The sequence below is a fragment of the Cyprinus carpio genome, chromosome B3 (assembly GCF_018340385.1).
Source record: "Cyprinus carpio isolate SPL01 chromosome B3, ASM1834038v1, whole genome shotgun sequence".
NCBI lineage: Eukaryota > Metazoa > Chordata > Actinopteri > Cypriniformes > Cyprinidae > Cyprinus > Cyprinus carpio.
This window is the reverse complement of record NC_056599.1, coordinates 14,559,296-14,847,653: the sequence shown is the minus strand read 5'-3', so window position 1 is coordinate 14,847,653 and position 288,358 is coordinate 14,559,296. Positions and strand designations below refer to the sequence as shown.

Sequence of the window (288,358 nt, the reverse complement as noted above, 5' to 3'; positions counted from 1 at the left end):
CTCGAAATTGTCATTTATTTTACAACTTTACCTGTCACTTGCACAATAATATTACAAGAGTAGGAACTCTTGAAGAGTGGTAGCTGACTTAGTTCTTGTTTTTCTTTAAGAAGGAGGGGGAAAAAAAGAAAAGAAAAAGAGGGGGGGGTGCGGAAACCCAGAGGGGGGGGTGCGACAGGGGAGAGAGGAAAGAGAAAAAAAAAAAAAGAAAAAAGGGGGGGAAAAGGGGGGGGGGGGGAGAGGGGAAAAGTGGGGAGAGCGAAAGGGGAAAATCGGGAACGAAGGGGGAGAAGGAAGGGGGGGAAAACGAGAGGAAAGGAGGGGAAGAAGGGAGGAAAGGAGAAAAGGGGGGAGAAGAGAGAAAAAGAAGACCGGAGAAAAGGGGAGGGGAAAGAAGGGGAAGGGAAAAAAAAGGGAAGGGAAAAGAAAGAGGGAAGAAAAAAAAAAAAAAAAAAGGAAGGAAAGAGGGGAGGGGGGAAAGAGAAAAGAAAGGGAGAGAGGAGAGAAAAAAAGGAAAGAGAAAGAAGATGAGGGGGAGGGAGGGGGGGAAAAAGTGGCCCTCCTCGCCATCTGTGGTCTTATGAGCTGAATGGTAAATCTTTCACTCGTCGGGTAGACTGGTGGGTCCTCCTCTCTCACCACGTTGCAGATGGGTCTATCTTGCACCCCATCTGGATGTGCAGTCTGAATCGTTGGCCATCTGAATGTGGCCAGCGGACGAGTGTGGTGCAACACATGGGTCCGGGTAAAGTTTTCGTATCCTTCAGTATTCGGGGTGATGGACGTAAGAATGATCATCCCCCTGTCCGCTGCCCCCCATGCATCATGGCCGGCCGAGACCAGCGGAAGGATGCCGTGTAATCCAAGACTCTACTGGGATCCCTTTGGTTTGGTGGCTCTGTGTGGCATGGCTGTGGAGGCCTTGTTTCATCTACCATCTCAAATACATCGGTAGGACAACTCGGGCAAGTAGCATTTGGTTCCAACTTTCTTTGAAGGGTGCATATCGTCTTGCCGGATGTTTCATTAGTTGGTACCGTTTTACTAATTCTCTTGTGACAGGTTTCATTCGGAAAAACTTCATTCTTAATCACTATCAGCTTGCTGAGATCCTAATCTCAGTTTCATCTTTTGTACATTTGGCCGTTCTTTCGTCTTTTTTTGTTCATTGCGGCAGCTTTTTGAATCATCTTCTTTATCATTTTTCCCTGTCTTCCTGTTTTCTCTTATATACATTGAAGAGTATAAAGTAGATTATGTTATTTTGGTGTTTTACCTCTACTCTTTTGGTATCGACTTTTAACTACTTTCCGTTGTTTAAATCCAATACGCATAACAAATGCTACTATGAACTATAAACAACATTGTAACTTGTGGAATATATATTTTTTCGCTGCTTCTTGTTTGAATTTTCCCCTATTCATCAAAAGAATGCATGGGAAAAAGAAGAATCATTTTCACGAAAATAAGCAGCATAGCTGTTTCAATGTATGATAAGAAAATGAGAAAAGTTTCTTGAAAAAGCAAATCAGCATATTAGAAATGATTTCTCAAGGAGTCACGTGAACCACTGAAGACGGGATACAATGAATCTATAAAAATATCAGCTTTTGCATCATCAATTAATAAATCAGAGCCAATTTAAAAGACATTGAAATATAAAAAAGTTATTTTAACATTTCAAGAATATTACTAGTGTCTACTGCTATTTTTTAATCAAATAAATGCAGGCTTTATAGAAAGCATATAAGGAGATAAATTATAGATATAAAAAAATAAGGCTAACTTTTACTCAAAAACATATACATTTAAACACAACACCCCACACACACTCACTCAAACACACTCACTCACCATCACACACACGCACACGACACGATCCCACACACACACAACAAAACACAAAGACACACACCCACGCACAGCACACAAACACACACAAAACACAAAGACCTTTGCTCGTGTGATTTATGGGAAGTAAACAATCCTCCACACCCCTAACGAAATTACGCAATGTCATTGATGATGTTCATATTTCAAATGAATGGTGTACTGTCTTATCTTGTAAATGCTGATAATTCTCATGCACAAACAAAAGATTTCAAGCTAATGTATCCGGGAAAATGGACTGTAGTTAGAATCAATATGTTTCCGTCATGCTCCTTCCCATTACATTGAAACTTGCAGAAATGTCGCTGGAACCTGGTGCTCAAACCAACATGAAACCTTCGGTGCGTAACCTGAACCTAGACCCAAGGGGGCAAATGCATTTATGAGGGAAAATAGGTCATAAACCAACCTGCATATCAGGTTCATTCTCGATCCATGATTTATAGCAGTTGGACAACAAAATTAAGCTATTCTAAGGATGGAAACACAAATCTGAACTGCCACGTCTTGTTATGTAGACAATGTACAACATAGGTCATGCCCACGCTTTTATTTTTATGTTTAATTATTTTATTTTATTATGTTTCTCATTATTTATTATTATATTTTTTTGCTTTGTGTGATTAGGAGATGTAGCAAGATAATTTTACAGGTTACTGTTTTTCATTATTTTTAATTGTAAACATTGGCAAGCCAGAGGCGAACCACATATTTGTGTGCCTCTTTTAGTAATTTCCTTTGAACATTGCATTCTGACACAATTCTTTATTGTAACTAAAAGCACCTACTGTAAAAGAGAAGGTCGACGATGATCTATGCACTGACGCCCAGTGTGCGACAGATCTTTCTCTCCGTGGGAGTGTGACACACACTAAATTGAAATGGATTATCACGAAATAAAAGTGAGGGCGGAGGAGGACGTCTGTTTTCTATGAGTCGGTTGAGTGGGAGGTTTAGACGTGGCCCTCAAGCACAGATGAATGCAAGCTTGAAATGATGTTGCTGATTTTTATTTTCATGAACTAAAGTGTTGGCATTGAATTGACAAGACACACAGGCCCATAGAGTAACATAATTGTAGTATCTTCTTAGATGGTAAACTTTATCCCGGGTAGCTGAGGAGTGTCTTGCAGATACTTCCAATCAATACTGGTAAGGTATTTGCTAAATTTGTGGTAAGATTTCTTGCTGTTTTAATCATTCCGCAAGGAGCCACAACTCCAGTTGAACCACAGTATTGGCAGTTCTGAGCAAAACAAGGTAGAAGATCAGTTCTATAGTATGAAGTTGCCACAAGTTTAGCGTTTTGTTTTGCATCTGCAACCTTATATTCTAGGGTGTAAACACGGGCATAAGAACATATATTTAGAATATTGAACACTTAAAGGAACCTGAATGCTAATTTATTTATTTTTACTTTTGGGAATATCACAGCAGAACGAAAACATGCTCTAATCCCAAAAACAAAAACCGCTTTGGAGAAATGAAGCCATCAAACACAAAGTGGCAAAGCAAAGTAAGTTGATTTTTTTAGATGTGGCTTCAGGTTTATTTGTTATCAATCACATCAATGACCTATAAGCCATCCACGTCTATTTCACTGTAATACTCCCAGTCTGGCAGCAGAAAATGAATTAATTGACAAGTCACCAAAGTTGCAATGTATGCTGAGCCCCCGGAGCATGTTTAACTTATACTATCCACGTTTTGCCTGAACAATTTATAAATGGGTATCATGAAGAGCAACTTTCATTCAAGAGTGATTCGAAAACATTTGGAGAGCTAATGTATATGACGCTCTTGCTGTCCTCCCGTTAGCTGGTCAGGACCTGTAACTGGAGTCGCGGCTATGGCATGAGAATCATCAGTCCATTCTTCACCATGTCAAACACAAGGCAAATGAGGGCAAACTCATCCGTACAGAGAAAAGAAGTCGCATATTATTCCATCTACTCTAAGATCAACTTCCAGGCAGACAACATCATATCGAGAACCACATTGTCCTGTCCTCGCGGGGAGAACACACGATCGCATATGTCATTGTCCTCCCCGGCGGGTATGACCCAGCTTCTGCACTTTCTCCAGTCCTCGAGAGGTCAAGATGCACTAAACTCCCAAGGTTGGAGCAGAACCATAGCCCACATCCTCTTCCCCTCGGCTGGAGTTATGTCATACTGTACGCACAAGGTTGATGCTTTCTTTGTCAGGGTGGGTGACAAAAACTCGTTGAAAGCTTAGTGTTGTCCAGAGTGCGCCTCCTTAGAACACTGACTTTGGTGCTGTTCCTCATGGTTTTAGGACTGAGATTTCTTGCCTCGCAGACTGTGCCACCATATTAGTACACACTGTGCTTAGATCAGTTGTAAGGTTTTCACAGCTAGATCTGATAGACTAAACTATTAATAATCACACCACTTAGTTTTCCTTTACATCTGTACCTTTCAATTTTTCTAACTGAAAACAAGTTAGATACTTGGAATAAGAAGGAATCAGACTTTTTCTTGTTCTTTAAAAGATAAGACGCTCATTGTATAGATGATGTATAGGACAGTATTATATATATATATATATATATATATATATATATATATATATATATATACACACACACATATATATATATATATATATATACAATCTTTGTAATGTGTTTCTGCCTCAGGTGTAGCACCTGCAGCTCTGTTAATCTACACTGTAAAAAAAAAGTGGTAAGTGGTGAAATCAACCAAAGTAATCAGTGTTTTACTTGTTGTTTCTTTGTGATATTTGTGAAATTTACTTTAATACTAGTTTCTATATATATACTGTATACTATAATAGTGCTGTCAAACGATGATCGGATCCACAATAGAAGTTTTTGTTTATATAATATGTGGTGTGCTGTGTATATTTATTATGTATATATAAATACACACACATACAGTATATATTGAAAATATTTACATCTATTTATATACTTACATTTCATATAATTTAAAATGATATCTAAATATATTTTACTATATAAAAAAATTTTTCTGGAATATATACACGTGTGTGTGTGTATTTATACATACATAATAAATATCCACAGTACACACACATATGTAAACAAGAACTTTTATGTTGGATGCGATTAATCGTTTGACAGCACTAATATATGCATATACTGTATATATAACATCCTTGATCATTTTAATTTGATCTTTACCGTATTGTGTGGCATACTTTAGCATAACATTGTTTTGTGAGTAACAGGTGTCTGAATTAGTAATTATAAATAACTGTTCTGGGAGATGAACATGAATGTTTCCTTGCACCGTTAATTGGCTCAAGATATAAAATAAACTGAATGCAATAATACATGCAGCCACTTTTGTATGTTAGTTTGCAAATCTTAAATCTTGAATTTTACTTTGTATTATTATTCTTCAATATTTAATTAAATTAAATTTATTTTTTTGGGATATATTTTCTCAAATATGTGATGTTCCTGTGGCTCTGTGGTAGAGCAGTGTGTTAGGCACAGTGCAAAAGGCTGTTGGCTTTTTCCCAGAACACACCCACATACTGGCTAAACAGAAAAAAAAAACAAAAAAAAAAAATTATAATTGTGTAAGCCTGAATGCACGTTCAGTCGCTTTGGGATAAAAGTGTCTGCTAAATGCATACATTTATTTTAATTTTTTTAATTTACATTTATACATTTGGGGGACCAAAAAGTCTGAGACTACATTGATTTTATTTTTTTTTGCAATAAAATGGAAGCATTGAGAGGGTTAAAGTGGTTTAGTTTGTAATGATGATGATAGTAAGCCACTTGCTTTTCACGTTGTTTGTCTGAAACATCCTTGATAGAGCAACACGGACTCCCACTCAAATGTTCATTGCAAAAAATAAACACACAAAAATGCAATAAAATACAGATGGTGTTTCAGACTTTGGACCCATATATATATTTCTGTATCTACATTAGGTATAGAGAGTTCATGTATCTGGATATCCGCACAGGACAGGTGAATTTATTTGACTGATCATTATCGTTTGCGATCAGCAATGCATACAAGTTTATTCAAGTATTTTACCCATTAATGTTTTACTGTCATTTTTGAATACCTTTCCACTCAAATAAAGCTAACCGCAAACCTCAGTCTCCTCATCATTATGGGCTGTTAGATAATACGCATTGTGTGTTATAAGTCACTTGCATGCAGATGCACAATGCTGTGGTTGGACCCTTTCCTGCTGCTTATCCACTAGACCAGGCAACTTTAAATCTTGCTTCTTTACGTGCATTTTTGTAAAAAAAATCATAATGCAAGGAATGTTTTTCTTACTCATCTTATCCTTTGATCTCCTCGGTGTGGAGAGAAACTTGAGTCATATGTTTTTTGAGATGCAACCTGTTTACATCTGTCAGATGACATCAGCGTGCCACAGCAAACGAACCTTTCAAGAAGAACTTCAGTGAAATGAGTTTGGAGAAACGCTCACACAGCGCGCACCGCTTGCATTTTATATCATTTGAATCAGGGCCTGTTTTATTTTATTCAATTCTAAGAAGCTTTTCGGCACCAACGCACGCCAAGTTGCGTGTCATTCTTCGCAGAGCTCGTAAACTGCAGAGGAAATGGGTGTGGGGGACGCTACCCGTACACGGCAGGTAATGAAGTTTGGCGGTTTCCCGCTTGACTCAGATCTGGGTCTGTCTTGAAGATTGAAGCTTCTCTAAACGCGCTTGATGGAAGAGTCCAACCAACACAGCAGCAACCAGCAGCAGCAGCAGACATGTGCCATTACACATTTTAAGAGAAAGCAAATTGGTAGGCCCCAAACTTTCATGACATTATCGCTTTCAGAAAAGAGTTTGGTGGTTTGAGTAGTCAGATGATATTTGATATTGTGATGTCAGAAATGGCTTTGAGTGGACTGATTCTGAATGGGAAGGTTTTCTTGCATGTGCTTTTCTTGTGTTGATGTGTGCATATGTGTTGTGTATAGTTCCTTTGTGGGTGTATATGATCCAGTGTATGTGCACACTAGCATAGTTAGCCTTACTTCTGTTTAGGAAGGGTGGAACCGAAAGTTATTTGACTGGATTTTCCTGCCTTTTAATTTCCACTATATAGTATCTGTAAAATGTGTGATTTTGCTTTTCAGAGACTGAAGGTTAAGCAAAAGTGTTGAAAATTAAAGGTGGTTTTAATGAAAAAAAAAAAAAACTTTTGCAAATTACAAATAAAAGAAACAATGTTACTCAAATTTCCATTCAATAAGTTACTAATTTTTTCCCATAAAAAACAAACCCCCAAACGAGTTTCAAAACGGAATAGGTTCTCGGTCCTATTTGGTCCACATCATCAGTTAAAAGCAACTTTTTTTGTAGCTTTGGTGGGGAACGAATTAAATTTCTTTACCCCTCATTTTGATAAATCAGTTTCAAAAACTAAACCCTTTAAAATTTGCGGCTTTGCAAAGATCTTTGGTAAAACCCCCATTTGTTTCCGGGGGAAGTCTATGTTTTTAAAATGTGCAAAAAAGGTGAAATTGAGAGCTGCCCCAAAGGAAATTTGATTCAAAATATAAATTTCTTTTTCTGCGTGCAAAGATATATATTTTCTAAAATCAGAAACCCCTAGAGGTTAAAACAAAAATAAGACGAATTTGGTAAAAATACTTAAAAAATATTTTTTATTTAAAAAAAAAAAAAAAAAGTCCAGCTTTAAAGGTTACCCACCAAAAAATGAAAATTTTGTCTTTAATCATTTATCCCCAGTTTTTCCAAACACGTAAAACTTGTTCATTGGGGAAAACAAAATTTAACCTTACCAGTCCCCCCTTTTTTGGGCCCATGGGGCCCAAAAATGACATACCCAAAAAAAAAAAAGTTTTTGCAATGAGCTTTCTGACTAGATACTAAACATCTAGTCCAAAAAGGGGAACATAAATTTATGTTCAACAATCGAAAAATAAATCAGATGTTACGAAAAAAAGATATATAAGCACAAAACATGAAAAAAAAAAAATAAAAATTTTAAAAAAATTTTTTTTAAATGTCTAAAAAAATTTTTGTGTAGGATTATTTTAGAAAAAATGAAGCTAAACCAAAAGCTACAAAGCTTCATTGAAATTCAAAATTTAAACCCTGTAAAACGTGAATTTTATGAAACATTTTCAAGGCCAGTCATGGTTTTTTTTTGGGAAAAGGGATAATAAAACAAAATTTAAAATAGTTTTATGGCCCCCTGATCTCCGTAAGCCCCCTGAAAATTATATGTTTGGTCCCAAAATCCTCAGCGTTTTCATTGTTCCACAAAACAACCCTTTCACACATCGGCCAGGTATGAGACTTCCCCCCATTATTCTTTTATCATTATCTTTTTTTTTTTATTCACCCATTATTAGCATTTTTTTGGTTTTTTCAAGGTTTTTACCAAGCCACACGTTTAAACCCCAGTATCATTTCCCCCAAATTATCAAAAGTCTTACATAAAAAACAACAAAACTTTTTTCTTATGACTTTATGAAATTTTGGGGCAAAAAGCTTTATGAAGAAAAACCCGCACCGTTACAGTATGCAGGCATACCCAACAATAGCATCAAGCTACATAAGACAATTTATAAATTATTGTACATTTTTACTCAAAACTCATTTTAAAAAACCAAAAAGGGTTTTTTTGTGAAACTCAATTTCCCATCACAGGGGGAATTTGGCGTTTACTTTTGTTAAAATATGTTTTTTTATAGTTTTTTATCGCGCACAAATTAGCATACGTATGCATAAAATTTTTTTAAAAAAAACCCCCAAATCTAAAAGAAAATCACATAAAAATAACTATCTAATCGGTGTTTATTATTGGATATAACCCCGTTTGGGGACACTAAAGATTGTCAAGGCGAAGGACGAATGACGAATCAAGTTTGTCTGAGTCACAGCGGAGCCGGGGCCAGCACACACAGAGCCCGGGGGAAGGCATTTTCATAACGCGAAACAGTGGGAAAAAAAAGAAAATTTTGATTTTGTTAAAGAATAGAAAAACTTATTCCATGTACAGCTTTTTGGGCTTAAACCATTGGCTTTTTTCGTGGAAACTTGGAACACAAAAAACCGCTGACTGACTGAATTGAATGCTGGTGAATTTTTTATTAAAACTTGACAAATAGGATTTTAAAATTTTTTCATTGGATAATTATAAATACTGTTAGCAACGTTTTAAAAAAAATGTTTATTTAAATGGTCAAAACGAAAAAGACTCTTTAAAACTTTCTACTGATTGCCATTTGCCCCGGGGGTGATTTTAAAAGGGGTTTTAAAGGGAAAAACAAATTCTGGGGGTTTTTTTTTTTTTTTCCCCCTTTTTGGGGGTTTTATTTTTTTTTTTTTGGGGGTTTTTTTTTTTTTTTTCGGTCCGGAAAATTGGACGAAAATTTAAGTTTTCAAAAATAAAACCGTATTATAGCAGAGAATACCCCTTGTAACGAAAAACAAAAAAAGGACTTTTTTCAACAATTTCGCTCTGGTCCTCCAAAACGCATGCGCCATTTTGACAAAAACGAGCATACACAGGGGCGTACGCTTTTCTGATTGTGCGTTTCATAGCGGTTTTTCTTTTAAAACCAAACATAAAACACGTAAAAAAGATCCCCGGGTGCTTTCATTTTGGGGTGGAGTACCCTTTAAAAACAAAGGGAAATAATTGTGTGGAAAAAAAAAAAAGGGGGAACTTTGGCCTTTCGACAAACAAAAAAATTTTACTTTTTTCATTTAAAATTAGGCTGTCAAAAAAATCGATCCCAAAAAATAAGTTTTTTGGGTTTTAAAAAATATTTGTGGCTGGGATATTTATTAAGATGTATATATTTAAGAAAAAATTAGTGGGGGGCCGTTCGGGTAAGTGCTGCGTTAAAATGAACTCTTACGGGCGATAAAAAAATATCCCTTAATCTATCTCAATTGGGTTGGGAGCTGGTCTATACTACGCAAACTTGATGACTTTCACCGTGATAGTTTTGCGGGGATGTACACTAGAAAAAATTTCACGTAGGGGCAAAAAAATTTTTTAACCCGTGGAGCCATTTAAATTACCAAACCCCCCCCCAAAAAAAACCCAAAGACTCACGCCGTTTACAATACTCCGCTGCTGCGTATGAGTCCCGTGTGCTTTTGTATTTGGGCAAAGCAGACGGGTCATTTTGCTTTCCAAAAGGAGCTTTGCAGTCCCTACGTCCGCGGGTGTTATCCAAACACAACATTTTTTCATTTTAATTTCAAAAACCGTAAAAAAAAAAAAAAAAAAAAAAAGTGTGACTTTTTCACAGAAAAAGTAACGTTTTCATAACTAGACATTGTTTAAAATTTTAAAAAATTAAACAACATATTTCCGCATTGATTCTAGTTTTTTTTAGTAAGCGGGTCAAACAAGCGGCAAAACATTTTCACAACATTACCCACTTTTTTTGTTGGAATATCGAAAAATTAAAATTTAAAAGACGCTGACAAAACACGACCTCGTGCCTTTTCATTTAAAATCTTTTACAAGCAATCGCACGGTTTTAAAGAAAAATTTGTTTTTCTGCTTTCCCAAAAAATGCATAGGCCCATATCTGTTTCGTTTATCTAAAGGTGCTTTTTTGTTTTAAACCCAGCAAAACCCATGGTTGCGTGTGGGAAAAAAAAATAGGCTTTAATTAGATACATTTTTTTGTGAAATTTGCATTTTGTGTCAAACCATTTAATTTTTTCCCCGGGAAAAGCCGTCATGCGTGCGCGCAATGGCCGGAAGCACTACGGCCCAACCGCGGAACGCTGGAATCCGTTAACTGGTTGGGGTAAAAAAATGCAACACATACGCATGCAGACGGGTTGGTAAAACAGGCGTAAGGTTGTTTGGAATTGGCAAGGGGAAATTGTTTACGTAGGTTTTCCATCTCAAGTCCCCCTAAACGCAAAGACCCCTTACTAATGCGGAAGACCCGGGCCAAGAAAATTGCGCGGGGAAGAGTGCGTAAAACTATTATGTTTGATGAGCACCCCACAGTACTAACAAGTACTCTTTTGAACAAATTTGAATGCCTTGGGCAGAATCAAATGAGCCTTTTTAAATCTAGATAATCTGTTTAATTTCCCAAAGATTACAGTGAGATTAATCTAGTTTAAAAAAAAAAACTATGCCCACCACAAAAAATTAAAGTTAAAATTATAATATGTTTAATATATCAATTAGAAATTTAAATCTATAATGTAAGACATAATTTTCAAAATATATACTGTATATGTGCTATTTTCGATATTCATACTAAACACAGAAAAAACATTATATTATGTAAACAACCTTTATTTTGGATGGATTAATCATGATCGTAGCATTTTTATTAAAAAATATTTTTTTAAGGATGTCCCATCTGCCATACATAAATGGGAAAACTCCACCTCCAAAGGATAAAATTCTTGAAACAAGACAAGTGTGGCCGCGTTTTTTGAACCGATCAATCCATAACAAGTGCTGAAACCTGGCTGCTACAAAAAACAGTCCACCGGTGAAAAGTCAAGTCAAGTCGCCTCTTATATATACACAGGCTTATACAATACAATTAGAAGTCAAAGCAGCTTTACAGTGTCAAACATGATGACAATAATGTGTACAATATGATGATAGTAAACACGACTAATTTTGAGTTAAAGTCGTTCATCAATAATTTAGTGATGCCATTGTCCAGCTCAGTCCAGTTCAAATAGCATCTCTCTGTAATCAAGTCCTCAATTGCCATAAATTAAGTGACCCCAACTAAGCAAAGCCCAAAGGCGATAGTTTCTCCTCATGGCTGTAATCAAAACCAGCATGAAGGATTGCGAAGGGTACCACTGATGCACACTTCCACCATCATGAAACTCTGTATTGTGCATTTTGATTTGCTAAGCCCTTAATTGATTGTGCAAAATGATGTGGGAGGGGTCTTTAAAAAAAACAGTTATTTTTGGTCCCCCTACACCCCTTCATCTCTAAGCTTGAAGTGCTCACTCTGGTAGGGATTAGAGAGCATAGAGTGAGCACTCCTGCACGGAACACGCCCCATCTCTTTCAGAGACAGTCCAACTGCTCATGGTTAATCCTTAGGCAAACATCGCGCATCTGTTGCCAACAAATATATGTTCAAGGGTCTTCTTCATCCCCCGCCCCACTCACCTACTTGTCTGGTGATATGACAGAGATGCATTGTTGAATAACTTCTGTCGAGAGCACAGCGTCTTGTGACAGTTCAGGCTCAAGGAAATAATGAATATGCGTGAAATGAATATGGAGAGTGATTTTTTCCTCTGTATACCACAGGATCAAAGCAAGACACAAAAAACATTAAATTAGCATATCTAATTTAGTTTCGCAACATAGGGTGAGAACGAAGTTAGGAAAGTGATCTCAGGAAAACAAAGATTATGATGCGAAAAAGAAGCTGATGAATGTCTGGGTGACGTCACTGAAGACAAGATTCCTCTCTCAGCAGCAGAAGCACACACAGCGGAAATGCTTCTCTGCGCTTCTTCCTCATCCTGTGGAGGTGGGATAACGCATGATTTTGACAAGAGGGGCTGTGTACCAGTATCATGGACCTATTGCGCTAATATGAGAGTGACTGGCCTTTTCCGATTCAGGGGGAACAGCCACATAAAATCTTGAAAAGAAGTAAAGTAAAGAAAAAGAGGAACACCCACTCGAGGAAAGATGGGATGTCGGAACCAGTAGAATGCTGAGCACTTTTTTGTTTCCCCTGAGTTCTCTGGTATGCCCAGCATTATATTAACGCTGTAGGGATTATCAAAGACAACTGGTCATGAAGCTTATCTCAATGCTGTTAATTCAGTTTGAAATTTAAAATTTTCCACAATTTATTCCATAGATTTTAGCTCTTATCGACCATGGAAAGACAAAATACGAAAAGACTTAGCCTTTACAAAAACTGTTTAGTCTTATTATTATTATTCTTATTATTATATATTAATTAATTTGTGCTCATTGTTCAGAAAGCAGTATCAGTGCAGGTCTTGCTCACATGATGCAAATTTGTAACCTAACTTTGCAATTATTTTAATCTTGGTTGAGCTTTTTTACCTAATTTAACCCACAAAAAATTGTTGTTGTTGGTAGAAATTAAATGTATTTATGTCGATTCTGTTATGGTTAAAGGGCTTATTTTTTTTAAGGGTATGGTGAAGGGAAAACAAAGTTGTGTATTTGGTACCAACACACGTGAATACGGAGAGAAATCTCGTTCAAAATACTTTTTGGCGATTTGTGTTGTAAAGAACAACATAAAAATAATAGTATTGTAAAATCGCAGTGGGTAAAGCGCGTGAGCTGTACCAAATGTCTAAAGCTTCAATTTTTGCGTTTGGACCCACAAACTTCAATCTTTCTTTTCTTTAATATCGCGGTTGCACACACGCTGGCGGGTTCTAACGTGTATTACATTTACTCAGTGTCTGCAGCATTTCTCTGCTCCACAAGTTATCAACTATTAATTGGTATTATTAATCACTATATTGTCGCTGCATACCGTCAGTCAGCTTGTTGGTGGGCCCTAGCTCTTCCGTGTTTCTTTTGTTTTTTTCTTATGAAACAAACGCTGGGTCCATGCGTTTCGCGCACCTCTGGGGCTCCAATCCACTAATGAAAAAAAATAAAATAAAAAGACTCAATGCTGCCCTCACGAAGCTATTGGAATTTTTGTGATTTTTTTTTATATTGTTATTTTGTTAATACCTTTAACCAGGAAGCCTCTCTGAGATTAACAATCTCTTCAGCAGAAGTGTTACCGGACTTAGGTTCTTAGTTGGAAAATAGAGCCCCTGCATTTCAGCCCGGAGGTCAAACAGGCCATGAATTTTTTACTCTCATGCGGGCTGGGCTTCGGACAATTTTCACTCCATAGTTCAGACGTGGACGGGCTTCTGGCCGGTTTTAGGTCTCTCCTTGATTCTTATATTTTAGACATCCATCAATTAGTGATAAAAAAAAATTGCATTGGGACTGTGCTGTTTAGTGTCCCAGCAGCAGCAGTATGTATGTTGGCAAAGTTCACCCGTCAGCGCAGCTGAATAGTTCTGCGTTCAAATAATCGCCAATAGGCTAAGGCTTGAAAGCAAAGCATCAACAACAAAGTAATTACCGTAAATGTGTAAGGAAGGTGATATGTTTGAGGTTATTTACTAATAATTATTTTTTTCTGAGTCTATGTCCAGGATGAAGTTGCCGATCCCACTGCTACACCTCTTGCATTAGACGTGCCTTTAGAGAGAAGAGTGCATCTTTTATGGATTATGATTATAATGAAAGAATAAGTATATATATATATATATATATATATATATATATATATATATATATATATATATATATATATATATATATCATATATATATAATTCGTTATAGTATTTTAAAGAGCTTTATGATAGCATTTTTATCATGTCTGTGAGGCATCTATTAGCTGAGTTTCGGTTCAGTTCATTTTTGTGAAGTGCTCCTGTTCAAGACGAGACGGCAGAAGAGCATCATGTCTTTCGTTTTCTTTATTTTTATAAAAGCACAACGTTTTGTTGATATTGTGATTGGACGCAAATAAAAGTAGAACATTTACAGTGTATTGAATGATGTAGGCATATTACTTTTACCTTTATGTGAGCAAAAGAATTAGCAGCGTATTCACTGAAAAAAATGCAATAGATCATGCTGGATGGCCTCATGACCTGCAAAGCAGCGTCTTAATATATCTAGGTTTACTGTGTTTAAACATTGTTATGCTTAAACTGTTTTATATATATATAGATTTTATTTTAGTCATTGATGATTTGAGAAGGCTAAATTGATCAAACATAGGCTGCCGCGCTGACCACTTGGATGCTATTTTAAAAAACAAAAAACTTATAGGGCCTATTTAACAAACAAACAAAAAAAAATGCTCCAAACGTTTTTCTAAATTAACTGTAATAAAAAAAAAAACCCCGAAATGAGATATAATCACTTTGCCATTACTTACAAAACTAAAAGTAAGTGGAAGTGGAAAAGTAGTATAAGCTGTTTTTGGGAGAATAGTAAAAAAGACAGGTTCGGGCCGGTATTTTCTGATAAGCTGTGTCGGGACACGGGCCGAGACTGGGGTCTGAGCATCTCGGGATCAGAGTAAATCAGAGTAAATCAGCAGAAATTAAACATTAAACATCCTTACCCATCACTAAAGAGGTTTTGATGAGACAGTTATATATTGGAGTTCATATTCAGGGCATTTTAAACTGTGGAGGTAATGTGAGGATAATTTGGAGGTAATGTGAGGTAACGAGTGTGTGTGCCTGATTAACTCTATAAGGGGCTCGCGAAAGCAGAAGATTAGATGACGTTATGTTTACCGCACCCTTTCAACTTTCGTTGCAGAAGGGTCCCTGCTATTTGAGGCTCAAAAACATGGTGTCACAATAACCATAATGATGACACTAGTAGGTTTTGATATCTAGGATATGCATGAAAAAACCATAAAATACAAGACTCAGAGGTAATCAAAATGTGGTTCAGTTTAGTGGCCCCCAGGTGTACATTAAATGAGATAACAAGCATGATTAGTTGAACAGAATGTCACTGCTGAAAACCCACAACTAACTAAAGAATGCTTTGATGATGGATACAGGAAAATGAGTCCAACTGCTGTGAATGTGTTTTCTGGCCCCTCACTCCCCCCTTTGTGGAAAGTCTGATCAGTTCTGTCCTGTTCTTAGAAGCATATCCCAGTCCTACCACCAGTGTAAATGAGTCCAGTTGCAAAAACATTAAAAAAAAATGCATAAGACATTGGCAGAAAGATAAAGCTTTTTTATCTCCCAACAATTGCCTTACCTGTAATAAGCTTTTTTTTTTTTTTTTTTTTTTTTTTGTCAGATATACCTATAATATACAGTCAGACCTGCAAAAATGAGTAACTTTGTTGACAGAGATCTTAGGGCCGATAAAAAGTGGACTTGGGGTCTTTACAATCTCAATGAAAGAAGCATGTCTGAGTTTCCAGATAGAGGTCTGTGGAGAGAATATATAAACGGTATATAAATAGAATTTTCTTAATACGGTTCAGGACATTCTAATCATTCAAAATGTCCACGATTGTCCAACTAATGACCTCATAGGCATTCATAATGATGAAACCTAATAATTTTGTTGAATTATTGGTTGCAGTTATAACAAACAGTTCCCATTAACCCTCTACAGTCTTGAACCCTCTACATTAAAGTAACCATTTCAAACCAGTGGCATCTGCCATACAAAGGGAAGATAGAGATTTTCTCAGCAGTTACTTTCCACTTTTCTGAGCCAAGTTGTGATATGGAAGTTTAACTATGGTGTCAAGACGAATGGCCAAACCACATATAAAAAGCTGCGGTTTGAAAATTACCTGTGTTCGTGTGGACAGGGGCCTCGTCCCTTCTAAAAATTATATGTAGAAGAGGATGCGATCGTCTAGCATTTTGCAATGTTATTTTTTGTGAAATGCGTGCTTCGAACTGGTGCCAGGTGTAAAAGAAGAAGCCACTTGGTTTGATAATTGATCTTTCGTTTAATCCCTGACTTTCATAGACTTTTAAGTATGCTTAAAACCAGCTTGCTGCCGCACTGTATCATCACCAGCCATTAAAATACAGATAAATATGACAAAATAAGAAAAAAAAACAACAACAACAACAACAACAACAAGAAAACACCACACAAATTACACATTGTATATGCAATTTCGATGGCTTGGAACTCTGAATATACCACCTGGAACAATGATATCGTTGTTGGCGAAAAACTTTGAAATCTCATACACACAAATCAAGGGTTGTTTTAAAGGTTCTTCACCAGCGATGCCATGGAAGAACAATCTTTTGGTTCCACAAAGAGAACATTCAGTCCAAAGGGTTTTAAAGAACCATCTCCTTTCTTACCTTTTGTATAACCTGAAGAACCTTTCTCTCACCAAAAGCACCTTCTTTACCCCCAGAAAGGTGTCTTCAGATGTTAAGGTTCTTTATGGAACCATTTAGACAAAAATGGTTTCTTAAATGGCATCATGAAGCACCTTTTATTTTTAAGAGTGTAGTAGCATTACTACTCTCTGCCAGTATTAGTGTTCATCAAATAATTGAAATTCTGTCATCGAGGTTTGTTCGAAAAACCTGTATGAGTTTATTTCTTCTGTTTGAACACAAAAGAGATATGTTTTTAAGGAATGTGGGTAAACCAACACAATGTTTGGTTCCCATTGACTTTAATAATAAAAATGGAATAAAACACTGTGGAAGTCAATGGGACCAGCAACCCACATTCTTCAAAATACTCTTTTATGTTGAACAGAAAGATACAACTCATTAGGTTTGCAACAACTTGAGGGTGAGTAAACGATGACAGAGTTGGTCATTGACTTGTTATACTTGTAATATGCAAGTCTGCCAGTCTGAATTCAGCCTGAGTTTTTTGCTTTGTTGAAGGGAGGTAATTCTGATTACTTTCCTTTGTGTGCACTTGACCCTTTGCTAAGTCCCCCACCTTTGCTGCAACTTACAGCTGATGCTGATCTGCCATTTGAGACCAGCTCTTGCTATATCTATTTCTGTGGTCGTTTTGGTGTGTTTGGCTAGTTTTCAAGAAATCGCGTATGTTATTTGTAGAAATATATTGCTGTTGAGGGAGCTTAAAATAGTGGAAACAAGATGCCAAAAGAGAAAACAAGCAGTGCTTATTGCCCTTTCTCTTTAAATAAATCTTGACATGTTTCATGCTGCAGAAATGGTGTGTTTATTATAAGTATAAACATGGTGTAAACTCCGTAATGAGACCTACATTTTCTAAATAATGGTTACTAAGCTTAATCTCATTTAATTTTTTTGTTGACTCAGGTGTTGTAGTGTGGACTAAGGTATTCACAATACCAAAGTGAGTGAGTTGAAGAAACATTTGGAGCAGTTCAGGGCTTCAGCAAAGGGTCAGCTTCACACAAATATATATACATTTAAATGTATATAAAAGTGCATCAATGGGGGTGCCAATTTTACATTGGTAACAATCAGAAGTCGGCCACACATGGGACATTCAGTGACACTTCATCCATTGAGTGGGGAGAAGCTTAAATATAGGCTAGTGCCATAAAGCCCCCAGAGAGTTTTGGAGATGTCACTTAAGAAAGAATAAAGTTAAAGCTAACATGTCGTACACTGCCTTCAGTGTGTACATCAAAAACCCAGCAGATCAAGTGCGGAGGAGTCCACATTCAATACTGTCACAAATCCATTTCAGTCTTTGATCTAGAGTCAGGTGAATTAATCTTGATCACACCCAGGTAGGTTTCAGTGTGAAAGGTCTGGATTTTGGCTTTCGGCTGGCAGGTCACAGTTACAGAATATCTCCTTTAGCGAGGGAGAAAGCCTTTTAGCCATATGAACGACAGGGAGAGTTTTGATCCATTGATGAGACCATTTAAAATCACTTTTCTCTGTGCTGATTCCACAGTGATGTATGGTTTGTTTCCCTCTCGTGAGAGAGCAAGGGTAACCTGCAGGTACAGGAAATATTGGCAATCCTTGTCCACAGCAACTGTCCCATTGGCTTTTTCTTGATAAATTCTCACGCACTGTTTTTTCCACCGGAGTGTCTCCACCATCTCTGAGTCTTTCCCTGTGAACAAGTAGACATAAAAGTCATGCAAAAAAAATTAAAATAAATGCTGTTCTTTTGAATGTTCTATTCATCAAAGAATCCCGAAAAAAAGATGTGTCACAGTTTCTACAAAACATGAAGCAGCACAACTGTTTTCAACAATGAAAATAATAAGAAATGTTTCTTGAGCAGCAAATCAGCATATTAGAATGATTTCTAAAGGATCATGTGACACTGAAGAATAGGGTATATTTCTTATATTTTGCTGTATGATGTAAAGATATTGATATATTTTAAACTACTTGGATTTAAGGGATCAAAACAGTTCCATAAACTGAATACACATAAAACGAACTCTTGAAAGTCCAAAATTGCCCTGACATTACACTCTGGTGAAAATTCCATTAGAAGGAATTTCTTTGGGCTGAGGTTGGTGATGTTTTCTTGAATCTGTTCTGTTCTTTGAATTCTGCAAAAGAATTAGGTAATTTTCAAGGCTTTTAATCTTTCTTTCACATGTTTACAGAAGTAAAATATAGCCTAGTAAAATATAGTTAAAAAATATAGTTACAGCAAAAACTAAGAAAGAATCTTCTATTGTTGTTGCCTGAAAATTTCAAGAACGTTTGTAAAAACCCTTGAGCATTAAGCATTTATAGAGAATTTTGACATTTCATAGATAAATAGATGTACTGACATAGACGTTACTAAGCCAGTTTGCTAAGTGGTCGGTTTAGGCCATTCCAGTCCAGTTTATCTATCCACTTCAGTTCTTATTTTTTTTTCAAACATGCAATATGCAGTGCTTCTGATGTCAGACAAACAGAATGAAAAACATTATCAGGGAAGAGGAGGGGTTGTGGGAGTGACCATTTCCCTCAGTGGAATGATGTCATTATTATCTTCTTCTGCTGTTTGCTGTGGTTGCTGGTTTGTCTTCAACCAGTCCAATATGTCTACATCTAGCCCTACTTTTTTTTTTTCCTTCCATGTTCCCTGTGTGTATGTGGAAAATAAAAAAAAAACATTTCAAGAGAAAAGTTTGGTTTCAGACCTAAAACCAATTTCGTTTTCAAACATCAGAATCAAGTTCTCATATCTTATAGGTTGTTACTTTTGAATGAAACCACCAGTTAGCCTTTCTAACACTGTCACATCCTAATCTTCAGAAAGTTACCACAAAAATATAATCTTTCTTTCTTTTTCTTTCTTTTCTTTTTTTTTGTTCTTTTGGACTGAGCGCATATTAGAATAGGAGTAGTTGTCGACGATATATATGTGAAGACACTGTGACTCAAAAATGATGGTAAAGTGGAATTGCATCAGATGCTGATTTGTATCATAGAGAGTTTCATTTTTCTTATTTTCTGTTGCACTGAATTGTGCATGCACATGGTTTGACACGTTCATGTGGTGAAAATACAATTCAACAATTTCAACTGAACGTGATATCATGGATAATTACTCTATACTGTTCAGATAAAACAAAAGCATCTTCTAAAAAAGTCAGATCACTCCACTGTGCTAGGAAGAGAGGTGATGATTGATATTCATATATACAATATTGGATACTGAGTTTTCCACACTGGCACTGAATGAGCTGTTTTACTGTATACAAATGACTCAGTGTATTGTGTGGTCACTGCAGGAATCTTTTTTTTTATAGAAAAAAAATATTTTTTTTTAAATAATGTTAAAAAATGACTAATTAAGTTTCAAAATGTCAGGGTTCTCAGGTCAGGATACCTGCACATCCTCTAGAACTTCCTACACACTTTCAAAAATAAGTGATGCACCGAAGAACCTCTAGTCAATGGTTCCTCAAATAACTATTGTTTATTTTTTTCTCTCTCTTAGTGTGAAGACCATTTAAAAAATCTGGTGAACCTTTTCCACTATTTAAAGAACCCTGGAAAGGTTCATGGAGTGGAAACAGGTTCTTTTAGGTTATTTAAATGTTCTTTACAGCTAAAAAGGGGTCGTTTTGGGAATCTGGTTACTGAAAGGTTTCTTGAGCAACACTACACCTATGAAATTCCCCTTTTTAGTATTTTTGTTTTTCAGAGTTTAGTAACTAAACATTCAAGTAGTATATGTCACAATTTTCAGTGGTGTGCAAAACAGCAATATGTAAATAAATGATATTTTTAATGAGATTGTTTGATTGATTTAGCTTCTATATTTCAGTCTGCACTGTCTGTAAATATAAGCATGCTGTGATTACACATTACGGTATCTGCGGTCCCTCATCTGCTGGTCTTGAGTCAGCAGCCGCTGTGGTCTGACTCGATCCCACCAATATACAGATTCACAACAGAATCCGAAAACAAGGGAACCAGTTGAAACATTACAATATCAGTTGAAAAAAAAACCTTGCTTGAATTAATGGAATTTTTACTGTAAAGCTGCAATCTACAATAATGGTTTATGCACAATAAAGAATGCCAAAAGTGGGGTTTCAGAAAACAGCGAAGGCATTTATGGGTTACTCAAAGAACCTTGCAGTGAAACCCTTTTTTCTTAGTCGCGAAGAATATTAACATTCTAAACACCTTTTTATTTTTCACTGGTAAAGAACCAATGGGAAATGTTCCATTGATGGTTAAAGTGTCCTCATGGCGCCATCAAATGCCAGTAAAGAAGCTTTATTTTTTTAAGGAGTGTAGATTACAGATCGCAACCATTACTGCCATTTACTAGGAGCTGGTGAATTCCTTGTGGATGAAGTGGAGATTTATTGCATGGGGCCAAGCCTAGGAGTAAGCAGGGTGGCCCAAACAAGCAATCCCCGGATCAGTCTCCTCTGATGGGCCAAAGCAACTCCACCTCCTCCACCCCTGTCACCCGTTTTATCATTGCAGTACTCGGCAGATAGAGACATGATACCCGGCAGCCTCAGTGCAGGTCAAGTGTGACAGACGAGTGAGCAAACTGAGACGAAAACCCGTGGACCGTCACGAAGCCTAGGACTGATAAGTAGAATGAGCGGTGGCCTCCACCTCTCGTCTTCTGGTTTGGCACGTAGACAAACCTCGAAGGTGTCAAGCTTCGAAGGGAACCAACGTAGTGGCTTGGTTGGTGTAAGTGAGTTCTTTGTTCCTGTTTAGAGTGTCTCATAAAAATTCCAAGAGGCGTGCTGTAGTGTAATTTCCCCTAAAGCATGGGTGGGGCATGTGCAAACCACCTCTCATCTGGGCAGGGACGTCCCACTACTCGCTGTCAACCGGAGTGAAGCAGGTTGTCCACAAGTCCCTTTAATAGACTGTGCTGAAGTTTGTGTACACTACAAAACCGTCACATTGCTGTAGACCCCATTGGACGCACTACATGGAGACACTGTCCTAAGGGCAATTACGGTGCTGTTGGGTACCAGTGTTGTGTGTAGGTTTGTGTTTTGTCTTGCCGTAACTTGTTTATTTGGCCAAAGTCAGCTTGTTCTGAATGTTCGAAGAGCATAAATGAAAGGTACAGCCACCACATTTACCACACTGCATTAGACCAGTACTAAGCTATATGTGTTGTGTGTTTTTTTTGTTTTTTTTTTTTGACATACGTTGTTATTCTGATTATTTAAACATGTTCTGACATGTTGTTGTACACAACAACAGTATGCTGAACCATCAAGAACAGTAACCATTGTGAAATATTAGTCCAATTTATAACAAACTAGTTTCCGTTTGATATGTATCCAAAATTTTGATTATTCCTGTGGGCAAAGCTGATTGTTTAGCATCAATTCGGCCAGTCTTTCAGGAGTCCGACGATCCTTTGGAAATCATTCCTAATATATGATGCTTTGCTGCTTCAAGAAAACATGTATTATTTTTAGCAGTGCTAAATCGGTTGTGTGGCTAATATTTGTGCGGACAATAGTGTAATGAGATTTATTTTTAGTTAACATTGACAAAAAGAAAATCATACTCAAAATGTTAATAGTTTTTAGTCTCATTTCTTGTTATTTTGAGGTGTAAAATGTACTAAAGGTTTTGTGACATCCACTCTCATATGGTCATGTACAAAGCTACTCCACATTTGCAACTTTGACACTTATATTAAAAAATATGTTAAAAAAGGTGAATGTATGTGATTAAACATCTGATGATATGACCAGTTTTGGTTTTCCCTGAGGTGACTGTAGGAACATGGGAAAGTCAAAAAAAAAAAAAAAAAAAAAAAAAACAAAAAAAAAAAAAAAAAAAAAAAAAATAATTATGTACACATAGTAGGAAATGATAGTATAAAGATCTCTCCTGACACCCTTCAGCTTCTCCTCTTCATGACTCATTCATTTATGTCATGTTTTATTATGAGTAACTCAAGCAAGATCATCCAAAACATTTGAAAGTAAAAGAAATCATGCAATTCAGTAGCAGAAAAATGACGTGTGTGCTGGTGTGCTGTTAAATAGGTCCCAGGTCCTGTATATATCGTAATCTCCAGTCTTGGGTCTACCTGTGGAAAGTTTAATGCCCCACATTCTATGTACGAATTACTCTTGCTATTTGTCATCAGCCGATAAAGTGTTTCAGGACACCTGCACAAAAAATAATTAGCCCAATAAACCACCAAAGGGAGAAATGCATGAAATACCAAACACTTTCCAAAGCCACATGGTGTTTTCCCAACTTTGAAGCCATTGGGTTAAGAATACTAAATCAGTGGAAGAAGATATCAGAAGAGGAAACCTTGCGGTTTGGATGAATTTGAATTGAGAGGAACTGAAAGAGACAACAGAGGCTCACATTTCAAAGATTAGGTCATCTATCTGGGTCGAGTGAGGTTGGAGGACTGGTCCGTCGTGTGGGGTGGATAGTATGCATCACCCGAGGAAGTTACGAGTTTAAAAACAAAAACAGAACAAAAAAACACCTGAGATGTGTGGGGCAGTAATGGGAAGTTGTATATTATGGTGCACATGGTCGTATTTCTATGAATGCGGTTTGTCTCTCCTACTCAATTTCCATCCTTTACCACTGCCGTGATTTTAGAGGCATAACAACATAAAACGACCATAACTCCGTAACTTATAAGAACCTTTTACTTCTAAGACCTTTTATTGAAGTGGAAAAGTTCCATGGGATGTTAAAGATTCTTCATGGAACCAAAAGATGCAATCAAGTAACCTTAATTTTTTTAACGAGTACAGGTATGTCACTACTTTGAAAGGCTTTCAGTGGAAAAACTCAAAGATGTTGTATTATATGAAATAAAGCCCATGGGGGATTTTTAAAGGTGAGACACTGGCTGCAGGTCAAAAGTGGGACCATTAATCCAGCTCAGGATGGATTTGATGATGTAATAATTGTAATATGGCTGACAATAAAGAGACACCAACCATCCATTCACTTCATTGTGACTCTAGGACTGAATCTTTTAAGAAGTTTCAAGTGATACACACATCCCTTTGTGCAAACACATCCAGTTACATAGAATTTCTCACTTTCACATAAAAACACACACATACATCTGTGAATACAGAAGTGCTTCCATTGTAATTATATTATTTTTTGCTGTTGTTGTTTGATTGACATCATGACAAGCTTGTCCATATTTTGGATAAAGCCTACAGGATAATGTCACAACGACTATTGAGACTACATACCAGAGACCTGTCAGGCATGTGCATTTCCTAAAAGACCTTGAAACTACAATAGATAGAAAATGTCAAAATCTCCCAGTTCTATAAAATAAAAATATACAACCAAAATGTGTGTACACTTAGTAATCAGAATTCAGGTCCCTCCAAAAGTAATACATTCAGATTATTTAACCAGACAATAAGAAATGCTACTAAGACATATACCTCATCGTGTTTGCACTATCCTAAGTCAGTGAATATAAAAAAATCACGTTCCGTTTGGGAGGGGAGAGGTTTCAGGGATCAGCGTGCATGGTTAACATTATTTGCCTAGTTTGTATTTACATATATATCTATATATATATAGATATAGAGATATCTATATATATATAGTATATATAGTCTATATATACATCTCTTTATATGGTACTTTTTCTGTGTAAATGGAAAATTTTGACACATAGACAAATTATATGTGTGTGCAAGAATGCTTCGTAAATTTATCTTGTTTTGATTCTAACAACAGGGTTGTTTGGTCTCCACCTACAGAGTCTTAAAAATGTTCCCCTAAAAGTATGGTGAGTTCTGTTTGTGTTGGGTGGGGTCAGAGGGAGCAGACAGTACGGAAAATGAAAGTGACGGTCTCGAATGAGCGTTCATAACAACGTCAGTTGATCTCACACCACAAAGCCGGTGTATTTGTTTTTTGGTTTTAGAGAAAAACAGCATTTCTTTCAGTTTTGTTTATTTATAAGCAAAGACCACTTGTGTTCAAGCACAGTTGGTGATCGGTAAACCATGTACAGTTGGAAAACACACTTTTCATTTTTTTTACATTAACCACACGAAAACTAAAGTAAAAACATTCAATCATTCATTTTGTGGTGAGTATTTCTGTTAATTCGTCTCTCTAAACAAATTATGGTCAATACTACCTATGTATTTCATACTTTTCTACAGTTAGTTCATAAAGACGATGGGTAACTTTTGTTTCTAATTGTACCATGCAGAGTATAGTTAAAAACAGTACTTTATATTTTTAAAGTAGCCTACACCCATAATTTCAAATATCATAATGTCTTATGTAATTAATATATATATATAATGATTAAATATTATAGTATTATATATTATACATTAATTTACAATGTTTATATCCCTTATATAATTATTAATGTCTAAAGATATTCATTTACTATATATATATATAAATATATATATATATATATATATATAGATATATATATATATATATATATATATATTTTTAATTTATATGTTTTTTTTGATTATTTGTTTTTTTTGTGTTTTTTTTTCATTTTACTATATATATATATATTGCCTCTTCGTTTTATTCCTCAGTTCATTGGCAAACACTGAACAATTAGGATTTTAAGTCAATAGTAATATTAAGGACTTAAAAACCAGCTCATCGTTCAACTGTAAAAACAAAGAAATTACATTCACTTAGTCAGTGAGTAATTTCAACCCATTGGGAAAAGGCCTCAAGATGGCTGTGGACATCACAGACAGTCATCTGTAACTTCAGCATTTATTTACTGTTAGTGTGAATGGGGCTTAAAAGTTGCACAGACTGTGTTGGATCAAATGGAAAATGTCATTGTTAAAACACTCAGGCATGATGGCAATCTTTCCCATTTCTCCAAAGTTCACCAGACCTGCAAATAACTGAAAACCTCCAACAAATGTCTTCAAGAAGCCCCTGCAAAGAGGGCCAAAACTCTTCTCTATGTGTGCCCCGATATGAATTGGTTTTTGTTTTTTTTTTTTACAATACTGGCACTGGTATATTGTAACCGATGGTGTAAGCACTGTGAAAGGAGTGTGAAGGACAAGGTCTGACAGGTGTTCTCATGGCCTCCATTTAATGAAAAAGAAAAAACAAAATCAGCTGCTTAGTATTTTAGATTGGTTGGAAGCTGAAAGACAGGGAGAGGCAACAATAGCTGTTTCATAAGAAAGGAGAAAAGAGAGCGGAAGAAGGAGAAAGACTGACTCAATTCCTAGGGGACTGCATAGCTAGGCAGCATTTCAAGAGTTTGCCTGCCATCCAGTCCTTAATGTTAATGGTATAAAAAAAACTTGGCTTGCTGTCCTCAACAGAGGCTTACGAACAGCGAGCTCTGCTTGAGCTCTGAGATCAACCCCCTGTTGTTGTACTACACAGTAGGAGAATAACAGAAATAGAGGAGGAGATGGGAGGTGGAGGGATGCTGGAAGAAACTGTCGCTGGAATGGCACAATAAGTGCTGCGTATATAGGCTGAAAGGATGATTGACAAGTACTGAATGATTAGGTTCCTCATGAACCTACAATTGGAACGTTCGCGTCAGAATTCTAAAAGGAGGTGTGTTTACACTGAACACATGCGCTAGAAAATAGTTCACATGATTTAAACAGCTCAATAATAAAACTTGCAGGAATTATGGCTGATGGTCGTGTCATCACATTTGCCTGTGTAATTTTTTGTTCAACGTGACCGCTCATTTAGAATGCGTCGTCACGTTTGTCCAAAAAAAAAAAAGAAGAAGCAATCAATGAATCAACGAACAAAATGGCGGTCAACTGAGGATCCAAGCTGAGCAACAGATTACTCGATAACATTGACAAAATGAGTCTAATCACAGCTTTTCATGACAAAAAAACTGTGCTTGTTTTTAAACTTATTTAAATTAAAACATCTAATTGTTTCGAATATTGCGTCATAAGACAATTTTTTGGTTGCAACAAAGATGAACCTCACCAAATTGCGGCACCTGAAAATATTAAGTAGGCAGGCAGCTTGCAAGTTTGACCCTTGTGTGGTGTTCATATTTTTGTTATTCAGCCAGTGGGTCTGGTGGCCCCGCTGCATTTTGTTTTTAATTTAACGCAATTAAAAAAATTGTTACTCAACAGATGTTTACTTCATCCCAATTACAAGGCAATATAAACAGCATATATAGGTTGATTTTTACCCTTTACCTTTGTTAGATAGATTTCATCCCAATTACAAGCAATATAAACAGCATATATAGGTTGATTTAAAACACAAAACTCACACTGAGCATCCTGTATATGTATATAAGTGTGTAGGGAGGTGTACAGTGAGTGGTCCCTTGAAAATTTGTTCTGATGTATGTTCTTCACAGAAAAGGAAAATGCCAAATTGCCAGGCCAATGAGTATGGGTTTGAAAAAACAATGAATTGTATAATTTTTCTTTTGACAAAACGGGTCCCACAGACCCGAACACCATACAAGGGTTTTTTTAAACGTCAAATTGCTGTCTGGGTAGGCAGCTCACTAGGGTTTGAGACAGCCCCAAAGAGGGCGGAGGAATAACACTAATACCCACAAATCAAAACACGGTCCGCTTTCAAGTTTTCTCTCGGTTGTAGAAAGACAGAAGTTTGACATGGAGAGTAGAAGTCATAGAGGATGACAAACTTTTGACTGACATGTTTTCAGGAATGTGTTTTCTCCATTATGTCCCAGAAGATATGGCCAAACTGCAGCTGAAACTTTTCATAAGTGCTGGGGAAAGGAGTTTTCATGTGAGAGAGAGCGGACCAGGATCCCCGTACAAGGTCCGTTCGCGTTATTAGTTAAGACGTAATTTTCTGTATTTACCATCTACACGTGCGCTTGTAGGCTACGGTGTTGTGACACTTACTTGATTTTAACATAAAACATTCAGAAGATTCAAACCTTCAACTCAACTTTGTTCCTACCCTTACACAATTGGCTTTATTGGCGATCTAAAGGTAATAGTATTGAATTGAACAGGACATCATGCAGAAGCTGAATTCGGTAAACAGTCACGCGGAGCTCCAGCAGCGGCTGGGGGATCACGGCGGAGCCGGAGACACGGCCGCGGGAGAACGGCACGAAACACATCCGAGTCCCGAGGAACCTGTGGATACGGTTTCAGTGCTCCAGCAGAAAGATGCTGGTCGGGCTGGACATCCTCTGTCTGCCTCGTGGGTAACGAGAAAGAGGAAGAGAGTTGGGTGACACGTTGTAGTAACTTAGATTATGATGTTAATGACATTAATGCTATTTTTATTAGATTACTTGCGAGATATTATGAAAATGTCAGCAAAACTTGTACTGGGTTGAACTCTATAAGAACCATTATAAGATGCTTTGCCAGTCAAAACAAAGTTTCATGACAGTTCTATTAGAACGTACATGATCATTTATTTAGCATTATATAATGCAGTAGGCCTAATAATGAAGGTTATTGAAAATGCTGCCAAGATGAAGTGTTTTTTCACACCCCCCTCCACTCCTATGCAAAGAAAACAAGTTTAAAAAACACCACAAACGAGATTTTTTTGAAGGTGTGTGACATTCCACTTAATCTTGTTTCCCTCATAACAAAAAAAACTTTTTGACAGTTCTCCAAAAAGGATAATGATGTTTTACTGCTGTGTCTAAACTTGACATGGGAACAACTTTTCAGAAGTGTAGGAAATCCATAGTTGCTCCATCCAAATAATCTCCTCAAAGATGCCCAAATCAGAGTTTAGGAGCGGAAAGGGAAAAACTAAGTTCCTCACCTCTTGCGACACGTGGTGTGTGTTGTCTTTAGTTTAGAGTTTGCAGGAAAGGTTGTCATGGGTAATTGAGCCGTATCCACATGGAAACAAGCAGTTCTCCAGAGAAACAGTGGAACTGCCTTTTCAGATGCCCTGACACTGCATGTGTTTTGTACTTGTTTGGGAAATACTTTATTGTAAGCGTTCATTGAAAACCTAGTATTAGTTTCACTGTAAAAAGAGTGAGAACTTGAACCAAGTGTTACATATCTATGCTCCTCCGATCCAAAACATATTTAGACCCATATTTATTTCTTTTTGTAGTCAAGATGATTTATACGCAAATAAAATAATATTGTGTTTAGTCGTTTAAATATTTTTTATTAAACCCGGTAATATAATTCTTACCATATTAGGTGACCTAAATTTTTTTTTTTATTCTGATAAATCTTAATATAAATATTTGCCACATAGACTACTGCGCTGAAACATTGTCTTGTTTGCCTGTTTTCCATTTACAAATATTATCTAAAACATTCTTAAAGCAAGAGCTGCAATACGAGAAAACCAATAAAGACTTAAAATAGTTAGGACGTGTTTTTTTTTTTTTTTTTTTACATTAAAAATAGTTAAAAATTGTGAGAGTTTTTGCTTTAAAACAAACAAAACAATCTGCCAAGGGGACAAGAAAATAATCTTGTTTTGAATTTTGTTACGTGTGATTTCTACCCGCCAATGGAAGGACAATATTTTAAGGAATTTTACCTTCTCACAGTAAATGGCATCTTGGATTTAAACAAAGTTTAGATAATTTATACTAAAAAAACAAGACTAAATACGAAGAGTGTTTTTTTTTTTTTTTTTTGTGTTTTGCAGGTGGCATGATGACTACTAATCAAGTTGTTTCTTATATAGGTTGTTTATCGACTTTACTAATGGAACAAGTTATTATGAAGTGTAAGTTTTCCCGGCCCTCTTCCCAAATATTTTCATCACTACAAACCCTAGGCAAATGTGTTTGTCCGGTCAGTTTGGTGATGCAGATCCTGTCTTTTTTTCAATTACTGGCTAGGAGAATTAGTGAACCACCCTATCGCGTTAATTGTGTCACAACAAAATGCCAAACAGGGATGTTGGGGAACAAAACACTTCAAGTGTTTTTTTTTTGTTGTGTTTTGTCATGCTGCTTTGGCTGTGCCAAAGAGGAACCTGTCCAGGCAGACAGACAGGTTACAGTTCACTGGCTGACTGTGTGGATCAGTTACAGGCGCCACTACACTGATAAACATCTAGGTAAAAGGTCTATCCAACAGAATCTGTTTTTAGAAAACGTGTCTGGTTCCTGCTTGATGGTTAATAGAGGAAATGAAAGGGCCTCCTCTTGCTTTGCCGGATGACTGTCAGCTTTCTGCCTTATGACGTTACAGTCAATGCACTCAGCAGTTTTATTTACTCTAACTGGATTCATTCGTGATTCAGAAAGTGGCTAGTACTTATAAACCTTTGAGGACAGAACTGGAGAAAGTCAGAGTAAGGCAGCGAGGAACTGTTCTGTGGGATGAGGCATGACGTGATAAAGGATGGGGCGTTTATGATTGATTACTTGTGGTTAACATTGCCACGCATTTCCATCGTTTTAATATACATGGGAGCTTATGGGACTTCCTCCTAAACATTTGGTGTGACAACTGTGAAAACACATTGCAGGAGCCGCATGATGAAGCTGCATTTGTGCTGTATTCATCGGAAGTATTTTGACAACATGCCACATTTTTGTACACTTGTGAAAAGAAGGACACTTGAGCATTTGTATATGAGTTTGACTGAGAATAATGTAATGTTTGCAGAAAACTTCACCGATATTCGCAAAGACACCACACCCCACGTAGTTACTGGTTGCTATGTCTCCGACAAGCACTGTCGTAGTGCTCAAACGACACACAATCATGTTCTCACGCATGGGGGAGAAATAGATCGTTGAGCAAAGAGGAACACAGTCAACAAGCGGTTACTGTTTGGCCAACAGTAAACAACCTATATGGTAATGACTAGTATTTATTAGCATCATTCATTCTGCATTTTATTATCCAGCATATTTTGAAGGTTACTAAACATTGGTGTTGTTGCATAGTATTGCTCCTTGCTTACTGCGGTTGAAGCTTGAGGGACTATGGCAGGCTGAAGGATTGTAACTGATTTCATGTGTTTGTTTGTTTCAGCAGTGAATAGGGTATTCATGCCATGGCATTCTTGATCCGTTTTAATAAGCCAACAAAGCTGGAATAAGAGCAGCTTTGATGGTGGATCCGTCGGAGAAAAACATCGTGCTGTGCATTTCGAAAGTGAGCTCTGGACTACATCAGCAGCGGTATAAACAACACTGGCAGATTGTTTACAGAGGCGCTTAGACACGCCGGCGACGATCGATCACTAACTTGGCTCCGCTTCTCTGCAACTCTTTTTGTCAGTACATTCCATCTTCGGCCAGACTGCGATACACAAGGAGGGTTCTGGAGAAATGCTTGCCCTGGAGATATGCGTGAGTACCTGTGGTTTGACAGGTCAAAGGGTGAAGTTGGTGAAAGAAAGGTCACATGCCTACCTGGAGTGTGTGTTGTGAGGAGAGCCTGCTGGAAACAAGCCAGATGCTTGACTTTCCCTATCCAACCCCTCCCACGAATTTCAGCCGTTTTTGTTAATGAAACCAGTGTAACTGGCAGTTCCCTTGAGAAAATGTGGTAACACTTTACAATAAGGTTCCATTTGTTAACTTTAGTTAAACACAAACTAACAGTGAAACATCACCTGATGAAGCATTTACATCTTTATTATTAGTTAATTTTTGTTAAATGTTTTTACTAACATTTACTAATACTTTGTGTATGCTATTACTGTTATTAAATGGACCTGAGCTAACATGGACTATCAATAAACAGTGGATTTGCATGCCACTAATTTTAACTGAGCATAAAGAAATACTGTAACAGTGGTAACGGGTCATTGTTAGTTTAATGTTAGTACATGCATTATATATAGTCAATCAAATGGAGCGCTTATTGTAAGTGTTACCGCAAAAAGAAAATAATATATATAAAAAAGTAAAAATATACAATACTATCTGTGATAGCATATGGATTTCCTTTGAAATATACCTCACAACACGTTTTTTTTTTTTTTTTTTTTTTGGAAGCCTATAGTGATATATGAAGGTTTCAAAATGTGAGTGAAGATAACATCAGTGAACAATGGTATTTGTACTGTCGAGTGATCGTGTTTTTGTGAATGGATTTGGTGTCACAGCGCTGCCTTCCGTGATTCAGTGTTCCTTTTACCCTGAGTGCTCACCATATTATGGACAGGTAAGACGCCCAATCTCTAAAGGCAATGACTGAGCAACATCAAAGCAAAAACACAGACATGGCTTGAGTGTGTTATATCTTCATTGATTGAGTAAGGCTTTTAATAGGAGTATGGGGGCTGTACCTGATGAAGCCCCTCTTCCTATTTATTCACTTCTCTCTCCTTCACCTTTCGTCTCCGCCACAAAATCAGCATCATCTCATCGAAGGCCTTTAAAAAAGCCAGTGGCGTGTGCGGCAGTGTGAGGCCTTAGGTGCGTGTGTGTGGAAAGTGTCTGTTTGTATAAAGTCTTGTGTTCCATTGATTGGCAGAGAGCTGTCAAGTGAGAGAATGAGATTGCAGCACACCTGCACATGTCGGTATGTGGGCGCGCACATTCAGGCCTGCGCTTCGACATTAGCACATGGTGTCTGCTCGTTTCCACATGCTCCATTCCAGTGAGTGATAAAGTTGCACTTCACACCGGGCAAATGGATCTCTGTCCTCGTTGCACATTAATATCACTCAGGTCATAAGTGTCAAGTAGGACTAGTATGAGGTAGGTATAGTATCAAATCTGGTATAATGGTATCAAATATGCAACAGTATATCAATGTATAAAGTTAATCCAAAATCGAAGAATCTAAGAGACATAATTTGTATAAATATAATTGAATGAAATCTATTGAAAAATAATTTTCTATATCTATGAGCTTTTCGATATATCTCGTCTATCTATCGTTAATCTATCTATCTATCTATACTATCTACGATCTATCGTATCTATCTATCGAATCGATATCTTAAAGTCGATTATCATTTTCATATTATTACTATATTATTATATTTCTATACTAAAATACATTGTTTAAAATCCCTAATTTCTTGAATGTATCTGAATATTTTTATATTTTTTCACATTATATACTTATTAAACTAGCTTTACGAACTATTCAATTACCTTGTATTTATATTTAGGCTCAGTTAGGGGCATATATGTTTGGTCATCGTTCTTGTGTGTATAATAAATTATAATATATCAATCATATATGATTAATATGTATAATGTATAATTATTATGTTTAATATGTTTAGATTTATATTGAATGCTATTTTATCTTTTATTATTCATGGTATTTCATTTAAATATATTTAATAAGAAATAAATTAAATATATGTAAACAAGCGCACTCGATTCTCATCCCCCCCCCACACATCGTTTCGCTGCTTCACATAGACGGGCATATACCTCATACTACATTATACATCGTCAGAAACGGCAACACACATCCCACAACACCACACACACACGACACCATATAATATTAATTACAGGGCTTTTAGAGTGCCGACGCTGTTTGGGATGCAACATGCGACTAAAAGAATTTCGCACATAGGTATGCGACTAGAAAAAATCAGAGGTCTCACAACCCGGTGCGAACCAGATGCCGGGGTAAGTCGCGAGAGAAAAAAAACTCTCACGGTCTCCACTGTGGTTCAACAACAGACCACTAGAGCCCTGCATTTCACAGTTCACAAGCCCGGAGCGCCGGACGGACCCACAAAACTTTTGGTTTTATGCACCGCTCAGCGTGTGCCGGCTTTTGGGATAATTTTCCCATGTCAATAGGTTCATGGACGTGCGGAGGGGGCCACTGGGCCTCCCTGCACCAATGTTTTTATCCTCTCTTTAATTATAAAATACCGGACTCATTTACCTTTATGTGGAATGCACGGCGTATCAACTGAAACAAATAGCGAGTGATTACGCGAAACGTCTCCATGATCCTGAATCATCCCGCACAGAACTATTGGAATATAATGGCAACATGTATTCCTGGGTCCTAAACGTTTTAAACAATTGTTATATGCTTGAAACTTGTTTTTGACCTGCTTAAAGAGCTTGGGTGGCTGGCTGGGTTTAGCCAAGGCCAAAGATCAAGAAGGGGCAATGGTGGACTTGCAATGTAGTAGGATAGTCCATAGACCCGCACTTGGAGGTCCATGAGATGGATCAGAGGATGTTTACGACCCCTTAAAAAGCCGGTGGTACCTTAATTTAGATTTCTATTCTTTGTTCATCTGTTATCCCTTTGCGATTTATCTTTGAGACTGTCTTTACAGGTTTAAATTGAAGAAGTAGAAGACACTTTAAAGCACAACAACGCACTTTTTTTTCAAAGTAAGTTAACCTATGGTCACTTGAGTATAATTGTGCTTCAGGGATAAAGAAATGTCTGTTGGAGCAGGGTTTGTTAGTTAATCATTTAAGGGTCATATTGTCTATATAGACCCATCGCTTACAAAAAAAAAGTGAACTTTCTTTCTGTGCAACCTAAGAAAAAAGTTAGGCGCACGAACAGTGCAACACCAGTGCAAAAAGTGTAGTTTGTAGAGAGCCCTGTATAATATATATATAATATACACACAACATCAAGCCATTGCATAACTGCTTTCACCTGTTTTTAAATCATAGCAAATAATCATCCTGGTCCCAGAGGGATGTGCCTATCTGCCCATCCGAGTATATGTAGTTTCAACAATGACCGATAGATCCCAACACAGAAACACAGGCCAGTATCTCTGTCTGGTGTTTCTCACCCCATCTCGGCTAAAGTGCATTAGTCTATAAGCAAATAACAAGACAGGGCTCCGATAGAAACTTACTGCAAAGAAACAGCTGATTTCCAACTGCAGCCTGCTGGAGCCAGCCAACTCATGCCTCTGTAACACAGGGTTACCAGCTTTAAATGAGTGACCACCGCCCAATGGCCGATCCAGAGACTTAGAGAGTTGTGTGCAGTTTGCTGGTGGATTAATACTGTTGTTATGGATTGGATGAAAGGCCGTGAGAGGTTAAAAGGAACAGTGCTGGGCTGAGATCTCTGATGATACCAGCCCAGCCTCCCTCATGAGTGAAAGGAAACCAGAGTGAATCCTGCCAGAAAGACACAGACAAATTAGAGGATTACACAGCTTTAATTTATTTTTTTTTTTTGCAAGAGAGATAGCAAATGAGAGTGGCGTTAAGCAGCACATTACCCATCAGACTTTATTACATGACAATTAATGCATCTGAAAATATGTCAGCTCTGTCTGTTCCTTGTCTGTTTTTTGTGCCTATCTTTTGCTGATGTCTCTCAACCGTATCAGAGGAATTATGAACTAAGCAATGAATCCCCCTGCCTCTTTCTCTCTTTGAAACAATCAGACGAGTTCCCCCTTGGTAATTCATGTTTTGATTTTTCTGAGCTGTCCTGAAATACCAGTTATGCATCCGTGATTTTATTCTTGACAATTTTGGTGACTTGTTCTAATTTACGGGCCATGAACATACATGCAAAGTGAGGATACACTACTGTTTTGAAGTGCACACCTAATATAATTTGCTGACGATTTTTGATGTTCTTGGGTCAATTTGACCCAGGCAGTTTTTATTGTTTTTTGTATTTTTTTTCAGGCAACCTGTAGCAGGGACCTGCAATTAAATATATTTCCTTGGGTATAATGTTTGTTATTAGGTTGGGTGTTTTGCTACTTTGGAAAGAGAAAAAAGTGAGCATCATTATATTTCAGTGCTGAAAAATACTTTTCTCACTTCTCAGATGTTAGATGGTATGAACTATCGATTTCTATTTTCAATGTATATGAAAATAGACTATTACACTTATCTTTTTCCTTTCTTTTCCAGAATTTTTATATACTTTTTGCTTAGTATTAGGGGCCAAGAACAAGTCCTAAATAAGGTTGTGTGTCCTCAAATTTGAAGTTATATATAGAATAAAAATTTGAGGTTCCTATGCAATTTTGGTTTAGGTGTTATACCAAAACTGGCCACCAGGGTGCCAATCAAAAACAATGTTTTTTTTTTTTTTTGCTGCAGATTTTTCTGTGCACAAATGTATACATTTTTCTCTCAATATTACTTCTATCCACAAACATAACCACCAAATTGATCTTGAGATTGTGGGACGTGAATTTATGATGATTATCTAAAACGTGATAGTAACAAAATGAACCAAAGCAAATAATTGTGACATAAAGGTCATAACTCCTATTATGATGTAAGTATATGGTTTTAGAGGTGCACTCCTTGTCCATAACATTAATCTAGTCTAGTCTGTTTAGCCCACACACGAATTGTAACAAAAACAGTGAATAAAAATAGTTTATTTAGGCGTCTTAGACCCTTTTTCCAACGATATAAGAGATAGTGTTCATGATTACACCAGAAAAAACGTCGTGAATTATTGAGATATAAACTTGCAATTTGTGAATCACACATCTTATGTTTCTCACATTCCCTCAGTTTCAGCTTGCATTTCCACACAAATTTGTTGAAAATAAACACTCAATTTCTTAGAAATAAAGTCCAAATTGTGAATTCCATACACTCACAATTGTTGAGTTTACATCTTGCGAATTTCAATAACTCTTAATTGTAGATATACTCTCACAATTTTGTGAGAAATAAGTATTAAGGGTGCTTAATTCCTCACAATTCTAGAGGGTTTGTTTTTTCTTCCAGAATTTTCAGGCAGCTGCAAGAAGATATAAACTTGCAATAAAAAAAGACCAAATTGTGGATTTTAAAAGTTTTCCATTGTGACGTAACTACATCATTGAGCAATTGATAACCTCTAGATTGTGTAAAATAAAATATGCACAGTCTACGACCCGAACGAAGTACGCACTTGTAAGTTAAGTTCCGCAATTCGCATGAGTCTAGAAATTCTGAGCTTTTACATTTCACAGCTGCAAGGTAATAACACGTGCAAGAAAAAAAGACCAAATTGGGTGAGTTTATAACTTGCAATGGTGAGGTTTAAACAATCTTGCAATTTCTGACTTTTTTTCCGCTCTCTAGATATTTGGAGTTGGAGTTAAAATCATAATGACCTTTGTCCTGTATCTATCCCATGGTGCAAATATGCTTCCATACGTCATGACGTGCTGTGCCTCAACATACCCTGCTTCTGCAAAAACACACCTATACTCTTAAAAAGAGTCTCTGGAGCACCGCTGCTCCCCGTCAGCTGTTGAATTGTCTCCTGTGCACAGCGTGTCTGTAAGACAGGAATAAAGTAGGATCCCACCCATCCTGAGGAACGCATGTCTGGACTCGGTCTACAGCCTACACCAGTAGTACCGCACGCATTGCGTGGCGTTGTGTGGGGTCACGAGAGAAAACTCCAAGCAAGCTTACAACTCATCTTGTTCCCTTGTGTTCTGCTGCTCCCCATCAAACCCCTCACTTGCCTGCAGGAGATTCCATTCTTTTTAGGTGTGAAGAAAGCCATTTAGAAGAATGGCTTGAAGGGTAAATAGGAAAAGTTGGCAGTGGTTTTCATAGAGATGCAGAAATGCTAAAGTAGATTGTGCCCTCTTTTTTCTGGTAGCAGCCTTATGTTTAGAAGTATACTTCTTATCACAAGCGATTTTTTTGCTGTGTAAAGTATCATTGACTTAGTCCATATGGTTCAGTTGTCTCATTGTTGGTGCAGGCCAAGCATAGTACTTTTTTGGTACACAAATAAGATGAAGCTGTCCTGGCAACACAAGAAGACATTTAGCTTTTGTTAGGGGCATCTGACATGACTTTGCTCGAAATAAATTGAGAAGCCATTTCTGTGACAGAAAAACAGCGGTCACAGCATCATATCGCCTGGTGGGATTGCCGTGTCGGAGGCAGTCTAGATTGGTACTCAAGAGTGCAATCGCGGCATAGAGAAGTGGGACAATTCATGGCATATGTTTTTCTAGTGATATTTTCCCGGGGTGGGACCGATGCGCACCTTGAGAGGGCCGCCGACAGAAATGGTATGTGGAATGTTGTTGGAGGAGTGGGAAGTGAGGATGTTGTCTAGTCGTGCCGTCGTGACATCACAATGGGAGAGGTGGAGACACAGCGAGCAGCCCCGTTGGCCCATTGGTTTGTCTCCTGTATTGACAGTGTAAATAAATGCAGGCTTGATGAGCAGAAGATAATTCTTCTAATTCTAAAAAAACATTAAAATCTTAATGTTCAGGTAAATTTTTGACATGTAGAGTGTGTGGTAGAGGTATATTAGATCCTTGATAGTATATATATATATATCGTATTATATATATCACATACACCACACACACACACACCTGCGCACACACACACACAACACACAGATAATATCGGGAAATTGAGAGTAGGTGGTGGACGCGCCTGTGACCAAAAAAAGAGCCGGTGTCTTTTTGTGCCTGTTTGGCTTTAAAAAGCTGGTCTCGTTGATTGTGATATTACCATTTTGCCTAAAAAAAATAAATAACGTTACATGTGCTTGTACCAGATGTATTTGGCACATTCGGGGATATCAGAAAACTTAAAAAGTTTTCCTGTGGCATAATTAGAACTTAAAAGGCTCTGTGAACATCATAAGAGAACCGCAAAGGTTCTGTGACATCATAAGGAACTTAAAAAAGGTGCTCTGTGCACATCAATAAGAACCGAAAAAGTGGGTTCTGTTAAATCATAAGAAACTTAAGAAGGCTCTGTGACATCAACAGAACCTTAAATGGTCTTGTGACATCATAAGAACCTTAAAAAAGTTTCTGTGACATTATTAACTTAAAAGGTTCTGTGACATCAATACAGAACCTAAAATGGGTTCAGTGACATCATAAGAACTTTAAAAAGGTTCTGTGACGTCAATAACGAACTTTAAACGGTGTCTGTGACATGTAAGAACTTTGAAATTTAAAAAAGGGGTCATTTGACATCATAGGACCCGAAAATGTTTCTGTGGCATCATGAAACATAAAAAAGTTCTATGGTCAAGGATGCAAACTCATTTCCAGCCCTACTCCAACACACATGCCATGGCACTTGTTTAGGCGGGATCATGTACATTCAATAGGGTTTAAACCCTAAGGTTAAACTCTTTCGGGGCTGTGGCAACCTCCAGGAGGTTTTGCATCCGCAGTTTCTATGGCATACGTCATTGGAACAAAGGTTCCATGGTATAATAGGAACTTAAAATGTTCGGGGACATCATAGTCTGAACTTAAAATGCTCGTGTGACATTATAAGGTGACGTATCAAAAGGTTCCACAAATCAAAACCTCGTTGTGGTGAATCATTCTGTTTGAAGACTGCTGAAGCTTTAGTAATTTGTTTGGTGGCGTGCGGTGCGGTCGCTCCTGTCTTCCGACTCCAAGGCCTCTGCGTCTTTGTTCTTTCGTTGGTGTGATTTGTCATTTATAGTGTGAGCTCATCAGGTAGGACAACACACAGAACACCAGCAACAACATAAAAGAGTAATGTCACCCCTTGAGCAATCTCTCTCTCTTCACAAAGATACATGCTCTGCCCGTCTACCACACAACAGACTCTCTTGCCCGGACAATAGCTTCAATTAGATGTTTAAGTGGATGATGGTCCCTGTGAATCCAAAACACAGCCCGCAGTGCCAGAGGATATATCATCTGTACGGCTCTGTCTCGTCTGTGTGACTCTAACTCATGCACGCCTGACCATATTTTTCCACAAAGGCTTTTTTTATCTGATTGAAAGACACCGCAAACAAAAGGTAGACAAAGACGGAGATTAAACAAGATTAGGTGGGTAATTACATCCCACCTCTCACTCACTTCCTGTGATAAAGAGAACATGTTTTGCTTCTTGTTCCCAGAAAACTTCAGTGATGTTTTTTTTTTATTGTCTTTTTTTTAGTAGCATCCTCCTATGCCTCAACACATTAGTCAGCCTAATTTGTGCTTTGTAGAGTTGTCGTTTCATGCAGAATAGAGACTGTACTACCTGTTTGTTTATATAGCTAGTCCAAGCCGCTGGGGTCACTTGCATGTATGTGAACGTGCGCAACGTTTAGTCATGGCGTTTGTGTGGAGTTGATGTCCATGTGGTTTGTATACTGACATTGCGGTTGCTGTTGTTTTTGAGAGGTGTGTTTGTGTATCTGCATGCTAGTGCGTCCGTGTGAACCAGTGGTTTCTGAAGCCGACCCTCCAGTATTGTGGTGAATTTGAGGTGTTTGTGTGTGTTTGTTTTTGCGGGAATAAGTGTATATTCTATAATGAGAGTGTTTGTTGTTGATGTGTATGTGTGTGTGTGGTTTTATGAAGAGGAGGGGTTCCTGTTTTACAAAGTAGTCTCAGCTGAGCTTCGTTCACTGACCTCACATTCCAGAAACGCCACCTAATCGCCTCTGTCTGGCAAACTCTCACTCTCTCTCACACTCACTATTCTTCTCGTTCTTTTCTCCATCCCCTCAAACACTGAGGCTTTTTTTTTCGACTATTTCGAGCTATTTTGTTTTAGTGCATGCTAAAGCAAGCATTGCTTACTTTTCCTTATATTTGGGTGTTTTTTCAACTATGGAACTTTCAGCCTTGTGGACTTTAGAAGTAAAACTCCTTTTAATGTCTTAATTGTTTTTTTGTTTATATACAGTAAACAAAGTTTTTATTTGATCAAAAATACACTAACAGTAAAATTGTGAAATATTATTACAAATTTAAAATATCTTTTTGAAAATATTTTAAAGTGTAATTTATTCATGTGACACAAAGTTGAATTTTCAGCATCATTACTTCAGTCTTCACATGATCCTCCTTCAGAAATCATTCTAATATGCTGATTTGCTGCTCAGAAAATAATTTTCTTATTATTATAAATTTCAAAGGTATAGTATTTATTTGTAATAGAAATATTATATTTTGTTTAAATGTATTTACTGTCATTTTTGATCGATTTAATGCATCCTTTCTGAATAATAATATAATAAAATTGTCTTAATTTTTTTTATTATTAACCAATGTAATTTTCACCACATTCCAAATTATATTGTTTGATATACATACTAAGAAATATCATCTTGCAATAATTTGGGAATAAAAATAGCCAGCATGCATCTTTATATTGCCAAGGCTAATTGCATTACTAGCATTAATGTATACTAAATACACACAATTAAAACCGTATTTTCACACTTTGTAGAATTTAAACAATTCAAAGTTTGACTGGAAATGATATGATAAAAATATTCTGTACACAAGTGATAGATTTACTGTTATATATACAGCATATAATGGACATTCATATTTTAAGGTTGAAATTGTGGGCCTGGGACAAATAAAACAATAAAATAATAGTATTATATAAAATGATGACAGCTTTAGTGTGACCTTCGTATGACAAAAAGAAATAAATATACTTTAGTGCTTATATGAATGGCATCTTAAATTACACCTCGATGAAGAGAGATGTTCTATTGCTTTTCTAAGTAACTTGGTCGTTTTGTCTGGTAGATGCTAAAAAAGAGTGAAAACAGGGAGGAACCAGAGTCATATCTCATGACCAGAAATTGGGCTCTTGTGACTCTTGACAGCAGAAACCGACCACGCTTGCAAATCACAAGTGTGAGTTGACACAACAGAACATCTTAGTTCCCACATACAACACAATAACAACCACCCAGAACACTAGCAACCTCATAACATGCACACCCACACACACACACCACACACACCACCAACACACACACACACACACACACACACAAAAAAAGCTTCTCAAATGACTTTAGTAACCACAGAAAAGTTGATGGAAAGTGCATAGCATTTTTTTGTTTACTATCAATTACCAACACAAATGAGCTACATGGAAAAAAAGAAAGACTCCCAGCTGCTTTTGCTTTTTTGCGCAGTTCTGTCCCCTGCTTCTCTGCTGTTGTTTCTGTCTCTTGTTCCATCTTATTTTATTGTTATTCTTTCACGGTGAGCTCATTCTGGGCTGTGGTGCTCAGAAGTGTAAATTAGAACCAGATCCTTCTTTCTTTCCAAGCGAGGCACGGATTGAATCTAATGTTTCTCTTCCCTCGCTCTTGTGACTGAAAAATGGCCCAGACCATGAGCAGATTGTGCAACACCACGCAGTTGAACCTGATGTTTATCTCCTATCTTTTCTGGCCTGCTTTCTCACATTCTCCATCCATCTTCCCTGTATGCTCTCTTCCAGCAAGGTGTTGGAGTTTGCTCACAGCTGCTTGACAGATTACGTGCGGCCAGCCAGTGGTTTGGAGGTTTGTTGTGAAGCTCTGTAGCTGTGGTTGAAGTGACCTCACAGTACTCATTTGGACTCATGTACGCTGCTTGTCTACTGTGTGTAGCATGTTTGCTCTGGGCTTGGGTAAAGCCGGGGAAAGCTGTGGCGTGTTTCTCGGTAAAGACTGAATCATGGCTGTGTTTGTCTCCGGGATTCCAGGATTTCTGGGCTATGGCTTTTTGGATGTGATCTGCTAATGGACTTGTGTTGATCTGCTACTCCACCGGCACGCTGGCGCGTTAATGGAACAGCATGTAGAATGTACCTCAATCGATAGCATCGACTGGGTCTAGGTTATAAACGCAGAGTAAAGAGACCGGTGGATATGGGCTATTGCTTACCGTGCGGATCCATTAGCGATGTCCTCTAGATAAGTGAGTCTGCTAGGGTGGGTCACTGATCCTGACAATCGTCCCTCAGCGTAATGGAAGTGTTTCGCTGCGGTTTTACACAATAGTCCAGAACGGCATAGATTTTTTTTTTTACACACCAGCCCCTCTGGCCTTGTTCTTTAAATGAACTGATAGACGTGTCACTGATACAGGAAGCATTAATGACAGCAGACATCTGATACGTGTTCAGTGTCATTATCTCATTTAGCCTTGCATGTTTTGCAGAGCTACTAATTTTGAGCTGATATCTTGGTTGATAAAGTGATGCTTTATTAAAAAGTGTTAAAAATTCATACATACAATGACTTGATTAGACCTCTTATTTTATGAACATTCCTGAGTTAAAATTATTTTGTAATAAAGTCACAATTGTCAGGGTAATACAACTTTTCTGATATCATAAAAATTAAATAAAAAATAAAAAACTAAATATTTGCAAGTTCATACAGACAAAACCAATTTCTCCCCGGGACTATACCATTAAGTACATGATATCTTAATTGACTATTGAATATAGTTCTCCAAAAAAATAATTTACTCATACTCCATGTGTTCCAAACCTGTATGATTTTCTTTCATCTTCTGAACACAAAAGAAGATAGTGGTTGGTAACAAACAGTTGACAGTAGCCATTGACTTCCATAGTAATTTTACATACTATAGAAGTCAATGGCTACCATCAACTGTTATAAAGACTCAATTATAAACTTTAATGACTATATTATAGACTTTTAATACTTTCTCCAAAAATAAATATTTGTTTCTCATATATTCCAATCACATACCTGTATTTGTTTGAATTTAAAACACTTGTAAGCACTTATTTTTAATAAAACAAGGTAATTTTTCAAATATTTCAGATCTTACATTTCTATAAGCTAAATTCAGGAATTTTAAGGACCTTGTGTGAACCATGTATTTTAGCACAAACTGTTTTTTTTATTATTATTTATTTTATTATTTTATTATTTTAAAATAATAAAAATATATTTAAACAAAATTGCTTCACTTCTTACTTATACTTTAAAAAATGTTTGTCTGCTAAAGTCATGTGGTGCAACCAATAAATTAAGTCATAGAATGGACCCTATGACTGTGTGTAAAAGTTGATAAGTCTCTTCAAACATCAGATCAAATGACATTTTTATGACGAGACCAGATTAGTTCAGGTTTTAAAATGTCAAGTGGTGCGACTGCCCCAAAAAATGAATGATTTTATGAATTAACTATTCATAATATTTGTAAAAAAAAATAAAAATACCTTATTACATTTAAAAAATAAGTATATTTTTTGGTTTTTTATTTGTTTATTTGACGATTAAGATGTGTACACTCACATTTATTCAGGGTATGATGGAAAAACTGATGGTTACACAACATGACATGAGGAGGAAGTGTTATATAGTGAAGTCTATATATATAAAAAAAGATCTTTCTTCACCTACAGCCTTATTTCTATCTTTCTGACTGGGCCAAAATAAACGAAAAATTGAGAAGTGTAAACTGAAATTGAAAGTGTTTCAGTGTTTTTAGGAGGTCTTTCAAGGCGCCGTTGGACTGATTTTTTTAATCCTTGACCTGTCTGCATGAGGTGCGTACGTGTTACCCAGTTTAGCACGACTGATCTAGCTAATCATTAGCTCAGCTGACAGCAGCTAGCCGCTGGCTAATATGCTGTCTTGGTGATAAGGAGCTTCCTTTGGGGTATGAGCTAATGGACCACCGTGAACACGGCCTGTGAGGTCGCTCTGTGTTAAGTGTGCTCAGCTGAGGCTGAGTTTAAGGTGCGGTTTCTCTACTGATTTGCCAACCCGCCCCAAGTGTGAGTGCGCACACCGATAAGAGGATTAGCACACCTGGAAGATTATTGCTAACCTCACCTCGTTCCTCAGCACGGGCAAGCGAGGAAAGCGAGAAGTTGTTCAGAGTTACAGTTTGCCATCCCTGCCAAGCAGACAGTTATTGGCCAGCTTTCCTGAAAGATGAACTGGCCAGAGGAAGACTTGCAAAATTAAATTTAGATTTAGGAAAATTTACAAAAGATTTTAATGCGAGTAAAAGTTTCAATATTGTCATCCGGCCGGACCATTTAAAGTGCAGTGGCAGATTCTGGCGTAGGTGATATAATGCTTGCTAGCGTGGCACAGTTTGTCCCCAGACGTGCAGTCTACTACTCTATCAGCAGTTTCACAGGATTGCACCAGCTCTAAGCTCAGCTCACCCCTCTCATCCGCTCTTCATCTAGTAGACAGATATAGTGGGGGATGAATGTTCAGTGCAGTACCATTCACTGTCAAATTAAAACGAGTAAAAGCACAAAATAAATGATTTCATAGGTGATTTCCCAGAATACTGAAATGTGAGAATTTGTCTTCATCACACAACAATAAACATCAATTTATAATGACTGTTTAATCAATATAATTATACAATGGGTCAAAAAAGAAAAAAAAGAAAAAAACATTTTTATAAGTCATTCATGTTGGTTTTAACATATGCCATTCATTCATGGTTTTGAAAAACTTTTATATCATTTTCAGGAAACGTTTAATCAGTGACTCATCATGTTAAATAATAGAACTGTCATGCAATCCAACCAGGGTTATTATTATAGTTAACTAAAACTGAAACTAAAATTTAAAACTATTATCAAAACATATTTGTTACTTGAAATAAAATTAACATTAACTGAAATAAAGTGTTCAAAAAACTTTTATTTCAAGGGATCATTTTAAATTTAGTAATTTTGAAATAAAAATGAATAAAATGTATATAAACATAGATTAAAAAAAACAATACAAAAACTACTGTACTAAAAATGACAAAAAACACACAAAAAATACTAAAACATTAAAATCCCAAAAAAAAAAAAAACCCTGATTCAAAAACATCAAAAAAACACTATAATAGGATGCCCAATGATACTTAAATAACAATGGGTCCAACCACCAAAATTATGGAAATAATAACTTATTTATAATAATAACTTGATTACATGTGAATGCACACTGTTATCTTAATAACTGTTTTTTTTTTTATATATATATTTTTTTCAAACTAAAAAGTGTTTGTTACAAATAGCTTTATATTCATATAATTATGTATTTCTTTTTTTTTTTTCTTTTCTTTTTTTTTTTTTTTTTTTTTTGGTTGGGTGGTTTTTTAGTGCAATATGAATAAGCAGTTTATGTTTTATTATAAGACACAACAAATGACCGTCAAAAAATACTTCAAGATGTTTTCTTTTCAAATCATTTATAAATAAAGCTTGTTTTATTATGACTTCAGTTCACTGCATTTCTGACTTTATGCTTCTCCAAAAAAATATCATTAAAAAAAGAGTGCCATGTCATTGACCCTTTTTGTCCCAATATACCCTCCGACTTACCTCAAGTGTGGACTGTAACCAATAAACATTTAAAAAATAAATCTGAAGGAAAAATTCTCTGAAAGGAGTGTCGTATAAAATATGTATAAAATCTTCTGCCTTATAGAATATGTAGGGACTCTGTTTAAAAGCCTGCTGAACAGGAGATTGGTCACCAGCCTTCAGATCTGTATCCTGCATGGTGACCAGAGCTAATGATAGAGATCTCGATTACACACAAACACATGTGACCGGCCCAGAGAGGACCCTGAAGGGTAACAGTGTACGGCCTGTCCAAAGCATGAAATGTCAAGCATGCGCTACGGTGAGAACGAGCGAAAGCAGGATCAGGGTCAGATCAGGGTGTGCTGACGTGTAACTCAGTGCTATCTCGTCAACAGCATGTCTTCTTCACCTCTACATATTCATCAGTGCAGGATGTTGCGTCTCACCTTATCTTTGTTTGGCCTCCACTTATTCTGAGAAAAGCAGCTGTCAGCGATGTACACAGTACAAATTTAGTGTTAAATTCTGATTATACTTATCAGTGTTTTCAGGGGGAGTGTTCATAAGCATTCATTTCGATATGCAAGTCTGTATGTGTGCTTGTTAGGGCTCTTATGGGGCGTTTGAGCAATAAGAATGTAAAAAGATATGCTGGAAATCAAGTGGGAATACAGCAAATTGGATTTATGGGCAACTAGATCAGCCTGCCTGAAATTCTCAGTGGTCAACAGCAAAATTACTCAGTTTTTGGTCACATGAAAGTGCATCCCTTTTGCAAACCCTTGCAATTCTTGCTCCTACATGTTTGTGACACACCATTTTTGTTAAAATCATTGGATTTAGTTGATGCAGCAAAAACTGAAGTGTGTGGGAGACCTTAGTTAACACAATGGGTCTCATGCACTACTAAGTGCGTATGCGTACATTTGTTTGTGAAATCTGAGTGTGAATGCTTTCATGAACCAACCATGATTCACCAATTTCTTTCGGACTAAAATTCAACTGAAAACCACAAATATGCAAAACCCAATACTTTGGGTGGCCTTATAATCATGGTAAGATAAAGTGATTTATTGCTTATGCTTTGATTTTTATTATTTATTTATTTATTTTCTGTATGAGAAAGTAGATATGCCGTGTACAACTAGCTAATATAAACTGACTGCATAAAAAGTGTTTATTGGGGTTTTGAGAATGGCACATTAGCATTGCTTGAGGATCTAACGAAGTCATTAATTTCATTACAGGAGTACTGAAAGGCTGCATGAAAGGTTGTGCGAAATGCCCTTATATGGAGATGGGTGTGTTTATGCAAATTAGTAACATTGAGCGGTCGTTCATTCTAGAAATCTCAGAATTCATTAACATTAGAATAAGGTGCATATGCGTGTGTTTGCAATTTTTTTTGCATACAAATACAAAATTATTAGTGAATGACACCCAATATTCTAGTTGAATGATCACGATTTGTCTACATGAACAGCCAACAGTGACCTACTTTGCACTTTCTTTCCATCTCTGGATCTGTTTTGGTCCCCCTGCAGCGTGCAAGCATGTGCATGTGCCCTGGAAAACGAGCGGTCACGTACACTGAGAGATTCCCTGGCAGAGGCTGTGTTTGTGGCTGGGTTTATTCCAGCTGGGGAACAGAGTGGAGGGTTAATGATTAGTCTCATGCTCTGTGTGGATCAAGGGCATGGGACCGTATGGGCCCTGGGCCTGGGGAAAACAAGAGAGAGAGAGAGAGGGAACAACAACCAAGAACTCAACAGCTGAATCACTCATCACTTCTATATTCATACTCAACTCCCGGTACAGATCTATATTTACACATCAGTACTATGTACTCCACATTTATTTCCAGTAATGATTATATAATTAATAATTAGCCACTTCTTCTCTATCCATTAAAGGTGTTGTAAGTGATTGCTTGACACATGAAATGTTCCTACTTCCCGACAGATATCGCTGAAAAGAGGTCCTGAGAAATGGCACCTTCCTGTGTGAGAACACTAGACTCTGTAAACAGCAAAAAAAACCCATGCTTTTTTTAGCATCAGAAAACTAGTCAATCAAAAACACAAAGTTTTTGAAGAGATGGTTAAATTAGCAAATTGGTGGAAGTTATTAAAATGGCATTAATATCTTTCTTTACAACAGCTGATAATTCATATATTTAATTGTACATGCTAATGTCCCGATTTTTATTTATTATTATTTTTTTTTTTCATTTAGACCTTTGCTGTCCTTGAACACCTATGGTTAAACTTTAAATGCAATCTTTAACAAATCGTATGCAAAAATGTACATTATAATATAGTGATGCCTAAACTCATTTTTAGTACTTAAAATTAATTATTTATTGAAGGTGTTTTCACACCTGGCATGTTTGGAGCAGAAACTGGAGCATTTTCTCCCTTAGTTTGTTTAGGCATATTTAAATATGGCAGTCATGCTTAGATCCACACCAGTCTGAGATCACCTGAATGAGGAAGTCTTGGCCAAACTGAAATAATCTCACTTGCAGTGAGAAAGCAATCTGACCCAATGGACTAAAGAGCTCCAATTTTTATCATAATTCATAATAGGTAATCTATTGTGTGACTTTTGTGGGAAAGCACCTTACTTATCGGTTTAAAAAAAAAAAAAACACCTCTTTATTTTAAAATGTCATTGCTCTTCTACAAAACAGGTACATTGCAAGAATGCTGTCCCGCTGAAGTCTTGATTGAATCGAGTCTTATATGCAGTTGTACATGTGTATGTGTGCAAAAAGGAGCTAGATCGCAGAGCTAACTTGTCAACCAATCTTGATCGATAACCATAATGAGTGGAATCCTAAAGCGTAAACTCTGACCATTGAGATGACAGTTTACTTACATGTGACTTGCATATGTTGGTACCAAGGAGAAAATGAAAGCAAAAAAATCTAGTTGTCAAAAAAATTATATCTATAACTCATCGGACATGACATGAAACTAATTATCAGAAAAATGTAATATTAATATTAAACTACCGCAATGTGTTGGAGCACATGCACTTGGAGATGACCTATATGCTTACTGATTTATACTTTGAGCGTTCACCCATCCATATGGAACAACATCCTGGTTTACTTATCTGGAAACTTGTCTGTGACCTACTGCCACAATGTTTAATTTTTAAATTAGTCATTGTTTAACAAGGGGATAGAAAAAGTCCCAGACACTGCCATAAATAGCATAAGGAATTCTGCAAGCTACAGTAGTGTTCAAGACTTAATTTCTACACTTTAGTCTAGCCAGTGTCTAACACACCTGCCTGCGCCCATCCAGGTGTGTAATAGATTTGTTTGCGCATTCCCAGCACAACTCGCAAGAAACCTTCCATCTTCCTCCTCATAGTCTCTGACCTCAATCCTGTATTCTTTAGGGTCTTTTCTTCTCCACATGCCTCATCTATCCGTGCTGTCATTCTCTTTCAACCCCCACCCCCTCCTTCACTCTTTCTGCCAGAGATATGCATGGAATGTCAGCTCCTTAGGCTGGATCTCGATTCCCATCAGGAAGACAGTGCCATTCTCAATATCTCAACTGCACTTGCAATTCTAATTGCACATAATAGAGCATTAAAGATGTTTCTGTGTCTGATCTTGTGGTGCCAGAGAAACACTGACATGCACAGAAGAACATTCCTTCAGGTAGTTTCAACAGAAACGTTAACCCGTCTGTCTCTCTCCTGACAGCCTCCATTCCGTTCTTCGCCTGTGAGCTCAAAGCGGTGACTCCATACAAGAGGGGCTTCTTCTGCGGGGACACCAGCATCACTTACCCTTACATAGAAAGTGAGGCCATTCCTGACAGCATGCTTATAGCCGGGGGCGTCATAATCACAGGACTTACGGTGAGAACACACACATAAACTGAAATATCACCTGTTGAAAGACTGCAAAGAGATAGCTCACCCAAGACTGTAAACTCTGTCTTCATCTACTCAACCTCATGTCTGAATCATTTTCTTCTCAAAAACACAATTTTTTTTTCAAGAATTGTTCTTTTCCATTGATTTGCAAAGAGTATCAAAATGGTGCAAAGTCAACATTAAAGTATGATAAAAGTGGTCAATATAACTCAATCCTTCAGAAGACATAAGAAAACTTTGTACAAAAAAATAAACCAAAATTTAAGTTATCACTAATAAGCTGTGAATCGCTGTTGGAATCAATAGCCTTATGGGCAGCGCTTTGTCAAGTAGGTATAATTGCACTTCAGGCGACCCAAACATTGAATCCCAGTTCATGGTCCTTTACCAATCCTGGCTCCCTCTCTTTCCCACTTTGCTTCCTGACCTCTCTCCAACTGTACTATGTGAACAAAGTAAAAAATGGCAAAAACAAAAAATACTTAAGGCCCAAACACACCAAATCAAAGAACTAGTGGTAATGAAAACCACGTTGTTGCCTCATGTTACCTGGATCTAGGTGAACAATTTGCACTTTAACACAGTGTATAGTGTAAAGGAAATTTTAAATATAATCAATTAATCATAAAATCAGTTGATCACAAATAATGTGTAACACTTCTTTTCCTTGCAGGCCTAACGTTTGAGTACATGTTAGGAAACAGAAAAGGTTCTAGTCTTAAATAGGATTGTAAAAATGAAACATTACATCTGTTTGAGGACTACTAATAATGATACATGATCAAAGGAATAAGCTGAGGTAACTAATCAGTAACCATTTCTTTGATTAAAGCATATTCAAAGGCATTGTCTGGAGTCTGTCTGGTTACTGCTGCGCAGCAGGTTAGTCGAACACTAGAGATCTTAGTCCCAGGTGATAGTGTTCATAGGGACCGAGACGTCATCCGACTCAGAGTGAGACACTCTTAGGCGTCAGGGAAGCTGTAATTCTTAACTGAATAATCTTAGTCCTGGTTCCCCAGCCCGGTCAGAGCTATCGCGGTTTGCGGTCAGAAAAGTCACCCGAGTATAATTTCTGTGTCGGGAGACACAACTCTTCTTAACTCAGGTGCGTAGGGGAATTTCTACCACAATAGACTACAGCCAGTAGCAAAACTGCATGTATGTTCTGCACCGACATGAGAAGAAATAACTCTCCATACCAGCAGGTGGCAGTAGTCTGTATTCATCATTCATAAAGAGAAACTGAAAGAGCTATGACTGCGGATATCATCGCAAATAAGATAAAGATGAACAACTAGCTCTATGTTTGTTCCCTCAACTTTGTCATTGCTTGCCTTTGACACATCTTCGCGTCCCACTAGTTCGCCCCAAACTAAACAGCTAATCAGAATGATCTTTCTCACTAACTGCCCAAAGCCGATTCATCATGTTCAAGCATCTACAGATCCACCAATGGGGGTCCAACTAGTGCCAGTAGTACAGAACACACCACAAAAACCAGTCCAACATATAATAATAATAATAATAATAATAATAATAATAAAGATCTATTTGTAATAGCACTGTTCATCAGACAACATAGGCTCAATTATGTACAAATTGGTGCATCATAGCTGATTTGTGAACCAGTCATTTACACTGGTTTTGTGAACTTGATCAACTAATGAATTTATAACAGGGTGTCTAATCCTGCTCCTGGAGGTCCAACGAAACTATAGAGTTTAGCTCCAACAGACTTGCCTGGAATTTTCTAGTGAGTCTGAAGACAGTGAATAGCTTGTTCACATGGGCTTAATTTAGGGTTGAAGGCCTGGACACCTGCATTCACTGGATTCAGTAATTCAAGATAATAACTGTAATTCTGTGGAAAAGAGTGACCAGTACATTTAAATTGACCTTTGATGTTGCCTGAAAGAATAAAAATGTATGGATTTAAAACAACATGAGAGGGTAACTGATGACAGAATTTTAATTTTCGCATTCTACGAGACGTCCTGTCCATAGTAGTATAAGTCCACGGTTCTCCTGTTACTGAAGGCTATTGATTTACTCTTTTTCATCTACTTTGCTATTGAACTAGAGTTTCTCTTTGTGTAAGAGAGCATGTGTATTAAGGTGCTGTGAATTATTTAAGGCGTCATGAAGCTTGTAGTATTTAACCTCAGTGTTGCATGGCTGTAACCTTAGCGGTGTCCCCTGTTTGTCTCAGATTGCTGTCGGAGAGTGTTACCGGGTACGATTCAGAGTTGTGCACTCAAGGGCATTTGTGCGCAACCCTTTACGTGTCCTGTCTGTATAAGGAGCTGGGCAGTTTTCCTGTTTGGATGCTGCGGTGGGGCAATCCTTGACCAACATGGCGAAGTTGGAGTGTGGGCCGACTCCGTCCCCACTTCCTGTCTGCGCGTGCAATGTGACCTACAAATCACTCAACTGTGTACCCGGAACCTACATCTCAGATGTTAACTGCGGGAAACAATTCCAAGATAGCGGAGGAGGCCCGGTAAGTGAAGTGCAAGGAGTTTAATGGGAGGCACAGAGATAAGATGAGCTCTGTTCCAAAACCTAGGCTCTGTACAAAATTTGCATGGTTAAGTTTCTTTTGAAAGAGTGCTTATTGATCTATATCAAGGGTCTCCAACCCTGCTCCTGGAGACTTTATAGTTGGCCTGCAGACTTCAGTTCCTACCCTGCTGTCTTCAACACCCCTGCCTGTAATTATCAAGTTAGGGTTGGTTCTGAAACTCTAAGGTAACTCTACCAGGAGTAGAACTGGATACCCCATGTACTGTATGCAGGGTGTGGCCAATGTCCATCCTGAGGGCCACAAGTCCACCAAAGTTCAGCTCCAACCCTAATCAAATACACCTAAACAAGCTAATCAGGTCTAAAGGTACTAGAAAGCTACAAGCAGGTGAGTATCACGGTTGGAGCAAAACTCTCTGCAGGACTGGGCTCTCCTGGATCGATGTTGGCCCCCCCTAACATGTTGTATGAATGTGTGTAGTATGAAGGTAAATCTAGACGTAACTATATCCATCATGTTGTCCATTGTTGTCATTAACCTATCAGTGTTCATTGTAAAGCTTCACCTGCCATTCATCAACTCTGATCACAAGGTCTCATAGGATAAAGTGTCTATCAGACGCAGCCACATCAGAATCTTGTTGGAAGTAGTTGGTCACCCGAAGTACAATTTGTCTACTATAAATACTCGAATTCGAACATACTATCTTTTTATGCAATATTTTTTCACCTACTATATTGTAGGGAAGTATGCTATTTGGATTCCAAGCTAACAACACAATAAAAATATACTTTAAAAGATTTGAAGTATGCTATAAAAGTGCACATTCAGTACAACAAATCAACATTTTGCCACAAGGGTTAGCTTGCCGCAATGCATTCTAGAATTGTCTACTCTATGAAGAATAAATGCCTATGGTTCTTTAATATTTGGCCAAAAGAAGGTACCTTGCGCTATGTTCCAAACAGAATAAATTCACCTTCCAAAGGGGCATATCAGAGTGAGGAACAATCATGGCCATCATATTGAAGGGTCATTCCAAACTGAATTACTCAAAACTGGGCCACTTCGAAGGGTGGCAACTGAATGGACACTTTGCTCCCATGATTGCTTGCGGAGGTTAATTGTGTGATGTTGGCACCCCCTTAACTGTCCTCAGCAAAATGACACAGAAGTGTCTTCCCAGGCACAGTTTTTTTGTTCCCTACCCTACACCCCTTAATCCCTTTGAAGCTCTCACTCTGGATGGTAAACCCTTCGAAAGGATTAGGTACTTTCAGAATGGAATGTAAGCAATGGGTGTTTAAAAAACAGCGTAGTTAAACATCTAGTGATGCTGCCTAGGTACGAGGCTCACTAGATTTTGGAACAGAGCTACAGTGGTATGATTAATTAAAGGTGCCGTTTTTTTCAAGTGCAAAGGTTGGATGAGTTTTTGACTGTATCACATTGTAGCTGTTATGGAAATATAAAAGGACATTTGCTGTAAAATAACATCGTATGCTTATGATTTGCTTAATATAACATCATGGAGGACAATGTTATGGCCCATAAAGCACGTGCAGCGGTTTTAATGATTTGCGAGATTATGAACATTTAGTTGGTAATATTTTCCCTTCTTCATCTTTTCAAACAGAACAAGTCCTTCTTCATGGGGCCATGCATCTGATTGCATCGTACCACCATGCTTTACCTGGCATTGAGTATCGCATTGTGTGGCCATAATTTACCACATGCACCCTCACCACGCAAACTCAACAAACATCTCAGGGTAGAGCCGAATGACTGTGCTTGCTGCAAGACATTCAGGTGAGATTCTTTTTTGGTGGTCAAGCTTTCACTTTCAATCCCCCCCTGCCCATGTGCGGGGGAAATGCCAAAAAAGTCTACTAGACACAATAAACTCTCTGCAACCTGCAAATCACACAAATGGCCACACAAATAAACAATCATACTGACAGAAGACGGCTCTGAGAAAGCAAAAACACTCCCAAAGGCCATCTTGCTTCAAGCAGAAAAGAAAGGCTTGAGGTGAAAGGAGGGCCTGTTCTCACAGAGGCCCAGATGAGTAGATGAGCGAATGTGGAAGAGAGGGTGGAGCCGATGTGAAAAGCTAAAGCTGAGTAAAGAGGAGGCCTTGTTTAGAGGTGGGTGTAGGTTGGGGTTCCGGGGACGGGGGGAGCTTTGGCCTTGAGAGAGATAGACAGGCTTTCTTCAGTTAACCCTCTCTCGCTCACTCCGTTGCTGTTATGGCCTGTAGGGGAAGGGGGTTACAATACGGGGGAAAAAATGACAAAACTCTTGCCAAACGATATAACCAAGACATTCAATAGCATTGTCATCGCAGTTTCTCTTCTCACCACAGAGTGGCCCGCGCACTTACCTTATCAGGAATTACTTGATCTTGTGTGCCAATCACGTTTTTTAGAGACGGAGACAGACAATTCGCCCGCTTGCTGTAAAAACAAAGCTATTTTCTAACACGCGAAAATTCATCTAATTCACTTCATACGGTAGGACCTATGCTTCTCTAAAGAGCCCGCGCGAGAGAAGGCTCCTCAAACTCTCAATTAGAAGAGCTAAAGCGTGAGGGAGCGATAGCAATGAAACAGAGTTGAGGGAAAAGCCTAGAAAGAAAAGACTGTGCCAGGCTCTTTGGCCTCTCTAGCCGTTGTTTTTTCTCTGCCCTCACACGGCCAATCGCGCTACTTGTACAGAACTTGGGCTCCTGCCTTGCATGTCTGACCTGCCGCGACAAACTGCTTAGGGTCTGCAGAGGAGCCCAAATGCGCCATGGCTTTACTGCAGGAAGCCAAACACCTGGGTGACGGAGCTGATGGGAGTGGTAACGAGAGGTGCTTAAATTCTCAAGCTAGGATGGTTTTGTTTGGTTGCACGGCATTTCCGTCCCGATTGGGGTGTAGTAGGCATCAAACTTACACACATAAGTAATATCTACAGCCAAACCCACTGACATCTACACACATAGTGTACACATCGTCCGAATAGAATATTGTCGCTGTTGTAGCAAAAGCTCATCCTTGTTCAGCAGTGTTCGCTATCACTAACGGTAGAGTACCACGATTTTTGTCACGATATGCTATGTTCACAAAGTTATTGACTTATAATGACCGTAAATACCTAAACGACAACGTGAAGCCTCAAACGTGAGGTGGTGGGAACAGTCTGATGTAATGGCACACAAGTACCCATTGAATTCATCGCGATTCTGAGGAAGGTTCCTATATAGTTGCCACACAAAAAAAAGTGGCGTCCATATTTGCAAAAGCACGTCTCAGGTCTACAACATACGATTACAGGATACAAGACCAATCCAGTCTTACGCGCAAACACTGCTCGCCTAACGACTTTAGACTAAATAAATTTCAAAGTCAGCAAACAAAATCTGACCAGACAAACTGTCCCATAAGATGGCGAGATAGCATGTAAATAATAAAGAGTGGAGAGTTGTTAGAGGTGGTCTAAGCCAATGTGCATCGCGCAAAAATCCTAAGCATGATCTCTGGAACAACCGGAGTTATTAACGACCAGCTGCAGTTAATGCAATAGAGCTTAACCAATGGCCAACTGGACCTCTTGTAGTGAGACGGCGGGACGACTCCTAGTCATCGTAATTGGAATGCACCATCAGTGGTACATGGGTTGGATGAAAGGACTAACGCGACTGTCACAACTCCTTTTCAGACTTTGGTTTTGCAAGTTTTTTAGCCAACAACAGGATACTCTAATGCTGCCTTCACATGCTAGCTTCCTAAGCGGAAAATTGGACATGAATGGCTTCTCATCGTTCGTATTTACTACAGGGAGCTACTCTGAGAGTATTTTGATTATTGATTTTCCAGGTTTGGCAGGCAGGCATAAACATGTTAACCTGGTTGGGAGGAGTACCAACAATGGCAGTTTTTTTTCAACAATAACTACATCAACTTGTCGGGTTAAGTGTCTATTTATTACTATGAGAGTCAGCTCGATCCCCCCAATTATCATCGTCACCCCATTCGTACATCGCCGACCCCTTCACCAGGCAAGACAGGATGTGGTGTTGTTGTGAGAGAGGAGGGGCGCTGAAATAGCCAGGGCTGGCGACGGTTGTGATGAGGCACACCTGACACAATGGAGCCTCTCACCGCCGCTGTTTTCAATGGCACAGCGTGCCTCTTCTCAGGCGAGGGTTCTCTTTCCTGGCCTGCCTGCTGTGTCACTTGTTTAAGTCAGGGTAAGGGCATAGAGGGACTACTGCACCCACTGCAGACACGGAGCGCCGACGCGGTACCACGACAAGGAAACGCACCCATTACGCTGGCCGGTCGCTCAGGATGCCAGGTTGTTAGTCCTCACTGTTACGAGTAAGACAACTTAGAGGGCAACGAGGACGGATGCCGCCGCTGGAAGAGCTGCTGCCCTCGCTATGCACACATCGGAACCAAAGAAGGGAAGTGCATGGGTTGTTGTGACTACGCGCCCTTACCTAGGACCCTTCCTTTCTGAACACTGCACGAAACGGAAACCTACGATGAACCACAGCATGACTAGGCACCAGATTCCCGTTTTATTTTGAACACTTTCCATTGGAAAATTCTATTCCCTCTTTTTGTTAAATTTCTGTTAATAAAAAGCTCTCTTGGAGGCCTGAACGCCCACCACTGTGTCTGTCGTTGCTCTCCTGCCACAATTACTGTATATATATAACAATCATTTGGACGAAGCATCATGTTGTGATATAAACAGTCGATAAGACTTGTATAGTATTTGACTGAAAATCCGTAATCGTCAGCAAGCTACACTATCTAGAGGCGGTGAAATGTTTATGGTTTATCACCCAATGGAATATTACATTTATTAATTGACACAAAAGCACTTGAAGCTCAAGCTACGTACTCATGATTTCAAAAATCGGAAACAAGGGAAACGATGGTGCATAGGCGCGTACAGAAATGATGATAAATCGATATATACATTTTTAAATTACATAGAACATTTTTTTGGCAACAAACGCAATGTGTCGCTGGAGCTCATTGGATGAAGCTGGTCACAGTATAGTCTGGCATTTTCCACTCTATGGCCTTGGATTTGGGACGAGACAAGATAAACTTTTGGGACAGACTTAATCTGAAGACAGTGTTTGCGATGCTCACTATATTTGGGAACCAGAAACTTTTTAATACCATCTTTCCAATTCTAGGTGGTCGGACGATACAGAGATAATAGGTTAACGAGTTAAAAGTAGGCCTAGAATATATTTTTGTCTCTCAAGTATTGGGAGTATTTTAACGATGAATAAAAGTTCAAATAACATGCATTTGATAATATATACAGCTAGGGGTGGAATTTTTTTTGATGCAGACTTTGTGTATTATGATATTTATAAAACAGGCTTTACAACATTGGCATCTTTGAACTTAAAATAAGCAACATCATTTAGTCTTGTTTTGAGGATGGTTTTATGCGGTGTACATAAGATTTAGCTAAATTCCAAGGGAGGCGATGTGCGAGGGAGGAAATGTGTCATCCGAAGTTTAGCCTAGGTACAGACACACAACAAACCCTCTGTAAGCTTTATTTATTAGTCTTGTAACACTCTTTGATCAGTTAATCATTCTTGAAACTCCCTATCTTTGGCCCGTTTTTACCTGCAGGCGCAGTTTAGTCATGGCGAGGGAGCGCAGGGGCTCCTGCGGACCGTTACTGCAGTTCACATGTGGGTGATGTGAGCAGTGTAAACAGGGGGGGGGGGGGGGGGGGGGGGGGGGGGGGACTCTCATGACATTTCAGGACTACAGCCATCCACCCAGCTGCCGTCACTGACTGGGCTTACCTGCAGGGAGGACCTGACCGGCGTTAACTGGTTTTGGTGGTAAGGAATACAGGTTCGGCCACATGCTCTCGATTAAGCGTAATATGAAGCTGGGAGTTGTAAGTTACTTTGTTGGTGTGCTCACTGATAACATTGTCTTACCGGCCTTTTATATTGCGTCCATGTTTAAGACTTGGTGCGTCGTCCCAGGACATGTCTCACAACAAAGCCTTGTCTCTGAGAGATCCCCCTGTCCAGCCAGGCAGAGCGTTCTGCTAACCGAGAACACCTGCAGAGACACGCGATGAAAGTGAAAATGGCGAGTGATCGAGCAAAGAAGGGAATGGGCCCAAAGAACTTTGAAAACATGCTCATGTCTTTGACAAATTCTCACAGAGGAACCCATTGAGTCTGTTGCACTCTAAGAGAAGACACAGTAACATCTCTCTGATATATATATATCATCTATATTAAAATACTAACTATTATTGATTATATATATACGGTCTACTAAACCCTTCAACAAAACACGTCCGAAACGTATCAGACCTCCATAGGAATATGATATTTTTATAAAAATTTTCCTTTATATTTTTGAAATACGTTATAGTTGAAAGACGTGCTATAATTGTTGTTTAGTTAATTGATCAACGGTAAGTCCATGTTGACAGTTTTCCGTTACTCGAGTCTCTAACACAGTCATCAGTATAGACTTTGTCATATTAACATGTCAACGCTTTTTGGGACTCAGTTGACTGTCGGGTGTTAGGCCGTCGAGTCTAATGTATTTCCATTGGATACACAAAAGGGGAACCCATCCTAGCCCTTTGTATTCACAAATATCCTGTACCACTTTCGGGCACGCTTACAGGTGCGCATTTTTAAATTACCACCCTGTTGATTTGCTGTATACTATGTACTGGCTAGGTAGGACCATCTGTTCATGGTGGCGGCCTTACGGCCGTGGTGTGGCACCTATATCCATATCATTTAGCAGGTTGTGTTGAAATACTTAGTCGACACCAGACCTCCCGATACTGACTGAAGGAGCCACCTGCTAGATCACAGAGGATCTTGCCTATAAGTAACAATGTATACGCTTGTTGTTGTATAGTAAGGTGGGCTAATGATCTAGTGTGTTATGTAGCTAAACCCGACCTTTCCATGTATGGACTTCGCTTATGTGCAGTACTGAAAGGAGGTTTGAGCCGACAAACCTTCCTAACCCCCCCCACCTCAGCATAATGGGGCCTTGAAAACCCGCACCTAAATGGCTGCAGTGGACCGGGCCCGGGTCTAAGCCTGTGTACCCTGTTACTCCTCATAGCAATTGGAATTACACTAGGGAAGCGTCGAAACTAACTACAGATATCTTTTATATTTTGTCTTCTGTAAATCCATGTTTTCTTTCTTTGCTGAGGGCCAAGTGCCAATGTGTGTGTTGTGTGTGTGTTGGTGTTTGTTTTTTTTTAGGTGTTGGTTGTTTGTTTTTTCCCGCCACTTAGAACTTATAAGATAGTTCAGAATTTACTTGAATGTCAATTACAATCATTTATAAAACAGATTCAGATTTGGTTTTGTCAAGAAGTACATTAGCATCGGGTCTTGTTTTAAGTTTTGTTGTGTTTAATATAGTTTGATAGTTCGTGTTGATCAGGTATGCAGAAGTTATTGTTGCTAGATTGTTAAGAGGACTAGTGGGACTGAGCACCAACTCACAGATTGTCAGAAGAACCTATATTCTACTTATCTAGTTTCAATTTTGTATGTTGAGTTTCCCCTGTGAAAAGCCTGTGCGGCTGAAATAACCACTGTATTACTAACACCAAACCCCACACATCGTAACTCGGGCGAAAATGAAGAATAGTTCTAAATATTTATGTATATCTCCATTTTGAGCATTCGGCTATTTGTATATGCCCCGAACAAACCACCACATCCACCCACACACAACTGATTAGTAAAAGCTGCTCGTAAAAAAACAGCTGATAAACACATTGTGAGTGTGTGCATCCAGTTGAATTTTCTATTAAACGAAGTCAATTGCTATGTTGCTCTGCCGGAGCTGGAATAGAAAACCTCTAAAGTAACACTAGTCTATATATCCTAAGGAACTACGTACTAGCTAGCCTGTCGAATTATTGTGAAATCAATTGCATTTGGTTGGTCAATGTTTAATTATTGAATCTAGGTGTCTTTTACAATTAAATTTATACCATAGTGGGCATCATTTGGGACGTCAACCTTACATTAAGTTGCACAAAGCTAGTTGGTGATGATATCGCCGATGGGCGGTAGTGTTTTGACTCCACAGCTACCGGGTGTGATTCCTGTCTCTCGCGTCTCTTTGATGATACTGTCCCCCTCTTCCAACCACTAGTTTCCTGCCTGCTTCACTACGGGCCCGTCTAATAAAATAAGGCATACAATACAAGCCCAAAAGCGGCGACTTCTTTATGTTGGAGTTCATTCTTCAGGTGCAACGGTACACAACACATTCCCCAAACATTTTTTACAGTCCTTTTGACTTCAAATGTTCCTGCGTGACCCTGTGGATGCTAAATTACAACCATGGCCCCCATTTTTACTCCACACGCTTGTTCATCAGTCCCAATTTTCAGCACCGAGAGCAGACGCACTTTTTCTTGGTAGCCATCTCGCACTTAAAATATGACCGCCAAGCAGCGCACCCAGTGTACCACCGGTTCTCCCCCATTTTAGTTGTATAATCACACACGGCCCGCTGCACATCGAAAATCATTAAGTGTGTTGATCGCACTTCTAAGGAGGCCAACTTATCTATAGAACATACCTAAAACTACCAAAAGAACCGCATTGAGTTTGTCACTATTACGGCGAAGATCTTAAAACAGTACACATTTTTTACGTTGGGCAATACAAGAATCAACAAAACTGATCATATAGTTGACTGTAGAAAATTTAAAAACGGTTACAACAATAATCCTCTATACCGAAAACACTTAATTGCTGGTTCTTTTGAAATTTGCAACAAACAAAATGAAATCTGTTTTTCTCTATAAATAAATGGGCTATAGCTGCCTGTATAGCGTCCCAATGGAAGAGATGAGAGCAACCAAGCTTTTTGCTTGCAAGATAATCGTCTAGCTACTGCAAGTACCAAATCTGCAATCCGGGGATTTGTAGCCAAACCTGCTAATTGGCTACAGACAGGGCCCAACTTTGACCCTCTGGGTACCGAAAAACAACAAAACAAAGCAAAGCAATACAGAGACGGACTCACAAACAGATGGCCTTCTAGTGAACATTCACAGCACAGCGCCAATCTGTGCTCTAAAATCTCTAAAGCAACCACCGCGCGTGGATACATGCTTGCCTTTATGGTATCGAACGCAAAGTTTGAAACCTTTACTTCAAAACTCAAGAAAATTGTACAAGTGGCCAAGAGATACTCAGAACACATGTTATGTACAACAACAACAAGAGCCAGCCTGCTTAGGAGGAGAAACGAGTTTAACATTAGACATACAATCCCTCCAGTTCTCTCTCACCCCCCCATGTCATTTTTTCACCTATCCCTCTTTCTCTCTTTTTGAGTGCCGTGGAGCGGCATTGGCTGTTCTGGGGTCGATGCTACCACTGTGATGCCTGGGCCAGATAGAAGCTGGCCCCAAAGTGCTAGAAGCAGAGGGAGGAGGGTTTGCTTTTCCTGCTCTTTTTTTTCTATTTCCAGTGTTACTTCCAGGACACAGTTGCAGCAGAATGAAAGGCAGCCAAGATCAGAGCGGAGCAAAGGAAGATAAAAGGGAAGGGCAAAATTTTTGAGGTAGAAGAGCGGGAGCGCAGTAGCAGTAAAGCATGAGCGGAGGTGTGGGAATGAGGGGAGCGCAGAGGGGAGCAAAAAGGCGCGGGCTCTGCGGTTGGCTGCTGGGTTTGCAGGGAAGGTTTCGGGGGCCTGGGTGTGGGCACTTGGTGGGAAGGAATGTGACCGTGTTTGGGGCCTTTTTTGCTTCACAATGTTGTTACCCAGGGACATATTTCATACCTGACGTGTAGTATGCAGGTTCCATAATGATGGCCCTGCTCTTTTACATAATGTACTTTGCTCAACTGTCTTACCACTATGACTTTTTCCAACGGCCTTCACTCTTGGCCCCCACAATCCTGCTCGGATAGGACTCAACAGCGGGATAAGGCAAAGACAATTCTTCCTGTACATAAAACTCCCTGCTACTTTAAAGACAACATGACACAGCATTCACAAAACACTAAAAGTAAGCATGATCATTTAGAATATCCCATTATTCCAGATATTTAAATGTATGTTAATATTGATTCATTAAAATCTTCATAATCTTTATTCAGAATTTAACTAAAACAACTTTTCTTTTCTGATGATGTCACCAAGGCCTCTCATTTTAGCCCTCCCCTTTCTCAAACCATCAATTCCCAGCAGATAAAATGAAGTATCGTATACATGTTCTCACTGAATCTCAGAAACATTTTACAGGCGTAAGATGGGTAGGAACTGCATTTCATGACTTTAACTTCTGTAACCTGACGATAAAGGTATTAAGCAAGAAATTATTTAGGACAGTCCGTGGTTTTGTAATTCGCACCAAGGAGTCTGCCTGACTGTTGAAAATCAGCTGTAATATTAGCAGATCAATGTTATTTTCTTTGCACTTGCAGGTTTTGTTCTGTCATCAGAAAAGTTCATTTCAGAGGTGAAGAAAGTATTGCAATTTCAATGAAGAATATGAAGAACTTTTTCATAACTGCAAGATTTGTGTAAAAAAGACCAAGACTGATTATAAAGTAGTAAATACATTAAAGTGCACTCTCTGATCCATCAGTCCCAAACAAATACTTATGAATGGAAACTAAAATGTTTAAGCAAGCAGGTGTCTTCTGGAGTAATAAATGAACATGATGGCTACAGCCACCACAGGGGCAAATCCCTCCAATCCAGGAAGCGCTGCACTGTCCGACAGCGACCAGTGGAATGCAACACACAGCCTTCCTGCACCAGCCATCATTTTTATAAGTGCAAGTATGTCCATTTTGAAGTGGGTGTAGCATGGTTGATATAAATGAACTCAAGTTAAAGGTATAAAAAATCCGCTGGGAATGGTAGGCTAATAAACAAAATCTTATACTCCATCCAAACAGGTGTCAGTATGAACGCAAGACACCTGGAAAAGAATCAGTGAAATGTTAAAGACATGAAATCGAAATTCACCCCCATTTATTTTCTTAATACAGATTCCTGGTGTTTACTGTGAGTGCATAATCGCTGCATTTCACACTGTTGCGGGAGACATAATAGGTCCAAACCCGCTACTGTACTTATCAGGAAATAAGAAATAGTTAAACACTGTGGCTTCCAAAGTTAACATGTGGTCATTACATTATTAACTTTTTATACCAAATTAAGTTTTCACTATGCTGCTTTGACAAGGAATTTTTGGAGATATCATGTTTTGGTGGTTGTCATTAGAATGGCTGCATTTGTGGTAGAAGTGCATCACATGATCTTTTCATCAACTTAAAAACAAAGTTTATTTTAGCTACATGGCACACTGTGTTCCCTTTCATTGAATACATTTTTTAGCCAAAAATGTAATGTTTTAAAAAGATTAAGTATACTAGTGCAAAGTGAACATTAAACTGTATTTGGCGATGAACTAATGGCAAATGCTAGACTAGGACATTTTTTCTCCACACCTAAAGTTGGTGTGACCAGCTTTATGTTTCATGCCAACTTTAAGGCAAAGCCTTAGCATAACACTGTGGAAACTGACACGCATTGGCAATGGATTTCACATCCAATAATCTGTTGGATCTGTAAGTGAAAGTTTTTTTTTTTTTTTTTTTTTTTTTTTTTTTTGTGTTGGGTCTGTCCACAAGTAAAAAAGACAAAAACAGAAAAAACATCTAGGGGTGGCATTTTATGCTGTTTACCGGGGTTAATGTAGTAACATGTGACTGTGCAATTTCACTGTTGACTTTAAATGCGTTCTTTCATGTCTTTTTCTGCGCGCTCTTCGTTTCTTTCCAACAGTAGCATCTGGCTAGCCCTCTGGACATTTCGATCTGCCTTGATTGAGTCCTAATAGCAGCCTGTGAAATACTTTAGAACCTTTCACGCCCTGAGTATTTCAAAGAAATAAGATTACCCAATGTGCTTCTTTGACCCAACATGGTTCAATCTCAAGGAATGAGATTGATAAAAAATTGTGGGAACAACATTCAAAAAATGAGCTTGCCCTTATAAATAATAGGGACGTCTCTGAGATAAGAATCAAGTGTGATGGAGATGCCTCTCCACATGTATTCCGTCCACGTAGGTCCCTTCACTCCGTCCGTCCAGACGCGAGCGTTGATACTGAGACAGCATATCAGATGTAGTGACCCTACCTCCTGGATCTGATTATAGTGGCCTATCACCTCGATGTCAGTCCCAAGAGTAGGTCTCTTGCAAACTAAAATGTCCAGCAACACTGGCACGCGCATCGCTGGCATCGCTGCGGTTTTCCCACCAAAGAAGCTACTTCATAACTACCTCATTAAATCCAAGCCTGCAAACGCTTTGCTATATAGAGATCGTCATTTTTTTGATTTACACTCTCACCGCAGCTTATGACGGTGGCCGTTAATCTGCTCTGGGAAAAGGCTAAACCTCAGCACTCGGCAAAATGAGCCTGGATGGAAATCGCTGTAACGGTATCGGCACTGTTCGCGCACACGCTCGACGGCTCACGGCTTTTCAACCCTGCATGATGCCAGCTCAGTTCCTAATAGAATTAGCTTTGGATTAATTGGCTGTTTATATTTCAGGAGTTCCAGTCCTATGTTCCCTTTCTCTGATATGGAGTACATTGCTTCCATTTATCCCAGTAATGAAAGTGGAGAATGCAGTGGCAGCATCATTACCGCTCCCGCACCCAAACAACTGTGCTCTGACTGCAAGCCCGTGTGAAGACCTTAACTAGGCCCGTCTGAGAAAACTGATGACTACAATATCTCAGTCTCTTTTTCTTTTCGGAGTTGACCGTAAGGGACTTTGCTAGGTCTCAGCGGCACCACAACACAAGCGAAAAAAACAACCCCAATTGAGTTCCAAAATAGCCCGATGCCCCTGAGGGCGGAAGTTGAGTGGCTGAGAGATGGGAATCAGTATTGTGCGTGTGTCATAATCTCATAAGCCACGCACATCACCTGCACACCTGTCTGGCTGGCGGCCTGCCAAGTCATCCCTGAGAGGACAATACCCACCGAGGCATACCTCACACAATCAGATTTCAACACTACTTTCTACGTCACATTTGCGCATATTTGGGTCAATCGAAGGTGGTTCGTTTGCTGTTTAAACAATTGGAACATCCAGTTAGAACGTATTTAAGTGATAAGTCAGGCATCTCCAAACATCTCTGGAGTCCCCTCGCTTTTTTATAAAATTCTGTGCATGTCCATGGATGGGTGTACCCCACATAAATCAAAATTTCCTTGTTCAATACTAACGGCCCATAAACTCTCGTTGATATAATCCCCTGTAATCCACTTTTTCTTTCCTTTTTTTTTTTTGTAGGTTTTTGAAAGAAGCCACTTATACTTACCTTTCCCTGCATTTATTTTTTCTTCAAATCAATAAAAACCTAAATTACTCGCACCATTATTTTTTTTTTTTGCTTTATTTATTGTTAATTGTTATTTTTAAGGAGACACGTACATCTAGAATAAAACATGAGGTCACATTTAAACATTCTTCTGCAGAATTAGCAGGAACTAATTTTGCAGCTGAATTTTGCATAAAGGCAATGGAATTCGCCATACCTCACCTAAATTTGTAAACAGTTTTACTGTTTTTGGGTGGGGGACCATTAGAAAGCTGACTGGGGAATGTGTGTAAATTCTGGTTGACGTTTCTCATTTTTGTTGCTTTTTTTTTTTTAGTTGATATCTGTGATTAGTCCATGAAATTGGAAAGTTTTATCTAAAACTGTACGGTAAAAAGTTTTGTAGTGCAAATGTTTTAAATATGAAATTAAACATGAGAGGATCCTGATTTGTGGAATTAGTGGTTTTATTTCATCTCATTACATATATAAGAATCTAGAATATGTGAAAGTTCACTTTTTTGAAATAAGTTTGCAAAAGAAAGTGTCAATTTTTTTGAGATGCACCGGTATATACTTGTGATATATCTATATAATATATATATATTATAGTATATATTATATATATATATATATATATATATATATATCCATATAGATAATTTAGATGTATATATCTATATAAATATATATATCTAATAATATATATATAGAATATCTATTGATGTATATAATACTATATATATATAGATGTATATAGATCTATATCTATACGTAGATCTATACTCTATATATCGACGTATAATATCTCTATATAAAATCCGCATTATATTATATATTATCTACTAGATCATATATATCTATATACCGTATACCTATACCTAATATTGTATCAATATATATACCTTCTGAATATATTATATATATAGCTATATCTAGATTATATATGATGTCTATATAGAAATTATATTGTTAATATATATTATCTATTTTTTTTATATATATAATTATATTGTAGTTTTATATATATTTTGTTTATCTAAATATAATTATATTGTATATATATTTATATAGATGTATTAATATATAGAATATTAATATGTAATGATTTATAGCTTTTATTTATCATATCTATATATATATATGTATCTGTATATATGTATATGTAATATATATATATACATAAATAATATTTAATGCGTATTATTTTATATATTTAATTTACATATATATACATAATATATATATATAATATATATATATATATACTTATGGTAATAGTTGTGTATATATAATACACCACACACCCACACACACACACACATACCCACACACACACACACACCCACATATTCTGTAGATGTCTATATAGTCTGTATAGTTGTTTGGATGTCAGTGTAGTTTTTTATTCATTTTTTATTTTTAGTTTTAGTAGTACATGAGATAAACTAAATTTTAAAATAAAATAAGAAATTTTGCTTTGACAACCAGCTGTGTGTGTGTGGTGTATTATATATATATTTATGATTTTTTCAGTTAACGTCTAGTTTATTTCAAATAATTGAAAATAATTTTTTTAATGATGGTTTTATTTCAGTTTCAATTTTAGTTTTCAGTATTCAACTGTAGCAACCCTGTTGATAACAAATCAATGAAACCCAGAAGTGTGATATGTCTAAGTGGTCAAACTCACAGTGTTATAATCGCACCTCGCTTTCCTCATACTCCTTAAAGTTAATAAAATCTCCCTTTTATACAAACATTTGAAAAGTCATCCTCCTCTGGGAAAATGTGCCAAAAATCATGCACTCACTTATGTTTATGCAGAAGTTTTGTAAAAAATGTAACACCCAACAGGTGCTTCTTCATGACTAGCGCGCTTGTGCTGTTAATGTAGTAATGACCACAACAGTCAAGAGTGTTGTTTTATGTTTTGTGGCGCCACACAGGATATTAGTTTATTTTAGTGTTTCCATGTTAAACATTATGCTCTAGGCTGGCTTTCCACTTCAGAACAGTGTCAAGGTTACCTGGGTTACTGTTACATCAACCTTTGGAGCCACACACAGACGCTGAGCGAGAGAGAGAGATACCACACCTGTGCAGATAAGACTGACAGGAAGGGAATTTCAAAGGAAACAACATGCATGTCCGTCTATAACCTTGTCACTTAAAGCTAAATGAATAAAACACCTTATCTGTGAGACAGACAAGGACTGAAAAAGATAGCAAGTTTTGTGTTTGTAGTGTCTGAGAGCTCAGTCACAATACCCTTGCAAGTATGTTGTGTTGTTGTGTGCATTAATAGTTCATGAGACTGCAGCATTAAAACAAAATGGAGTGCATTGAGAAATAGTGTGTGCAGTTTAAAATCAAAAACTCTGAGTAGGGTTTGCATATAAAAGCAGATGAGAGGCCAGAGAGATGGACAAGACAATGGGCCTCAACCAATGCTCAAACCAGACAAAACACATCACATCATCAAAAGCAACACAAAGTTTCTGTCCACACTGAAAGTGAAATGCAACATGATGCAGCAGACTCAGGGTTTTTCCAAACTAGTGATGCAATGAAATGAAACTAGTGATTAAACTCTGGATACTAAGCTTAGGTTTGGTTTTGGAATAACAGCTTATTTCTAATAATATATTTTTGTGTTTTTTCCAAAGTGTATATGGGTCAAAAAATGAAAAGTGGTGTTTCCAACCATCAAAAACAAATGTTTTAAACAGCTTGGTCTTTAGCCCATATATCACTAAAATAATATCTAGGCTCCAATCATTTTTCTAAAACTATTATTTAATTATTCAAAATATTGTGCAGATGGGAAGGCAATCAAATAGTTCAAACTTTTGACTTATTCTTGACATGAATCATAGAATACTAACAATGATAAAAAATAAATTTCTGACTGATTTTCTGTTAACAAGTATAAGCAACAACAATACACAACAAAAGAACAATGAAGGCTTTTTTTTCTTCTCATTTTAGTAATACAAAGGGGTGCATATGAATTTTTGGGCATCCTAATTGCTTATATTCTTCTTTTTTATTTTATTATTATTATTATTATTATTATTATTATTCATATTACATATTACATTATTATCATTATTAACTTTCTTATTATTTTTATTATTATTATTATTATTATTATTATTATTATTATTATTATTTTACTAGAGCTAACATTAAAATGGTGTCAGGGTTAACTTTTTGTCCATATTATCCATGTATGTTTTATTTATTTATTTATTTATTTATTATTTTTCGATGGGATTTATATGTTATCTTGTCAGAATACATGGCTACTTTACCTATGATATGGCAATTGTTGTACAAAATTAATTAATTAATTAAATAAATACTATTCATTCATTCATTCATTCATTCATTCATTCATTCATTCATTCATTCATTCATTTATTCATTCTCCTTTGTGAGGTTCATGGCATTGTATCTTAATAAAAAAACTGAGAATAGCCAAACTCGTGCCTGAAAGCTGGCCAGCAAATTCCTCAAGCACACATTGTAATATTCTGCTTTGTTTTCAGATTTATGTGTATGAAATATTCAGAGCTTATTACTTCAGGAAGGAGGGAAACTCTGACCAAAGTCAACACACAGTTTCCGCCAATTTCTTCAGTGTTGTCTATAAGAGAATGAAGAGAATTTAAATGAGCGTCCACTTTGCTGCAGAATAAGCTACAATTCCTGCCAGGCTTTATGCCAGCGGTCAAAAGTCTGGCTTGCATGATTATTTCTGAAGTGTAGAAGAGATTTGCATGATTTTATTATTGACAAAAAAATGACCTTTCATAATCCTGAGAGAGAGAGAGAGAGAGAGAGAGAGAGAGAGAGAGAGATATTTAAACAATATCTATCTATCTGTCTGTATATCTATCTATCTATCTATCTATCTATCTATCTATCTATCTATCTATCTATCTATCTATCCACCTCTCTGTCTGTCTATCTATCCATCCATCCATCCATCCATCCATCCATCCATCCATCCATCCATCCATCAGTCTGTCTGTCTATAAACAAATGATAATTATACAAGCGGTAAATAAGGTGAAGATCTGCTTGTACATTTGATCACCTCCAATCTGAACAATAGCTTTTATATCTCTCATACTCCAAATGTAGTCTAGAGTAATTTATTTTTACAAAGAGGAGCTCATTTCTTCTCGTCCCATCATTAAAAGGAGACTCAGAAGACATGCTGTGCTGCTGTAGTTGATGTCTATGTGAGAATAGCATGGAGTCTGTCCACAGCAAGTGTTTCTATAACATGCGGCTGAAAGATTGCAGCTTTTCATCCCAACAGACTTCAAGCACTGGCCGAACTCCACAGGGGTGTGGATGCAGTCATTACAGCTGTTATCATCGGGCCCGGGGCTGGTTATATTCATGTGTGCGCTCTTGAGCGCTGCAGACTGCTCAGATGATAGCAACTCTACAAAATGGGTTTGTGTTATGTATCACTAAACAAGTAAAGAAAAGGTTGTAAAGTTTATACGAGCACTTACAGGCAACAGAGCTCTATTAGAGGCAGCTGTAAATGTCATCTTGGAAAGGTGTTTCACTGCTGTTCATCTTGGCCTCTCTGAGGGAAAGCACAGATTGATTTTATATATTGATTTGTCTTGCAGAGCCAGGATTTAAACTATTGGCATATAATCTGGCCTATACTGTAGATTATTCTAGTCAGGAGCTGTGCAATAACACAAGAAAAAAGGCCACAGTTCAGTGTTGTGTGAGTAAATCTGAAATCAATCATACTACAACAGATAAACATGCAAAAAAGTAGTACCTCAGTCAAATAATACACAGCAGTCTACAAGAAAAATGTTAATTAGTAGAAAGTGAGTAATGTAAATAGTAGTCAAACTGTATTATGCTACGACTGTTCTGTTTACAATAAATAAGCGCTGATTATTACAAAGACACAACTAATAAAAACAAAGTAGTATACAGATATATAAAAATACCCTGTTCATACTATCACTTGGGGGAAAAAAATCATATATATATATATATATATATATATATATATATATATATATATATATATATATATATAAATAGTTAAAGGTATCACCATTTAAGTTCTTGCAGAAAAATATTGTAACCGGTTTTACTTCTGTCTATTTATGGATATGATGAGTCACGCAGGTATTGGGCTACTCCGCAGAGGTTGTTTTCCTGCACAGGTTTAAAACAGTCCAAAAATAAACACTTATTATAGGCTTATTATAGTAATATTTGTTATACTAATTTCCTTTTGGCCTTTTGACAATGTCAACATTTTTTTACATATATTTTCATGTTATGTGAGCGTGTATATGTGTGTGTGTATGTATATATATATCAGATATACACATATTGCCCAGCACTATATTAATTGCTTTTAAAAAACATTTTTAAACACAACATAAAAACCTATGCACCCTGACTCTAAGAAGTTGAGTAAAGCCAGACAATCAGATTAGGGCTTGCAATTTTGGAAGCTCCAGACATTTTATTTATTTATTTATTTTGGTGTGCCACTCACAGTATTTCATGAGTGTTTCGTTTTTGTCAGTGTGTCATTTTAGACTGAACGCCTGTCAGGTACTGTGCTGACAATACTGCCACCTGACAGTGCCACCTGTAATTATATATATTGCCGTTTTGGTTCACCAGGAAGACAGGCAGATCATTTGGAATTCCAGGCTTGTTTTTCACAGGTGTGTGAAGGGAGCACAGAACCATTCACTGGCCCCTGAGGGGAGAGAGCAGGCCTGCCCAGACACGGCTCAGGATCGTGTCCCCCGCATGTGCTCACCTGCACTCTTCCTGACAAAAATGAATAACCTGAGAATCCGCCACAGCTATGAGAGGGATATGAGGACGGTTAGCTAAACAAAAGCTCTGTTTATACAGTGACATGCAGTGATCCAGTACAGATCAGCTGGGGAAAGGCAAACTCCAGATAAACAAGGGGGCGTTGAAAGGGAGGGAGAGCTGTCAGTCCTGGAGAGAGGAGGATGGTGTGATAAATCATTCCACTCGTTCACTGTCTCCCTTTATCTCTCTCACTCTTACTGGATAGATTTTTAAGATTACTCAGGATTTACTGTCACTGTCATCAAGACAAAGTATAATCCAGCACCACTTCCCATCGATAGTGCCAGGATTTTACAACCTTTAACTGTTTTTTTCTTCCTATCTCTTAATGAAATATTCAGAATTGAACTTTGATATGAATACATTCTAGGTCATTTTCTGTCATAACAAATTACTGTAAAAACAAAAAAGAGCAATTTTGTGCTTCATTGAGGGATAATAATGTTAATAGCTGTTGTTTTGTTGAGGTTCATTATGGTGATTAATGTTCCCAATGACTGCCAACCTGGACCTTATTTACTTTTAATGAGCTTTCTCCCTGCCAGTATAATAGCATTTGTGAACATTGTTACACTGAGTTACATGGACAAAATAATCTAAACTTAATAACTGGTACTGTATTTTGCATATACTATATGTTACAATACTATATTATAGTGCAAAAATTATGTATACTCTTTAGAGGAAAGAAGATGTGATGAGCAGAGTAAAAAAAATGGTGTAGAAACAATTTTCACTAAGAAATTACTTGTAAATAATTTACTAGCAATTTCGGAGTGAGTTTTTTCAGTGTACAATTGATTCTGTTAATTTAGGTTTAAAGATTTAAGCATAAAATTTAAAAAGTAGAAAAACTGAAATAGTATTTTCTTGTAAAATGTAATCCTAAAAAAAAAAGCATGCTAATATGCTTTGACAATCAGACAGATATCAACAAAACTCAAGAACTGTTACAATCAACATTAAAATAACTAGTCAAGTAACTATAAGTAACAACGAACATAAAACAGAAACTGTGGGAATTACACTATAATAATCTGTAAATACATACAGATCATTCCAGTTAGGAAGTAAATTTTCATGTCCCAATCATGTCTTAATAATATACCATTGTTTCTAAATGTCTTCTTCTCCTCAATCCAAATGTTCACACAAAACAAGTTTTATTAAGACAAATCTAAAAGTGACCACATGTAACACAACTGTCAGTCTTTCTTTGAGCACTGGCCAACTTGAACTGTTTTGAATAAACTGAACAACGTGCTTTTCCGCATGCAAGAGGTATCACACATTCAAACTTTTTTTTTTTTTGGGCTGTCACAAAGGCTGACAAAGCTCTGTCTCAGAGGAGCACCACAGAAATAAGACACGCTTCCTTTGAGTTCTGTGAGGACTGGACGTACTTCACACCAGAATTAAATAAAAAAGACAGAGCTGAACTTGGGCTGTTAACTCGTGGGGTGTTCAAACTTTCTTGAGATGACACATCCATGCTTAACTTCTCTCATTTTCCCCTGACAAACACCATATTGGTTTATCAACATCTTCTGGAAATCTGCTAAGTCATTCTCTTGAGTTTATGAGAAATCTCAAAACTGCTGCATCACATGCTTCCTTCCATCAAAATTGCAATATCCTGTATCACATCTGCTCTTTCTTAAAGCTGATAGGCCCTTTGGGATGGATGCCTAGAAAGTATTAGATTTAGAAACATCAGTAAATGAGGAGATAAGGGGAAGAGAAAAGAAGAGATGGTCTTTAATCTAATTCTTTATTATAGAGTTTCACAGAGATCTCAGGTTGCTGTATGTGAGTGCCAGTGTGGGAGGACTGTTAAAGGGATAGTTCAGCTGAAAATAAGCAAGCAGAGGACATTCAAAATCCATGGAATGGGGAAAAAACACAGGGTAAAGAGATTTTAATAATAAAAATAAATAAATGAAAGATAAAAAAAAAAAACTGCATTTTCAGGTGTGTGTATTAACACTTTAGAGAAAATAATAGGCCTCTGTCAGGGAAGCACCATAATTAAATTTTTGATCAGTAGGCCTGCAATGTTTCCACTCATAGATTGTAATGTTTACTTGATCTACATGGCAGTTGTTCAACTGATGAAATATCTTTATCAATATGAAATATCTGTTAGTCTATCTCTCACAGCCTCATTTTCACCTGTGTTAAATTCAACATGCTGTATAATCTGACTAAAAAGTCTATAACCAAAAGTGTTTGATATCAGGGATGACAGTGTGAGTTTGATGTGTAGGTACAAATGCACCATTTGTGAATTAAAGACAAGCATAAATATGATTCGAGAGAGGAATTTGGACAGTGGTTGTTGAATATTAATCATTGAATCTATTCCCTACATAAACAACCTGTTCTGTAACATATCATAGAGCAGATGACTCATATGGACTATTTTTATGGTGGTTTTTGTTTCTTTTGTAGCTTGGCAGTATACATAAATATGAATTTGTATGATATGTAAAGTAACAGCTTGGGTGTTCACCAAAAAAAAAAAAAAAAAGTCAAATAAAATAAAAAAGACCTGAGGGTGAGTAAATGATGATTTTTTTTTTTTTTTTTTTTTTTTTTTTGCATAAACTATTCTTCAAAACCATATTATTCCTCTGGAGAAAGTTTTGCAGTTACTTTACTTTGGCAGTCCTCATAATTTAGTTTTTAATAAAGCCACAATCATTTCAGTGTGTGACAGGATTCAGTGTGTCTAAGTGCACACTATGGAGTGTGTGTGTGTGTGTGTGTGTGTGTGTGTGTGTTTGTTTGTGTGTGTGTCAGTCTGTGTGTGTTTTCTGGGACTGGGGTTTTTGTGTTGTTATTGGACTGTTGTTCTCTTGAGTCTGGTTAGCGCTGTAGTTCGCGTGTGGGTATCGTCTTTCACATATTCCACCCGAACCCAAGAGACAAGGACGCCCTTCTACCAGAGGCCTTTTCCAACCACGGGACCGGGAACAGACAGAATAAAAGGAATTATGTTTCCCTGTCCTTAAATGCTGGGAGTCCTCTTTGATTCTGCCAAGATAATAGCTATTAGACTTCAATTACACTTTGTAGTACAATTCGGTTCTCAAAAACTCATAAAAGTAAAGAAGAAACTGGAATCCATTAGTCTCCCTGGAGAGGACAGCTGTGTGTGAAACATTACCCTGCTAAAAAAACAGCATATGTTGGGTTTTGGATTCTGGTCTGCACTATGAGATGGTGGTGTTACCATTAAAGGAATAATTCACATTCAAATTTATAATTATATATATATACAGTATTATATTATATTATATATATATTATATTATATTATATTATATTATATTATATTATATTATATTATATTATATTATATTATATTATATTATATTCTCCAAAACAAGTCTTATTACATCAAGTAGTTTAACTTTTCAGGTGCATATTCTTGTTTTAAGAATAATTACTGAGAAAAGAATTTCATTGTGAATGGCACATAAAGAAAAAAATAAACTCTCATTGGTTGTTTTACCTGTGGCACAGACAGTCTCTTCCTGTTTAAGTGGATGGTTTGAAATCACCACAAAGAGGACCAGACTTTATGCTGACAGTCAGTTTTATTCTGTGCCAGCCTAAACGCTGCCAGACGGAGACATCTGCTCTCTATTCTAGCAGTGTCAGTCCAAACAGATATACACCCGCATCCATCTTCCACAGCATCGTTACTTTGTTCTCAAGGCATAATGGTGATCTTGAAGATAATAATCTATTGCACATTCCTTTTTACTCCTGTAAATTATTGATACATTTAACAATGAATACATTGCAAGCTAATATATATAAATAGCTTTACTGTTACGTCTTCCTCTAATTTAAAGTGATTAAATTAATACTGAAGTCTTACCAGGTTATTTTACTACACCTATACTTTGAGTAGCTAGATGGTGCCAATGAGCAAATCTGATATGAACTTCACTGAAATGAGAGAGACAGCAGAGCAATAGGAAAGACCTAGAAGTAGCACCGATGGACAAGCCAAATATACAATTAATATGTGAAATTCGTGACATTTTGCCAAGTATGGTAACCCATACTCGGAATTGGTGCTCTGCATTTAACCCATCCAAGTGCACACACACAGCAGTGAGAAGTGAACACACCGTGAACACACACCCGGAGCAGTGGGCAGCTATATCCAGCGCCCGGGGAGCAACTGGGGGTTCAGTGCCTTGCTCAAGGGCACTTCAGCCACGGGTATTGAGGGTGGAAGAGAGCGCTGTTCATTCACTCCCTCCCACCTACAACTCATGCCAGCACCAAGACTCGAACCTACAACCTTTGGGTTACAAGTCCAACTCGCTAACTATTAGGCCACAGCTGCTACTTTTCTTTATATATATACATATATATATATATATATATATATATATATATATATATAGATAGATATATATAGATATATAGATAGATATATATATATATAGATATAGATAGATATAGTATATGTATATATGTATATATGTGTATATATATATATATATAAATATATATATATATATATATATATATATATATATATATATATATATATATATATATATTTATATATATATATGTACAGGTCCTTCTCAAAAAAATTAGCATATTGTGATAAAAGTTCATTATTTTCCATAATGTAATGATTAAAAATTCAACTTTCATATATTTTAGATTCATTGCACACCAAATGAAATATTTCAGGTCTTTTATTGTTTTAATACTGATGATTTTGGCATACAGCTCATGAAAACCCAAAATTCCTATCTCAAAAAATTGAAATATCATGAAAAGGTTCTCTAAACGAGCTATTAAACTAATCATCTGAATCAACTAATTAACTCTAAACACCTGCAAAAGATTCCTGAGGCTTTTAAAAACTCCCAGCCTGGTTCATTACTCAAAACCGCAATCATGGGTAAGACTGCCAACCTGACTGCTGTCCAGAAGGCCATCATTGACACCCTCAAGCGAGAGGGTAAGACACAGAAAGAAATTTCTGAACGAATAGGCTGTTCCCAGAGTGCTGTATCAAGGCACCTCAGTGGGAAGTCTGTGGGAAGGAAAAAGTGTGGCAAAAAACGCTGCACAACGAGAAGAGGTGACCGGACCCTGAGGAAGATTGTGGAGAAGGACCGATTCCAGCCCTTGGGGGACCTGCGGAAGCAGTGGACTGAGTCTGGAGTAGAAACATCCAGAGCGACCGTGCACAGGCGTGTGCTTTTGATCCAGAAACAGCGGCAGAAGCACCTGACCTGGGCTACAGCACTGGACTGTTGCTCAGTGGTCCAAAGTACTTTTTTCAGATGAAAGCAAATTTTGCATGTCATTCGGAAATCAAGGTGCCAGAGTCTGGAGGAAGACTGGGGAGAAGGAAATGCCAAAATGCCTGAAGTCCAGTGTCAAGTACCCACAGTCAGTGATGGTCTGGGGTGCCATGTCAGCTGCTGGTGTTGGTCCACTGTGTTTTATCAAGGACAGGGTCAATGCAGCTAGCTATCAGGAGATTTTGGAGCACTTCATGCTTCCATCTGCTGAAAAGCTTTATATGGAGATGAAGATTTAGTTTTTCAGCACGACCTGGCACCTGCTCACAGTGCCAAAACCACTGGTAAATGGTTTACTGACCATGGTATTACTGTGCTCAATTGGCCTGCCAACTATCCTGACCTGAACCCCATAGAGAATCTGTGGGATATTGTGAAGAGAAAGTTGAGAGACGCAAGACCCAACACTCTGGATGAGCTTAAGGCCGCTATCGAAGCATCCTGGGCCTCCATAACACCTCAGCAGTGCCACAGGCTGATTGCCTCCATGCCACACTGCATTGAATTTGTAATTTGTGCAATGGGATTCGCGTTGAAGTATTGATTTCTTAAATGGGATTAATTATTTGGTGTTTGCTTTTTTTGTATTAAAAACACTTTTCTTTTATTGGTCAGATGAAATATGCTATTTTTTTGAGATAGGAATTTTGGGTTTTCATGAGCTGTATGCCAAAATCATCAGTATTAAAACAATAAAAGACCTGAAATATTTCAGTTGGTGTGCAATGAATCTAAAATATATGAAAGTTTAATTTTATCATTACATTATGGAAAATAATGAACTTTTATCACAATATGCTAATTTTTTGAGAAGGACCTGTATATATATATATATATATATATATATATATATATTTTATCATAGACACATATATACATACATACATACATGCATATATATATACATATATATATATATGTATATATGTGTGTGTATATATACATATACATGTATAAATATATATATATATATATATATATATATATATATATATATATATATATATATATATGTGTGTGTGTATATATATATATATATATATATATATATATATTTATATATATATATGTATTTAAAGAAAAGTATTAAAAATGACAGCACAGTGCTGCAAATTACCATTTAGAATCAGTTATTCCAGAGAGCCATGTAATAAATTTAAGATAAATTGTTTTGAGTTTTATTATGCTTCCCATTTAAATAGTTTAGACATCTTTACTGGAAAGCGACAAAAGTAGGGATGCAGGTGCAGTGGAGGTTGGTTTACACAGACCCCAAACAAGGGCAGATGTGTTTACTAACCTGTGTTCAGATGATCATCAGGGCGGGGTGTGTGTGTTTTAAAACTACAGCCTGCGTCACTCCTGTACTGTTGTGTTTATGGTGTCTCTCTCATGGTGTCTCTGTCTGTCTGTCTGGCTCAAGAACAGGAAGTGCATACCACTGTCCAGTCATTCAGTATCTATGGAAAATATATCTCATGGTCACATACAACACACACTTCCTGTTCACTCCATCTCACCTCCATCTGAATGTACACTCATTCTTTCATCTCTAACAATACCACAAGCATTGTTACTCTTTCAACACCTTTAAATTGCATGCAGGCACCTGTATCCTGTACGGCAGGCATCGTGATTTATGTCTCTTAACATCCTGAGCCTTCAGGGCTTTTACCATTGGGCTGATAATTGCTTTCCCATGGGATACAGAGTGGTCTTCTTCCACAGGAAGCATGAGGACGTATTTATTGCATTGCTTTAAGCTAGCAGGTTAATGGGCTAGTTATACAGTTTGCTATGTTAGCAGGTTACTCGTTTATTGAAATGCTAAGCTAGCAGTTTCATTGGCAAGTTGTATGCAAATTAAGCTTGTCGGCTAACTGCTTGTTTGCATGCTAACTGGGGAAACAGAATGAGAAATGTTTTATTGGACCATTTTATTTGATATTTGACATATTGCTTAAAAATATTTTTAAAACTGACCATTTGTATTATTTAGGTAGCTAAATAAGATCTAGCTGTATTTTTTTGTTTGTTTGTTTGTTTTTTCATTTATTTCTATTTTCTGCTAATGTCTGCTACAGCTCCCCTTGTGGCCAACACTGTTTGAATTATGAATTGCATTTAATGTTTCTGAGTGCAACAACTGTGTTCATTTAATTTTGTTAATACGCTTGCGGTTTAGAGACATAAACTGTGTTCTAATTTGCCTAATTGTACTATGCCCTAAAAATATGTTAAATTAAAAGTACATACTTTTGAGTATGTAGCAGAAGATTAGGCAAGTTTTGCAACACATTACCATACTTAGTCTAACAGACCTTTGGGGTGGTTTTGTTATACAGACCTGGCAACGCTGTCCTTTAGGCACATAATCCTGTTGCATAAGTATGTGCATCCTATCATTGTATAAACTGGCCTATCAACCATCTTATCTCAGTTAACATCTATACGCATTCCTCCAGGAGCGTTTCTAGAGGGGCGCCTGCCATACTGTATTTTGATAGCATGTTATGGATATATAGATAGAATACTGTATAACTGTCTTTAAGAGTTGTAGCTTCATCACTGATAAACTATAGAAGACATCTGCAACCCTGGTTAAAAAAAAAAAAAAAAAAAAAACACATCACAGACATTCTAATGGATTTTACTACAAATACCCTTTCAAACATTACAGTCCATCAACTGTTAACCATTCAAATCATTACTAAAGGATTTCCAGTAGCAGGGTTGACTGGTTTGCAGGTTTCCCCGCAGAATTTAGCTATTTGTAAACTTTTGCAGTCGTCTGATTTCTTTTCTTGCAGTTTAATGGCTTGAAATATTTCATCAATTGTAATTGAAATGTGTGTATTGAAATATTATATCATATGATACAACTGCTAGAATATAAGTTTTGCGAGGGAGGGGCATTTGATCTCCTTTATGAAAACAGACATTCAAGTTAAATGTTCAGGCGATGTTCAAGTTAAAATTGTACAAAATGCATAACAGTGCGTACCAGTTTTAGGTATGGGAGTGGCATATTTTGAGTTTTGATATTTGGATAGCATCTTTAGGCTGGTTTTGTTATACAGACCTGGCAACCCTGTCCAGTAGTGTGTTTTGGGCCACATTCCATTAGGATTTAGTGGTCTAAACATGCAACTTATAGAAGGCAACAAATTATCAATAGAGACCCACAGGGACCATTACACTTTCCATGATAACCAAAGCAATTTCCATTATAAACAAACATATTTTTCTTAAAGTTCTGAGAAGTTTTGTTTCCTACATTATAGTAGATTGTATGTAAATCCACCTCATCCAGCACTCTTTTAGTAGTCCATCTCATAAAGTATACTATTTTAGTGTGAGAAACAGCTATGATTCAGGTGTGAGTGAACTGTCCAAATAAAGCAGAAGCAATCACAAACCATAGAAATTTTTGATGAGTACAAATGGAATGCACCATTAACCATTCGCCTCACACACCTGGCATGTTTGTAGTTTTTATTTTTTTATTTTATTTTATTCATGTTCATAATTCTGAATGGCATGCTCCTCCAAACTCTAATGGGTTGTGGACAATATTAGCCGTTAGAGTATTTCCATCAGACTATCCGTGTACGTTTGCGATACTCATTTCGACATACTTTAGATTTAGGATTCACTAATTCTAAATTAGAATACATATAGTATGCGAATCACAATAGTATGCGGAAACAGCCAAAGAGAGTATGCCAAAGAATTAAAGTGAGAGAGCAGGGTGGCCCAGATAGTGACACAAGCTTGTGTCTGTGTTTTCTCTCTGGACCATAGAAGATGCAGTGAATCTATAAATGAAGCATCCTGCTCTTGGCGCCCACTGCTCTCTGAGTATGTGCATCTGTGTTTATGTGTATGTGTGAGTCAGAAAGAGAGAAAGACACAGACTCCTTTCAGCAGAGACCTCCGTTCCTGCTACCGATCAGACGGACTTCATCTGATGGGCTGACAGAGACGCTCGCTCCACGCATCAGCTCCCAAAAACAACAATGTGCTATCAGCCCTCATATACACTCCAACACAGACACACGCTAGCCATATGTGCCATACACAAACACTCATCTCAGCTCGTTTGATAGAAGCCTAGACAAGCAGAAATAGCTGTGTGTGATTTCACAACCCTCCTTATCACCGTCGTTCAGCATGTGGGCACTGTGTCTAGCAATGTGCGCTTTGACGGCAACATTCATCAATTACTCACACACGATATCCGTCCAAATGCAGCGCTGTGACGTTCCGATTACACTGTCAGATCTGTTAGCACAAGTGCTAATAGACAAGTGAGCGCTGGCATGAAGAGCCTGATGGGCGTGTGGCACCAGTCATATCTTTCCCCTGAGGTCTCAGCTGCTGTGATGCAGATTAAGAAGTTTCCTTTCACACAGGAGTGAATCAGCAACTTCCTCTGTGATCAAGCACATCACAATTCTGCTTATGACAACATGAAGAGGTTCATTTAAGGTATTGCTGTAAGTGATATCATTACCCTCATCCAGCTATGTTCAGAATGACCCACTAGAATAATATTCTTGCTGTTGTTGGATGTGTATTAGTAAGTGAATTTCCTGTATTCGCAGAATGCTCAGATGATACAGTATACTACACTTGCCAAAATAAGCAGAATATAACAAAACATACTGCATGGAATATTGTACCCCACAGTAGAAAGTGTTTGAGGTATGTTGAACACTATCAAATGTTTCGTTTAGCATTAGCAGCACAACTGTTTTGAACAATAATAATAATAAGAAATGTTTCTTGCGCAGCAAATCAGCATCTCAGAATGATTTCTGAAGGATCATATGATACTGAAGACTGGAGTAATGATGCTGAAAATTCAGCTTTGCATTCCTGTGATTTGATCCAAAAATAAATGCAACCTTGGTGAACATAAGAGACATCTCACAGAAACATTAAAAAATAAAATAAAAAAAATCTTACAAATTGCAAAGTTTCAAATGGTAGTGTGCTTGCCCCACATCATTCCAAATCTGTATTGCTTTCTTCAGTGCAACATAATAGGAATTTATAATTATTTTTATGCATTTTTTCTATAAAATGAAAGTGACATTGTTCATTGTCAGTGGAAGGTTACTTACAGTTCCTTTAAGACTTGTTTAAAATGAACAAAATCTGTGTCCTATTATAATAATTTATATAGTGATAATGAAGTGGTGCATTCTCAGCTCTGAAATCGTGTTATCATCTGTGAGTAAACAAAAATGAGATGAATGATATGTGATTCTGATTAAACATAACTTGTTTTTCACACACAAATGTCTTTTTTTTTCTCCATTAAGGAATGTATGTAATTGAATGTTTCTACAAAACACCTTAAGTGATCATTATAAAGCAGGCTTATGTTTCGTCAATTTTGGATGCTTACAATTCACTATTTGTTTTTCTTTTATTGGCTGTGTTCAGAATAGTGTGCATAGCATGTATATTTTTCGGTATGCATGCAATAGTACACAGATCTCATACAACTTTTATCAAATAATTTGGTAAACTGTGTGTTTTACTGAAGGGAAGGGGTGTTCAAACCCCTTGGGTGGCCAAACACGATTGTTATGTTTATTAATATAAACAACTGAAATAAACAATTCTTCCGCCAAAATAGCATAGTTCATTAGCACAGCGGTAGGCTTTTAACAGTTGCCAAGCAATTGAGCAACTTGCTGCATTATTATAGAATGTGTTTACTGGCTATTTTACAGAGGCTTGGAACATTACTCATCCAACAAGACCTTGACAGAACTTTATGTTCTTATGAATGTGGATTATACAGAGCATAAATTGTGAAATAATGTTTCCCAGAATGCAAAGCACATGATTGGATGGATGGACCGTAAATAATATTAGTCATGAATTTTAACATCTCATTCTTGATTTATGATTTTATTGAATTGCCAAAAAAAATTTTTTAACAAAATTTCATTAAAAGATAAGAATCGGACATGACTCGATTTATACATTGGAGCACAATAAGCCCATGTGACAACAACTATAGTTCCACATACTTAAATACACAGTATGCTACAGTATGCGGTAAGCAGTACACTAGTGTTCAATTCTGAACAAAGTCACCAGCTCCATTCACATTAGTTGTTGTTTTCACCTCCTCCCTCCACACCCTCAACACTCACCTTTGTAGATTTCCAGATGGTCCCCTGTGGCCCTCTAGTGGCCATCATATTAACTGCACATCTTGTCATATTCAGTTAATAACTGACTGACTAACTCACTCAGTCTAAGTTCCAGTAACTTGATAGTGGCCTTCTAAGGGAACTTTACAGGGTTTTCAACCAACTTGAGTGGGATTCCACATCACACTACATCAGGCAGTAAACATGCTCAGTCTAAAGGACACAACAGAGGGAACAACTATATCCATATATTTCTTAACAGCAATGGAATTACCCATTAGTCACTGCAAATATATATATAGCAAAGTATTTAAACAAAACAAAGATCACTGGAGTATATTTTACAGGAAAATACCATTTCAGTCTTTCTACTTCAATATTTTTTTTTTTTTTTATTCAGTGTACTACTTGTTTCTTTGTCATTATTTGTGGAATGTAGCAATTTTTAAGTGAAAACTGATTCAAAGTTAGTCATGCTGTCTTTAGTGTAGGCTGCTGGCATGACAGTACAGACTACAGATACAGTATGTGAGCATTAAAATTCATGACCATTACATAATGACAAATTACATTAAAATTCATGACCATCACAAGTTGCAAATGAATGTTGCAAATTAACTAATATATACATATCCCCACAATATTACTCATTTTACTTTATTTTTGATCAAAATAATTCAGCTTTGAGCATAAGAGGTGAGCACAAGAGGCTTTCAAAAATATAAAAAAATTTTACCAACTCCAAACTTTTGAATGGTAGTGTATTTGCCATCATGTCATTCCAAATCTGCATGACTTTCTTCAGTGGAACACAATAGAACTAACTGTCAACTTCTACTCATATCCACTGCTAAGTGTGAAGGAAGCCTCTGAATCAGAACGCTTCAGGCTCTGCATCGTTATTACTCACTGTGTCCCTTTGATTTGTTTGCTACTGAGACTCAAGATTTGTTTAGCCACTCTTGAGTATTATTTGTGTAATATATAGTATTATTCTCGAAATAAATGGTGCAGAACATGTCATGATGAAAAATGCTGCTACAACACCCATCCAGAATTATGTAGTGAAGGTGCGAGCACAATGCTATAACACAAATCTTCCCAGGGCCAAAGACTCACTCAATGTCACACAACATTAGGGCCAACATGCTGGGATTCTAATGTCCCTTGTAGAATGTTTATGAACAGGACTGGTGTCAGTCTGACCATGCAGAAAACATTAGAGGAATAGTTCACCTCTGTAGTGTTCATGAGTTTGTTTCTTCATCTGAACATTTGGAGAAATTTAGTATTGCATCACTTGCTCACCAATGGGTCCTCTGCAGTGGATGGGTGCCGTCAGAATGAGAGTCCAAACATATGATTGTGAAGTAAAAACCTCTGGGATTATAAGAAACAAATCCATCAAGACATTATTTTTTTTTCTTCAAACCATTGCTTCTGGCTAAAATATGAGTTGTCTATCCATAATATTGCTTTCTTCAGTGAAAAAGTCATCTTGTATGAATTAGGAGAGAAACAGATAAAGGACCATTTAAAAGCGAAAACATATTATATAAAATTAAAAAGAAATAAGTTGATGGATTTTGATGTGAGAGGACTGGAGATTGACATTTTTTTTTTTTTTAAGGAAGCATTATTATGGAGTTGTAATTTGTCCAAAAGTGTCTGTTTAAAGTGAAAACATCTTTATGGATTTCTTTCTGATAAACCCAAAGCCCTTTGCTTCACAAAACATTAATTGATTGTCTGCAGTAGTGTGGATTCTTGTGATGTTTTTATCAGCTGTTTGGACTCTCATTCTGACGGCACACATTCACTGCAAAGGATGCAATAACGTAAGCTAAATTTCTCCAAAACGGTTCAGATGAAAAAACAAACTTATCTACATCTTAGATGGCCTGAAGGTTAATTTTCAGCAAATGTTAATGCACGGGTGAACTACTCTTTTAAAGAAAGCCACACATCAGCACTTTTGCTAAAGCAACTTGTCTACCTTGACTGCATCTGAAATACAGTGTGACGCGCAGAAACAAGATGACCATCATCACATTATATAAATAATCTTTCTCCTCCTTCCTAATTGAGTGACTAATATCAGTGAAATAGGTTTATATAACAAGCCCACATATTGTGAAAATGCAGTTAGCCTCCTCGCTCTGGCTCTGGCATGGATTCGTTTTGCAATGCTCTATCCCATCAGTCTTTCTCAGTCTAATCTACAGCTTGACTCATGTACTGGACCACCAACAGCTCGGCATGGACATGGATGAGTGCTGGTATAACAGATATCATGAAACGGAGCCATGCATTTATATATTCTCATAATTTTGAACATCTTGCCTTAGTTTTATATGCACAGCATGGCTTGTGGTAACAAAAAAGAAAAGAAAAAAGGATTCCTTCCATCTAAATTCAGCATGAGCTTAGACTTAAAATAGCACTTATCTGTTTAATACTTAAAAATGTTGCCCTTTTCATAAAATAAAGAGGTTAGTTAGAATCACGCTCATCCCATCCAAGATGTAGATGAGTTCCCTTTCAGTCGGTCAATCTTGACGTCATGTTGGTGACTGACGAATTGGGATATCGCTTCGATAGACCAATCTACTTCGAGTGTAAACTAAACGAGCCAATGCACATTGGCATGCAATTATTGCATCCTGCCGCTGATCACAGCGTGAATATAATAAGGCAGCAGGTGCAATGCATACCAGCTTTTCGCTTCGGAGCTGAGCGTTAGTATCGTTCTGCTTAACTGTGTCTGCTGTGAACTACGAGTTCAGCACGCTCTCGGAAGCTTTGAGTGTTGGTGAGATGGCGCTTCAGCAGTGATCGTTCCCGAGTCAAGTGGGTTGCGCACTTCAGGTTGCACTACCCCCTGTCGTGTTGCAAGCGGCCAATTTCCCTATGTGCCTCAGCACTAAAATAGCATTTCCTAAAGAGCAAATTTCTCTAAAAGAGCTTCTTTGTATAGACAACGGATCATCCTTATAAGGATGCCGTTTCACCTGTGCATTTCTGGGTGTGGTTGTTACCTGGCACAGGGTGATGGTCACGATCACTGCCCCCCCGCCTACCAGGTGTTGATCTCAGCATCAGAGGGTAGAGCTGTCCGCTGAAGATTTGGCCATGCTGCCGCCCTCCGGGACGGTGGCAAAGCCTGAATCGGATCTGGAGATAACAGCTTATGCTTTTCCGGGTCACCGAGAGGGTAGGGCTCGAGTGGAAATCTCCACCCCAAGCCCTTGAGGCAGGACGATTGGTTTCTCGAGGTGGCTCGCGCTGGTTCTCAGTGCCCCACCCCGGTGCCTTTCTTCCCGGAAGTACATGATGAGCTCACCGGGTCGTGGACAGCACCTTTTAATGCCAGAAACCGGCCGGAGGGGTCCTCCTCCCTCACCACCCTCGACGGCGGTGCAGCGAAGGGGTATTTGGTGATTCCCCCAGTGGAGTGGGCGGTAGTGACACAATTGTGTCCTATATGGCTTGCCAAGGCACTGAAGGACCTGCACGAGGGTGGTCACAATCCAGAAGTTTTGAAAGAACTTCGAACTGCCACTCACCTCGCACTCCGAGCGACGAAGGTCACCGCGAGTTCTCTGGGTCGTGCGATGTGCATGCTTGTGGCCCAGGAGCGCCATCTCTGGCTGAGTCTGGTTGAGCCCCTGTGTCCCAGACCCGCCTCTTCGGCGATGTGGTTGAGAACCTGACCCAGCAGTTCTCGTTTGCACAGTAGCAGACTGAGGCGGTCCAACCTTTTGCCCAGCGGGCAGCTGCTGCCACCACCCGTCCACCGGCCGCAGCGCCCCAGCCTGCTCGTCGCTGAGGGTGGCCCCCTGCGTCCACCCCCACTCCTGCACCGAATCCGCAACAGCCTCCAGCAAGTGGCGCCGCAGAGCTGGTCGTAGACAGGCCGCCCCACCCGTCCTGTTCCCCATCAAACCTGGTGGTGAGCAGAAGAGCAAGAGGCCCTGGGACAGCGACCCAGAGAGAGGTAGCTGCTTTCTGGGGGATGGTGAAGGCACCTCTCCCTCCCCTGTATGAGGGCCGGTTGAGAATCTGGAAATCTCAACGAGAGAGCGGTTTTCTTTATCTCTGGGTCCCAGGAGGGCACAGGGAGATGCGGACGGCCAAGCACCGGACCTCACACATCCTCCTCCTTCGCCAGATGGCAGCAGCAGGCGGTTCGAGAGTGTCAACAAAGGCCCTACTCATGCACCCTCTGCCAACCTGGGGAACCAGGTGAGCCTTGCACCCCACACTCACACCCCTCTCCGGCCCACTCACAAGCTGCCAGAGTTGGGTCCCTGTGTTCCACCTTACTGCCCTACTGTGGGTACGGCTGTGGTTCCATATTGAGACCTAAGCAGTACTCGTACTTTATGTGTATAGTGCAGTGGTTCCCAACCTTTTTCCTTGGGGCCCCCCCATGTACATATTTAACAATCCATGACCCCCCCAATATATATATATATATATATATATATACAGATATATATATATATATATATATATATATATATATATTAGTGCTGGGAAAAAAATTAATCGCATCCAAAATAAAAGTTTGTGTTTGCATAATATATATGTGTGTTACTGTGTGTAATTATTTTGTATATATAAATACACACATATGCATGTATATATTTAATATTTTTTATTTATTTATATATAAATTATTTATATTTATATATAATATAAATTATGTATAAATGTATATACAGTATATACATGCAAAAAAAATTAAATTAATACATGCATATGCGTGTATTTATATACAAAATAATTATACAGTTCACACACATATTAATTTTTTTTTTCAGCACTAAATATATATATATATATATATTATATATATATTAGGGGTGTAAAGGTTCACAAAATTCACGGTTCAGTTCGATACGATACACTGATGTCACGGTTCGGTTCGGTTCGGTACGTTTTAGATACAGCAAAAATATATATATTAGGGAGAAATTTCCTTGATTTTTTATTATTTTTTTATTAAAACTAACATAATAAAGTGTGATATTTTTTACTTTGAGTAATTCTGGAGCTATAATTGATTCTTCTTATGAGCATATAAAACAAAACAGCTTCTTGGAAAAAAATGAAATATTGTAGTAGTTATAAACCAAGGTTTATTTTATTTCAGATTAACATTTGAGGGCAGCAACTGTATTCATAATGTCAAAATAAAACCGACGTAATGTTACTTGAAGGCATTATAGCCTACTATTCCTGCCAATCTTTCATGGTTGCAGTTAGTGTTACTACAGTAAATCCATGGTGAATGTTGCAGATCTGGACACTGGATAGTTCATTCGCGGCACAATGTTTCTTCCTGGTTTCCACGCGCTGTTTGATCCGTTAATAATGGAGAATGTGTGAATGTTTCTCTCTAGATCTCGCAGGGATGTTATTACTTCTGTGGCAAATTCAAATGCTTTTCTTTACTGGATCTCTTATTAGCGCTGTGTAGTAACAGCGTCGCATGATCACGATCGGCTCGCGCTGCACTGGTCCAAACTGATAAACGGTCCGTCAACCACACAATAACGAGCAGTTTCGTTCCGCTTGCATTATGTTTGCCTTTTAATGTTGGGCACTGTTGTGGTCGCGCCGGCGTCTCTTACATTATGAGCGCGCTTGCCACGCGCAACGCGCCTACATTTAAAATAAGAAATTGTAATTGAAATCGGCATTGTTAGCATATGATTTTTTAAAAACTTTGAAAAAATATTTTTATATAAAATTATTAGTAGAACATTTTATGCATCTTTATTCACCTCAAAACATATCCGCTCCCGCGCCCCCCCCTGTGAACTCTGGCGCCCCCCTGAGGGGGGCGCGGACCCCAGGTTGGGAACCAATGGTATAGTGTATATATATATATAAGGTATAGTGAACTACTCCTCTAAAAAGTTTTTTTTTCACCATGAAAAAGCCAAATTACATTTTTAGAGTCATTATAAATGTTTGTTGAAAAAGTTTTGAATACTAAGAGTACATTATAAAGAACTTGGCACAGAAAACTAGAACTATTTAAACATGAATTTTCTTCATCCTGTACTGCTGTATTTATTAATATGCTGACCAATTTGTATCAAGATGTTGCATTTCTTTGCAAGAAAAGGCACTGCGATATGTAAAAGGAAGCACTTAACAACTGTGTGTTCAAGGTCATTCAGTCTTTCGAGAAAAACATCTTCAGGCTAGAATAAACCTCTGATGGTACATTTTCCTCTGATTAAAGTTAGAAGATGCTTCATTTGCGCTGGGTTTTTTTTAGTAGATGGTTTAATTTGAATCAAACACATCACTTCCTCAGAGAGGGTCAGACTATTGTTCTTAACCTGTGATTTAAACACGTAATGTGTTTGATGAAGAAGAAGAAAAATAGCTTTTATAAATATAGCTATTTAAGAGAATTATGGGGTGGGGCATTCTCAGAGTAGAGAGCATTTGACTGGACAAACATTTGTACACACCCCTGAGTGCAAGATGAGTCATCAGTTTTTGTTGTTGCTTTTCCAGAAGAGAAAAACTTTTTAAAAGCAAACATAAAAAAATAAAAATTTAAAAGCAAAATTTGTCAGCATTTAGGAGTACAGTATCATAAATGGCCTTAAAGTTTAGGGTGTTTAATTTTGAAGCCTGAGTTGTTTTGTGTTGCAGTGACAGATGTGAGCACATGTGGGCAGTGTGGTGCAGAAGCAGGGCTCTTGATGCTCTACCACATTCAGGCTCATCCGGATCCCTGGTGCTGTGGATGAAGAAACTGACACATTGTCTGTTTGTTTATAATGTCTGTGTAAGCTGTTGCTGATATGATGAAACAGACAGCGGCATGTGTGTTGGGCATTGATGTGTGTTGTGTGTGAGTTTTTTTAAATATAGAAAAAAGTTTTTTGTGTATGTGTGCTGTATGTATTTAGTGTATGTGTGTTGTAGTAGTAGTGATGACAGAGATAGTAGTGGCAATGATAGTCCATAGTTAATGAAATGAATTTCATAAAGCCTGTCAAGAAACATACATATATACACATATCAGACATACATATACCAACATACATATCGGCTGCCTTAAGCATGTGTTTAGTTTCTTTGTGAGGAAAATAAAATGCCTGAAAATATATACAGAACCACAAATGTGAAGTTCCCACAAGGATGTGTAAGACAATGTGTGTGTGTGTGTGTGTGTGTTACAGTAACAGGAGAGAAGTGTGGGGTGAGTGTGTGGTTGGAGAGTTTGTGTGGGAGTATCATTGTGAGGACATTGAAGAAGAGAAACAAGACTGAACAGACACATGTTCTGTACACCTAAAAGCCCTTTAGAGCTATCTGTATGTGTAACTCTGTAGAAAAACTGACATGGAGGAGACTGGGATGAGTTTCCTCAATAAATGTAAGGCTTAAATGCAGTGTTATGTTGGTTTCAACCATGTAGTGTTAGAGTAAAATTATGTAAATTATATTTCATTTAGATGCACTAAAATTTCAATAATATCAGATTTTCTGTTATAGCTGTTGGGTAAACAAACATGAAAAAAGTGCCACATTAAAGTAAGACTCAACAGTCAACTATATATCTAAGGCATATTATTACATTAAAATAACAATTCAACCCAAGCCCATTCGAAATACCTGAATTTGGCAACATTTCAGGAAATTGATATTATGTTGCTGCTTTGCACCGATGTTTGCAACACTTTCATAGTGAAATGTCCAGTGTGGTTCAGATTAACATGAATCTGGAAAAAAGTTTAAAAGTACATATGGCAGCAGTTTGAAAATGAAAAGTCCAGGGGGTCGGTTTGAGCTAAAAGGTTCATGCTCATTTGAAAATAACGTGAAATTAAACCCTATTCAAACCTGATCAATATTGATAACAAAAGCGATTGTGAGATTTAAAAAAAAAATGCATTTGCTAAAGCATTCCATGCCATTTTAGCTTGCTTTCTATACAAGTTTCATGGGACTCGTACCCACCTCATAGCATATAGCAGTGAGTTGAGCTACCAAGCAAGTTTTACTACATCAGAAAAGCCATATATAGAATGGGCAATACGATGCAAACATCAAAATATAATATTTTACACAAACCAGTTGCACTATGGTAAATGTGTATAACAGGCTATTGTGCACAAAAATAAATCTTTATTAATTGATCAATTTGTCACTGAAATCATAATATGCGTGAATGGGAAATAGCTTTACAGCCACAAGTGTTTATTTCAGCTGCAAACTGCAGTGAATTGAATGTAAAGAAGTTTGCAAAAATATATAGGTAGAGGCATTTACCAATAAGCCTAAGATTTTTTTTTTCTCGTGTTTATGTGAGTAATTTTCATGATTTATTATTGGGCCAAAACAATGTTTTGACACCTTTTCTATTTCTGCCTGTTAATGAATGTTCTTTGACATAATTGTTTTTACAATTGGTAAAACCATTGCTCAAAGCCACTAATTAACCTATATCCAGTATTTTAAACATTTTTCCAACTGATGTACCCCACCAGCACTAATCAACACCCAAACTTAAAAAACAAAAAAAAAAAAAATCAACAAAATTATACTGAATTATTCAAGTTGCTTCTTTATAGTAATTGTAGTATATGTATATTATCACAAATTTAACCATTTTAAACATTAAATTTTTATGGGGTTCCACCAAAGTGCTTTCTGCTATTTTGGACCATTTTTTGTTCTTTTTTTTTTTTCTCAGAGCAGGCCTGCTCAAATCACATTTTGGAGGTAATGTTCAGTTGGGGTGTCTGCCTCAGCATTCACGTCAGGTTAAAGGGTGGGTGTTTTTAAATGCTTGAAACCATTTGGCCAGTATATTTGCCACTGTGTTTGAGGGTGATGATTATATCTGAATGACTTCCCATTCGAATATAGGTCTACCCAGTAATCCTGACATTTTCTCCTGTGAAACTCAAGTATAATCCGGGATTTCGCTGTTCCTCACTGATTGCGAGGCGTCTGTGTGCTGATGATCTTAACATTAAAACAGTAGAATGGTCCTGGACGCTTGTGTTCAGTGTCTCCTTGTGTGAGGGGCAGTGACTTTTCTCCTGTGTATCTTATTACCCTGTTCCTTCTTGCAGGTTTTTCGTAATAGTGGATTTGTTGAACCGTGAGGTTGTCTGTGCCTTGCAAAACCCCTAAGCTGTGATTACCCTTTGGCGATTTTGATAGTGACTTCTAGATACTGTTGCAGAGGAATAGTAATAATATATATATGATATATATCTATAATAAATGTAAATCCTTGTTTGGGCAAGCATTACTCTGACCAAACTGTAGTCTGTCAATTTTATTAGCTATATTATTTAAAATACTAAAAGCTATTATCAAACTACCCTTCAGAAAAAAAAGAAGAAGAAAAAAAAAAACCTAACTAATATTTTAAAAAGGTGATATCTTTATCACCTACAGTATAGGTGACGTATGAATTATAACATGCTTAACACAGGGACTTCTGGGAAACAATGTGATGAATCGCATAACCAGTGTTTTTTTTTTTTTTTTTTAATGAATTGCACACATATAGCAGCTATGATCTGCTACACTGAATAACAAATGTGCAAAAGATACATTGTGGACAAAAAACATGGTCTGTAACATTTTGTTAAAGTAATCTAGTTTCATATTTTATAAAGATATACAACTATCTATAAAGTTAATACAAGCACTGAAATAAACTTACAAGTGTGTGCAGTTGTACTGAGAACCCTTGTTGGAAAATGATATTAATAAAATTAAGTGTACTTTCATTCATTTTCGATGGCATTGACTAACATTAGTAAATACACTATTATAAAGTGTTTAACTTATATTTTACCTGCATAGTTATTACATGGCCTCTATATGTCTGTAGTAAATGACATTAAAAAGATTTGTAGGTTAACCATAAAATATATAATCACAGTTTCAGGGTAATTGCCAATTAACATGCAATTAAGTGTCTAAAAACATTAACTTAAGGATGCCATTTCTGTAATAAGTTCTCTTTTAAAATGTTTCTACAGTATAGGCCCCATTTCTTTTCAAATAGGAATATGGCAAATACGTTGAAAGGATAAACATATTTAAATATGTTTTTTTTAAAGGAAGGTTTTGTGTGTGATAGAATGTTGTCCTGTGCTGTTAACTGAAAGCTGCTCCTCTTAAATACCAGGATTTTCAACGATGAGGATTTTATATATAATGTATGTAAATTACTTGTAAATGCGTAAAGCCACTGCACTATGCACCTACTGTACCTACTGAAAATAATTACAAAATCACTGCTTTGGTTTCAAAACTCAATACTGCACAAAGGAAAATTTCATTTCTTATCACACGAATGGTGTGTCGTCAGCTGGTGGAGCAGAACTGGATATGTCCTATGCTTTCTATTATCTGCTCTCCAAATCTCTATTTTGCCTAAAAATAGCAGTGAGGACGCACCACGAAATCAGATGAATACCCTGCCATTCAGATACCGCATAATTAATTTGACACACAGCAGTTTACCCAAACCGCTTCTGAAATTATCTTTCTAAACACGCGACTGCGAAATCACTTGTGGGCACATATTTACATCTATTTGCATTTTACACGCCCTGTATTTTTGCCACGTGTATAGAGGTACGGTTCAAATTACATATTCATTAACTTTTCAAAAAATGACAATACGCACTATGTTTGCACAACTGACTAGTTTAATAGATACAAATCTATAGTAAATCAGGGCTTAACTTGTAAGGCCTCTTTCTGCTCAGTGTAACGGAGAACATACCCATGACCAGGACTCAGTGACAGAACCATGAAAAAATAATGCCACTAATCCCAAAATACTCTAAAAACACATCTCAGATTAAACCCCTGAACATACGCGCTAAAAACACGTAACGTGAAAAAAACTCTAAAAATCACTTTATTTCATTGACATGCGGTCTTTCATAGGCCTCTTAAATGGACGTCCCTGTGTGCTGCTTTTTATCTGCAAATCGAGCCTCTCAGACAAAACAGACAGCACTGCCAAAAGTGAAACCCATTAGTTTCATTAATTACTAATGCTCTCTACTCACCTCGTGCCTCTTCATATTGTGCTACATAACCGGATCTGCAATTGCACAGTGAGAGGAACGTTTTTTTTCATTCTCTGATTTTAAATAGATCTCTTATTTATTCTCCATCCGGCCACAAAATATGTCCAAGCTTTCTTTCGCGAGAGTCACCTTTAACACCACACAAATATGGGATCCTTTTCGGGCACAGACAAGCCGTATCCTAGCACATGCAATGGACGTATTTGGTGCAGCTCCCCCAAGTTAGGTGGTGGTGGGTGTGGTAGCCAGCTCGTATGTACCCTGAGTGGGCGCTGGATGCATACAAAAGCACTTTCCTTTTATGGTGTGGGCCTCTTTTTGCATGATTTTTAGGGCAGAAAAGGGCTGGTTTTCAGGAAAAGCACAAAAGAATTGCGATTTGCCTCATCTCCACAGTTCAGAGGAGCATGTAAGAGTGAATAGAGGCTGCTTGGGCTGGTTTCATTCTCGTAGTTTCTTGTAGGTATGCCGAGGAGGTTAAAGTGTAGCGATTCTGTGAAATAGGACGACCCGCTGGCCACTCGTATGAACAAATCAACTACAGGCTTTAGCGCTCCAAGAGTTATACTCATTTCCAGTGTTACAATTGAGGAATATATTTGTATGCAAAAGTAAACACCTTCCCCACTGTGTGTCAGACAATTTAAAGTTAGTTTAATATGGTACACATATCTTAAAGAGGGAAAAAGTTAAAGAAATGGATGTGTGCAATAACACAAACCCTTTCTATGGGGTGTTTGGTCTTAGTTATGAGAGTAGTCTTATCTGTGGAGAGAATGTCCTTCTCGGGTCACAACTATATGAATTCCTCATATATATTATATATATATATAATCATCTAATATATATATATATATGTGTGTATATACTTATCTATATATATATATATATTATATATATATATATATAACATAATATATTATAATATCATAATCATAATTATAAATAATGACTTGTGTATGGTGAAAAAGGATGCACAAGATAAGTGGGGAAAATGGCCTGGCAACTGTTATTGAAACAGAAAGAGCTGCCTCAAACACCAAATACACTATATAAAATTTATTATATTGGGTTTGCATTAACTAAATATTTTAATTATATTATGCAGTGAAATAAAAAGTCGGTGATGTTATTTTTGAAAATTCACAAATAATTAAAAAGAATCACATCAAATGACACAATGTGAATTAAACATGGAATACATTAATAAATGGTGTGAATGATGTTTTGCCCAGGGAGCTTTGAAGGGCTTCTAAAACTGTATAAACACAGTCTGACATACAGAGGGTTATATTCCCTGTCTGCTATTTTGACGTCAAAAGTTCAGGATAATAGCTACTGAAAGGTTTAGCACTGTGTATTGGTTTTTGTGTTGCCCATCAGGACCAATAAAACATTGGCAAAATGTAATATGATATGGCGCTTTGAGTAATTCATCAATTACAGTACATTTAAAGTTCAGCTGTCTCAAACACAACCTGGCTGCTTATATCATCCATTGATTTCCCTTACTCTAAATTTGACCATAAATCCTTAAAAGGAGATGATTTAGTCTTAATATTAATGATGTATGATGTTATGGGTTTGAGGTAAATTCAAATTCTGGATCTGGTTTTTTAGTCAACATCTATTCCAGGATGTCCAGTGAATGTGCTGTTCCTGGTAATGTCATCATCAACTTTCCAAAGGACCAACCTTTCAGGAATAATTCACCCAAAAATCTCCAGTGCAAAAAGTTGTCTTGTTTGTATCAGGAGAGAAATATGCACAGATCAAGTACCATTTACAAACGGGGAGAAGAAGAAAGAAAAAAAGAAAGAAGAAAGAAAGAAAAGATAAGAAAGAAAAAAAGAAAGAAAGAAAGAAAGAAAGAAAGAAAGAAAGAAAGAAAAATAAAAATAAAGAAAGAACCTTCAAAACTGTTCTAAACAAATGATGTGAGAGGGACTTTTTTTCAACTGGAAGAAACGTTATTATGGATTATGGCTTAAGACATTAGTTTATGGACTGGAGTTCTGTAAATTATCGTGATTTTTTTTTTTTTAACAGCTGTTTTGATTATCATTATGATGGCACCCATTCACTGTGATGTGATGCTAAATTTCTCCAAAACTGGTCTGAAACAAACTCATCTACATCGTGTATGTTCTGAGGGTGCATACATTTTCAGCCGATTTTCAGCAGAAAGAAAAAAAAAAAGCAAGAAATGTATGTTGTATCTTAAAATAAGCCTAATTGTAAATGGTTTAATATTGCATTATATCTTAATGTAAAATACTGAAAAATATTTTTTTGGGGGGCAAGTAAAAACTGTGAACTACCACAGTAATTTACAATGAACAGTAAAAGCACATTCCCAGACAAGTTCCTGCGTGACAAAAGGGACCCGCTATCATAAACTGCCTGTGCAATTCTAAAGGTCACACAGGTTGGAAGATTGTCCCGCAAAACTCAAATAACCTATGTTTTTTTGTGTAAGAAGCTTTGACTGACATTATAAGTGGATATCAGGGCAGAGGGGGAAGAAAAAAGAAATGTAAATCGCTGTAGAATATAGTCACTTTAGTTAAAGTAGCCTAATTTTCATTACTATTAATGCAAAAAATTGTTGAGTATAACACACCTGAATATTAATTTTGTACAGTGAGTGTGAGATTTCTGACCCACATAGGACACAAAAAGACCATTGTTTGGTTTTAGTAATTTTTTTTATTAATATGTGCTGATACAGGGTCGTACTGACCTGCAATGACGCAAACGCTTACATAAAAAACCATCCCCTTTGGCCCCGACAGCTGTCAAAGCAATGACGGTGGTGAGAAATAAAACACCTATCATTCTTCAATAAAAACAGTAAAATCACATTAACCCTCCTGTTCCACGGGTCTCAAGCATCATAATTTAATCAAATAAAAACAATGAGTTCAGAACGAAAAAAAAAAAAAAAAGTTACAAGATACATACCAACCTCAAGGGGACATAATCATCACCCTGGCCTTTGATGACGACTATGTACTTGTTTTCTCCCATGTTTGATTTTTCATCTTATACAATGTCTAATACTGCGCGATCACACAATGATGTACTTTATGATAGTCCAACTCAAGAAGGCCTAATACATTCTAGGGTGATTCTGACCATGCCCCCTCTCTCAAAACCCAACAAACCCTGCCAGGAAATGAACATAATGTTAAACTAAATCACTGGGTGTTTCTTAAAGAAACTTGCTTATATGAAAAGGTGGTGATTCTTCTAGAAGACTGATTTACACCCACCCATCTGCTGAATTCTGGCCCACACGGCCCCTCTGGGTCAAACATATTAATATGCAAACATCCAGTCAAAGGCATTGCCTAGAAAAAGAAAGCTATAAAGCAAGCCACAGCTTGCTTCAGATTGGTCCAACTTAAAGATGTAAAAATGCCCTTCTGTACAGAGTACAAAAAACTACACAGCTCAGGCATGACTCACATGTTAGTGTTTTGTGATCAGTGTAGGAACACTGTTTTGGGAGTCATGTATTACCCAGAGCTCTGTGTTCTGGTGTGTACCCGCCTGACCGAGCCGTTTGTTAAAGACTGACAGACAGCAGGTTGACAGTTAACAACATGAACCACCCCCACTGGGCTCATGTCACAGTCTAACATATTCTCAAAACTATGGTACATGAGCTGTTTTAACACAGACACACTCAAAGAGACCAAATTATACTACATTATTAGTGTGTAGATGTCGGTTTAACAGCTCTTTGCCAGTTCCCTCTCTGTTTATGACAGTTACCCCTTTTCCACCGACACGGTGTTGGGCTGGTGGCACAATCTGGCCCAATCCACACATTTTCCTTCTGAGAAAAAAAGCTGGTTCAGGGCTCCACAACCACTGCTTAAATCTCAAACCCAAAAACACTGACATGTCACACTTAACAGCTTACTAATAATTGTAATTTTGCTGTCAGTAAGAATTAAATGAACAAATTTTAATAAAACCGATATAGTTCCAACTTTGTTGCAAATGCTTGATACTCTTGCACTCAGATTATTGCATTGTATTTAACTATATTATTTAGCATAAGAAATATTTAGACTGAACTAATTATTATACATTTGTATCATTAATCATATTGCTGTTGCTTTCATTTTCCACAATAAGCACTCAACCCTGTCCTTTACGGTAATTTTACCATGGTTAAATGTCTTCATGTAGTGCATGGTCTCTTGTGGCTTATTGCTTTAATTTACAAATGTTGTGTGTATGAAATAATTCAACTTTTTTTTAATATAAATGTAATATTATGAAATAAATACTTCATAGATTTCAAATATTTAAAATGTCTTCCTTTACATCATAGCCAGCTCATGATAAAGATGAATTTATGGATGGTAAAATTTGCTCTCAAAACAACTAAATGTGTGGTCCCATTAAAAAAAAAAAAGAAATTAAACCAATTTCCTACATATCTATGATTAACCCATGATAAAACCATCCACCATCAAAAAATATCCATTGTCCGAAGTCAATAGTGTAGTGATGCACAAAGTATCCTTCACACAGAAGTCACTTTCAAAGCATGCACTATTGTGTTGTTCAACACTGTAAATGCGTGTGCAAAATTCCTATTGAAACGACTGAATTTTGCCTGTGAAATTTTGCAAAGGTAAATGTGACCGCACCTTAAAAGATGTAGAAGCACTGTTTGTTCATAGACAGGTTATGTAGTAAAATACTCATCATCGTTCAACTCTCGAGTCAGTGGAAATGTGGGCCAGTTGTAAAAGACATTTACACATCCTTTTAACATAAGCACCATTTCGATGGAAAAGGGTGTAAATAAGCTCTGTCAGGATGGTCCCTTGTTCGGTGGCTGTGGTGGTGTTAAAATGCTTCTGTGTTACAGGAAGGTGTTGATCGCTCAGTGACTGAGGGATTCCAATAAAACATGTCATTTAACTCCAGGGGCTCTCTTTGCCTGTCAGACGTGGTGGGCCGAGCAGGTGGGGTGCTTTGCCCAGGGCTGATACCTCATGTTGTTTTGACAGCAGTGAATGACTTGTTCATATCTCTCTCTCCCTTATGTTAGTTATCTATCCTACTATCTGGACATCAAGTCAACATGTGGCTCTAAAGCGAAGCTCCTGTGCTACAGTGGGGGATGGCTCCGATCAGAGGTCACGACTCTGGCTCTCTGGTGCCAAGCCCCTGCTGAGGATTGGGTTGATAGCAAGGGGACAGACTGTCAGATCACAGGAGTGCAGGCCGGTGCGATAGAAACCTATGTGGAGAGGGACAAGAGACGAGTGTCTGGAAAAAGGGACCTTTCATAAATCCTCTCAGTCTCATAGGCCCATACAGAATCTGCCCTTACGGAAAACTCAAGATTTCTGCAGAATTGGAACAACGCATCAATCAACAAAGTTGAAGACATCTCCAGTCCCTCGATTTCCATTATTACAGACCCCATGACATATAAATGACAGTTTTGAGACGATGTTGTCCACGTCAAGTCAGTTTTGTCTTCCTAAACATTTAACTTTTAGAAGATACACATTTAAAATGTACTTTCTGTATTGAGAAAACCAAGCAAATATACTGATGACTCATCTTGCCCATTTTTGTCCAATCAAAGAACAGGGGTGCCCAAACCTGTTCATAGAGATCTACCTTCAGCTCCAACCCTGATCCAACACACCTGAACCAGCTAATTCAGATCTTCAGGAGCACTTGATAATTACAGACAGGTGTGTTGGAGCAGCTTTGGAACTTATGCTGCCTTAACGTGCAATCGGAAGTATCGTAAATATAGTTTTCCTAATTGGAAATTGGACGTGAGCGCCTCTCAAGTCGTATTTACAGACTGGAAACTCAGAACTTTGTTTTTTATTTACCAGAGTTTCAAATTGGATCAGGCCATAAACTTTAAACAGTTGTTGGAGGGGACAAACCATTGCTGCCGTCAATTCTCAAACACTTTTGTCTAGTCAATCATGATCTAGAATTTGAACCTTTCGTTCCCGTTTAATTAATTTCTGCGAGCACAAGGCATAAAAATGGGGATATATCCAGGAAATCAAAAGGAAAATCAAATAGGAAATAAATCTTTATCCGCAAAGATTTCCGTTCTTTTCATATTCTTTTGGAAAATTTCATTCAGCTACCAATAAAAGCCTCGAGTCAACCAAACACCATCATATTTTTGAACCATTTTGTCTTTCTGCATAAAAATGGGGTCTGGCAGATTCCGTCTCATGCATCCGGTGTCTACTCATGCACCCCTTGCCTCTCCATTTGAATGTGAAGACATGAAAACGAGGCCGATATGGAGAGCGGGATCAGGGTGACTCCTTTCATATCTAAAGCACAGCGAACACAAGTGCTCTCAAAGAGCGAGAGGGGGGAAAGACAAAGGGAGAAACCCAGAGAGCGGGAGCATGGTGGGTTGACTCCGCTAGATTATAGCTCTTAGTATTATTATGATAATCAGGGGTTGTATGGGGATTTTGGAGGTGGTAGCAGTCCCTATGAGCAGGCTTTAGTCTAGCAGTTTACTACGGCGCATAATCACTGTCATTATCACCATATTCAACACTGTACTATATTATCCCTTCAGTCCCATGTAAACAAAGCCTTTGACTAACATAAATCTTCCCACATTAATGCTCAGCTAGGAAAGCCATGTAAAAACATTTCTAAGAACAGTATAGGAGGGGGAATGTGGAAGAAGGGTAGATGGGAAATAAAAATGAGCAAGGGCACAAAAAGGAGAGATGCACAAAACGTGACGCACATTGGACGTCTCCAGGGATGGAGGGAGAGAGGTAAACAGCCTCTCCCGCGGGCCGGTGCAGAAGGGTATAAGGGGGTAAAACAGCAGCGATGTGGTGCCAGGTGGGCAGAGGGCCATGAGTCAGGAGCAAATCTCCTTAGAGGGCATCCTAAGCTCTAAGAGCCAGTTCACAATGGTGTATGACAATACATTCAAACGGTCAAACCTGCTGACCAGTTGAAGCTGGTCCTACTCATCAACATGGAACATTTTTGCAAGAAAAGCAAGTAAAAAAAATGTTCAGGTCATTGCTTTAAAGAAAAGCTGATCATAAATGCCTCGGGCTAAATATAGGACCGGGTGTACTAACCACAGCACACCGGTGAACATACTGACCCTGTGTCAATCAGTACAAGTTACCATGCAATGGATTGCACACACGTCCCCTTAGAAGACTTACAGGAGTGAGAGACAGAGAAAGAGAGAGGGCACATGGTGCTTGGATTGAATGATAGGTTGTTGATTCGGGATGCACAATGTTCTCCACATTTGACAGTGGGTGCAGCAGACCTTCTCTAAACCAGCTGCAGACTTGTGTAGTTTTGACATCACCTCTTCCTCTGACATTAAACATGGATACTCACCCCTGCTCTCTCTCTCTCTCTATATGGCTATGTTTGGAATGGCATACTAGCTTATTACTTACTGCACAGTATATATTTAAAAAAAATAGTGAACAGACGTTCCACAATAAACATTTCAAACATTCTTTACTGACCTCATCATGATGGATCAATTAGTGAATAATATTTAACAAACGCTGGAAACAAAAGCGTTTTAGCCAAATAAAGCATCTTTGCTTTTGGCAGTCCAATCCAATTAAAAAATGAAAAATTACAGACAATATTTTCGGTTCATCCATCACATTGGAAATGAAAGGTCAAGTAAAACACTCTGAATTGTGGGATAACAATTTATACTGGCTGCATTCTGTTTATTAGCATTCTACACTTAATATTTCTTATTATGGCAGAAATATTAAGAGGGCTATGCCATTCCGAATTCCGCTTATGTTGTGTACCACTCATTCTGGCAAAATTTACTAGGTAATTTGGAAGAAAATGTGCATACTGTGCAAAGAATACATCGTATATACTGCAGCCAGAGTATTATGCTAGTATGCTTTTCGAATATAGCACACTCTCGTCATCCTTACATATTCTTTGTACACAGAATGAAAACCACACTGAATAAATGAATATGTGCATAAATAATCAAAACATAGAAATAAATATTAATAAATAAAACATCAGACATTAAAGACTTGAAGACTGAGCAGACTTCAGAGGGGCGGAGCACTCATGAATACCTCTCTTTTGTTCAATAGGCTATGCAGCTCATTTGCATATGGTGATTCTAAACCACAGAGGCTGTGTCTCATTGGTCAGGTGTCCCTGTCGCTCAATGAATGCTAAACTTGTTTTTTTTTTTTTTTGTTCTAAACCTCAGTTTCCATTGTACCCGACTGGCAAAAAACAACAACATTTAAAATACCTTTAACAAAGTCTTTTAGATGGAAGCTTATACTGAGCTCTTATATAGATATAGATTTACTCTGCTTCCTGTTCTTCTAATGTGGGTCCATCTAACCCAGTAAAAATAGCCTCTGAGATACACACTCGCACACATACGTACTCTGGTTCGCAAGCATCCAAATGTTCACGTTCAGACATACACATACAAATTGTAAATCAACTGTCACACCAGGTTCAGAAACAACAGCTGATATTGGTATGTAAAAACAGTCAAATACAATCTAGGGTTTGCGACTGAAACTTTTCCGAATGATCCCCCCAATTTTTTTTTTTCACCTAAATATCTTATATTCTATTCATCTAGTCGTCTGATATCTATTACATCTTCCAGATACAATATAACCAACACTACATTATGGCTGCTGTCAATCAACCCACAATGCACCAGTGCGCCCCTGAGGCACAGTGTATTCCCCTACCCACGGCAAGCGCTTCCTGTCTGGGAATGTTGAAGGTCAAACATTACCAACAATGTAATGGGTTATATTACATAAAAATTGTGCCAGGATTTATCTAGTTTGTATGTAAAATCCCTCTCTTTCTGTCTCTGTCTCTCTCTCTCGCTGTCTCTTGGCAGACAATTAGATTTCCTGGCACCGTGGTGCTCCAGGGCAGGACCGAACGAACGAGGGCCGGAGAGAGCGAAAGAAAGAGAGAGGGAGAGACTGGCGTGGTGTTTAGGTCACAAACTTCAAAAACATCTTTATTTTTGATTTCTGTTGCAGTACAAGAACTGTTTTTCATAGTATTTGATACTTTTTTTTGTTGCTTTTGTTCTTCTATGTACAGGAGACGAGTAGAGTAAGACTTGCTTTTGCTTTCGTGTGGTTCGTATGTACAGAGGTTGGACTCGAAGAATGGCTGGAGCGGTAGCAAAAAAATTCTTCTAGCCACAATAACACAGGTGATACAGCACGTCCACCTACAACATCCATCAGTGATTCGGAGAGCAGGTTCAGTCCTTAATCCACCCCCCATCTGTGGATCAGAGACGAAACCCTACAGAGTTTCAATTCATGAGAGGTCCCATGGCCGAAAGGTTTCAAACGACCCATCTGACGATGGGTTGTGTCCTAACGTTCACCCCCTCATTCCCAGTCTCTGTGGTTATTCTATAACGAAGAGTCAGTTCAGAGAGAGAAATAAAGGCAACTACACTGAGGCAGCTTTCCACTACCTGTGTCTGAACAATAGTCCTTGTTTTCCTTTTTCAGGAGCATATGTTCACACTCTTGATGTTCAGTAACAAGCACTTCTGTGAGTGTGTGTGTGTGAGCGTGCGTGTAGATTCCAGTTTGTGTCCTGGCTCAAAAACAGTTATTTTTGGCAACACTGAAGAGCTTTCAGAGAGATTTTTGTAACTTGCAGTATAATGGCATAACCCCATTTCCTCGCGTAACAGCTCTCATCAAATAATGATGGAGAAAGAGAAAGGAGTTACGCAAAAGTAACATTTTAAAGATAAGACTTCAAATGAAACACAGAAATAGAAGCCTGGTGAGAAGTTTGTCGATATTTTTGGAGCAGAGTGAGCTGAAGGCAGAGACGTCCATTGAGAGAAGGCAGATAGTTGGACTCGCTCTTTTTCTATGTGTGTGCGCGAGGAGGGAGGAGAAAATGATGCTGATGAGAGAGCAGAGTGGTTACACAGCACTTCAGAGAGCCTGCTGCCATGGAGACAAACCTCTCTGTCGCTCTCCCTGTTTAGGCTTTCCTTACCTCTTACTTCAAAACAAATGAAAGAGCAAAAAGGCAACCAGACATAAGGAGGGTGTCAGAGACAGGAGAGGAGTCCATCATCGCCATCGGCACTTTGCATCAGACCCTGTGGTGCTCTTCCTCCTCCACCTCTTTCTCGTGGTCACAGGCTTGTGACCAGCTGCATCTGTCCATCTCCCTCAGTGTGAGGGGGCTCAGGGGCGGCGTGGGCTTCAGTGCTTGGTCTCCTAGGCGGAGCCTGGTAGAAGGTCTGCATGGGGGCTCCGCGGGAGCCTATGGCAGGCCGACCCGAGCTGTAGTACAGCTCCTCCGGAGGCTGGGCCGTGCGTGGAACCACTTCTAGTGGCTCTGGGCTGCTGTCGGGGTAGGGCGAATCTCGCAGGTTGGTGATGCTGGTGTAGAGGGAGTCCCTCGCAGGCGAATCGGGGGCTCCATTGCGACCCTGGCCTGCTGCGCTTTGGCCGCTGTGACCGCTGTGGCCCAAACTCTCAGTCAGGTCGGCCGTGTAGCTTTCGGACTCATCGGGGTCGCTCTGGTAGAGCACGGACTGGGCACGCTGCAGGAGCAGGGGCTCCTCCAGAGCCTTGTAAAGCAGTTCCACATCTTGTGGCGTGCGCTGACGCGCTTCTCTAGAACGAAAGTCTTCGTCGTCCTCGATGCCTATCGCTGGCTCTGCCCCGCCTCCGCCCCGCCCCATTCCCATGTGCCCGTGTCCTCTGACCAGGCTGCCACATGTTCTGTCAGTGCCCCCAGCCCCTCCACCGCCTCGTAGATTATTGTGCACAAGTTCCGATATGATCATCTTCTCGAACGCTGCTGCATCTGAGAGGTTTCTCCGTATCCCGCCGAGAGTTTCTGAACCGCGGGGGTTGAGCAGGGGAGGGGGGCTATCTCCACCTCCACCTCCCAGGAAGTCACAGCTGCCCCCGGGAGCTCCCGAACCCCCGACACTACGCAGAGAATAGCTGTTGTTGAAGTTCCCATTCAGAGGTAGCGTCTCCATGCCTCCGTGATCTCGGTTCTTAGACAGTGTGCTCTCTGTTGAGAGAGCAAATGAGAGGTGGTAAGCAAATGAAAATGGAAGAGGGAGAAGTGAGCACTTCATTACCTATTTTAATCAAGACGGGGATTCACAGCAACAGAATCCGGGATTAAATCAATAATGGGGAACGCAACTTCCATCATAAGATTAATAGGCTTACGGACAGAGGCAAGTTATTACCAGGGAAGTAAATTGTGTACATAGAAGCACAGGCTTCACTGCACGTGTGAAGAGGTTATTATTCTGCAAAATTAGCCTATAAAACACTGAAAATAGCCATAAGCCTGAAAGTGGAAAGAGTCTTACTTGGGTCACGGAAAGTTCCTGTGGATCCATGGTGAGGCCATGTGAGGGCAAAGTGAGACAAAAGAAAGACAACAGTGATCAATAATATGTTTCTACCTTGGGCTTTACTTGAAACCACACTTTTTTTTTTCCTCAAACATTGGCATAAACAAATGTCACACTAAGGAACTCTATTGTTGAAATAATGTAATAGCCATGAAAAGACAACACTGGACATCAATGGACAGAGGGAGAGAGAGAATTCCACATAGCAGTGCCTCACTTTTTAGTTTAGGAGCAGAACCACCTTCACAATAATGTTCTGATTTCAAAATGTTGTTAGCTATTCTATCAGCTATAATCAAATTTAGTTAACTTCAATGAATCACTTAAAGTGACAGTTCACCCAAAATAACTATTCTATGATGATTTACTCTAACTCATGTTGTTCCAAACCTGTCTCCCATTTAAAACAAAAAGTGACTTGAAATAGTCATAAAGGTTTGGAATAACATGAGTTTCCTTTTCTTGAGTGGATATTTCTATAATATTTCTATAAACAAAATAAAACTATCAAATTAAATAATTTTTCATTTAATCAGTATTATTTTGTGGGGGAATTCTCAATTTGGGTAAATTTATACTAAATACAACTTTTTTTTAATAATATATTTTCTTAGAATTTACTTTTTTTAGACTTCACTAGAACACATGCAAGAGAGACAGAGAGAGAGAAGCCAATTTTATGTGAGTGAGATTTTACTATTCCCTCAGCTTTCCCCCTGAGGTTTACATTAAAAACTGTGACGTCTACTCACTAGATAAAGTATGAAAACAGCAGAACTACTATTGTATAGTTTTGGGTAAGCGTCTGATTCTGTGGACTAAGGATTTTCAGATCAGTATCTCACTCTTTTAATCTTGGGAGTTGGGATCTTAGGAACAGCCCTTCATTATTTGGTTTGGGAAGATTAGAAACAGAGCTTTACTGTTTTGCTTTGGCACGATCATTATTCGGCGAGACGTTATTCACACTTCAGTCTCATAAAGTCAAGACGATGTTTATTTCACGCGCCCCTTCACACGGCAGAGATGTTGTGATATTCTTTTAACTCGTCGGCGTCTATTGAACACAGGAGATGCATGCGGCGGCGCAGACCAAGGCGTGCGGGGGTTTAAATATTAATGCCCGGTATGATTTTAATCAACGCTCCTCTGTGCAGAGAGAGAGTAATTAGACATTCTAATGAGGCCCTCCTCCTACTTCCTCTCCATAAGCATTCTAAAAATGTCCTCTCAGCCGAGCAGAGCCGAGCGGCGCACCGTCAGCCTGACACATTACACAGAGAGGGAACGTTTAAAATATTCAACAGAGACGCTGTCTTAAATTTCACCCCACTGACATGGGAACCGCAGCTATCTTTCTCTCTCGCTGACTCTCAATTGGCACACGAAGGCGAATGGTAAAGCAAGAGAGCGAAGCCTGGGCCATATGTGTGTGCGACACAGACAGAGCCATGCCGATACTCTGTGTCGAATCTTCAGGGAACGCTCTTCTGTCAGTCACTCAACTTCAGCCCTAGCTTTAATCGATGCTCTGGTCTGTCTTTCCAGCAGGAGGGATTAAAACGCTGGCCAGATGGTCAGCCCGTGTCCACCCCTCTGATTCACACTGACAGACCGACAGAGTGTAAACTCACACGCACAGACCTACACACAAACAGCATATGCACTAAAGTGCACAGATCCCAGCACATGAATACCATCGGTGATACTCACACACACTGTGGCAGAAACTGCATGTACAATAATGATAATAATAATAATAAAAAAAAATTCCAGAGGAATCTTTTATCACTCAGAGGACGCTGATTCATAGCTGAGAAGTTAAGAAGTAAAGTTTCTTTTGCATATCATCTTTGTCTCAGACTTTTAAGCTACTAAAGTCTTTTACGAAGCCTATGAAATAGTTACCTTTGATCAATAAAATACGAATTAAGGCATTTTGGCGAATTTGAGCACAGTTTGAGATTCAAACCATTCTGAAACTCTACGTGGTAAACTGCGTTAATAAAGCAATCTTATTCGGGATTTTTCTTTCCAATACAAGACAAGGTCCCCCTACACTTACCAGTAGAGTTGAAGACCCCAGGTGAGGGAGGGGTAAACGTCTCAGCCAGCAGTGTGTTGTAGGGTGAACTTCCTGTACGGGTTTGCAGCACGGGGTTGGTCAGAAGATGGTTCCCCATTGTACCTAAAAAAGAAAAGGAAAATTCTTCACATAAACGCAACCTGTCCTCCAACTAATACGCTCGTATAGGTCGTTTGTCCAAATCCCTGGAATACGACCCATCAGAGCGTATACTACAATTGCGCCCCTATCGGCAAAAGGTCGTTTTCATATTAATGTTTTGTACTCTTTTATTTGCACTGTGATTTGCGTTTCGTGTAGCTCAGTTGGTAGATTATTGCGTTATACCTTGATATGCAATCATGCTATCATGGGTTCGATCCCAAAGAACGGATGTGCACGTAAAATGTATACGCTCAATAAATCATAATTTAGCATGATTTCTGTGAGGGTTAGGTTTAGGGGGTGGGGTTTAGGTGTGGTCATTCGAACGAATAAGCCACCTAGTAAAATATGTACGAATTACTGTGAGATCGGTGTAAAAAGTCCACACATTGCATTTTGATTGGTAATGACGTTATACGTCATTTCATGACGACAGACGCAATGCGATACTGTCATTATTTTTACGCCCGCTAGAGGCCGCTTAACTTTAAAACGTAAATATAGGTCGTAATAAGGTGCTTGCACAAACGACCTATATGGTCATTTTTTGTTGGAGGACAGGCTCCATAAACGTCATAACATTTTGTGACTCTGGCTTTCAAAATCCTAGTCTATAAATGTTATTTAAACAGCAAGGAAATAGAGGCCATGTTACAGGTATGTTGTGAATATACATACATCCCTAATCATACCCAATACCACTATTAACTAACTATTAACTATGACTATTACCTCAATAAAATCCTAATTTGTTGCTTATTAATAGTTAGCAAGGTAGTTGTTAAGTTTAGGTATGGGATAGAATTAAGGGATCTAAAATATGGTCATGCAGAATCAGGCATTAATATGTGCTTTATAAGCTCTAATAAACAGCCAATATGCCAGTAATATACATGCCAATAAGAAACTAGTTAATAGTAAGAATTGGTCTTTAAAATAAAGCGTTACCATATTCTTACAATCTAAATTGTACAGTTTCATATGATCTGCCTATGCCCCAGTGGACCCTATGCTTACTTGTTTTTTAAAAATTGGAACTTTAGTTTTTAACAAAATTTTCGTTCAGAAAGTGACATACATCTGCTAGTAACTTGTAAAGTAAGATTAATTGTTAGGTTTACAGTGACTCAAATCAAGCCTGTAACTCTTGTGCATTTGGTAACACTTTAAGAAAGGGACCAATTCTCACTATTAACTAGTTGCTTATTAGCATGCCTATTATTAACATATTGGCTGTTTATTAGTTCCTATAAAGCATTTATTCTGCATATTCTACATCCCCGATCATACCCAAAACCTAAACCTAAACTGCCTTACTATCTATTAATAAGCAGCAAATTAAGAGTTTATTAGGGCAAAAGTCATAGTTACTGGTTTGTTAATAGTGAGAATTGAACCTTAAAATAAAGTGTGACCGTGTATTTTACCGTGACTGAAACGTTATTGACCATTAACATCCAGGAACTATCAGTTTCAAGAGGAATAATACATCATATGAACATGGATTGGCTATTTGCACTTCACAATAAGGTTAAGCAGAATCTACTCTACAGTGTGTTTGAGTTTGACATTTCACAGAAAAAAAAGAAGAAATCCCTAATGTCGCTGTGTGATATCGAAATGGCTGATTTGATGAAGTGTTTATTTGAAGCAAAGCCGAAATGTATTTGAAGAGTAGTCGTGGAGCGTAATTCTATGCCTCACTGTCAGATGGAGTCATTGGGAGGGAAATGGTAATATTTGCTATTATGTAGTTCCACAGAGCAGCCACTGAAATGTGGGTTCATTTCCCAGTGAAATGTGAACGCTTGCAGTAGACAAATGTGACTCAGAGAAATGGAACATTCAGTATGGCCCATAATGCAGGCACAGAGCTGCAGCCTGGGGCTTTCAGACAGAAATGCCATGAAATTAAAAAGAGGCCAGTATGACATCGAGTGGACTGAGGCAAAGTGCAACCTTGCGCTCTCGTGCTATCATCTATCAGAGAGGACCGCCTCAAGAATTAATTTTAGACGTGCGCTCGCTCACGCTCGCCACACATACTACACACATTTCTTACCTCTTGCAGGAATGTTCCAAGTTTAATAAAAGTAAAGCTGTGCCAGCAGCATTTGTGGCATAAAATTGATTATCAAAATCCAGCTCATTCCTCATTACAGTCAGACACAATGTAGTAAACACACTGTTAAGCACACCAACAAGAATTAAACATGAGACTTATTCAATCTGTCAACTTTGTTGTCATGACCATGTAATGACACTAAAGCCCCACAGTGCCGTTTAAGCTAAATAAAAGATGAACTAAACATCATTTGCTCACCAATGAATCCTCTGCAGTAAATGGGTGCCGTCAAAATGAGAGTCCAAACAGCCAATAAAAACATCACAGTAATCTTGAAGTAATCCACTCATCTCCAGGCCATAAATTCTTATCATGTGAAGTGAAAAGCTGCGTGTTTCTACTCTGTCAAAATGTTGTAAATAAAACTAATAAAATTAGTAGAGTACAATTTCAGAATTTTTCTACTTCAAAATGTTACTTTCAATTCATTGTTTTACCTGCCATTTCTTGGTAATTGTAAATAATTTACAAGCAATTTCAAAGCAAAAAAAAAAAAAACTTTTATATAGCAACTTCTTCCAGTAAAAAAGTTACTGTGCATATTTCTCTCCTGATTCAGATGACAACTTTTTCACTGGAGAAATCAATATTTTGGATAGAGTAGTAGTATTTTTAGCCAGAAGCAACTGTTTAAAATTAAAAATGTTTTAATGGTGAATTCATTTATTACAAACATGCAGTTGATGGACTGGAGTCATGTGGATTACTTGTGGATTATTGTGATGTTTTTTTCAGCCATTTGGACTCTGACTGCACCCATTCACTGCAGAGGATCCACTGGTGAGCAAGAGTAATGCTAAATTTATCCAAATCTGTTACGATGACCAAAACAAAACAAAACAAAACAAAACAAAACAAAACAAAACAAAACAAAACAAAACAAAACAAAACAAAACACAAAACAACAACAACAACAAACAAACAACCCCCCCCCGGCCCCCCCAAAAAATGTATCTATATCTCGGGTGGCCTGAGATTAAGTATTTTTTCATTATTGGGGAACATTTCACAGGTCTTCAGTTTTCTTTTGTTAAACCCTTCAGATGGCTGGTACCAATAGTAAAAAAACAAAACAAAAAAAAAAAAAACGAGGACAGAGTCAAAATTATGTTCATTAAACCACAAATAATGTTAATAGAGCTACACTTGTATTGTACCTTGTGATATTCCTTTAATTCCTGTAAATATCTCACTGGAGTGTCGTGTGTAAAATGTGAAGGGGAATCTAGGCCAGCGGGAGGGAGGTGGAGGTACGACGGCAGCTCTTGGAAGCACAGAAAAGACTTCACACGGCGGTGAAGTGGGAAATGAGAGCGATAGGAGATGAATCTGATAAAGACAGCGGTGTGCACATACACGCGCCCTTTCATTACCCTCCATCTCTACTTCTGACTGCCATTCACTCTTGTAACATCCAAAAACTTTTCTCCCGCGGCACAAAACCCTGCCGTTTCCTTTCCCCGGAATCTATTCTTTTCTTTTTTTGCCGCTATATGGTTTAGATCTGCCTTTCTATCTCGTATTCTCTCTCTCTCGCCTTGATTAAAGTCCCCGGAAAGCAACAATCGGCACACTGCAGTGAGGACGCTACTGTCATTCCCCTCAATTAGAGTAATTACCCCCCGTTCATTCGGTGGCTAATCACTTCATTAAAAACAAAATGGATAGAATTAGCATAAAGAGTGGCGGTTGATTTAGCTGCGGCTTCTCTGTCGTCGCCCCCCTCTCCTCCCACAAACATTGATCCCTGGGATGATCAGAACGGTGGTGACGCCACACTCCGGATCCGGTGATGGAAACAGCCTGCCTCTCGCATTCTCTCTCTATTAACTTTCACTTAGTCTCCCCTTACAGTCCAAGTGGTGAACATATTAAAAAAGGTCAGATAATGAAGAAGCAAATATCTGTTTGAAAGTTGAAAGTGTATTATGAACACATGCGTTTTTTCTGAAGTCAAAAATGCATTTTAAAAAAGCAAATCTGCAAAAACCAGCATAGTTGTTTTTAGTGACAAACCAAATGAATTTTTTTTTTAACTGAAAAATGTAATATAATAAGTATAAGTTGAAGTACTAAAATGACCAATGAAATAAAAAATAAATTCTAATAATCTAAAAAAAAAAAAAAAAAAAAAAATATATATATATATATATATATATATATATATATATATATATATATATATATATATATATATATATATATATATATATATATAACAAATCTGCCACACAGAAAAACATTACTAATTTTATAAGAGAACCCAAAGAGTGTATATACTGTATACCAAGATGGTTCACTCATATTAATATGATTGGGAGAAAGTGCAACTTAGTGCACTTTGCAAACAAAGTGAAATTAGTCCCGCCTTATAAATATAAATGCCAATTGCCGATCGGTAAAGTCACAGAAGCTTTGTTTCCCACAGAGACAGTTATTGTCCTTGACATTTCACATGTGCATTGGCTGAACCGAACTGTGCTTTTTAAAGCTGTTTGAATGCAAGAAACTACATGGGACAATTCATATCAGCTTTTACTGCTAATGCTAAAATGTTTAAATGTGAATTGAGCCAGCAGTTTTAGAGAATTCGGCATTTCAAGTAGATAGGACTTGTTAGTATTGGGGACACTTCATTTACAGCGATATCGTTGACTTGATTGCAAATTATTGCACAGATACCATTTAAACTTAACTGAGCTGCATGATGACATCACTGAATTCAATGATGAACTGCCTTTAACTGTCATTTTGCATTATTGACACTGTTTTCCTAATTATTGTTGTTCAGTTGCTTTGACGCAATCTTTTTTGTATAAAGCGCTATATAAATAAAGATGACTTGACTTGACTATTGCATGCCTGAAATAGCTGATATTATGGCCACTGAGGGGAAATGATTTCTTGAATGGGAAAAATGACCATTTTATACACAGATACATAGGTGAAGATGGACTCTGGTGCATGCTGGGAAATTTTAAGCCAGGAGGAGGGTCTCACCACGGTTGAGAGTGGGAGTGCTGTTGATGTCTCCAGCCATGAAGGACGACTCTGTCTGCTTTCGCACCGTGTCGTTCCACATACGACGAATTCGACTCTGAAACAGGTGAGTGGGGTGAATTGGTATATGGAATATAAAAGCAGTCTATAAATAGCGATGCTGTCAGTGTGCATGTGTGTCACCTGTCTGTGTACTGCTGCATGGCGTGCCTGGCTGCCAGTGTAGTAGCGGTTGTTGGCACGAAGGGCAGAATTCTTCAGCGATCCATGAGAGCTTGTAGTGGAGGTGCGACTGCAGCAGTAAGAATGACGCAGGCACTTGCTGTACTCCTTATGCACCTAAAACACATAGCACTTACACTTAAGCACACTACACATGTTCAGTTACTGTAGGTAATGAGGCTGATGAAACTATAAATGAAACCATCGAAATTAAACCATAATATGTAATGTTTTTTAGCCACCTAATTGCATTCTAATTGCAACAAAATAAAAATGTATTACAGTTTAAATTAATATTAAACACAATTAGCTGAACTTTAAAGAACTTCTTGACCCATTTAAGTAGGACTTAAATACATCTTTATATGTAATTTCAAAATGACTAATATTGTGTTTGAAATATGGTTGAAGTGTACTGCTGTATGTACTGACTTTATTTTTTATTTTTAAATGTATTTTATTGTGTTTTATATTTTGTTTAGTTTTTCATGTATTTGTAATTACACATTTATAATGATGAAGTTGCAATTTTAAATATTTAATGGAATTTTAAGTACATTTAAAATATATAAATACTCAAGCACTTCATACATGCTTGGTATGTTAGTCAACACATCAAAATAAGTGTACATGCAAAACATTTTAATTTGAAATTATTAAAAAAGTTGTTCTATGCTTAGAAACATAGTCATGAAACTTAAGTGGCCTTGTACTTCATTATATTATCTGCAAGTACAGCATTAACTATAATATACATTTCATAATGCATTACATTCTTTTGAAATCTTAATGCATTTAACTACTTTTTGTTAATAGCTCAGATAGCTTGACTACTGTTTAACTACTTTATACAGGAGTTTCAAAACTGCTTCCTCAACACAGGGCTCAACCAATGGTGTGTGTTTGGGGGCAGGGCTTTGTTTAACCGAACAATGACAGATAGAGTGCTTGAAAACCTGTTTGAAAACAGTTAGTATTTTTCTTTTTTTGCCAATAGTCGTGCAGAAATTACATCCTTTATCTTTAAATGAAGCTAATTATAAAAAATAATAATATCACAGATAAATCCTAACCCAAAGGTGTTCCTAAAAGAGCATTTTAACTTATTTTAACCTGTGATGACACCACCACATTTGTCTTTTTCCATATTTAGATAACTTCTGAGGAAATTGCACAGCAAATGTGTCCCCAAAGTATTATGTGGGTATGAAACATTAATGGCACTGACCTTTTTCTGCAGAGCACAGTGGAAGATGAAGATGAACATGCCCTGGAAGGCATTAAAGGTGGTAAAAAGATACGCCATGATGACGGTGTTCTCATTGATGAAGAGGAGGCCGAAGGCCCAGGTCAGACCCAAGAGGAAGAGCAGTGCGATAGCCCCCAGAGCCCAGGACCTGAGGGAGAACATGCATACATTCACAATACATACACATACAACAACAACATAGATAATGTGAATATAATGTGCATTTTTGCAGTGGAAGACTCTCACTTGATGTTGTCCAGGCGGCTGGAGTCGGGTTTGAGGGCGGATGAGTTACGGACCATCTTGTGAAGTGTTATCATGAGGAACACCAGGTTCAACTAAAGGTCAAAGGTAAGACAAAAGAAAATTGTAACTTAAAGACCAAAAGTCATTGTGACACAAATTAAAACCTATTGGCTATATAAAAAGGACAAGCCTTTTAGAAAATGTCTACACTGGAAAGACAATTTAAACCACCGCTTTCTTCCTAACATAGAGCCTCATTTATAAAACACAAGCAGAATTTCAGTGTAAATTGTTCGTGAAATCTTAAATTGCTGCAATTAAATGTAACAATTTACATGAGAATGATGATACGAACATTTACACAGAAATTCACTCAGTTTGTGTTTGAAGAGAGATCCAATGCAAGTTACAAAAGAACTTTGGAAAGATTAAAAAAAAAAACTTTTTCTCACAAACTAATAAAAACAAAAACAGAGCTAACACATTAGTAAAATATATTGTAATTACAAAAATGTCAGCAAATTCCCATATCTAAACCTAATCTAAGCTCCACACTCATATAAAGCATATTACAGCCAAAACATAGTCGTCAGCAGCAACAGATCCATAGGTGAACAAAAGTGCTTTGTTTGATATGACTAGCGCAGCACTTTTCAGAGAGAGAAAAAAAAAGGAACAAACTCTGAGTAAAGCAGAGAGAGAGCGCTGAATGTTTGGAGAGAACAATACCATGATAATGAAGGACACAGGGCCGATAAAACTCCAGATGAAGTAGTTATCCACCCTCAACCAGCACCTACACACAAAACACACACACAATAACTTCATCAGTAACATTTCACTGTTCAAAGAGTGATCACTTTATTACAGGCAAAATAGCATATGCATTTTATGAAATAGCACATTATTGATCATCGAATGCTTTGAAATAATTGCAAGACATCTTAAAATATTATTGCTAGCAAGATGCCGATACATTTTTTTTCTTTTGGCATAAAAACAAGCTAATAAAAAAGCAATAAAAGTCTAGTTGAAGGTTAAGCTCAGTTTTTAATCATTAGTGCACTGAGTCAGCGTCTCATTTTCTGCACTGTAGTCAACATTCAAAAGTCTGCAGCTGTGCTATTTTTCCACAGTAGCACACACATTAACACAGACCAACACACACTTGCGTGCACACTAACACGCAGAGTGACACACACTCACACACGCAGTAATCAGCTCAGTTAAAGGTGCTGCAAGCAATTTTTTTAACTTCTGCCAGACAATAAATTAGACCACGCCTTCTAAACAAAACCCCGCCCCCTCAAAGTAATGACAGCCAACCCAATGTTAGCAAACACAAAGAGGTAAAATTAGGGCTCCCACACTTTTGAATAATGGACTTATATAACTTTTTAACCATACATTTTTCAGGTTGTTTGCGAATAGACAAGATTTAACAATAAAAATTGTCATTAGTATTACTTTTTAAGATTTTATTTAGTAGCTTATATACTCCCTAATATTTCCAAGGTTTCCATGGCCGTCAAAACCCTACGTAAGAAAAGTTTTCTGATGTAATGTAAAAAATAATGTGAGATGCAGCTTTGACATGTTCTTGTAAAGTGAATTATCAGGGCAGGATCTGTCAGATTTATGCATGCTATTCCAAAAAAAAAAAAAAAAAGGTGCTTGCAACATTTTTAACTGGCGTCATTTATAATTCACATGATGACCTTGGTTAGGCTAGGATCACATGTCAGCGGCCAATCATCCAACTGAACTCCAAACTACATAATACCAGTGTATGTTTCCTAGTGAAAGATGATACTGCACTCTATGGAATTTCAACTCCCAGAGAGCCATTTTGCTGGAATCCATTTAAATGAAACAAATGGTTTAAAGAGGGGGTTGCGTCCCCTGCTCAAAAACCAATGGCCCTTGTATGGCCAAGTGCGAATAGACTGTTTCACACGTACGCTTTCTTAGTCCCGTAGCTGCGGTAGTCAATGGCTGCCGAGATGCCCACCACCAGGGCGGGAAAACAGTAGCCGCACAGGTAGTAGTATTTCTTTCGGGAGTATTCACTCTCAAAGACCTCCACCAGCATCAGATACAGCTGGATTCCCTCCAGACACATCCAGGAGAATGCAGCCAGGAAGAAGAAATGCAGCAGGCCTGCAAAAATGGGGCATGCAATCTGTATTTGGACAAAAAAGAGGGATAAGGTGGTTAGTGAGAAAAAAATATCAGACAAAGTATAGTGCATAGTAACTATGAACATAAAAGGAACAGTCCATCCTAAAATGATCATTTACTCCCCTGCGTGTTTTTTTTTTCAAACCTGTATGACTTTCTTTCTTTTGTGGAACATAAAAGAAGATATTTGGAAGAATGTGAGTAGCTAAACAGGTTTGATGACCACTGACTTCTACGTTTTGCTCAGAGAATAAAATGGAAGTCAATGGGAACCAAAACGGTTTTGGTTACCAACATTCTTAAATATATCTTCTTCCGTGTTCAGTCATTTTTGGGGGGACTATCCCATTAAGTCTGATCCACATTCCATTTTATTTTGGTCAAGAAGCACCTACTTCTGAGACCCTCTGATGTGAATGACATGTTGTTTTTAAGTTACTTTTAGTATAAAACTCTGTCCTCCAACACTTTAAAAAACATAATAAATGCATCCCCCCTCTGTTTTCAGATGGTGATCACATTTAAAAGTGATTTATTTTGCTGGGCTGCAGTGTGGAGAAAAAGAAAATGTAGCCGGCACATAAAAGGACTCCCAGCAGAAGCATCTGCCAATCGACTGGTTGAACGAATGCGCAGGCGGCAAACAGTGATCCCACTATTGCAAGTGCACTCACCTAAAAACATCCACCTTTCAGCAAATCACTTAGTGCGAACGTCACATAACATTATTAATATGCATGACTCAAGTCGTGCTTGGCACAGTTTGTGGGCTGAGTCTGACAGGAAGTAAAATTCTTAAGAGAGAAGAAGTGAACAACAGAAGGGATGAAGTCTTCGAAAAAAAATATATATATATTTTTAATATTCGTAGTTTTCACAACTAAGTTTTCAGCTTAATAATGAAATTTTTATGACTTGTGTATATTTTAGAGTGACTGACGTTTCTGGAAAGTTTGGTTTTTCAGCTTTCAAATCGTATCTTGTATAAATGTATCCACAGCAACTTGGCAACCATACTTGCAAAGACAGGCTGATGAGATTCATAATGCAGCCCCCACACTTTATGTATTGTCTCTACGCCCCTGCAAAGCGGAAGATACAGATCTGCTCATGGATTTATCATTTACTTGTTAAGTGCCTCATAAAAAACAAATATATATATATATATCTTCTGAAAAAGAAAAAAGAAAACCCTGCAAACATTATCCAGCTACAAGTTCTTCTTCTGAAGAGCTCATTGTAGCAACCTTGGCACCTTGTAAAATGATTTTGATTGCCAGCATATTAATGCAGTCTGATCTCTGAAAGAGATGCATTTAATCAGCCAATCAGATGACACCACTGCTTTCAAAAGGGAACTTTTGATGTCAATAGACTGATGTGAAAGGCATCACAATTTGTATGATCATGAAACTAATAAGTCACAATATCCTAATCATTTTAAAATGTGTCCATGCTAATTTTCATTTCCGAAGATTGCTGTATGATATATTGATTCTGCATTCAATCAGCTACTCTTGAATCGGAAAACATAACAGAGCTGATAATTTAGGGTATGATTTTTGATGTGAACACAGCGATTCTAAATCGTTCACAGTGTTTAATGTTTTAATTGGTTGATCTTCTCCTTAGAAGTGTTGTTTCAGTAGGGCTTTCGTTTTTGGTTGGCTGACAAACACAAACCTCATCAACATCAACTGTAAACAGATATGCTTTCAGCGGTCAATGTAAAACTCTGTTCAACACACTGGGTACTGTTGGCCAACCAAAAAAAAAAAAAAAAAAAAAAAAAGATGACTGCATCCCTGACAAGACATGGCACTTCAGTTAAAGCAGGAGTACAGAATAAACCAACTTAAGCCTGGTATTGTACTATTTTGGCTACAATTTGGCCGCCTGAGACAAATTTTTGACATCATAAGATTCCTCTGATCCTAGGCAAAAATTTGTAGTCCTAGATCGCTAGTTTGCCATATTCGCAGACAACCAATTAATGACCATTACTATCAAAATTTTCCTTCAATGAGGTTCTGTCAATGTCAGAAGTTTTGAGGCACAGTCCTGCAGTGTTGCTTCCCCTATAACCGTCAAATGAAAAACCAACAGGAGCACTGAAGATGAATCTTCTTGTTTTTGCTGTCATACAGTCTGATAATAATGACAACAGAGATCTCACAGTGTGACACGGCTTATTGCTGGTATGTTCGAAAAGTCTGACAATCAACAATTGCAGCTTTTTAAACAATAACCTTAAAACTCATCTAATTAATGTTGCTTGCTTCAACGTGAAAATTACACCCCAAAGAATCAACAGATAGAGGAGCAGCTGGTTAAATGCGCAGTAAATGCATAATCAACATATAATACGGCAGAGTTGCATAATGCTGCCTGAAGGCAATTTTTTTGAAAGTCAGAGTGAAAGTGATTTCACTAGCTCCAAAAATGTTCCATCATGTGAATAACACGCTACAAGGGTAATGTTTGTTCAGCAATGTATTGTTTTATATACATTACCATTCACTTAGTTTGGAGTCATTAACTCTTTCCCCACCAGCATTTTTGAAAAACGATGCCAGCCACCGCTAGCAATTTCTATGATTTTCACTAAAATTTGATGGCCTCCAGTATATTTTGCAGTATGAATATTTGAATGTGCAATACACCAAAATAATGTTCAGATCCTCTACTTTTAAACTAAAAATCTGTTTTAATCTAGCTTAAAGCATTCTTTTTTTTAATCAAAACTTGAATATAAGTAGGTTTCATAAAAATTTATAATTTTGAGTAAAAAGGTGAGAAAATCACTCCATCAAAAACTACATCTGGATAATATTCAGTACGGCTATCAAAGCATAAATCCAGTAAATCGCTTCCATCAACACCTCCAAAGCTTGCACAGACATATACCACTTCCTGGATCAACATTTTACTCTGTAACATTATGCAGTTTTCATTTATATGCTTTCTATTGCTGATGATCACATTATTTTTAATATGCATCTGTTTACATAGTAGATCGCTCTTTTGTTCGGGAGGTTTTGTACTAGTTCAGAAGATGTGTAATAGCGCCTCCGAGTGTATAGCAGTGAAAACACGAAAAGCCTTAAAAACTCGTCTTTGACGGGGAAGCGTTGTCTTCTAAAAGATGAGATAATTTGTCAATGGCGGGGAAAGAGTTAAGATTTTTTAATGTTTATTATTATTAGCAATGTAAAAAAAAACAGCTGTGATGCTTTTTCAGGATATTCAGTCTTTAACTGACAGTCTATAATGTCACATTTGATCCTTGCTGAACGAAAGTATTCATTTAAATCAAAAAGCAAGAACATGGGGAATGAAACCCAAGAAAAGTACGTCAGATTGTGAAAGTCTGCTGCATCCTCCACAACCGAGCACTCAGAACAAGCACTCATCTGAACTGTGGCATGCAAATGAATGCAAATGAACTCTACTTAATGCATTTTGCATTTAATTCCTTCAGTTAATCGGATGCTAAAACAATGCAGACAGCATGTTCTATCAGTGGGTGCACATAAACACTACAATCAGCGGGTGAAATTCATACCCAGTGCATTCTCCCCTTAATATAGATCATGAATTCACTCACATGGTACTGCGTCTTGTCGATGCCAATGAGGAAGAGGAGCTCGGCGATGAAGAGGTTGATGCACAGGTTCTTGTGGATGGTGTTGCGGTCGGTCTGCAGGCCTCGCAGGAAGCAGAAGGTGGAGATACAGATGGCGAGACACACCAGCGAAATGACGATACCCACCCATGTGATCACAAAGAGGATCAACTCGTGCATCCTGCCTGGATACTGAGAGAGACCGAGAGATGGATAAGGGAAATGGTTTAAACTGATAGGCTGCCTGAGGGAGAGTGACTTAATGAAAATCCAGTAAATGTCAAGCTGAAATTGCTGTGTGTTTGTTTGTGTATTTTGCTCTTATGTGTACAGATATGTGTGTTTGTCTTACAGACAGGGTGCAAACGAAAAAGTTGTTTATGTGCATGAGAGCTATATTCAGATTTGTTTGCAAGCAGGTGATGAATGTAAAGAAGGAATCTGTCTCACGTCAGGTTCGTGGTGTACCATGAGCACGGCGAAGTTTGTTAGATGGCTACAAGAACAAGTTGTGTGTGTGCTGTTGGTTTCCATCAGCCTGCAGCCCTGAGATGACCACTGGCCCGTCATCGAACGCTCGGAGTAGTTCCAGAATGAACAGTTTGGGCTGAAATGATTCTCCAGCTGCAAAGAGGAACCAACAGAGAGACCAGAAAAGATTGGATTTCACTCTTAATGTTTTCTGTTTAGGAGTCATGTGCGACGCCTTCATGGTCAGGGACCATCTAGCACTTACAAACTGATTTTCACTGTATTGTCTGATATAGCAGTTTCTGCACTGCAAAGGCAGCACAATTAGAGTGAATTATAAACAATAAATATAGCACAAGCAATTTCCTGCTGCTTCCATTTGCTCACAAACGTGTGCATTTCTGTCACAGCAAATTTTCATTATAAATATGTAGACACGTGTACTGTAGCAGTAATGCTGATGAATGTATTGACACTACAGGATGAGGGTCTCAAACTGATTTTCTGCTTGCAGTGTTGACAAAATAACGGTAATTTGCAAAACACATGTATTAAACAAAGAGCCTTTTTGTGGTGTTGCTAGCCACTTCAATCTTTCCTCGTCAGTGTTTTTTTAAATTTATTTTTTTAGTTGTATGTTTTTAAGCAGCCACTGCCTGGATTTTTTAAATCATTTTTACAGACGTTTAATGGCCCCCAGAATATTTTGTTGTATGAATATCTGAACAAATAGAGCCTCTGCAACAACAACAACAAAACGTTTTATTCAAGCTTTGTGCAATCTTTTTTATTAACACTCAAATATGGGTAAGTTTTGTGAAAAAAGCTAAATTTTAAACAAAAAATTGTGCTTTTATAAAAGACTATGTCTAGATCCGATTCAGAACAATAATAATAATAATAAAAAAAACGGAATAGATAGCGTCCATACTGGATCGACATTCCATTCGGTAACATTTTGTAATTTACATTTATATGCTGTTTAATGCTTGATGATCGCGTTTATATATATATGAAAAGTTTGAATCTGGCAAGATTTTTTTAAGGTTTGTGGAAGAAATGCTGCATTTATTTGAGATATAAAATATATATAAAATAAAATAAAGTAACATTGTGAAATGTTATTACAATTTAAATAACTTTAATTATTGAATATACATTTAAATGTAATTTATTCCTTTGATGCAAAGCTGAATTTTCAGCGTCATTACTCCAGTCTTCATTCTCACATGATCCTTCAGAAATCATTCTAGATTCATCTGATTTGCTGCTTTTCTGCTCCAGAAACATGTTGTATTGAAAACGGTTGTTTCAATTATTGGATGAATATAAAATTCAAAATAACAACATTTATTTGAATTGTAACACAATGTAAATGTTTTAACAATATTGAACAGTAGTGTACATGAATTACTGAGGTCTGACAAAAGGTGTTTTAAGGGGAAGTGAGAGATAATGAAATAATCATAAATGCATTAAAAAAAATGATCATTTACACAGAAATGTGTTTTTGTTTCACAAATGTAACCCCATGATTGCTTGTCTGTGTGCCTGTGTGATTTTTTTGTACCTGTAAATGTCTAAGTGTGAACACCACAGGCTCGGTCAGAAACACTCGACTGGACTCTTTATTGATCGATGCTGCAATGACATGTGAATTCACTGCCAGGCCACGCCCACCAGGCCCCGCTTCCATTTCCATCTTCACGGTGGCGTTTTCAGTGGACAGGAATGAACCCAGGTTCTTATAGAGCACAAAGACCACTTTTACCTGGCCTGTACAGAGAAACACAGCACAAGAAAGAAGGAGAGAGTTACTGAGTGGCGGAAGGATATGAATAACAACTAAGAGGAGAAAGGGACCGGTAGAGTGACTTGAGTGAAGGTTAAAATGATTTGGGCTGGGAGGGGGTGAGTGAGTGATCGGGGGATTTTTAAGGAATTTTAATATGGAGGGCAATGGAACATTCATCCCTTCAGCACTCACTCACTCCGTTTCTTCCGTATGAATATTTCATGTGCGTTTGTTTCAATCATACTAATCTCACTTCCCCCACCCAACCTGTCCCCGATGAAAAGCAGCGAACGACGACGCGGCTTCAAAAAGAGGCTAAACGTGGGAATGATGGAAAAAGAGTGGAGTAGGAGAGCTGATGGCGGGGTAAGATGGCTAAGAGATGGAGGGGACCAGAAGAAGGAGAGGGGTGCGGGGGTTGGTATGTGAGTGTGGAGATTGTTGTGATCTAGTTCCCTCTCGGGCTGTTCGATTAAGAGTGCCGTTAAGAAACCATCAGGGAAGAAATGGTCTCAGCGCTTTTGTTAATCTGATTAGGTTTATTATTATCAACCAATAACCGGGTAAACCGAAGTGGAAATTTCGCTAAGCTTCAGTGAAACTGCACAGGGGCGAGTCACATCGAGATGGAAGGGGCAGGAAGAGAGAGAATGAGCTGTGACTGACCGTTGCGGCTGTACTGCTTGAAGGTGGAGGCCGAGAGCTGGATGCTGCTGTCACTGGGACCGTTCTGAGGGAACGACAAATCCTGAGACTCTGTCTCTGTGTTCAACACGCGCACCTCTAGATCTGAACACACACAAAAACACACACTTTGAGAGTTTGAACTGTAATGACACAGCAAAAAAAAAAAAGCCCTGAAAGGTTACCATAGAAGTTACTCATTTTGAAGTAGTAGTCAAAAGCTACAAACACTTAACTGGGCACTATAAACTTCATACATTTTGTATTCTGTACACTATAAACTACTATTAAAAAGTCAGTAAGTTTTTTTTTTTTTTTTGATAGAAATTAATACTTTTATTCAGCAAGGACACAGATTCATCGGATTGATCAAAAGTGACAGTTAAGATGTTTATAATGTTACAAAATAGTTCTATTTCAAATAAATGCTGTTCTTTTGAACTTTGAATTCATCAAAGATTCCCTCCAAAAATCCAAAATTATTTCCAAAAAATATCAAGCAGCACAGTTTTAAACAAATTTGTCATCACAGGAATAGATTACTTTTTAAAATATATTCAAATATGAAATAACTATTATAAATTGTAATATTTCACAATATTTACTGTATTTTTAAACATTACAAGACTTTACAAGGTTTTATTATTAAGGTTATTTAGTTCAAAAACATTCAAGTTTTGAACAAAGTTACACTGAATGATAAATAAATAAAAATAACAATTAAACAAAGTTTATATTTGGACAAACCCAATGATTGGGTTGTTTGTACCGGCTGGGTAGTTGCATTTGTATAAAAATTACTATATTTCTTGCTTAAAATTAACCCCAAATAGGTTGGATATTAACATGTTTTAATATATTTAATACACAAACATTTATTGATACATTTAATAAATAATGAAATACTAAACATTTATTAAACACTTAATAAATGTTCACCTTTTGATTATTACTGATTCCTCTAGTAATAAAGTGTCTGACTTTTAATTTCCAACCTATTTTGGATTCATTTTAAACCAGGCATAGAGTCATTTTTAAGCAATAGTTGAGTTAAATAAAACTGCCCAGCAGGTTGGTCAAACATTTAACCCAACCGCTTGGTCCAAAACCCAGTCGCATGGGTTTGTCCATATTTAACCCAGCATTCCTATGAACCATCTTTAACATCCATGAAACCTTTTCATTGGACAAAAGATGGTTCTCTTAAGAACATTTCCCTCAAAGGTTCTGTGGAGAACCCAAAATAGATCTTCTATGGGATCAGTGTGAAAACCTTCTTTTGAAACCTTAATTTTTACTAGGAACACAAAGCAAGTTAGATTTTCGACAACACAAACTCACCGACATTGGCAGCGTGGTCTGAGAAGTGATTATTGTACATGTTATTGGCCAACAGGAAGGCTCCTTTCTCCATGACGTCCAGCAGCATGGTGGCGGTGTGCGCCTGCTCCGTACTGTTCATGTCCTGCCATGACTCTAAAACTTCGGCACGCAAAAGATTATCCACAGTCTGCACAACCGCCTGCGCACACATGCACAAACAAACACACACACTTACACTTCATCATAATAGACTCGACATCAAAAGATGAGAAAATATGGACTCTCGGGAATGGCAACATCTGTGAATCTTACGCGGTGAGTACACTTGAAAGTATTTCTAATAAGGTAGGCAACATCGTTATAGGCCATTAGAGAAAAATAGGACAAGAGCGCCACTCTAAAAAGCGAAAAGCCCCGTGTTTCTCTCGGAGCAGGAAGACTTGCTACAGAATCGGTTCTGATACGCCCTCTGACTAAAGCTGGACCAGCTCGAAGTGCTCTCTCTCTCTATCTCTCTGAGCTACACACACACACACACACAACCGACACTACTAACTCAAACCGAAGCTGCAGTTAAAATTCATCTGATAGAAGGCATATGAAAGAATAAGAAAAAATATTGGGTGTACAACAGCCTTGTGTATATGTAGTATGCATTATGAAGGGCAGATACCGTATATGACCACTCGCTAAATAGCTGTAATTGCTAATTATATATGTTCATTAAAAGTAACCACCAAAATAATAGAATATGATTGAAGAATAATATAGATAATATAATCTGAATAGAATATAATATAAATCAAATAATTAATATACTATAAGATATATAACTATAATAATAATACTTCCTGATAACTATGTTAAAAGACCCTCAACAAAATTAAAAAAAGGATGGTATTTTTTATTTGATTTAATATATATTAAAATGTCATTTATTCCTTTGATGGTCAAAGGTTTATTAACATCGGTCTTCAGTGCCACATGATATTTCAGAAAATCCTTTTAAAATTGCTGATTTAGCAGTTATGAAACGGTTTATTATTATTAATTAGGTTACTCCTTTAGTTTAGGGACAAAATTTTAAAAACACTAATATAAAAACTAAGTGTGTTGCTTATTAACATGCATATATACTAGGCATATTGGCTATTTATGAGTACTTATAAAACACATATTAATGCCTTATTCTAGATCCCTTAATTACTGTATTTTTAGATCCCTTAATCCTACCCCTTAGCAAGCAGCGAATTGGGAGTGTTTTTTGGTGGGCAAAATAGTAAGTTTAACAGCTAGAATTGGTTTGAAATTGGCTAGAAACTTTTTTTTCAGTGTTCTTTTGATAAATAGAAAGTTTGATAAGAAAGCATTTATTTGAAATAGAAATAAATTTGCTACATTTTGTCACATTTGATCAAATGTCCATGCATCCTTGCTGAATTAAAGTTTTAATGTTTTCTTTAAAAAAATATACTGAGCCCAAACAGTGGTCTAATATGAATTAAAAATGTACAGCCTCTTAAAAGGAAACTGGGTCCAAAAATACATAGATGAACTCATGTTGCACCACAGATTTTTGTCCATTTATCAAATGTTCCCAAGAATGAGACCACCTACAACAAGCTAGGAGGTATCAATTGTGTGTTCATTGATCATTGATGTTGATTGCACAGGTACTTTCGTATCTATTTTTCCTTTGTTTCTTTGCAGGATTTAAGTCTGAAACAGCGCAGGTGGCATTATAAGGAAATTCTGACTGTATTTGAATACCTTTATAATGCATTTTAGATACAGGCTTCCTAGAATGTTTTTGTATAAAATGCTCCCAGTCGAATGTGGGCCGGAAGGGAACAGAAATCAACACAACAGGCGTAGTATGTGAGATTTGGCGCAGTGACACGGAGGATGAGAAGAGATAACGAGAGGTGAAGTGTGTCTGTGAATCCCAAACAGATAACGAGAAAAAGGAAATGCACAATACCTGAACATAAGCGGCCGGCAGGTCACTCTCTCTCTTCTTCTGCCACTGCAAGACACAATGAGACTACTTTCAGATACACACATACATGAAGAAGAGTCTTGCCCATTCAAAATGATTTTTTAATCAATCCCAATCAAATGCAACTTACAAAAATATACTACTACTACTATGCATTTAGTATGGAGGGAATTAACTTACATACTTAAAGAATGGCGTTAAATGTTCTCACAGAATCCTCCAGGCAAAGAAAGAGACATCAGGACAGCTCTTTTCCATCCATCAAAAATTAACGTGTGCTGTCAATTTCAGATTCATTTTTGGTTCATTTGAAAGAACATATTATTGTGAAATAACATTATTATTTATCCCTCTATTTGTAACATTTGTCAAAAAAATTAAAATAAAAAAGTAAGAGCTACTAACACATTAACATGGGACAAAAAAGTAAGCCACAACTGCACAACCACCCAGAAGAAAATAGGTATATGCAGATTCTGCATTCATGTGATTCATGTCAAGGCTGTGATGTTTTAGATGGTTTCCTGTGCACACTGATGTAGGGACAGCAAAACAAAACATGAAGGGGTTTGTTTAAAGGGCGAATGTGTGTGAGTGTGTGTGTGCATGCAGTGTGTCACCTTATTGTAGTTCCTGGCTGCCGATTCCTTATTCCCGGGTCTGAGTTCTTGCGCTGTGCATCTAATATATCCAATAGCTGCTCGATGAGTCTGACAGAGGAAAACTGACATCACCGGGCGTGAATGCGGCCCTGCGTGTGGTTCACCAGCTCAGCCAGCGATGTGTTTGCAGCGTTTTCTCATCTCCCGCTTTTTATCTACCACAGTGAATACACACACACACACACACACACACACACACACACACACAACAACACACACACACAACACACACACACGACACCACACACACACAACAACACACACACACACACCACATTCTGGTCTCTAAAGCTCCAATCCCCTGCTGTGCGCTCTGTGGGGTGTGAGCTGGGGGGGTTTCTGGGTTTATGCTGCTAGACGCCTCAGGGACAAAAGACAGCAAATCTTTAAATGACCTCCGCTCTAAATCAAGCTACATTACAAAAAACAAAAAGGGGAAAAAAAAACCCTGAAAGCGTGAAAGTGATATCGAAAATTACTCACCTGATTTGGAAAGCAGACACCATAACTTTGTAATTGCCCTGAAGCAAATGTGTCACTTAAACGTTTAGAAAAATAGAAAAACGAAAAAAGAACAAGAAAAAAAACAAAACAAAAAAAACAACAGTCCTTTGTGTTTTAAGGTACTCAAAGGTACAGTCAAAGTGTAATCGGGGGGACGTGTAAGGGTGGATGCCTAAAAAAAGTGTAACCACTGATTTGTGGTGTTCAGGAAACAATGCTGTTAAAAAAAAATTAACCTTTGAAGAATGCCATTTATTTACTAAGGCCTTTTACAGTTTGACATTTCTTTCTTCTTTTTCGTGTCCTTAAATTATGTTCTATAAAGAAAAGAGGTCAGTAATTTACAATAGTGACAACCACATTTATAATAAATCTGCAAGTGTAATGGAACTTATAAACAAACATGGTTTGCTAAAACGTTCAGGATTGATAATACTGTACATCTGTGATTTGCCAACATTACTTTTGTCAACAACAGCCCCATACCAATGGGGTTAACTGTTTTCAACCATGTTTGTAGTCTGAGAGATCAAAATGTTGCTGTGTTGATCACAACTTAAATGTAGGTAGGTGATTTTGGAGAGGCGCTAGCGATAGCACCTAGCTTTGAAAGCATAAGACTCACCCCCTCCTGCATAATCACTCTCTAAAGCACATGAAACACACAGAGGCAGACAGCAGAAGCTAACCACGCGACATGACAACAGACGGTTTATTTTTTATAAGCACATGATATTGACAATAATATTACTTCTATTCTCTCTCGGTCTGCAACAGCGTAACGGAGTGCGCTGATGACGTATCATGTCTGCGATAAGAGAGTGCGCAGAGGTATGCAAATACATGCGTTTTACTAGGGGCAGGTTGGAGGAGCCTATCGCTAGCCCTCGGACCAAGGGATATGATTGGATGAACATTTTAATGTCCTACGCCTAACGCCTTCCACAGACTATATAAATACTATAAATTAATTTAGGACCACTTAACTTAGTGATTGCTATCGGGAATGAGAAGAGGACGTTTTAACCAGCATAGCAAAAAAATTTAAAAATAACTACACAGCATTTTATTAGATTTTTTAATTAGCTTTTATTGTTATATTACTTTTTTATTATACATTTCATTTTAGATTTTACTTTTTTGCTTTTCAAACATTACTATTTAGATTTTTCCAGTTTTAGAGTTTTATTTACAATTAACAGTTTTAACAAATATATACATTTTATTTCAGTTTATTTCTATATCTCATCTATCTATCTATCTATCTATCTATATTATTAAATTATTTTTTTTCAAAGATAAGATAATAATAAACCTACTGTTACTCTGCAATATTCCCTGCATTTTCTTTCCATGGTTGTCAGGAAAGAGGGGCTTGGAATTTATTTTTAACAAGTCTCCTGATCATTCAGTCTGAGTTGGCACTGTGTTGTGAATCTGTCACTGTTACTGAGTTTGTTACTAGAATAGAACGGCAAGCGCAAACTATATTAGGGCCATCAGACAGAACATGGAGCTAATTTAATTAGCAAAGAACAAAGTTTATATAAAGTCTTAAAGTCCACTTAGTTTTGAAGGATCAAAGAGAGGGAGACTAAAATTATAATTTGAATCCTCTTTTTCCGTCAAAAGTTCAACGACAGTGGGGAAAACTGCTATGTTATGATATGATGTGATATGATGCCTCAAAAAAATTGCTTTGGTTAAACGAAAAAGTTTTTGTCAAATACATGTGAAAATCAGAACAAAACAGTCCTTGATGTGTAAGTTCAGTGTTGACTTCAACCTGAGATGGCTTTGTTAAACGATCTCTTAGAAAATAGAGCGAATTAGAGAGATTTTGTTCCACATCATGTCAAACCGAATCGACCTGCGTGCGGTAATGTGAGCTTAGGCCGGGAATGATAATAGCTGAGGTAGCAGCAGAGCAGGACGGGAACGGGGTCAGAGCAAGCAAAAAGCAACTTACTTTAGTGGTCTCACCTTCTGGGCCACCTGGTTGACCCACCGGCGAGGTGCAGTTACTTAGATCAGGGCCGCCCGAGGATTCCACAGCACAGGAGAGGACAGACACTTGAAAGGATGCGATGCCTGAAAACAGAAGAGAAGATATTAGGAGAGACAGACAGAAGGTGACCTTGGGTTTTAAAGTCTTTTGTGTGTGTGTGTGTGTGTGTGGTGTGTGCGCGCGAGTATATAATATATATATATATGATACCCTATATTATATATATAGTATATATATAATATATATATGTATATATAACACTAACAATGATCACACACAGGCACGCACGCTCACACAACACACACACACACACACACACACACACACACAAAGAACCATTCACCACACAGTTTATCATTGGGGTTTACATGCTACATATATTTCTTTTCCTTTTTCTTTTGACTTTTTTGTGGAAAAAAATTTAGTTACAGTGGCAAGTGGAGGAAATACAGCCAACAAATGTCCAAACTACTTGTGAAACTTACAATACTCTTTAATTTACCATCCCAGGATGCATCTCATTAAGGTTGTTCAGAATAAACTAATGCTGTAATCAAGGTGAAGTGAGGCGACACTGAAAAGTAGGCGAAAAATTAAGACAGTTTCTGATTTATTTCTCCTTTTTTGGGGCACTACATAATTCCCTTGCCTCCATTTTCTGTTTTCATAGTTTTCAGTATTTCAGTAATTTTTACATGAAAAAAAAACAAACAAAAAACAAAAAAAAACAAAGAAAGAGTTGACAAAACTTTTGACTGATAGAATATAAAAAGTAATTTATCTTATTTATTATAATACAACAAAATACAACAAATAAAATGTCAAAACTTTTTTATCATGTAAAGAAAAAAACAAATATGTACTGATCACACACAGCCACACACACACACACACACACACACACACACACACACACACACACACACACACACACACACATACATATATATTAAGAGTTTATTTGCAAAAACAGATAACTCCGTTTTTTAACAATTCTCAGAAATCATGTTTTTTTTCATTTTTCATTGTGCATGGGATTCCAATTAATCTCGACACAAACTGCTGCAGTTGGGTTATTTTGACTAGGTTAATAAAGAAATAACAAAAAAAACAGTTATCTGTTTTAGAAAGAACTAAACATAAATAATAACATAAATAACATAAACAAAAAATATATTGCATCCAAATTTAAAATATCAGATTATATAATGATTTTATCTATAATATCAATAATCAAATTGTATCGTATAACATATATGTAAAATATTACTATTAGGTACTGTGTCCCTTACACTCCTTAGAGAAAACAAAATCCTGATATATAAGTACCAACACAAGTACACAAAAATAAATTCATAGCACAATATACCAAAAACCAACTAGCTGAACTTTTATTCTCAACTCTAGAGTGCTAGAGATAAGAAACAAAGAACCGGCAGAGCTCTTAGGCTTCACTGTGAAACCTTCCACGAAAAACACACTTTTTTTCTGTGGAAATGAGTTTGCTGACACATGAACGCCATCGCAAACACTCTTGCACACGACTTGTGATAAGATCACACACCAGGCACGGCCATCCCATCAAGCGCCTCTGAATGCTGAGAAACACCTCGAGGGAGACACCCCTTCTGCCCACTCCTCATTTTCAGTTATGTTTGGGCTGTTTTAGTTAGCCGAGTTCACAGAGAAGGACAGGCTTGCTGGGATCAAACAAACGGCAGGCCTTTTTCAGCAACCACAACACAAACAGCTGGGTTGAATGGTAGGACCGGAGGGAAAAAGAAAAAGGGGCAGAAGGGGGGTTAAAAGAGTGACAGAGAGAGGTAAACGCTATGACAGAAAGATGGAGTGAAGCAGCACTGGTGGGAAGGATCCAGCTCCAGCGATGATCACAGCGTGACCCGGAGACACTCTCTCTCTCCCAGCCGATGTCTGCTTTTCTCTCCACTCCATTCCTTCATCCACAATAGAATTGGCTTTGAAGGATCTGCCAGGATTCACCGAAATTAAGCTGCTGCTAATTTAACTTGTCTGTCATTTTCAGTGACGGAAAAATGGGGACAGAAAGAAAGCCAACGGTTTTGTCAGTGGCTGGGAGAGAGAGATGCTAACAGAGGGATGAATCGTTTTTCCTCCCACGACAAGAAAGAGGCATTTGATGATGGCGGTTTTGTATGGAGAAATGGGGGGGGTAGGGGGGGGGTGTTTGTCGTTTGTAGAACTGTCCTAGTGGCTCATTTTTAATTCAGTCAGTTTTGCAGGGCTAACCCATGCTGAGGCTTGAAGATCACTCCTTCATTTGCAAAAGGACTGCCTTTTTATCTATGACGTCCCAAGAGGACCTGCCAGCTGGAGTAGAATACAGAGATGAAGGAGGAAAAGGAAGCAAGCTCTCCACACAAAGAAATGGGTGTATACACATAAATGTGTACATGAACCCAGTGACATACACAACACGGGAGGTAAGAGCCAACACAACAAACATTTCTATGAAAAGCTGTCTCAACAAACAGTGTGGTGACCTTTATGTCATAAACATCACGCAGGCCTTCCTTCCGGTAAAATTGTGATTCCCTCTTGCCACTACATTCATGTTGTGATCAAGTGCGGTCAACACACTAAAATGTCAAGCAGCACTGACCACAGTTTTGCTATAAATGTTTTACAACCCTGTAGATATCTGTTGCAGGCATCCAGTAGACAGGGATTTTTTTTTATTTGAATTCTCAAGTCCAAATCAAATTATTTTTAAGTGTCTATATATTTTCATACGTCACACCATCATCGTCACCTCACCTAGTGATCCTTTTAGGGCACGCGGCCGTGGTCTGACTGTCTCCCGTGGCCCCCTCTGGGTGGCAGGCCACTTGCACCCCTCGGGCTACTCTGGCTTCGCCACGACTTGGGAGCTCAGGGACCCCTGTGGTGGTAACGCGCTAGGGGTCTCCGCGAGTCCTGTGCACAGTGGCCGTTAATAGGTCTCAGGTCTGTGGTGCCTTGTTGATGGCCCCTATTGGGGTGGAGAGGTAGGGGGCAGAGGTCGTATGGTTGAGGGGATGGGAGCTAGAAGTGACAGGTCCCGGGCTGCGGTGGTGTTTGCTGCTGCTACATCTGTGTGGGGACCAAAGTGGACCTGAGAGCAAGAGAGAAGGGCATGACAGGAATGCAAAGAAAATTGAAACCGAGGCAACCAAGAGCATAAGAGGCAGAGACGCAGATTTCAGAACCACCTACAGAGTCAGCGAGAATGTCGTCGGATGGTTGGACCAAGATGATGAAAAAAGAAGACAAACAGAAGAAAGGAAAACCTAACCGTCTGATGTTGTCCCTTGCAAAAGAATATACGAGAAACGTGGTAAGAAGATAACTAAAGCAGCAGGAGCATTCACTAGTCTTTAATGCATGATTATACGTTCCCACAGTCCCCTCTGAGAACTGGATAGAGCGAAATACAGGAGGAGAAAGAGAGAGAGAGACAGACAGACAGAGCATGTTCATGGGGCAAGAAGATGAGAATGAATAATTGATTAGAAATCTTTTTTCTGATGTGACAAAAACGCTAATGACCACTGCTAAATTAAACCATAAAGAACATGTATTGAAGACACAGAAAGGGAACGAACTAACAGAACGTTGACACTGTAACAGATCAACACTGGTCCTGTTAGCCTTCCGTCTCCCGCTGAATCGCCTTGGGAGCTCTTTCTTCTTTCCACTTTACCATCACTGGGATCCCGGTGGGACTAAACGCCTAGGGGGTAGCCGCAGCTACCTTGTAGTTTCTTGCCAGACATCAATTTGATTGTCTCGTGGGTGTGTTATCTACAGATTACACATACTGGCCGGGTTTGGGAATGGTAGTGTGGACAGGCTCTCCCCGTTCTCTGTTAGGTGTTGTAGTGCGCGCATACAGCACCAGATCCTCCAACTGCTCTCGCTGTCATCATCCTGATTACACATAGCGGGACAGCATATAGAAACCCAAAGGCCATAAAAGCGTTGGACGCCAGTCTCTTATCAAAGCTCGTCTCCCAGGTTCCCATTCGAAGCGCAGAGTGTAGTGGTTAACCTAGAAAGACCGCGAGAGTAAAGGTTTTTTGGATTTTCGGGGTTGTGTTCATATTATACACCAACATAACTTGATTACTCCACAGTTCTGGTAAATGGAGATCCTTAAATGTAACCCAAATTCAATCATCCGATCTCAGCTGAAATACAATAGCTTTAAATTGGCACTTTTCAGTGACATCTGACCTGGCTGACCACAAGTCGTCCATTTGTTGTGCCTCGGTAGCGTAGATGACCCATAACCATTTCTCATATCAACTGCGAGGGTCAATATCAGATTTGCCCCTTCCAGCGGTTACGGTGTAAGTGTCATGGGTAATTTTGGCATTATTATGACTATGGCTTCTCCACTCTTGATACGTGTGGCTGCAAGTCGTATTTCATCAAGTGCTTCGTGTGCGTTCCTTGTTGTAAAAAACCGGCACCATCATACACGACAAAAGCCGGTTTTCCATTCCACACGATTTGGCAGCCTGTTTGGAGAAGAGTGTGGTTGCTTGGATGACATTGGCTAAATAGAATGTAATTTCCTGTCTACATTTTAGAAACATTATGAATCGAAACTAAAATCAGGATTCTACACTCTTATATACCTGCCAAGGAGTTGTCCTAGAATCAGTATTCTTATCTACAGAATCTTTAATTTTAAAATTAATAAAGAAACTCAAGAAACCTTTCCTGAGAACCTCAAGAAGCATATACAAAAAACTGCTAAATCTAAGTTTTGAAAAAAAATATTATTTTGTAGATTGTACCACAGGGATAGTTTACTGGTTCCTACGACCCAAGCTGTGGTCCTCACCTCACTTGTAAGTGGTTGTAGCTCGATTCTTTCTGCTTGGAAAGTCTTCCCATGAAGCATACCTCTTACAGCGAGTGTCTGGTGCGGTACGGAGTCCAGGGCATGACGTAAAGACGGTCCCACCATACTGGAGGGGATCCGTTAGCGCGGACAAACACCAGTCCGGGCCCGACTGATGCTCGGCTTCCGCAGCAAACTTGCTGCCTGCACCTGCACCCTTTAATAGAGTCCCAGGACATACAAAGACTGGATATGCGGGATAAAGAGAGAGAAAGAAAGAGAAAGAGAGAGAAAGAGAGGGAGAGATGAAATAACAAGGAGGGATAAAGACAGACAGAATCAACAGAATGATGGTGTGATAGGATTTAAAAAGAAGAGAAATTGTTTGGGAAGGACCACTTGAGATATGGAGGATAAAGAAAGAAGAGGAATTGGTGTGAGGCCAATGAGGGATGATACATGAAATAGAATGTGGCAGCAAGAAAGTGGAAGAGAGAGGGAGAGAGTACAATGGGAGATTAGACATGAGATAACCTGACCATTCTTCTAATTAAAGAGTGTTTAATGTTCATTAGTCAAGTATCTGCAACACTGAAGCTACGAGGCTTGTGATAGGAGAATGAACACAATCCCTGGCTGCTGGTGCTCTATATATTGCTGGGTAATAATTTTTGTAAGCCCTGCCCCACTTCAACTTCCCTGCTGGAAAATCACCAGATTCTGTATGCTAGCTGATTTTACATTGTTTCTAGCTTGACCGACTGAGGTCCATTTATTGGCCATTAACGGCACTGAGCTGGCATAGGACCTGTTTGGTCAGCTGGAACCGTCCAACGAGATGTACCTGTTCAAGGCATCGGGGGTCAGTTTGGTTCAGAGCTGGTGTAGACCACTTTTGGAATGTGCAGAAAGAGGTTTACCATGTTGCCTCAAACCAGCAGGGAAACCAGGTTTTAATGTTAACAGATTTCAAGTTGTTCAAGCCGGACCAAGTTGGTCGCAACTTGTCTAGATATTCAAGCACAACATGTTCCCAACCCATTGTCCTGGCGTATCCCCCAAACGAATGGCATTTTTGTCCGTCCCCCTATATCTAACAACACCCATTTTAGGTCCTTGGATTCTCCTGCTAACAAGCCGATGCGTTAAATAAGATTATTGGAATGTAGAGCAGTAGTTCCCATTGTCGGTGCCGTGGCAACTGGCCCGTGGGTGCTGCAGAATTATATCTTTTTTTCCCGACTTTATTCAACCTAAAATACTAGCATCATAACCATATAATAACTTTTAACAGCATATATTTTTAAAAATAAGCTATATACTAAAACCCAACATATGAGCATGTCCAAAACGAAAATAAGTGAAAAATGTAACACTGATATATTTCATGCTCATTATAATTTATCCGCCAATTGGACTGTTCTCAGGAGAATTGCCCTGTCCTGCGCTGCCCTCGCCCTTGTACTGGTTCACCGCTCATTTTAATTCACGGCAGTGATTTTCAGGAAACAAAATGCTATAGAAGGGTTGACGTTTTTAACCATGTGAACCAACACTGTTATGTACCACTACCCACGCAACCCACTGCAACCCAACTCGTTTGATTTATTATAAATCAACAATAGTGTTTTTTAATAAAAATCTTTAGTTCACAAAAACGGGCTACTCAATGCAGCATGCCGACTGAACAGGTTGCATCACAGAATCAAATTTCATGTTATCACGTGAGCAGGAATCTGACAAAGAAGCGTGCATTGAGACAGACCAGACGATGGAGAAGAGTTTCAAAATGACATGACAAAGCGCTGTTTTAAAAATATTTTGGGTATTTTAAAAGCCTTGACTTCTGTAATATATGAAAGGTAATATTGGAAGTTTTTTAAAACATTTGTGTTCTTATTTATTTTGGTGTTCCACAGTGCTTGCTGATTAAATGTATTAAAAACATGTATTTTTTAATTTGGTTACTTATTAACATCAAGAAGCCATGTCTCCCAAGCTTGCTTATTCGTGTTTTCCCTAATAAATGTAGACATTTCCTTAGTATTTATTTGGTTTCCACAGTGTTTTACTGATCTTCGAAGTTTTGGTAGGCTTATAAGCTACCTTACTTTGGGTAAGGTTATTTGTTAGTTTTATATTAGCATATAGCATGGTGTATTTGTTATTTGTTTTGTTAATAAAAGTTCTAAGGTTGACCTTTTAATTTAATTTAAAAGCAACTGACGCTGAATTGGTGCTAATTGGAAAAAGAGAAAGTAAAATGTGCATGCAGCAAATTTACGCTATTTTAAAAGCGAAGGAAAGTAAGTCAAAAAGGAGGGGTAAAACTCAACAAACTAAAAACAAAACAACTGCCGTTGATGTGGAATTGGCACTAATTTGGAAATCAAAAGTAAAAAGTGCAAGGTGCTTTTACAAGCTATTTTAAAATGAAAGGAAAGCGAGGGAAAACTACCACCCGCTTTTCGCACATCGTCACAACCCTAAAGTTATACCCACGCTATCTCAGAATGCGCCGTCAATGTTTCTGCAGGTGGTTTTTTTTTTTTTTTTTTTTTTTAAGTTATAAGGTCCATGTTTGAAACAAATCAAATGAAAACTAAAGAAAAAAAAATTTTTTAGTTGTTTATTATTAATTAAAAATCAATCTTTAAATGTGTTTTGTTCCAAAATTCCCACATAAACAGTGAATGGTCAAAAATAAAGTCCTGTGACATGTCAGCCAGTTTTTTAAAAAAGCAGATGGTTTCATTTGGAATTGGTTGTTTCACCCTCAACAAAAATACTATGTTCTGTCTGTTGAAACGCATTCCTAATAGAAAAATCAGTTGCTGCTGTCCTAGTTGCGTCATTTTGTTGTTTGACGGCCTCTGGATTAAATTGCAATATGTAATGGAGACCCTGTATGTTTTAGTTTAATTGGGTTGGGTGCAAATAAAAAAACACTACAAAGGTGGCCATGTCTTTAAAAAGTATTGGGAACCACTGCTGTAGAAACATAACATTTTATTTTGCAGTATTAGGGGTAAACGAAAGACCAGATTTGGGGAACTGGTTTCAAGTTGGCAAGACTATCTCAAACCAAAAAAGTTACACAAAGTAGACCATGGGTGCATAACTCAATCCCTGGATGGCCACAAGGCCTGCAGTGTTTAACTTTAACACTTAATTTAAAACATCAAAAAATCCAGCAAATCAAGTCCTTCAGGGCTTATTTAAGAACGTTACATGTGTTGGAGCAGGGTTGGACACTAAACTCTGCAGGAGTTTTGCATCCCCTGTGTGTAGACCATTTTATTTCAGCAACAAACCAGCTTGACCACCTTATAGCTGGCATGGAACTGAATTTCCAGCAGGTTTTCTTACATCAAATGACCCTGTCCCAAATGGTACCCACTGTCCTCCGTCTAGTATACCCAATGAACATATGTGCTGTTGGGTAATAGTCCACTGGGAAAGCTCCACATCAGCACATGCATGCTGCTGCAAATGTATGCTCTGAGGGCACCTATCTACCACGAGAGGACCTACTCCGATGATCCCTTTTGAAATTTAAATTGACCAAGTAGATACCCTATCAATCTCAGGAAATGCATTAGACCCACAAATAACCACCGAGTCCACCTCATTGGTGCCATTTGAGACATAGTCTCTATATAATTTGGTATTTGTTCCACCACAAAGCACTGCGTAATGTCATGTGTATTTTTTGTGTTTTATGGTTTTGAATATAGCAAAATGTTAGGATGCCAGTCATGTACGAAAACAAATGCAATTGCTCAACGTTTCATCTGCTAGGAGTACTATGATCAAGACACACATACTCATACACAACAAACCATCTCTATATCTGTACGCTAGAGGAGGTCGTTCACCTGGGAATTGGTGTGAAATTAGCTGGCTGACGCAGTTTCTCACTCCCAGACTGAGAGGGCATAGGGACCTGAGAGAATCTATCTACTGCTGAGGGTATGGGGAAAGGGAGCTGGAGGTGTCTATGAAAAGAGAAAGCGGACGTCATCAGTCACTATGCTGTCAGAGGGGACAGCTGTGAGCAAGTGCGGATGGTGAGGACAATCTCAGGAGGTGGGGGATAAGCTAGTGGGGTTTTCCTGCCACAGGTTATGTGTGTCCCAGACAGCCAATACTTACTGTTGCTACATACACACACATATACGCTAAAAATAAGTGAAGCCAAACTGAAAGGCGTTTTGTAATTAGTAAATGATACACAAGCACACAGAGACACACATCTATGAACACCATATTAGAGATAATTGTTATAATTTGGTCGATAGCTAAGAAATCCCTTCAGGTTAAGATAAATGAGTTATGACCTATCAAGTGCAGTCTTCATCCTGAAGGAGCTGTAAAAATTCCTTCATAATAAAGTAGGGAGAAATAAGCTTAACTCTTCCTAGAAATGCCCTACAGAGAAAACCAGTATTACTTCACCAGCATATCTCTTGGATGCTAATCTCAGTAAAAGATGCTTGTGTGCTCTTAATCCCACAATGCTTTCAAACTAACTGGACCAGTCTCACCAACTGGTATAATGCATGGCTATGCTCCACGCTAGTCAGGTAGTTTAGATCAGTGTTTCCCAAGCCTTCACTTAGAGCTGAACCAAAACAGCACACATTTTGGATGTTTCTTTAACCTGACTCCCCCCCCCCCCCCCCTCATCCATTTCAGATCTTGGAGTCTCTAAAGAGCTGATTAGTTAAACTGGGAATGTTTGATTAGAACACTTTGAAAATGTATGCTGCTGGTGTGCCTCTAGGAACAGGGTTGTGAATCACTGGTTTAGATAGCTAGTCAATTTGGTTAATTAGCTTGACCACCAGTTGGAAGACCGGCTGTAGCCCAAGTTAGGGTTTCAAAAAGGTGGACAATTTCCAGTAAATTTCTGAAATATTTCAGAAATTTTGGAAATTTTCCGGGATTTTTTAGAATGTTCTAGGGATTTTTGCAAAGTTTCTGGGAAATTTTCCACCCATTTGCAACCCTAGCCCTGCTAGATCATATTGGTCAAGACTATAAACATCCTTCGATCTTTGGTGGTCAAGCAGGTTTTCATATCATGACAATTAGTTTTAAGTTACACAAAACAAACTGACCACCTTACTCAACCATTTTACCAATCAAGATCATAATGGTCAAGCTCCACCAGCAAAGTTCTGCTGTTAAACAGTATGACTATGCTTATCTTAACACTAGCACTAACCAAAATAAACCAGCTTGCTTTGGGCAACAAAGTAGTCTAAATTCCACTGTTTCTCTACAAGTTTGGTTATGAGAGACTAAGACAGACAATTTCTCAACAAGTACAGAGACAATACTCTACATACACATTTAGACTACTTATACCATATTTTAAAAAAAAAAAATTGACAAGGAGGAATAAATAAATCTCCCATGATGCAATGACAAACACCATCTCTGAACTAAAGAATATTAATAGACTCATCTGAGAACAGGGAGGCAGTGCCTTCCTGAGGGGAACAGCAACACACTGTATTGACCCGTTCTATATGGGTTGGTGTTTTGAGTTTGGTGTGTTGCGTTTGGTTTATAAAGAAATTGGGGAGAACGCAACACACCACCAGACACACACGAGCACACGCTTTCCCCCAAACAGTCACACAAACGCACCCATCCAAGTATCTGATCAACTGCATGGAGGGCGATATAAGCAGCTCACCCACAAACAAAGGCAGCACTGACACCAGCTGCTTTGATGTCAACGCTCAAGCAATTGCTGGCCACAAACAGCTCAGCGTGCCCTAATTTAAGATTAAGACTATGGCTCTGTCTCTCTCATAGTCCTTGTAGACTAGAGCTCTCTATTTCCTGATGCTATTTAGGGATGTAAAGAAGGGCTTATTATAGTGAATATGATAATTACAGAGGCTCGAGATAGGAATAAGTATATGTGTGGGGACTTTTGATTCCACAGAAACACACTCCCACACACACAGTGTGACCTGGGAGAATTCATTAAACCTGACCTGTGCTCTCTTGCAGCTCAGTTCCCTACTGTGTACTGGGCTCTAACTCGTTCTCTTTCTAAAACAAGAATTTTTATAACACAGTTCTACCAACTATTGGAAAAATGGCCAACATACAGTGTGCAATTATCCTTGTCAATCTACACCAGACTGAGGTCACTAAACCTCTCACCTCGACATCTTGTGGTGTTCACTGCAAAAACAATGTCCTGGTAAGTCACACTACCAGGACTGAAACCCAACTCCCTACTGTTTTTAAACCCAGAGTAAGAAGTGTATTAGCACCTCCACCTCCATGAGACACTAAATAAACCCAACCAGACCGGGCTTCCATGTGCTTCCATTCATAGTGCTAATGAGCCTTTTATCACTCAAATATTTACCTACACACAGAACTTTAATTCAAATTACACTTGTTTCATAATTGCTATTACTGTTTCCTAATAGCTACCCTCAGGAAATAAACATCTCTCGTGTCTTGTGTCTCACTTGCATCTCATAGAAAGCAGTTAGATAAATGGGAAACATCTGTTCAGGGGTTAAATTTTCACTTAAACAAAAGACCTCAGAAATCTCACAAAGTCAAAAACAGTTCAAACATTTTTCATCTAATACCTCAAAGTTATCCACATTAATTTTTTAAAAGCTTTTTACTGATACCGTTTATGAATAATTGTCTCATTTACATCTGTTTGTTTCTCCTAGGGAATTCTAGGAGAAATATCTAAAAGAAAATGGATCCATAACTGCAACTTAAACGGACAGTTAAAATCCAAAAAAACAGAAAAACTTCTGTCATCATTTTTTAAACCCTCATGTCATTCCAAACCTGTATGCCATTCTTTCTTCCATGGAACAAAAATAAGATATCCAGAATGATGTTGGACACCAAACACATTTTGGTGACCATTAACTTCTACTGCATCTAACAAAGAAATACATACAACATACTTACAAATCTCTATTATCTGTTAAAGAACACTCCGAATTTTTGGACTTTAGCTTATTCACCATATCCCCGAGTTTAATAAGGTCCCATACATACCGTGTCATTTCGTGCGTTCTGTAAGTGTTATTTGACGCCACAACCGACGCATAGCCTACGTTTAGGCACCAAAGACTGGATATTTAGGGATTAATGCTAGCATAGTAATTCCCAATAAGTGACAAAAGAATGCAAACATTTTCCTATTTAAATGTTGTGATCTTTATAGGTTCATCCGGGCGTGGACAAATAAGCAAGGGTCTAATTATTAGACAGCGACCATTTTTAATCATATAAATACTGGGAACTATATTCTCCAATCGGCATTTGGGGCACAGCTTCCCGTTACTTGGGGCCGGAGTTAGTGGCTACTTGTTGGGCGGAACGTTATTAAGCGCCGCACCACGGGGGACGCGCCAGTGGTGGGGAGCAGAGAGTTTCGCTCAGAGTTGCGGAGGTAATAGAGTCATCACTTATCTTAGCACGAGTACATTTGAAAGTAGTGTACAGTCTATGGTCGTTCGCTGTTGATGTAATGGTCAAGAGCCTGCGACACTCCAAAGGGGAGAGGCCTAGGTAAGACTATGGTGTTTCATGAGAAGTTCCAACCAGACTAAACGCTGATGATGAGTGTTAGGTCGACGCGAATGGCTACTGGTTCTGGGTTTCCGTTACCAAGAGGACACCACTTATCTCGACGCTCCAGTCAACCCCATCACGAAGTATTTCGTCAGGTTTGCTCTTAACTAGTTGCTGCGCACTGACAGTTTTACTGTATAGGGACGACTATTTGGAACAGCCAAAATGCCAAGTGGCACCCGGCAAGGACCATGAAACGGTGTGCTAAAGGAGACAGCTCATCCCATCGATAATAAAGAAAGAAAGAGTAGATCACCTGGTGCCTGTCGGTAAGATGAAGTTCCGTTTATGTTTTTGAGATGACTAACATGTATCAATGACTGGTAACAGAGCCATGCGTAATGTAATATAAGCGTCGTTAGTGACACTATTACGTGAAAATAGGCGCTCCGTTTATCCCCTTTATTGTTTTTTATTGTGGTTGTCTTGTGAACACACTGTATCGTCCAATAACAAATGAGCGGCGCTAAATGTAACTCTCGGTACTAATACATTCAACTTGCCTAATGAAATTGGAAGGGGGAATGTGCAGTTTATCTTTTTTGAGAAGAATGTTTGTGAAATAGTAGGCTAACAGTTATCTGGTCCTGTGGGTTCCTTTTTCAAAAACTATTTGCACTTGTGCTTTACTTCTCGCATCATCGTTGGCTAATTGTGTAAATGCAATTATATAACATTACTGGTATTATATGTCTGTTGAATATAGTTGAGTACCAGCCTGTAATAAGCAAGTGAGGTACAACATATATCAATCGTTAAATAATTCTTTATAACATTGTTCTGTAGATAATTAATTAATTCAGGATGAGATGATTGTTTCTACAGCAACTTTGTAACCTCCTCGTCGGTGTATCCGGGCTCACAACCTATATTGTTCTGGTTGTCAGCTTGGTTTGATAACCAGTAAATTACCGGAGTTGTGGTCCACAGGAGAAGTCGGGCGGTGAGGGTTTCGTGGGCCTTGCTTGTGCCCTTATCTGCCTTCGGTCGGGGGCAGGTTTTTTCTCCCTCTTTTTCGATCTTCTGTACCCCCTCGTTATGGGATGTCAAGAGCCGGGACAAGTCTCACAAAAAAAGTCAGCCCTGATCACGGTAACGTCTAGCTAGTCGTCCCGGTTGTTTTGTTTAACCGGAACCATCAACAGGGCTCTCGTGTGACCTCAGTTTGCGCTAATCACTCCGCCCAAGTAGCCACTCCGCCCAAGTACGCTAAGCTTGTTCTCGCACCCCCCCTAAGATGAATTATAGTTCCCAGTATTTATACGATTTAAAAATGTCTCGTCTTTTTTCATATAAAAACAAGGGGGGGGGCCTTTTTTCGTTTTTTCTTTGTACAACGCTGGTGCCTACACAGAATCACCAACATGTAACATAGGAACATGTTTGCAGTATTTGGTCCGTAAATTGGATTACACATGCTAGCATTAGCCATTCCATCCAGTCTTTTGTGCTAAGCTAGGCTAGCGGGTGGGTGCGTCCAAATAAACCCTGACAGAACGCACCGAAATGAAAAAAAAGGTATACATGGACTTATCTAACGCTGGGGATCCTGTGAATAGCTAACAGTCCCAAAAAATGTCGGAGTGTTCCTTATAATGTTTTGAGGGTAAACTAAGACCTAATCCATCTCCTGAGCATAAAACGTGACCTCACTCCGAAAAAAGCTTTTCTCTGTCTGCAATATCAGATATAGCAATCAGGTACAAACTCAATATCAACTCCAATATTTCTCAATACATCCGCTTCCAATTTTAGAAGAAACATTAAAGACAAATTGATATAAATCAAAGAACTCAATTAAGTCTCCTGAGGCATGGGAAAAAAAAAACAACCCTCTGAGCAGTAAATGTTCCTCTGGGAAGACAGCAAAGTCTGATCAGAAATATGACCTTGACGTGGAGAAGAAAAAAATAAAATAAATTTTTTGCTAAGCATTGTACATTTATGTCATATATCTAAAAAGTAATTGTCTTAAATGTTCTTTCTGAAACTAAGAAGAAACATCTGAGGCAATGCTACTGTCACATTACTCACATTCTCTGCACTCTGAGCAGGATAGCCAGCCTCTGATATATGAATTATTAAACTCATAAGTAATTATTCACAATCTTTATAGACAATATTTAAAACTAAAGAAAATTAGAGTGCAAAGCAGCATTGGCCAAAGCAAATCTAGAAATGAAGATGCAAATTAAGAGACTAACTCCTCCAAGCCACTACTAAAACTTGGTTGTACTTACTACTAGTGTGCGTGTAGGTCCATTAGACGAGCAGAAGGGAAGAGTGTGTCGTTTGTGTGGAGAGTCCAGGCGTCCCTCCCAGGCCGGTCCCGCCATGCGGTCTAATTACTTTCTGAGCCTAGAAACAACACTGCGTGAGAACCATGCTGCTGTTATTGAATACCTACACCTGTTACTACTGGCAGGTACACAGTGCTGCCAAGACAAGGGGGTGCAGAGCCTCTTGTGTGGCACTGGGTCCTAGTGGTCCTTCTTCAGAAGCGAGAATGGTCGTTGTGTGCTTATTTACGGTCAGGATCAGTAGTGTTAGCAATCGGGATGATCGTCATTGTAATTTTTAAGCGCGAGAGACGAGAAGCCAGATGTAACAAAAGGTAGGTGTAAAATACTCCGTGTTGTGCATCTACTGCCAGCAAGCAAAGAGCGAACACATTAAAGATTGTTGGAAGTGTTGCTTGTGCTTGAAGCAGAGAGTGGGGATAAAAAAGGCGAAGGGTGGTCACCTTGTTTCTGTCCTGTTAAAATGAGAATTAGGATTGAGTTAATCTGATAAAGACTAGAAGGGCTCCCAGATTGTGTCCTGGACAGCAAGGGGTTAGCAGCAAGACAGAAACATGTGCTATGTTTATTCCACGTACACATACACGCAAACACACAGATCGACTCACCTCAATAACATCCACATCCTTCAAAAACACATACTGTTTCCAAAGTCACACACAAATACATAAGCTTGCTATACAAAAAGCCTTCCTATATTTCAACACTCATTATTTCAAGGACACACAAATGTCGCTACTCCTATCATTACAAGGACTTTCTATAGGTGTAGAGCTAATTATATTTTCTACCCCTTAACCCTCACAGAAAATATTTTGCATTTATTTCTATATTTGTTTATATAAAATATTGTTTATTATCGTAATGCAGGGTTACTGACCTGAAATCTGAATACATCTACATTATTGATCCCATAAATACGTCAAACCATTGCTAAACAGTTGCTAGGGTGTTCAGAGAGGCTTTTAGCACTTTACTACATGGTTTCTAAGTTATTCTGGGTGGTTTCCTACTGGCTTAGTTCAACTAAAATAAATATTCTGTCATCATTCACTCCCCCTCATGGCTTTCTTCTGTGGAACATAAATTAGGATATTTTGAAAAATGTCACCATGTTCCATATACAATGGAAGTCAATGATGTCCCTTTCTCAAGTATATTCCTTTGTGTTCTGCAGTAGAAAGAAAATTGTAAGGGTTTGGAAAAACATATGAGTGGGAGTAAACGGTTAGGTTTTTATGGTCCCTAAAAATAACTTGTCTATGTGACATTTTCACCTGATTTAAAGGAATAATTCACCCAAAAAATGGAAAAAAAAAGTCATTATTTTTCTCCCCCTCATGTCGTTCCAAAAGTTTTCTTTCTTGTGTTGAACACAAAAAAATATATATTTTAAAGAGCAAAACAGTTGTTTGTCCCCATTGACTTTCATAGTAGGGGTAAAATATCTTCTTTTATGTTCACCATTAGAAAGAAACTCATACAAGTTTTCGTTTTTGGGTAAACTATCCCATTAACCACTAAGTATGTGCAATAAAACTGGGGATGTTTGCTTTAGCATAAAAACAGCCATGGACGCCACTAGCATGTGTGCAATTTATTATGTGTGAATCTGAGTTTAAAAAATACCTTGAGCTGCATTAGGACTCGCTATGCTGTGTTAGTGTGGCTGTCATAGCGACTGTACACCTAAGGGATGTGTACTGAAAAGGACAACGGCGACGTACAGATACATTTTTCTTTTCTGTGCTCTCTCTCTCTCTCTCTCAATCACGTTCTGTCCCTGGGCCTGCTCTCCCAGCCGCGCTGTCTGTCCAGAACAGTCTATCTATGTCTGAATTACATCACATTACACCCTCATTTGAAATTCGTGACCACCTGCACACGCTTCGGCTCTTTAGCTTTAACAATACACACACACAAGCACAGTCTCCAATCTCTCTTACTGCCCAGCCGAGGGACTGCCCAGGTCATTTGACAATATGTGCATGTGTGGATTATACTTGATATGTTGCCATGTTTCAGAAGGATAGTTCATCCAAAAACGAAAACTCTGTCAACATTTATTCACATACACATCGAAACCAGTGTTGTTGTCTTTAACTAAAACTGAAATGACTGAAAAAACATTTCCGGTAACTGAAATAAAGCAAAATAAAATGTGCATTGCATGAAAAGTTTGTTACATTAAAAAAAAAAAAAAAAAAAAAACAAAACAAAAAAAAAAAAACACAAAGACTACAATTAAAATATAAATTAAAGCAATTTGAAATATTAATTAGTTTATAGATAACTGCCTTGACAATTAAACAAATAAGGTTACAATTAAACAGACTACAATTAAAATGAAAACAATAAAATAAAGCTAATTCAAAATGAATTAATACTATAACAGTATATAAATGATTGACAATTAAATGTTTAAGTTAAATAGAAATGAAAAAAGTAATAAAACTGACAAAAGCTAGGGGTGCAAAATTAAATAAAATACCATAAAATAAACACTAAAACACTGGTAAATATCAACAAAAAACTAAAACTAATTTCACATAACGTTAATTTGCTTACAGCTAGTAAATAACATAAATCTAACACATAAGAAACAACCAAAACTCAAGTGTTGTGTGGTGCACAAAAAACAAAAGCAAATGTGTCGGGGAACATGTCCCAAGGGGCTGTATTTTTTTTTTTGTTTTTTTTCCATACCATCAATTGAAAGGAAAACCAGTGAAAGCTGTGTTTACTATCAGTATCATTTGGGGCAGAGAACTTGGACATATCTGCTGTAGATAACTCCCATTTTTTATTTTTAGCTGAACTATCCTTTTAATCTGGCCCAGAGGTGAAAAAAAAAACAGTTGTGGGGTGATATGGTGTTGTGTGGTGCAGATTTTCCAAAAAACGTCAACCAAAACAACACCCTGAAGCACAAACAGCTTCGAGGCACGTCCCAGGAGTCCGCTAATCAGGACAATTAATCGATCCTTTAAGCCAACGAGTGGTAAAGGAAAACAGGGGATGGTGCGGCGGTGGGTGGTTACGACACTGTTGTTAATGAAAAATAATTGTAAACTGTTATAAAAGGAGAATAGATAGAGAAATAGGAGGTAAATACTTAGCAGGCAGAAGCGACAAGTAGAGGGGAAGATAAGAATGGAGACAGCAAGAAGGAGGAGGAGGTGGGGGGGCCCGTCATGTTCCCTCTGGGATGGCCATTATTGTGCGTAAGAACACTCGTTGAAAATGTGAAGGCAGAGAACTGACTCTCACAAAACTTGTGCCAGGCAGCACAATGGTAGGAGCAACCACAAGGGTGGAAGGACCGGCATCCGAGGGTGTTGTAAACTGATTGAGCATTATCAAGCGGAGGGGTGGAAGAGTCACACTGAGGTGCAGTCTCCCAACAGGTTTAGTAACTCATCTCCCACAAGACATTTCCACAAAAACAGAGAACAGAACATGCTTGACACAAAACAACACCACACACACACGTGCATGATCTGAAATGGTCGCGAGTCAGCGGAAATACCTCAATGCGAGAAGAGCATGGGCAGGACGTGACAGGATTTGCGTCTGTTCCACATCTCTCAGGCACGAGCTACCTATCTAGACAACCTTTCACGGAAAAGCACTGTTCTGTCAAAATACATATCAATGGCTCTATGAGAGAAAAATGTCAATTGTGTAAGAAGTCATGATTCATCGCGTCAGGGTTTATTTTGTTTATTTTATTAATGAGCAAGCTGACTGTACATTATTCACTTGTAACAAACCTACTTGCTATTTACCCAAAGACATCTATAAAATGGATGTAAGTATTGAATACTAAGTGCTATGAAAGTCAAATCAGTTGCCTTGGGAAAGCAGTCAATTATTCCATTTAGCATCATTATACCAAAAATATTTGACTGCAGAAATATCACTACTGACCAATCAGAGTAGAGTAACTAACTTAGCAAAAATGCTAACGGTAAATTTTGTCTGAATTTTTCAAGCAATATTTGGATGGTTTGTCGTGAGTGAGTGTTAATGTACGACCACATTGGACATTGTGTTAGTATTTCCATTCATTATTAGCCATGACGTACGTGGGTGAGCAGAATGCTAATCACATGCAACGCAGGTTCTTGCTGGGGCGAACCAAAAGTTCAAATTTAATTCTAACCTTTGATTGGTCAATGGTAGTACACCGACGCTTAAAAATGGTAGTTTAAAACCAGTACAGGATCTTACGTATCACAAACTGACTCTCTTGGCGGTCAATACACAGGAATACACAAAGGTGTTCGAAAGATTTAATGGTAGTTGTGAAAGTGTGGGTCGCCAAGATTTTAACATTTTAAAATGTAGGATAGGTATTTGTGATTTATAATTTTATTTAACACCAAAACAGAAAGCTGCCGGGGAGAGCATGACAGGGGACCTACACTCTCCCTGTTATGGCAGGACTAGCATTGGTGGGGGTTCATGAAAGAATTTAGCATATTTAAAGTCTTTCTGTAGCTTTTTAGTGGGATATTGTTGGTTAGCTTCAAGCTTCAAAAAAAGTGTTTGCGGGGTTGCACGCGAACTAAAATATTCACCACAACTACCGACTTCCAATGGCTCATCATGGCCACAGATGCTTTAAGCTTGACTAGCGAACGATAGTTTGCTGGTTCCTATAGGAGGGCAGCAACAGGACTAGAAAATCTTGGGTGGAAGGACTTCCGACACTGTTATGGGGGCTCAGGAGAGTTTCCAAACATTTAAAATAACAATAAATGCATATCTCTGAAAGCGGCTCCACTAGACGTCTGAATATATTACTGATCGCTGCGAAAATTGAGAATGCAGGGGCGGGGAGAATGCAGAGTTTTTATCGGGTAATCCTGATTTAGAATGAGCAGAAATCATGTGAGAAGTATAACGAAGACCAAGAGCCACAAAGGACTGATAAAAAGAGGACTGTTATATGGCGCAATAGCCATGGCGGCAGCGTTGAGTGTCCATGATGGTATAGTCTCGAAAGGGGATTGTGCACAGCGCATTCCGCAGGACTTATACAATAAGTAAACGGCAGCAGGGCCCCTGGCTGTCATGTAGATGGCAAAGCTGATGGCTGATGGAAGAGAGTCAATTGACCGGCATTCCATAGGCACGAGACACCCCGCTGACATTCTTCTGGTGAACCGGAAATGTGGCAAAGCTGGAAAGAATGTTGCACTTTAAACAGCCATTTCATGGCATTCTTTTTAAAGGGCCTAGTGTGAACCACATATAATCAAGCGGGAGAGTACGCAGTGCCTAAGCAGTACTAGAACAATTCAAGATCTGTCACGTAGAGGCCTCGAGCACGATATCGTTGCCTATTTTAGGACAGTTTTAACGAGCGAAGCAGGTCACTAGGGGGAATTGGAACAGATCATTCAAATTTCAATCGAGCCAAACCGTAGATTATGTTGAGGGTGAATTATGCCTGGTTCAAGAGCAGTTTCAAAGGTCTATGCAAAAGTATGTGAAAACTAGGAGAAATACTCAAGAGACTGTGCAAAGAGGGAATCAAGTACGAGGCAGCCCCTGAAATCTCTCGTGTGATTGGCAATCACAAAGTGTGGCACTAGAGGAGGTACACCCGAAATCAGGAACTGACGAGCTGGATTGGCACCTACGGAGGAGCAAAGCAAGGTATGAGCCAGAGAAGTGAAGGGAGAGAGGGAGATCGGGGAGAACCAGCTTCGGAACTGGTAGCAAAGACAGCCACCTCTCACACACAGATTACCGCCAACGGAGCCCACAGTATACCCCTCCCCTCCGTGTTGGACGCTAGGCCATCTCGCCGGAGGCCACCCTTCCGGTGAGCAAAACGGCGGAAGTGGAAGCTGTGCATGGGCTTACCGGGTGGCCTGCGCCACGCGTGGGGACAGTGGCCTACCCAGACAGGACATACACGAAAAGGACAGAGAACTTATACACAGGAAGATAAGGGGGTGCGCCGGGGGGTGCCGGAGCGTGCTCTGTGTACAACTTAGAGGAGGTGGGTAAGAGCGTGACGGAAGAGGTGAAGGGTGGGGAGGATCTGAGGGATACCTGTCGCGGCTTTTTTGATGAAAACACATGAGAATTTTGGGAGACGGATTGCAACGCGAGAGGGTAGAGGAGATTGAGGTGAAAGAAAAAGAGGAGATTAGAATGTGGGAAGTGGCGAGAGGGAAAAGAAACAGAAAAGCGGGGAAAGCGATGGACACATGAAGCAACCTGGTAATGAGAATGCAGAAGCAATTTGGCATGGTGATGCGAGCAGATACCAACTCTACCAATCGTTACGTTAAATCCAAAATAACGGTATAGGTATGGAAAACACCAGGGCTTGATCCTGATAAGAAGGAGAGGTAAGGAGAGGAAGGAGGGTAGGAAGGGACAAGACGCGGTAACAAAAAGGTGTCTACAAGAAAAAAAAAAGGTCCTTCAACAGTATGGAGGATTCGCTTTGGCTCTGGGCAAGGAACAGATTACAAAAATTAATACGCAAACAAGTAGGGAGAATGAATAAATGATGGCTCATGACAGAGGGGTGGAATTGGCACAGGTCTGGGGTTGCGCCGTGTCGGCGGGAGAGTCTGGGTGTTAGTGGGAAAAGCAAATGGAACTTCCTGTCCAACAGAAGAAAAGTAGAGCGGATCGATTGGTGCTCGGTGTAAAGTAGGCTCGTGCGCGTGTGAGGTGAGAAAGAAAAAAGGACGATAGAGAGCAGTGCACGCTGTGACATGTGACGCAGTTAGTCGGCTATGCGTGGTTTTTTCCCCTTGGTGTTAGAAGTGATCAGATTTAAAGGATGGTTATTAATTTCCCTCAAATAGACTTAATTGGAACTTTTAGCAGGACAGCTGTTGGAGCATTCTGCTTTTTTCGCAAGTGAGAGTTGCGTGTGTGTGTGGGCGGCACGTTCGTTATGCATGCATGAGGTCTTTCTGTGCACAAGGGATGAGTGCGTGGATTGGCAGGACACGTTATGTATGGTTGGACGTGTGTCGGTGTTATCTGAAACAAGAACCCAAATTTGGAAGGAGTTTCGGTTATAAGCCAGAGAAAGGAAGAGAGAAAACAAGTGAGAGAGAGAAAGAAAGAGAGAAGGAGGGATATAAACATCAAACATGAGCACTACACAAGGTGCTGGGTTAGGAGAGGGGGATGAGGGAAGGAAACGGAAGAGGAAGGGGAGGAGGAGGAGGAGGGCGGGGTGGGGCGAGCTGTGGTTTTATGGTCATTGTGGTCTTTCCCTTTTTGGTCCACTTCTATTCAAGCATCGGAAAAAAAAAAGAGAGAGAAGATCAGAGCCCACGGAGCGAGAGGCGCGGCGGTTGGTCCCCAAGCAACAGTGAAGAGCCGAAAGAGAGAGAGAGAGTGAAAGATAATGAAAGCAAAAAAACAGGGTTGCAGGGGAAAAAAGAGGGAAATTGAGATTAAATAAAAAGGCTATCCTTTCTCAAATCATGTCATTCACGTCAGTTGTGAATTGTAGGCGCTTTACAGAGAGATGATGACTCCGATTTTTTTTCTTTTTTTTGGTGAGTAATGAGAGGGGAGAATGGCCTCAACTGCTTTCAGCAAAGTTTAGCGAAACCCCTTCCATTCTTCATGTCCAACATGACACGCAGATTACACTTCCTCAAAATCACAAACACACTCTGCCCCCTCCGCTTCCCCTCCTTCACCCCGTTCTCCCATGCATCTGTCTGTTATTTCCGCTATCCACGCTTCTGCATCTTTGGGGCTGCTGTGATCGAGAGAGAGAACATGATGCATGTTTCGAAATGGCAATAGCACGCATCCTAGTTTTGCAGTGTGCAGTATGTATACAGTGCGCAGTATGTAAATTTCCACCTGAAATACCTGCATGGTCTCGCTAATTTTACCCGAAGATGTGGGCAACAGAGCACACTGGTGTGGAATAATGTATTCCATAATACTGGACTTTGAGTTTCTATAATTTAGGCCCCAAATGGTTAAAGTATGTGGATGTAAAATGCTTGTATGCAAGTTCTGTTTCATTTGCTGTCATATGTGTGAGAAATGTTGCCTGGTTGCAATTTCATAATACAACGCAAAGTTCTTAGCATTGCCGCAAGCGTTGTATTATAGCAATCATTCTTTAGCCCCCAAATGTACAATGAAGAGGAATGTTGAAGGCAAATGCTTTCTAATATGCAAGTTCTATGTTATTTTGTCACTGCATTGCGAAATGTGTCAGGCTGCAATTCATAACGAAATGCAATGCAACTTTTTTAGCATTGCTACAAGGCTGCTTATAGTTGAACAATTTCCAGGCCCACAAAAATGTGTCAGATGCTTAGGTATGTGGATGCAAATGCTTTTAGCATGCTAGTTCTATTTAATTTGTGATGCACTGGCCACAATTAGCAAACACACAACAAGTTCGTAGTAATGCCAAAAGGTTGTGTTATACGCGAGCGAACAATTCAAGGCCCAAATTGTACAAAACACAAGTATGTGAATGCAAAATGTTTCAAGTATGCGCAAGTTCTATGTAAATTGTCGTGCACTGCGAAATATGCCAGGTTGCAATTCATTAATAGAATCACAAGATCTTAGAATTGCCACAAAGTTGCTATTGTGATCAAATCTAGGCCAGAAATTGTACAATGCATAAGTATGTGAACACAAAATGTTTCAAGTATGCAAGATCTACTTAAACTGGTGTTGTAAATTGCGAAATGTGCCAGGTGGCAATTAATAATACAATGCAAGTTTCTTAATATCTCCACAAGGTTAGCACATATTTTTTTAGGCCTAATGTACAATGCACAAGTATGCAAAATGTAAAATCTTTTAATACGCACAAATATATTTCATGTCTAATGCTTTGCGAAAAAGTGGTCAATTTTAGTGCAACGCAAAGTTCTTAGCATTGCCACAAGGTTTTGGTATGGCCTTTTTAGGCCCCCAAAATGAAGAGGAATGTGAAGGTAAATGCTTCTAATATGCATGTTCTATCTTATTTGTCATGGCATTGTGAAATGTGTCAGGCTGCAATTCAAAACAAAAACAATGCAAAACTTTTTAGCATTGCTACAAGGCTGTTATACTGAACATTTTCAGGCCCAAAATGTGTCAGATGCTTAGGTATGTGGATGCAGATGCTTTTTAGTTCGCAACTTCTATTTAATTTGTGATGCACTGGCCACAATTCGCAAAACACACCAGTTCTTAGCACTGCCACAAAGTTGTGTTTATAGTGAACAATTTGAGGCCCAAATTGTACAAAGCACAAGTATGTGGAATGCAAATATTTTTTATGTATGCAAGTTCTATCTAAATCTACAATGCGCTAGCATTGCAAAATATGTCCGGGTTGCAATTCATAATACAACGCAAGTTCTTCTAGAATTGCCACAAAGTTGCTATTGTGAACAGTTTTAGGCCCAAATTGTGCAATGCATAAGTATGTGAACACAAAATGTTGCAAGTATGCAAGTTCTATTTAATTTGTTGCAAATTGCCAAAATGTGCCAGGTGCCAATTAATAATACAATGCAAGTTCTTAATATTAGGTTAGCACATAATTTTTAGGCCTAATGTACAATGTCTTATGTTTTGCGAAACATGTCAGGCCACAAAGTTCTTAACATTACCACAAGGTTATGTTATGGGAATCTTTTAGGCCCAAAATGTACAATGCGCAAGTATGTGAATGTAAACCTTTTAGTATGCAAATGCAAATAAATAAATAAATAGGCTTATACAGTATATGCTTTGTAGTAAGATGTATGCTAGTATTGCCATTTCGAATATATTTTCCAAGAGTGTTGGAGTCTTTCTGCAGCTGTGAGGAGGAAAAAAAAAAGGGTTAACAAAGAGACAGAGTGATGCAGTGATGTAGAGGAGAGAGCGAGAGATAGAAGAGAGGTGATGGAAAGACTGATTTCTCTCTGAACCTGAAGGGGCTGGTTCGGGCTCGGCTGGGATCGGAAGAGTGAGCTGTTCTTTCTCTCTTACAGAGCTTGACCACTTATCGCTTCTACTTACTGAATCCATCAAGATCCAGCTGCCAATCACTGATTGTGGTCTGTGGGACCGTGCGGTGTGGCTAAGGTACATTTTTGAAAACCATGAAACAGGCTGAGAGAAGGAGAGAGGCCATTATAGTAAGGAAAAAGTTGGAGAGAAAAAAAAAGTAGAGAGAGAGAGAAAGGGTCAGCAGAACAGAGGAACAATTTAGTTTCCACTGCCTGCTGGAAAAACCAAGTTTGAAGTACAAGTTTTGAGGTGGCCATTCTGGTTTTGGGAACATGGTAGATGGTTTGTGCTGGTAAGATGTCAGTTAAGATAAGACAGTTTACCCCACTCTAACCAGCTTGACCAGGTGACCTTGTGCTAGTCCCATATAGCAGCACTTTGACTATCAGATAAAAGCCTGCACTGCATCATATCTATAACCAGGAACTGCCTACTTAAGATGCGATAACCCTTTGCAAATTTTCACGAAAAGGTCCCACTGTTTATTGGTTATGGTCACTGCTCACAAGTCACTTTCATACCAAGCGGCTTTTTGTTGGTCACTACAATAAAGCAATCCGCGGCATGACCAACTTGGACCTGTTGCGGAATTCTGCTTGGGAAAAATTTTCGCCCTCATAAGAAATTCAAGATTGCATGGATTCTTATTGAAACGATCCTGAATATCCCTCAAGAAAATTTGTAAATGTGACCACATTTCTGTCTGGGTTTAGTTTTACTCTGTGTGTTTGTATTTAAGAGCACAGCTTTGAAATGTATGACAGAGAGACAGGCTAGCGTGTGACAGTGAGTGGACAGCTTGTCTGTCTCGCCGATCGGGATGTGCTAGCAGTGTTAGCCTTACCCATGGCTGACCACACAAAAGCGCTCAGTTAACCACTAACATGTTAGCAACATGTTTCTGCCTGTAGCCGGCGACACGCAAGCGTGTGTCTTCCCCCCCAGACCCACTGTGTCTCTTAAAAGGCGAACCGGATTGTCTGAAAAAGGGGATCTCGAGGGAGAGAGGGATGGAACGATCAGTGGAGGAAAGAGAGGGGAAGAGACACTCGTTTCTGAGCCTGTGCGGGTTTAAGGTTCTGAAGTTGAGGTCTTTGAAGTGATCTCACACATACGACACACACTTACACTGTCTGTATAAAGGCAGCGGGCAGCCGTCACTGTTCTAACTCACTCACAACCATTTGAGAACTGAAGAGCAGGGGGACTAAGGATGAGAATCAGAAGGAATTTAGGTTACTTAAAGATTCCACTTAAACGATTCCGGTTCCATATTGATTCTATTAGCAGTTCTTTTTAGTACTTTTGTGGAAACAAAATGACAACTCTGCCGAGAAAAGAAAAGAAGAAAAAGAGCTTGAGCTGGTTTTAAAGGTGTTCTTAAAGACCAGCAAAACAACAAACACTGCAATTAAATTTTTATTTATTTATGTATTTATTTATTTATTTATTTTTTACCTTTTTTTTATTGATTATAACTAATAGTAAAACATTTACACTAAAGATTTCTACTTCAAATAAATGTTGTTCTATTGAACTTTCTATTACAAAATGTATCATTAGTTTCTACAAAAATGAAGCATCGCTGTTTTTCCTCATTGGTATGTTGGTATTGGAAATGTTTATGGAGCACCAAGGATCATGTGCCATTGAAGACTGGAGTAATGGAGTTAAATCTATTAAAAAAGAAAACAGTTCAATTAAATTGTAAAAGTAGGTTTCATTAGTATTACTGTTCTTAGTGTATTTTTTGCAGCTTTGTTGAGCATTAGAGATATCTTTAAAAAAATAAGCATCTTACCAAACCTAAGCATTTGAATGTTAGTGTAGGCTTGCTTAAGTAGGTATTTCAAAAGGGAAAATCCGGTTGTAAATGTATCTTTTATCTACATGTTGTCATATGAGCAACCTTTCAATAAGTACCCAGAGAACTACACAGTACACATAATACAGCGACAGTTCTCATTTCAGCGCGAGTTTTTTTTGACTGATTCATTAAAATGACAAATTAATGATCTGATTTGTATGTGAATGACTATGTTTGCGGCATAACCAGCAAGGACAGGAAAACTGGAAAGAATGATTGTCTATGTATTTTCTTTGCTGCATTTACTCTAACTGCATTAAATTTAAACTCCAAAATCAAAAGTGCAACATTTTTGTTGTGGCATTGTAGATTCAGTAACATAAAATATATTGACAATTTATTTTATCATAGTGTTTAGTCTGCATCAGCAGAACAAAACAGAGGAATGTAAATATCATGAAAATTATTTGATTCTAGTATTTTTTCCTGTAAAACTCCAACAGAAATGTATTCGCCCTAAGGGTGACATAACAGAACTAATGCAAAGCGTTTCATTTTATTAAAAAAATAGCCGACAGAGACATCCCTCTGTGTATGTGATTTCATCGCTTGTTAACAGGGTGATGCAAATCTGACGAGAACATTATGCGCTGGTCTTTGCATGAAGGAACAAGCTCTCTCTCTCTCTTTCTGTGCAGATGCCTCAACAATGGTGATTCATATGAGACTTCATTGAGGGACCATGGCATATGTGCCGTCTCTCTGTGTGACCTGGATTTGAGTCATACCAAAAGTGTTTTTCCCCTTGAGCCAGAGAGAAAGACAGTATGGAAGACAGAAACCACAAAGATAGCACGACAGAGGGGTAGACAGAAGGAGAGATACCTAGACCTATAGAGAGAATGGAAAGAAATAGCTAGAATGAAAGGAAAGAATGATAGAATGAACGATAGCTACATTGATAGAACGATTGATAGATAGAACCAAGATAGATAGATAGATAGATAGATAGATAGATAGATAGATAGATAGAGAGATAGATAGATAGAGATAGATTGTGTGAATGTGAATGACAAGAATGTGACTTGATACTTGCAGGAGCATTTCTTCATAAATCTGTGATGGAAATGTGGGGAGAAAGAGAACAAAGAAAGTGTTAGTTTGACTCATTCACATTTCCTCTTCCACCTGTAGAGAAAAAGATCCAGACATCCACACAAACATAAACACTCGCGCATTACAAACACGTCAAGCACTGGTGCATGCGGACTCGGTTTGGACGCTTTCAGTGGGCTTCCAGCTTTATTTGCCTGTCACTGGTGAACAAGTACGGTGGCCCTTGAGCCTCCTCAGCCCAGCGGTCCTCAGCAATGCTATCAATTACTCATGTGATAATGAGGGGCGCTAAATGAACACACACCTGAGGAGCACAGCCAGCAGATGCCCGCGTGCTTCGCATCACCACTGGAGTGTGTCTCCACGCTAACATTTCTCATGCTTTTCTCTGGCATCAAGAGGTGGAGTTGGAGACGAATCCAGCGGGCAAACTGTTTGCGCAATGTCACTCCAGCACATTCATGAGATTCACGAATTATGTAGGCCTAATACATATTAATGACTCACAGCTGCGGCGGTTTCAAAGCTCTCCGTCTCTCTCTCACAAAGACCAAATTACACCAAAACACCTAGTGCTCATACATACTCCCACTGTTTAACACTTCCTGAAGAGTTTGGAATGGAATGCCACTAAAATATTTTCTCTCACATTTACATCTAAAGAAAAAAATATTCTAAGGATTTATGAGGCTAAAATAAAACAAGCAAATGCAGTCAGGATGTGCACTGAATATAAACAACTGCATCTACTTTTCTTAGCTTCGGGTGATGAAATGCAATCCTACAGCGGCATGGCAAGTTATATCATATTGTGTGCAGTATATTTGCAAAAAAACTATTTGGGCATTTCAGCTAAGCTTAAAATGTATGGATTTGATCATATTACATAACACAAAAAACAAGTGGAATTTATTTCCTAGTGAGAAAAATGTATGTATTTTTTTTGTTGTAAAATGTTAGTGGATCATGCTCATAGTGAAACATTTTGAAAAAAAAAGAAAAGTTTTCAAAAACCCTAAGGTTGTGGGTTCGAGTCTCGGGCCCAGCAATACCACGACTGAGGTGCCCTTGAGCAAGGCACCGAACCCCCAACTGCTCCCGGGTGACCACAGCAGAAAAAGGACTGCCCACTGCTCCGGGTGTGTGTTCACGTTGTGTGTGTGTGGTCACTGCTGTGTGTGTGCACTTTGGATGGGTTAAATGCAGAGCACGAATTCTGAGTATGGGTCACCATACTTGGCTGTATGTCATGTCACTTTTTTTTTTGTATATAATTTAACTGTAACAATAATAATAATGCTAAATTTGCAAAAATATATTAAATAAGCTTTACTTATCACAAAAAAGTAAAAAGTGTAGTTGTTTCTACATAATTATAGTTATAATTAATATAATTAAACTGTAATAATAATAATAATAATAATAATAATAATGCAAAGTTTGCTAAAGATAAATTAAATACAATTTAATATAATTAAATATAGTTTACTTACAGCATTATAAATAGTTGACTAAGGAGTTCTTTCTTTATAATTCTGCTTTTAAGTAATATAATTAATATAAATAATATTATATTGCAAAGTTTTAACAATAACAATAATAAATAAATTGCAAGATATGAAACGTTTTTTACGATTTGTGCATTTAAAGAGTTGACTATGTACTTCTTTCCTAAATAATTCTGTTTTTAATTAATATATTTAATTATAATTACTATATAATAATGCCAAAGTTTACAAAATAAATGAATGAATGAATAAATAATACATTGCAGGCATTAAATATCGTTCATTTAGCATAAAAGAGCTTACTGGCCACCCACTCCCACATTTTTTCACGAAGTGCATTGTCATAGAAATTAATAATGTCTGATTCTGAGGACGTGTACAGCACAGAGTAATTGTCATCTGGTAATTACTGTAATACTTGGCATGACGTGACCACGACATTACTCTTAAAGCACCAAGGCACTAGACAGTTTGATTGGCCGCTGCTCCATTTGAGCCCATAAGTCACCTTTTGTGAAGACTAACGTAAGACGACTATCCTTTAAAACACATCTTATTGCCTTTTCTTGACCTGGCTAAGGTTTTCAGATAAGCTAGCGCAAGTATCAAGTGCGTGCAGTCTTGTTATATAATTCAAAGCGACACCGGACAACCGAGGAGAGATGAACCAACCGACTGGACTAAACAGATTTGTGCCACAAGAGCAAATGAGGACATATTACAGAGGTCGTGGATGCATTAATGCTTCTTGGCCAACATGGCCTCAGGCTGTATGGAGTTTGAGCTAGTCTCCGCTGACTGAGTCAGGCACTGCTGTTTGTCTTTATGGGCTGCTGTTTGGAGCAGAGCTGCCTGTTTGTCATTTCCTCTGAGACACTGAGCTCTGTGGATATGAGGGCCAGAAAGGTTGACTCCTGCTGGCACTCAGCAAACCGACTTTGACATGTTGGCTGCGGTCGCAGTTGTGCGCGACATGAGCGTGTGTATGTGTGTGTTGGCGGGCATACAGACTCTGTCTTTTAAATGTATATGTGTGTGTGTGTGTGTGTAAGACAGTTTGGCTGAATCTGTCGCCGTTCTGTATCGTGTGGCTGTTATCATGGAGGCTTACGCACAAACAGGAGTCTGTCAGAAGCGCCGCAAGCCAAGCTACGTCGTTAAATGCAGTAGGCCTTATTCCTCCATCCTTACATGGTAAATAAACAAACAAATGGGACATATGTCAGTGGTAAACACGCCAATAACCGGCGTGGAACGTGTTCTCCAGCAGCCGTGAAAGATGGGGCATTATCAGAGCAATTAGGTGCGGTAAATTCAATTAATCTTGACAAATCTCCACAGAGGCCCGAGCGATGCCACCATCCCCCGGTAATTAAAAATGGCCGAATTGGTTCGGCATTCGAGGGGCTTGATGTCTGGATATAACTGAGGCACGTTTATATTTATTCCGGCACGCTAGCCAACAACATGTGGAGCCCAGAGAGGAGCGTGTACCTTCCGTGCCCACAGTCCCTCAGGGGAGACGCGACTGACGAAGGATTCTGATAATTGGCTCTTCCTTGTCACTTCAGACAGTGAGGACTTTTCATCATGAAGGAATCAGGTCCCATTTTTCCTCACCTCTCCATTCCTCAAACACCATAAACAAAGTTTTTAAAAATAGGAGATAAAAATGCAAGTCAGCAGCTAGTTAATCACGCATCCTCTCACCTCTGCGCACGGCGCTATTTCAAAGCAACAAGCTAGAGATAGCAACTGGGGAGGAAAAGAAAAAAAAGAAGAAGAGGAAAATAACTCTGACAGGCTAAATGAAGCGGTGAGCAGACTGGTGAAGCGTGCAAGCATTTCAGCTGTGACTCACCTACCGCTCGCCAACATATGTCATGCTAACGCACCGATTTAGCAGCCGCAAACTAGCCTGCCCTATATGCTTACTGTATTCCATTGACAATACAACCTGTTTGAGAGAATCTAATATACTGTATATGCATATGCTCAAGAAAAAGAGAAAACATGAGATAACCGAAGTCAAGCCAGTGTTGGTTATAAGTCATTTTGCTCCTGTCTGACAAAAACAACTACAACAAAATAATATTAAAAAAATACATACTGAAAATTAATACTGTCAGAATAATGAAGAAATGTTTTAATGAATACAAAATAGCTACATATTGCTAAAATAATAATGAAAAAAAAAAGTATTTCTGAAAAAAAGATGAGATAATAATAATAATAAAAAAAACATAGTCTACTATATCAAAAATTAAATGAAGTGAAGACAAAATAATAAAGTCCTGTGAAATTTAAGAAAGAAACAGAAAAATTTGATTACAAAATGTTAAAACAAAAGTTTGTTGATGAAACAAAACATTGAAGTGCAAATAATGAAATGCTGCCAAATAATGCAAAACAAATAAAAAAGCAGTCAAAAGAGAGACAAAATAATGTTTAAACCAGCTAACAAGACAAAATTATAGAAAAAAAATTCAAATGACAAAATTGTCAAAAACAAACAAAACTACCAATAAATATTGTCAAAACATGAAACAAAATAAACACAAGTTGACAACAACAAATATAGAAAACAAAAAGAGAAAATAATAAAACACAGATAAAATAACAAACTAAATATTGTCAAAATAATGTAGCAAAATAGTTGAAATTCTGTCAACAGACAAAAAAACAGAATACTATTAAAATACGAAATAACAACAACAACAACAACAACAAAAAAAATATACATTGAGTCTTTGAGAGAGAGGGAGAGACTAGCCGCTGCTTCTGAAGTAAATCTGAGTCTTGCTAAACATCCGAAAGTGGAAAGCAAGGAATAGTATTTGTACTGTGTGTTTTGATGTGTTTGTGTGGAAGAGGATTGAGGATTACAGCCGCTGAGCAAAGGTGGTCAAAGAGTGTGGGCTGAAGAGTCTCGTTCATTTTGTACAAGTGTGTGTGTGTGTGTGTGTGTGAGAGAGAGAGAGAAAGAATTGGAGACGCTTTAAAGATAAACGCTCAACTCTTCTGGACGCCTCCCAAAAACCTGCAAAAGAAGGAGAAAGAGACAGAAAAAGTGGAACTGAAAGTGGAGATCGAATAAAAGCATGTCAAAGGGAAAAGAAAAGAGATGAAGGCTAAAGACCATGTGCACGGTGTGAGACAAAGAAAAGGAAAATTCAGCAGGTGAATCAAAAGAGAACCAAAGAACAAAACAACACAGCTGAGTACAACCAAAAGTCTGGACAAGAAATCAAAATGTCAGAAGAGTGATCACGAATGAGAAGAGCACACGAAGAAAGCAGAACGCTGGAAAAAAAGAGAAAGGAGGATTAGCGGGCAGAGCAGACCGGCGGGGTTGTAGTCCATCCTCTTTATTTCCTGTGGGAAGAGCAGAGAAACTGACCCCAGGATTATAGATTAGAGTTAATAACCCCCTTCCTGCTCACAGTAAAACCCATTAACTTCCCCCCCCACACCAAACTACCCTCCTAAAGCCCCACAGACCCACCCTCCGCTGAGTCACGGCCCCGTCTGGACCACCTGCACACATAAAAGTCGGCGCTCATGAGGGGGGGAGGAGGGGGTAACCGTCTGAAGGGAGAATTTTCACATGAGCCCGGCTCCCAAACTTGCTGGAAATTCACACCCCTGCCTCTCATTCGCGAGCGATGCGGAAAGCCGAGCGTTGCCATGGGAATATTTAGCATGTGTGCGACTTTGGGTCTTGCAGTCTGAAATAAATTTGAGGTTTGTGTTAACATTCCCATTGTGCAACGCACGCACGCGGCTTGCCGCCTCGCCGCGGCCAAATTTTCATTTTGATTGTCTGTCAGAGGGGAGGTAAAGGTGTTTATAATGCCAGATAAAGCACCCTCGGGGTCATTTTGTTACTGTGTGAGGCTGTGAACGAGTGTGTTTGTGTGCTTACGATCGCCAATAAAGGCTGAGTCTGCACAGAGCTGGGGATACTGAATGCTTATCTACCCCGCATTCGTGTGTTTGTTTGTGTATAGAGCACCTCCCCAATGTGAAAATCTCCCTCAGCCTCTGGAACGTTGCACTGTCGATGGAAAAAAACGGTTTAAAGTGTGAAAGAGTGTGTGTGTGTGTGTGAATGTTAGAAAGAGAGAGAGCGTGTGTGTGTGTGTAGGAGAGAACACACTTGTGTGTGTGTGTGTGCATGACTGAGCATGAGTGAGTCTGTTTGTGTGTGTGAGGATGGCAGTAGCTGGCTGAGGGGGTGGGGTTTAGGTGGGGGCGGGGTGGGGAGGTGAAGGGGCGGGGCAGGAGAGGCGAGGGGATGGGGCTGTTGGGATGGAGTGTCTGTGTCGTTACTCACTGTATGGCACACATTCATACTGGATCTCCAGGTACTTGTAGGTTCCTGGACAGGGGTCAGGGAAAAACATCAGACCGCCACCACCACCACATTGAGTCCGATTATTACACCTGTGAGGACGAGAGAGAGAAAGAGAGAGAGAAAGAGAAAGAGAAAGAGAGGTGTTTAATAAAATCAAAGTCAACAATCATTACATCAGTCAACAGAAGGATCTAGTTTTTACATTTTCTCAAGTGAATGGCCTGTTATGTTAGTTATAAAGTCAGATATAAACTTGCAATTCTGAGAAATAAAGTCACAATACTGAGAAATTGTGAGAAAAAGTTAGAACTGGCAAGTTCATATCTTGCAATTCTGACTTTTATTTTTTGCAATTGTGAGTTTATATCCCATAATTCTGACTATGTAACAATTAATTGAGAAACAAAGCTCAAAGTCCACTTCAAAAGGAGATATTTTATTTAACAGAAATCACTTTTCAAAAACTACAACAAATGACTTGCTTGGACTACAACGCATATTTTCCCAAATACAGACGAATGGGACGAGACCTGGTTGAGCTGCACTAGAGAAGGCAGCGAGTGTTATCACTATGTCGGAGACACGCTAACTTTCCCAAGGGAGACAAGCTTAGAGTGGTTACAATCATCTGGGTTTAACTCGCGCTCAAATTGATTTGATTTGATGTAATATTTACACTGAAGCTCGCAGGCGGCTATGGTAAGGAGCATGACATTTCCCGACCAGGTGCCGAGTGCTGCCAATCACAACACACACTGGCTCAGCTAACCCAATCACACAGCACGTTTCGTATTTCAGAAGGCGGACCTTCATTTGATACAGGAACTATTCGAGCCGTTCATCATGCCAGACTGGGGAGAGAGGTGTCGTAATGTTAAATATGTGAAAAATAATGTTTTTTTTTTTCGAATAACCTAGTATGAGAGCCTGTTAGTACACCCCCAAAACAAAATCAAGACTTTGTAAAAGAGCATAATAGGACCCCTTTAAAAGATTTATATCACTCAATTCTGAGAAAAAAAAGTGACAATTGTGAGAGATGTAAATGTTCAGGTGTGTCTCGTTAATTATCCTTTGGTCTGTGTACTTAAGTTCCTGTCTGTTCAGTTAGTGTTTGTCAGGTCTTGACCGTCAATGTTATGTGTGTCTCCAGCCTTATTTTTGTGTGGAATTTACCTATGTGTGGTCCATTTTAACTGAGGTATTCTGAGTTCGCACACTATACCTGAAAAAGTCACTTTTCTCTAAACCACAATGAGGTTTTTTTTCTCATGTATTTCTGTTTGTGTTGCCTCCTACTGAGGTCTTTTGTATCGCAGTCATTCACTGCGTCTCATTTTGAAGGCTGCACCCTTCTGAGGTCACATTTGTGGGCTGCATATATCATTAAGGCTGTCTCATTTCAGAAAAGTAACCAATATATTCCAAAGTATAAACAAATTACAATAATTTACGCCTTACGAGGAATAACTATCAATTTTATAATGGTTACTTTTCTGAAATTAGACAGCCTCAGTGATGTAAGTGTCCGAAAAATGCAACCTCCCAAGTGCACAGCTTTCAAAGTGAGACACATTTAACAGCACAACTCTTTCCAACATTGGCTATGTTTACATGCACACTTTTTGGTTCAATCGGACTGAATTCATTACGATTGATGAATCTGATTGTAGTGTTTACATGAACGCTAAATAAAGTGATCGAGTTGATGTGCGCGTTTATACTGTATGTCACAATCTTCAAATCAGAATAGATTTTTTTTTGACATGCGCACACTGCTCAAATAGTGAAAGTGAAAGTGACATATAGATAATATGTCACTGTTTGCACATAATAATTCTCTCCTACACGGTTTCTTTATTTGTTTTTAACAGCAGAATTAATATTTACCCGTTTATGGATAAATATATACATATAAACCGCTGTGCTGTGCTGCTCATATTTATCACGCCAAAAAAAAATAAAAATAAACCCTCCCCACCCAAACCGGGTTGCCTGTGGATAAGTATCCAAAACAAGGTTGTCCTGCTCCACTTCACAGTTGCCGAGAGAAAGGAGAGTTTTATAATGACAGGACATGCATTTATATAATACTTTATTCAAAAGGAAGAGCCGCTCTTTCTGTGCATCATACGTCATTACGTTATCTCTGCGCCATTGCAGATGCGCAGTCCTTTCATTTTCGTGGTCAATCCAATCGAGTGTTTACATGCACGTTCAATCGTATTAGAAGAGGAATAAACCACCTCCTTCAATCCGATCGAAATTTCATTCAGATCGAGCTCAATCGGATCGATTAAGGTGTTTATATGAATGTTTTTCAATCCGACTGAGCTGTCAATCCGATTACAAACGGATTATTTGGGTGCATGTAAACGTAGCCATTGATAATAATCAGAAATGTTTCTTGAGTGCCAAATCAGTATATTAGAATGATTTCTGAAAGATCATGTGACACTGAAGACTGGAGTAATGATGCTGAAAATTCAGCTTTGCTAACACAGGAATATTGTCACAGGTCGGAGCGGACCACAGGTGTTGCGAGTCACGCCCCTTCCCAACTTCCACCTCGAGGAGGTCCCAAAATCACCCCAAGGACCAGACACACAAGATGAGTTAAGGGAATTTAAAACAACTTTATTTAAATTATTTAAAAAGGTAATCTAGGAAAGGAGAAAAGGGGAATCTAAAACTTTGGTTTTCGTCTCTTGACAGGAGGGGACTGGGCCTGAGAACTCTGGAGGTCTTTGGTAAGTAATCACCAGGGGAGGGGGGCAAGGGCTCTTCCGTCCTTTCCCAGAACTTCCACCAGTCTCCTGACTACTCCTAAGTCCTTCCTTAACTGCTTGATTTCCCGTGGCGCCCTTCTCTTCTCCTGAAGGCAACAAGAACACACAATGAGTATTGGGTAAAACGAAGAATGCCTGGTTCCTAGCTTCTTTGCTCTTTGGGTTGTACTTCACCAGCGTCTGGACAGCTCCTCCACTCCCATAGACATCCTAGGTAGATATAAGGTAACACCCAAATCCCTGAGGGGCACAGGTAAGGAACAACGATAAGGATGTAGCAAAGTAACTAGGCCATGCCCCTGGATGTCCACCGGTATATCCGAAGCGAGTAACTTTTTACTCGTATCACAGATAGATAGAGCAAGGTGACTGACTCTTCACACTAGGCTTACTGAGCGGGTTCCAGAGCAATGGCTTTTAACTCATGCAGGCGGATACGTATTCAACAAGTAGCTGTATCTTCACACTGGGCTTTACAGGGCGTATTCAAGGTCGGTAGCTTTTAGCTCGTACAAACAGGTAAGTATTCAACAAGTAACTGTATCTTCACGCTGGGCTTTACAGGGCGTATTCAAAGGCAATAGCTTTTTTAGCTCGTACAGAGAGGTAAGTATTCAACAAGTGGCTGTATCTTCACGCTGGGCTTACAGAGCGTATTCAAGGACAATAGCTTTTAGCTCGTACAGACAGGTAAGTATTCAACAAGTAACTGTATCTTCACGCTGGGCTTTACAGGGCGTATTCAAGGGCAATAGCTTTTAGCTCGTACAGACAGGTAAGTATTCAACAAGCAACTGTATCTTCACGCTGGGCTTTACAGGGCGTATTCAAGGACAATAGCTTTTCCCACAATATCCGCACAATACCTTGTTTTGCTTTCACACTTCACCTTCGAGCTGGGTCCGAAGAACGGAGTTATAGGCGGGCGTAGGTGGGATAGGTGGGCACCGCCACGGCAGCCTACGTTCTTTCCAACAGGAACTTTTCTCGGCCTGGAGGGCAAGTACAGACAACAGGGACACGGCACACGCACTGCAAAGCTTTAGTGCACACACGTCAAAGACAGACTCACCCACTGCACTACACACACTTCAGTGATTTTTAAGGTCGGTACTCCACACCCGGTCGGATTTCGTCCTGGAGGAATTTGCAGTCGCTGTCACGGTAAGTGCTCCAAACTTTACGGTGTGGCCACAGCCAAATAACATCCATTCACCCCACGCTCTACTTCGGCTCACCCACTCGTCTCGTCCTCCAACGATGGGGCCGCTCAACAAGCTGTTAATCACTCCAACAGGTATTGGTTATCCACATCCAAGTATGAGCAAGGAATATGTAAACGATCCAATGTACTCACAATCTTCGTGATACTAGTCCTCCTCTCTCCCGCTCTCTTTCTCATCCAGATATACACAACAATCTAAGCAATCCAATGTACTCACAGTCTTCGTAATACTGGTCTTCCTCCCGCTCTCTTTCTCTCCCCAGCTTCGTGCAGACGCCCAGAAATGTCTTCGTTGTTCCACAATGTCACTATTTCTCTACGACACCTTCATACAACAGACACGAGTGAGTACGACTTCTTTCCATAAACTTCACTTTAGCGAACCTGTTCCAGTGGCCGTTTTCAAATCCTCCAATTCGCTTAGCGACTCCACAATTACTCTCATCTGCTTCGCCCTACTCCAGCGCCCAAACACTCCGTCCCACTCGTGGCGTTCCTTGGGAGGCCAAAAACAACACCCCTTCCTGTATCCTCGATGCCCTCTTTATACTCATGAACTGCCCTGTCTGCAATCGCCACATCATTGGACACACCTGCTGCAAATTTCCCTTGATTTGGGGCGTTCGGGGTTTTCCCGGAAGTGACAAGGGCTTACACATTTCCGGTCCGGGCGGAACTTCTCCTCTCACTTTGGTTCCGCCCTCAAAGTCACTTCGTGACATCCTCCCCCGCCAATTCGTTCTAGTCCCTAGAACGTCCTTCTCCTGTCCAGTCCCCGTACCTCGCAGGGGGACGTCCCCGGGTCTCTCGTTGGGACCGACGGGGCGGGGGGGGGACACAGGATCGACCCGGGCAGGCACATTCGCCCCTTCTCTTGGGACTACAGCCCATCCACTCACCCATGGTGCCACAGGCACAGGCTGCCTCGGAATCTCCTCCCTGGGTCTGGGATAATTTGGGCAAGGTCGAATCATGTTCCGATGGACTGTACGCTCTGGTCCTGCCTTCCCCTCGGGCCGAATAGTATAGACTGGTTGGCCCGGCCGCTGCTGTACTACTACCACAAAGGGGGCGGCTTCCCATCGGTCGCTCAACTTGCCTTTGCCCTGTCGCCGGTTATCCCGCACCAAGACTCGTTCTCCAGGAAGTAGAGGGGCTTCCCTGGCAGTACGATCATAGATCCTCTTACTTTTATCTGCAGCCGCCTGTATCCGCTTTGTCACTTGCCCATATGCAAACTGCAGATGTTGGTGGTGACGGTCCACCCACTCCGTTAAGCTCACCTCTTCTCCCCTCGTCGGTGCCCCCCAGCATCAGATCCACCGGCAGCCTCACATGCCTGCCAAACATGAGGAAGGTCAGGGCGTACCCCGTAGTACTGTGCACACTGTTATTATATGCCTGGGTCAAAGATGGGAAAAGCACTCACCCAATCTCCTTGTCGCTCCTGGTCCAGAGTACCCAGTAGACCCAACAGAGTCTGATTGAACCTTTCACACCCTCCATTTCCTTGGGGGTGGTAGGATGTAGTATGGGTCTTGGTGCATCCGTACAAGTTGCACAGCTCCTTCACTACTCGCGACTCAAAGTTGGGCCCTTGGTCGGAGTGTAGAAATTCCGGACACCCAAAGGGCTGAAAAGACAGTCCTCCACAGTGCCATCGCTGTGGTGTTTGCAGTTTGATCCAGTGTGGGGATAGCCCAAGAGTACTTCGTAAACAGGTCCTGTGACTACCAGAATATTTTTGATACCGATCCGCAGGCCTGCCCAGGGTCAGAAAGTCCATAGCCACAATGTGCAAGGGGGCTCTAGCCTTTATCGGAACCAACGGGGCCTTAGGCTCTCTCCGTGCCTTATACAACATACAACGGGGACATGCTTGGATAAAGGCACCCACCGAAGCCTCCAGACCAGGCCAGTAGAAATGTCTGCGTAGCAAAGACACCGTCTTCTCCTGTCCTTGGTGCCCCAACTGAGTGTGATATGCCACGAGTAGTGCCTGTACCTGGTCTTCAGGTACTACGACCTGGCAGATCTCGTCGCCCATCCCCGATCATGGGTGACCCTGCACAGTACTCCCTCACGTAATCGCAAGTTTTTCCCATTGTCCCAACAACTTGCGGCCCGTTCCACCCTGGGCTTGCCTCTCTGCTGGCGTCGGCTCCTGGCCCTGCTCTAGCCAGCGGCTTACGGCCTTCACCCGTTCATCACCTTGTTGTCGCTCTCTCCAGCGGTCGGGGTCCCAGCCCCAGCTCAACGGCATCAACCTCCTGTTGGCTCCCTGGTGCCTCAACAACACCCACCATACAACCTCCGTCCTGTACAGGGCCCGTCTCCATTACCTCTTCCTCTCGATTCCGTTCCTCCGGGAGCCTAGACAAGACGTCCGCATTCACGTGCTCCCTTCCGGGTCGATACTGGAGCTGGTAATCATAATTTGCTAGTTGGGCCACCCATCGTTGCTCTACGGCTCCCAACTTCGCCGTCTGTAAGTGAACAAGGGGATTATTGTCAGTAATTACTTGTACCTTCGCTCCCCACAGGTAATCTTTAAACTTCTCACTCAAGGCCCACTTCAAGGCCAACAGCTCAAGTTTGAATGAGCTATAGTTTGCATCATTCCGCTCTGCGGGATGGAGGCTCCTGCTGGCGTAGGCGATCACTCGCTCCGCTCCGCTCCTGTCTTGTCGCTGGGCCAATACTGCTCCCAAACCCAAATTACTGGCATCTGTATACAGGATAAAGGGTAGGTTAAAATCTGCATAAGCCAGTATCGGTGCTTGCAATAACTCCTGTTTAAGTTGTTGGAAGGCTGCCTCACACTCGGGGTCCCACATGATGGATGGGGACCCCCGGCCTCGGGGCCGTCCTGTCCCTGCCAGCAGTTGGTTAAGGGGCTTCGCGATTTTGGAGAATCCTTTAATGAAGCGGCGATAGTATCCTACGAACCCATAAAAGGACCTGACCTGTCTCACCGTCTTCGGAGCATTCCACTCCCGTACCGCTGCTACCTTCTCGGGGTCCACTGCCACACCCGCAGCGCTCACACAATGGCCCAGGAACTTTACTTCTCTCCGCAGCAGGTGGCATTTGTCAGGCTGCAGCTTAAAGGCCGTACCGTTCCATGGCCTGGAATACCTCCTCGAGGTGTTGTAGAGGGGACTCGAAGTCCGGGGGAGTAAACTATAACGTCGTCAAGGTATACCAACGTTGACTCCATCAGCCGGCCTCCCAGGCACCTCTGCATGAGCCGCTGGAACGTGGCGGGAGCGTTGCAAAGCCCGAAGGGCATCCGGTCCCACTCAAATAGACCGAATGGGGTGGTGAAAGCAGTTTTCTCCCGGTCTGCCTCTTCTACTCGCACTTGCCAATAGCCACTTGCCAAATCCAAGGTTGAATACCAGGCAGATCGGGTTAGGCTGGCCAATGAGTCTTCAATTCGAGGCAGGGGAAAGGCATCCTTCTTCGTGACCTGGTTCAGCTTACGATAATCTACACAGAACCTCCAAGCTCCGTTCTTCTTCTGGACCAGCACAATGGGCGCAGCCCAAGGACTACTACTTTCCCGAACAATCCCTTGATCCAGCATGCCTTGTAGCAAGGTACGAACTTCCGAATACAGAGTAGGTGGAATAGGGCGATACCTTTCACGACTGGGTCCGGCCTTCCCAGTGGGGATCTGATGCCTCACTACGTCTGTACATCCGTAATCCTCGTCATGTATTGAAAACACATGCTGCCATCGGGTCAGAAGCTCCTCCAACTTCCGAGCCTGGGCTTCCTGTAACCCCTCCCCACTTAAGGACTCGTTCCTGAGATGGCCAGGCATTCCCTCCCCCGCCTTCTTCGGGGGTACATCCGACTGAGTCAAGGCAACCTCGACCACAGTGGGGCAGACCTGTCGAAAACTTCGTCCCTTTCTTCCCGCACTTGATGGGGGCCGACTGTCGTCCACACTCTGGCCAACCTTTGATGCCGGTGCAGCTGGATTGGGTAAGGACTCTCATTTCGCACCTTCACTGGGACTCTTCCTCGGCGGACCACCGCCAATCCCCCGGGCCACCTCCACATTCTGACAGTCTAGGTGGGGCTCAACCAACACCCAGCCTTCAGGCCCATAATCTTGCTGGGGGACCCTCACCCATACGAGGGGCTCACTCCTCGCAGGTATAGAGAGGGCATATCGGCAGGCCACTCGACCGATGTCCTCTCGGTCCATCCGTACCCTCGCCGTCTGAATTCGACGGCAGTCAGCAACAATTCGCCTCCATTCTTGTTTGTTCTGCCAGGGGGATCGTCTTCACAGGCCTTGCCTGAAACAATTCTTCCCAGCACTCGGCGATCACATTCATCCCCAGCAGGGCTCGATGAGTCCCCAAGCAGTGATCCTGGACTACCACAATCCCCTTCTGGGGTACAACGATTCCACGAATCTCTACATCAGTCACAACGTACCCGATGTACGGGATGTCCAGTCCATTTGCCCCCTTTAGGGTCAGCCATGAGGGGCTCGCTTCCTTTCATACTCCGTTGGCCAAATACTTCTCGTGACAGGCTTTCAGAAAACAAGGTGACCTGGGATCCAGTGTCCACCAAACAGGATATTTTAACACCGCATACCTTCGCTTTCCACCACTGGACTCCGTCCAATCAATCCACCCTTCGAATCCGTTGTTCGAGATGGGTCTTCTAAAGGGGGCCCGACCACATGACCCACTGTGGCCGGTCGTCCTAAAAACCCCCCATCGAGCCTCTTCGAGGTCCGCACTGTCGGCTATAATGTCCGACCTCCCCACAACGGTTGCAGATGGGCCGCCCCTGTTCGTCCCATTCAAAGCGTGGGCGAGCCGGCCGACTCAATCGTCTCCCCGGGTCCCGGCCACCATCGGAATACGCTCGCTCTCGAGGGGCGTGCCTTACCTCCTGGCTAGGGGCCCCCTGCCGCAATTCCTCCAACAGCGTTTTAGACAGATCTTTCATCTGTTCACGGGGACATCCTTCATGAGCTCGGTCCTTAATGTCTGTTTCCAATCCACTTCGGGAGGGGGCAGCTGCACTACTACTTACGGCCGCACACACAGGGGAATCTTTAACCTCAACCTGGTCGAGCTCTAAGGCAACTGCACTGCCTCCTTCTTCAGATCTTCAAAACGTCAGTTCAGGATCTCTTCGGAACTGTACCCGTAGGCTCTGCCGCACTGGGCCTTCCCGCAGTCCTAGTAGGAACTGATCCCTCAGAAGGATCTCTCCGTCCTCCAGGCCGTGATCTGGACATTTTTGCAATCTGGTGAGCTGCTCCCGAAGTCGTAGTGCATAGGCTCGTATAGGCTGCCGGGGCCCTTGTTTGCAACTAAAGAACTGGGCTCGGAGGACGGCAACGGGGGTGGTGTCTCCGTATTGCTCGGACAGGAAGTTAAAGACGGACTGGGCCGTAGCCCGCACAGCTTCCGGGGCGGCCTGGACTTCGCGACCGCGCGCTTCCCCTTCCAAGGAGTTCAGTACAAACTGTAGCTGTTGGGCTGCACTCAACCCTTGAAGCCCGGCCAAATACTCAATCTGGGCTCTCCATTCAGATAGTCTCACCTCTGATTCGGGTGCCGCCATATTTCTGGACCCATGGGTTTCCCATAAACACAGGCATGACTCGGGGCGGGACTCCTGGCAGCTCGTTGTCGGCCATTGGGGGACCTTGGTCGCTCCACTCGAGGTGGAATCCTGCCGACTACGCCAAAATCTGTCACAGGTCGGAGCGGACCACAGGTGTTGCGAGTCACGCCCCTTCCCAACTTCCACCTCGAGGAGGTCCCAAAATCACCCCAAGGACCAGACACACAAGATGAGTTAAGGGAATTTAAAACAACTTTATTTAAATTATTTAAAAAGGTAATCTAGGAAAGGGGAAAAGGGGAATCTAAAACTTTGGTTTTCGTCTCTTGACAGGAGGGGACTGGGCCTGAGAACTCTGGAGGTCTTTGGTAAGTAATCACCAGGGGGAGGGGGGGGCAAGGGCTCTTCCGTCCTTTCCCAGAACTTCCACCAGTCTCCTGACTACTCCTAAGTCCTTCCTTAACTGCTTGATTTCCCGTGGCGCCCTTCTCTTCTCCTGAAGGCAACAAGAACACACAATGAGTATTGGGTAAAAACGAAGAATGCCTGGTTCCTAGCTTCTTTGCTCTTTGGGTTGTACTTCACCAGCGTCTGGACAGCTCCTCCACTCCCATAGACCTCCTAGGTAGATATTGGTAACACCCAAATCCCTGAGGGCACAGGTAAGGAACAACGGTAAGGTAACTAGGCCATGCCCCTGGATGTCCACCGGTATATCAGAAGCGAGTAACTTTTTACTCGTATCACAGATAGATATTGAGCAAGGTGACTGACTCTTCACACTAGGCTTACTGAGCGGGTTCCAGAGCAATGGCTTTTAACTCATGCAGGCGGATACGTATTCAACAAGTAGCTGTATCTTCACACTGGGCTTTACAGGGCGTATTCAAGGTCGGTAGCTTTTAGCTCGTACAAAACAGGTAAGTATTCAACAAGTAGAGTGGATCTTCACGCTGGGCTTACAGGGCGTATTCAAGGGCAATAGCTTTTAGCTCGTACAGAGAGGTAAGTATTCAACAAGTGACTGTATCTTCACGCTGGGCTTACAGAGCGTATTCAAGGACAATAGCTTTTAGCTCGTACAGACAGGTAAGTATTCAACAAGTAACTGTATCTTCACGCTGGGCTTTACAGGGCGTATTCAAGGGCAATAGCTTTTAGCTCGTACAGAGAGGTAAGTATGCAACAAGTAACTGTATCTTCACGCTGGGCTTTACAGGGCGTATTCAAGGACAATAGCTTTTCCCACAATATCCGCACAATACCCTTGTTTTGCTTTCACACTTCACCTTCGAGCTGGGTCCGAAGAACGGAGTTATAGGCGGGGGGTAGGTGGGATAGGTGGGCACCGCCACGGCAGCCTACGTTCTTTCCAACAGGAAACTTTTTCTCGGCCTGGAGGGCAAGTACAGACAACAGGGACACGGCACAGCACTGCAAAGCTTTAGTGCACACACGTCAAAGACAGACTCACCCCACTGCACTACACACACTTCAGTGATTTTTAAGGTCGGTACTCCACACCCGGTCGGATTTCGTCCTGGAGGAATTTGCAGTCGCTGTCACGGTAAGTGCTCCAAACTTTACGGTGTGGCCACAGCCAAATAACATCCATTCACCCACGCTCTACTTCGGCTCACCCACTCGTCTCGTCCTCCAACGATGGGGCCGCTCAACAAGCTGTTAATCACTCCAACAGGTATTGGTTATCCACATCCAAGTATGAGCAGTGAATATGTAAACAATCCAATGTACTCACAGTCTTCGTGATACTAGATCTTCTCCCGCTCTCTTTCTCATCCAGATATAGACAACAATCTAAGCAATCCAATGTACTCACAGTCTTCGTAATACTGGTCTCCTCCCGCTCTCTTTCTCTCCCCAGCTTCGTGCAGACGCCCAGAAATGTCTTCGTTGTTCCACAATGTCACTATTTCCCTACGGAACCTTCATACAACAGACACGGGTGAGTACGACTTCTTTCCACAAACTTCGCGTTGGCAAACCTGTTCCAGTGGCCGTTTTCAAATCCTCCAATTCGCTTAGCGACTCCACAATTGCTCTCATCTGCTTCGCCCTACTCCAGCGCCCAAACACTCCGTCCCACTCGTGGCGTTCCTTGGGAGGCAAAAAACAACACAACTTCCTGTATCCTCAATGCCCTCTTTATACTCATGAACTGCCCTGTCTGCAATCGCCACATCATTGGACACACCTGCTGCAAATTTCCCTTGATTTGGGGCGTTCGGGGTTTCCGGAAGTGACAAGGGCTTACACATTTCCGGTCCGGGCGGAACTTCTCCTCTCACTTTTTGGTTCCGCCCTCAAAGTCACTTTGTGACATCCTCCCCCGCCAATCCGTTCTAGTCCCTAGAACGTCCTTCTCCTGTCCAGTCCCCGTACCTCGCAGGGGGACGTGCCGGGTCTCTCGTTGGGACCGACGGGGCGGGGACACAGGATCGACCCGGGCAGGCACATTCGCCCCTTCTCTTGGGACTACAGCCCATCCACTCACCCATGGTGCCACAGGCACAGGCTGCCTCGGAATCTCCTCCCTGGGTCTGGGATAATTTGGGCAAGGTCGAATCATGTTCCGATGGACTGTACGCTCTGGTCCTGCCTTCCCCTCGGGCCGAATAGTATAGACTGGTTGGCCCGGCCGCTGCTGTACTACTACCACAATAGGGGGGCGGCTTCCCATCGGTCGCTCAACTTGCCTTTGCCCTGTCGCCGGTTATCCCGCACCAAGACTCGTTCTCCAGGAAGTAGAGGGGGGCTTCCCTGGCAGTACGATCATATATCCTCTTACTTTTATCTGCAGCCGCCTGTATCCGCTTCGTCACTTGCCCATATGCAAACTGCAGATGTTGGTGGTGACAGCTCACCTCTTCTCCCCTCGTCGGTGCCCCCAGCATCAGATCCACCGGCAGCCTCACATGCCTGCCAAACATGAGGAAAGTCGGGGCGTACCCCGTAGTACTGTGCACACTGTTATTATATGCCTGGGTCAAAGCAGGTAAAGCACTCACCCAATCTCCTTGTCGCTCCTGGTCCAGAGTACCCAGTAGACCCAACAGAGTCTGATTGAACCTTTCACACCCTCCATTTCCTTGGGGGTGGTAGGACGTAGTATGGGTCTTGGTGCATCCGTACAAGTTGCACAGCTCCTTCACTACTCGCGACTCGAAGTTGGGGCCTTGGTCGGAGTGTAGAAATTCCGGACACCCAAAGGGCTGAAAGACAGTCCTCCACAGTGCCATCGCTGTGGTGTTTGCAGTTTGATCCAGTGTGGGGATAGCCCAAGAGTACTTCGTAAACAGGTCTGTGACTACCAGAATATTTTGATACCGATCCGCAGGCCTGCCCAGGGTCAGAAAGTCCATAGCCACAATGTGCAAGGGGGCTCTAGCCTTTATCGGAACCAACGGGGCCTTAGGCTCTCTCCGTGCCTTGTACAACATACAACGGGGACATGCTTGAATAAAGGCACCCACCGAAGCCTCCAGACCAGGCCAGTAAAAATGTCTGCGTAGCAGAGACACCGTCTTCTCCTGTCCTTGGTGCCCCAACTGAGTGTGATATGCCACGAGTAGTGCCTGTACCTGGTCTTCAGGTACTACGACCTGGCAGATCTCGTCGCCCATCCCAGGATCATGGGTGACCCTGCACAGTACTCCCTCACGTAATCGTAATTTTTTCCCATTGTCCCAACAACTTGCGGCCCGTTCCCCCCTGGGCTTGCCTCTCTGCTGGCGTCGGCTCCTGGCCCTGCTCTAGCCAGCGGCTTATGGCCTTCACCCGTTCGTCACCTTGTTGTCGCTCTCTCCAGCGGTCGGGGTCCCAGCCCCAGCTCAACGGTATCACCTCCTGTTGGCTCCCTGGTGCCTCAACAACACCCACCATACAACCTCCGTCCTGTACAGGGCCCGTCTCCGTTACCTCTTCCTCTCGATTCCGTTCCTCCGGGAGCCTAGACAAGATGTCTGCGTTCACGTGCTCCCTTCCGGGTCGATACTGGAGCTGGTAATCGTAATTCGCTAGTTGGGCCACCCATCGTTGCTCTACGGCTCCCAACTTCGCCGTCTGTAAGTGAACAAGGGGATTGTTGTCAGTAATTACTTGTACCTTCGCTCCCCACAGGTAATCTTTAAACTTCTCACTCAAGGCCCACTTCAAGGCCAACAGCTCAAGTTTGAATGAGCTATAGTTTGCGTCGTTCCGCTCTGCGGGATGGAGGCTCCTGCTGGCGTAGGCGATCACTCGCTCCGCTCCTTCTTGTCGCTGGGCCAATACTGCTCCCAAGCCCAAATTACTGGCATCTGTATACAGGATAAAGGGTAGGTTAAAATCTGCATAAGCCAGTATCGGTGCTTGCAATAACTCCTGTTTAAGTTGTTGGAAGGCTGCTTCACACTAGGGGTCCCACGTGATGGATGGGGGCCCCCCGGCCTCGGGGCCGTCCTGTCCCTGCCAGCAGTTGGTTAAGGGGCTTCGCGATTTTGGAGAATCCTTTAATGAAGCGGCGATAGTATCCTACGAACCCTAAAAAGGACCTGACCTGTCTCACCGTCTTCGGAGCACTCCACTCCCGTACCGCTGCTACCTTCTCGGGGTCCACTGCCACACCCGCAGCGCTCACACAATGGCCCAGGAACTTTACTTCTCTCCGCAGCAGGTGGCATTTGTCAGGCTGCAGCTTAAGGCCGTACCGTTCCATGGCCTGGAATACCTCCTCGAGGTGTTGTAGATGGGACTCGAAGTCGGGGGAGTAAACTATAACGTTGTCAAGGTATACCAACGTTGACTCCATCAGCCGGCCTCCCAGGCACCTCTGCATGAGCCGCTGGAACGTGGCGGGAGCGTTGCAAAGCCCGAAGGGCATCCGGTCCCACTCAAATAGACCGAATGGGGGGTGGTGAAAGCAGTTTTTCTCCCGGTCTGCCTCTTCTACTCGCACTTGCCAATAGCCACTTGCCAAATCCAAGGTTGAATACCAGGCAGATCGGGTTAGGCTGGCCAATGAGTCTTCAATTCGAGGCAGGGGAAAGGCATCCTTCTTCGTGACCTGGTTCAGCTTACGATAATCTACACAGAACCTCCAAGCTCCGTTCTTCTTCTGGACCAGCACAATGGGCGCAGCCCAAGGACTACTACTTTCCCGAACAATCCCTTGATCCAGCATGCCTTGTAACAAGGTACGAAACTTCCGAATACAGAGTAGGTGGAATAGGGCGATACCTTTCACGACTGGGTCCGGCCTTCCCAGTGGGGATCTGATGCCTCACTACGTCTGTACATCCGTAATCCTCGTCATGTATTGAAAACACATGCTGCCATCGGGTCAGAAGCTCCTCCAACTTCCGAGCCTGGGCTTCCTGTAAACCCCTCCCCACTTAAGGACTCGTTCCTGAGATGGCCAGGCATTCCCTCCCCCGCCTTCTTCGGGGGTACATCCGACTGAGTCAAGGCAACCTCGACCACGGTGGGGCAGACCTGTCGAAAACTTACGTCCCTTTCTTCCCGCACTTGATGGGGGCCGACTGTCGTCACTCTGGCTAACCTTTGATGCCGGTGCAGCTGGATTGGGTAAGGACTCTCATTTCGCACCTTCACTGGGACTCTTCCTCGGCGGACCACCGCCAATCCCCGGGCCACCTCCACATTCTGACAGTCTAGGTGGGGCTCGACTAACACCCAGCCTTCAGGCCCATAATCTTGCTGGGGGACCCTCACCCATACGAGGGCCTCACTCCTCGCAGGTATAGAGAGGGCATATCGGCAGGCCACTCGACCGATGTCCTCTCGGTCCATCCGTACCCTCGCCGTCTGAATTCGACGGCAGTCAGCAACAATTCGCCTCCATTCTTGTTGTTCTGCCAGGGGGATCGTCTTCACAGGCCTTGCCTGAAACAATTCTTCCCAGCACTCGGCGATCACATTCATCCCCAGCAGGGCTCGATGAGTCCCCAAGCAGTGATCCTGGACTACCACAATCCCCTTCTGGGGTACAACGATTCCACGAATCTCTACATCAGCCACAACGTACCCGATGTACGGGATGTCCAATTCATTTGCCCCCTTTAGGGTCAGCCATGAGGGGTCGCTTCCTTTCATACTCCGTTGGCCAAATACTTCTCGTGACAGGCTTTCAGAAAACAAGGTGACCTGGGATCCAGTGTCCACCAAACAGGATATTTTAACACCGCATACCTTCGCTTCCACCACTGGACTCCGTCCAATCAATCCACCCTTCGAATCCGTTGTTCGAGATGGGTCTTCTAAAGGGGGCCCGACCACATGACCCACTGTGGCCGGTCGTCCTAAAAAACCCCCCATCGAGCCTCTTCGAGGTCCGCACTGTCGGCTATAATGTCCGACCTCCCCACAACGGTTGCAGATGGGCCGCCCCTGTTCGTCCCATTCAAAGCGTGGGCGAGCCGGCCGACTCGATCGTCTCCCCGGGTCCCGGCCACCATCGGAATACGCTCGCTCTCGAGGGGCGTGCCTTACCTCCTGGCTAGGGGGCCCCCTGCCGCAATTCCTCCAACAGCGTTTTAGACAGCTCTTTCATCTGTTCACGGACATCCTTCATGAGCTCGGTCCTTAATGTCTGTTTCCAATCCACTTCGGGAGGGGCAGCTGCACTACTACTTACGGCCGCACACACAGGGGAATCTTTAACCTCAACCTGGTCAAGCTCTAAGGCAACTGCCTCCTTCTTCAGATCTTCAAACGTCAGTTCAGGATCTCTTCGGAACTGTACCCGTAGGCTCTGCCCGCACTGGGCCTTCCCGCAGTCCTAGTAGGAACTGATCCCTCAGAAGGATCTCTCCGTCCTCCAGGCCGTGATCTGGACATTTTTGCAATCTGGTGAGCTGCTCCCGAAGTCGTAGTGCATAGGCTCGTATAGGCTGCCCGGGGTCCTTGTTTGCAACTAAAGAACTGAGCTCGGAGGACGGCAACGGGGGTGGTGTCTCCGTATTGCTCGGACAGGAAGTTAAAGACGGACTGGGCCGTAGCCCGCACAGCTTCTGGGGCGGCCTGGACTTCGCGCCGCGCTTCCCTTTCCAAGGAGTTCAGTACAAACTGTAGCTGTTGGGCTGCACTCAACCCTTGAAGCCCGGCCCAAATACTCAATCTGGGCTCTCCATTCAGATAGTCTCACCTCTGATTCGGTGCCCGCCATATTTCTGGACCCATGGGTTTCCCATAAACACAGGCATGACTCGGGGCGGGGACTCCTGGCAGCTCGTTGTCGGCCATTGGGGGACCTTGGTCGCTCCACTTGAGATGGAATCCTGCCGACTACGCCAAAATCTGTCACAGGTCGGAGCGGACCACAGGTGTTGCGAGTCACGCCCCTTCCTGACTTCCACCTCGAGGAGGTCCCAAAATCACCCAAGGACCAGACACACAAGATGAGTTAAGGGAATTTAAAAACAACTTTATTTAAATTATTTAAAAAGGTAATCTAGGAAAGGAGAAAAGGGGAATCTAAAACTTTGGTTTTCGTCTCTTGACAGGAGGGGACTGGGCCTGAGAACTCTGGAGGTCTTTGATATGTAATCACCAGGGGAGGGGGGGGGCAAGGGCTCTTCCGTCCTTTCCCAGAACTTCCACCAGTCTCCTGACTACTCCTAAGTCCTTCCTTAACTGCTTGATTTCCCGTGGCGCCCTTCTCTTCTCCTGAAGGCAACAAGAACACACAATGAGTATTGGGTTAAAACGAAGAATGCCTGGTTTCCTAGCTTCTTTGCTCTTTGGGTTGTACTTCACCAGCGTCTGGACAGCTCCTCCACTCCCATAGACATCCTAGGTAGATATAAGGTAACACCCAAATCCCTGAGGGCACAGGTAAGGAACAACGATAAGGATGTAGCAAAGTAACTAGGCCATGCCCCTGGATGTCCACCGGTATATCCGAAGCGAGTAACTTTTTACTCGTATCACAGATAGATAGAGCAAGGTGACTGACTCTTCACACTAGGCTTACTGAGCGGGTTCCAGAGCAATGGCTTTTAACTCATGCAGGCGGATACGTATTCAACAAGTAGCTGTATCTTCACACTGGGCTTTACAGGGCGTATTCAAGGTCGGTAGCTTTTTAGCTCGTACAAACAGGTAAGTATTCAACAAGTAACTGTATCTTCACGCTGGGCTTTACAGGGCGTATTCAAAGGCAATAGCTTTTAGCTCGTACAGAGAGGTAAGTATTCAACAAGTGGCTGTATCTTCACGCTGGGCTTACAGAGCGTATTCAAGGACAATAGCTTTTAGCTCGTACAGACAGGTAAGTATTCAACAAGTAACTGTATCTTCACGCTGGGCTTTACAGGGCGTATTCAAGGGCAATAGCTTTTAGCTCGTACAGAGAGGTAAGTATTCAACAAGTAACTGTATCTTCACGCTGGGCTTTACAGGGCGTATTCAAGGACAATAGCTTTTCCCACAATATCCGCACAATACCTTGTTTTGCTTTCACACTTCACCTTCGAGCTGGGTCCGAAGAACGGAGTTATAGGCGGGCGTAGGTGGGATAGGTGGGCACCGCCACGGCAGCCTACGTTCTTTCCAACAGGAACTTTTCTCGGCCTGGAGGGCAAGTACAGACAACAGGGACACGGCACAGCACTGCAAAAGCTTTAGTGCACACACGTCAAAGACAGACTCACCCACTGCACTACACACACACTTCAGTGATTTTTAAGGTCAGTACTCCACACCCGGTCGGATTTCGTCCTGGAGGAATTTGCAGTCGCTGTCACGGTAAGTGCTCCAAACTTTACGGTGTGGCCACAGCCAAATAACATCCATTCACCCACGCTCTACTTCGGCTCACCCACTCGTCTCGTCCTCCAACGATGGGGCCGCTCAACAAGCTGTTAATCACTCCAACAGGTATTGGTTATCCACATCCAAGTATGAGCAAGGAATATGTAAACAATCCAATGTACTCACAATCTTCGTGATACTAGTCCTCTCCCGCTCTCTTTCTCATCCAGATATACACAACAATCTAAGCAATCCAATGTACTCACAGTCTTCGTAATACTGGTCTCCTCCCGCTCTCTTTCTCTCCCCAGCTTCGTGCAGACGCCCAGAAATGTCTTCGTTGTTCCACAATGTCACTATTTCTCTACGGCACCTTCATACAACAGACACGAGTGAGTACGACTTCTTTCCATAAACTTCACTTTAGCAAACCTGTTCCAGTGGCCGTTTTCAAATCCTCCAATTCGCTTAGCGACTCCACAATTACTCTCATCTGCTTCGCCCTACTCCAGCGCCCAAACACTCCGTCCCACTCGTGACGTTCCTTGGGAGGCAAAAACAACACACCTTCCTGTATCCTCGATGCCCTCTTTATACTCATGAACTGCCCTGTCTGCAATCGCCACATCATTGGACACACCTGCTGCAAATTTCCCTTGATTTGGGGCGTTCGGGGTTTCCGGAAGTGACAAGGGCTTACACATTTCCGGTCCGGGCGGAACTTCTCCTCTCACTTTGGTTCCGCCCTCAAAGTCACTTCGTGACAATATATTACATAATATATAAATAAATAAATAAATAAATAAATAAATAAATAAATAAATAAATAAAATCATACCTCAATAAAGATAGAAAAGCAATGTTAACACCGTAAGGACATTTTATTATATAAACCCCATGTGGCACTATTTATACAAAGAGAACACATTATTATTATGACGTACTGTAGCAGCCAATCAGAAATAATTCAGAACGGTTTAATATTTAGGATTTAAAGTTGCTCTATTGACCACTACTTTGCTTGACCACTACGATTGCTATGCTATTCTGAGTGTATTTTGCAGCATGATTCTAGGTGATTGTATGCTATTGAAGTCACTCGCTGTGTCTAAAATTCCATACTTTATAGTATGTGAAACGAGAAGTACGTCCAAATTCATAGTATTCAAAAAAGAGTAGTTGGAATGAGGGCATGGGAGAGGATTTATGAATGACAGTGAAGTGACGCAACTGATGCTTGTAGGTAATGTGACAGTAACAACAATTCATTCATGCTACTCATATTCATACTATATAGAATGAACTGTTTTAATGATCGTGAAGTAATTTCAAATTCAAATGTAATATCTACTCAGACAGTAAGTGATTTCGGATGCACCTTCTATCTTAGTCTAAAACCAATCAAAACTCTTGATAGCTTAGAAAAGTAATATCAAACTCTCCTCAAAAAGCCACATGACTCCAATTATGATTCAGGTTTGTAGCACAAATGTTGTGGCACAGGCCGCATGGCGAAAATGTTATACTCAGGGGTAGGGGTTTGCCAGCTTTCTGGTCCTAAGCATGAGCCTTGGCAAGCACGGTAATAATTTCTCACCCGGTGTGATCATGTGACAGATAGTGTCAGTCGGAGGGGTGCGGAGGCAGCAGACTATTCCTCCAGCTCAAACCTACTTAAAGCTATTGCCTCCCACTAAAGCAGATAAATGTATGAATGCAGGGCTGTTATCGGTATAAAATGCAAACACAGATCAAGCACAGTAAAGATTTATTCTGCCTCAAACAGATGCAGAGACACTTCTCTTTTCAAATCCCTCTTTCTATATATCCCCTCATCATCTCTCTACTAGTGCAGCGTCATTCCCAGTCCAATCCCTCTCTCAATCTACTCATCCCTCCCACATGCCTCCTCGGTTCCTTCTCTTTCTCTAACTCTCTCTCTCTCTCTCTCTCTCTCTATTACAAGGCTGATGGATAGCTAGAAGAGGGAATCATTGATCTCGTCTCGGAGGAAGCAAATGCTGAGCACAGACAGGGACTGCAACTGCTGGCGGGGTACACACACACACACACACACACACACACACACACACACACGGTTATACACACATTATTCAAACGCACACACTAAACAGTCACTTAACCACTCAACCGTATCAATACACTCTGGAATACACAGTGCACGCAAAACAAAACAGTGACATGAACAGTCAGAGTCATTTGTAACATTTATACCACCCTTTCGCTCCTACTGTATGCAGTGTTAATGTTGAAAACCCCCATAACAAAGACAAGATCAAAAATATTCCTCATGATGATAATCAGAAAGGTTTTAATTAAAATGTATAGTGGGTTACAATAAACACTTACTGAATCATCATTAGGATTTTTTATATAAGTGTCTTATACCCTCCAAGACTGTATTTGATCAAAAATACAATGAAAACATCAATATTCTTTACTATTATTATGATTTCAAAATATTTTCTATTTTGATATATTTTAAAATGAAATGTATTCCTGTGATGGTAAAGCTATATTTTCAGCCTTATTGCTCCAGTCTTCAGTGTCACATGATCCTTCAGAAATCATTCTAATATGCTGATTTGCTGCTCAAGAAACACTTCTTATTGTTATCAATGTTGAAAACAGTCTAATATTTAATTATTATTATTGTAGGAACCATAATAAAAAAAAAATCTTTTTTTTTTTCTGTTGAATAGAACTTCAAAAGAACACCATTTAAAAGTATTTACATACTGTGCATATACTGACCCCAATGGTATGTTGAATGTAAATGTGATAAAATAGAATAGAATAGAATAGAATTTTTTGCTCTGTTACACTTATTATCATCAGTGATAAAATGGCATCTTTGTAGGCTGCCACTTTCCAAAAAAATATAAAAAAATAAAATGAATAAATGACAAACTATTGATTAAATTTAAAGCTAATTTGGTCATCAAAAGACAAAAAAAATATGACTAAAACAGACTAAAAACTGATGTACCTTTGTGACATGATCTTGAAGGCATCTGGCAGGTAGCACTGTACATTCTCCATCTGAAAGGGGTCAGCGTCACAGATCTTGTCATCCGTGCGACCATAGTTGGCCGTCTCGATCATGATGACATCACTGCCGGGGCAGCGGAGCTCGATGGGGTAACCCTCGCATGCCAACTCCCTCCGCATAAGACCAAATGGCATTGCAGAGCGACTTAACGCTGCATGAAGAAAGAGAAAAACATTCAGCATGAACTCTTCACAACCCATTTTACTACTGTAATTCAGCAGAATTCTGAGTGAAACAGGATATTTTGTGGGAGTGGGACCTGATTTTAAACATATGAATTGACTGAATCATTAAGTGTGGATTTTACAAAGCAGGGGGATAGAAAGTTAGGGTTTACAAAGAAAGAGAGGCAGAAGATAACAAACAATTATGAACAACATTTGGGAATAAAGTGATGAATTGTGCACAATAAGTTCAGTAACATTTGTTAATAAAATAAACAGGGTCAAATCTGACTACATGTTGATTTTAAAATGAGCCTAGCACTTGCATAGATTATTGATGTAATTAGCAGGTCATGAAGAAACCTGCTAATTAAGAATAACTCTTACAGCATAGGGAGTTTTTTTTTTATTACAGCAAACTTTAATGACCCACAAAAAAACCTTTAAAGGGAAAAGAAAGAAATAATTAGACAAATGGGCAAGGTTTTTTTCACAGCCAGCAATCATATTTTCAGCCTTCGTAGTCCTGAGGAGCAAACTATTTACCCTCTCGCTCAAACAAACTGTGAGAGTTACGTACACACTCTGTTAACATCCTCCCACTCCTTCACACAGCTCTCAGCCAGATGCCATCCACCACCCGAACGCAAGGCTCCAGAATAGAAAATCAGCTACCATGTGTCCAAATCGCTTCGGGACCCAATAACCAAACACCTGAGCAGAAGCAGCACCTAGAGGAGAGAACTGACCCTAGGCCCACAGCCGGACCTTTCTGCCCACATGTGGCATCTGCCATTTACACTAAATTTAAGAGAGAGAGAGAGAGAGAGAGAGAGAGAGAGAGAGAGAGAGAGAGAGAGAGACACGTTAAGAGGGCTGTAGGTGCTGTAGGGTTAATCATTGTGCCTGGCTGAGAGGGCCTGAGAGTGGCTCAGAGTGGCATACTTTATCTGAACAAGAGCTTTCAAAGAGTTTGAAGATCCAGCCACGTAAAATGGCCGCCAGCCGCCTCTACTGACAGAAGGACAAAAACCAGGCAGTGGAGCTCTCCATGGTGCTGACAAATAGAGAGGGGGAACCTGTGGAGCTGTCCATTGTGCTGAAAGATGAGGGGGTGGATCTGACCCACAGAGTTCCGTGCACAGGAAAAACTGATCAATGAAGCGCTCAGTACACCTGATATTCATTCCTTCAGCTCTTGCAGCTTCAAAGACTTTGCAATCAAAGGGAGAGAACTTTTTTCCTGAAAAATCCAACAATTCGAAAAAACCTGCTTAGTCGTTGCACACTTTTGTAAGTAACAGTTATGTGCAGACTCTGTTACATGGACAAATGGAACAAGTACATCCATTCAGCTTCGGACACAAAATTGCCTTTCCATTGCTTTGCTTGAGAGACGAAATGACCACAATGTAAAGTTCTCTGATTCTGAGCCACCCCTTTTCACTCCAAGGTCAATGTGAAAGTCAGACGTTACTCAGAACAGGATCTAAAAGCATGCTCCTTTTGTCTGCTAATGTCAACCATTCATCCCAATGCACTTAACAACATGCTTGTGACTCTCTAAGCTGGTTTCCCACTCAACGGTTTTGTAATCCTCGTCCTGTTCTCTTACACCCTGAGCACTTAGTGGCCGCCATGGAATGTGGACATATGTAACTGCATCATACATCACACAGTCGTGTAGCTGTCACACAGGCATACTACAGCATGCAAGCGTGGTGACATCAATGCGGGGATGGATGGCGTAATCTTGCCATAAATGTGTAGATTTAAGGGTTCAGGCTGGTTCAGATGATTGGGAGATTCGCTGAGGTAAACATGCTTCATACAAGGCTGTTCTGGTGTGCATTCAAACAGACACATTCCCTTTTGCCTACATGACACACACACACACATAAAGAGGCAAAGTGGGATTAGAGTGTGCCAGCATGGAATCTTGTTTCCGCAGCATTCCCATGGAGCAAACACATAGCTCCATACTGCTGGTCACTGATTAAACCATTACTCTGGGCTCTGCACTGCCTCGCCACAGGAGGCCAATCACACAGCCAACCAATCACCCACCCACCCACATGTTCATATAGCTTCAACAAGCCGGTACGTCCCACACTGCATGTTGCCATCTCACAAACTACGCCAAATACATCAGCCCAATCATTTCTGCCTTTCTCTCATCCTCTTTATCTGCCCGTATCTCCAACTGTAACCACCCAGTTATCTCCCAAACTTGACTACGGCTACTGGATTAATAGGCTCATTCTCTCATTTATGAGTGTATTCTGCTCCCACAGACATTATCTCCAATCGGTAGGGGAAATTGGACTGAGGGGAATAATCTTCGTAATCCGAATTAAAATGCCGGAAGGTCTCGAGCTAAAGGATGGAACCCATTTAAAAGATAGGATAGTTATATTTTCATTTTGCCTTTTTGATATAAGCAGGTCTGCAGATGATTAGGAAAATGACCTTGGGTAAGTAAATATCTGGAAGAGAATTATCTGGAAATCTTTGTTCAGGGTCAGTTTTTGGAAAGTGATTGGAATGTGTAATTGGAATGCATTTGGGTCAGAGATGGTGGGTAGGTTACCAGAGTTTGAAACTCCCATTGGGTAGTTTCTAGATCCTACCGCAAGGCAAGGGTATTCGTGAAACATAGCATTATTCGTTATCAAAAGGATTGAAGTTTAACTAGGGTGAGGGTTGGAGTAACCAAACTGGAGTCCCACACGACTGAAGTGATGTGCTGAATGTAGTTAGGTTAGTAACTACATTTAATTATTTTCTCCCAACACTAATTCAACACAGATTATCTCAGAAGTTCACCATGCAGTTTGCTTAAAACATGCTTTGTAAATGCAAATTGCTCACTGTATTTTCTCATAACTACAAATAGATTTGGTCGTAACAGGATGGCATTCGAAACAAATGAGTACAAATAAAATGGTACACAGTTTGTGGATGAAGGAATCTTCCTCCTGCTGTCGCCAGTGCCACTGAACAAGCACATGTGATTTGGGTCTAGACTGCACAAGTATGAGCTAGTTGTAGAACTAATTGACTACTCAGCCCAACAACTATGTATGTGCTTGTGGAATGAAATGGAGCATGTATTCATAGTTTAATATGTGATTTTATCAGATTGATCACTGGTCCTCTGGCTCTAAAGTTTTGCACAGACAGTCTCTGTACGAACTGACAGCTTTATGCTTACAGACATTTTAATTTTGGTTGTGCCATTTTTATTTATCCCCAAATGTGTAGAAATTATTGGAAGAAACGGAAGCGGACAATGAGGCAAGCCAAAGTCAAACTGGCATTGCGTCCATGAGCACTGTGCCTCATCAATGATGAAGAGTAACTACAAGCAGCAATACTAACTTAACCACATTTTTCAGTAGTGTGACAGCAGCTTTGCAGGTTCCAACATACTGTCACTTTAGCAAGCAGCCATTAACAAGCTATTTCCAGAGTAACAGTGTAGGCTGGTACAACACTACATCACATGTTTTTAAAGTCCTTCAATTGTGTGGGCAGCTTAATAACTGAGCTAACTGAGGTAAATCAAACACATTCCCCAAAACAGTCCTCACTCTCTCATACTGTGTTTTGTAAAATTTCTATCATATAGAAAATCTATCTATCTATCTATCTATCTATCTATCTATCTATCTATCTATCTATCTATCTATCTATCTATCTATCTATATATATACATATACATACATGCATTAAATATTTAAATATATAATCAATGGCAATTTTTTTTATTTTATTATTATTATTTTTTTTACCCACTTAAATAGGACTTACATATACATATCTATATGCATTTTTTTAAATTACTTCTACTGTATTTGAAATATGGCTAAAGTCAACTGTTGAATGTACTGTCAAGCATTTATGGTAAAATATTTAATGTCATTTATATTGAAACTTGTATGTCATGTATTTAAAAATGTATTGTAATTACACATTTTTAATGATGAATTTGTAATTTAGTATATTTTAAATACTTAAATTGCAATATCAAATAACACAATACAGTTAAAAAGTCATTTACATGTGTTTTAGTATGTTATTTAACACATACAAGTAAGTGTGCCTTCTTTAGAGCATGGCACAATATTATTAAAACACTTAAGTACACTTAAGTGGCCTTTTATTTAATTAATTTCATATTATCCACAAGTACAGTTTTATAAATTTTTTGAAGACCTGAAGAACACCTCAAGTGCTTATTCAATACACCACATTTCTATTTCACAAGTGTTTCCAAGTAATTGTATTAAAGAAATGTTTCTACTGTTTCATTGTAACTACCCATGCAGCTAACTACTCATCATAAGGCTTTGTGTAATGATGAGTAGCTTGTATAAAAGGCGACAGTTTCAAAACAGCCTCCTCAACTTAGCCTGCAGGCCATAGCTCTGACTTTATAAATGTAATACACAGCACAATATGGAAATTTCATTTCAATATCAACACCTTTCATTCAAAAAGTATCTATGCATGGACATTGTGTGTAGCCTCTCCCCCCCCATCAACAGGTCTTTCTGCTCCATATTCATATTTTCCCCCTTTAATGATTTTTCCATCGCATTTCTGTTCTTCTCGCTCCCCGCCCCCCATCCTCTGCCTTTTTCTAAGTGAAGTGAAAGAACGAGGGGCGAGGAATGAAGATGTGTCACTGCGGGGCAGCTGGTGTGAGGAAACTGGGGCTGGTGCTGCCATAATAAGAGCTGTATACTAATTCAGAGCAGTGGAGAAGAGTGATTGGATTTGACTCATTATCCAAATGCAGTAATTAAAGCCTGGGGGAGGTTTAGAGAGTGGAGTAGAAAGGCCGTGCCCTCAGCCTTGAACGCACACACACATACACACACACTGACCGACACAGACAGACAAGGACACAGACAGAAGTAGACAGGACAGGCAAGACGCAAATGGGGTGAGACAGTTGAAAAGAAGGGTACAATGAACTCAGCAGGGGAAAAGAAATGGAGACACTCGTATCTAGTGTTGTAGATGGTAAAATATGGCATTGATTGGCTCATTAAAGGTCCACAGGGTTCCAACACTATTCCAAGAGCTTCACAATTACTCAAGAGCCAATAGAAAATGAGGGGAAAAAAGAGAATCACTATCAGAATGCATTTGTGGCTTGGTTGCAAAACATAATGGTGTCTTAGATAAAAAAAAAAAAAAAATAAAAAAAAATAAAATAAAGGTATATATATATATATATATATATATATATATATATATATATATATATATATATTATATATATATATATATATATATATATATATATATATATATTTATAATAAATTTACCAAGTTTTTATAAATGTAAAGTACCCCTCCTCAGCCCAGACCTGTCCATTATCTTATATTGCATGCATTTGCTGCTGACGAACATGATGCAGGACAACGATTTGATGTGATGCAGCTTATGAATGCATTTAGGCAGCTAATATTCAAGATGTAGAGGTTGTGTGGTTGTATAAAAAATGTTGTATGGGTTTTGTCATATACAAATCAAACAAGCAAGAGTGCCGTTTTTCCCACCGAATATCTCTTAATATTATGTAACATTTTTGACACAATATTGTCTGGTTTTGCTCAATTTCACAAACTAAATGTTTTTCTAATTGAATGAATTATAGCATTTATTTCAATTAATTATTGATCGAGAGAGAGAGAGAGAGAGAGAGAGAGAGAGAGAGAGAGAGAGAGAGAGAGAGAGAGAGATGACAGTTGTGTGTGCTTTACCTGCTGAGTCTGCGCTTCTCTCTCTACAAACAGTTAATTACTTAAAAAACAGTGCCACATCGTTGCTGAGGAATATAATATAGCGATCTAGTATCTAGGTTATTTTAGAACTACCTGTGCATTAAACCTGGAAGCCAATCAGAATCCAGTATTCAGACAGACCATGGAATACAGTAAATAAATGTATTTCAATATTAATAATAATAATAAAAAACAGCTATTATCATTGTTTTTGCAACACTGAATCAAATTTCTAATCAAAACAAATTTCTTTCTTTTCTAATTTTAAATCATGCTTTGGAGGATATTTCTCAACCAAAATTGATATATGATTAATTTGGGATTAATTACTGTAGATTTATTGGCACATCATGTAATTAATTAGACAAAAAAAAAAAAAAAAAATGGCCATACTTTTATCATGAAGGTGTTTTGTCATGATGTGAGAGAAGCTGCATCCAAAATTGCAAACAGTTTGAGTAGCTACTACATTTCATTGATACAAAAGTATGTTATTGCATGAGTGTGAATGAAATCTGGATGTACTGCATCTGTCATGCGGCCTACAGTGTCAGCTGCATTACTCCACTGCCATTCACAACACCTCTCCCATGGCCTCATGTCTATTAAATGTCTATTAAATGTGCACTTCAAAAACTCATCTAAACTGTTTTATGAATACTATGAATTCGGACATACTACTATTTACTATATTGCAGGAAAGTAGGCAGGAGTTCTCTCTACGATATAATATATATATATATATATATATATATATATATATATATATATATATATATATATATATATATATATATATATATATATATTTATTTTTTTTTTTTTTTATTTTTTTTTTTTAACTAAAATTCCTAACAATATTACATTTAAATTAATAAGTACATTAATCTTTGTAGGGAAATAATATTACTTAAAAAAAAAATAAACCTGCTTAACCTTTAAATTAAAGAAAATTCCATAGAGGAATAAGAAAATTCTTCTAATTAAGTGTGATACATTAGCGCTCACCTACACAGATCATTCATTTGTCACGTGTCACTTGAGTTCTCTATGCTGTGCACTAGGACAAGGAACGATTACCACTAAATAATTCATCTGCCGACAGACTCCTAAAGCTGTAAAAAATATTAAAGTCAATCAATTGAATTGAGTTTAAAATACCTGATTATCAGAGCTGCCTATCAATTAATGAAGCCATGATTGATTAAGCAATTAGCAGTTCTAATAGTAAGAGACAGATCTGTAAGGCAGGTTGTGAGGGATAAAGATACTGCAGACCGGTCGAGTGTGGATGCCATCAGCTTCTTCTTCCTCTTTCAATGCATCTCCAGGCACCACTTAATCGCTCAGTTGCTCATTAGCACACAGCTCAAGCTTTGGAAACTGGCACTATTAGAGCCGGCATGACTGCCACGCCAGCACTACACTGATGTGAACGGTTCAAAGAGGGGCCCACGTGTCAGCAGGTTTGGCCTCTCGAAAATAAGTTGTATATGACCAAACAATTCTTATTAGTCTAGTTCTTGCAAGTCTGTTTAAATGGCCAAATAAATGATTCGTGTTTGCAATTTTCCTTCCAGTCAAGCACTCAGTAACACACTACTCCAAGATTGTAGCAAATACAGCAATCACTTTAGTATTCAATATTAGGGTCGTCAATTACAAATTTGAAGCAAATTACTGCTGATATATGCTGATTAATAAATCAAAATGTGCAATCAATCACATATCCATATGAATACAATTACCCCCATATGAATAATTGAAGATATAATTCAATTAAATTCCACTTTATTTGTATAGCACTTTTTACGATACAAATTGTTGCAAAGCAACTTTACAGAAAATAAATATACTATTATGCCACTGAATATCATTGAACATAAACTTATCACTGATCTACAGTCCACAGTGATACATTTAATCGAGTTTGTCGATCAAAATTGAGTTTGACTTCAGATCTAACTGCATAATCACACAGCATGTCTTTATCAGGCGTACATTTATTAGTAACATCACTCTTTTCCTAAAATGCTTTCAACATACAGTGCCATTGGTTTGAGATGATTTTTACATGATAATTCGCAAGTTTAAAATATTCTAGCAGAGCCCCGGTTTTGAGTTTTTTTAAGGTGACTTTTCGGCACTGTCAGATTTACTACATGCAAATTCATCCACTTTTGTAAAGACATGAAAATAAGTGGCCAGTGGCTGGTTGAGTGGTTGGTTATTGTTTTAACACCATGCAAGCTTTCGTGGATATTTTCAGGTCGAATAACAAGATGAAATAGCATAAAAGGGTAATTTCATTTGTTGACATTAAACCTAATTTGTGATAAAAATCCATTTTTGTAACTGAAGATCAGGAGGAATGTGAATTATTTGTTGGATTTTAATTAATCATACGGCTGAGTAAGAATGTCAAAATGTTTTGAGTTATAATTTATATACAGCTGATTTTTTTTTTTTTTTTTTTAAGTATGCATTTCTAGTCATTTGCTATTAAAAGCTTATTATAAGTATTTTTCTTAGAAGCTGTCAATTTGTTTTATATCATTTTTTTGTGTGTGTCTGTGTCCATCTTGTATCCATGTTTGTAAATTACTTGCAATATAATTATTTGTTCTATTTTAGCTAATTGTTAAGTGAGAATATTTTGTTTAAGTCATCATTTGTTCATGTAGAGATTAATCTAAAAAAAAAAAATAATAATTAAAAGGTGTGTTTCCAACCAAACCGTAGGTTCAACCGTAGCGTTCATGATACTTTTATTCAGCCGACTGTTGAAGATGTAAGTATGTTTCATGTGAATTTACTGTACTGTGTCTATAGCTCAGTTTCAGTAACCGAAAATAAATAAAAGGTGTAAGTTTGTCATGTCAATCATAATTTAACAATATTGCAGTATTTACAGAATACATTATTTAGGCTACAAAAGCTCTCAATAAGTTTTCTAGGAATTTCTTACGTATATATTGTAACTTAAGATCCTTGTTTGTTGCAAGTTTGATAAAACATTTTAAGTTATTATTTGCTTATGGCTAGCTGAAACAAATAATTTATGTAGACATTTGCATGTGAGTTTTCCATGGCGGGATGGGTTGGGGTTGGGTGTGGGTTTTAGTGTCATTGCCTATGCTTGAGTATATTTAATGTCTGAAACTTTATGCAGTTGAAAACACTGAATAGTTTTGATGTAAGTTTTGAGTGAGTATCTCTCTGGCTCGGTGCCAAAGTGCGAAAGCAGATTTTAGCAGTTGATCATGTAACATTATGAATATTCTATACATCAAATGATTATAGGAGGATGAGCTACAAAGCAACTACCTGACACCCATCCCAGCATCTTGGAAGTAGGTTTTGCAGAGAAAAGCACTAACAATTTCTGGAGGGAAAAAAAAAAGTTTTCTGTCCATCAAAAGGCAAATGCTCAAACACATAAAGAGAAAGTCAAAGAGTACCAGAGGCACATGCACACACATTAAATCTGCTCAAGCTGAGATGGAAATAGTGAAACCAAGTAAGAGAAGCTGAGAAAACAGACTTAAAAACAAAAACACTTTTACCTTCAGCAGAAAAGGCTGAAGGTCACTTTGTGTCTCTCTTCCACAAGCATCGCTGGTCTCTCTCTTTACAGTCTGTCCCCAGCTCTCCGGCTGTCTATAACAACCAGCAGCGAAGAACCTTATTGCAGAGCAGTGCTTTGCATTTCTCGTTTCAATAAAAAAAAAAACACCCATGTGTCCACATCACACCACACGCCTCTCCCAGCGCGACACATCACACCCCACACTCTGTGTCTCCGCACCTTCCGTCAGCCTCATGACCAGGCCGAGAGAGACCTGGAACCACTAGGATTAAGATTATGACTCGTTCAGAGTGAGAGACTAATGAGCTGGGACCAGCCACACAGAGTGCCATGCACTTCCTGTTGAGGACAGGATGTGACTCGCGCAACATGACCAACCCATCACACTTACCTTGTGATAAAACACATTTACCCCAAACAATGTCTCACCTTGAGACTAAAGCCTTCCTGAGACCAGTGCGTCAGTGTTTTATCCATTCTCTGTTCCTGCCCCCATATTGTGAAATATAGCCAGCAAGAGAAAGAGAGAGAGGGAGTAATTCAGGGCATGCTACAGTCTCCGAGTCCTATGATTTCATTTGCGTAGAGGTAATAAAACTACTTCATAGGGCAAAGGATAAAACCAGCGGCATAATGCCACTAGAGACTTAGGTTAGTCCGGCCTGTCATAAGCTAATGGCAGCCGCATTATAAACGGATATAAATGGAAACTCAATACTGCCTTCCCTAATCAAAAAGAGGAGAGGGAGGGAGCAAGTAGGCCAAGAGGGGAGAGTGGAGTGCGTAAGTCAAGGAGAAACAAAGTAAGACAGTTTCGATGGATTTGTCAGATCCTTGTCCTTAAATCGAGTTGTTTCTTCACTCTCTAAACCTGGTAGCGGAAGCACAATGCCTTAACGTCTATTTGATGCTTCTGTTTTCATCCACATGTTGTCATTTTTAGAGTGAAATCCACATCCATTGTGTGTGTCACTCAGCAGATGTTTTTAGTAACTTTTCTGACTAAAATGTATATAAATCTCTTTTTTAAGGAAGTCTATGTAAACCACATTTTTAAGCAGTGGCTTCGTGTAATCTTCATGTAAAACACAAACGAAAGATTTTGGCAAATGATTGCATCAAACATTCAACATTTATACAATCAGTATGCAGTCATTATAATCTGGCTAGTGTCCAGATAGCATTACAACTAGATGACTTTCCCAGATCTCTGCAAATTTTCCTCCTTGTCATTGTGAAGTACCATTCCCATTGAAACCATTATATTTTCTGGGTCCTTTGATGCAGAATAAACTCTAAAATTTGATATTTTTACACAAATATGACATCTAACATAGCACAAAGTAGTTTTGGATAATGCTTGGCAAAACAATAGTGGTCTTGGATTTCATACTGATTTACAGTGAATTTTATTCCATTTTATTTTTTGTTATTTATTTATTTTTCTTAAGTACCAAAGCCAAAGCCGGTTTTCACTCATTATTATTTTTTTATTTTTTTATTTTTTTTTCTGAAACCAGAAGTGTCTAGTAATAAAGGGGTTACAAAGTTAAATTCAGTAGCATCTGCTAGCCAACCTTACACATAAAAAAACATATTTTATGGGTCGCTAATATGACTCAAGTCATCTTATGAGAGTAAATATCTCATCAAAAGTAGTATTCACTTCTTTAAGTATAAAACGGTTTTACCACCTGCACCTATGAAGGGTGAAAATATAATTGTGTGCACCAGATAATGTACTCTTGCACAAACACTCATAGTGATGTACCTGTTATCACAAAAGTGTCTCTTGTTTACTCCAGTCTCAAATAGTTGTGCTTCAAGGGGATGGGTGTTCCTGTTTTTATGTCCCCTTATTTGGCCACATTTTGTCTGTCTGCCTTTGACTACAGCTGATAATAATTAAATTGTGGGAGAGAACATGAACAAACACACACACACACTCCATGACATAATCAAACGTGTAAATGCAACATCAGTACATACCAGAATAAAGTGATGACACTCACACACTGGTGTGAAAACCAGACGTCTCCATAATGCCCATCCCACAGCACACACACATACACAAAATGAATAAAAGAAAATGTTCAGACCAGACCAGACAGCAGATAATGCAGGGCTTCAGGCGCGGCCTCTGTCTCTCATCAGTGGAGACACACACACAGAGACAGAAGAGAAAAGCATCTTCAAAGGGCCATTTGAAAGAACACACCACCGCCACTCTCGCTCGCCCCCCTCCTCCCACACTCCCAATATATATTCAAAGGCCATCCATTAACCTTTCACTCGCACAGACCTGTCTGTGATCTACTGCTCTCAGCTCACGCTTTGAAGAACATGGTGCTCTTACACCAACAGCCATGAGGAGAGGAGAGGAGAGGAGAGGAGAGGAGAGGAGAGGAGAGGAGAGGAGAGGAGAGGAGAGGAGAGGAGAACAAGGGGAAGGAGAAAGGACAAACAAGTAGGGAAAGGGTAGAGGAAAGGGGAAGGGGAGGGAGAGGAGAAAAGAAAGGAGAGGGGGGAGGGGAGGAAAAGGAGACAAAAAAGAAAGGAGGAGAAGGAAAAAGGTGAAACAACACAAAAGAGGAGAGAAGAGGAGAAAAAGACACAACTACAAAAAAGAGGAGAGGAGAAACAAGAGGAGAAGAGAGGAGAAAACAAGACACAAATAGAGGAGAGGATAATTAACTAGATTAGAGGAGAGGAGAGGAGAGGAGAGGAGAGGAGAGGAGAGGGGAGGAGAGGAGAGGAGAGATAAAGAAAAGTAGAGGAAGAAAAGAAAAAGACAAGAAAAGAAGAAAGTAGAGAAGGAGAAGAAAGAAGAGGAGAGGAGCACAGGACACAAGTAAAGGAGAAAAGTAGGAGGAGAAAAGAAAACATGAGTAGAAAGACAAAAGCAGAGGAGAGGAGCACAGGAAGTAAAGGAGAGGAGTAGGAGGAGAAGAAGTAAATGAGAGGAGAGGAGAGGAGAGAGGAGAGGAGAGGAGACAAAAAGATACAAAATGTGGAAAGGCGGAAAAAAGCTAACATGAGATGACATACGAAATGGAAGAGGAAACGAGACAAAACGAGGACAGACAACATGAAAAGAGAAGACAAGATGAGAAACAACAAAAAAGCACATTTGATGAGAGATGGAAGGAATTAGAGGAAAAAGAGTGAATTTTCTGTGTATATGCTAAACAGAGACCCAAGAGTAGTGTGAATCATAGCAACAGCAGCACACTAAATTCAACATCGCAGATTTTCTTTTAAAGCATCACACATTGAGCAAACAGTAAGACTCCTCTTCCAACTGCATTCATGCTCTGATTAAGCAGCAGAGCCACTGCTTTATTTATGCATTAAAATCAGCCAATACATGTATGAATTCAACCCTCACTGCTTCAAAAGCCCATGAATGCTGCATCCATGCAGCCCAAACAAATTCCTCTCTCATTAAACATTCAGGCAGGAAAGAGCTTGGAGAAAAATACAGCAAAACAGCTGGTCCTCTAGAGCTGAATGAGAACTCAAAAAGAGGAGGAAAAAGAGAGAAAAAGTGTGCATGCGCACACTACAGGACCGCAGGTCTTTCCACAAGAGCGACCATGAAGTGAGGACTTTAGTGTGTGTAAGATGAGGACAGATTGGAGCAGTCAGAGGGCCTGCTGCTGCAATCACACACACAAACACAGATAAATAAACACACAAGCACTTAATGTAACCACCATGTCAAGGCTTCATCATGCACCCATGAGTGGTCTGAACGCCACCCCATTAAAGAACACTAATGCTGTTTCACAGCCTATCTGAACATTTGCAAGCAGCGCAGGAAGCAGCTACTTTGGCTGTTTGTTTACAAGGGGTGTTTGTCTGCTTCTGTGTCTTTGACAGTCTGCAGGCAGAATCTGAGACATGTTCCAGACGAGACATAACTACATAAAGTGCTGTACTGCAATGTGATGGTGAACTGCACCAAAGACTATAGAATACCCAAGACGTGTCACTCGTATAGTTTTGAATGGGGAAAAATGCAACGCTCAATATGGCCACTCAATCGCAGCAAGCCCCGCCTTCTGAATGAAAGAGCCAATCAATAATCGATAAAGTCAGCACATCACTGCAGCTGCCATTAGAAGTGCCGGTTGCTATAGAAACATTCAGTGTTCTGAGATGTGCGCTCAGGACTGTGCATGCGCACTAGCTGATCTAGCCTGAAAAATAAGCTTTTTATAACGCTATTTGAGCAAAAGTAACAACATTTATGACACAGTTGCTGTCAGATTTCATTGGTAATTTCAAATACAAAATTTAATCATAAGCTAAGTGAACAGTTTTGAAGAATTTGATGTTACCCCATTCAAAGAGATAGGAGATGCACTTACATGCCCGAGAGGCGTTTCAAAGATGGCCGCAGAGTGACATGACTTTGACTGCACTGACCGAGCTGAATGAGGTTATTTAAAGATGGATTGTAAAGTCACCAAAGTCACCAAGTGGAATAGCAGAAATGATGGTTGTTTCCGAACAGATTTCTCAAGCACTCTTCCAATGTTCAGATCAAAGAGGTGTATTATACCCGAAGAAAGCTATCCGTTAGCATTCTATTCATCTCAACGGAGAGCAGTTTTAGTGCCGCAGGAACCTATCATTTGAAATCTGCGATCTTTGCTAATGGGTGTTCAGTTCTGCAGCTATGTATTTTTTTTTTTAGCTAATTAACTGAGCCAGCCAAAAAAGCAATGTGGCTAAAACATTGTGAGTTTAAATTTCAAAGCATTTCAGTCATTCTGCGTTCCAGTTTTCTTGTTAAATTGGATTTTTAAAAATGCAATTTGGATAAACAGATAAACTCATAGCAATTTGTAACTATTTTACTGCTTAGAGAATTGGTGGGTAATTTTACGATCTCGTTCATACGTTTTTAAATGTTTTTGGTCTTCATCAGGGTCAGGTTTATGGGTGAACATCATGAGCCAAAAAAGCAATGTGGCTAAAACATTGTGAGTTTAAATTTCAAAGCATTTCAGCATTGTAAAATTGTTGTTCTCTCATGAGATCGGTTTGAAATAACTAAAATACTGATAAAATATACTACTACTACTACTAAAAAAAAAAAAAAAAAAAAAAAAAACTGTCACTATGGGTGGTACCCTTAGGTATAGTTTCAGCCTCAGACATCATGCCCACAGACCGCTGGCTAAATGTCTGATGCATATGGGACACAAAAGTGTAAACACTTCAGGAGTATCAAAGTCATCATCGGGTTGGTTGAATTATACAGGATTTCCGGGAGATGTGTGTGTCACGTTCTTTAACGTTCCACCTAGAAACAAAGATGATGTGCCGCCAAACCACACATCACGAAAAAAGAAAGCCGTAATGTTTACAACTGTGATGACGAGTGCTTATCAGGATCAAGTAAACGCTGGGTTTTCAAAAGTATGTGAAATATTTAAAGTTCACGGCATAGAATCTTTAAAATACGTCCAAGATTTTTACACACCGGTCTGTTATTGTGGCGATATTTTAACGCCATGAAACATGACGCTGAACGAAACAAACCAAAAAAGCTGCCATGGATTCCAGACCTTCAGCAGTCAGTCTGAAGGTCTGGCTATGCGAGACTACCTTAGGTACAAAAGCTAAACCTTATGTACCCCCAAATGACACATATTGGTACCTTAAAAAGTACAAACTACTAGCGTTTGAAAAAAAAAAAACTTTCAGTGGCAGTTTTGTATCTTTTTGTTGAGAGTTGATTCAGATTTGAGAATACACAGATACTTTCAAATGGTCATCAAAAGATAAAGACTTTGAGGTCAGAATAGCCTTTCTTTAGAGAAGTAGTTCATCTCACTGTGTTAGTTTAACCAGGTGATTACACTTTAAACTGCATTTTTTTTTTTTTTTTTTTTTTTTTTGCATTGGAACGTCTTGACAAAAGTACAAATCTGACAAATAACTCTTTTAGACTGTGGTGTTAGAGTACCAAGTCTAATTTATGTTTCTTGAGTGGATAGTGGACAAGCTACAGAAAGTGATACTTGAAAACTACTGCCAAATCAATAAATCAATTGTGACAAGCAGCCAAGCAAAAAATACTAGGCAAAAGTTTCTGTCAGTGCTGTAGTGCAGTGGTTAGCAAGCTCATATTCTCTGAGCCATGGTGCTCATGCAGGAATACAAATTCAAATCTTGCTTGCAACATAACATTTTCCTACCTCTTTCGCCCCATCATACTATACACTATTCACCATCAAATCAATTACTAAAGGATTTGAAGTTTTACAACACTTTTTTTTTTTTTGCCAAACATCTTGTTTCACTCAGAAATACATCCGATTACAGATGTAAAATGGGTTGCAAACAGCACTTCGTGTTGACTTCAAACTGATTACACCCTTCGAAAGTAGAATGGAAATCTTTCCACTCAGCGAACCAATCAAACGACACGACAATCACCGGCAGTGCTGCTTACCCTACGACATTTCAGAGCGGCATGAAACCATCCATGCTCCCGGCATCAACGGTGAGCGATGTTCGACATTAATTTGTGTCACTCAACATCTCAAGGTCTCACTCAACAGAAAAGCCATAAATTAAGTCTTTGCAGGAGAATATTTGACAAATGAGTTTGCATTAGAGTGAAGAGTGACAGTACTAGGCTGCAGAGTGGGAATATTCCACTGCAAATCAAGAGTGTGAGATCAAGGGGTGAGCATCAGACTGAGAAGTGATTTTATGCCAGATGTGAGAGCGTTACATGGAGGCGTCAGAGTATTAGACTGAGTAAAAGCATGAGACACACTGGAGAGTGTTTGAGTGAGCTGTAGAGTACTAGACAGTGTTGTACAAAGGAAGAAATTAGACTGTGAAAATCTGTGGACAAAAGGAAGTATTAAGGGGATCAGAATGTGAGAAGTTTTGGAGAGGAAGTGTGTTTGCAGAGGAAGTAAGTACTGTATGTGTCCATATACGCACTCAAACACACACACAGATACACACACAGCGTCTAAAAAGTGTAGGTCCATAAGCATGCCTATGAGCAATTTGTGATTATTAGTTTTGACATTTAAACATTGAAATTCAGAAAAAAAAGAAAAAATGAAAAAATGAAAACTGTATGGCACGTATTTGAGTCCATAGAGAAATAATATAATAATTTATTTGCTTTGGATTGCAACATAATTTGTCACATTGTTCTAAGCTAAAACCTGGAACTGTCAAACAAAGTGAATATATGACAAATCATATATTCTGAAAAAAAAAAAATAATAATAATAATAATATTTATATAAATTCCACTCTATCAAATCAAGCTTTTAATATGTGCATCAATTAGAGCATGCATTGTTTTGTTTTTTTTAACAAGAGCATGTCAGCATCCATCTTTTAGATTAGTAAACCACAAAGTTAACAGTAATTAAAACATTTACTGTACAGTATGTATGTTTAGTTTTCAACTAGCCACACATGTACAGTAAAGTCAGAAAATCTAAGGCTTGTTGTGCTTTTTTTTTTCACCAAAATTATATGGTCATCATAACAGTTTGACAAATGAACATGCATTTCATCTTTTATCCACTTCTGATTTAATTTCAAAAGCACTTGAGCTACATGAACTCCACCAGTTTGTTGTTTCAAATAAAGCAAGAAAAAAAAAAAAATCTGTACAAATGAGTTCAAATCACAGAGTAGCATATTTGATTAGTGAGCCAGAAATTGTAGAAATTATTCAGTATACTTTCAGAAATATTATTAATATTTTTTTTTTTACCTTTAATTTGTTTTTTGTTTTTTTTTTTTTTTCTGAGCAAAAAAATAATGACTATCATACACTTTTACCATGATTACCATGTCTGATGACATTAAAAGACTATTTAAGGATCACAGTGCAGACCTCAAAAACTAATTGTAATTTTAAGAAAAAATAATGATTACCCAATATCTTTACCTCTATCCCCAAATGTTCTAAGAATTTTTAATCATTTAAAATGTAATAAAATTTTGTATGATCACATTTTCTTTTATATATTTAAAAAAGTGCAGGTCAGAAATGTCAGCAAGACATTTTAATCATTTAAAATGTAATAAAATTTTGTATGATCACATTTTAATTTAATTTAATTTAATTTAATTTAATTTAATTTAATTTAATTATTTTATAAACCTTTGCAATAAATAATATGTAATGTATTCCTGTGCTGGCAAAGCTGAATTTTCTGCAGCCATTACCTCAGTCTGTCTCTGCTGAAAGCTGTTTTTCAGAATTCTCTGATGAACAGAAAGTTCAAAAGAACAGCATTTATTTGAAATGGCAATCTTTTGTAACATTATAAATGTATATATTTATAGTCTATGTGTGTGTCTGTGTTTATTCATTGGAGTATAAAATTGTGACAACCAGTTTCAGTCTCTTATATACACCGTATATATATATACTGTACACACACACACACACACACACACAGACACACACACACACACACACACACACACACACACTCAAAGAAGATGAGAACAGCAGAAATGAGAAACAGAATTATGTGCTCTGTGTGAGTGTGTGTTATTTGCGGCATGCTTTAATGGCAACACAAGGCGATCAATGAGCCCATAGAGGAACGAAGGCTTCCTTATTTCTCCAAATTGCCTTGCGCTAGCAGCACAACCTTGATAAAACTCAATTGATTATTAATGCATTATTAATCCAGAGCCAGGTCACAGAGACAGCTGGAGGCACTCATGCACACACACACACACACACACACACACACACACACACACACACACACACACACACACACACACACACGCACACATGTACAACACATTGATGAAGCAGCTCCGTGCCTGGAGCCAAAACGTGTCCAATGGAACACTGAGTACATCACATCAATTCACAGCAGAAGAACCAGAAAAAATAAACACAGGAAATACAGCGGCCACCAAATACACCTGGACAAGCAAACGCTGCACGCTCCCCTGCTCTCTGGGCCTGGCACGGGCCCCGCAGAGCAGCAGATGGTGCGGTGGTGTCGGAGTGGAAGGGCACTAGCTGGACAGACCCCCGCTACCTCCCCCCATCCCCAGACCTAAGGCCCATCACATCCACACCAGCTTTACTGCCACATGGGTCCCTCCATCCACCACACTCTCTGACAACTCACATCCATTTATAGGGGCTGAGGAGACCAGTATATGCCAGTCTGACTTGGCACTTCCATTCTAACTTACAGGTATTCGTATAAAGTCAGTTCTTTTGTTTTAATAATAGTTATTTTTTGTGTTCTCTTCAAAAGACTGATTTCTTTTATTAGTATGAAATTTGTTGTGAACTGAGGACTGAACCAAAGAACAATACTCATGTTCAGGTTTGGACACAGATTTCACAAATTAATCTGATTCTGATTCACAAGCTCTTGATTCAGGTTTAGTTCAGATTTCGATTCCCTTATGATTTATCTGAATGTTTAAAAGGTACACTAAGGGTCATTTTTCTCAATCTCTCAACTTATGCTGTGAACATTTAGGGAAGCCTGTCAGTTGGTAAATTAATAATAAAGATTAAAATTAACAAAAAAACATTTAGATAATATAATGTAAACTGCACATATGGCAGTTATATATCTTTTTATTCATATAACTATATAACTCCAATGTTTTTGGGATTCTGTTGTTATAAACAGATTTATTTAAACACAATAAATGAGATCACTAACAGGTTAAGTGAAAAATATTATGTATATGTAATGTACTGCATATATTTAACAAAATGCTCCTGTAGAGAGCTTTAGCGAGATTTGGAGATTGAATTGGTTTTCTGAAATTAGTGTAACACTACATGACACTGTTTACAAGCATTTTTATTTATATCTTTATGAGGTTGATACACTGACTGAGCAATTGCATGAGACATGGTACATTTCAGTAAGTTGTACCATTTCTTTTAACTTGCCTTCTGTCCTATTCGATTTGATTTTGATGTGAGTTGAATCCTTAATTAAAGTTTTCTAACTTTAAAGTCAGGTTGTTCGCTCAGGCAAGTACAATGGGGTTTCACAGAAGTTATCGCTATTGAAAACTGATTGACTACAGCTTTTGATTTATAATTTGCAAAAAACAACAAATTTAAGTGAAACAAACACTGTACACTGAATTTTCATTCAATAAAGTTGTTCTTTGCAAGTGAGTGAAAACTTCCAAAACTGTAGTGAGTTTTCTCTTTCATGGAATCAGAATGAAGATAATCCTTTTTAATACATTTTCTATTTCTATAGTAAAAGATCTGGCTTAAAGGTTGGCTTAAGGGTGTACAATTTCGGAAAGGCTAGCAATAGCAAGAAAGCTTGAAAGCATAATATAAATACATTTCAACCAGCATAACAAAATGTTTTTGAACCAAATCACCTAGCCTGCCTTTAACGGCAAATATATTAGAAGGCTTCTCTATCGCCCCCTGAGCACAGAGGTTACCTCCACAGTAACAGAAAATGTATGTATAATGGGACTTCAAACTTCCATTGTGTTGGCCAAGCATTTGCATCTGCGTTGGTGTACATAGCCTTAAGTTACCACAAAATGTTTGAAAATGGCATTAGAAATTCCAGAAAAAAACCAAAACCAACAACAACAAATTCAGCAATGATCTGAAGAAGAGTAGGTTGAGTACGAACCCTGGGCAGAGGGGCTGACGTTGCTCAGGGCGATGGTGCAGGTAAAGAGGAACCAGAGAGCGAGAGCCATGCTGTGGATGGAGCGAAGGGTGGTGGGGGGAGTGCGGGTCAGCGGGAGCTTGAATGTTGGGCACTCCTTCCCTCACGCCCTCTCACTGATGGAGAACCTGGTGAGAAGATAAATGAGAAAGAGAGATCAATACTAATAGCAGGACCTAAATTCTTACTGTCGGCCTTTCCCTTCTGTGGCTCAATAAAAAAAAGCAGTACTGCCATGTTATTCTGTTCATTCTGTCAAAGCAAGATGTTATTGCTCCAAACTAAAAAAACGTGCTTTCTGTCTCTGCACAACCCATTTCACGTCGCACTTATTCAACATAATTGAGAGGAACGCTATGCGCACTCTTGGCGCCGGTCAGGTGGAGTTAGACGACTAGAGCTGAATGGCGGCCATTTTGTTCTTGCGCTTGTGATGCTGTTTGCCAATAATTTAGTAGTAACCAAGTAAACAAAAACAAAACATATGCTGCTATATGGATTCGAATGAATTGCTCAGACTGTGGCCAGAAACACACAATCAATTCAAGGTACACAAGCTTGATTTTTTACATTCCAAAACGTGTCCAGATAAACCAGTCTGTGGTAAATTTTCTCTTTTGGGTGTACTTTTCTCATAGTTTAGCAATTGTTTGCAGAGAAAGCAAGACTTTCAATGATGCTCCAACGAGATCCATGTTTTCCGGCTCTGCATGGCCCATTTTACATCGCAGTTATTCAAAATAACTAAGAGGAGCTCTAGGCGCAAACTGGGCAAAAATCAGGTAGATGGCTAAAGCTAAATGGCAGCCATTTTGTTCTTGTGCTAACACATCAACAGCTGTTCCCTGTCCAACACAAATATTCTGTGTTGCTGTTTGCTGATAATTCAGTAGTAACCACATAAACAAAAACAGAACATCTGCTGTTCAAGTATGATTTTTAATGAACTGTTCAGACTCAGGCCAGAACCATGCAACTGATTCCAGTTATGGGAGTTTTATTTCACATATTTTAGATGAATGGCAGGCATTTTGTTCTTGAACTAACACGTTACTACCTGTTCCCTGTCCACCACAACTTTTCTGTGATGCCGTTTGCCAATAATGTAACAGTAACAGTAAACAGTGCTGTTTAAATATGAAGAATTGTTCAGACTGAGGCCAAGAATACGTGAAAGATTTGTGCAAACTTGATTTTACATGATATGTTTCAAAATGTGTCCAAATGCAATACATTAGCTCTTACTAGAGTAATCAGTCCTCTTCTACAGTCGATTTTCTCTTATAGGTTGAATATTGCAATGGTGGTGCTACTGTTTGAAGAGAATCTGGGTAAAACAGAAACTCAAGTGTGACCTATAGATCTGTCAAAGTGAGATTTTGCCCAATTTAGCTCCGACCAGATCCATGTTTTCTGGCTCTGTATGCTCCATTTTACATTGCAATTGTCCAGAATAAATGAGAGGAGTGCTAGGTGCAAACTGGGCACAAATCAGGTTCAGTTTAGAGCTGAACAGCGGCCATTTTGTTCTTGCTCTAACACATCAACAGCTGTTCCCTGTCCAACACCAATATTATGTTCTGCTGTTTGCCAGTAATTTAGTAGTAACCAAGTAAACAAAAGCAAAACACATGCAGTTCAAATATGAATTCAAAAGAATTGTTCAGACTGAGGCCAGAAATCTGCAAATGATTCTATTCAGCTCACATTTTTGTGTGTTCTGTTCCAAAATGTGTCCAAATGCAATTTGGTATCAGGCATTCGAGTAACCCATCCCATTCTATGGACAACTGTCTCAAATCTGAGTAAAAACCAAAAGCAATGCTGCCCTCTAATTCTGTCAAAGCGAGATGCCCACTGTTGCCCTGTTGAAAAAAAACTAGCATATGCTGGTTTGGTATGTTTTGAAGCATAACTGGTCATGAGCTGGTTTAAGCTGGTCCTGATCTGAAGCTAGTCGCTTAGGACCAGCATAAGCCAGCTCACGACCAGCTAAGGACCAGCTTAAACCAGCTCAAATCAGCAGCCATGCTTCAAAACCAAGCATATGCTGTTTTTCTGTTGTTTTTCAACAGGGTGCTCCAACCAGATCCATGTTTTCTGGCCCATTTTACATCACACTTATTCAAAACAATTGCAATTAGCTCTAGATGCATACTTGATGGCGGTCAGGTACAGTTGGACGGGTACGGCTTAACACTGGCCATTTTGTTTTGTGCTAATACGGCAACACCTGTTCTCTGGCAAACGATTTAGCTATAAATATTTTGTGCTGTCGTTCGCCAATCATTTGGTAGCAACCAAATAAACAAAATCGAAACATATGCTGTTCTGTAAATTAGAATTAAAGGTTTGGCCTAGGGCCCATTACTTAAAAAAAAATGGTTCTGACTAGGAAAGTTCCATTTCACATATTGTTACATTCCAAAATGTGTCAAAACTCAGTTTCCCATTTTTAATGTAAATTTGCAACAGTCTGATGAGAATCTTGCTGCAATAATAATAAAAAAAAAACAGTACTGTAAATATACTTATTCTGTTGAAGCCAGATTCCCCTCTGTTGCTCCAACCAGGTCCATGTTTTCTGGTTCCGCATGGTACGTTTCACATCACACTTACTCAAAATAATTGAGAGGAGCACTGGGCATACACTTGACGGTGGTCAGGTACAGTTAGAAAGCTAGAGCTGAACGGCGGCCATTTTGTTCTGTGCTAACACTGCAACAGCTGTTCCCTGGCAAACACTTCAGTTCCAGTCATTCCAGAGCTTGATTGGACGTGACGTGTTACATATGCATGGATGTGAATGTACGGCCCACCGCAGGACATGCACCATGCAAACGGCAAAAGAGACCATTCTGTGCACATTTATATGAGAAAAATACGAAGGTATAAAGAGGCTTGGGAAGTGAGAGCGAGCGAGAGAGAGAGTGGACAGTTTCGAGTCAGTACTGCCAGAGGGCTCACACATCTCATTTGCCTAATGAAATAAATCACAGTCTGGAAGTTTCCTTCATTTGTTCTTGGAGGCTGCTCTTCCTTCAGGGCTGAAAGGAAAAAACGACAGAAATGCATTGAATTATTAGAGCTAATGCTGCCCCTGCTGTGCAGTTCAGAAAGAACAGACAGACTGTACTGCGTGTTTATTGGGAGGAGAACCCGTGTGTGTGTGCCTGTGTCTCTCTTCAAGGGGATTCGCTTTGATCCTCATAACCCTCTACCCACTCTTTTCATTGATCTTCCCTAGTCATAGATGTGAAAAATAGATTGGCAATGAGAAAAAAAAAAAAAAAAAAAAAATGAAATCCACACACACAAACCATTGGCATAATAGTTTTAATACAGAGCTAATTATATTTATTATTCCCCTAACCCTATATAAACCCTTAAACTTAACCCTCACATAAAAATACACACAAACTAATATAGTAGAAGGTACTGCGGCCTACTTAACTTTTGGAAAGTGACAAACTTACTGAGTAAAAAAATATATATATATTCTGTGGGAAATCATGTAAGGCAGCACTTGATTTTATTCATTAAAATTTTAATGGATCATTGGAAGTAGATAAATAATATACTTTTGTTAATTACTCTCCTGTATGGCCTTGGTTACATGAGAGAAAAAAAAAATTGATTAAAGAAAAAAAAAAAAAAAAAACAGATTGCACTGATGAATCATGCATAACTAGACCAAAGCTCCTCATCCCATAAATAGTCCACTTAAAAAGCCTTTAGTTTACACTAGTATTAAAAATCTGGGTTCGGCAAGATCTGTTCTCGAATATCGCATGCATGAATTTGATGAAGAGCTCGGCAAACTGGACATGTCTCCTCAATAGTACTCAATACTCAATACTACAGTGAGAATAAAAGTTACGCCTTCTTTCTTTGCGTGAACACTTGGGCTGCATTATGCAAATCTTCCCACATCATGATGTAGACATGTGGGGGCTTGTTAGAATGAGCCGTTTTAGAGGGGCGTGGTTATCTCTTAACTTTTATAAAGAATATCTCTTTGGATTTGAGACTTTAGTCTTTGCAACTTTACAGATCTTCTTTATGCACCAAGAGCTTGTAACACTTCAAAGAAAAGGAAAAATTTATATTGCATCATACGACCCCTTTAAAGAAGTCTCTTATGCTCACCAAGGCTGCATTTCTTTAATTAAAAACACAGTTAAAACAGTATTATTGTGAAATATTAATACAATTTAAAATTACTGTTTCCTATTTTAATATTTCAAAGTGTAGTTTATTCCTGTGAAGCAAAGCTAATTTTTTAGCATCATTACTCAAGTCTTCAGTGTCACATGATCCTTCAGAAATCATTCTAATATGATGATTTGCTGCTCAATCATTTTATTTTTTTTATATACTACTATCAATGTTAAAAACAGTACTGCTTAATATTTTTGTGGGAACCGTGACACATTTTTTTCAGCATTCTTTGATTTATAGAAAATTCAAAAGAACATCATTTATTTTATATAGAAATCTTTTTGTCTTTACAGTTAATCAGTCAATGCATATAAATGCTGAGTAAACACCTTAGTTTCTTCAAATAAATAAATAATCTTACTGACCCCAAAATTTTAGGTCTCAGCTCTAAACCATGACTTGATGATTGCTAAAGCCATTCAAGCAGCTGGTATGAGGGGGAGGGACATTCTCATTCTAGAGCATTTAATTGGACAAAAATGTATAAATGCCCCCGAGTACGAGATGATCTATCAAGATGACTTTAGGGGCTCTTTAAAATGATCAATTTCAAATTCTTGCATTCACTGTCATCCTTCCAGCTAGGAAGCAGTTTGTGCATTCTCTGCTTCCTCCCAGCTTCCATCCATTCCATTCCTTCTTCCTACTCTCTCTTTCATCATTCCAGCCATCACTCCATCCTCCCTCTCTACTCCCCATGACCTTCTCTGATATTTACCCTCCTCTCCTGTGGCACGGCAAAAACCCACAGCCACCGGGACAAGTGAAGAGACTGACCAATAAAATCGGCCACAACAGAAAAACAGCCCACTTGCATGCAGGCAAGACAAAGCATCAAAGTCTGGGAGGTAAAAAAAAAGGGAAAACAAACATGGAAGTATGCACAGAGCCCTTCCTCCTGCTGTCTGCATGTTACTAATGGTCAGAAAATGATCCCCTCCTGGGAGGCACCACCGTCTTTATTTTTTCCTCTTGCTTTTGTAGCTGTTAATAAGAAAAAAAATTGTCTTTCAACCTCTTTCTTTTGATCTTGCCTCTGTCTGCACTCGGCACAATGGCTCTCCTGCGGTCCCAGCTGATAAAGGACGGATGGGAGAGAGAGAGAGAGAGAGAGTAAGGTAGAGAGCAATAGAAAGAGGTGCAGCAGGCGGTCTTGGGAGCCCATGCTGGTTCAGAGGGGAGCAGTGCAGTGTGGGTATTCACTATGAGCTTGCCTTAGGGCAGTGACTGACCTTTTGCTCTGATCTGATCCGCCATTATCATCAGTGTTGCTGTTCCAGTGAAAAGGATAGTAATATTTCTCCCAGAGCAGAGAGACAGGTGGATAGGCTCTCGCTCTTATCCAGAGGATCCCATAGGAACAAGGGATCACTTATGTAATATGTCTAAATTGTTTCTCCTAGTCAGCAAGGAGGTTAAAGGGAGAGCAAATAGAGGTTTCATCTTAAAGTTGTCATGAGATGTGACAGATTTTTCATCCGTATTGTGACGTACAACCTAGTGAAAAGAATTATGGAAAAAAAAACAAAAAGTAAGGAGGGCCTTGGTTCAATCCATCGATTGACTGATTGAATGGAGCTTAAAGCTGACTGAAAAAAATGGGTTGGTTTAATCAAACTAAATGACTGAAAAAGATTTTTTAATCAGAAATTACAAGGTCAAAAAATACTCTAAACTTTGAAAAAAAGAAAAAAAAAGAAATAGAAGCAAATAATAGATTAAGCAATAGGATCAAGAAAATGCAATTCATATCTTTGAATCTTCTACTAAAAATTACTAAAGCTAAAAGTTAAATAAAATTAGGCCTAATTACTAAAATGAACTAAAATGAACTTTAACTAAAATGAAAATGGAAAGTATGAAAATAAAAACAGATTCAAAATATTAATAAAAAACTTTAGTATCTCAATGAAACTAAAATAACACTGTATAAAACAAGTCACAAAATCTCTGGTCTTTGTCCTATGTACAAATAAATAAATAAACTCTATTCACACATGCAATGGTTTAAAAAATGTAATTGCATTTCAGGGATACTACTACTGATAATGATAATAATGTAACTTACTGTAAAAAGTAATAACTGTGAAACATATAATTAAAAACTTTATTTAATTATTATTATTGTTATTTAGGTGTAGAAAAGAGAGTTAACATTAATCAATATGTCTTCTTTTATGTTCTTTAAGACTCCTGAGCTGCAAAAGAACAAACACTTAACTATAAAATGGACTAAGGGAAAAGAAACCAAGAGAGGAAGATGCATGAATGATGCGCACTTGAACATCTATTTATCTGGAGACAGCCTTGATCCAAGGCAAATAACCTAATTATCTAGTTACATTAGATCATTACTATAATCACCACGATCATTATTATCTATTTGCTTAGCAGACACGCTCATCTAGCACAACGCGCCATACATCTATTTTACACATGCCGCAGGTTGCTCAGAACCACTCACTGCCTCGTTCGATAATGTATGTTCATTTATTTTGAGGCAAGAGGCAATTGCCCACTACAAAGCAAGCTTATGTTAGAGAAAGATAAAGCAGAAAATGATGCCAGATAAGATCAACAAAAAACAGCATCTAGTTTTGGCAAAATCTACATCAAAATGGTATACTGAAATGCAAAGGAAAATACAATAAAGAGAATTTTATGGCTTAATGATTTTTTAAAATTAGTTTAATTGAATAGTTAAACTATTTAAGCTATATATATATGTATGCTATCCTGTATAAAGTAAAGCTATATCCTGTGAATATGCGACTTCCGATATCTTGCCATTATTTTTTTCTTACGTCGTAGTAGTTATTAGTTGTTGTAGGAATTTTTTTTTTAAAATAAAATAAAATAAAAATTGAGGAAGGTGCAGTAAATGGTCAACCTTTGTACACACCAAACCAGTATGTTAATGATTATGATAATAAATAAAAAATAATTTTTGGCAATATAAAGCAGTAAAACAAACTGGAAGCAGCTGACAGCAAAACAATTCATAGTAAAAGTAGTAACTCTTGCGTAAAAAATAAGGTGTGTATATATATAAATAAGGTCACTGTCATTATTTTCAGCTCAAACATACATCCACACAGAAATTGCGCCATTAGCATATTAGCATAGTTCACACAGTGCAGTGCATTGGACGCTTAATGCACACAGAGCTCACAAACAAATACTGCTATCAGCAGTAGCAATTAATTCTTAGTGAATTTCCTCAAATGGGCTTTTTTTCTCGTTTACCTCTGAGTAATGTTGTGGTTCCCTGTTTGTGGTTATCAGCGGCTACATTAGCGTTACGTAAACTTAGCTAATGCTTATCTCGTAAGTGGCGGTCAGGCATTTTGTGGTCATTCGGCTTTCAGGCAAGCACAATTCAAGAATAATGACAGCAGCTTCATCTCTTAGTGAGAAGAGAGAGCCGGATCATTCACTCGGACCGGTCAGGAACGCTAGATTAAATTCCTACAATTAGTCGTCCGAGACATTAGCGCATGGCTGGGAACTGAGCTTCCAGAGATGTAATTCATTTATTAGCCTCTTGACCCCTTTAAAGTAATCGCCTCTCAAATGGAGATAATCGCCACATTCTTCCTTTTTAAAATCCGAAGACATGCCATGAAATATCATTACGGTTGTCTCCCGCACGCCCGTAAGTCTCCATATCGTTCCATGCCCTTTACCATCAAACTCCTGTTTTACCAGACAAAATTATGACAGTCACCAGTAAATTCAATTTAATGAGATGCAAATTTGCTAAAAGGACAATTCGGGCTGCTCAGGTTGATGTCGCTATGCATGTCAAAAATCCCTCATTAGCAGACGCCTATGAATCGGATTACTGAATAATGAGGGTGTGTTAGCCTCAATCTTTCCACCGAATTTGACAGAGGGCTTTATCTGTGTCCAATGTATTCATCCTGTCTAATGCGCAAGGTGATTCAGTTAAAGCTCTGGTATGGTGGACTGGTGCGTTGCCCCGAATTAGCTCCTGATCTCTATAATTGATCTATAAATCTACTCTGACACTGTGGTTCGTCGTACTCCCATTTACATCAACAGTAATAAAGCATATCCGCCACGGTGCATCTTACAGACAGGAAGTGGCACGCTGGTGTCTTTGCACATATACAAATACTCCCTTAAGTAATAATACTCCCTATTTCCTACGCTCAGCCTGACACAAAGCTTCTGGAGACGTATTACTCTAATTCTCCTATAAGCGAGCACCGCGGTCCCCTGCCCTGTTTTGAAGGTGCAATTTACATTGGCACTCCAGCCGACAGTGTCTCATTTGTCATTAAGCTTGCCTTTATGGAGTGGGGCTCAATAATTCCTCTGCATAATCCACAATAAATTGCTCTTCTGAAAGCATCAGACCTGTCCCGGGGGAACAGCAAAGGTTTTACTCAGGGGTCTGCAACCTTAGGCGCACGTGGCAATGGAGGATAATGGTGGATGGAGGAATAATCATTGGTACATGAGCTAAAAGAGAGCAAGAGAGATTCATATTAAATGTTATTGTGCAGTTTATTGTGTGAGTCAATCAATATTACTTTTAAATGTTCCTCGTAGTCACGCTGGTTGTTTATTTGGTTATGAGGTGTTTGGGAAGCAAAACGCTCAAAAGCCTAAAGAAACTGATAGAGATGCACAGATCAGTTTGCTCCAGTGTTACTCATGCACCTGATGGTGAACAAAACAACCAACTAGGTTTACACTGACATTTTGGCCAATACCAATAACAGAGATGTATCTGTCATGAAAGGCTCACCATTAAGACTTTTTTAAACGAAAAGTCTTTTTAAACACTTATTTTTTTTAAAAAAAAAAACTTAATATATATGTTAACCATTAAGTCTTTAAAAATATATATATTTAAAAAAGCATAAAAATAAAATTAAGCATCATTATAAACATCATAATAATTTGCACATTTCTAAACATTTGGAGCACTGCAAATGTATCTAATTTATAATTCTGATGGCATGCAGTCTTTAATTGTTATAATGGTATGTAAATGTTGTTCCACTTGTCCTTACCAGCCACATTATTCCTACAGGGACTTTGCTGAAAATTGCAGTTATAAATTATATGATTCATTAAAAATGCAACAATAAGTTTAATGTAAGTCGCCTTATTCAGGAGAACAATCCTATCTATTGTACAATTTAAGAAGATAAATGAACATACTTTCATATGTCCTGTTGAGAAAGTGGAACATTTTCTAAGAAGACACTGTTTGCATTTAGCCTGAGTCTATATGCTGCTATCTCTGTTTATATTTTTCAAGAAAAATATCATTTACACAGTTTATGAAGAGTTACACAAAAGCTCTGTAATGTCTTGAAGACTACATTGTCAGAATTAAAAGAAACACCAGTTTGCCTGAAGCAGATCCACAAATGAATAAAAACTCCAACATTTACATTATTTACCATAGCTAAAGTCTATTTCCTTTTCCCTTATGAGGTACTTAATGTGCAACACAACGTGCTGTTCAATTTTGCCAGATTTAATTAAAAAAGAAGGAAAACAGTTTTTGCAGTTTTCAAATAACACTTTTATTGGATATTTAACATGGAATAAATAATTTCTATTAATAATCTGTTTAAATTATTAATGCTGAATCTGAATCAGCATCTTAGATCCATTAAGGTTGAATTTCAATGTAAACTGAAATGTAAAGGGATTTTGTACAATACACATTTTCATGAGTCATTTATTTTTTCTTTTGCATTTTCCCATGCCTATTTAACATTTCTGACCAAAAGCAGGCATAATTTAATTTTTATGACCATTTTCTTGTCAGGTCAAATTTTCAAAAACACAGAATAAGAGCAGCTGACAAATAAATGTAGGTGATTGAGTTTGGAGTTTCTTATATGAGAAATCCAGTGATTTTAGAACAAGCCACTTCTGAGGTTTGGCATCAATAAATGAAACCAGCAGACTGAGGAGAGAGTTTTGAGTTCTGAAAGTAAGAGCAATCTTTTACAAGATCAAGGAAAATGTTGAAAAACTTATGTCTTATGATATGACCACTTTAAAAATGTCGATGCATGCATCCACAGAGAACACACAAAGCATTGAGTAAAGCTACAGTGTTACGAACTTTTCCACAAAATCACACTGTCTAAGTGAACATGTTTCCAGCATTTCCTTGCATTCCCCGTCTCAGATCAGTCAGTGAAATAAACAGGCTGAGAGGTTTACTCTAAAGCGGCTCTCGCTGCCCACTGATCTGTGCATTTCAGATTAATCGCTGAAGATATTTTGCACTATGCCACCATTTAGCAAGTGAATGTGACAGCTCCCGAGCCTAGCTGTTACAGATAATGGCTAGGTCTAAAGTTAAGTTTAAAAACGCACGGTTTAGATTTAACAATGATCTCCAAATTATCTCAGAGTTAGAAGTTTGTGACTTTGAGTTTGTTTGCAGCTTTGAGGTCATGTATATTTTAGAGAAGTTCTAAAGAACTACTTTTAGCAAAAAAGAAAGAAACTTTTAAAAAATACCTATCCAGGGACAACTTACTAAAAAATACTGATGACTTGCACTGACATTTTTATCTCAGTGTTTGCCTAATAAAATACTACAATGAGCACATCTACTCCAAATTCTACATAGCATTAGCAAGTAGCAAAAGCAGGGGCCTTTAATATGCCCTGTCCACACTTCCTGTTTCAAAATTAAATTAAATTAACACTATTAAAACATCACACATCCAAACTGCATATTATACATTCTTCCTCATCTAAATTAACAAATCTGAATCTTCACACAAACAAAATCACGAATCATTTCTGCCTAATTAACAAACAGTAATGCATCTCATTTTCTCATGTCTCATTCACTATGCTAACTATGCTAACAGTGTAGGTCGTAGTGACACAAACGTACGCTGGCCGGCTACGATGAGCACAGGTTTATTCTCAGTGCCAATAATTCTGGCACATCCTTTATTCGGTGTGCTGACTGTGTTAAGCACTGTGTGCGGCTACAGTAGAGCCGCTAGTTTTTCGCCTTCATAATAACACCATTGTGCGAGCTGTGGGCAAATGGAACATAAGAGTGGTTGTAATGGGCCATGTATCAGACAGAATGCGTTTGATTACTGGCTCTGAGAGAGAGGTGCAGCCGAGAGCGAACGCAAGCTCATCTCAAACCATGCAGAAGAGACGGGAGGGGAGAAGAAAGACATTAGAATGAGCAGAGAGAGGAACAGGAATACAAAAAAAAAAAAAAAGTGAACGGTGCTTAAAGAGAATTCAAATGAATGTCTGAGGAGAATCAAGACAGAATGGGTGTCATAGTTATTTCCACTATGTTCTCTCAAGTACACTGCAGTACCATGAAAATACCATGGTAGGCAAAGCATCATGGTAATACCATCTGATAATATTTGTACCATGATAATACCTTGCTTATTTTTATATTGGACAAACAACAGGAGGAGAACAGACTTTAGCAAACTCAATATCACTAAAACTAATAATAGATAGACCTACATTGTGGGTGGATTTTGCAAAATCTGTCATGAAAATATTCAGTATATATTTCCACTAAACCAGAAAAAAAAAATACATTGAAGTCATTTTCATGACAAATAAGCATATTACCTCTCTGCAATTCTCACTGTACTGCAAAATCTCATTTTCATTAATGTAATGTGAAGAATAAAATGATATAGCCTACAATGTAATAATAAAAATAAATAAATAAATAAAAAACCTGAAAAACAGAAAAGGTGCTGGTAATTCTCTGCCAGGACATTAACGTTTGTTAAGTTCATAGACATTTTCTTCAAACCCAAGACAAAATGCAATGTAATGTGTTATTCAAAAAAAAATATATATATATATAAAAAAATAAAGCAATAAAATGTATAAAATACCTGTGAAAAATCAGTATGGGCAATTTGTTCATATTAACACATTGGGCCTTCTTCTTAAAGGCCTTTCTTAGAGTGCATTGTTTTATTAAATTGTACACAATTTATACAGTATGGCAATAATTTATCCTGGCTTTAAATAACTAAATATTTAAGTAGTATTCTAATAAAAAAAATTAAATTTGCAGGATATTACAGGAATTAGATTTTGATAAAAAAAAATATATATATATCCACTACATAATAATATGCATCCATTAAATTAAAATATTCATCCTTTACAGTGATGAAAATGGGATTTGTGCATTACAACAAGGATAATTTGGACGATAAATGTTTTCTTGACAATCAAACACATTCACCCACACACATTACCAAAAATTTGGATAATTTATACACTACAGTTTAATTTAAATTTAAAACAATATCATTGCATTTATTTCTACTTATTTTAAAATACAATGGAAAAAGTACTATTAGTTTTTGTAATGTAATAATCTGAGTGATAAAAAAAAAAAAATCAAATCAAAGCATTACACATGCCATGATGGAAAAATAATAAATAATAAAAAAAGTAATATTCCAAATGTGGCCTAGGCATGTTTTCACTTGTTTAAAGAGGTACTGTAAATCACGGAGGAGTGGATTATCCTATATTCTCTGTGGTCACAAGTGGTTCTCTTGAGAAGCTCACCTAGTCATAAACACACTCTTTCACCTGTGTTGACGTTGAGGGAGGAGGTCTGCCATCGAACGTCACTGTCTTAATTATGAAGTCTTTCCAATGAGCACGTTCCCTAGTGTCCTTCACTCACTACTGCATCTCAATTTTCTCACCAGGCTCAAGCAAATAAGAAGTCACACAGGGAGTCTACACGCTAGCAGGAAATTTCATGCGATCTGAAGTGAGCCCAATGTATGTGTGTGCGTGCGTGTGTGTGTGTGAGTGGTGGGGGTGTGTGGTAATTTATCGTATGAGAGAAGCGAGCTTGTCACTGCTTATTTCACTGATGCAACAGGGGGCCACGGCACCAGCCGTCACTGCCGGCCCAAAGTGCAAGAGCACCAGTCACCTTACCTCAACCTCCTGTCTCGTTTCGCTAACACGCAGCTCTGTTTGCGTTCTGCCACCTTCCTCCCTCATGCAATTCATCTATGATTCTGCTTTATTAGAACGTGGTATGCATAGCACGATATTACCATAGCACATACCTCAGCGGTAATCTGAGAGCATATTCTTGAAAAACGTTATGAGCACATTAAAATGAGATTAAAGTAACACTAATTACTACACCGACAGTTATGAAAATACAGCGTGATGACAGTTATTAACTTATACATGTGTGAAACAAAATGACAGAACAAAGGCAACTTTATGTGGAACAAAAAGAGCAGCTGTAGGAAAGAAGAAATACCTCAGTTGTTTCTCCTAGACAGTGGATGAAATGGAGAGTAAATGGTCAGGAGTCATTACAGGAAAGAAAATAATCATAATGAATATGTCTTTAATATCACAACTGCCTCTCGTCCGAACAAAGTTTCTTTATTAGCATTGATGGTTCTGTGAAGAACTTCTATCATTGAATCTTTCCATTGTGCAAAAGCATCTTCATAATAGAAAAAGTGGTTCTTTGTTTAGATTATTAAATCTAATAATCACATGAAGAAAACAAATAAAAATCAGAACTGTTCACTGAAAAGTTCGTTGAGGAACCAAAAATGGATCTTCTATGACATCACTAGGAAAACCATTTCCACAAAATTTGGGAACCTTCATTTTTCGAAGTGAAGACAGCGATGAGATAAAGTGGAGAGCAAATGGAGACAAGCAATCATTTCTGTACAGTAGAAAAGGGGAAAAATAAATGAGATCTCGTTAATATCCAGACAGCAATGAGAGCACATGAGGATGACCAATCATACACGACGGAAAGAAAAATCACGGTTGGGATCACTTTTGACCACTCAATTCCTTCTCCAAGACAACGCTGAGATAACTTTGAGAGTGACCGGAGAAAATGTAGCTTTCTCTTGATTAAAAATCAAGAGAGCTTTCAAAAAGATCTCAACAATGTCTCAAAACTGTGACAGAATGTATTTATTAACTTATTTATCAAGATACAAAAGCCAGAGATCTCAACCTCTTTTACTTTACTACATTCTAAAAAATAATATCATACTTTTAACTCCTCTACATTTTATAAAAAATAAATAAAAATAAAAACATCATTCCTCACATATTCATGAATTGGACTGATCCGATTGCAGCTGTTCTGCAACTTACTAATTCAATGATCTAGTCATAAAAAGCAGTGAACCAGAATACCGTAAAATCTTGAATGTGTGTGTGTGTGTGTGTGTGACATTTAGTATTGATTACTGTAAATCATATTTAGATCATGGACTGCCCCCTCCAAATTAAATCTTATAGCTCTGTACTCCTATCATGTGTCAACAACTGTCTCATTTGTGTTTTTATTTCTCCTTAAGTTGATATTCAAATGAAAACTGAGATCTTCATTAAATCTCCAGAGTTATGAAAGAGCAACTTCTAAGTAACAACATTTTCCTCTGGGTATATTCAATAACTTGAGTGCTAAAGCATGTAACCCATACTATAGCATCATGCTTTTATAACAGCTTTTAGCTATTTTTTCCTGAACTACATCTTGTTCTTGCAGTGTATCTTTGTGAATATCTTATCTGTCATTTTGGTTAAACCGGGCAACAGACTTCCTAGAGTTAGCCTCCAGTTGCAGGAAATTCTTCACAGTTGAGAAGAAAGTTCACCTCTCAACTGTCACCGTCTCAACCTTACCTGTCATACAGCGACCACAAACTTTTTTATCCTGATAACCTGGTCTGTTTGTGCATGCCCTTTTCAATGGCTAGCTTGTGGTCAGTGACCCTGCGCTCGGATCTGTCTCAATTCTGTAGCTCTGACAACCCGAGTTGTCTAGTAGCTCTAGTTCTTTTCCTTTTAGACTCTTATAACATACTAATTTATTTGCATTTCAGTTATTAGCTCAGTGCTCCACACAATTATCTTCATTGCAATGGTATTTTTTTTTAATTGCTTCATCACAATGTTTGCCATCTAAGAATGTGTTATTACTTTGCTATTTGTCTCAGCACCATTGAGTGATGAGATGCATTTAAGGATTTGTTTGCAGTTTAAAAACTTTGTATTTTATTCAGAATACAAATTGCAATATCTGTTTTTTAATGTCAATGTTGTACTGAAACCTGGAGGAAAATGTTACTATTAAAGATCAAGGTCTCAACTGTGTTTTATTTGAAATCAACATGTATTGCTGCTCGCAACCCATTTTGCATTTGTTCTGTGTTTAACTGTATACACAAGTGAAAAAGAAGGTTCACTTTAACTGTATTTTTGTCCATAATCCACAAGAATTAAAAAATATAAAAAGAAAAGATCATTTAAAATATGAATAAATACTACAATAGTATACATATAGTGCTATACTACAATAAAACTGGTTCTAAGGAAAACATCAACAATCTTTTTTAAAAGATACATCTAAGCAGGAAATTTAAGGAAAAGTCTTCAATTAATTTCCATTTTATCTCATTGCTGTCTTTAGTGATTTTTCACTACTGGATCCAGGGCCGCTGTCCTGGGCCAAGTGATGAGGGGCCCACCAAAGTTCCTCTGCAGTCTACACATTGGTCCATGGGAAAGGAGGCCCACCCATAAACTTTTTGTCTCATCATCCCCCATGAATTGTAGTGACGGCCCTGCTGGTATCTCCACTGGAGGCCCGTGAGTAAATTTACTGCTCATTGAGTCGGTAAACTGTCTCTCTCCCCCGCTTTGTCACTGTCATTCTCTCTCTGTCTCACTTCTTTTGCTTGGCACTCACTTAATTCAAATTAGAGATGTTTTGTAAACATCTATGCTAGAGCACATCACGGCAGCATCTTAATTTACCATGTATAAATAAGCTGTGCAATAGTCACCCTGACATTAATCTTATGTGCCAGCAACAATGGATGGTGAAGACATAATAATGAAATGAATCGCCGGGTCTCCGTTTGCATGGTACCTGCACTTTAACGGGAGACACGGGATGGCTCAGACTGGCAGACTGCCACGTCGCATGGCCTGACCGAGCCAGACCTTGATAGATTCATCTTCATTACGCGCACATCAAGACTGCGTTTGCTCGTGTAGACTTGCCCGCTCGTAAACGCGAATGTTTGTTTGTGTGTGTAGTGGAGATGTAATGAGTTCGAGACTAATGGGCATTTTGATATGTAGGTTATTGATGCCAAATAAATATAAATCAAATGCAGGAACCTGTATACATCAAAGAGAGCACAGAATCAGACTAACTATACATAATGCATCAAAGCATAATATTGTGAAGGACAAATAGTACTCTTAAACTTTCATTGAATGAGGCAGATGTTTCTCTGCTTCTAACATGGCTTTTATTTTCTGCTGACTTAATCGTGTGAGCAAAAAAAAAAAAAAAAAAACTTTCAACCAAAATATCATATCACTGCAATAAAAAATAATAAATATAAAATAAAATAAAATAATTGCAATAATGCAATAAAAAGGCCTAAATGTCTACCTTTTGAAAAGCTGGCTTTACATGGAAATTATCATATTATTAAAATCCGTAGTGTATTGAGTTTCATTTTTATTCTTTTAACAATGTCTTATGTTCTAATTACCCTGAATGTTTTTCTAGCATGTGAGACAAACTGTTTCTAAGAATGCATAATCTGTTTAACACTGTTACTTGTCTTTGTCAGCAAATTTCAAAATGAATATCCATTTTTCACACTGTATTTTAATGTGAGAAAAAAAAAAAAACTGTATCTTGGTTCCACAAAAATATTAAGCAGCACAATGGTTTTCAACACTGATAATAAGCATTTTTTTATATTGAATCAGCATATTACAATGATTTTTTAAAGGAGCATGTGACACTGAAAGAGTGGGGTAATTATGATGAAAATGTAGCTTTGCTAAATCTTATATAATACACCAATATAATACACCAATTCTGGACCACCAGAATAACATCTTATATGCAGATCAGTTGACTGGTGCCTCTTTAAAAACAAACAGATGCACAGCATCCACAACTACTCGACTAAATTGGTCTACTAGGCTGCGACCCGCGTCTGATTTGTTCCACAAAGCGAAAGCCAAGATGACTGAACATAATATTATAGACCTACGTGTTCCCGTAAATGTACGTGAGGAGCACTTGCACGCATGTGATGTATCGAGTTTGATGGCGGTGACCCCATTCTGCCGTCTGCAGTTACCCAGCGACGAGATGGGCCAGGTCTCGAAGGGTCTTCAAATCTCCAGGCTTGAACTCCCACACGCCTGTTACTCACCCAGCCTCTCACACACACACCAAAACATCCCCGAGTGCATCGGCCAATGATCAGTCGAGCTAACACGGAGAAGGGCAGTGATGTCACAACGGGCATAATCTCCATTCAGCATCTCACTCCCAACTCGTGTGTTACTGCAAGCTGACAGTTTCGCAGACATGCTGACTCACCTGGCCACCTGCAGGATTTCATCTGACGGTACGCACAGTGGGAAGATTTTTTGAAAAAAAAAAAAAACTAACTAAAGAGTTTAAAAAGATCAATATATGTTAAAAATTCAGCTCTGAGAGAAGACTGATTTTCACTGCGTATGTCTAGAATTCATGTAACTATTACACACTTCTAAAAGGATGTAATTCACATGATGATTCACTGAATACGAAAATCACACAACTTTATGTGTATCATTAATAGTATATATATAATATATAGTAAATATATAATTTTATGTAATATATATATATATATATATATATATATATATATATATATATATATATTACTTGTACATAAAAATTACATAGGACATGCATAATACTGAGCTAATAACAACAGTTTAACATAAACAGTTGCCAAAAGTGAGTTGTCCAAAACTGCATAAGTGGATGATTTTTGTCTTTTATGACTAGTTTCAAAATGTTCGGGAATGTTCCAGAAAGCGCTAGAATAATACAGAATATGCCAGAATGTTACAGAAACTTTTAGAATATTCCTTCTTTACAATAAATAAATAAAAAATAAATAAATAAATTAATTTAAAAAAAATATTACAAAAACTTATCTGTACTAAATCAGTGTTTTAAATGTAATGATATAAGTTCTAAAATGTATTTATTCCACTTGAAAATCAATAGTACAATTAGCACCATGGAATTACAGACGAACCATAAAAATGTAAGTGAAGTAAACTTTTGTTACATTGTGTTAGATGTTTTTTGTCCGTCACATTCATATTTTTGTTTAGAAAAGGTACATCTCAGTCTGCTTGTTTGGTGCGCAACAAGGTTTCAGATGGCAATGTGCACACTTATTCAATTGAGACGCACTAACAGAGATAGCGCACCAGTTTGCGTATGTCTATACTGTCTAAATGACTCATACAAGAGCTGTTCATTTACATGACAAAGGCAGTTTGGGGGCCTGAAAATGCTAACTTTTGAAAATAAGTTAAAAGTGCAAGTCTTTTGAAAATGATACTGTTATTGTCTCTGTGTAAACTACAGAAACGTGTTTTTGTGAAAATAGTGGTGTCATGCACATGTGTATTCAGGGCCGGATTTAATGTAATGTGGCCATGACGCCAGAGCCTACGGTCTTTCTCATTTCTCAAATGAATTAAGAACTTTGTTTGATCTTCAATGACTAAACACAAGCCGAATGACTTCACGCCTATTGCGACAGAGAACACTGTAACGATTTTCACTGATTATTAAATATTTTTTGTTTGCTGGGGTGGTAATATCACATATTAACTGTGCAAGGGGGACCAAAAATATATTTTGCCTATGTCACAATAAGAGGTAAATCCGGCCCTGTGTGTATTACGTGTTCGAGTAGGTTTTTTTTTTTTACGACTGTGGCATTGCTAACTACTGGCCTGGCATGCATGATATTTTTTTTTAGTTGTGGGGATTGTTTTGACAACATTATTGTCTGTATGCAAAACAAAGCACAAAAAAAAAAAAAATCTTTTCCATTTTTAATTCAATCATTGTCGTGTAAACGAACCCTGAGATGATTCAGTGAGAGAGCATTCTGCAAACACATTTGAAATCACTGAAAAGAAAGAACCGACTCAAACGAATGACTGCCATCACTGGTTCAGTCAACAGAAATATGGGACACACATAATAACTGCACAGAAAATGTTTTTCAGGTCAGTCATAGCGAGCCATACAGCTTCAGGCACCAATGCTGACTCACGTTTTCACCACTGAAAGAAGATAAAAGATTAGAATATTATAGTGCGGAGCATCATTATGTCAATAACAATATGTCATATTGTTGCAGAGATACAAATCCATATCCCTGATCTAAGGCTCGGTAAAATGCATTAAAACAAAGCCGGTCGTAAAGGGACAACAAGTGATCCATCTCTTTACATGCACGCAACCTGCCGTTTTAAGCTCGAACCTGAAGGATGAACATTAGCCGCCTCATAAAACTACAGCAGCGCACAAATCACGGACACACGCAATTACTTTACAACCATACCGCCCCAGAGCACAGACAGGATATTTTCCACACCACACATTACTCTTACTGCACTAACACACTCTCTCACAAACACCCGCTCCCCGGGGGAGGATATCATAACGATATAGTCCTTATAAAGAAGCTGTGTGTGTGTGTGTGTGTGTGTGTGTGTGTGTGCGCAAGCGTGTGAAAAAGCCCCTGGCTCAAACCTGCAGTCATACCTTAGCAGGTGCTGCTTTCCACTCGCTGCATCTGTTAATTAGGAACAGTCTGCTACAGGAAGACTCGGGCTTAGCGTGGCCGCTGCCTTGTGACTGGTCATTAGAGCATAGAGTGAATCCAGAGGGTCTGTTAGGCTACTTAGAATAGGAAAAAACACACACACATACGCCGTTACACTCCGCTCGCTCTGTCTATTTCTCATTTTCCCTCTATCTACCACCAGTCCCTCCCGGGGGAGTGAGCGCATTGCTTCATCCATGCGATCTCTTTGGCCAGCAGTCTTCATGTTTCAGGTGACCTTTTTCTTGTGGTCTTTCAGAGCGAGCGGGCTGACGACACTGCCCTGTCGCCTTTGTTACCATATAACTGAAAGAACGGGAAAAAGAATGGTAGCAGATAGAGAAAGGATTAGTTCTTATTCCTCCTGAGGGCCTGTCAGTGGACATTGTGTGCAGCCCACCCTTTACCTGCTGGTGTAACCGCATATTGGCTGTGAGAGAGTAGAAATGCATCTACAGGTATGGCTATAACATTTATATTGAATATACATCCACTGCGTCAGAATGGTCTGGTGCAGCTTGGGTGATATTGCTTTTATACAACAAGCTGTTAATATTGAGTAAGTCAGATTTTAGACACAATATCGTCTGTCATTTTGTTTTAGCTTCACCAACAGAAACAGATTCAAACAAAGCCGTAGCAGAATCAACAGCTGCATCACAGATTTGTGTAAGTGAATCAGTGTTTTGGAATAAACACTCACTCATAAAGTCGCTTGTCAGCTCCTATCAGTGCTCCTGGAACGATGCTGACCAGTGAGATTTGAGATGAAATATTGTACATATATCTTCTTTCAAAAGTTTGGGGATGGAAAGTTTATTCATATTACTTTTTTATACTTTTATTCAGCAAGGACACATTTAATTGATCAAAAACGACAGTGAAGACATTTATAATGTTATGAAAGATTTATATCTTCTCACAATCTATTAATTAAAAAATCATGAAAAAAAAATGTTAGAGTTAGAGTAGAGTTTCAAGAAAAACTATTTGTGTGTGTGTGTGTTTTTGTGTTTGTGTGTGTTTGTGAATTTGTCTTGAGCAGCAAATCAGCATATTAGGGTGATTTCTGAAAGATCATGTGACACTGAAGACTGGACTAATGATGCTGAAAATTCAGCTTTGCACCACAAGCATAAATTACACATTAATTTATAATGTTTAAATCAGAATAATATTGTCAGTATATTATGCTGTTGAGTCGTGATTTGCTTTTAAGTCTTAAATATAAAGTGTAGCAACAGAATTTGTACAGATCTTATTTTTTGGTATGTTGACAAAAGTTCTAAATAAAAAAAAATAAAACACAAATGAGATTAAAGACTCAATTTGTATTTAAAAGCATTTCATTCTTTCTTGTTAGTCATTTCCAGTGGGTGTTTATTCAGCTCTGTATCATTTCCAGTGGGTGTTTATTCAGCTATGTATTCAGATCTAAATATCCTTCCTGTTGTTTTGTTATAGACTTGCAGTTAAATTACATGTTTTAATTGTACATGTGAAAATACTGAAGTGGGTTTAATTAATAACCCCAACTAATTAATGAACTGCTGATTAAACTGGACAAGTAAAAACAACTGTTTTAATAGTTGATATCACTCAGAGTCAGCATCAAACCAACAATAACCATTTTTTTTTGTCCCTTAACATATCTGTTGTCCTAGGGATCATCAACTTCATGAAGTCTTGAATATTCGCTTATAGTCCTCAAAATTATTTTCCTTTGAGTGCCATTTTTTTCCTAAAATGAAATTATAAGTTTATGAATTAAAAGAATGAATGAATTCAGTTAAAGCTGTTTTCAAGAGGTTCCATTTGTTCTGAGCTAGTGGGTCTATCAGGAACAATAGTGGTCAATGGAGCCCACAGAAAGTAATATTTCAGGATTATAATTGCATTCCAAGCACTGAATCTTATTTTTGGCTTAAGAAACTTCCAAAATGTTTTCATTCAATATGGGTTTCAATGGTCTTTTTTTTTCTTTCATTTTTGTTGTTCTACTTCATCTATCTACAGTAAGTGTCACTCAGGCACTGACTCCTGCCATACAAAATATTTTTGTCTCTTCAAATACTGCTTTTAAATGCCAAGACCAAAATCATGCAGGTTGCACTTGATTTATTTGATCTCTTACTTTGAAAATTCTTATCAATGCTCAGTCGGTTTCATCAATGGACTTAAGAAAACTATGGAGCCCTGCACATGGCATGCAGGAAAAAAAAAAATAGTAGGCTAATTTGTGTGCAAGATTTGCTATTTCGTTCACAAATCGAGAGAATGAAATAGTAATCGTGTGCACATTTTAGTACATTGAGGGAACGGATTAGTAAATAAATAAATAAAATAAAAAATTTTTTTTTGCATGTCATGTGCGGGGCTCCATAGAAAACAACATCTTAAGAGAGCTCCTTGAACAGTCCCTGGCAGACAGAGGCAACACATTATCACAAATAACTCAAGAACTCAACATTCGATTGGCTCTAGATAAAGCATTAAAAATCCCATTAACAAACATGTTTGAAACAAATCAATTCTAAGACCCCCCCCCCCCCCCCGCCCCAGTAAATATATTTGTGGTTATAAAACAGTAACATTGTGAAATATGATTACAATTTAAACTAACTGTATTTTTTATATATAAACTAACTGTATATTTTTATAATGTAATTTATTCCTGTGATGGCAAAGCTACATTTTCAGCATCATTACTCTAGTATTCAGTGATACATTAACAGAAATCAACCAAATTTGTTGATTTGCTTCTCAAGAATCATTTCCTATTATTACCAATGTTGAAAACAGTTGTGCTGCTTAACATTTTTGTGGAAACTGTGATACTTTTTATAAATAGAAAATTCAAAAGAACAGCATTCATGTGAAATAGAAATCTTTTGTAACATTATAAACATTTTACTGTCCCTTTTGATCAATGTCATGCATCCTTGCTGAATAAAAGTGTTCTAGAAATAAAAAATCTTAAATCTTTCTTACTTTAAATTTTTATTTTTTATTGTGTGTAAAGTAGCTTGAGTTATGTTTATTCATACTGTGATGATTTTTTGGTTATAAAGACATGCTGTTGTGATTCATCTAATCCTTCCTCCTCCTATCCTCACTCAACCTCCATCACTTCTTCATTTATATAAATAATGAAGGCTGTGCGGACAAAGCTGGAAGGAATATATCGCCAGTAAACACGAGTGGAGCTCACAAGTGAGCATGAGTGCGGCAAAGCTGATCAGGGTGGAGAAAGGGACAACCGAGATGATCAAAAGACCGGGCCCCTCTGATCTCTGTAAAAAGTGGGATGAATAATTTAGACAACATGCTTCGACTGCAAAACTGGGCCACACCTCCTTTTGAGGAACGAGAACAGAGGAAGTCTGGTTGGGATCTAGTGAATAGAAGTGAAATGATAATGAGTGCAGCGTGGCTAAGATGCAGCCTTGTAAACAAATGCAAATCAATTCGTTCAATGAACAAATTTGTCCGCAAATTATTTATGGCCCGTGTTAAGACTACGGTCATCGACATTGCTGTATTAAAGCTTAAAGAAAAATACTCTGTTAAAATTCTGCAACTGCAGAAAGTTGCAGCTGATTGTGTGTGGGAGAGGATTCGACTGATGCTGAGAGCTGGGACTAATGCAATATTCTCCTTTATTTAATATCGCCTCATACACAGCAGCCAGACTCTGTCAAAAGCTGAAGGGGTTTAACCTAGAATACATTTCTATTGCATCTGTCTCAAGACGCTATCGCTGTCTCCCTCTCTCTTTAGCGCTCGCCTCTCTGACCTGGTATTCCTCACTCCTCGACAAACAGAGAACGGATCGATTGATCCTCCTTTACCCTGACTTTGAAGCTACCCCGAGAAACCTGTTCTGCATGCATGTGTGTGCGCACGTAGGTGAATAGCATGCGAACATATGCATCAGCCTCAAGTGTGTGCTGAAATGGGAAGTCTTTGCTTTCGGGGCTTTATTTGGCAGCGCTCCGTCCTAGTGTCTGCCAGCTCTAGTCTATCACCTCAGGGCCCAGGAGTCACAGCAGTGAGAAAACAGATTGATTTCTCCCCTCCTACGTACAAACAATTAACTACAAGCCGCTCAATTAGAAACACGCTGTAGACGCCTTCAGACATGTCTTTTCCTTGACCTGCACTCTTTACCTATCTCTATGAATTCTTCTAGCGTTCTCGTGCTTGTCTGAAAACAGCGCACCTCATCTTGCGGTCATTAAACGAGCATTGCTCCAATATCGAGGCAATATGGGTCAATGGGTGTTTAACGCTGGTGCAGATTCAACTGTGTAAACATTGTCTTTAAAGCAATGTGTGATTAAATCCCTACAAAGATCAGTGGTAGTGGTTGTGTGAGCCGTTCAGAATGGAATTGAGAACATTCACGGATTTGAAGAAAATGGTGTAGAACTACAATTTGAATAAAAGGGAGCAGAATTTGTAAAATTCGTTTACTCATATTAACTAACCATATACAGAAATGTGTATTTTAAATAATGTAAATAATTATACAAATGTAAAAATATATAACATATACTATTTAAAATCTTCAAAAAATGTAAGGAATCTAAGGAAACATGTAAAGAATGTACAAATAATTTGTATTATTCATTTACTAACTAGCCATATATATATAAATGTGGATTTTATATTATGTAAATACATATAAAAATAACATACACTACTGTATATAAAAATCTTGAACAAAGTATACAGTACATATATATATATATATATATATATATATATATATATATATATATATATATATATATATATATATATATATATATATATATATATATATATTATAAACAATTATCAATGCAATAAAGGACAAGATGTATAGTATTTAAAATTATAAATAATTCTCTCTCTTTCTCTCTCTCTCTCTCACACACACACACACACACACAAACACATAAATCATAATTGTTAAATTATTTATAATACACAGAAAGATGCAGATTACATTCAAACGTTTAATAGCAATTCAAATAATAAAATATAATTTAATATAATTTAAATTATATTATTATATATTATGAAATTGTCAAATAAAAATGTGTTCTCCCAGCCTGTTACATATGTATAACGCAGGGTGGGAGAACACAGGGTGTTGAATTTCTTTGAATTGTAAAACAACTAAAGCACTTTCAGGACAAAATCAAACACACTGTCTTCAGTATTCCAGACTGAGGATAAACTCTGTTTGTCAGCTAACAACAGCATCTCATTTGGCCGTCGTTAAATGCATATCACACCAATACTGAGGTTAAAACGGGTCAATGGACAATTGACGGTGGGCCAGTTTCACCTGGGTAAACATCATCTTTAAAGCAATGTTGGGTTAGATCGTTCCTAAAGAACAACTATACAATAACTGAGACTCAATGCGCTACTTAAGCGATAAGAATTCTATTAAAAAAAGGGCTAGAATCCATAAAAACAAATAAAAGCTATATACTTTTGGAAAAGATTCAATAAAACCTCATTGAGTTTTTCCCCAACTGTAGCTTATCTACATTACCCAGTCACACCAAACATGCTTTTCAGCTGTGCCAGTCAGAGGCGCGTACCTAAGGGATAAATATTATGGTGTGACATTAATCATAAGGATTTGGTGCCCTCTCTAAGAGTGTGTGTGGACTGCTGCAACCAATCCGATTCCACTCCACTCAAAGCTCAAATGAGATTTCCTTTCTTCTCTCCAGACATCAGCACCAAAGCTATGATGACTGGAATCGAGACGTTGGAAATCCCAGACATAAGCATACCCAAAAATCTACAACAGTATAACAAATACAGCTCTCAAATCCCAAATCAATGGCTTTTGTTCACTCTTAACACCCATTTTGTTTACAGCTGATTTACGCGAAGAAGAACTCAGAACTCTAGGCAGGTTCTCTGGAAAGATGTGCGCCAGCGATGCATGAAGGGCACGCATTTCTACTCTTCCACCTTGGGGACACACAGCTGTGTAAAAACACATGCTGATCAGCCGGCGAGAGACAAACAAGGCTCCTGTCCCTCTGTCATGTCTCTGACACACTCCATCCGAGCTCAGGTCGCAGACGTGGTACTTCCCTCCGCCTGGATTTCAACAAGCACGGAAAAACATTCACATTCAATATGTCACCATCTGGCAATGGTCGGGTTCGTGCTGTTTTGTCAGTCATAAAAATGCCTTAAAAACAGCTGCCATTTGTGTCTCTCATATACATACAGTATATGTAAAAAATGGCTTTAGAACAAATAGCGGATGTCAACTTTCACTATATGTTAGACAGTATTTGAACATCATAAATAATGTATAAATGTCTGGCCTCCGGTGTTTTTAGCTTGCTGCATGCTCACTTATAGTACATGTGGACAATATGCACATTTAGACTAAAATATAAATATAGGCAAATAAAAAAAATGTTTCTATATAGTATATTAAACTACAGGTATATACTACTGTTCAAAGGTTTCAGGTCAGTAGACAGTGACAGTGAAAACTTTTATAATGTTACTAAAGATTTCTATTTAAAATAAATACAGTTCTTTTGAATTTTCTGCTGAAAATTCAGCTTTGTGTAACAGAAATAAATTGTTTTAAAAGATTTTTATATTACATATTAAATTGTCAAATAATGTTTGTTTTAAACGCACCTTGTTTCACAATTGATAAAATGTACATAACACTAATTAAAAATGTACTCACTTGAAATGCCATCTTGCCGTTCTTTAAACACATTAATTATCTGATAGAACCTCGACACCCTTGTTACAGAATGACCCAGTATGAAGTCAAGTTTTAAGACAAACAATGCAAAAATAATAAATAATAAAATCATCATGTTCTCATTCAGAAACCCCCATCTTGAAATGCTACAATTGAGGATCATATTTGGATTGGTGGATGAACAGTGACTCTCATATGCATATTTACAGCTCTACACAATTCCAGCTATTACAATACGCATTGTTTTCAGGATCGAATGAAGAATAAATTAGACTAATGAACAGATGGGTGGGTAAAATGGTGGGTGGGATTTGAACAATGCCTTTTGCAGAATGCAGGGAGGGAGACGTTTGAATCGCAGTCTTCACTGCAGCAAGCAGGCCTTGACCTTTTGTGCCGCCAATGTGTCTTATTCATACTGTTGTGCTGCGCGTTTGGTTTGTTCAACAAGCGTCCCACTGCTCTCTGACTGCCACTGAAGCTCTTCAGGGATTTACTCACACACACACACACAGATACACAGCGACGAGTTAACTTCCTTTATTACCGCTATGTCACGCCCAGAAGATGAACCGCAGGATCGCACACACACATGCTCGCAAACACAAACACCCACTGGGTGCACAGAGGCACAAACACATGTGTGCAGTGCCAGGGAGGTGAGGCTGTTTTCAAATCACTGGTGAGTTCTTCAGTATCTCAACTGCTTCTCTGAGCGAAATGGTGAGAAAATGGAGATGGAAAGCTTAATCATACTGAATAGAAAAACTTAAATTTCCACGCTTATTCTGGATTGTTTTCTCCTGAGGAATAAAACAACAACCTCATGTGTCTCCTCTAGAAATGTTAAAAAGATTTTAAGTGTCTCAATGTGTGCTCAGATTTGCCAAAATACTGAAGTTTGGCATTCAGTCAAATATTATTATAATTATAAAAATAAATAAATAAATATATATATATATATATATATATATATATATATATATATATATATATATATATATATATATATATATATATATATATATATATATATTTTACATATTTTGTCTTATATCATATATGTATTTTATATTTTAGTATGTAAATATATTATTATTTTAATATATTTTATTACTAATATTTTTATTTATTTTTTTATTTATTTTTTTTTTTTTTTTTAAGATATTGTTTTTATTGTATAATTATTATTAGTAATAATAATAATAATAATATCACACTAGTCAAACAAACTGGGCTTTGCGTGTCAAATGTGCTCGGCACGCTTAAGATTGCCTAGTGTGAGTACACTCTTATTCTCCCGCATCCCGCACACATGAGTCTCTACGCACTCGCCCATCAAGTGTTCTCCCACGCTGCACTCTGTTGCGTTGGGTCCTGCAATCGTGCAGGTCTCTACTAGGAAGGTGCCTGTAACAATTTTATGATCGAGGCTCTGGACTCTGAGCATAACTTGTTTTTCTATAACAAACTATAAAATATTTTCTATAAACACGTTTATGCCCTGTCAGTGGTAAATAGCTTTGGTTTTATATTTAATTTGATTACATTAACGTTATAGCCTAAGTTGAGATTTACAAGAATTTAGTTTTTTTACTGCTACTATGTAAAAGGAACACTGCTGTGTAAAAAAAAAAAAAAAAAATATCAAATGTTATTGCACTTTTGTTCATAAAAAAGTGTACAATACACAACTTTTGAATTCATTACTGAATGATAGTTGAATTAATCACAGAAAATCATTACCTAGCACTAAAAACAATCTCTCTCTCTCTCTCTCTCTCTCTCTCTCTCTATATATATATATATATATAGTATTAAAATTAATACTATACATCTTACACAGTATATTATATATATTATTTTATATACTGCTCCTTAACACTACTAATAATAATTCATATATTTCTCATCCAATGTTTTTTTTTTTTTTTTAGAATTTTAAGAGAAACTGCAAGTTGATACCAAAACAATAAAACAGAAATCAAATGTTCATATGAGCAGAAAACAGGCCTTTAGGAAATCTAACCTGGCTGACTCCTCACAGTCTGTTCTGCATTTGGCATTGTGCAGGCACGCATGCATAAAAGTACAGCTGGAGGGTAGCGCGGTGAACACAGCTGCAGAATATCTTCACCGTCGAACATGCAGGTTGTGCGTTTTTCTCCTCCGGCCTAGTCAGGCTCGCCTCAGCGCTGTGCACGTTCAGCCGCCTGCCACCACACTAGATGACTCAGCCAGGCGATCAAAATCCAGTCTATTTTCATGGTGGCGAAGGACCGGCTTAAAACTTTCCTATTCTTCTTCATTCTCTAGACAAAAAAAAAAAAAAAAAAAAAATGCTCCAACCTCCTGCTCTGTATCTGAACGGCCCACAAACCGCAGGTGGTGTAGGAGTTTGGTGGATTTTCATTACCGCCTGCCTCCCAGCAGGCCTGAGCACTGTGACTCACCCAGATCAGAAGGGTTATGGAGCAGCAGTTTGGAGACTCTGAGAGTCTGCCTAAGACTGTTTTAGATTACAGTGGCATTTGCTGGAGAGAACTCGCTGAAATATTAATCAGGTCAGAGTTAACAGAGCTGTCAATCCTTGCCCCATGCTGAATTTTAATTCTATTACTGGTTTTTGTTGACCTTTGTTGCATTTTGCATGCGTTGCAAGTTAACAACGCTGTCTGGACGCACATGGAAGGATGCCAAGATTGAATTGTACATCTGTCACTTTGATCTGTGCAGAAATGGGATTCAAAACATCTGATTGTACTGAACCACTAGAGACCTATGGCAAATTTTGCTGGAAGTATGGCATGCAGTTTCGGGGTTCGAGATTCTCACCATTGCGAGGTCTACGTGAGTCAGAGCATTTGGCCCTTCCCAGCATCCATTGCCCAAGGAACCCTAGGACACTCTGACATCACAGTAGGGGCTCTGACTGGTCACCAGATGGTTGTCCCGATTGGAGTCCATCCCAGACACTGATGGTGAATCACTGTGTCACTGACATTCTGAATGTGGATCCAAACCCACCACCCCATCACTTTAAACACACATACACAATCACACGCAGCTGTGTGCTTTTGAGCGCCAAATCTTATTTTGTCATGAGGGGTTGAATCTCCTATTTTTAGGACCACAAAGATTTTGATAACACTTTATAATAAGTAAACTTATACTTTGGTTAACTATATTAATCATCTTGAACTTGAACTTGAAATGTTTAATACAATGATATTAATTAAATGTGGAACATCAAATACCACCATAATTTATCATTTTCAAGGGAGGTCTTGATTTAAAACATTTGTACTTTGTCCTGCTGGTGATAAATGTAAAATAAATTGTTAAAAGAAGACAATTTTAATTTAACATTTTTCAAAAAAAAAAAAAAAACCCTATAAAAATATGTAGTACATGTCCAAAAAACAAACAAAAAACATGGTATTATTATGGTACATTTATACAACGATGATGGATGCACATGTCAAGATATAAAACCTACTAGACCCACAGCAGACTCTTGGACCTGCGAATTTAATCTTATTTCCTAACCAGATTCTGCTCAGAGGCGTCATCTTCTCCTGCCCAGCTTTCCTAGCAGCTCCACGGTAAGCTCTGTTAGGTGTCTTCTCCCTCCATAATCAGCCTAAATGCTGCAGTCTTCCTGTAAAGCGGCCAAGAGAGGCTTAGCTGCCTGGTTGAGATGCCAAGCCCAGGCTGAAAAGGGGGGAGAGAGGGGTAGGTAAGGAGCCAGAGGGAGCAGGAGGGCTCTTCAGCCTGTCTAAATGATTGCATGTGTTTCAGTTGTGTATCTCTTTTCACTTATGATGCGTTTTTGCTGTTGTCATAGCGCAGGAGCCAATGAGGAGCTCTTAAGTGCCTGCATTCTTTTTAAATAAACCCCAAATGGAGCTTTGGCCGTACTTGAACCTGAAGAGGCACTTTCCCTCTTATTCCTGAGAGGGACATGAAACAAGAGCACACCTCTACAGCTTACCGCCACCCTCTTCCCGCACTCCCTCTCTTTTTCTGCCCAGCGTTCTTTCCACAAACCACCTTGTTCCCCACAGGCCGGCAGTAGTACGCATGGTTCCTGTTCCTCTATGGTTGCCTGACGGTACACAATGTCTGATTTTTTTTTATTTATTTTTTTTATTTCATCTCCCTTCCAGGTTCTTCTGTGCCGTTCTCAATATGTTCCCTTTTGAAAACCCCAAACCCCATTCTGACTGTAAATTTTTCTAGCTTTTCTGTCAAGCTGCATCCACAAAACCTTCAGGCTGTTCTGACTGTGTTCTTTGTATCTGATCTGGCTTATGGTTTTCCCAAATCGGGCAATCAAAAATTATATACGCTTCCATATTCTCCGAGATTGTAATGCCTCCTAGAGATCTAACACTACATCTGCTAAACTTGAGACCTTGAGTCTGACTGAGTATGCTTTCGCTTTACTAAACAATCTGACCTATACTTTCAACTGAAGTAGACAGTCCCCAGAATCCTACATTGGCTGAAAGTTCTCATCGTGCTGAAATGTTTGTGTTTTTAAACAGATCTAAACACATTTTTAAACAGATCTAAACACATGCATGGCTTTTGTACTGCCTCAAAACACCTTAGCAACACCACAACCACACCCCTAACAACCTGTTTGTCTCTCTCTCTCTCTATATATCTATTTATCTCTGTCTTTGTAACTACTCAGAACACCCTAACAACCACCTAGCAATGCCCTAGCAACTACTCAGAACACCCTAACAACTGCCTAAAAATACCCTAAAAACACCTTAGCAACATCATAGCAACCACTCAGAACACCCTAATAACTGCCTCGTTTCATTCTTGAACCGTGCAAAACACCCTACCAACCAGCTAACAACTCAGAACACCTTAGCAACAACATAGCTACACCACAGCAACCACAGAGAACACCTTAACAACCACCTAGCAACATCATAATCACCACTCAGAATACCCTAACAACAAGCATGCAACTCAGAACACCCCAATAACTGCCTCACTCATGAACCACACAGAACTGCCTAACAACCACCTAGCAACATTATAGTCACCACTCAGAACACCATAACAACCAGCTGGCAACTCTGAACACACTAACAACCACCTAGCACTGCTCTAGCAACTACTCAGAACACTCTAACAACTGCCTAGCAACATCACAGCAATCACTCATAACACTCTAACAACTGTCTGGCTTCACTCTTGAACCACGCAAAACACCCTAATAACCAGCTGGCAAAGTAATGAAAACCACATTTAGAACACCCCAACAACTATCTAGCCCCACCCTAGCAACCTCTCAGAACACCCTAACAACTGCCTAGAAATGCCCTAAAAACACATTAAGAACAGCTTAACAACTGCCTAGAAAAAGCAACTATTCAAGAACAGCTGAACAAGTATTTTTTAATACCCTAGCTGAACAACCAAACAACAGCCTAACAATTCCATAACAACCATTCAGAACATTCTAGCATTCGCAGAGCAACCACTTTGAATATCTTGGTAACTATTATCTCTTTAACAAGCCCCAGGAACATACTAGTTAATGCCTAGAAACACCCACCCTCCTAGCAACCATACAGAACAGTTTAGCAACTATCTAGAAACCACAACACCATAGCAACCAGGTAGCAACACCCTAGTAATGAGCATTACATGGCTTTATGCTGTATGAATGTACTGAAACAAATCACCATTGATGTGAATTTCAAATGTATTTTTATATCTTTGAGCTTAATCTTTCTGGATCTCTGTCTGTACATAACATATACAATTTAAGACTTTTTTTTTTCCAACTTTTTATAAACATTCAGGAAAGGCTTTGTCAAGCCAACATTCAAAGCCTGTCATTGTGAACATTCCTTTTCTATTCTTTTGTGTACTTTCATCTGTGCTGTTCACAAAGCAGAGCTGGTGCTGCATGTTATGAGCAGCAGACTCTCTCTGGCCTTTGGAGGACTGACTTAGCCTCTGTTGTCGGCAACAAGCGGGCAGACAGAATTTGGCAACATGCAGACCCCGCGCACCTGTGCGCCTCTGACCGGATCACTATTTAGCAGGGCCAGAAAAAAGCCCTGCAGGTGAAGAGGGAGGAGAGCAGAGTGTTTTTGGACCACAGGTTTTGGAATCTTGTCCTCGGTGTGGTGTGCCAGCGCTGGAGGTCGAACGATGCTTGTGTCCTCTCAATGGCACAGCTTTCAGATGTCTAACGAAGAGGGCCCAAACCAAGCTGCTCTCTCATACTCACTTCCCCGTGTAAGAAAGGATCAAAGAGAGTCAGCCTTGTGGGCAGCACACTGACATGTAGCTCTGTTGCCCTTCTGGTGTCCTGAGTTTGAGTCCCAGCTCATGGACCTTTCCTGCTCCTGCCTAACTCTCTCTCCTGCTTTGCTTTCTGTCTAGTCACTGTCCTATCATAATAAAGGCAAAAACAAATCTTTAAAGGGGTCATGAAATCCTTTTGCTTTTGCTTTTGTACTGTTCCCTGAGGTCCACTTATAATGTTATCAAGATTTTTACATAAAAAAAAATAATAATTTAAAAGTAATAGACTATTGTCTGTCCTGTTTTTAACCCCCCTCATCAGAATTCTTCATTTGAATAGGCATGGCGATTGTAGACTCGGAAGTAAACACCCACTGCTGTGATTGGCTAATAGTTGTGTATGTTTGACAGTCTACGTCCTTCACAGCTGGATGCTGCTGTGATTATGTTAAAAACACATAAATACACGATCTGTAAGAAGACACAAAGCACAATAAAAACAATACTCACACTTGCGTACAGTACTTAATGTTGCGACATTACTGTCAGATTTGATATAGTCGGAACAGCATCGTCTGTTGTTTCAGTCTTTCTGAAATCCTGCATCGAGTTGTGCCTTGTTTATAAACAAATCTGAGATGAAGAGAACAAAGGACAGAGTTTTTACTGATGCGGTCCGGAACTTCATTAAAAATAAAGTTAATCAAATAAAGTTTATTGATTGGTTTCTGCGTTGACCTGCGTTCACCTCTCGCTATTTACACTACGTGCGCAAATTGGTGGGCGGGGCTAAACAGGCAGTGCTGTAGAAGCAGGCATCGATCCTCTTCTTCGGAGGTGGTGTTTAGCCACACTATTGCGTCATAAAGTGGTACATTCCACAAGCTGTCACTTTGGCAGATTGGTTTCAATATAAGCTGTCTGAAAAGGATATTTTTGTAGTGAAATGACATTTTTTTGTTAAAAGATCATGGGAATTTTCTAAGTTCATGACCCCTTTAAAAAAAAGATGGCCAAACAGACGCACAGTCTCTCTCCAGCCTGGCCTCTGATGGAGCGGTCATTTCTCGCCACCTGCCTCTTCCCAGCATCCCCTGCCGGCATGACAACCAGCCGCACAATCGGCATAATCTGCTCGGCGCCTGTGACGCCACGTCTCCATGGCAACGGCACTCCGCTCTTCCCGATGGCTCTCCTGGAAAAACGGAGCTCCAAATGTGGCTCAAACATCTCGACAGATCTTCGCAATTTCGATAAGAGAGCAAAGAGACGGGCACTTGATGTTCAATCAAGGCGAAGCTATTCAGAAAGCACTCCAGACAGATGGAGGTTACAGCCTTCCCAGAGCCCTGTCTGCAATATTCCGGATAGGCTCCTCTGTCTCGGCATTGTTTGCGATGACATAACGTTGCAAATGTGGGCCAAAAGAAGTGGCGCTCGATACTCGCATTTCGAGCTTGTTATACATCAATGCAGATTTAATTCATTAATCCATCCTCTCATTGACTGTGGGGTGGGTTTGTCTAATTATGCACAAAAGACACATCTATCAGAGTCTCCTTTGTTTGTCAGAGCACTTTATCCCGCGGGGAGGCGAATAACAGAAATCTCCGACATACACGTCTCCCGGGGGAGCCACACGTCCCGCTGAGGCGACTCCTTGGTGACGGACTAGCCTGTTAATCAATAAAGGAGGGTCTTGATCGCTAACAGATGAATCAATTAATCACCCCAGCCCATATCTCGACTGCAACGAGTGAGTGAAGTTAATCATTTTAAGAACACATGACCCCAGGCTAACAAATAACAAAAAGAACATACTTCGCTTTTAAGCACCCAAAGTACTGGCCAGATAAACAGACACAATAGGCTGGTTTGTGTGCGTCTGAATCTGTGAAGAGAGATCTCGCCCGCCGCATGGGGTGTATGTGGGTGAGGGATACACACTGAGATGAGAGATGGAGGGAGGGCAGCGAGATGAGCTCAGCTCCCTGAGGCGATCCTCCACCACTGGAGAAACAGGCCGTCCACTCTGGCTTTGAGGAGGCAGTTCTACAAAGCCCTGGCGCTCAGAGGGACACTCTCAGAGCCAGGGCTGGTCAGAATCCTAGGGCGCTGGCACCGTGTGGAGTGGCCCTCCCACAGAGGAAAAGAAACAGGGGCCCGGGGAAAAAAAGGAGGCAACGCAGTAATGGATACACGAGGAAGACAGAGATTTGGAAGGGATGGAAATGGTGAGGGGGAGGTTGTTGGCGGGGAAATGAGACAGTTGAAGGAGGGGGTAAGAACAGAGAGAGGTGGCAACCATTGCACATGAGAACAGCAGCACAAGGAAACTGTTATGGTTTAATTTGCTAAAGAAAATAAATGCAGTATCAGTTTTGTCTCAGATGTTTCTGTTAATATTCTCTAGGAGCAATAAAAATGGGAAACATTTTAATTGCTCATTCTCCACAAGAATTAATGGAGATGTCAGTTGTATTTCATTTAGGTACCAGTTTTGTCTCAAATGTGAATGAGAAATTTCAATGCTCCAAGGTTCCTCATGCTTCATGAGACTTAACAGAGATCTTAGTTATGTCTCATTTAAGGTGCAGATTTGATTCAGACTTTTCTGCTAAAATTCTTTAGGAGAACTATAAGGTGGATACAAATAAGACACATTATGATGCAAAGAGGCTGCTCATTAATTCTTCAGCAGATCTTGGTTCCGTTCCATTTAAGCATGAACTTTGTCACAGATGTTTCTCCACAGATTTTTATTTCTTCTAAGATACTTAGAAGAAATAAAATGGACATAAATGAGAAAAAAAACTGAACTGCACATATTTTCTGTTTCATTAAAGGATCAACTTTGTCTCAGATGTTTCTCTTTATATTCCTTAGAAGAAAAACACACACAAACGAGACACATGCTAACAGAAGAAGTTGCTCTTTCATTGCTCAAGAGAACAAAAGCAGATCTTAGTTATGTCTCATTTAAGTACCAGTTTTGTCTAAGATGTTTCTGGTAAAATTCTCTAGCAACAGTAAAAATTGATACAAACAATAAATTTTAATGCTAAGATGTTCATTTTTCAGGAGACTGAATGGAAGTCTACGTTATGTCTCATTTAAGGATCAGCTTCATCTCATCTCAGATGCTTCTGCTCAAATTATTTAAGAGAACTACAAGGTGGATACAAACAGGTGGAGAGACATTATGATGCACAGAGGTTACTCATTCATTCTTTAGCAGATCGCATTCAAATATAATCAGAAACTCACATGTGAGACATTTTTGGTATTATTGAGGTCTTACAGAGAAGAAAAATCTGAGGATCAGAAGGGTCTACAGTCTCTATTTGCTCTAATCTTGCTCCTGTCTATCAGAAACAACAGAGATATTAAAGAGATCACATTTCTTATTTACTACTCCTATGGGACTAATAAACCATAACAGGAACATGTGGTAAGAGGAAGGATGGAACAAAAAGGATGTGAGAAGGAGTGGAAGAAGTAGAGGTAGGGAGGGGTGAGCACAGGTTGGTCTTTAATTAAAATGTTTTTCAATTAATTTTACAATTAAGGCTGCTCGTTCGCTTTGGCGCAGTAAAGAGATGACATTGTTTACGTGGTCATTAAAACAATGATGACATATTGTCAGTCCTATGGGACTATCACAGAGAACTGACATCACCTGACCTGACACATCACACCTGACACGTGTAGCGTTGCCCTACATAGCTAGATAAATTACATCTGGATTTTTTTTTGTTTTGTTAGCCATGTGATATTTTGATTTTATAAATCTTGGAAATGGCTTGCAATCAGTTCATCAAGCAGAGCCGGTTAGATTCCTTTTTAATGCAAACATTATGAGTAAAACAGTTCAAAACAATCAAGGCACGTTATTTACTATGTGAAATCAAAGAAAACAATGCTATGATGAATATATATATATATATATATATATATATATATATATATATATATATATATATATATATATATATATATATATATATATATATATCAGCCCGACTCTACTTTTTCTACTGAGACTGAAATGAAATATGCAATTAAAACAACTCTCTCTTAACACTTTCATACTTAAAGACAGATCAGGAAACTAATCTAATGACATGGGTGGGGAAACCTAATGGCCAAATAAAAAGCATGATAAATTCCTTGCTATATTCACAGTGTTGCATAATTTTACCTACCCAGCAAAATCATTCCCATTTGTGAATATTAAATAAATCTACCTATAAGACTTTGCAAGTGTCTGTAAACCCTTCATTCACAAGTTAATTTTTTTGTACAAGTACAAGAAATGTCCACTCTTATAAGAGAACACTGACACCTATTTACATGACACAGGCACAGGAAATATCGCTCTTACATGTACACACACTTACCGAGTAGCACATACAATCCATTGGCGCCTGACTGATACACTGTTGTCATAGCAACCCCATTAAGTAAGGACACTGCAATAACAGTGAAATCACCCCCCCCCACCATAACCTTCCTTTTAGTGCGACTATCTGAAAGCTTTTCTTTTTTCCCTTGATTCTCTTCTCACATACTTTTCTCGTCGTCGCTTTGCAACAAGTGAACTCTACTCTTCCATTAATACTACATATGATCATTTATTCACCACCCCTTCTGTAAATACGTCTGAAATTACATCATTTATCTTCCCATCTCAGCCATCCGTTGCCCTTGACTGTAACGGTTTTTGTCGCTCCCCACCCACATGTCCCACAATTGCTACGTGTTTCCACACATTCGGTGTGGAGCGTGCTGCCATGGATGGCTGCCTGTGCCCTCTCTAATTAAAGAGGAGATTTGCAAGGTGATCGAATGTGAGGGCAGACGGAGAGGATAGCTTTAATAAGCCCCATGGAGCAGTGCTGGGGGATGAGCCGCCAGTCACCGCCCACCCCAGAGTGCACACCCGAATAAACATATGAACTCCCACCGGACAAACACACCTGTGCTCTTCAGCAACCTGAAGATCTACTCACTGAAGCGGGTTTCTAATACACTGCACACACGGACAAACAGACATTACCAAATGCTTCGTCAATGTCTGAGGTTTCACACAGACGTCAATCCAGCATGAAGGAATAGTAAAAGTTTAGCTCAGTCGAAAGCATTTGTGACAAAAACACTGCTATCACTGCTCACTGCTAGAATTGGTCTAGAAATGTTCCTGTGGCTTAGTGGTAGAGCATTGTGTTAGCAGTGCAAAAGGTTGTGGGTTCTATTCCCATGGAACACACATACTGGTAAAAAAAAAAATATAGCCTGAATGCACTGTAAGTTGCTTTGGATAAAAGTGTCTGCTAAATGCCATGGGATTGATTCCCAGGGAATGCAAGAACTAATGAAAAGTGTACTTTGAATGCAATGTAAGTAGAATGCATTAATAGCCAAGTTTCCATCCAGTTTTAATATTGACAAAGAGAATATGTAAAAAAAAAAAAAAAAAACATTAATGCGAAAATTGCTGTCTACAGCCTGTTTCCATCCAACTGGCCTTTTACCGATTAAATGGTGTGCTTGATGACGACTATTTAGATACTTGATCATCAAGCATTATTCATATATAGGTGCAGTTGTATTAACCCTTTCATTATTTTTCTGATTAACTTTTAAAGAAATTGTTCAATTTGGTTATTTTATTTCTCCCAACCAACAACCGACAGTCATAAAGCCATTATTAACCAACAAGATTATGTTAAATTACAATTAAATTAAATTTGAATTGATACATGGCTGTGACCCAATAAAAATACCTAAATTTGTTTTCCTGGAATTAAATTTTTACACGTTAAAGCAATATAAACAACAGAACGTGAGGATTCACATGGTCATGTGACGGACCTACAGCGCTTCTGCGAATGGAGAAAAACATAATAAAGCTATAGGCTATATAAAATAAATAAATAGGCCTATATGCCTATTGAAAACCATGCTATTTTAGTTTCCCTCACTACACAACAAATACTAATGGTAGAACAGAACTCAGAACAAAACAAGAATAAAAAAATATAAGAAACTAATAACTAGCCAAAACAAATTAATAAAAAATTTTGTACTTCGCGTTCCAATATCCCTCATGGGGGTATGGTGATCATGCTGAATGGAATGGACTACAGGCTATTTAAACTGAGCAGTGCACTGTAAAAAATAACAGTAGGCTACTAAAGGAACATCAGATTAAGATAAGTATGTTTGAGAGGTAACTTGTCTTTTTCTTACAAAATATAAAATAATTTTAGATGCAATTTAATAATATGAAAATGATTTAATGCACTTTTGAACTACAGGGAAATGGTGCTTTAACGTGAGAAACATCATTAACACGGACGCAGCCTATAGGCTAATTCTGCCATGTGACACCACATTTATTTGCGAACAAAAAGTGTTTCCAAATAATTTTTTTGCGACATTTGAAGTATCAATATAGAATTTATGTGCTAAAGTTAAACAGAAAAAGATAATGTCGACACGTGAAATTTGTTCAGTAAATGGCATTTCCATCAGCAATATCGGTAACATATATATATATATATATATATATATATATATTTTTTTTTTTTTTTAAACAGTCCTTGGATGGGTTCTGGTCATTTGGGGGTTTGAGGTGTTGTATTGTCATGGCAATTAAGTTACAAATCAGCATATAACTGTACATAGAAAAGGTTAATACATTTTTTTTTATGTTAACATATAAAGAAATAATAATAAAATGCGATATTGCCATAAATGTTACCTATATGGCCTTATATAATTTTTCACATGTACATTCTCTGGGTAGATGGTATGTAATTTTCTAATATAAAATCCCTATAGAATATTTGTATATGTACATAAGTGAATGATATTTGTGATGTTTTTTTGTTTTTTTGTTTGTTTTTTTTATATATGGTGTCGATATATAACAATATGTTTTATTTATATATGCAACTTTATTAAAACTACATATATACAGCCTAGTGGGCAATGCAGGGTTGAATTTCGGGTGATGCAATTTTGAGTCCCGACTTGAGGACCTTTCCTCTTCACTTTGGACCCTGTTTTAACGAATTAAGCACATGGTCTAAAGCGCACGGCGTGTCCGAATCCACTTATGCTAGTTTAACAATGGGAAAACGGTCTGCACACCCAGCCGCATGGTCTAAACAGGTTGTCCCTATTCTCTTAATGAGTAATGAGTGTTTTTTGGGCATAACGTGCAATAAACCAATCAGAGTGTCATCTCCGATCCCCTTTAAGAGAAGGGTTCGCTATTTAGATGCCGGAATTTAATTTTTCATTTTTAAAGATATTTGTGTGCTGCTGCACATCCCTATGTGTGTAATTAGCAACGTGTGCACACATTGTGCTTATCTTAAATTGTGCTGAGTCTGGAACATTTATGTAACGTTATTTTTCAAGATGGCCATTTATATCACATTCACACCATGTCTAAGCTAAATCACTCTCATAATAATGAGTAAAGCCTCAACCTTCAGCTCAAGTCCCTGATGCTTCTATTCTAGACCTTATACTTCAACATTATGTGTGAAATGCTCTTCCTGGCTTAAAATAACTGCAATGCAATCATCACTGGATTTCCAAAAAGTAGTATACAAAGCTTTTTCCCAAGTTTTTACTGAAGAACTTTATATTCTCCAGTTACAACTAAATGTTACTGTACTGTAAGTAAAGTTTAATGGTTTGATCTCTAGCCATTGTGAGTGATGGTGAGGTGCACCATCAGATGCTTTCATTGTAGGTCAAGGTCAAAGTCAAATTTTATTTATATAGCACCTTAAAACAACAAGAATGTTGACCAAAGTGCTTCACAAGCGGAGCAAATACACACAAATAAAACAGAACTGTAAGGTATTCAGTCCAAACATAACAAGATAAATTAAACAAAATTCTAATATATAGTAAAAAAAAAAAAAAAAAAGATCAAAACCTACTATATCCCAAAAAACTACAACCCCTATCATTTAAGAGATACATAAGATAAACCCAAATTAAGAATAAGCCTGAGAAAAGAGGTACGTTTTAATTGATGCTTTAAAAAGTCTTAATGTAGGAGAAGCTCTGATAGTTAAGGGTAGTGTTTTGGAGCATAGACTGAAAAAGACCTGTCACCTTTTGTTTTCAAACGAGATTTCGGGACAATTAAAATCAGCTGGACTGAAGATCTAAGTGATCTCTGAGGAGAATAGAAACTTAAAAGTTCTGATATATAGTTAGGGGCAAGTCCATGTAGAGCTTTAAACACGTATGTTAAAACCTTGAAATCAGTTCTTTGTTTTACGGGAAGCCAATGGAGAGAGGTCTGTATAGGTGAAATATGTTCTTTCTTTTTTGTCCCAGTCAAGAAACGAGCTGCAGCATTTTGGACTATCTGTAATCGTGAGAGTGATGACTGACTGATTCCAGCATACAAGGCATTGCAATAATCAAGCCTTGAGAAAATAAAAGCGTGAATTAAAGTCACCAAATCCTGAAAGGTGAGGAGTGGCTTTAACTTTTGTAGTCGCTTTAGCTGGAAAAAGCTGGCCCTGACCACTGAATTTATTTGTTTGTCGAACTTCAGGTTGGCATCAAAAATGACCCCCAGATTTTTCACATATAGGAATAATTTTTTGACTGAAAATGCCCTAAGAGACCACTGTATTTGTCAATCTGTGGTTTGGAGCCAAATAGGATAATCTGCCATTGTAGACATGATGTTACTCATTTAACAGTTTTATTCAAAGCAACTTGCCATGAATTCTATTGCATACATTTTACCTTTGACCAGGGTGTTGTTAACACACTGCTCTTAATAGTTGACCTACAAGCTAATAGGTCAACCTTGGTCTCCGCCAGCTAGTGTCCAGCAGATCAGTTACTGTATATATACCTGCTTGGGCCAGCTAATGACCAAATATGACAACTCAAACTATCTAGAAACAATATAAACCAATATAATCTGGATTTAGCTACATCTTCCAGCAGGAATTGAACAAAAAATAACAGGAAACAGGCAGTTGTAAGAGCTGTAGCTCTGCTGTAGAGCAGTAAGAGCGTGTGCATTCATGACACAAAGTGCTGTGGTGGTCCTGAGGGGATGCGAGTTTGAATCTTGTTTCCTGTCAACCTTCACTATCCTTTGAAACAAAAGCATTAAAAGACTCAAAATAAGTTAAAAAGGGAATTTCTGCACCACTAGAGTCTCCTAATGCAATTGTGGAAAAATACAATTTAAACCAGTTTCTCCCAACTCTCTTCCAGTCTTCCATTAACAGATAGTCCCACCCCAAGCACATACGATTGGTTAAGCCAATTTTGCTTTGTCTTGCTATTAAGGATGCTAAAACTAACACAAGCTACATCGCATACTATCTAGTATATACTGTATTCAGTTTGGTTTGAAACTTACATTGCAAATGTTATTAAAGTGCATTCTACATTATATGAATGTAGTATGAATGGACGGTCACTGTCATGTGACCTAGCTGCATCAGTTACATCATTTCAAGGTAAATGGATGTGCGTGTTGTTACATTAAAAACAAGGTAGATGTTTGTCTCTGCATATTATCACAAAAACATAAATGAACAAAAAAATACACACATCACCTTCAAACAAAGCAATGAATAGTTAGCATGATGTCAGATCAGTGGGTGAAATGCCGTATGAAGACAAAGCAATTTACTCTAGCTGTTTTATTTTGACGGGACTTGCACCTGACTTCCTCTCGCTGCTAACTCCTGCTCGGGCCTGCATGCTAACGGTAAGCCTGACTCTGCGAGATAACACACTGGAGAAGGAAGGGTGGGGAGAGGGACGTGGGAGAGAAATTGAGGCCCTGGGCTAACATACGGCCTACATGTGGAGAAAGGAGTGACAGAAAGGGAACCAAGGGAGAAGAAGAGAGAAAATAGAATAGGGGGGATAGACAGAGGAAGTGTGGGTAAAACAGAGGGGAGGAAGAGGAGGAGAGGGCATTAGTTATGGATGTGAATACAGCCGGTGGCATACAGACTCAGAGATGCATATTAGAGCTGCTCTGCCTGCAAGCCAATTCTCATTTCCCACTCGGGGCTTTGGTGCACTATTAGTATGTGTGTGTGTGTGTGTGTGTGTGTGTGTGTGTGTGTGTGTGTGTGTGTGTGTGTGTGTGTGTGTGTGTGTGTGTGTGTGTGGTGTGTGTGTGGGCTCACATGAAAAGACGGGTGTATTTGCCTGCCAGAGATTTCGTGTGCGTGAGCACCACAACGGTGAGCGTGTTAGCATGTGTACCAGCTAGCTCACTCTCATTTCCTGTCTCTGATTTCAATGCGTGCATCAGCGTGTCCCTATTAGAGAAACGACAGAACAAGACTCAATGAGACAACAGAGAGAGGGGACTGAGAGCGAGAGTTTATATTTAGCCGCGTAGGGGACCGGCTGGAGGCTTTTGTCGGCTTCAGTGAGGAATTAAACATCTCCCATATTCAGACAGGGTGCATTGTGGGTATTTTGAGCGTGCGAGTACTCGACAGATTAACCTGCTGCTCATATTTAATTGCTGGTCAAGGTAAATACACACAAGACAGTAGTTTTTAACACTGTTAAGGCCAATTCACACTAAGAATGATAAGTATATTAGCATCCACACCAACGCGCAATAACATTTAGTTCATTATAAGTATGTGCTGCAGTTGTGTCGTCAACAAATGTAAACACTCAAGCTCTTTAAAGTAGGATGGATTCTGATTGGGTGTCAATGTTTCTATCATTTATCAGCTGGATAAAATCATTTTGAAAGTGCTTGCAACAATATCATTCCTCTGTGCCATTATTGTTATTATTGTTATGTGAACTCTGCTATTCTTGTGAATTTAAAATAGTTTTAAAACTATTTTGTTATAGTTATCATCCTTGGTGTGAATGGGACTTCACACTCCATCTAGTATGTTCATATGTGTGACAATGTTTTTGTTTTGTAAGCATTGCATGCAATGAGTGTTGTATTTTCAACACTTTTAATAGGTTTTTTTTTTTATGTTTCAAAACAGCTGCATTCTGTCCTAACTAGACATGACGCGACATGATAAAACAGATTAACATGGAAAATAAATTTGCCACTGCTTTGTAACAATTATTATTATTATTATTTTTTTTTTTGCATACAATGAGTGACGTATTTCAAATAATTTCAAGTGTTGAAAATACTTATTTATTTATTTATTTTTAAATGAGCTTCAAGACGCGATAATACAAACTCTGATTAGCATGGAAAAGAACACTTATCCTAACTAACCGACAGCAATACGCGACAGTGCTTGTGTTTTGTACAGTAATAAAATAGTTTAATTTTGGTTTAAATATCACCATGCGTGATTTTAATAGCCATAATGAAAGTGATAATGGATAATTTACCTCAGATCTTCCAGAACCGAAACAAGAACATTCAAACTGAGATCAACAAACAAAGAATATCAGTCACTGAGTATGTATTGCGAATAATGTTCAAATTATTTATTTTTTATACATTTGATTACATTTGAGAGTGTTTCATTTGTCAAGCTGGTTTTGTCATGTGACCTCTGGTATCAGATGCGTCGCTTCACTGCCATTCGCAACTCCTCTCCCATGGCCTCATGGGATAGTATAGTTTCCATCATATGTAGCATGAACCTCGCCAGAGGTAGCAAGTCATCCATGTACTTCATCTGCTGTTTTATGAATACTACAAATCTGAACATACCACTCATTTTGTGTAGTAATTTTTCACCTACTATACAGTATAGTAAGAAACTATGCTTATTTTGATACATCGAGGGTGTTGCATTCGATCAGTTAAACGCAATCTAGATGTTCTAGTACGCTGTAGCATCATCTCTTTAATGATTTATCTGTGAATATATTATCTGTTAGACATACACTTTTTCAGTCTCATGCAATGAGCATCATATTTTTTAACACCATTTTAAGTTGAAAATAGTTCCTTCCTTTTAAATCCTAATTGTTGGTCTATGTACATGACAGGTGCTGGTTCTCCAGGGTCACATGACCTGAACAAAATGGAGGAAAGGCAGAGGAATAAGGCCCGTGTTTGTGGGTATGAATATTTGAGAGTGCCGTGTGGTGAGCAGTGGCAGGATGTGATGAAACACGAGAGAGTGAGATGGAGGGCTGGGAGAGGGTTGTGGCGGTTTATCAAGAGGCAGCCGTGCGAATGGATGTGGGGTGGGTGGGGTCACGTGTGGGTGGAGAGGCGGGACTGTCCTGCAGCGGGGACAGATGCCACACTGGTTAGACTTCATTTCCCAGTGCCAAACGCCACAGAGCGTGCGAGCGCGCGAGAGTGTGTGAACATCACAACCCGTCAACCTCCATCAGACGAGACGTGCAGTCACACTTTCCTGATGAGTCCCACCCAGCCTCACTTTATTTCACTGTTTGAGCTTGTTCCAAAACCTCTGCAGCAGGGCTCACTCCCCACTGCAGCAAAAAGAAAAAAAGTCATGTGAGAAAGCGAGAGAAAGAGAGCGAGAGCGAGACGTGCAAGATGAAGAAAGAGCAGCGTGACATTTGGCTCAGTGTTGCATTATTGGCTGTGGCTGATGTGATCAGAAGAGATTACAGAAATACAATACTCACACAAATCACCTCTCCGCCTCTTCGTCTTACAGCTGTCTCTCTCTCAGCCTCACGTGTGGGACACCCTGCTGTCATCAAAACCGCTGGGACACTGAGGGACTTTACTGTACACTCTCTGTCTGTGAATCATCTCTATTCTAATCATTCATCACCTGGGCTCATGTAACCAAATGTTCTACATGAAGTCTGGTCCACTTTCCAACTTATTCTGGCCAAAATCTGCCCACAGCTAGTTGACTGAACTGTCATTCGACCCTTTAGGCCACTGCTTAACTCTCACTGAAAATTCACTGAACATTCATTATTCTTTGCCCATCGGACATCTATTTTTATGCCATGCAAAAAAGTTTGGTTTTTCAATGATGTGTGCTAAATTGTTGTCGTGAATTCTGCTGATTTTTTCGCCAAGATATCCAGCTGGCTCACATTGATGAGGTTTTGTTGAAGTAGTCACATCAGTAAAATGTGTGTGAAAACTACAAACTGATCAATATTTTGCATCGTGTGCCACAGTTTCCAGCAAATGGGTCTTCAGGGCTTTATTTCTGATAAATTAATGAAAATGTGAAATGTACTGATATTTTAAATATTATGTATAATATATTTTAAATACATACTGTATTATATACACCATTTTATTTTATTTTTTTATATATATATATTTTTTTTAATAATATTGTTTAGCAAAATGCACTGTTCTTTTGTGGGGCCAGTGAAAAATAAAATAAAATAAAATCACTGGAGATACTTTAATTTAATTTAATTCATTAAAATATGGAAGGAACAATAGCACATTTAGCTGACCTTAACTTAGATTTAGCCACTGTTAAAACCCTCCAGTGTGGACTACATTTCATTTACATTTCTGTTTATCTAGTTTAATTACTACTAAGTGTCTCAAAGTAATATATTGCGAATCTTTCGAAGATTTGATGCCACTAACCTGACCAACTTTGGAAAATCCAGTAATTATTTCTTTCCCAACAGCCCTCATTCGGTCTCACTCGTCTGTGTGAATCAATTGGAAAACAATTAAGTATAGATTTTAGAAAATAAGTGCACAGATATTCATTCTGCTAATGTTTCTTGAAGTAAGTCCACTGAATCAAGCATGGTACACTGTAAAAACAACTTTCCAGATGGACAGGTGCACCGAACCGAGTCATGAAAGTTGAATGATGCCAGTCAGTTACAACTAGAACTGGCAATTTCTTGCAGTTCTTGCCATTTCTGTGTGCAATATGCAATCTGTCTGACATTATCCATCTCCCCTTCAAACTTTTTTCATTTCTTGAATTTTTTTTTCTTCTTGTTTTTAATTAATTAGTAATACCGCCAGCCAGCAATAAAAACAAGGCTCCAGACCCCTGTCCTCAGCAAAGAGTCCTCTTTCCCTCTACCCAGTCACCACTACCTATTGACTAATAATTACCGTAATTAATTTGGCTGGTTATAAAACAAAAAAGCGAGAGCAAGAGCGAGAGAGAGAGAAAGGGGAATTTTAAAAGCTGAATGCGTTCCAATTTGGCACTGTAATGTATTCATTATTAATGAACGCTCTTATTTCCTGGTCTCTGTGTACTTGGTTGCACTTGGTCTGGCTGCGGAGGAAAGGGGGAAGGGGGTTTTACTGGCTGCCAAGGCCAGTCCCACATGCACCGCCTCGCCCCTTGCACATTAATTCACTTATTGATCACATTTGGGGAAGAAAGTGAAGAAAAAGAGCAGGGTAAATAGGGCCCACCGCATTCACAGTGCAGATGGATGGTGAGCGCGATAACTGGACGTGCACAATGGCTGTTCAAGCAACTTCCAGTGTGTCCATTTCATCCAAACACACACATATGTGCTCAGAAAGAATCCATACAGCTCAAGCCATCTCTGAAAAGCAGCGTTGCGCCACATTCATTTCATCCGCAGCCCAGCAGGACCCAGGAACTGGATCCATATGCATTGATTCACACTTCGACAGCAGTTATTCACTTATCTGTTTACTCATTCATTCACTTATCCATTTCATCTGACTGCCAGGCCAGCAGTCCAGCTCAAAGTTTACCCATCGATCCCTTCTAGATGGTTGCTTTGCACATCCTTTATACAAGTGGGTGCAGACAAACTTCTCCACTGTAAAGACTGTCTGTTTTATTTGACTAGCCTAGGGGTGGGCGATATTCTGGTTAAAATGGAATTTGTCAACCTGTGTAAATTTTTCATGAATGCATTGTTTTTGCTGTGGACAAGATTTTATTTATTTATTTATTTTCTGCTAGTCTGCTGCTGAACCTGAGTTTACAGTCTAAATTGAATGTGATGAGATAAAAAGAACTATGTACTGCAAAAAAGAAAAAAGAAAAAAGAAAGATAAAGAGAAAAACGATTACACTGTGTGAATTGCCTTGGGAATTATTGAGTAATACCCGGATTAAGTGTGCTTTTATATTGAGTTACTATATGTATTTGCCAGAAATGCTTTTATTTATTCATTTATTTATTTTATTTAAAAATAAAAATTCAGAACTGCAGAAAAGGCTCATCATGCTCAACTAAAAAGAGAAATAGCTCATTGCTTGCAATAAAAAGCAGACATTTATTTTGTTTTTATAAAGTGTTTTTTTTTTTTAAATACATTAATACTTTTTCAAAACAAAAAAAGTGTCACTAAAAAGTTATCACTAAAACATTGATAATAAAAGAAAAGATTCTCAGGCAGCAAATTTCTGAAGGATCATGTGACACTGAAGATTGGAGTAATGATGCTGAAAATTCAGCTTTTAAAGTTAAATTTTAAAATATATTGCAATAGAAAACAGTTATCTTAAAACGTAATATTATTTCAAATTATCACTGTAATTGGGATAAAAAAATGCAGCCTTCGTCAGCAAAAAAAAAAAAAATCTTACCAACCCCATTTGTTAACCCCTTTTAAACAGTAGCGTACATGACCAAAAAAAAAAAAAATATATAAAAAAAAACCATCTAAAACCTTCTACAATCTAAAATTGGTCATTCATTTTGTTCATTCATTTTTTTATTACTTTTCTATATAATCACTGGCCTACCGTCCACAATCCACTGTGCTATTGAGTCAGAAGGACATCTTTGGCCATTTAATTCAAAGAGACAGTTTCTTAGCATCTCATACAAAGACAGCCAAGTTTTAAGCTGCGCCATGAAGTTTAAAAGTAGTTCAACTTCAAAAATCACATCTCGTGAACACTGTGTTCTGCACCATTCTGTTGCGCTCCATCTAGCTGCTTTTGAATGCAATGCGTGATCCATTGTTGTAGAGCTCTGAGTTTGGCAGGCTGCTGCTTAATAGAATGACCTGAAAAAAATATCACAAAAAATGACCAATCAGATTGTGGCGAACGCACATCGACACAATGTGAGCTGAGCAAATAGAGCAGGGGACAAATGAAGGAGCTACACACCTGCATCACATTACAGAAGCCCTGCCAAATAAACTGCCATGTGCAAAGAACAATGGGAAACAAAAACAATCAGAATTAGGGTCCCTGAAGAAATTACTAATCAGACACACACTGGCACTGATGCGCCACACACACATACACATGCAAACACAGACACACATGCGCAAGCTGCGGCGTGTAAAGCGTCATGGTGTCTGGGTGGCAGACAGGCTTTGGAGACAGCAACGGTGAAAATTAAATTCCATTTAAGCCTAATCCCATTTACAAACTCTGCCGAATCCCACTGCTATTGTGACAGTCGGGCAAATCTGTCTCAATTGTTACATTGCGGGAATCAATGGAGAAACCGGATAGCATGTAAATAATGGAGCACGGAGCCTGGGAGGGCAGAAGGAGCCGTAGGGTCAGACGAGAATGCTTTAGCAAGAGCGGTGGAGAGGATAAATGAGACGAGACGGAGAGGAGAAGGGCTGGGAATCCGTTTCATTTTAATAAAAATACTGGAACCAGATTATTTATGACGTTCGGCTCTGTTAATGGTTCTTGAGCGCTTGTAATCTTCTATAAAAAAAGAGATGCTTGCATGCAGAAATAAACACCAGTGTATTATGAACAAACTTAAGATTTGTATGAGCCAATGTTATATAAAGAATGTCAAAATGACTAACAAATTATACTCAATATAAAGTTATGTAACAAACAACTAAAAATACAATTTGTTACAGATTATTTGACATTCGACAACGTTAATAGTTCTTGAACGCCTGTAAACTTCTATTAAAAATAGATGCTTTCATACAGAAATAAACACAGTGTATTATGAATGAACTAAAGATCTGCATGAGCCAATTCTATATAATGTCAAACCGACTAACAGATTATTTTCAATAAAAAATAATGTAATAAACAATTAAAGATACACATTTGTTACACATTATTTATGATGTTCGACTATGTTAACAGTTCTTGAACACCTGTAATCTTCCCTGAGAATAGATGTTTGCATGCAGAAATAAACACCCGTGTATTATGAATGACCTAAAGATTTGAATAAGCCCCATTTTCTAAAAAGAATGTCAAAATGACTCACAAATTATTCTTAATGGTCTAAAACTATGTAACAAACAATTAAAGATACGCACTGTTTCAGATTTTGTTGTAAATTGTATTTTAAGGTTATTATAATAATTATTGCCTTGCCTAATAATTATAATAATAATAAAACAATAACTTACACATTTATATAACTATCTTGTAATGAGTACTCCAATAATTTTTAATAATCAATATATTAATATTATGAATCCCAATAATCTCTCTCTCTCTCTCTCTCTCTCTCTCTCTCTCTGAGATGAGTCACCAGATGAGTCCTCTGCACAATGTGACTTCGGTGCAGCCTGAAATTGAACTGCCGGTTTCCATCTGTCTTATATATACCGTATGTTATTTAGTGCTTTATTTAGTTGCAGTTAATTACAATTGTTATGGACTGGCCATCTGACTAAGGTGTTTCTCTGCCTTCGGCCAAAAATGCTGGGACATACAGTAGGACAAGCAGTCTGGAGAATGGATCTATGGAGAGGATGGCTTAGGAACTACAGTTGTTAAGTGGATCTAAAAAATACTTATAATTCCCATCTCGAGAGAGAAGGATGACAGTAAAAAAAAAAAAAAAAAAAAGAAATCCCTCCAGTCACTCCTAATCATGTGGGAACCACTGTTAATACTTGACCGTCAGGTCAAAACAGACAGAAAGTGATGATGGAGGTAGTTTTTTGGTGTGGCGCAAGCTCCAGGTCAGGCTGCGGAAGGTTGTCCATGTCGTCCATGCTCGAGAGGCGAGGCAGGCATTCATTGCCCCATGGGGGCTGGGCTGTGGGGAACAGAATAAATTGTCTTCCCCTCCATAGTAACAGCTTCTCTCTAATAGACGACTGGCAGAGACTGAGCCTTTTCCCCGGTGAGAATAAATATTCTCATCTGCTACAAAATGGTTCCCACTTACGGTGCGCCAAGTATTCTCCTCAAAATATTAACATTAGGATTATCATTTAATGGAGTTTAATTTGGACCTTAATTTCAACCACAACTTCCACTGTATTTTCTCGTACACTTTTTTCCCCATTTTATCTCCGTCACATGCTGTAGGTTGCTTCACAACAAGGGGTGAATCTTACAAAATATTTTGTATGAAAGTCATGACACTTTCTCACACCTCAGGTCTTGAGTTAAACATACTCAAATCATTCATACAGCTGTCAAATCATTGCCTGGCCAAAACTGCCATATAATTTCATTGAATTGATAAATTATTAACATAAAACAGTTCCATTTTTCTTGTATCACTTTTTAGTTGGTATGCAAAATTTAAGGCTTAATGCTATAGAAAAGCACTAAAGTCTTTTCAGTTAGAGTGTTTTGAGATTATTTTCATAAAAAAATGCAGCATGCAGTTGCATCAAACAATGGTATAAACATTTTTCAATGTTAATTGTGATAATCGTAATTACTAATCGTAATTAGCATTTCAAGGGAATAATCGACAATTATGATTTTTGTCATAATCGTGCAGCCCTAATAACAGTCATTTTTACTTGTATGAGAATCTAATGTGGATCATCATTGAGACTAATGTAAATGTCCAGATTCACTGCAGTAATGAGAATTTGAGGAGAAAAGATTCTTCATAATCATGAAGTGAAGGCCCCATTTTACTTATGCATTTTATTCAAAGCAGTCAATATCTAATTGAATTTAGCTATGTTTTCGATGTTTACATCATCAGCTGTGCTTTCATAAAGCATCCTTAAAAGCAGATGGAGTTGAAAAGGACAAAAAAGACATTCTGAAAAACATCCCCCTCCTTTGGTCTCCTGATTTCCATTCCCTTCACATCTTACTTCGAATTCATGTCTCATTTCACATGCACTTCACGTTTGGCCTCACACTCAAATTCACCCAATTTTGCATGCGGCGGCCGTCGCCGGGTCATTGTGGTTAGGGCTGACACTCCCTGTCAACACTCCCATCACTAACCTCCATTACTCGCCCACTTGCTCTCCCTTTGCTTCCCTGCTCGCTCACTCATTTCTCTCCCTCTGTCCTTCCCTCGTTCGCTTGAACTCTTTAAAACTGGCATTCTCTGTCCCGCCATCTCGTTAATCGACACAATCATTCACCTTACTGCCTCTCCACTGCTCCGTAACTCCACACCGCCGCTCCGCATGTGTGTGGCTCTCTCTCCGGTCCAATGAAAGATTTACGAGGACCTTTAAGTGTTAATCAGGTTGTCATTCATTCAGCCAAAATCAGAGGCCAGATAAATATAGGCTAAAAGCTTGTTGGTCTGGTTTGGTGTGTGTGCTCGTCGGGTGACACAGTAGTGGGTTCTAAGCAAACAGAGATCGATTGCAGCACCTCTGGGGTCCCCTGCAACTTGGAAGTGAGAGAAAGCTTATCGCTCAATATCATTCTGGAGACAGCTTCCTCCTGCCTTTAACCCTCGCACAGCTCTTTTCTGTCCACTGCCACTACGCCTCCTACATCCGACATGCATGTCCAATACCCACTGGCTCATCATTCCCTGTGGCCTCACCTGCGCTCCAACTACTGACCTCCTCTAAAAATCCATCTGCTCTGTAATACGTGGAGAAAGATATCCGTTAACATTCTCATTCATCACAAAAGCAGCTGCTCAGCTCAGGAATTTTCAAACTGGGGGTCCGGGACCTCCGGAGGAGTTGTAAAGTTGAGGTGACTTTAGCAAAATTTAGGAAAAATTTAGCTGGCAAATAAAGGTCTAATGTCAATAGGATAGCGTTCATGCAGAAGTCATTTTCAAACCAAGTATGTTTCTGTTGTTGGTCAACAGGCTAATTTACGTGAAAAAAAATTGTAGCTGCTGTAAAATACTTGGGAGAAATATTTTGTCCTCATATGACATTCTAAATCGTGTGGATTCCTACTGAAATGTCTGGATTTAGCCCAAGGAAATTGCCATACAACGGAAAACACAACCGCACCTTAGTTTGCTAAAAAAAAAAAATGCAACAATACTATTTATTTATTTATTTATTTATTATTACTACTGTAGTAGTAGAATGGACAATGCTTTGTCTTCATATTGCACTTTCTATTTTTCTCACCAAGTATAAAATCAATCTTAATAAAATATAACGAAGGAGGTCCTTTGCAAGACAATCATCATATAAAAAAGTCCAAAAACCCTTGTCAGCTGCCGCTCAACCAACATGACTTGAAATCTGTCCCAAACCATTCACTTGTGGCTATGCTGAGCTGTGAAGTCAAATAAAGCATATAGGAAAAGTAACTTTTTTAGTTTTAAGAGTCCTCTGAAGAACTGGCCATTGGTACAACATCTACAATAATATTTCCGACTTTTTAATCAAAAAAAAAAAAAAGTTCAGAGTATGCCTACTTTTACATGGAGAAAACTAGCCAAATCTTGGCCCTCTGGTCAACCCTAAATGCAGTCCACATTTAATGCCGATAAGTGTCCAATTGAGGGCTAGAAATCAACAGAATTTCGCCACCTAGCTGTATGCACATTTTGCCTCCACCCAAAAATATGAACTCAAGGTCCATCAAACACATCCAGCACCTCCACCTCCACCCCCCACTAAATGCAGTCCGCATTTAATGGCAGTTAATGCCCAATTGAGAGTTAAATGTCAACAGCATTCACCACTCACTGGTCTGTGCATTTGCCTCCACCTAAACACATGAACTCGAGGTCCATCAAACACATCCAACACCTCCACCTCCAAGTCTCCCACTCTTTCTCTGCTTCTATCTTCCACTTCTCGCTAGAGCTGTGCAAATAATCAAATGCGATCATCGCATTCGATTATTTGCACAGCCCTACTTTTTGCCTCTTTCCCCTGTCTGTCATCTGTTCGGGCTGTGTTCGACTACAAAGATCCACCTTTCCATCGCCACTCCTTCCTTTGCCTTTGATTTTCTGTCCATCAAGGGGGCGTGGATTAGTGCTCTCTTGTTTATCTGCTCGTCTGTTTTATCTATCTATCAGCAACGCCTCCGTTGGGCGGTGGTGGCCTCCGCTACGCATTAATCCCGTATCAGCCCGGCGCCCATCCATCAGCCTGCTGTCTATCACGTCAGATCCATCATCCGCCCATCTGTCTCCCACTGCCCACGTGAACAACCGGATGAAGGGATAGAGTGAGAAAAGTGCAGGACAGAGATGAAACCGAGGAGAATAGAGGGGTGGAGATGGGTTCTGCTACGCCAGCAGCCTTCTTCCACCCTCCCCCATCTGCCCGAGCACGTACAGCGAGCTTTGCATGTCCCGACATGCTTATTACCTCCTCGGTTTGTTCCCCTGTAATTTGTTTGTTTGTTTGTTTTTCCTTTCCCTTGCTTGTTAATTCTAGCCAATGGGAAAGGCGCCAGCGGAGGGAAAAGCTCAAGATGGGTCATAAATCCCATCAAGCCCTGGTGCAGCTGGAATCTGCCTCCGCTTCCCCTCCTCCACCCCTTCCCCGTCAGCGAGGGATTCAGCACAAAAGCTTACTGCCCTGAAAAAGGCTCGATATCTGGGTGCACTAGGGTCAGGATGATTGCTATTTATACACAAGGACGTTTAAGTGCAGAGGAAGAGGAATCTAAGAACACATACTGGGTGGGTCTATGCAACCCTGTATTGATGCACAATGCAGCACAGGTGCAAAGACAGGTGTGCACATGGCCGAAAGGAAAGGTGACTGCGAGAGGATTGGGTTAGGAGTGTGAGAACGAATCGGAAAGAACCGACAGGCCCCCACGCTGCCGATCTTGTCCGATGGCCCCTGTACATCATCACAGCACCTTTAATCTGGAATTCCGTAGGCAGTGGCCTGGCTCTGTAAAACGATTCTCGCAGTGTTCTAAGCACTGAAAGAGAAAACAAGCATCTCCAAACAAATGTGTCTCTTCCACAAATGAATGAGAGCAGACAGCTGTCAGGAGCAATCCATATCCATCCTCAGTTAAGCAAAGCTAATTAGTTCCACAACTGGGTTTCCTGTCCCACTCAGAGACGCGGCAGTCTGACAGAGCTCCCTATACGGGACATGGGATCAGTGACTCATGTGTCAGCCCATTTTTCGGCAAAATTTCTGTGCACGACTGGCTGCGTGTGAGAAATCGTGCCTTTTGACTTGTGCCCGAGTGTATGCGTGTGTGTGTTTGCAATTTAGAGGAGGATGATTATACAAGTGTGAAGGTGCCTTGTTCTAAATTGGTTACCTCTAAAATAGAAAAGATTGCAGTGTTTAACAGATGCAATCACCAATCAAGGCTGGCACAAACACACACCTACACACTCATTTACATGCGCACACTTACCTACACACAAGAACGCAACATCACGCTTAAAGAATCAATCCCTTTCTCAGACAAATAACAGAATAAAGAGTGTTGGTACCCAGATCGATATTGTACCTTCAAAGCATTAGAGTTCATCACCATGTCGAGCTCTGCATAGCCGCATGACCCTCTGTTTGAGCTGAAACTACATTAATTCAGGCAATCGATATAAGCAATCTTTGGAAGAAATCAAGCCAGCGCGAAAACAAGAATCCATGGGAAAAGAAGGATGACTCATTTTAACAAAAAATTCAGAGGTACTTAAATGCCAAGTGTTTTATTTGCACCTGGGTGCCAGCCGAGACCATGACTTGGCAAAAAGATTGATTAAGATGTTGTAAAGCCACTGAAAAGTGTATGCGTTAGTTCTAATAGGAAGACCATGTCATTCATTCATTTGTTTGCATTCAATCAATCAGAATGTAGCTTCTGCTTTAAAGGTCCTCTAACAACTGCCTTTCGTTGCATCATTTGCCAGCGCCCCCTATCAACCCCCCACTACCACCACAAGTCATTATATTATAAATATAAAAAATATAAAAGCTTAATATATTTGATCAATGTAATTAAAAATAACTATAAATAATACGTTTTAAAAATATATATAATTTAAATAATTATTACTAAATAATTTATGATCAAAAATAGAGTAAAATCAGTATATTATTAGAATTACAAAAAATCCATTTTCTATTTGAATACATTTTAAAATGTAATTTATTCCTGCAATGACAAGGCTGGATATTCAGTATTCATTACTCCATTTTTCAGTGTCACATGATCCTTCAGAAATTATTATTTTTTTTAAAAATCATGTTAAAATCATTTTTATCCATTTTGATTTCTTCTTATTAATTTCAATGTTGAAAACAGCTGTGCTGCTTAACATTTTTGTGGAAACCATTACACATTTTGTTTATAATTATTTAGAATATTCTAAAGATCAGCATTTATTTGAAGTAGAAGACATTATAAAAGTCTTTACTATCACTTTGATCAACTATTTGCTTATTGATTAAATTAATTTCTATAAGTATTTAGGTTTTTAGGTATTAATTGCAATTTAAAATAGTAGAAAAGCGATAAAATAACACGCACATCCTTTAGCTAAGAGACAACATTCATATGCACAATAACACACTGTGTCTCCTATATTGGGCCGCACACAAGACTCAACTCTGCCAGGTCATTAAATACAGTGGTTTGCACTGGTTATAATGAGGTCAACAGCATCTATAATGTCTAATAGCACATCAGCCAGGAGTTAGACACCTGATACAGTGTTGACATTAGATTGCGACAGAATGTAAACTGCATGGATATTAGTCCTGGGCATGGACTGGAGGCATTGTTATGGTCATGTGGATTTTGCATAGGTCAGCAGGTACTTTGCTGAGGGGCAGCGCTGCACATTGATTGGACAGTGCACTCATTATGGGATGTGTTGCCATGAAGGCATGCTAGCTTCTGTTCAGAATGTTTGGTGCAATTGTATGAGCTGGGAATCACTGACAATCTATAGAACTGGTGGTATTGCATTGTATTGTAAATACCTTTTTCTTTCCAAATCTGTGACATGACACAGATGACATTAAAGAAGTAGCTCACCCAAAAACAGAAATATGCTGAATGGGTGCTGTCAGAATGAGAGTCCAAACACCTGATAAAAACATCACAATAATCCACACACCTCCAGTCCATCAGTTATTGTCTTGTGAAGCGCAAATCTGCACGCTTGTAAGAAAAAAAATCATATTTGTAAGAAGCATATTTCTCTCCTGATTCAGATGAAATTACTTTTTCACTGGTGAAAGCAATATTATGGATTATGTTCTAGTTAGAAGCAATGGTTTGAAGTTAAAATTACTTGTGGATTATTGTAATGCTTTTATCAGTTTGGACTCTCATTCTGACGGCACCCATTCACTGCTAAGAATCCATTTATGAGCAAGTGATGCTCGTGAATGGTACATTTCTCTAAATCTGTTCTAATGAAGAAGCAAACTCATCTACATCTTGGATGGACTGGGATGAAGCACATTTTTCAGTACATTTTCATTTTTGGGTGAACATGAAAATAGCTACATTTTGCCTGAGAAATAGAATTATCCTTTTAGAGTTAAACATCTTTCATCATTCATCCAAAAAAAAAAAAAAGTGTGTGGATATAAATACACTGCCTTGTTTGTTCCAAATCTGCTTGTGTTAAAGGTAATGCCAGCATCATAGGTTGCAACTCACAATGAACCACATAATCTGCTGCCATTAACTGCCCAGCTGTTTCAACCATTGCCTGTGCATTTCCACTGTCGCTCGGCTGCATGCTGAACATTTTTTGCTCTATTTGTGATGAATATACAGTACTAGACAGATGCGACAGAAGTGCAGGCACATTTGTTTTGCTGTAAAGTGATGTGCGCTAGTGGGGATGTTACAGAGTTTTCAATCATATTCGGTTCAGTGTTGTGTTCAGCTTAGGTGCTCTTAGCAGTCCCTTACCGGCACTGAAATACTATTGTAACTAACAGATGGAAATGTCATATACTGGATAATCTATTAGAGGAGTGAGGAAATCTGCATCATTTGTAATGCAACAACTGCAGCTGCACTTATAGCTTTTATAAATGCTTCCAGGCAACTAGCAAATAAGTTTAAAAAGACCAGACAATGAAAATTGTGATTACTTGTGGCCATTATGGTTTTACTTCAAATACCACCATTAAACTGTGGCTGGTTTAGTAAATGACTGTCAGGCTGTAATTTTAGAGCAACAATTAAAATGGTACAAGACTACCAAAAAGAGAGAGACTAGGATTGAAAATCCAAAATGCATCATTTAAGAAATTTAATAATTATTTTTAATTATACTAATAGTTAACAGATAATAAGTATCTACAATTGAGAATTAAATGGCACACTTTAAAAGAAGAAACTTTTGACAGAGGTTATGTGTCATTATTCATATTTGTATGAGTCCATTTGAGCAAAGTGAGTCAACTGTTATTTTCTTGCTTAATTTCTGGTATATTATGTTTATATTCTGGACCATTTTAAGTTGCTCAGTTATTCTGTTTATATCTGCAGCTTCAATCGTAAGCCAAACCTCCTTGTTTTCCCTAGATGCATCTCTCTGACTTTAGCATGCTCACGACTACTGAAGTCTGATTCTGTCTGCGCTGTTTGAATTAAGAATGTTCAATAAAGACTTTGAATCTTCTTCGTGCTGTCAGACTGTGAGCTATGACTGACGGCCCTGGGGGGCTGTTCACTCAGGACACGTTCTTGCATTCCATATGTGCTATTTTTTAATTGTTCATGTTTGTAAACAAGCACCAGATGGATATCTCACTGTATTTTCAGCATCTTGCAACATTAATGTCATAACTAAAAAGTTAGTTAAAGGGATAGTTCACCCAAAAAATGAAAATTTGATGTATATCTGCTTACCCCCAGAGCATCTAAGATGTAGGTGACTTTATTTCTTCAGTAGAACACAAACGAAGATTTTTAACTCAAACCGTTGGAGTCTGTCAGTCATATAATGGAAGTGAATGGGAATCACGTCTTTGAGAGTCAAAAATACATACACAAACAAAACCAAATTAAACCCTGTGGCTCGTGACGATACACTGATGTGTAAAGACACAAAACGATTGGTCCGTGCAAGAAAATGAACAGTATTTATATTGTTTTTTACCTCTGATTCACCATAAAGTCTGAACTGTCCTGAGTGCGTTCTCAACAGCCGGCGAGTGACGGTGATTTTTTTTGGGGTGAGTTATTGCTAATTCTAAAACAGTGAACCCCTAATTTACACAAAAGGTTATTTTTTTGCAATTATGAGAAGCATAAAATGTCTACATACATTTATAATTCCTGCAGCACAGATGCAGGTAACATAGGTTATGATTCATCAGTGAATACCCAGTTTCATAATAGAACGTTTAACATCATCTGAGGCTGTTTATTTGTAGGCCAATTAGATATTGATGTGTCAGTGGAGGGGAACTGAGCTGGTATCGTACCGAAGCCAATGTTGGTATGGAGCCAGTCTTACTCTAATGAGTCCGTCTTAAGAGTGTGTGTCCGTGAAAGACTTTTTGCTCTTTCTCTCCCTCTTTTGGGTGTGAATTATTCTTCCTCTGCTAACTTTTTTCTTCCTGCTGTGCTTTGACACTGCCTCTTGTTTTCTTTTCTTTCTTTTTTTTTTCCACACTGCCCTTCCACTTCTCTTTCCAAGGGCTCCCTCCTGCCCCCCTCCTTCCCTCTCTCTGCAAACAGGCAAACAAACAGCTGCCTTTAGTCCCCGGCTGGTTAGCTGTGGTGCCTCCTCCCTCAGCTCAGAGAACTCCTTGACAAACACATACACGCAAACTAGTACCTAACATATCTGAATTCTGCTGGGAGAAAATGCTAACAAATGACCAGGCATGACAAAACACTGCACTTATCATGCCTATTGATCCCCATTGATCAGGCCAGGTCTATCACTGCATGTCTGGGAAACTCGATTTAGTGACATATGTGGTATGTGCATGAGTTACTGAAACTTTTTATTATTATTATTATTATTATTATTATTTAAATAGTAATATTACTGTTATTTTATTCAATATTATTTTTACAAACCTGATGTGGTTTCATTTAGCTAATTTGTGCCAAAATTATTTAATTTTAATTCACTTACTTTTATTATTATTATTATTATTATTATTATTATTATTATTATTATTATTTAAATAGTAATATTACTGTTGTTTTATCAAATATTATTTTTACAAACCTGTGAATGTGATTTCATTTTGCCAATTGTGCCAAAATTATTATTTAATTCAGTTACATTATTATTATTATTATTATTATTATTATTTATTATTATTATTATTATTATTATTATTATTAATTTATACTTGATTATGATTATTATTAATTATTAATTATTTCAGCTACTATAGTTGTTATTTTGTTAATTTATTATTATTATTATTTGATATTTATTCATATATCATTATTCATAATCCATTTATTAATAGGCTATTCATTTTTAATTTATTATATTTTACCAAGTATGAAACATCACTTTAGAAACCAAGTTTATTTGCACGCTTGTGGATGTAGCCTCATTCTGCTATGTGTGCCAAAACTATTATTTAATTTTATTATTTTTAATTAAATTAAATTGTAATAATAATAATAATAATAATAATAATAATAATAATAATAATAATATTATTATTATTATTAATCATAATAAAATTTACTATTATTATTATTACCTGTGACCAGCTAGCTGAGAACCTTCACAGTCCAAGGAAAAATCAACTTCGCCAAGTTGCCCAGATTTAGCTGACTTCTGCAGACATTTTTAGCTATTTCTCCCTAAATATAGCAGGTTAGAAACACACACGGCATAAATGTTTAGTAGGAAGACGGATATTAAGTCTATCTTGGAGTTCTGTTGAACGTCTGTGAGCTATTATTATTATTAAGGTCTGTAAGCTATTATATTCAACACTCTCTCCTGCTCCCTCCATCACCTGCACAACTCCTTTCAGCTTGACTTTCCACTCCAGGCCGGCGCTCACGCGGGGAGCTGACTGACAGGATGTGAACGGAATGATGCACGACTGACATTTTGTATCCCGTCGAGCGAGTTCTTCCATTTCATTTTCAAATGAAGGTTTTCAAGGAATTTCACTCAAACCAAATCACCGTGGAATTCCACATTCAAATGTGTATGAGGACGAGGCAGAAATGGATTAGTACAGTCCTGTACCGCTCGCACGCGCATTATACACAGCAACATTTCATAACTTCCCACACAGAACGCAAAATCATGAGCTATAGTTGCTTGTTCAGCCGGTGGCAGATGGCAACACCCTTTTATGTGATGATCAGTGAAATGATTCTGGCTTTCCCTTTAGCTGCTAAATCTGCATCAAACGGCATCCTAGTTGGGAAAAAAATACCACAGCAGGAGCAGCTTCGTGTCTTGTTAAATATGTTGGATAACCAGAGCTGTTTTGGCCTGCTTCTCATAAGCAGCAAAAAGGCGCTTTTAATTGGGGAATGTCTTGGCCTGGATGGATTGTGATATTAAGCAATCACACAGTGGTATTGTGTTGGCGACAGAAGTGGGTGTGAAGCCATTTTGAACAGCTTTAGCTGGCAGAGCCACTTTTGACAGCAATACCCCAAGTAAATTGAACCCCCGTATCTCAGTGCTCCATTGATTGGGCTCTATTTTAGCCTTTCACAGCTGTAAACCAACGCAACCCACTCCCCCTCGCAGAGTCGATAGACATGATCCAAAGACAGCAGCCAAACAATCCACTATCTGCCCAGACGGACCCATTCGGCTAATTTAACATGCACTCAATTTATGAAAAAGAGCTTTCATTGATTTTTCTATTCATATGCACTTGTTGATTAAGACATTCCATTGTGCTCCGCGATCACGCCGACGGTTCCCGATCGGTGGTGTATGGAGGTGCACACTCCTTTTTCTCTGGTTCCAGATGTAGTTGTTTTTTTTCCACCGTGCTCTCTGAGACTCACGCAGAAGCCTTGATGCCTGGCGCCTGCAGTTACAGGCTGCTGCATTCATCCGCACATTCAGAAACAGCACTTCACGACACAAAGGCCGCGAGGAAAGGGACGCCCAGTTCCTGCTGCTTTTGTGCCTTTGCACAACAACTGGGACAGTTGCAACAGCATCCACACAAACTCCTTTCTATATTTCGCTCTGTCTCCCCCGGTGAGTTGCAAAAACCCCATTCATTCAGTAATGAGCAGTCTCATAATGCAATGACTGACTGTCAACACATAATGAACTAACAGAAGAAAGGCCAAGGCTGTTGCGACTAAACAGACATATGAAATATTTGCAAACAATCTTTTGCATCAAAACGATTCACACTGATTTTGATGCCAAATTTGTCACTCAATGATACCTAAATTTAATCTATTCACTTCAAACAACTACAAAAGTCACCCAAAATAAAACAAAGACTAAAACTGTTCCTGCTATACAAAATTTACCAACATATGCTTACATTGTATTTTAAGGTGATGCTGTTACAGTGTAATTACACAGATATACACTGAGTAGTATTAGTGAACTGCATATACTTACTATAAAGTGAAGGTTAGGGTTATAGGGTATATATATTAGGGTTTTGTTTAGGGTTACTCTATGTAATTATACATACAGTACTTTACTGTTTTTGCTATAGTAAGTACATGTAACACAACAAGGACACTGTAAAATGAAGTGCTATTTTAAAACTCCATCAATAGTTACAAATATAAAAACAATGGTAAAAATATATATATTTTGCATTGAAATCTGATGATGATTTATTCATGTTTGCTTTAGCTACTTTTTCAAAACAAAGCCTTATATGCTGCAGTGTCCATATGGACCTCAGAGGACACTCCCTCTGAATAGGCCTTACAGGAAGCTACAAGCAGCAAAAATCTTACACTACTGGATGATTGACAGCATAACAATACCATAACCCTCTGGGGGCCCAGAGATACAGCGAAACAGACAGAGAGAAAGAAGGATAACAGAAGGAGACAAAGGTCTGAATCTGTTCTAAAAAGGAGAAAGAAAATAAAACAGTAACCGAAAAAGCACAGGCCTTGTGCACTCATGAGACGCTGGTGCTCTGAACAAGAGAAAATAAAAATTATATGTCCTCTCAGCAGCTGGCCTGGACCATCTGCACACACCTTTGCTTAATGCAGCTAAGTGCACTTGAGGAGGATAGAAAACTGAGAGTCGGTATGATTCAAAGGAGCGTTAAATGCCGTGAACAAGCGCTCTCCATAACTTTCAATCCAGAAGGTCAAACTAGGACAATGTGCAAGTCCCAGTTCTCAAAGGTTTTGTTTGTTTAAAGATATACGGAAGAAAATAGTGGGGAAATGTCAAACTGTATTTAGTGGAAAGCACACAGAACAAGCTTCGCCACTGAATAAAAATCACCTGAACCTTGCTGTTGCTGTCTCTGTTAGATGCTCAAAAAATTCTAAATGCTGTGATGCAAACTTTCACATAAAAAGACAATTTTTTTTTTTATTAAAAAATATATATATATAATAAAGATAATTAAATAATATTTTGGGCAAATAAATTGAATAATATTTTTAAACAATAATAATAATAATAATAAATGCACATTTACTATAGAAATTCTAATGATATCCCCCCCCCAACTAGTCCATGAGCAATACTGCCGTATACAATTTACTTTGTACTCTCCTCTTTGTTGTTTTCTTTTAGATTGTGAGGGAAATAAAATCATCGTTGGAAGCTTGACCATCACAGCCGTTGTTTCAAGGCACGGTAAAATGGGCTAACAAATCATGCATCTGACAATAATGTTGCTATGACTGAATCACTATGTGGATCCATATGTCAAATCCAGACCATTGCCGTTAAAACTCTGCCAAAATAAAGATGACACAGATGCGGCCAATCTATCAAATCCTTTTCATCATACACAGGAAATGCTGAGCACTGGCCACTTTGGCAAAAGCAAAGGAGAGGCGACTCAAATAAATTTCTCCAATGATTACTGCCACAATATAAAAATGGGAGCTATCATTAATATTGTGCTAATGCTTGACTATAATTCATCTGCTCGGAGCTTAGAATAATTGTTCTGACACTCGGACAGAGACGCATAAATCCTTCGCTCTGTTCAGAATGAGTGTTTGGCAGTGAACCAGTCCTGAAGCCGAGCACTGGCATTTTAGACCTAAACCAACATCAAGAGGCTTCTGCTCGCACTGAGGCGTGACGTTTAAAATGGAACCTGCTGCTTTGAGGAGATTCAACTTTGGTCCAGTCGTGTCCATTTACCTAAATGTCACCCAGCCTTTCACTTGTCCTACCAGCAGAAAGCAATGTGCTCTTCTGCATAGACTCGACTCTGTAATATTTTAGTGTCCTTGTGATTTAGCTATATTAATGTGTGTAAATACTGTGACATTAATGCTTATATTACTGCTCACGTAGGCCTGTTCATTCAAGACATGCAAAGGTCGAGCACTGGATGATTTTATACCATGTAACACTAGAGTGCTTTAATTCGAGGTTTCTTGCAGGCCTTTAACATATAATTAGATATCAATGGTAAAACGCGCTTTTTCAGGACAGAAATGTGATATAGATGATACGTGATAGAGTTATAAGAAGCCATGATCTTTCTGATTCTCTGTATGTCTCCTCATTTCATGATATCTCATTACGTCCATTTAAATAAAGGTTAGCTCAAATAAAACTGCGTAACTTATGTTGTCAGCGTTCATTGCGTTGCAGTAAGTACCTGCAAAATGTGCTAAAATATTTTAATACGATTTCTGACTAAAAAAAAAACACAATAACGACAGTCTCTCAGTGTTAGCTAATTTACACGCACACATATTTGAAGCTACTTTAAAAAATGTTTGCTCATTTTGCAAACATACAGGTTATTAATAAACTCTAAAGGTTATAGTGTATAGTTGAATCAAATTGTCAAATGTGACATTTTGCGGGATATAAATGACCCGCGCGAATCTATCATTACGCGCGAGCGTTTATTTGTGTCTGACGCATCAGGAGCGAGCGCGTGGTCTATATACATAAGCATAAAACATCAATAAAACACCAATAAATAAACCTCGTTACGTGCCAGAGGTGACAGACATATCCGTGCTGTGTCCTCCTGCAGCATTTCCAAAACATTATTTAAAAAAAACCACGGGTCCATACCTTACTGCGTTTCCTCCTGTTCTTCAGTGAATCTCATTCATTCTTCAGTCCTCCTGTCGTTTATCTGTCGGTTTCTCCTTCTTCGTGCGGCTGCATGCAGATTAGAAACGAATAGCCCGAATGGAGCAGTCCATAGAATTAACGGAGGGAGAAAATTCGTGATAAAGACGCGTAAAACGACGGAAAAAAAACCGACATGTTAAGTTACTACTCAAATGACCGCACTCGCGTCAAAATCCTAACAAAGCAACAACTCGCATTGTCATGCGATGTTTGACACGCGACTTACTGATGATAAGTCCACATGAGACGCGAATGAGCGAATAATATATCGTCCGCAGTCTCGTTTTCAGCACTGAACATAACGCGAAACGTCTCCCCAAATCCAAGAAGCAGAACGCCGACGCGCAGAAACGTCAGGAGTGGACGCTGGAAAGACTGTAAGTGTTCATACCGGATTCCTCGTCGTATTTAACACACACATTACAGCAAAAAATGAAAGGTTGTGGTGTCGACCCATGTGTCCTCCCGCCTCGAAACCAGCAGTCGCTCTGACTCCCTCCGTCTGAAGAAGCGTAACGTCGATGTATTTCTCTCTCACAGCACACCGACTGACTTCTTATCAGAACCCCGTCTAAATTAATAAACCATATCCAGGTTTATTAATTTGCACCCTGCGTGACCGTGCGCAAAATGACAATGTATTATTGATCAGTCTCAGTGACTGATTCATTGACTGATTCAACCAGGTAAATAATTAAGCACTTGCTTACATGCAGTTTATTTTTAAGGCTGCTATATTTAAACTAATACTATAGCTGTTGTGAATATGAAGGTCTCCTGACTGATCCGACAAATGTCTTGAAGTCTGCTGTCCAGCATGGTGTGGTGGGGTGATATTGTGTGATTATTCAGATGGCTTTCGGCGTGGGACGCCTCTCAGTTGAGTTTTCACTGTTTAGGAGCGTATTAAAGTGGGCGTGGTCTGTTCGTGGGCGGGACTAAGCCTATATGAAAGGGGCGGTGCTTGTGTCGGGGGAGTGTCCTTCTAGACAGACAAACGTCTTTAAAAGAAAAAAAATCCTAATGAACTTTTTTCTTTTTTTCCCCTCACAAAAGATATACTTAAAAATCACTTTTTTTTAAACTACTATTGCCAATGTGTGTTAGCCAATATTTATTGAGAACATAGACTTTAAAATAATAATCACAATGCAATAATTAGGTCTACTACACATTAGTATGGATGTGTAGTAATTAATTATACATGTAACACAGAGACTGTAAAGTGCTACATTATCTTTTTAAAATCAGTTTTAATCAAGACTCACTAGTCTAATCATTACTGAGAGATGTGGTCAATAAAGACATGTGATTAAAAATATGTTTAAAAATTAATTCTCACACACATATGAGTTATATATAGGCTGCATACCAATTACAGTTGGCCTATGCCAGTGTCCTCTGTGACAGCCTGTTTCGTTAAGATTCAGTGTTGACCTTAAGGGATTTGGTTAGTGCTCTATTTGAAGGGCAGTCATGATCACATTAACTGTCAAATCAGAGGAAACTGGCTCAAAGTCAACAGGATAGCCTACATTTTCCTTTCATTACCAAATTACTTTTTTCAATAGTTCTGGCCAGAGCAACGGACCATTTTCCCTGACAAGAGAGCAGCAATATGTGCTCAGACTTTTGATTTTCTTAGATAATCTATAAGGATTTAATGTCCTCTCTGCTTCCTTTTACTCTTGCCATCCCAATTTCATAAGCACACAATCATATGTATTTTTAGTCTATGTATTCAACTAATGTCACACAAACAAGACTGATGTTGTTTCGACTATCAGGTAATAACAGTCGTGCTGATATTATTACTTACAGTTCAGTAAGTTAAAGTAATATTGTGTATAACTTACATTTTAGTCATCATATCACCAGTAACTCTACCTAATTTTGTCCCACCAAAAAATATGGTTACAAACGAAGTCAGCATCAGTCATGAAGCAGTCGTGTCTCCAGACAATGCATTCCAGAATCAATCAGTGTTTGAATGAATCGACTGAGTGAATGATACAGTGAGTCACTTATAACCTTTCACATTCCCAGTTCATATACAACTGATTATTGTTGTTAAAATAAGAGCCGTGGCTCTTAATTGATAAAAGCCATACATTTTTAGCTTGGAACTAAAAATACTAAAAAATATTACAAAACAAGCAGCTAGAATCCAAGCAGTTATTTTTTCAACTGTATAGTATATCCATTGGATAGAATTGAATAACTTTAATGTACATGAAGTGTATGCATATATAGCACTAGGAATTATTTAGATAATAATGTAACATCTATATTACGCAGCAACTCCACTGTGAACCTGACCATTTGCATTGTAAAACTGATCACTCAGCTGCATATTCCAGACATGTTTATATGTTTGTGACATTGCATCCTGCTGTACCTAAAGAGTGGGCTCCAAAATATGATGGAAGACTGTTTTCTAACCAATTGATGTTAAGTCAATTTACTAAAATTGGTTAAAACAAGTCAAATGCTGTGATTTGTCCAATCATAGCCTTGGGATTTCAGCTGTGAAAAGTGCAACCTAAATGGGTACGCTTACTAGATAAAAATACAAACTATAAATCTGACAGTGGTGAAATGCTGGAAGAGAATGGTGGTCAACTTAGCTCTCTCTCTCCATCCATCCACACATCCACATAACATAAATAACTTCCTAAACATGAAAATTAGTCATAGAAAATTTGTAATAGAACATCTCTGCTCAATTTGAGTTTAGGTATACCAATACCATATCAGCAGATATTAATAATATAAATTCTATATTAAATGTAATTCATCTTAAATAGTACAATGTGAACATTTGATGATGGCAAAGATAATACAAATACAAAACACGGTAAATAAGCATGTGCATTTAAATATCCAATATTTTAATTTATGGTGTACATTTATTTATACATACTCATTTCCCCTATTTTTCATAGATATTACCCTTGCTGTCATCTAACACTCACATGGTATTATTTTTTTAAATAATTCATTTTATTACACTGTAAATTCACACAGAACACATCTTTGCTTTGAAAAATGCAAGACGTGTATTTCGATACACATTTTTTATTTTATTTTTTTTAAAGTTAAGGCATTAAATCTTGAGCGCAGCATTTTTAGAACACTGTGTCATGCACGACATACTGCAAAAGACACGAGCACCACTAACTCATCCGTCTAGCACAAGTTAGAAAAGAAAAACAATGGTAAAGCAGCACAGTGGAATTCAAAAATGTGTTCTGTTAAGTTATCCCTTAAATGTAAGCTTTAGCTAATCTCAAATTAAATGTAATTTTTTCATACTGTACTGTATTGTTGTTATGCCTAAATTCACTTGTAGCTTTCACACATTTTATTTTTAGTCTGTTTAATTCACTGTTTAAAAACACATTTACACTTACATTACATTTAGTCATTTAGCAGACACTTTTATCCAAAGCGACTTACAAATGAGGACAATGGAAGCAATCAAAATCAACAAAAAAGCAATGATATACAAGTGCTATAACAAGTCTCAGTTAGCTTAACACAGTACACATAGCAAGGGCTTTTTAAATAATATAATAAATAAAAAGAAAACAGATAGAATAGAAAAAGAATAGAGCAAGCTATTGTTAGAGGTCTTTTTTGCTTTTGTTAATTGTATAATAAATTAAAAGAAAACAAAGCAGATAGAATGCAAAAAGATTAGAAAGCTATATAAATATGAATACATTTAAAAAGACAAATTTACTCTGCAAGTATGAAGTGACATTTAGGTGTTTTTAAAGAGGTGGCATGAATGCATTTACACAGCAATTACAACTGTATAGTTTGGGGCTGAGGTGGGTGAGAGCAGGTAACTTTAGTCTGGCTTTTATGTGGCATTGCATTTTTACATTCAATTTGCGCAGGCACAGAGAAGCCTTAACTCGGCTACCTGTGTAAAGACGCCTTAATATAGAATTTCGATACCGGCCATTTATCAACAGCCATACCGTGAAAAGTATGATTAGCTTGTCGGTATTGGCCAGACTTGTAATATCTATGCATCTGAGGTATCATTCATATCCAGAGCAAGATGAGTTTAATGCTCATGCTCAATACAAAAATCACAAATTCACACTTGCCTATCTCTTTATTCAGTAAACCAGAACAAAATCTCAAGCTGCAAAGGTCACTGAAATACCTGAAGAGATTCCAAGCGTCAACTTTTTTTATTTTTGCGTGACATAGTAAAAGAACACAGCGATGAGTGCCAAACTAAGAGAAGAGCTCTCCACATGTCATGTTTTTCTCTGCTTTAATGCAAAGATTTCATTAGATTCAGTATATTGATTCAGACGAGCTACATCCTGCTCACAGTGAGAGCTCATTTCAGGGAGAAATGTGACTGCTTGAGAAAAGGAAGACCCAAGAAAAGAAACAATCATACAATGGCTTTCTTAAGCTCTACTACACCACTTTAAGACCTCATCTTCCATCAGCGATCATCGATGCCCTACATCTGACAGGTGGATCTTCATAAATAGTAGCACCTCAAAACCTTGCTGCTACTCACTCGCTCTCTCTCGATCTGTTTCTCTTTCTTTTTTGCAATATGAAATAGTCCATTATCTGCTCTCAGGGCTAATTGGTGTATTAACGCCATGCTGTGGGTGACAGAGGGAGCAAGGGAGACGCTGGATGAATATGGATGAGAAAGAGTCAGAGCGTTCGTGTGCACACGAGAGATAGACTGGGGGAGGGAGTTGTGCAGAAAGAGTGAAAATGGGAGGCCAAGGTAAATCTTTTCAGCAACACAAGTGGTTGAGAGGTGGATGGTGAAATGACGAGTGGTGGTGGGGAGGGGAAAAAACGTCCAGTAATGGCTGCGTTTTTTTTCCAGGCGGCCTTCTCTCTATCCTTCTCTATTCCTCTCTCACCAACATTGCCCATCAGCCCAATTATCCACTTTCCATGGCGCCAGTGCCAGCATATGGAAATGCAAATTGCACAGAGAAATGTTTTCCTTTTTTCAAAAGCAGTAGAAGGTAAGTAGCTCTCGAGGACGGGGAGACAGAGGAAGCACGTCCACGCACGCTTGTGTGTGTGTGTTGGTGGGAAGTACGTTTCTACATGCTGTGCATCACCTCCACGTGCATTCCCAAGCATTCCAGTTGCTTAAAGGAGTTTTTTAAGTGTATAAAAAAAAAAATTAAATGATGGTTATTTGTTGTAACTCTACTCACCCTCAGGTCATCCAATATGTAGATGAGTTTGTTTCTTTATCTGAGCAGATTTGGAGAAATTTTGCATTTGATCACTTGCTCACCAATGGATCCTTTGCAGTCAGAATGAAAGTCCAAACAGCTGATAAAAACATCACTATAATCCAGAAGTAATCCATGCATCTCCAGTCCGTCAATTAACATCTTGTGAAAAAAGCTGCATGTTTGTAAAAAAAAAAAATACATCAGTAAGAGGTGTTTAACTCCAAACTGTTGCTTCTGACTAAATACGCATCTTCTATCAAGAACATAGCTTTCTCTGGTGAAAGTCGAGAGAAATATATACTGATCGATCACCATTTTCAAGTGAAAGCAGTCAAAAACAAATATGTTGGTGATATTTGATGTGATAGGACAACAGGGAATGGACTTTTTCACAGGAGGAGGCATTATTATGGATTATGGTATTCTAGTATTCTGGTATTTTTTTCAGGAAAGGCCTTAATGATGGATTTGTTTCTTACAAACACAATGATATAATACTAAATTCCTCCAAATCTCTTCTGATGAAGAATCAAACACATCTACATCTTGGACAGCAAATTTTCATGTTTGAGTGAAACATTCTTTTAAAATATAAACGACTACGTCCTTGCACGTGGATGCACTGCGACACACGCCCAGACACTTTTTCTCCGCATCCTCTTCATATTCCTGCATCTCTCCCATCCAAAAGCCCCCAGGCTGCCGAGTTGGCATGCAGCTTCTAGCACTTTAGGTTTACAGATCAAAGGTCCATTTCCGTTCCCTCATGCACAACATGGAGACATGTGGCGTATGATTATTCCGATAAGCTGCTGATATCCTCCAGGGTGGAAAGGATCAAATCAGAGGCTTTGTTGTGTTCATTATGCACACTCTCTCCAGTCACCTCTCCTCACGACTCCTCCGGAGAGTGCCGCAAAGGCGATTCCTCGAATCCGCCGCATGCTCAATTATTTTCAATTATACCCATTGGCCTCCCTTGTATCTTTTCCCGTAACTTAATTGTGATCCGAAATGACTTGTTGATTGACAGCAGAAGGCAAGTGGAGGCGGGAGAGATGGTGGCCCCTCTGGTAATTATCACAGATTGGTGTCAAGCACACATATTCCACAACTCTTTCTCTATCCGACAACAGCCTTCTGCATCAGTGCAATCACTCAGATGGGACTGAGGATGTCACAGACGGTGATATCATAGTCATATTAAAACTCATGTATGGTGTGTTAACTGCAGTGGTTTTGTAGTAATGTAATACATAGTGCCTGGTAGGGCTTTTTCCTGCAATTTCATGCGGAACTGTCTCTTGAACTGACCTTGCTTGTTACAAGTCTTTGTGAATTACATAAAGAGCAGTAGAGAAGAGCTCCATAAAGACATTTAATCCAGGGTCATCGGGGTGCCTCATTTCTAAGGTGATGTACTATGCTTACTCATCTTTCTCAGCTCCATCTACTAGAGAGCAGCAACCAGAGATGTGTCTTGATCGTTTTGATATATTATATCTGTATAATGACAGAGTGGTATACTCAGGTTTTTGAGTGACTGGCAGAGCTGCAATGGACTCATTTTCAGGACCATGGATAGCTCAGACATCATAGTATGTAATTTCAGCACCATGGAGAGCATACTGACAGTACATTCGGTTACAAGTTGCATTTACACTTGGCTTTTTTTTTAAAGGATGCAAAAATACTTCATATATGAAAGATATGTCATCTTGTTTGATTATTTTAAACACTTAAAAACTGTGCCCTGACCAGACACAACATGACATAATATGATTTCACAACACATGATAAAACGTGTCTATGTAAAAAAGAGTTTTATCCCTAACCATGAGTTTTATCCCTAGCCATGACAACGATACATGACGAGCGATGGGGATTCTATTTTTATAATAGCTTACATTTCTGTAATGCCACAGCTGAAAATAAGAACATGCAAACTGTGTGTCCAATGCAGTATTATTTTAGTATCATTGAGAAACAAAGAATTAGTTTGATAAGATTATTTATTTCTGCACATGTCATGCACATGTTTTTTTATGGTTTAGTTTTAGGTAACTTTAATAACCCTGGTCCAGTGACAATGATAATTTCAGATACTATTTACATGCTTTATATATTCTTAAATATATTCTTAATTTTAGTTCAAACATCAATGTGAGGGACTTTTAGTATTTTTTTTTTTTTTTTTTTTTTTTTTGTACCAGCAACATTCAACTCTGAGTTTTAAGGACATTTATGTAACTAATGCAGATATCATCAATCAGGATGGAGGACGTATGCAGAAAATGTAAAGAGGCTGTGTAGATGTTAGCCTTAAGCACATTTCTGCATTAAGTTTCAAATACCAGGATGATACAACTGTCCTAATATCACAATGAGAAGAAGAAAAAAACATTATTAAAAGACTTACTGAAAAGAAAACATTTTAAAGTAGTATTTTTAAAGTAGTGTATTATAAAATCTAATTTATTCCGGTGATGCGGAGCTGAATTTTCTGAATCATTACTCTAGTCTTTAGTGTCACATGATCACTCTGTTTATTATTATTTAAAAACTATCACTTTTTGTTAACTCAAGGTGGTCTGACTGTGTGTCAAGGTTAATACATTTCTTAAAATATCAGTTAATTTGTCATTTTTATGACAGGGCAAAGTTTGTTAAACATGTTTATGGAGTCAATATAATATCACATAAATACGCAAAAAAATAAAGTTTTGCAAAGGAAAATAAAGTTTTGCAAACAAAAATTAAAGTATTGAGGAAAATAATTTTGCTTTTTGCAAACAAAAATAAAGAATTGCAAAACATAAATGATACCGCGCGAAAGCAATGATTTTGCAAAACATATTTTCCATGGTCATATCTACAATTTTATTTGCAACACTGATTTTATTTTGCGTGTCAGTCTAGTTTGAGCTTGCGCTGCAGTTTTTCCTGTGCGCTACATTTTTCTGCGCGTCTCGCTTTGTGACGCTGTTTTGACGTGGGGGTGGAGTCAGGGGGCAGGGGCGTGTACAACATGCCTCCCTGGAAGTGACGTCATCGGCCCGAGACGCAGCTCACTGATCCAGGTACTGTCATGATGAGCAGATGCATGCGAGTGGATGGCTTCCTTTTATTCACTAGCATTAAAACATGCATGGTTTCGTTTTATTAACTTTATTAACAAATGTATATGTGTGTTAGCAGCGTTTGCTCAAGTTAAAGAAGTTGTTACCATGCACATCTGTTGTTTATTTCTCTCGATGTGCACTCTTTTACTGGCATAAAGTTGGCTTGACGTTGGACGTTCGATATTCGCAAATCTAGGGAACGTCTCTAAAGTTACATGCGAAACTACTATACACTTCTCTAACGTCAATAGCATGCAAGGAGAATGACTAACAGTCATGAAAACAACTGTTAACTGCTCATCCAGGTGTCAACTATAATGCACACCTTTTTTATTTTTTTGATAATTATTAAAATAAACTGTAAATCATATGTAAAATATTGCTACTTTTCATTACCAAATGGACGTAAACACTAATTTAAAGCTCAAAAGCTCAAATGAAAAATAGCAATATTTTACATATGATTTACAGTTTATTTGAATAATTATGAAAAATATGAACGGTGTGCATTATAGTTGACACGAAGATGAACACTTTACAGTATGTTTTATGAAAGTGAGTCATTCTGTTCAAATGCTATTGAGCTTTAAATTTGTATTTAAGTGCATTCGGTAATGAAAAGTAGCAATATTTTACATATGATTTACAGTTTATTTGAATAATTATGAAAAATATGAATGGTGTGCATTATAGTTGACACCTAGATGAACACTTTACAGTATGTTTTATGAAAGTGAGTCATTCTGTTCAAATGCTATTGAGCTTCAAATTATGGCATATTTTAAATTTGAGCCCATTCGGTAATGAAAATTAGCAATATTTTACATTTGATTTACAGTTTATTTTAATAATTATCAAAAAAATATAAAAGGTGTGCATTATAGTTGACACCTGGATGAACAGTTAAACAGTTGTTTTCATGACTGTTAGTCATTCTCCTTGCATGCTATTGACGTTAGAGAAGTGTATAGTGGTTCGCATGTAACTTTAGAGACGGTCCCTAGATTTGCGAATATCAAACGTTCAACGTCAAGCCAACTTTATGCCAGTCACACACTTTTATAGCATTAAATGTGTATTGTTTCATTTGGTTAACTTGCATGTGTATTAACAGTGTTTGTTTAAGATCTCTTAACCTGTGGGAGGACGCCATCGCACAGAAGCGTTCTTTGTTCACATTAGTTCACATTAGTTACTGCTAGTTTTAATGTAAAATTATGCAATTCACTTCATAAACTATAACGTACATCATTAAAGAGGTCTACGACTCAAGTTTTATATCGATCTCGACTTCGTTTTTTCATTTACATAACCCCTGGCATAAATTAATAAATGACTGTCCTTGTAAGATAAAAAAAAAATTAAGCTCGAATCTTTTTGGTTTAGTTTTTCCACGAGTTTAATGCATAAACAAACCCGCGTGACCATAGCAACCTGAGATTATCAGAGATTGATGAAATATTTTTATCCATCCCACAGTCCGTTGATCGTGTCTTTTTATGTAATATATGTGCATATAAGGCTTTTATTATTTTTATCATTATATATATAATATATCCAAGTGGATGCTGCACACTGCTGGTGGTTGAGGAGAGACCCCCCACATGATCGTACAGCGAATTGGGTGTACAACAATACATTATAAAATGCTATATAAATGCATCATTCATTTATTCATATAGGCTAACCGTATATAATAATTGATAATAATATTATATTAAATAGGGCTATATTTTTATATATTTATTGTTATGCTTATTTCCCCTTTTAATTCGTGTATTGCTAACCTAATTAACGTTCTTTGTTAAATTAGTGTTTTCATTTACAAATGAAACTAGCGATTTATTCATTTATAATTCTAGTATTTATTATTATGGGGTTATTGTTAAATTCATCCTCTAAAGTGCACTTTAATGAAAAGTGTAATGAAAAGTAGCAATATTTTACATATGATTTACAGTTTTTTTTTATAATTATCAAAAAAATATAAAAGGTGTGCATTATAGTTGACACCTGGATGAACAGTTAACAGTTGTTTTCATGACTGTTAGTCATTCTCCTTGCATGCTATTGACGTTAGAGAAGTGTATAGTAGTTTCGCATGTAACTTTAGAGACGGTCCCTAGATTTGCGAATATCGAACGTCCAACGTCAAGCCAACTTTATGCCAGTCAAAAAGAGTGCACATCGAGAGAAATATACAACAGATGTGCATGGTAACAACTTCTTTAACTTGAGCAAACGCTGCTAATACACATATACATTTGTTAATAAAGTTAATAAAACGAAACCATGCATGTTTTAATTCTAGTGAATAAAAGGAAGCGATCCACTCGCATGCATCTGCTCATCATGACAGTACCTGGATCAGTGAGCTGCGTCTCGGACCGATGACGTCACTTCCAGGGAGGCATGTTGTACACGCCCCTGCCCCTTGACTCCACCCCCACGTCAAAACAGCGTCACAAAGCGAGACGCGCAGAAAAATGAAGCGCACAGGAAAAACTGCAGCGCAAGCTCAAACTAGACTGACACGCAAAATAAAATCAGTGTTTGCAAATAAAATTGTAGATATGACCATGGAAAATATGTTTTGCAAAATCATTGCTTTCGCGCGGTATCATTTATTTTTTTGCAATTCTTTATTTTTGTTTGCAAAAAGCAAAATTATTTTCCTCAATACTTTAATTTTTGTTTGCAAAACTTTATTTTCCTTTGCAAAACTTTATTTTTTTGCGTATATATGTGATATTATATTGACTCCATATTTTTTAATGGTGTTTGCAGTTAACACACACACACACACACACACACACACACACACACACACACACACACACACACACACACACACACACACACACACACACACATATTTTACCTTCAAAAACGTATTTTAAAAACTTAAGTTTACACTCACTTGTGTTCAAGGTATGAGGAAAATATGTTATTACCCTTTTTTATTGAAGCTGACATCAGAGCCATTACATTTAAGCTGTCCTTGAAAAGCATGTATGAAAACAACAGGAACACAAAGAGTATATTTCTAGGTCATTTTCTTTTTTGTGAACTCTTGTATTTGTCATTGACTTCTACATGTTAACCATAAGCACTATTCTGTACATTATTTGAGGTACAGTTTGCACTGGAAAAGAAAGAAATTGTATATAATTGTATGAACTTTTGTGCTTTTTGGCGATCTCGACTTTAGGAACGCTGTTTCTGGTGGGACAAATTGTAATGGTTTTAGCGCATGCTGTTTTGGAAAATGAGTGCTTTAGACTAATGTAATTGAATGTGGATTTCTTGGGATTTACTTCCAGCAAGCACAGTTTTCCCCTCCGTCAAGCACAGATATGGAAAATGGACACAGCAGGCCAACAGTTCCTCCATGTGTGATGTGCCACCCGACCTTAACGGTACTGCTTCCACAGCGGAGCTCCTCTCAATCCTCTTTCCCTGTCTCTTGCAATCTCCACAGGACAGAGATTTCTTGGATTTATACAAACAGATCTCTCGGAAAAGTAGTCTAGCACGCTTCTCCTCTGCTCCTTAAGCTCCTTTCCTTTCTTTGCCGTCTCCGGTGGGAAGATGGATGGGTTTACCCTGGGTGGCAGGGAAAGAAGTATTGCTTATATTTTCATGATCTGGGGCAATATTGTCATGACTTAACCTTTCTTGTGTGGAGGAGAGGAGGCAGGCAGTTTGGCTGGTGCTGAGGCAGCAGGGACGATGGGGAGGGGTTGGGTCCGTGTGTATTTACTAACCGTGTCTCCATCCATCAAAAGCCAGCCTGCGTTGTCTCTTTCTGTCCATCAAAGTCCTTTCTCATTGGCGACTCACTTCCTCAACTGTTTCAGCCTCCCTGCATTTGCGATATATGTGCATGATTTAAAAACATGCATTGCTGCTCTTTGTCTTTACGTCATGTTTTTTCCTGTCCATTTTCTCTCATTACTGACCCCCTGGGATGGATATATATATATGATTTGATTTTTGTTTGTGTCTCTTATCCTCACCCAGGCTGCATTTGTTTGATTGAAAATAAACAATAAAGTAAAAACAGTAATATTGTACAATATTATTAAAATTGAAAACAACACTTTTTCTATTTGAATATATTTTAAAATTTAATTTTTTTCCTGTGATGCAAAGCTGAATTTTCAGCAGCCATTGCTCCAGTCTTCAGTCATATGATCCATCAGAAATTATTTGGATGTCAAATTCTTCGACCCAGTAACATTTTACTTGTGTCTTTATATGATGATGATAAAAAGTCTATCTTCTTTTGAAGTTTGAGAAGTCAAGAGGATCTTTCGAGAAGTGCACTTTTTTTTTTTCAAAGGATTTGTTCACACCAAACTGAAAATTTGCTTAAAATATATTCACTTTCAGGCCATTCAAGATACAGGCAAATTTGCTTCTTCATCAGAACAGATTTGGAGAAATGCAGCATTACATCACTTGCTCACCAATGGATGCTCTGCAGTGAATGGGTGCCGTCAGAATGAGTCCAGCTGATAAAAATATCACAATAATCCATCCTCTCACATCAAAATCCACCAACATATTTGTTTAGATCATATTTGTTTGGACTTTTTTTGTTTGTAAACGGTGCTTAGTTTGTGCATATTTCTCTCCTGATTCAGATGTGACTAATTTTTCACTGGAGAAAGCAATATTACATATAAAGGACTTGCAATGGTTTGAAAATATCTTAATAATGGATTCACTGATGGACTGGAGTCATGTGGACTACTTATGGATTATTGTGATGTTTTATAAGCTGTTTGGACTCTCATTCTGACGGCACCCATTCACTGCAGGGGATCCACTGGTGAGTAAATGATGTAAAGCTAAAATTCTACCAAATCTGTTCTGATAAGGAAACTATATCTATCTATATCTTGGATAGGTTGATTTTTAGCAAATATTCAGTTAAACTGTCCCTTTAATTGGGACCCTGTGCCCCAGTTCTGAAAAGCTAGAAACACCTCAGCTGACCTCTCGTTTCACTGTCTTCATCCCCTTCTCAGTCCTGTCCTCTGTTTTTCTCAGATTTCTATCTCTCCCTCGTTCCCGGTGCAGGCTGGTACGGCTGTGTAATTTGAGCATGCTGGGCAGTCTCTGCTCAATGTTGATGGAAGGATAGGGCCGTGTATTGAGAGGTTACATGCTGTCCTAGTCGCCCAGGCTGCATGGACCAGTAACACCTTGTTTGATACAGAGAAAGTGCAAATGAGTGTAAAGAGATGGGGAACAGTACTTCAGATTTATCCTTAAAGACAGATGAAGCCCTATTCTCTCTCTCTCCTCTCTCTCTCTCTCTCTCTCTCTCTCTCTCTCTCTCTCTCTCTCATTCTCTCTCTACCACTAGAGTCAACTCCATTCACACCTTCACTAAATCCTGTTTTCTGCCTCAGTTCACATGCGTTCATGTGTGTTGTTGTCCTTGTCTTCTGAAGCGGATAAATGTGTGTATAAGTGTCATGTTAGTGCACTACATGATAGGTAATCATTGTCTACCTCATATGTCAAACTCACACAGTCACAAGTGTTAGAAACAGCTTTGAATGTAGCACATACAGTAAGATTTTAGAGTAATAACTCTTTTATGAGTTTTTTTTTGTTTTTGTTTTTGTTTTGTTTTTTTGCATAAAAAAGGCATACACTGACTGTAAACTGAGTCGCTTGCTTAATTAACCGGTCCAGCATTTTTAAATAAATAAATGAATGAATAAATAAATAAATAAATACAAGCTAATCAAAACAAGGATATATTATGTTAGTATCAAAATACCCAGATAAGAGGGCAGTTATTAAAAAGTCTGATAAGTATCATACCTTTTAATAACCACACACTTATCTGGATATTTTAATCTTTTGTTGTCATGATATAAGTGTTATATTTTCATGCACTGAAATAAAAAAAAAAGAAGTTTAGAAGCAATTTGTAAAATTACTAGTCAATATTATGAATAATCAAATAAATACCAAGTAGCACATTGTATTAAACATGGATTTTTTTTTAAGTAGAAATACTGAAATCATGTACTCCAATAATCATTGTTTTATTTACAACTTTAAAACTTTTTTGTTTGTTTGTTTGTTTTTTACAGTGTGTGTAATTTCAAAATGCATGATAAATTTAAACTGGTTAATTATTCATTAATTATGGATCATCCAGTGTGTTTTTATCCAATGTTGTTTTCCTGCAACAGTTCAGTCAAAACAGAAATTAACTTCATACTTTCAACTGTTAATTACAATGTGAATTTGAAATGTGCATGGATCATTTTACATTTTATGTAACTGTAATATAAATTCGGTAAGTATGTCTTGTTAGGCTTTTACATGCAGATTAGTAATAGACTGAGGTATATCAATTCAATTTTATAGATATTTTGAGATTATCAGCATTACTGCATAAATGTTCCTTGCTGCCCAGGTTGGGAAGAAGTGATATTTCCTAATGATCAGCTCTATCATCTACTCCAGTTACTAAGTTTCATGTATTTATTTTTAAATAACATTGAGTAAACTGCAAAAATGCATTTTTTTAAATACTGCAACTTTTCCATTGTTTCATAGTATTGTTTATACATATATCATATCAATATTTTGCTAGATGCTGATTTTTAATTTAATATTAAATGTTCACATATTCAAATAGCTTTTAGTGGATGTACAGGATGTGATACCTGCTGTACTGTATCCATCCTCAAACCGATTATATTTGTTTTACATTACAAATTGCTTTCAAGTAATTAAATGACCCTCTAAGCCATATAATTAGTAATTCATCTATATATGTAGGTGGCACTTTGCAATTGCAATAGAAAAATGGTTTTCATCCATGTGCATGCACTCACATACGCAAAGTTCAGCAGATTTATATTCACAAGCAGACGGTTTTAATAGTTTTAATGTTTTTGTCTGTGTGTGTGTGTGTTTGTGTGTGTGTGTGTGTGTGTGTGTGTGCTTTGCATCCACCCGGGGACAGCAGCAGTAGTGCTAATGATATTAAGCCAGGGACAGATCTGCTCCATGTCTGCAGGCCTGCCAGTCAGCTGGTCTGGCCCCTCAACCACTCTCCACTAATCCTATCCTCCTCTCCACCAGAGACAGGAAGAGAAATCTAATAAATAAATGAGAGGATGCACGAGGAAAAAAAATATATAAATTACGTCCTCGCTTCTCGTAAATCATGTTCCTAACTTCCAGTAGACAGGAGGGCGGAGCCTGGGAGAGGAGGAGACAAGAGGAAAGATCACGAGAGGAGGAAATAGAGAGTATGTGTGTGCTTGAGAGAAAGAGAGAGAGAGTGTGCGGGAAGCGCTTCTATCCTTCCCTCAGTCGGGGTAGCTCTCGAGACTTGGCGTCGAGGTGTTTTTAATTGATTTTTGATTAGCCAGACATGGGGGGTGTCCATTAGCAGGGGAGGGATAAAACCAGAACAAAAAAGAAAGAGAGAGCGTGCGCAAGAGAGAGATACACTGAGTATGAGTAAATGAATGGATAGAGGCCCGGTTTTGAAGAGCATGATACCGAAGCACAGGGATGCTTCTTTCACTTTGTCTCTCACACTGCTTAATTGACTGTAATATTTTACTTAATTAGTAGCAATTAACCTCAGGTTCAAGATATTCAGCGACTGATGAAGAATGTGAGAACTTCTCTCAGATATCTTCACGGCAAATTGTGCGAACATCAGCTCACGCACACGCGTCTGTTTATAGGAACCCACAAAGGTGAAACTGTGTTCAATAAACAGGAAACCAACATGTTAATGTAGTGGTTCTTAACTAATGGGTCACAACCCCCCCCCAAAAAACAGTCTAAGGATATAGGGTTATGGACAGAAGGTGAAGAGTTAAAAGCAAATAACCGCGTGCAAGCAACTAAGCACACCTAGTTAGCAAAAATAAATAAATAAATAAATAAATAAATTAAATAAAATAGCTTATCAAGTTTTAAAAGGAAGCAGTAACACTTTTAGTGTCTTATGTTGTTGACGTCAAAGGCTGTGCGTCCTAATAAACGCTGCAGTAAATTCATCTGTAACTTCTTAGAGGCTATTAGATTACATTCCCTCACTCTTAAAAAATCCTTGGACAAACCTAAGCAGAGTAAAAGAAAATACAGGCTAGACTTTATTATGTATGAACTTGAAACAAGGATAAACATATTTGGGTCTGTTTTGTGTTATGAATTATTTGCTGCTGAAAACATAAAACTATTGAAATTCAAGAGGAAATGTCAAGGTGACACTACAGCACTGATATCATAATCAAGATAAAAGCATCAAAAAGTGAAATTCTTGAAAAGAAAACCTTGAGTACTTTGAAATAATCTTACATAAACTACCGTTAAAAATTGGGGTTGGTAAGGATTTCATCTATTCATGTATATATTTATTTATTTATATTTAAAGAAGGCTCTTATACTCACCATTTATTTGATCAAAAAATACAGTAAGAACAGTAATATAGAAAAGCATGATTAGGATTTTTAAATAACTGTATATATTTGAATATATATTAAAATGTAATTTATTCTTGTGATGTGAAAAAGCTAAATATCCTGCAATAATTACTCCAGTCTTCCTTCAGAAATCATTATAATATGCTGATTTACTTCTTATTATTATTTATGTTGAATTTTATTTTATTATTTTTATTATTATTTCTTTTTAATTTAGAGGACCCTCACAGACCCACATGATTGTTATACCCCTCAAAATGTAATTGTTGGGTTTGAATTGAAATGATTTTGTATACAACAGTTGTTAGGTAATAGTAATACATTTCAGTATTTGATTTTTGTTGTTCTTGTTGTGAAATCTGAGTCCTGAAGCAAAACCAGCTGAGAAGCTCTCATGCTGATGTAATGGCTTTGAATATTCATGAAAGTGCTCTCACTCACAAGCACACGCACAACACGGTGAGTTCAGTCTGATACACAACACTATGATTCACATATTTGCATGGCAAAAAATATAAATATCGCAGCCCAAAAACTGCACCACCTGAAACATTTTCATTGTGAGCAGTGCTGGTTCTGGGCCTTCGTTTAGACTGACGGCGGACCCCCGTTTATGAGGTTCACTGGTTTTCCTTTAGTAGCAAAAGAAGTGAGGCAGTTGTGAGGAAATCAGATACGGTGGTCATGCTAGATTTGCACTTTGAGTGTATTTTAGCTTGTAACTTTAAAACCCATTTCTGCTTCCCTGACTCTTCACGTCTCTTGATACACCCTACTCATCTGGCCCGATCAGCTGGTCCCAGCCCACTTAAATACAGACACCGACCTGCCAACGTAGACACATTCTTATACTCGTACACGCACATGCTA

At 38.8% G+C, this 288,358-nt stretch overlaps 1 long non-coding RNA gene and 2 pseudogenes across 1 annotated transcript; 1 reads left to right on the top strand and 2 right to left on the bottom strand.

The window, feature by feature from the left end:
• The first annotated feature begins 27,874 nt into the window (after positions 1-27,874).
• Positions 27,875-52,617, top strand: LOC122136778 (annotated as a pseudogene).
• A 50,625-nt stretch (positions 52,618-103,242) lies between these two features.
• LOC109066033 lies at positions 103,243-271,498 on the bottom strand (annotated as a pseudogene).
• On the bottom strand, positions 166,243-167,437 carry LOC122136497. Its single transcript, XR_006154177.1, has 2 exons — positions 167,305-167,437; positions 166,243-166,655 (listed from the first exon to the last, which is right to left on the bottom strand). It is a non-coding gene; the product is annotated as an uncharacterized LOC122136497 (long non-coding RNA).
• Positions 271,499-288,358: the final 16,860 nt, after the last annotated feature.